At 43.4% G+C, this 285,697-nt stretch overlaps 9 protein-coding genes across 10 annotated transcripts; 6 read left to right on the plus strand and 3 right to left on the minus strand.

The window, feature by feature from the left end:
* The first annotated feature begins 434 nt into the window (after positions 1 to 434).
* NTSR1 (neurotensin receptor 1) lies at positions 435 to 52,728 on the plus strand. The gene is made up of 4 exons (XM_010228135.2): positions 435 to 1,112; positions 37,672 to 37,873; positions 49,818 to 49,908; positions 51,643 to 52,728. The coding sequence occupies exons 1-4, from the start codon at positions 435 to 437 to the stop codon at positions 51,890 to 51,892; spliced, it is 1,221 nt and encodes a 406-aa protein (XP_010226437.2). The 3' UTR covers positions 51,893 to 52,728.
* A 51,510-nt stretch (positions 52,729 to 104,238) lies between these two features.
* On the plus strand, positions 104,239 to 107,762 carry MRGBP (MRG domain binding protein). Its single transcript, XM_088529304.1, has 5 exons — positions 104,239 to 104,437; positions 104,628 to 104,749; positions 105,263 to 105,344; positions 105,989 to 106,063; positions 106,494 to 107,762. The coding sequence occupies exons 1-5, from the start codon at positions 104,239 to 104,241 to the stop codon at positions 106,682 to 106,684; spliced, it is 669 nt and encodes a 222-aa protein (XP_088385430.1). The 3' UTR covers positions 106,685 to 107,762.
* Positions 107,763 to 109,172: 1,410 nt separating this feature from the next.
* OGFR (opioid growth factor receptor) lies at positions 109,173 to 119,099 on the plus strand. Its single transcript, XM_010228144.2, has 7 exons — positions 109,173 to 109,438; positions 113,986 to 114,048; positions 114,340 to 114,424; positions 114,741 to 114,819; positions 115,310 to 115,376; positions 115,649 to 115,797; positions 116,701 to 119,099. The coding sequence occupies exons 1-7, from the start codon at positions 109,211 to 109,213 to the stop codon at positions 118,106 to 118,108; spliced, it is 2,079 nt and encodes a 692-aa protein (XP_010226446.2). The 5' UTR covers positions 109,173 to 109,210; the 3' UTR covers positions 118,109 to 119,099.
* A 2,936-nt stretch (positions 119,100 to 122,035) lies between these two features.
* COL9A3 (collagen type IX alpha 3 chain) lies at positions 122,036 to 155,821 on the plus strand. The gene is made up of 32 exons (XM_088529325.1): positions 122,036 to 122,320; positions 123,530 to 123,598; positions 127,661 to 127,696; positions 127,899 to 127,970; positions 128,336 to 128,389; positions 131,349 to 131,384; positions 132,675 to 132,698; positions 133,082 to 133,135; positions 133,847 to 133,900; positions 134,808 to 134,849; positions 136,069 to 136,125; positions 137,087 to 137,140; positions 137,645 to 137,698; positions 138,019 to 138,072; positions 138,840 to 138,893; positions 140,031 to 140,084; positions 140,900 to 140,953; positions 141,248 to 141,301; positions 141,982 to 142,035; positions 142,787 to 142,831; positions 143,584 to 143,637; positions 143,912 to 143,965; positions 146,635 to 146,688; positions 147,373 to 147,444; positions 149,890 to 149,925; positions 151,000 to 151,044; positions 151,352 to 151,384; positions 151,753 to 151,899; positions 152,571 to 152,625; positions 153,447 to 153,629; positions 153,744 to 153,821; positions 155,406 to 155,821. The coding sequence occupies exons 1-32, from the start codon at positions 122,255 to 122,257 to the stop codon at positions 155,579 to 155,581; spliced, it is 2,028 nt and encodes a 675-aa protein (XP_088385451.1). The 5' UTR covers positions 122,036 to 122,254; the 3' UTR covers positions 155,582 to 155,821.
* A 1,603-nt stretch (positions 155,822 to 157,424) lies between these two features.
* Positions 157,425 to 161,565, minus strand: TCFL5 (transcription factor like 5). The gene is made up of 6 exons (XM_088527981.1): positions 160,874 to 161,565; positions 160,092 to 160,263; positions 159,249 to 159,411; positions 158,387 to 158,603; positions 157,799 to 157,940; positions 157,425 to 157,545 (listed from the first exon to the last, which is right to left on the minus strand). Exons 1-6 carry the CDS (start codon positions 161,563 to 161,565, stop codon positions 157,426 to 157,428), a joined length of 1,506 nt encoding a protein of 501 aa, XP_088384107.1. The 3' UTR covers position 157,425.
* A 2,372-nt stretch (positions 161,566 to 163,937) lies between these two features.
* DIDO1 (death inducer-obliterator 1) lies at positions 163,938 to 210,912 on the minus strand. 2 transcript variants are annotated; one of them, XM_088529241.1, is made up of 18 exons: positions 201,611 to 201,817; positions 200,328 to 200,336; positions 200,091 to 200,264; positions 198,022 to 198,132; positions 196,765 to 197,656; positions 196,151 to 196,469; positions 193,384 to 193,596; positions 192,494 to 192,719; positions 180,730 to 181,192; positions 179,351 to 179,510; positions 178,644 to 178,760; positions 178,296 to 178,403; positions 177,556 to 177,691; positions 176,889 to 177,423; positions 176,204 to 176,357; positions 175,092 to 175,181; positions 174,206 to 174,401; positions 163,938 to 169,078 (listed from the first exon to the last, which is right to left on the minus strand). In XM_088529241.1, exons 1-18 carry the CDS (start codon positions 201,795 to 201,797, stop codon positions 165,696 to 165,698), a joined length of 7,473 nt encoding a protein of 2,490 aa, XP_088385367.1. In that variant the 5' UTR covers positions 201,798 to 201,817; the 3' UTR covers positions 163,938 to 165,695. The 2 variants fall into 2 exon arrangements, with proteins under 2 accessions (XP_088385367.1, XP_088385358.1); XM_088529232.1 differs by lacking the exons at positions 200,328 to 200,336; positions 201,611 to 201,817 and adding an exon at positions 210,742 to 210,912 and having other exon boundaries at positions 200,091 to 200,283.
* A 5,878-nt stretch (positions 210,913 to 216,790) lies between these two features.
* Positions 216,791 to 221,014, plus strand: GID8 (GID complex subunit 8 homolog). The gene is made up of 5 exons (XM_088529094.1): positions 216,791 to 216,864; positions 217,802 to 217,931; positions 219,100 to 219,296; positions 219,770 to 219,967; positions 220,298 to 221,014. Exons 2-5 carry the CDS (start codon positions 217,814 to 217,816, stop codon positions 220,469 to 220,471), a joined length of 687 nt encoding a protein of 228 aa, XP_088385220.1. The 5' UTR covers positions 216,791 to 216,864; positions 217,802 to 217,813; the 3' UTR covers positions 220,472 to 221,014.
* Positions 221,015 to 226,719: 5,705 nt separating this feature from the next.
* Positions 226,720 to 236,012, plus strand: SLC17A9 (solute carrier family 17 member 9). The gene is made up of 14 exons (XM_088527727.1): positions 226,720 to 226,781; positions 227,719 to 227,913; positions 229,072 to 229,293; positions 230,733 to 230,872; positions 231,253 to 231,352; positions 231,733 to 231,863; positions 232,627 to 232,723; positions 233,220 to 233,316; positions 234,123 to 234,210; positions 234,335 to 234,369; positions 234,661 to 234,776; positions 235,181 to 235,236; positions 235,550 to 235,579; positions 235,676 to 236,012. Exons 1-14 carry the CDS (start codon positions 226,720 to 226,722, stop codon positions 235,837 to 235,839), a joined length of 1,533 nt encoding a protein of 510 aa, XP_088383853.1. The 3' UTR covers positions 235,840 to 236,012.
* A 32,207-nt stretch (positions 236,013 to 268,219) lies between these two features.
* BHLHE23 (basic helix-loop-helix family member e23) lies at positions 268,220 to 269,386 on the minus strand. The gene has a single exon (XM_010212835.2). The coding sequence runs from the start codon at positions 269,381 to 269,383 to the stop codon at positions 268,709 to 268,711; it is 675 nt and encodes a 224-aa protein (XP_010211137.2). The 5' UTR covers positions 269,384 to 269,386; the 3' UTR covers positions 268,220 to 268,708.
* Between the last annotated feature and the right edge of the window lie 16,311 nt (positions 269,387 to 285,697).

Consider the following 285,697-nt stretch of genomic DNA (forward strand, 5'->3'; position numbering starts at 1 on the left):
CCGCAGGGGGGATACAGAGCGCGAGGAAGTCCCGGGATGAAGGGGCAGATGGTGCCTCCCTGCGCTGCCGTGAGAGACACGATGTGTGTGTGTGCAAGGGGTGCAGGGGGTACAGAGGGGCTCCTGCCCTGCCAGGGCCCGTGCGGGTGGCAGGCAGCGGCTGGAACGACGCGGCTGAGCGCAGCGAGGCTGCTCCGCCGCCTGTGCCTGCTCCTGTGTGTGCCTGTGTGTTTGCGTGTGCGGCTCTCACTCACACACACACACACACAGAGGCAGCCCGGGAGCTGCAGGCGCCTCCTCCCCGACGCATTAAAACGAGCCAAGTTTCCACGTCGGGGCTTAGAGGCACCTCGGGGCGCAGCCGCGGAGCCAGCGCGGGCCCCGGGCAGCGCCGGGACCGGGACCGGGGCTGGTACCGGGGCTCGGCAGGGGGGATGCACCTGAACGCCACGGCCCCGGCCGCGCCGGGCGGCCCCCTCCGCCTGCAGCCCTCGGGCTATGCCCTGCCGGGCGGCAACGCCTCCAACCGCTCCGACCTGCTCCCCAAAGGACCCGACGAGGAGGACCTGGACGTCAACACTGACATCTACTCCAAAGTCATGGTGACGGTCATCTACCTGGCTCTCTTCTTGGTGGGCACCGTGGGCAACTCCATCACAGCGTACACGCTGGTGCGCAAGAAGTCGCTGCAGAACCTGCAGAGCACCGTGCACTACCACCTGGCCAGCCTCGCCTTCTCCGACCTCCTCATCTTCCTCCTCTGCATGCCCATCGAGCTCTACAACTTCATCTGGGTCCACCACCCCTGGGCTTTCGGGGATGCTGTCTGCAAGGGCTACTACTTCCTCCGGGATGCCTGCACCTACGCCACGGCGCTCAACATCGCCAGCCTCAGCGTGGAGCGCTACATGGCCATCTGCCACCCCTTCAAAGCCAAGAGCATCATGTCCCGCAGCCGCACCAAGAAGTTCATCAGCTGCATCTGGATCGCCTCCTTCCTCCTCGCTATCCCCATGATCTTCACCATGGGGGAGAAGGGCAAGGAGCAGCAGCCCGACTCCATCATCTGCACCACCATCGTGGACGCCTCCACGCTCAAGACCGTCATCCAGGTGGGGGCCCAGGCGAGCGGGCGGGGGGGGAGCCCCAAACTTTGCGGGGCGGGCGGGGAGCGGCGGGGACGGGAGGGTCCCGGCAGCGCCGACGGGGCGGGCGGCAGCGGGTCGGGACCGGGGGCGGCCTCAGACCAGCAGGGCCCGGCTCCGCTTTCATCCCCCTGCGCTGCCGGGAGCGGGGCCGGGAGCCGGCGCGGGGCTAAACCCTCCTCTGCCCCCGCCGGGCTGGGAGCCAACGCAGCCCCGGGCCGGGACTCCCCTTAACGCAGACCCCGGGGGCCCGGCTCTGCCCCGGGGGTGCCGGGTTCCCCCCCAGAGCGCAGTTCATCGCCAGAAACGGCACTAATTTCCCCCGCACCCCGCCCTTTCCCTGCATCCTCTCCACCTCCTTTCCTGTCCTCGGAGAGGGGCTGGTGGGTTGGGGAAAGCAAAACCCTCTTCCCCCTCTCCCAGTTCCTTTGGCTGATTCATAGCCTGTTTCCCCTAAGCAGAAACAAATCCCAGTTCCAGGAAGTTTGAGGCACAGGCTGCACCATAGGCATCCCCAAGGAACCCCTCCTCCGGAGCTGGCAGCTGGAATTTTTGCTGCTTGGGGGAAATCTGCAGCTCCAGATCCTCCAATTCCAGAAAAACTCTGGGCGTCTCCAAGCACCCACTCATCTCCCACTCCCACATGCAGAAGGGATTTGGGATTGTGGCATTGGTACCATCGCCAGTGGGCTCAGGGAGCTCTGGGGTATTTGTTTACTGGAGCATCAGGCTTGAAAAATGTAAGAGGGTTGGGAGCAGACCTGGAAAAAGCAAAGCAGCAACGTGCAGGGCTCTGCCGCTGCCAGACTCGCGTGTGAGAGCTTTTCAGTCTTTTATTTTGAACATGAATTTTAGGTGGTTTAATCACCAGCTGGCTGGAGTTTAAAGCCGCATGCATACTAAATCCCGCGAAGTGTGCCCACAATTCGAGCGAGGAACCTAAAGGGAAGCAAATAAGAATGATTTCTCCCCCTAGAAGTGGCGAGGGCAGATGCTGTTCAATTTAAAGCCAGAGCCTGTAGACACTTAGCATTCGCTCCCCAAGTTTCAGGTATTTTGCTCCAGCAAACCTAAACTGAGCCCCCACAAAAGCACTGAAAAATTGCTCTGAGTTTTGCCTTGAAAACTCACCTTTCTGGCAATTAGGGAGGTTATATTTTTCCTGTAGGTGCATCATAGCTTGTGCCAGTGCCAGCCCAGAGTACTTAACCCAAATTCTCTACTCTCCGTGGAGACACAAGCCAACTAATATGAGAACAATGTGGCTGAAATGCTTTATTTCCAGCCATCTTCCTTTTAGGATTAATCTGGTGCTCAGTGTTAGCATGATAGGGCTAAAGAGATAGGATTATTCCCAGCCACGTCTTCGGAGATTACAGTTTAAACAATTCTGAGCATATTTCACAGCATCACTGATATTCGGTATATACCTTATCCTGTTACCCAAGCAAGGAGGCAGACAGTAATGCACAGCGTGTGAACTTCTCTCATGTTGTTTTCTTTATTCTTTTTTTCTTTAATTATACATGAGAATTAATTTATAAGTAAAAACCGGAGGAACTTTGCATCTGGAAAAGAGACCTTGGCAGCTGTTGGAAAAAAGCAGCATCCCAGTGTTTCTGGGCGGGTATGGGAAGGAGAGATAAATAATGGGAGAGCCGGGAGAGAAGGAAAGGGCAGTGGTGACATGGGAGATGCTGATGCACAGAAGTTTTGCAGCTGGAAAATCCTGAGCCCTGGGTTTTTGCAGCGGATTCAAACTGTTTTAGAGCAGGTCTTTACATCCCTCCGTGCTCATTTGCTGTCTTTAAACGAAACAGAGCAAAGATACTCGCTAAAGCTGGCAAATCACTTGTAATAAATCACTCGACATATTTCACTCCTGTTTGGCAAATTGTCTGCAGCGCAGTGGGATTTTTTATTTTTTATTGGAATCCATTAGTTTTCCAAGAGGTTTGGTTTGTTGACTGATTGAAAGCAAGTCCCAAAACAAGAGCAACTGCTACCATTTATAGGCTCGGAGCCACTCTGAGTTGCACTGACTGGCTCTGCTCGAATAAGCATGGGATAATGTTCCTCCCTGGACCGGAACGAAATCCCCAGGATGAATGTTTGACTGTATTAATTTAAGATCTCCTTTCTGCAAAAGTTCCTCACTATTTGCTTTGAAGATTTAGGTTTTAATGGGCATTCCTGGGAGAAACCAGATGTGCGCGTGAACAGTCAGGCTGCTTCATGCAAAGAAGAAGGAGTAGCTATTGAAGCAGCATGCAGCACAATTCATTTTTGTCCATTTTTCTTAACTCGTACCACTTGAACAGCAGCTGTATAAAATAATTCCTGGTATTTTTCTGGTAATTCTATATTACACTATGTATCATGTGCTTCTAATGAGGAATAGCCATGGGGAGCGATAGGGAGCAGGGTGTTACCACAGGGCTTTGGACATGATCAGTGAACGATGCCATGAAGTTGTAAGACCTCAGGGACCTGTGATATTCCACCTTTCCAAGCAGGACTATTCCCTGGCTTCCTCACCATCCTTGCAGCTGTCTACAAGCAGTTTGTGGATCTAACTTGTCCTATATCTCCTTTATTGCCAAGCTTCCCTGTCACTTCCATCAGTCAAGGATGCCTGGCTTGAGTTTTGGCATCAACCTGGAATCCGGTAGCAGAGGTTAAGTGCATTATAGCCGTGTTATTTAAGCCTAGTTAACACTTCAGCCAGCAGTCAGGTCGAAGGAGGGGATCCTGCTCCTCTCCTCAGCTCTGGTGACGTCGCGCCTGGAGCATTGGGTGCAGTTCTGGGCTCCCCAGGACAAGAGGGACGAGGAGCTTCTAGAGAGGGTCCAACGTAGAGAGACAAAGATGATTAAGGGCCTGGAGCATCTATGGTACAAGGAAAGACTAAGCGAGCTGGGCCTGTTTAGCCTCAAGAAGAGAAGACTGAGAGGAGATCTGATCAATATATGTAAGTACCTGAGGGGAGAATGTAAAGAGAACAGGGCCAAACTCTTCTCTGTGGTGGCCAGTGACAGGACAGGGTGTATCAGATACAAACTGAAGCCCAGGTAGTTCCATCTCCACGTGAGGAAGAACTTCTTTCCTGTGAGAGTGACAGAGCCCTGGCACAGGCTGCCCAGAGAGGTTGTGGAGTCTCCTTCTCTGGAGATCTTCCAAACCCGCCTGGATGCCACCCTGGGTGCCCCGTGCTCTGGGTGTCCCTGCTGGAGCAGGGGGTTGAGGCTAGATGAACTCTAGGGGTTCCTTCCAACGCTAACCATTCTGTGATTCTGTGATTCAGTTTTCCTACCGCAACCAATTTCAGGGTTTTATTTTTTTCCTTCCCATACAAATTGAGCGCCTCTCAAAGCCATTTCCACACAAGTAAATTAATGTTTTCATGCCACTTCAGCTGGAGTAGGCTTTAAAAGCTACTCATTGTGGCAGGGACAGATAAAAGAGCTCCGAGGCAGAGGATGTTGGCTCTGCTCGCTCGTGGGTCAGTGCCTGCAGTTCAAGCCGGTTCCCAACCCAGATCCCAGTCCCTCCGGATGCCGCCTTCTTGCCATGGGTGCCGTATGCTGCACAAATACCATTTTTCCTGCATTGCTTCTTGCTTCATTACCTTTCTACCTCTTTTCTCATGAGGCCCTTAGTGGAATGGGGGAAAAAAATGTATCAGAGAAGCAGGCAACTCCTAGATCTGCACTAAATCCTGTGGATTTTAATTAAGCCTGGATTACAGGGCATATGTGCAGGGGAGGCAGGGCAGATGGGCAGCTCTCTGCTACCCTGTAATGCCCAGGAGAGCCAGCGGCATCTGCAGGGACAGGCTCTGGCACATGCTGATGGTTTTTTGTTTTCATGGGCAGCTGGTGGGAGCCTGGTCATTAAAACACACGTGGCAACAAGCCCTGAGCTGCTATGGACCGTGGTGCCAGCACCGACTCCGAGCATCCCGGGGATGCAAAAGTGGAAACGAGCTGGAGAAGTGGCAGGAGAGCAGGCTGAAATGAGGAGCTGCTTTCCGGTTCTTCCCACTCCTCGGGGAGCCGACTGGGAATTGTGTGGAGCGCCCCAAGGCTTTGCTGGGCTCCCGTTTTGGGGAAGTTCTGCTCTGTATCGGCCCATCCTTGCATGGCTGCAGCTGGTGAACCCATCCAGGGCCTTTCCCTTGGATATTTTACAGCATCTGTTCTTTGCTCAGGTGATCCATCAGGCAAACACGTTGGCACGGGGAGCAGCAAGGTGCTGAAAAGTGCTCTCTTTTATTCCTCCTTGCACTCCTTTCCGTGGGGTCTTCCGAGGAATGCAAGGAAGACTTTCATGTTGGAGGAAGAAGCACAGGGAATGCACATTCATCTGCCCAGGGCAGCCCTTTTCGTTAGCAAATTTTTATTTTTATTTATTTATTTATTGCATGGCAGCTGTTGCCTGACCCAAATGCTATCCTGACCCTCTTCATCCCTCTTCCAAAGACATCTATGCAATTCCCATCTGTCTGAGAGGCCCATAAAGTTATTAATTCCTTGCGTGATATTGCACTCTTTCTTAAGCCTCATGCTGGTAAAGCAGCAATAATCTCACCCCTTGAGCCGAGCTGAAAAAATTATTTTAGGTACACCCATAGAGTCTCTGCTCAGCAAAGTCTTTGCTTTTGGAAAAGAAATGGATGCAGCAGCACAAGAAATGAGCACTTTGCTGTGGGAGGAAGGACTGATCCTGATTAAAGGGATCCTGCTCCTTCCCCATGCAGGGCAGCAGGGAAACAGGGCTGAATCCGGGTCCGGCAACCCTCTGGTCAGCTGTACGGTAAGGGATAAATTAAACGAGCTCTTGTTTTCATTGCTTTACATAACTACTTGGCCATGCTGCATTTGGCCAGTTCTTACATAATTTTTTTCCCCCATCCTCCAATCGATTTTAATTCACTCGATTCCCTTCCCCTCCCTCTCCTGCTTCCCGAGATGTCAGCCAGCAGGGAGAAAAGGCCAGGGAAGGGTGGCCGATCAATTTAGTCCTTATGTTTTTCTCTTAGTGGTAGTTTGCAAAGGCCGAGGAGATGAAGGTAATCGCAGGGTCCCTCTTCACAGAAGGGGAAAAGCAAAAAAAACCCTTGCAGTTGGCTTTAATCTTCTTGCAGATCATTTAAAGAAGCTATTTAATTGTCCTCCCCTGCCCTCCCCTGCTTTCCCTCCCCTCCTTTGCCGGAGCCTCCGTGGCAGCTGCTGGGGATGCGCTGGGGACGCGCAGATGTCACTTCTGCTCCCAGCGGGCACTGATGCTGCTGCTGCTCCCTGGCCCCGGGATCCCAGCCCGATGTATCCCTAAGGGGACACCGTGCTGGGACATCTCATATTAAACCGATGTAACTTTATGCTTACTGTGAGCCTGGTGTTGTAGCCACAGGGTACCTTGTTTCTGCCCTCTCCATGTCACACGTGGAGCCCCTCGCGCACACCCAGCATCACCTTCCCGCACAGGATTCTCCATCCCTCTGCTTCTCCCAGGCTGGAGGACTTTGAGGGATATTGGAGGGATATTTTGGGCCTCGCCTTGGAGCCACTATCATTTTCTGTCTCGGAGAGAAGAGCTATTGACAGGATGGAAGAGCCGGGCACCAGCAGGTGGTTCAGGGATGTGAGATTTGCTCCTCGTCGCCTGTGGCTTTTCACTTCAGTAATTCTCAGTGCAGAAAAGGAACCATTGGTCACAGTTTCATGGGAGCTTTTTTCCTACAATGGGGGAAAAAAATACGTATGAACATGTTCTTTTTCAGCTGAACTTATTTTTTGTTAAAGTTGCTATGAAGCTTTTAAGTTATCAGAGACTAGAGCTGATTACCAGCCGAAGACCTAAATCTCAGATCTTCCTAGTGGAAATGAAAAATAAAGGAGTAGAATGTAAACTTTCATGATGTCTTTAGCATCTCAAGCGGGGCAAAAAGTGCTCATGAAAAAGCCTAAGTGCGCCTATAGAATAAAGGCACACTTTTAGTGAATAGTATTTTCGTATCTGCAAATCAGGGAGGCATTAGAGGGATTGTGAAGCAGAAGGTGCTTGGCAGTGCCACCAGTGTCACGGGGACCCGTCCGGGCTGTGAGGTCCCTGTCCCTGTGCTCTCCTCCCCGCGTTTGCACCAGTGCGGATTTGCAGCTCCTCAGATGCTGAACCCCGCGCAGTAAATCTCCCTCATTAAAACCTTCACGTTGTCCCCTTGCCAAGCGGGTTTCTAAAAATATAAGAGAGAAACAGGCAGCCTAGACAGGACTGGGCGTATATCTGGTCTCAGCGATGCTTTTGCTCCTCTTTGCAAATACCCTCTGGTACTTTCCTGCCAACTGTTACTGCCTCTGGATAATAAAGAATAAATTTAGGGCTGTTGCTGCTAGAGCCAACTTGTGCTCTTGAAGCAAATGATTTGCTTTGCTTGAAGAGATGAGTCCCTCCTTCAGAGAGCAGCTCTATCCCAGAGCCTGCTTTAAAATGAATGAGGTTATAAAACAATATTTGAGAGCATGGGACGCCCAGCGCAAGATGTCTGTGATCATGGAAGCTCTTTGAGGGCCTTCCCTGGCTCGGGATGTACCTGGTTTAATCCTTGCACTCCTTTCTCCTTGCTGAATGTCCCCAGGAGAGACAGACACGGATACCTGCAGGGGATGGGTCAGCACAGGGCCCACTCCCTGCAGGCATCGGCCACATTAGGAGCTGCCACATGTTAAAAAACTGACACTTGTCCAGACACTATTGCTTTGGGGACCAAAAAGTCACAGCCTCCTTATTTAACTTGCAAGAAATGAGTCCAGTAGCTTCTCAATGGAGCAAAAACCTGCTGCACATCAGCTCTACCCCTTTGCTGCAGGGTGCTGTCCTCCCCAGCAGATCCCTGTGCTCCGTCAGGACTCCAAGAAGGAATTAATGCAATCATTACAGCGCCTTGTGCTGTTAAGGCATAAGGCGTATCAGGCAATGCAGCTCCACGATGCTGAACAAAATGAGTGCAATCTCAGTACTTTGCAGGACTATATCTTATTGACATGGGGAGTTTGTTTAATAAGTTCTTAAGTATTTGAGTATGTTCAATACCAATTTAATATTAACTGACTTTTGTCTGCTGCTCCATTAATATTTCAAAACCATCTTATAAAAATGCAGCTGGCACAACTGCTGGAGAAGTTCAGCTTGCTGCTTGCGTCCCTCTATTGATTGCTTCTGCAAAGACCTTTGATTTTACCCTCACAGGGATGATTTTTACATTTTAATTCACTTGCCTCATTCAAAAGCCAGACTCCCAGGAATGGTCTTCCCTTTCCCAATCCCAATGTTCCTTTTTCTATCACTGCCACTTGTGACCATTATCACACTCATTGCTCCGTAACTCCAGCTGTGAGAAGTGTGATAAGGACTGCCAAAGGAAAGGGAAATACAGGTCCAGAGATTAGATATTTGCCTTCAAGATACAGCGACTGGGTGCTGTGCAATGCCCTAAAAAGTTTACTTATACCTTTGGGATATGAGAGGTGTGTTTTTGTTTTTTTTTGTTGTTGTTCTTTTTTTTTTTAGTTTGATTGAATTTTCTTTGCTCCTATCCTCAACAAGACAGGTACACGCATTTCCTCAGACCTGCATGATTTTCATGATAAAAAAATCTACAGAGTGAGGGGAGGGAGTAAGGGAAGCGAAGGGCCTGGTTTTTATAGCAGTTTTGTAGCAGGTTGGTTAAAAATAAGCCAGCAGGCTCTGAAAGCTTCTGAGGGCTTTAGAGGTGGGTTAGTGAGGCAGGCCTGGCGAGGCAGTGAGCAGGGCCCGGCGATGCGATGTGACATTGCATTGATCGTGTGCCCTCATCCAAGCGCCCGTGCTCCGATGCCCCGAGGCTGAGGAAGGTTTCACTTCCATCCTGCCAAGAAATTCAGCGCCAGGCCCCCCTGGATGGTCCTGATGGGGAAACTCAGCCCATGGCAGCTACTACCTTCTCCGAAGCAAAATCCCAGCACCCCCAAATCTTTCTCTTTTACTTGTACTGATGATCCTTGTTGTCCGTCACTATTTCCAGCCCTAAAGTTGACAGCCCTGCAGTTCTTCTCCTCTGAAGACTTCAGTCATATCAGAAAAAAAAACAAGTTTGAACCGGGGATTTTAATTGCAGTAATCAAAAATTTCTCTCCTGATTTGTTTGTTAATTCCATGGAGGCCGGGAGCAGCCTTCTTCAGCTGTTCCCCTAAAACACCCCAAGGATCCAACTCAGCTTATTTTAACACAAGCTTTTTTAAAAAAAAAAATCTGGAAGAACAAGCCCAGCATATTGTTATAGATAAGATATTTATATTTCAAATGAAAAAAACAACCCTTCTGAGGTGTTTGCTGAACACTACCTCCACCAAAGCTACATTCGCTCTCCCCAACTCAACAGGGCCCTCAATACAACCTGTGCCACCAGAATTTGATTTACACCCTAGACCCTTTGAGAGGTTCAATTGCTCCCAAAATCATTTTCCTGGGTTGTCAGCAGAGGAACTTGCAACTACCGTTTTCTCCAATGCATTGGGTATCTGCCCGAACCCATGCGGGGCACAACCAGCAGCTCCTCCATTCAAGGCTGCAGTCAGCAGTGGGACAGTGTTTGGCTTAAATATGGCCTTTAAATTATTTATAACGCTTTGTCCGACACTTGATATCATATTTAATGCAAATGACAGAGAAATCCCCACCGAGAGGCACATTATGAAGATTAACAGCCTGGCTTTTCCTATTGCTCCTATTTAGGCAGTGCTCATTTGCGCCTGGTGCTTTGCAGGCGAGCGCCAAGAACCCTCAAGTCGAGGATGCTCCCTTTCACATGGCCATTTTGCAAAAAACAGGTCTGAAATGCTGCGATTTCACACAGGGCTGTGCAGCAATAACCAAGGGAATGGACCAGTCCTGAGCCCAGCGCCTTCCCAGCACTGTGTTTAATAGGGAACACGAAAGGTAAACTCCGCCGCTCCCAGAACATGCCATCTGTGTGGGTTTGATTTCTTTTAATTATATAGCCCACTTCCATTTTAAACAAGCTGTCAGGAGAATTAATCTCGCCATGTTTAAGATGACACTGAACATATTCTCCTGCCTCGCAATTCTCTGGCTCTGCTTTATTCCCTTTTATAGTCACAGGAGGGATGCGTCAGGTGCGATGCCGGGGGCTCAGCACCTCGGTAGGAACTTTATTAATAGCTCCGTGTCTTATCTTCATTCTGGGTCCTTCTCTGTCTTTCTCATCCTTTTGGAAAACTGAATATCCTGCCCAAGCCGCTGCTGCCTCCAGATCGCAGGGCTGTGCACTCTTAAGCCACTTTTCTCCCCTAAGCACAGAGGAGACCGAACTCATCAGAGGAGCATCAGCTGCAAATATGTGGATGCACTTGCTGCTTGCTAAAAGGCTTCTCTTGCTGTGGAGAAGGGAGGTCTTGGCTTTTTCTCCTAAGGCTCCTGAGCAACGAATAACTGGGAACGGGCAGACCTGCCTGGTCTGCAGGCTGCCGGTAGCATCCCAGAGCCGAACAAGTATCATTTATTCTTTAGCACATTGTGCGGTGAGAAAGCAGTTTCCTCTGAAGATAATATCCAAGAGCACCAGGTGGCTACGCTGGGCAGCTACAGCACCGTTTTTGTGCAAATCAAAGAAAACAAAAGAAACCTCTCAGACCAGCAAGGCCAGCACTAAACAAGCTCTGTCCAGGAGCAGCAAAAACGCTTGGAGAATTTTCCAATAAGAGCTCCATTATGGATGTGTTTTTCCCTCCGTTCATCACCAAGCCGGAGCAGGAGGCCGCTATTGACAGCGTGTCTCCAGGTGGTAGTTTCAGTGAAAGCCAAAATCACTGTTATCAAAATAAATGAGACTTTGGACAGGGGCTAGAGCAGAGAAGGAATAAGAACAAAATGCAAAAAGGCAGCATCAGCACCCAGGTGTCTAAGCCCAGGGTCTAACTACAGACCCATGCCTGCACATTGTGCTCTTCCCAATCCTGGTGGTTCCCACTGCTGCTTCCCAGGGTTTTGTCAACAGGGCTCCATGCTGTAGCACTCACCTTGGCTCCTTCCTTTTCCTTCTTTCCTTTCTCTCCCTTTTATTGATGGAGACTTCTCAGGAAAGGCCTCCATCGATACAGCAATATTACAGTGGAAAATAAAGCAGCCTTGTATCTAAGTTATTTTGAATCAAACCTGATCAAGAAAGGGCAAATTGCAGGGCATGCCCTGCAGGTTATCTCATAACACATATTCCTGCACTAAATTCCATCCCTTAATTATTGCCTTGGAAAAAATTGCTTTCAAGTGCTCTTGGGGCTCACTCTGCTCTTTTTGAGGTTAGGTCTCCTTGTTCCTGCACAGAAAGCAGGTTCAAATAATGTTCTTCTGTTTCCCAATTCAAAGGTCATTGGTTTCTTCACCATGCAGTGATAGAAAACTTTGTTATGCTCGCCAGCTATTAAGAGGGAAAAAAAAAAAAGTAATTGACTCAATTTCAAATTAAAAAAAAAAGGAAAAAAAAAAGAAAATAAAGGCAATAAAAAACCCACAGGCAGCCTGTGAAAAGGAGAAGCCAAGAGACTAGGGCAGAGACAGGGCAAGGAATGACAGCTTTACACACCTCGTGCTGGGTAGTGATAGAAGAGGTCTTTGTGCCTCTAAAACAAACCGCTTTTCTATTAAAGAAACTATTTACTCAGACTCCACCACTGCAGCTGTAGCTTTGCATAGGAGCCGTATGGCTGCAAAGGCACCAACGTCCTCGCATCCGTTCCCCTCTGCTCCTGCTGCCGAGTCCCCTGATTTTCCGTGCGAGTTTTCACCACAGGCTAAAGCCTTCGCCAAGCAATCCCAGAGAGCAGCCTGCTTGCTTTTAAAGATATGTGTATCGATTGCTGAAGAGATCATTTTGATTTGTGCCCTGTAGGTGCTGTTGCTACAAAATTGAAGCCCAGCTGAAAAAATTTTTAAGCATTAATTCCTCTCCAGCTGTGGGTTTGCTTTCCTCTCTGGGAGTCTTGTGTATTACACTAAAGGAATAGCTTCACATTTAGCATAAGATTTCCCTGGATTTTTTCAGTTCTATCAATTTCTCCTTGGCCTGGGTGTTTGCCGGCCACGTAGGTGCTGTTCAATGCTCAGCAATGGGTGCAAATATCCCCTTTCCTGAGGTGGCACATCGCTGCCAGCTGCACTTTGGAGATCCTAGGGATTCTCAAGGGACACCTTTAGAACATGCTGGTGTTGGAGCTGTGCTGATGGGCACAAATCCTGCAGCAAACTGCCAGTCAGAATGAGCATCCTTAAAATTATTAGCAGTTCCCAGCATGAAAGAAGCCTTGAAGAATTAATTCCCAGGCTGTGACAGCGGCGGTTCGATGGAGTTTTCATCCCTCCGATATTCTATTAAAGTTTTGTCGGAGATAAGCAATCTCTGAGAAAGCAGGCTTTTTGTTTCCAGGGACAGAGAATGACTTGCAAGGACTGCTGAGGAAAGCAGAGTTATTACCCAGGGACATGAGAAATGCAAGTGGGAAAAAGCATGCTTCTTTGTATTAATAATTTGAACATCAACTTACCAAAAATCTGGCTTCGCCAAACTGACTGAGTTGTAAAAGCAGAGGGAGCCAGTGACAAATGTGCTTTGGTCACCCCTAAAAAAGCAGCCTGTGCCAAGACTTTCCTGCAAAGCAATTCCTGCTTTTCCTTCTGCTTACCACTCATCACTTGGCAGATATGGGCTAGTTTTTAGGACCTCCCATGACCCTGGGAAGGCAACAACAAATAGGTAAAAAGCAGGGACACTGCCCTGCCAGCTCTCCAGCCTCTCACAGCTGTTGGGTTGTTGAAGTTCAGCTTTTAAGCTGTTTTAAGGTAAATGAGACATGCTTGCATGAAGCACCACTATCAATTCCACAGCAAAAATGGACTGATAAAATAAGCAGAGCTTTCCCCCTTATTAGTGCTGTTTAGATAACTTTGAAATGCTTGTTTTTCCAACGGCGTGAATTACATAACGTTTTCCCCTGTTTTTGGCTCCAGAAGGAGTCAGTGAATTTCCTTTTCGAGAGGAGAGCACTTGTGCTCTCAATCACGATCCAGGCAAATTGTTCTGCATTTGAAGCTGAGTGCCGGGCTGATTCCCGTGACACTTTTGGTGTTGGCAACAGGCTACGTCCCAGCAGGCTCCACATGCCACAGGCCTGGACATTGCTGCATGCCGAGGTGGGGCTGTGGGTGGCCCTGGGGACAAGGACATGGAGCCCTGGACCCTACCAGCACTCCCTGTTTGCTTTGCAGGGTCTTCCAGGTGCAAGCACGGCTTCAACAGACCTCGAGTATCTTTCATTACCTTTTGTAGTTAAAGCAACTCCTCCAATTTGCAGCAAACCTCATGCATTACTTTGCTTTCGATCTTCCTTGTTTTATTTGTATATTTATTTATCGTGGCTCCTTGTCAGGCTGAGTCCCTGCACACCCCAATTTACATCAGGATTCAGGTCCTGCCTCCCCTCTCCATGCAAAATTTTGTGAACCATCTCTGTATTAGACCTTTGGAGTTCGTTTTTCTTTTTTCTTTTCTTTTCCTTTCTTTTCTTTTCTTTTCTTTTCTTTTCTTTTCTTTTCTTTTCTTTTCTTTTCTTTTCTTTTCTTTTCTTTTCTTTTCTTTTCTTTTCTTTTCTTTTCTTTTCTTTTCTTTTCCTTTCCTTTCCTTTCCTTTCCTTTCCTTTCCTTTCCTTTCCTTTCCTTTCCTTTCCTTTCCTTTCCTTTCCTTTCCTTTCCTTTCCTTTCCTTTCCTTTCCTTTCCTTTCCTTTCCTTTTCTTTTCTCTTTTCTTTTCTTTTCTTTTCTTTTCTTTTCTTTTCTTTTCTTTTCTTTTCTTTTCTTTTCTTTTCTTTTCTTTTCTTTTCTTTTCTTTTCTTTTCTTTTCTTTTCTTTTCTTTTCTCTTTTCTTTTCTTTTCTTTTCTTTTCTTTTCTTTTCTTTTCTTTTCTTTTCTTTTCTTTTCTTTTCTTTTCTTTTCTTTTCTTTTCTTTTCTTTTCTTTTCTTTTCTTTTCTTTTCTTTTCTTTTCTTTTCTTTTCTTTTCCTTTTTAACTCATGCCAGACAACTTATCAATAGGGTAGGAGTATGGTCTGGATCTGCTACTCCAAAGGCTGTCCTTTCTGCACGGGAAGGAAAGTCATTTCCCAAACTACCTGTTCCTGTTTTCTATCACTGTAAGTGAGAAAGGACACGGAGTGGTCCAAAAAGTGTTATGGAAACTGTGCTGTTTAAGTCTCCCCTTAGTGTGTTATCTGTCAAAGTAATTACATGTGGCTTGGGAACATCAGACTGCTGGAACAATATCATTCTCCTGTAGCGTTTCCATTTCCATTTAATTAAAACATTATTGTTTCATTCATATTAGTTTGCATTTTAAAAAAGGAAGGAGAAGATGGGGACAGAGAGAGAGAGAGATCAGCTTATTGGTAACTTAGGCTCTGTCCGGGTAAAGATAAGTATTAATCACTGTCACCGCATTAGTGCTCTCTCTTCTTTTATGTATCTCAGTCATCATAGAATCATAGAATGTTTAGGGTTGGAAGGGACCTCTAGAGATCATCTAATTGCAAAAAGAAAAGAGGAAAAAGGGAGAATATAGCCCGTGCCTTGATGACCCTGGTTTTGCTTGCTCCATTGAACTCCCATGGAAGGAGGATGTGCCCTGCCTTGTTGGTGTGAGGTGTATTTTAGAACAAGAGGGAACTAACATCCCCAAATGAAGTTCTGCTTTGGAACCTAATCCAGTGCGAGATGGAAACAACATCCACCTCCCATTGCCTTTCACTTCCATTGCATTTTGTCTCTGCCAAGCATGTGTCCCTTCCATGGGCCATGGCAAAGGGAGAGGAGTGAGAGCACCACCCGTGAGCATGCATCCCTGCTAAAAGAGTAATCTGGGATAATCTCATCCGTAAGTAATGCAGCCTGGCTGCCCATCCTGGCTGGCAGCCAGCTGCCCTGCAAGGAGGTGATACGGCACACATGGAAATGCCGCTTCCCATAGAAGGACGGGCTGGCTGCTGGCACCCAACCAGCTTTGGCCGCCCGGTTTTCCCCTCCTGCACTGCGGATCGCTCCGAACGTGGCTGGCGTGAACCAGGCACTCGTCCGGAGCCGCCCTCGGGAGCTGGAGCAGCCTTGGGCTCTGTCGCTCTTCCCCTCTCCCAGCACATCGAGCGCATCCGCCGGAGGCGGCGGAGATGTCGGAGAGAAAACTTGGCACCAAGACAAGAGCAGCAGCGCCCGCTGGGTGCAGTGGCTGCATTTTGAGGAGGGGAGCCAGGTCCGATCATTTAAAATCTCCCTCTTGCTCAGGTGTTTTGGGAGTCCTGGAGCACGTGTGCTTGCGTAGGGTATTTTTAGCAAAATTTAAGTTTACCGGAGGTCGCAGAGAAGTAGAGCATCAGCGGCTGGGAGAGCTGTCATTCCACTTGCAGTCTAGCAGGAGTAACACATTGACTTATTTATGAGAGAAGTCGGCTCTCTTCTCTCCGTGTCTCGCACAATCTGCTTTACCACTCCCAGCACAGAAAAATAATCATATTGTCAACAATTCTGTGTCTTTAAAGCAAATCAGGCAAGATTTGAGGGAAATGGAAAATGTTAGCAGATTTTTTTTTCATTCTTTCCAAAATTTTCTGTGCTTTCACCATCTAAATGAATGAACAGCAGCCCCTGTACTAGCCAAAAGGAGAAAGGAAATTTTTTCGCAAAGTATGAAGTCTGATGGAAAAACCATTGGCTCTAGCAACTCAAAGTGGTTGTGTGAGCCTTGGGGTGTCAATGCTATGTTCACATGAGCTGATTTGGAGAAATCTTCACTTTCTGTCTGATATTAGGAGCTTGGGAAGATGCTGGGTGGCCAAGCTCTAGGAGAAGACCAGAGTGAGTAGTTCACTCTCAATGGCACACTACAGAGAAGGAAGACTTCAAACCCTGGAGGAGGATGGATGTGTGGGGCTATTAAGGCCAGCAACATCTACGTACAATGTCAAATGAAGTTCTTAAATCTGGTATTGGGCTTTGTGCCCAAAGATGGAACTGTATCTGTGCATGTGTGGATGTCAGCCTGATTTCATGGATTTTGTTGGGACATCAACCAAAAAGCATTGGCCATGAATATGAACACTTCAGAGCTGGTTAGTCAGGTAATATGGGTAGGATTGCCCACCAGCAAGGGGGGCTTGGCTGAAAAGCCAGGCACTACAGCTAAAATGTCCTTGTGCTTCATCAGTATCATTCATTTCATGAAAAAAAGCCTCTTCTTATTAAACACCAGTCTGTCATAACTGTCTTTAAAGCTGTCATTGCCAAGGAGTCAGCTGTCACTCGCAAGGATGTGCTTCTGGAGCTGTTTCTGGCTAATCCTCCTGAAATGGCACAGTAGAGCAGTGCTACAGAGCAGAGAAATAGCCCTGGGGCACAGCAGGGTTCATCTCAGACCTGGTTTTTGCTAGACGCTTGTGCTGTCTCCGTGCTGCTCTTAGGAGGGGCTGCTCTCTCCAGTTGGTCTAATCCTTATTTTGTGCTTGCTGCAGTCAAAATGTCTCTTAAGAGCCTCTGCTGCCTGGGCACCAAAACTGGAACCCAGTGTAGGACTTCTGCTGTTGAGAGAATTAGGTTAGACAAGAGAAGGAGCAAGTGAAGGGCCTGGGTTAGAGCTACATTCCTGGTGCTGATGTTTGTGGGCTGGAGCCGCTATTTCTCCTTTGTCCACTGTTTCTGCTGGAGATGTTTCTCCTTCCCTTGGGAAAATGAGGCGTTTTGCATTTTCATCCACTTTAAAAGGAAAGAAAATGTGTTTGGATCAAATTGAGAAAAAAAAGAATTGAGTAAATTATCGGAGATGAAATAAACCAAAGCGATTAACTTGGGGTGGACCTACAGCACTTTATTTGTGCTTTGTTTGCAAATAAAACATTTACTTTGAGCTGAGGTGAAACACTGCTTCCTTTTTGGCTTATAATCCATCTTTTTTCTTTCTCTTTTTTAGCTTAGGACAGTTCTGAAGCAAAACAGAAGTTCATCGCGATTTTTCATTTAAATATGTTGAAATGAAATGTGCTAGCGTTTCCAGACAGAAGAAAAATGTTTGTTTGAAAACACTGAAATAGTTCAACGTTTTCCTCCCTTTTTTTTTTGCCGATACTGTTTATTGAATTCTAGCATGAATCCACAAGTAGCTTCTGGTTTCCTTCCAAAAATTCAGTTTTCATCAAATTCACCATTCTCTGCAGCAGATAAGCTATCCCTAATTTCAGAATATGTAAGCAAGAGCGAAATACTGTGCACTTGGGCATGCATCTCATGATCCTTTTACATCAGCCTTTGCTTTGTTGGCTTTGCTCGGATTTGGAGCGGGGATTTCCAGAATTCAGAACGTTTTGGGCTACAACTTGCATTGGAAAAAGCTCCGTTCTCCAGGAGGAGGCATAAAACAGAAATTTCTGCAGCAAGGAGCTACTCACAGGCGGCAATAAAGGGAGCGCAGGGTCCAAGGGGCACAAGATTTGTTCTTTCGATTAAGCACGATGATTGTGACTGCTTCAATTTTTAATAGCTCTTCATAGGTTAAAAACATTTTTCAGTCATTTTTTACATCTTGTCTTTCCAAGTCTCGATCCCTGTACTGTTGGTTGCTTCAGAACAGTGTGCCATATATCCCTAAATGCACAAAGCTTTTAAATCCTCAGATGGATCCCTCCAGTTCTGTTTCGCACACAGCTTTCACTGTACCGAGTCGAAGCCTCTCTGAGATGGTTTCAGCCATATCACATAGTGAGCCAGGTTCTGCTTTTTCAAAGCGTGTTAATTAATGAATAATAATTAAGTAAACATAGGCATAAATTATCCTGAAAAGTTAGACGTAGTCTTCTTGGCTTTCTCTCTTGATTCATTCTGTTTAAACTATCTCTCTTCTGGTACATCTCTTTTTAAGCCTCCTCATGCTCCTCTGTTGCTAAAGATCAAAAGTTTTCCCTTGTCTGTGCCAGACAGATCCTGGAGGAAGAGTATTTAATAGGCTCTCTAGCAGGCTCTAAATATAATAATCCAAATAGCACTCAAGTCAGTGGTGCCTTTTCCCTCTTTGCATTTGGTTTGTGCTCTTTATTTTGCTTCCAAAGTTGTGTGGGGACTTTGGCTGTATCATTAAACATCAGACAAATCCCTTTTTCTCCTGCACAAGCCCTGCTCCTACCAGCAGCTGTGCAGGAGAGCAAAACTTCCGAATATCTTTTTGACAAACTCCATATAGGCCTGTGAAAGATTTTGATGCGTTCCATTTAGATTTGAACTCTACCTTCAGAATTAAAGTTTTTCCTTGCATTACTTGCACACATTTAAACAGAAAAGCCGTTTTCTTCCATGCAACAGGAGAAAAGATCTGAGAAGATGGTTTCAAAATTGCACTGAAAGAACTGTTGCAAAGTTGGCAGTCTTTGCCACTTGTACAGCTGCAAAGGGATCTGGATGCCCTGTGCAAGGATCTGGGGGGATGAGGAGCTGACCTACACTTCTTGCCAGAAGAAAATGTCAGAGCTCCCTCATGGAAACTGTGGACCAGATGTCAACGGTCAGTGCTGCCATAAACTTGCAGTGGTAGCTCTACTTTCTGAGTTAAGAAGTGCAGGAAATACAAGGTAAAATGATTAAGTGCTGCAAGTAATGGACAAGAGAGGCATTTTCAGAGGTAGGCTGGGTGCCATCAAAGGAGAATTGCAGTGTTTTTGAGGCTGCAGATGTAAAGTTCTTATAAGAACAAACAAAAATGAAAAAATCAAAAGGATCTTGATCTGACTAGAGAAAAATTACCACAACTAGCAACAGGCAGACAATGTTCAAGGCAGACAATGAGAGAAGATGAAGCTGAAATGCACCTTTACTTGGAGATGCCTGTGTTGGGGTGAGCCAACTGCAACACCTTGTCTGTGTAAGCAAGGAGGTGGCATGGCCAAAAATCCCCAAAGAGAAACATTCTCAGGAGAGATAAAGCGATGTGCAACAAATTCCCTGGGCTGGCTGAGATCTGGCTCTCTTGTGCTGGTTGTCCTCTTCTCTGACACTATCACTCATGTGTTGATTGTAAACACTGGCCCAGGAGGAAGATGAGTCTTGAAAACGTTTAATTTCTGCCCCTAAACAAAATCAAACAATGCCTCCCGAGTCTGTAATTCAATGCAAGTTAAATGGAAGGAGTGACTCATATCAGTGCTTTCCATTCCCACCAGCATTACCTACAGAGTCCCAAGCCAGCTCTGTTTAAGTAAGTTCATCGGACATGAAGGCACCAGCATTTATATCCTTTCTTACAGTGATTTTTGAAGTCTTGTAAAAGACGATAGTGATTCAGAAAGGAAATGTGCCACCACTCTCGGCTTTACTTGTGGTGCCACCCTTGCCAAGCTACACTTGGCCAGGACATTATGACCAACTGCTTCACCAGGGAGATCAGTGCAACGCATGACGAAGCCTCGTCTTCATTCTTACTACCCACTTTAATATTCCTCCTCTTCCTTCAGTGCTTTCCCTGCCAGTAGAATAAATGAGGACATTGATGTTTTAATTTCCATGATTTAGTTTCAGAGCTAGAAACATATGGCAATTAGAAGAATCAACTTTTCCAAGCTACTGCTAATTCCTTTAAACAATCACGAATATTGATGGAGGGCCAAATTCTAACTGCATCAGTGAAATAGCATGTTCTTTTTTTTTTCCTGAAATCTAAAATGTATTTTATTCATTTGTAATATCCATGTATTCAGCCTGACAGCCTGGCATTTCAAATCCCCTGTGAATAGTATTATTGTCTCTAGTAAAAGTAATGCTACACAGGCATTAGACTGAGGTATGGAAAGTCAGACTTCCCAGTGTCTCATGAGGCTTCATTCAGAAACAAACTTTGCAAAAAATAGATAAAAATCACTATGAAAATTTTTGCATTGAAGGAGTTTAGATCAGATCTGGTTATTTGCTGCCTCAGTTTATTTACCTGAAAATGGGCATAACAACTATTTTCTGGTACTCAGGAGGAAATTGGCCATTTTGCTTAAAGACTCATATAATGTCTTTGTTCAGACAAGGCTGAATAAATTCAACTTACTTCCTCCATTTCAACACTTTTTATGTTATTCTCTCTACATGAAAATTCATTACAGTGCCTGAACACTGAGAGCTAATGAGAATTCTCTGCACTTTAAGGACCAAAATTATAACACTGCAATTACCAAAGTATCTTCCATTAGATGAAATTGAGAACTTGTCACTTAAAGGACTCGTTTTTTACCAAATCAGAAATCAAAAAGCATAAGGCTATTGTCGTATTTTCTCCTCCTAGACTGACACAAGAACATCTCTTCCCACATCAACATGAGTTCTTTGGGAGAACAGATGGAATTGGATTTCTGACATGTCTTCTCTACACATTGTGGCCCCAACAGAGTGTCTCAAAACAATTTAGAGCTAAAGAGCTTCATCTTCAACTTCAGCACTCATGACTGATCCTTCTTGTGACTGATCCTTCATAGAAGGGGAATCAGGAAGAGCTTAAGTTAACTGCCTTCACATTCTTTTAGAGCATCAACAGGCCTAGTGCCAAAGGCAGATTTCTCTTGAAACGACTGACCTATGTCTACACAACCTCATGGTAGAACTGATTTGTTCCTCTAAATCTCGGCATAGGTTTGATGCCTATCTTGGGCTTTCTCTGTATGTCTTATATTCTTTTCTCAGTGGCTCTGTTCATCTGGAACAAGCCAGCAGAAGTCCAGCAACACCTCTTTTTGGTGTTTGGGTGCCTTACACCTTCCACCCTTGTAAATTGTGCTGATCTTGAAGTTCAGCTGGATGCAAGTATCCAGAGCATGAGTCTCAGAGCAAATCAGAAGATTTGGGTGACCAAGAACCCAAGCCAGAGTTGACAGAGGGGTCTCAGGTGTGAATTGAAGGGTATATAACCCTACCAAGTAATTATATTTTTCAATACTTTTGGCAGATTGGATTTGGAATCCCAGATATTTTTCTACACCTCTTCACACTTCCAGATCTTTTCACTTTTTAAATTTTTAAGGCCAGATTCAGACCCAAGCTGAACAGGTTGCTCCTCTAGCAGTCCTGGGCTGCATTATAAACAATTTATTTTCAACTGTGGGAGATAAATTATAGTAGAAGTGCTTTTGTAAACCACCGTGAGGCATGATTTTATAGGCAGAGAAAATAGCTTTTACTAAAATAAGTAACGGAACTGTAAAACACGCCAGCAAACAAACAAAAACTTGGCACATTCCTGAGCAAACATGTCCATTTTTGATTTAAAGCAGGAGAAGATATCTTAGTTAAATATTGGATAGCTGCTCTGCGTGCAACTTACCCATTAAGATATTAGCAAATCTGAAAGCGGATTTAGTCCTTACAGTGCAAGGATGCTAACGTAGGAAGATAAGGATAATAACACCCTTGGGTCCTTGGCAGCAGAAGAGATACATATTTGGGAGGGGAAAGTTGGAGGGGATTTTAGCATGCCATAAAAGCAATGTTTGTCATGTTCCATGTGTGTTAGTTGGAGCATCGGCAGTTGCTTATCTCAGAAGTAGCTGTTTATGCTTATAATACATTCCTCGATTAAGGGTGGAAGGGGTTACTGTGAATACTGGTATTTTATAGACTTTTGCAAGTAGAAATATTTTTGAAAACTGCATAACCATACTGCTGGTTTTTCATCCTTCCCTTGTTGCTGGAGGGAGAAAAAAAAATGAAGAGAGAAATTAATTACATTTGAAAGGTATCAGGTACAAGAAATTCGAAGAAGACATCAGTCATTGAAATGAGGAGAACTTCTCATTAGAAAGCCAGTTTGCCCTCTATTGAGATGAACATGCAGGGGCATTTGCCTGGCAGGATCTAGCAGCTCCGGGAGCTGAGCAGAGCTGTCCCTCTCCTCACACACATGGGCTAAACCTGCTCCCTTTTCCTTTTCAAACGTACTTTGTTCTCACACCAAAAATAAAAACGCAAGAAGCACTTTAAAAGGCTCCTCTTCACAAATGCCTGGATATCTCTTTTCAGCAGGCCTCTCTTCTATGACAAGCTTGGTTTTACGCTCGTGTAGGTGGCATTCAGGGCAATTTTTTAGCATATAAGTTGTTCAATAGCAGCATTAAGCAGAAATGTGATGTGTTGGCCCATAGCTGGGGTTGCAAAGGCAGTAAATAAAAGACACTTCATTTTTCTTGCTTGTTCTGAAACCAGTTTGTAGTAATGAATTAAAAATTAAAAAAACAGACTAAATACTCAATTCTTGGCTATGAATATTTATAATAATATTGGACTTGCAAATCAAAGGTAATTTAAATGTCAAAACTGGTGTAAAGTCTTTCCTTTGTAGGATAAGTCAGAGAAAATTAATCTTGATTACAAGTCATAACATTGGGAAATTAGCATCTTCGGGCGTCAGTAATAAACACTTCTGTACTATCCTGCTCTTCAACTATGTATTTTACAAAGATGAGAATTAATTTTAATAAAAAAAATGGTCCCTTAATTAACTAGCTAGGCAATTAACAGGGAAATCCTGGTTGCATTCATGGCGTGGTGATTATTTCATCTTGCTAAATCACCTTATCTCCTCCAAGGAGATCCTGCCTCCACAACTGTTTTGAAAGGAGTGGTTTCTACTTGAGACTGACTTTCTTCCTGTGTCAAGGAAGCCTTTCTTTTCATAGGGATAAATGCTGCATTTTTTTCTTTTCACAGCTTCTACTTAAAAAGAAAATGATTTTTGTTAATGCATCGCAAAGGTTGGTGTCAGCAAGCACCTGTAATGTCAGCTGCAAAATCTCTGTAAGTAGGTGATGATGTTACTGATGACCTCTGCAGTCATGCTCAGATCTCTAAACTGGACCAAGAGTTGCTGGGTATCTGCTCCTGATTCTTACATTGCAAAAAGACATTTGATGCTGATTTCTGTTCTCCTAGTTCAGCTTTCTTAACCATTCCTCCATGGACCCTTGTGGTTTTGAGAAAGGTAAATCTGAAAAACAACCCTAGTGTTAGCAGTCTGAAAATTGCTATACAGGAGGTTGAACTACCATGGCAAAATGCTTAGAGATTTTTCTAAACCTGCAATCATAATCTTAATTTAAGGAATAGCAGCTTTGGAGGCAGACAGAGCTCCTGTACAGAATTCAATAAGTTCACTGCGCCCAACACCTCCCAATTGCCTCATCTATTAGACTATTAGACCAGTCTCAAACACTGTCTACAGCCAGATGCTTTGGGGTAAGATCCACAGAAATTTATAACAGAAAAGAAATCTACCCACAGAGAAAACATCTTCCTCATGACAGTCATTTAGTGCCTGGATTATGCCTTCAAGCAAAGGAGGTTACATAAAGATTGCATCCAGTAATGAATTCACTGTAATGGTATCAGGAACAAATCTGACATTTGTCCTATTAGCTTCATGTGCAGTCTTATCCTGTGGCACTTAGTTCTACATGTTCATTTTGCACCTTATTAAAAAAAAATCAATTTTACGAAGTAGGGAGGCAATCAGGCTAAGGACTCGTCTTTGTTGTTTGCAGTAGAGCTATGACCTTCTTGATGTGTTTTGCCTTGGCTTTGTTTTCCAAAGGATCATGCATCTCGCACCCCTGTGGATTTGGGGTCGCAGTGGCCTCCCCTCCCTCCTTCCAGCTCTTACCCCTCAGAGCTGCAGCTCTAAAGGCTGCCTGAGGTCCTTGGGATCTGATCTGCTCAGCACAGGGAATTTTAATTAACCAACAGAGACATATTCACCACTGAAGAGACACGGCTTCCTTGGATGCACTCTTCTCCACTAGTCTGGGACTAACCTCTCTGCCTTTCCTCTGCTCCCATCTTTAGCCAACTAGTTCTACCCTATGCTCTATAATCTTCCTACTACATGCGTATTTACCTGCTAATTACCCAAAGGTTTTTGTGATGTAGAAGGTTCAACACCCAGAAACCAATAGATTCACTGAGCTCCCTGGAGACACCAGGCCACTCTGCAACAGCTCTTGGTCTCATCTCCCAGGAAAAATGACTTTTCTCCAAAGATGGACCCCACCAAGGTGGACACCTGTAATTCTACAGAGTGCACAGTATTAGTATGAAAATATCAAATAGCCCCTTAAAAAGTCGTCTGGAGGTTGTGTGTGAATAATCACCCCAATTTCTCCTATAGTGTCCATAGTCACCCCTGCATTATAATATTTTGAGATGTCAGGTGAGGCCTCCAGAGTAGCCCAAGGTGCACATTAAAGTAGTGGTAGACTCATCTAAGACAGCTTCAAGACACCTACTTGTGGAAGGCAGCACGGGCTGTGGCTGGAGCAGTCCAGGCTCCGTCATGACTGTCTTGGAGTTGTTGGTGTTTTTGGTGAAGCCCAAGTTACTGCAATGTCAAGCAAATCTTGCCAGGGTTGGCCCCATGGGCCTCCCGTGCCATACCAGGCCAGGTCAACCTGTGCATCTATTTTGCATGAAGAACAATGTGTCTCAACATTTCAGGCAAGGGAATTACTCATTAAAATGTAAATGCACAATTGTGCCCAGTTCTCAAGCCTCCTTTGGAAAATACAGTTCTGAGCATTGCCAGCTTTCATGCTGTCATTTTTTCTCCCTTTCTGCATTATGTGATCCATTTGCTTTTCACTCTTACAACTCTGAGAAAGGAAGGTGATACCCTCACTGAACTGAGAGTTTTTTTCTATCCTCTGGACAGATCTCTTTTTGCCATTCCTCCTCCCGTGCTTTACATCCTCAGCTCTCCATCTCTCTCTTGCTGTAAATGTCTTTAACTCCCTGACTGCAAAGGATGTGCTCTGTAAATGTACTGAGGAACAAGCCAAGCTGTAGAGAAACCATCACTTTCACTCACATCTGTGGAAGCAAAAGTGGTTTTCAAAGCAGGACTGAAAGGAGGAGGTGATTCTGCAGGATCAAGGGGAAATGACTGGTGGTTCATCATCTCTGGCTTTCTTTGGGCCTCAGTAGATCTGAGCTCCGCATTGTAAATTAAGAATAATAATCATGGACCAGAAAAATGCACACACCAGGTTGTTGGAGTTTAAAGGATAAGCAATCAGCAGATCAGAGGTACATCCTGTAGGTCAAGGCCTGGCAGGAGAAGGGGACACAGATTCCATAACAAACCCCCTTGGTTTTCCCATGTGAACCATGCCTGGATGCGAACACAGGGACTACGATGCACTCCAGCAAATTTCTTGCTGCTCTGTTTCTTCCATGATGGCTACTGGAAATACTTCAGAGTAAAAAGGTCTTGTTTCAGCTGCTCCCAAAGCCAGCAGGAACAGACTCGAAAAATTGACTGTAACATGACAGTATTATAACATGTCAGGTGATTAAAGCCAGACGACAAAGGCAGCCTTACCAATCCACTTGCATTCCCGCTGGGAATGCTAGAGAACCGCGTCTCTCTCAATTCACACCAATATTCACTAATATTTGCATCCCCCTGGCATTCAGTTTATGTGCTGGTGGAGGAAATGCAATTAATGGAGGACGCCCAGCTAGTGTGTGATAAAGGAAGAAAGACAAATCTTGTTTTATGTTATATTTATGCCTTGCCCACAGCAAGAGAGTGACAAAACCAAAGGATTTGGCCACAATAAAATAAGCGCTCATTGAAATACAATTCACTTTCTTTCTTGGAAAACAGAAAACTGAGGAGAGATGACTGAAACTTTCTCATGTTCAACAAGATCATAAAATCCCAGAGACCTTCATGAGTAGTCCCATGGCCCTGAAAGAGTCAAGGAGGTCTATAAAAAAACCGTGTGGCGTGACTGCCTCAGTCACATAGTTCTAGCAGAGCAGAGGGAGATAATTTTAGTCTTCCTTCAAGATACTACCTGGAAGACATTTTTTTCTTGATAGTAAATCCAGATATCCTGATTAAGAGATGCGTAGTGGGGTCTCTCAGAGCTGCAGCAGGGAGATTCAGGAGACATGCACACCCACACATACACTCAGTGCTACTTGACCTTATTTGCTTTTGGGAGGTCAGCTACATTTCCAAAGCAGCAGAACATCTTCAGGGAGAGCTGGAGATCTCTCCAGGCCACTTCACAGCCTATTGAGAGAAGGGAGAGGTAAAACCTCCTGGAAAGGGCTGCCGTGGAATTAGAGACTTCAAGAGGGTCTTAACAGCATTAACCTCCTCTAGAAAAAGCCTGGAGTTACTTGGTGTAATGACTATATCCATAGCCTGTGTAACCGATTTTATTGCACTTGCTTGTTGTTTAGCAATGGAACCAGCAAAAATTGCATGGATTTTCTGTGTATCTGTCTGTGGACAATATTTCTAACTGACTGAGCTGAGCAGAAACATGAAGACTACTTCTAACCTGTGCTGCTGGTGGCTGCAGAAGCTGCCCAAAATCACTGCAGTTCCTTAAGCACATTTAAAATCCACCTCCAGCTCTGCAGTCTTCTACAGTTGCCTCTCCCCACAGCCACAGTGGAGCTTAATTTTGTTGTCACCTTGTCCTTTGCCTTCCTTAACATCCATATCCCCTGTTTTGGCCAACTTTCCTTCCACAACCACCACAGCTCTCTCATCTCCAAGTTAAATTTCTTAGGTGGAAAGCCACTTTCTCCTGGAAAGTTTCGTGGGAAAAGCTGTCAGTGGTGCTGGGGAAACGTATCTTTTGTAGCTTAAATACATACCTCACTACATACAAGCAGCCAAAAGCCTTTTTGTCACTCTGGTAACAGCTAGATTGGAAGTTTCCCCTTGCAGAAATGCTAAACCACATTGCTAAACATCACTCCTGCACCAGGAACTGTTTTTTTTTAAGTGGAGTAGTTGTTATCCTAGGCCGGATGCTGGACTTCTTGCCTGGCCCTGGGGCTGTGATCCAGTACTTCATATCAAAATTATCTTGTATTCACTTAAAAGAATAAAGACAAAATCTGCATTACCATGGCCTAATAATGCAAGTTGGGGAGCAACTATGGTATTTTCTTAGTAAATTGAGAAGTATTCCAAACTTCATCTTTAAAGTGCAGACCCCCAGAGACATCGCAAGATTTTAATTGCTACCTTAATCAAAGTTTATTGGTGCTAACCAGAGTTCCTCATGGATTTAAAATTCAACCCATTTGTCAACTACTAATTATTTTAAGCAGACAAGCTGTTATTTTACCAGCTCTATTAATGTAACTCCTCAGCATATGTGAGCTACTACAAATAGCTTCAGAATATGTGATTCTGAGACACAATTTAACATACCAAGCATCTTTGCAGTGTTCTCACTTGCCTCTCAGACAAGCATAGGGATAGGTATTTCACCCCCTGGTCTTTTCTACAGGACATTTTCCATCTCTTCCCCAAAGCCATGGAAAAAAACAGAATCAGGTCCAATGTGTTTAGATGGGAGAAGGATGTGTTCTTTCCCTTTTTTTTTTAATTAACTCTCTTTTAAAGCACATGCTCCATGTACCAAGCATCACTTCATTTAACTGCTTATTGGTCTTAGTATTTAGAAATCTGTGCTTTATATAGTTCCATGCTGATGGTTTTGTGCCTTCTGCTTTGTTTACTTCTGAAACACAGACTAGAAATTCTCATCCAGGTTGGTCCCTTCAAGTTTTTTAATACACACGTAGGCAAAAGCCATCCCTACCAATTATCAGGACTGAAATGACTCAGTGTTACCTAAAGACAGAACAAGAAAAGTTGAGGGATAATTCACTGTCACTGGAGTTTGATTATTTTTTGATTTGTCTCGGGAGAAAATATCCAAATATAATGGTCTTATTCATTACAATAAATATCCTTGAGCATGAACTGAAGAAGTAGAGAGTAACACACAGGTATTAGAGAAGCAAGGATCCTGGCCTTGACTCACAAAATCATCTGCTGTGGTTTATTTACGTGGGGATACACTGCTAAGCTGGACACGTAGTCTGCACTTTCAAGGCTGTGGTGGCTGCCACTTTGGCACCCGAGGTAGCAAAACCCACCTAGCAGGAGCAGGAGTGCCAGTTGTGCTGAAAGCTCTCAGTCGTGTCTAGCAGGATAGGAAGCAGCATGATTTTTCTCAGTTTTGGCAAGGACATCATTAGCTACCCTAAAAAGAGCAAAATTAGCCAGCACCAGGGCAAGCACTAAGCCATGGAGGCTTTTTGGACACCACACAAGCTCCTACTGCTTTTGGAATGTCTTGTAAGAAAGAAGAAAGCAGCAAGGATAAATACAAACTAGGTATTTCCAAACAGCAAAATTTGATTTGAATTAGGACTAAATTAGTCAAGTGTCAGGAGCATTAAGCATTACATGAACATTGCTTACATTACGTATACGGTTTACAAGCAGCAGACTTGGAAAAAATGAAATACATTGTGATAGGTGATGGACAGTATCCCTTTGGCAAAAACTCACTTTTACTGAGTGATAAAGATGAGCATCCATAATGTAAAACAAGGCATTTTGCAACAAATGTGTCTTAAGTCTTAAAGCTGGATACTTCTTGCACCTTCACATTTGCCAAGTTCTCTGAAACACCCTTCCAGGATCTCCCAGATTTCATAACTCTGTCTCTTTCTTTGGGAACTGGACCAGAAGAGCCATTCAGGTTTGAGACCAGCATCCCAAAGATGAGGAGAGGAGGAATTTTTTTCTTATAAATAGTGATACTGAAGAAGATATTATGGTGTTTAGCAAGGTAATAGGGAGCTTGGAGGTCCCCAGAGGGTTGGATGCTCACTGTGTACAATTAGGTATAATAAGACTTATATAAAACACTTACGTATGAATCATGCCTTTTTGTTATTACCTATGATAAATATGAAAATACTTTAGCATGGGATTAAAACTATGCATAGAAATGGTATTAAATGATCTCATCAGGTAACCAGTCAAGCTCAGGAATGCTGCCATTACTCAGTGCTCTGACATCTCCACAAATCCCATCATGAGCAAGAGATGCATTTAAGTTGTTCTGCATCAGATGTTGTTTCTTATGAACTAATGATTTCTCCATGAAGGTAGATTTATGAATGAGAAAGCTGCTAGAATGTTTTTGCCATAGCAATATAATAGATATTTTTTTGTCTCTGTGCAATTTATTTCCATCTGTTCTGTATCTGAGAACTCCTGCAGAGTGTGTGATTAACTTAACTTCTCAAGATCATTAGCTGTTCTGCATTCTCATTATAGTTCATCACTGTGGGACTGCACACAGGCTTAAAAATGTTACATGTTAATTATTCTTAATATCTTAATCTGCGCTGACTCTCCTGTGATGTGCATGGATCTAAGGAGAGGAATGTTGTTACCAGGAATACATCACTGGGCTGGAGCAAACACAAAATGCTAATCAAAACACAGTTTAAGTGGATCCACTTTCTGATCTCAGTACTAGAGCAAAACCAAACTCTAAGGAGTGAGGTGGAAACAGAGAAGAGATCTTAGCTGGCTTCTTGTTGCCAACCTCATGCCAGGAGGAGTTCACACTCTCTCTGCCAGTTGAATTTGTGTCAGTCTTTTACCCTAGCAGACTTCCAGCTTCCTTCTTTTTGCTCATGGAAAATGAGGCCCTCCTGCCAGAGCTTTCTGTACAGCGTGGGTAGAATTGTGCATGAGCATGGAAATAATCTAATCACAGTTAGCACTCACCCTGGGATCTTTTGGTCCTCTACTAACTTAGGGCTGTGTCTTTTAATCTGCCCACCGCTGAGGATGTCAGGAAGGCCCCGAGGGATGAGGTGCCGTATTCCAAGATCCCCCTGCTCTCAGTAATGAAACAGAGCTGAGAACCCACCCAGCATCCAGTCCAGCACCATTTCCATGCTCATTTAATTGTGGGAAACATGAAGGAAACATATGAATTCCTTTTGGGAATTCCTTTGGGAGAATTTGTGTCTGGTGTCAGTTGCTCCTCCAGGTAGGTGCCGGGATGCTGCCCTATGTCCCTGTTGGTTCTGCTGTGTCCTAGCTTCAGAGGTTGCTCTTGTAATTGGTAGTTGACTGTAACTTTTTGGCATCAGACACCTCTGCCTTTACACGATGTTTTGTATCATTATAACCTTTATTTAAAGTGCCCCAGGATGATATTTAATGCTTTAGAAAAGACCCCACTGGGGTAGAGTGAAGCTGCTCCTCAATATTTCTGGGCTATGCACAGAGCTCCCATCAATGGACAGGGAGCCATCTGAAATCAGATTAGATTAGATTAGAGCAATTCAAGATATCACACCCTGTTGGCTTGGGTATGAAATATGGAACTTGTGACCCAGAGCTGGGGATAACAGCCTAGGGTTTAGAGTGTGACAATAACCAGAGTCATTCATGGCCACTTTTCATGTTGTTTTAATTATTAGCAGTTGGATTTTGGTCGCCTGATTAAAGTAACGGTGGGATATAACGGGGAATCAATTTGCTCGGCCTGTGAAGCCCCTCTGCTCTCTGCATCGAGGCGGTGTTTCACGCAGCGCTGTCTGGAGATGCGAGAGGACATCGCAGTGAGAGAGCAGCTGCCAAAAGAGCAGGCACGGAGCACCTAGAGCTACCCCTGCCCTCCGCCGCTCCGGGCAGCCTCGACGCGAGGGCGACGGCTCTGCCAAGTCCCATCACGCTGTCAGCAGCGTTTTCAACAGCACCTACCAGCAACAAAATGTGACAGGCAGCTCTGCGTGAGTTAAAACGCGAATTGTGCAAAGATCAAGCCCTTGCTCAAATACCTTGTTAGAGCTCCAGATCCAACACAGGCTTTGTCACCTGTCCCTATTCTTATTTGTCTATTATTTATGTTTCCGCACTGGGATGAACTTGTCTGGGAAAAGGACCAGTGCACATATTCTGCAGCACAAGCCCTTCCTGGTGCTGGATATCTGGTCAAGCATTTCAAGCTTCTTAGTCTCTTTTCTTACTTTCAAATTCTTTTAGGCTTCCTCATTTCTGCAAATTTAATTTAAACATTGATTACATAAATGACCTAAGAGATGAAAGATTGTGAAGATTTGATACTAAAATCTGGTGCTGAGTAATACACCCTAAGCCGCACTGATATTACTGAAATGCCTCTTCATTTTTCCTTTTCTAGGGTATCGTTTTTCAATTTCCACCTTCTTCCCTCTCCCAGGTGCTGCCTGTGAAAGCAGTTGCTGCTTTCTCTCATCACTCACAATTGCAAACCTATCCTGCCCTGTTATAACTAAGGAATGGCATTTAGCTGATAACAGCTAAATATTTGGCATAGAAATTTGGAAAGCTGTGCAAAGATGGGATTTAATTAGATGGTAATTTATTTTCTGGAAAAGAAAAATCTTTGGATTTTATTAGATACATTCTGTGAGCATCAAATATGAGCATCATTGCCAGGAGCTCTTTTTGGCATGCCGATGCCATGTGCATTTCCTTTTCCTGCTTTGTCTTTCACAGGTTCCCATATCAAGAATTATGGCAGTTTGCTTATTAAGGGCTGAAATTATCCACTGGGTGGTTAAAAAACGCTAATTGTGGACACTGAGTGAGATAACCAGTAATTTTGTAAAGTACATTTAGTCAAATAAGTTTTTTTGGCAATTAAATGTTGGTGTAGCAGAACGTGCTTTTCTGATTGACATATGCTAACAATACTGCCTCCACAATCAGGGGGAGGATAATTTACTTTTCATTTCCATTGGAAATTAGATGAACAGGGATGGGATAGATTGTTAAAATCATCTCCGTGGTTTAATTGATCTACTCAGAACCACACGCTGAATGATGCCGTGGATCCTCAGGAGCCGAGTCCTCTCCATCGTCACTTCCAGGAGACCTGCAAAGTCACAGCTTCTCCTGGGACGCTTTTCAGCCTCATTTGGGTTTAACAGCCGTTTCCCAAGACATGTCCTCAGCCCCTTGCCAACCCCAGCCTCTGCCTTCAGCTCTCCCTCGGCCTTGGCCATCCTCTGTTGCAATCTCCAGGAAGACTAGATCCAGATTTTAACCTGATTTTAAACTTTAAATTGATTAAGCAGTCTCAGATCTAGTAAAATATCTAAAAATATCTGTTAACAGTTCTAGACCTTTTCAAAATTGTGCACTGAAGTATGATGGAAATAGTCACTTGTTGTCACTCAGGTGACACAGGCAGTCGAATCTGCCTTGGAGCAAAGCTGTCCAACCGCAGCTAGAGCAGGATCCTCCTCTGGCATTCCCTCAGGTTGGATAAAGAGTTTCCAATCAGGGAACTGACCCTTGATTTTATGTTTTTCTCCTGCTTAAAAATAACACTCCCTAATGTCACAGAAATAAAGAAAGCTAGAAAGGGAATGCCAGGACTCCCCTAACTCTTCCTTTCCTCACTTCCCTTCTGAGTGGTTGGTCTGGGGAAGGGTTTTGATGCCCGTTATTAAATATCTGGGTGGGCGGAAGGAATTTGCCACTGCTTTGTCCCCTTGGAGGTGCAGCTACCATGCAGAAGTAGATAAGAGCCATGACCTGGGCAACTAAAGACCTCTTGTGTACTGGGACAGGGTGGATAAACCCAACCTGCATGACTTCCAGCAGTCCCTGGAGAGCTTCTTCCCATGGCTGGGCTGCACACACAGCTGGGGATTACTGCTCTGGGGTGAGGCACAGAGCAAGCTGCTCCTTTTTCCTCTCTAAGTGCATAAAATTCCTCTAACAGCTGTAATTTTTCCCCTCCTCCCTTTCAAAGATATAGGTGCTTTAGTCTGGGTTTGTAGGAAGGAGGGAAAAAGAAGTTCCCGATGGAAAAAAAATCCGTTTTTCAAAGTGCCCTTTGGATATGTGCTCCTCCAAAAGTGACCCTGGAGCGCTACTGAATAAACCTTGGTGGAACTACTAATTTACAGGACCTATTTAAGCCCTGTGGGGAGTCATTAAGCAAGGATATACACCTATGTTACCTATCACCGTTGTGAATAAACTGATGTCTGCTTTCAGTGGTAACCCGGGGAAACCATGGCAGGGGAGTGATTTGAGGGACAACCTGGCAAAAGCAAATCACGTCAGCATGAAGCTCAGCAGAGCCAAGAGAGTTGTTTTCAGTAAAGATTTAGGGAAAAGTCACAGACCCAAGAACTCGGTTGTTATTTGATTTCATTTGATTTGGTTTGTCCTTTCTGCTGCATCTCTCTGACCCTCTGATTTTGAAAGAACGAGGAAATTCGCATCACACTAAATTCTCTCATCTCCTCCTGCTCAGATACACAGCATAAAGTAGGATTTTTATTGAGCCGATTGAGATAGGCTGATAATTGGCTTTTTCATCCCCAAAAGTGTGACTGAATTTCCATGAATATCCATTTGTTGTCTTATGAGCTTATGAAGTCCTATCGCCAGCCTTGATTTGCCTTCTGTGCCCTGCAAAGCCCTGGCTCATTTTAAGGCTTCATATGTGGGACTGAATTAAAGTTTCCTTTGGCAACAGATTGCTAAGTGAAAACTAGGATGAAAAGTGTGGCAAAAGATGTGCCTGGCTAAATGGGCTCTCAGCAAGGCCAAGTGACCTCTGTTGGGTCTGGGAGACCCACTGTGCACATCATACCCATGCAGGAGGAAGGACAGATTCTCCTGTTGTTTCCCTGGCTCTTCCAAGACCAAGGAGACTCAGGGAAATTCTCCAGGAGCCTGGGCAGGAAAGGGCCTTTGCTAGCAGCAGATCCAAGCTGTGAAGGCAGCTTTGGCATGTGACATGGAGCAGCAGGGAGCAATCAGATTCACAGCTCAGAAGCCTACACAGGCTTTGCACTTCTAAGAACTGGGTAAGTCAGAGCATGGATTGCAGTCACATCTTTACATCCATCGAGCAATCAAATATCTCAGTTGCTCCTGCATGAGGCTGAGTGTCTAGGCAGAGCCTTCTGCCCAGAGTTCACCCTTAGCCAGCATCCACCTCTTCGTGATTTTATACAGTAGAGCGCAGCCCAAGGAAGTGTGATCGGTGTCTGCAGGGTGGCCTTTCTAAGGGCATACCCTGCTGTTGAGGAGACCTGTGTAAATCGGAAATTCAGCGCCTTGCGTGGCTGGTTCTGGAGGTTAGGGGGTGCTTTGGGCAGTGGGATTTGCTCCATTGAGGAAAGGGAGAAAAGCTTTGACTAACTTAAACTAGGAGAAAGTTTCAGTCTGTCTGCAGATGGAAGGAATCCAGGCTATGTAGTGTCTATTTTTCAGCTCTGCAAGGTAGAAGCAGGGAAGTATTTCTGAGGCACTTAAGGACACAGAGTTGACAAAGGTGCTCACTGACAGCCACAGCTGTTCTAGTCCCACAGACACTAGAAATTTCAGCACTGTATAAAATCCCATTGAACACCTATATAAGTTTTTCAGCTCCTGAAGGCCTAGGATGTGCAGTCCTAGGATTCCAGATCAGCTTCTCTCAAAGCCAGTGGGGAATTTTCTCTTGTCTTTGCAGAGAGGTGTTGGAGGCATCAGCTTCAACTGTGTTCAAAGCCACCTGAAAACGAAGTCCTGCTGAGCTGCCATGCAGAACTGGCCGGGATCTGAACTCACAGAACCCAGAAAACCTAACATTGGAATACAAAGGGTTCACAGGAGGGAGATTAGCTTCGTGGCTTTTCCTGTGCTCAGGAGTTTGTGCTTGCAAATAATTCTTTCCCCAAATTAAAACCTGCTGCCTCCAGAGAAAATATTGAGTTTTTTTTTAACTATATGGGAGTTGTGGTACAAATGAAGACAGGGGAAAAAAATCGTTAAATATAGGCTTTCATGGAAAGCATGCAATTTTTATAATTTTATCGTAACAATTCATAAAAGGGAAAGTCAATACTATTCTAGACAGTTTCTCGAGTTCCTTGCAGACTGTACAATACAATTAAGGAACGAATCAAGGTTTGAAAGAAAGCTCAGAAGAGACTTTTTGAGCTCTATGCAATTATATCAGGCAAGACTAATTTACAAATAGGGCAAATTTTCTGAAGAAAAGCCAACAAACTCTGAATTCCAGGTGTCAGAGTTAAGCTTTTCCCTTTACCCATTTCCAAACATTGTTCAACAGGCAGGAAAGAAGGACATTTGGCAGCTACAGCAATAGAAATATCCATGCAAGACCACAGTGCTCATTTCTGAGTCTGGTCTGATAAGTTAGCCCAGCTGTACTGTGGAGGCTAAATAAATAAACCCAATTCTTTACAAGTGCAAATTACTCTCTCAGTAAAACTGTGACAGTTTGTACCAGATGAGAACTTGTTTCCTGTTGCTTATTGACCTTTCTAAGTGTCCTGAGAAGGTTCCAAAAGATAAGTCATTTTTTATACGCAGAGGGCCTGATGTCTGTTATCTTTCAGAAAGTAGAGGTACTTTAGAAAATTACTATATATATTTAACAAAAGAAGCCATTAACAGCTTATAATGGTGGTGTATATCTAGGAATTTCCTCAGGAAGTTATCCATAGAGGAGTTCTATTGTTATTGCTAGTATAAACCAAGAGAGATGCTCTCAAATTTGTGGGTTGCTAGAGACAAAACTCAGCTGGCATTTTTGTTATATTCATCAAGCTCTAGAGCACATACTGTACAGAGATTTGATCTAACTAAAGAAAACTTTGGCAATAACAGTGCTGCCTGTCTTTGCCAAAAGAGGAATTGTATTTTTCATAAATTTATGAAAAAAAGAAATGCAAGTGCTTCTAGCTGCATGTGCACCTGCTGCCCATATGGTCATGTGCTACTTATTTCTTCATTTTGTGGGTACTGTGTCGTATTCTGGGTGGTTTGGTTTCCGCCCTTAACCTCAGCTCTAACATTTCTGCATCGCTCCAGAGCAAACAGAATCCAATTTGGATTTGGTTGCACGGTGAATGCCTGAGAAGATGGAGCACTTGTTTGTAGATGAGACCTTCCTAGCTCTTAAGTCTGCAGAAGTATGTACGGTTGGCTTAGGGTGCAGGACTGCCTCTGTATTTTAGGGCACTCAGATGCAAGAGTAATATGGTTATTCAGGAGAAAAAAAGCTAGAATTTTTGGAACATTACAACAAGGGCCAAACTCCCTCTGGTTTTGGCTGTTTTATTGTTTTAATTGATTTATTACTTTTAATAAAGCTGCTTCCATACTTCTAGTGTAGCATGCAGTTTAACTACCATTAATATTTGAAATTTTAAAACTGTCCCAGTTTATGCTACATTATGACCTGTTATGCTTCCAAGAGATATGAGTTATCACAGAAGCTTGTGGAGAGGAAAACCCTGCCCATCTGGTGACAGTGTCTGTGTACCCTTGTGGGGGTACAACCATTTCATTGCAGACAAACAGGCAGGCAGAAAATCTCACCTGCCAGTCAAAAGATTTCATAAGATGTGGAAGTGAAAGACATAAAATCAAGCAGTTTTCTGTGAAGAGGTCAAGGACACTCAAAATAGAGATCCTAATGTAGGCACAGGTGTACCGATTCAGTTCCTCCAACTATACAGTTCCCACATGTTTAGATCACTGGAAAACCTGAGAGAGAAAGCATCCTTCTCAACAGCTCGAACCATGGGACGTTAAGTCAATGGGAAGACTTTAAGGGACTTCTGATTTGGTCTGCACTCATCACGGTGATGTGACAAACTTCCTCCTGAGCCCAGCTGTGGAGAGAATGTTTTGCTCTTGGTCCCTCTGTACTGATGAGGAGTTCCCCATCCCCTCAGGTCAGCCTTGACACAAACACAGACAGAGCTATAGGTGCCTCTTCCTCCCCAGGCTGCCTCTTGTTAAACTTGTTTCCAACTGGGTTTTATAGACAGCACAGAAAACACACAGAAAGACTTCCTGCTTTCATTTGACACAAAGAGTGACTTCCACTTGATTCAATTACTCTTTAATCTGATCCTCCATTTAATTTTATCAAAACTGTAGTAATCAAATAATTTGTACTAAAAACAATATAGCTTCCACTTGTTTATTCTGATCAATTTTAATCCTTTAAGGCACAAGGTTTATTGGATAATTTGATCAGCAGATAACAAAAAGCTGTCATTAAACCTACAAGGAAAGGCCATAACACACACACACACACAAAAAAAAAAAAAAAAAAAAAGAGAGTAAAAAGATTCCAATGAGAGCTCATAATAAAGAAAAACACAGTAATATACTGTTATTTAGAAATCATTCTATGCACAATGAAAGCTAAGAAGTCTCCTGCTGTTCACAAGATAAAAAGATCAATGGCGTATGTCGGTCAAGATATTTCTGGTGATGAACTGCACTGAAAAGGGGAAGACAGATAATTGAATGCAAGAGACTGTCTTTCTTGAGGCTTACCCATCTGAATGAACGCATGTCAATGTTGCTTAAGCTTTCCCTCTGTACAAAAGGCTTCTTTTTCAAAAGCCAAAGCCATCAGAGTAAGTGCTTGGAAGAGATTTCCATTGCATGCTGTTTGTATCTTGCTGTGTGAAATAAAGTACAATCTCTTGGTTCAGTGACTGTTCTTATCTCTCGACTGTGCCATGTCTCTTCCCCACAGGCCAACACCTTCATCTCTTTCGTGTTCCCCATGGTCGTCATTTCTGTGCTGAACACTATCATTGCCAACCAACTCATGGTCATGTTCAAGCAGGCTGCCCAAGAAAACCAGGTTTGCACCATCGGAGGACAGCAGACGATGCTCAGCATGTCCATGGAGCCCAGCCGGGTGCAGGCCTTGAAGCACGGCGTGAGGGTGCTACGTAAGTACTTGCACACTTTGATACCGAGCAGACTAGAGGTGTCTATGAAAATGTGCTTTCAGGAGTAACAGCCTGGAAATGGTAGATACCTTCATTCAAAACTTATCTTCAACAAAAAGTAGCTTTTTTGAATCCCCCAAACAACCCCCAAATAATTTGTCATTTCCAAAATTGTCCAGTTTTGTTCTCATAGCCCTAAATTTGAGGAAAAAAATCTTTTCTTCTTTTGTTAGCTTTCTTTTTCTTCAATTTTTTTGAGGAGGGAATTCTAGGGAATTTTACACTCTATTTTACATTTTATTTTCTTTTTCTCTCTTAATCACTTTTCTCAGTCCTAATCTTCACTTAAAGATAAAAGACAATTTCATACAGAGAAAGAGAGCTAGAGAGCGAGCAATATTGTGTTCAATGAAGCAGGAGCTGGAAAATGAAAATTATGAAATAGAAACAATCTGAAAATAAGCTTTTCCACTTTGTTTTCTACTCCTGGCCAGCTCCATCCTGAATATCTCTTTTTCACTTTTTTTTTTTTTTTTTCGAAATGAATGTATCAGGAGACTGGCATAAAACCAGACAAACTCATCTGCGGGATCGGTTTTGAATAGATGGGCTCTATCTCGGTGGGTAAGTCAATATGCCAGAGCAAAAGAGGAGGGGAAATGTAGCAAAATGTGAAGGGTTGTAGGCTATGCACCAGGGCCAGGAGATCTGGGAGACACCAAGGCAGTGTTTTTTCCAAATACAGCACAACAAGGAGCCGTGGAAGAGGCAGAGGGTTTTGCTGCAACTAGCTTCAATCCCAATTTAGAAATGCACTTAAGTGTATTCTTAAATTCATTCCTTTTCCAGAGAGTGCTTCATTACAGGCTTAGAGCTAAGTATGTATGTAAGTACCATTCTCCATAGTTATGCTCTTCATTAATCAAAATTTAAATACCAAGTTGGCTTAATGATATCTCCAGTTTTGCTAACAGACTCATGTGGGACTTGGATCTGTATTTAGGGCCGTATGTAAAACTTTCAGAAAGCATGAATTACCTGCAGAATGGACCCAGCACAGGATTTGCAGCCAGGTTAACATTGTCCAAAATGAATCAGACGTGTAAACTTCCCTGAGCTTTTATAAGTGGAGGCTTTCAAATCTCAGTATTGATGGGTTTCTATCCTTTGCACTCAGTGAAAAAGAACTGCTGTGAAGGTGTTCTCTGTTTTGTTAAAGGTGTATGGAACTATGGAAAATCAGTTTTCCTCTGAAGATATACACAGAGAAGTAAAGGGATTGTCACAAAACAATCACAGTTTGACTCACATTTCAAATTTCCTCTCCTTTTTGGAAATGTGACCAAATGACTCAGATTTAAAAAAGAAAAGTTTTTTCATCAATTCAGTCTTCTCCTAATGTTTTTCCTCTTCAAAACCCTGACTTTCAATTGTTTCAAATATGAAACAATGCTAAAATGTCATTCTTTGTGTTGCTTTGCTAACAAAACATTTTTCACATAATCCCATGTACCTGATGTTCTATAATAACCCAGAGATGACTTCACTCTATACTTGAAAACTTGAAGTGAGACAGTGACAGCACCAATCTCTGTGTTCTGTTCAATGACACAATTAGTTATTTCTGTGTTGCACATAACCAAGGTCAACCCATCTGAATCTTCCATGTTGCTCTGACTTGTACAGCAGCACATTGCCTTCTCCCTTCAAAAGCTTCCCAAACCAGCCTACATAATGTCATGTAAGTGCACTACTCTAAAAATTATATCAAATAGGGCTAAATATTAGGGCCAGTCTGTGACAGGAAATGACTGGTATCTCCTAATAAGTATTGACCATGCTGGGAGAGGTTCCTGTTTCTCCCAAAGTCAACTGCCTGGCTATGGGGAAGGTGACTTGGATTTATATTCTTTCTTGGGAGTCAAATGTCTTCTTTTAACATAACTCTGTAGATTTCTTAAGGGAAATACATGGGCCTCTTTTCTTCTTCATTGGTTTCTTCTTTTTTGGCTTGCTCTTTTAAAGAAAACTCCTTGAATGCTACAGGGCTCATGAAATTTTTAAATGGTTGAGGTGGATGACAAAGGAGATTGAGCAACACGATATATTTTTTTTCCTGTCCTGATGATCCATGCTGCAGGCCAGAACTAATTTCTGGGATTGCTTTTGTGAGTTGCAGTTCACCTGGAATGTCACAAGAAAGACTTTTTTCTTATTCTCAAACTAGATTAGTATGCATCAGAAATTTCAAGAAAAAAAAGGACTCTTTTTTCAATACTTCTAGCTGAATTTTGCAGCCCTTTGAGGACAGGTTAACTAAGCATTTTTCAGACAAATTCCCAAGCTCTGTTCTGGAAAACATCTTCATACGTATTCCACATGCAATGAAGCGTTCACACAGATACACACAGTTATTGCAGTTAAACAACATTCATAGGCTTTAGCAGAAATATCCATTTATTAAATGCTAAGGTGGCTATTCCTAACAGTACGGAGAAATTAGACAAAGTTGTGATTGATGCAGATGAAGACAGAAGGGTTTTTTTTAATTCATCCAAAAAATCTCAATTAGAGTGATCATAAATCATCTTTTCCTTTTTGCCTTTATTCATTGATATATGAAGCTAAAGAACAGATCTGCTCACACATGCAAACTCTCCAAGGAAGAGCTTTCAAATCTATTCAAAAGCAAAATTGGCCCAGCATTTTAATGATTTGGTCAATAGTCACTTAAGCCTTTCATATAGGGTTTTATTCCTTTTCTTCTTCTGCAGAGCTTTCATCCAGACTAAGGTTAAGCCAAAAGTCCTGAACTCAGGGATTGGTTTGTGCAGTGAAATACTGGATGTCTTTGTTAAATAAGATGAGGAAAACACTAAAGTATCTGTAAGTTTAAAATGACAGATGGAAGAGCAGAAGCTGTTCAAAAATAGTATCCAAAATAGCTGCATGGCACCAGAACCTGCCTTGGGGCATGAGGCTTGCAGGTGTTGGTGACATCTTTTCCAGTTTCTTAACGTGTCTTCCTCTTTCTGTTTAGCTGCCTTTTCTCACTTTAGCCACAGCATCTCACACTCCTCTCTATCTTTTCGGTGTTTTATACTCTTTAACATGTGGGAGAGTAAGCTCTTCATGAATAAAACCAGACACCTCAGCCCATGCAGTTCCCAGGGCCTAGCTCAGGAACATGTTCCTTACAGTTGGGCCAGCCAAGTGGGCATGAAGTGGGTGAGATGTAGCAGCACAAAGCCATGAGGTGCATCCTTGAGGTGACCTTCCAAGGCCCAGGCATTAGGCGCAAGCATAAGGCACAGACGTGAGGTGAGGACACAAGGCTCGGGCATGAGGTGCAGGTGTGAGGCAAATTTATGAGCCACATTTATGAGGCACATCCATGAGGCAGAGCCATGAGGCGCAGCCCTGAGGCAGAGCCATGAGGTACAGCCCTGAGGCACATCCACGAGGCAGAGCCATGAGGTGCAGCCATGAGGCACAGTCATGAGACATATCCATGAGGGACATCCATGAGGCACACCCCTGAGGCAGAGCCGTGAGGAAAATCCATGAGACACAGTCATGAGGCACAGCCATGAGACATATCCATGACGGACATCCATGAGGGACATCCATGAGGCACAGCCCTGAGGAACATCCATCAGGCACACCCCTGAGGCAGAGCTGTGAGGAACATCCATGAGACACAGTCATGAGGCACAGCCATGAGACATATCCATGACGGACATCCATGAGGGAAATATATGAAGCACAGTCCAGAGGAACATCCGTGAGGGTTATCCATGAGGCACAGCCCTGAGGCACATCCATGAGGCACAGACATGAGGCACATCCATGAGGCCCAGCCCTGAGGAACATCCATGAGGGCTATCCATGAGGCTCATCCATGAGGGCTATCCATGAGGCTCATCCATGAGGCACATCCATGAGGCACATCCCTGATGCACAGCCATGAGGCACATCACTGAGGGGCATCCCTGTGGTGTCCTCAGCTGCGTCCATGAGGAGTAGGCACAAGGCACACTGTGAGACCTGTCCCTGAGAGCATCCCTGAAGCACATCCCCAAGGAACATCTATAAGACACATCCATGAGGGTCACCCAAGAAGGGCATCCATGAGGGGTGTCCCTGAGGTACATCCATGAGTTGCGTCCATGAGCAGTAGGCATGAGGCACATCCATGAGACTTGTTTCTAAGGATCATCCATGAGGCATATTCCTGAGGTGTATCTGTGAGGCACGTCCCTGGGGCACATCCATAAGGCTCATCCATGAGGCATAGTTAGGAGGCACATCCCCAAGGTGCAACCCTGAGCTACAGGAACAGAGCACCCAAGCCAGTACTTAGGTAAGAAAATTTGCAGTTTGTGCTGTGCAGAGTTGTTCACGACAGCAGAGCAGTAAACACTTTTCTTCCTCCCTCCAGATATAATGAGATAATGTATTTATTTACACCAAAATAGGAGCTAAAAGTGGTTATGCAAACAGCTTCATTCAAAGCCTTCATATCACCATTTTCCTCCTTTCTCCTACTGGTTATGTATTTTCTTGGCTCTGCCTGACTTTTGTTGTGTACAAAATTATTAGGGAGATGAGGATCAAGGAACGTGTCAGCCCTGTTGCCTGTGAGCCAGCTCATTAATCCATTACGCGTGCCGATTTCTGATTGCAAATCCTTCGCCACTCCAGCATTCACCAGGTGTGAGGCTTCAAATTCAGGCAGCTTTCCAGATCTTTTGTGAGGATAACTCTGGGTAGCATCTGTCAGCGTCACTTCTGAAAATCTTTTCCAGCAAAAGAATCCTCCTTCAGCCAACTAATATTCCTTCTGTTCCTCCTATTCCCACCAATTTTAATATTTCTTGGTGATATTGCAGCAGAGACCAAGAATCTGAGTCTCTTTAGCACTAAGTGATGCTTCTTGGAAGGGTGAATCTTCTCTGATTAAGTATCTTCATACACCACTCATTTCACGAGGTAGAAAACTTCCTAAATAAATCCAAACTACAGCACTAAGTCCCAGGTCATACGTACACACACATACAGGCCTTCATAAAGAGCAGTCTTCATCATATAAAATCTCACATGCACGGTCCAGATCATTGCATACTATACTCAGCCATATAGAGGCAATATAAATCTTTTCTGGTCTCAGTTTTGCATTTCAAAGCATCTGCTCAAAAATCAGAACTTGTTGGATGTTGGCTCAGTGTTTGGCCATCGTGCCTTCTCCAATAGGATGACTTTGCAATGTCAACTATTTGCCACAATATACACACAAGTCTACAGCCCTTTCAGCAAAAGCAAAGAGAAATCACTGTCTTCTGAGCACCTTTCATCACTTTGCTGATTTCTTGTCAGATGGATTCCTAGGTGAATGGAAAGAGTCTTAAATGACACAAGCCAAGTTCTGGTAACAATGTTGAGACAAGATGATGGGTGTTGAGGGGAGGTTTTGTGTGTCCCAGGGTGGACTTAGGTTAAGCTTATTAAAATGTGATCAGTTCCAGGTAGCATCTGCTCTGTTGCAGGAGCTGCTTAATGGAAGTAATTGTAAAGTACTTAGAAAGGTTCAACCAATTAAAGGACTATCTGTCAATCTTCCACAACTGTCTGGGTGATGCTTCAGTAATACTCTTTTTAGAAGATGAAGCCAAATCCTATTTTTTTAGTGAACCTCTAAGAATTTTAAAAATGAAAGTATGAGTTTGAATGTATTAGGAAATACTAGTCAAGAGCCAGGTAGTAATGAAGCATCCATACATCCCACATATTTCATCAACATGTGCTGGAATAATTTCCTTTATGAAAAAAAAATGTTCTGAAGAGTTCCTTTATTTCTCTTCGCTGATGTTCTGAATTTAAGATATCTATCTGAGGAGGAGGATACTTCTATGAGATTTAACGCAATCGTGCAGCAAACAGGAATAGCAAATATTCTGCAGCCACAACTCACAGAAGACCTGCACTCTGAAAATCTGCTATTAACAGTTGTCTTTCATAATTAATATATTCTAAGGAAATCAGATTTTTGCATGAATCATCTCCCGCACAAGAAAGGAACTAAATTCATAATGACTGTATCCCTAATGAAAAGTTCAAACAACTCCAAGTAGAGTTCAGCAAAACCCCTGTGACATTAAGTATGAGTAGAAACGCAATTTAACAGTTGAAGTGTCATACTGAAATTCAAGAGGATAAATTAGCTCTATAACTGTTGTATATCATTCTCAGAGATGTTTGTATCTGTAGGTTTACTTTACAGCCTGCCAAGTGACAGAACGGCATCAGAGCAGTGTGTAAACACAGACTGTAGAGCAGAAATGGCTCTATCTCTTTGGACAGGGAGGTTCTTCTTCCTCACTTCCCAAAAGACTTCCCTCCAGCGTTGCCTTGGTTGCATTGCTAGGAGTTGCTTCTCTGGGCATTTAGGTTCTAGTGGCTGCATCTTGCAGCACAACCCTAGAGCTGCTCGTGTTCAGCAAGCAGATTTCCCAGGTATTAAGCCCCGTCCATATGAGTGTTTAAAAAGCTAATTGGTGCTTTTTCAAACGTCAGATCTGGCCAGGGCCTCAGTCACTTTGGAAACATGCAGCAATTATAGGCATAGGGTCCCCACTGGCAAATAGAAACAGTCTGGAAACCTGTGAAACTCAACCCAAGAGGGAAAAGAAGAAGGGAACTGCAAAGGATTCCAGTTTGGCTTATATCTGGTTTTACTAAACAGAAAAAGGCTTGACCCTGATGAGAGGTTTTGGGTTCATGAGAAGGAGACAGGAGGCCTTTTCCAACCTTCAAAGAGAAATCTTTCTTTCTTCTTCTTTTCTCTCAGAATATCCTGACGTCTCTGAGGAGAATAACACAGGCAATCAGGCAATTGAACCTGGCAACTTCTTCTTTCTTTTTACAAAGACAAAAGCTAATTATCTTTGAAGGAAATGAGGAACACACACCTCTCCCCCCACCCCATTTGCACAGGACTGTCAAGAAAGTTCTGCTGTGTTAGGACCTATTCTGAAATTTTCTTTTAATCTTCATTTTCTGCCTTGTTCTGTATGAACAAAAAACAGGTCTAAGTAGTGCTAGAGGGGGCAGGAATTCATACCTGTTTTCAAACCTGTGTTAGCTGAAGCCACTGAAAATCAGGATGGGAAAGTATCATCTGAGTGAAACACTGTGCTTTTATTCATGACAGAAGTTTTTTCTATTCACTGTGCTCTCTCTCTGTAGTTAAAGAAAGTGCATTTAGATCAATAGGGCTCCTTTCAAAAGAGATAGGATCTTCCATACCTAAATCCAAAAAAAGAGACACAAAGACAAGAAAATTCTCTAACAGCAGGAAAAAGAGGAATGGAAATTATATGGAAAGCTAAAAAGTAGATCTCTCACTGCTAGGAATGGAAATGAAGGAGACAAATGTAATGTTTGCACTGCTGAGTAACAAGCACGACTGCGTCAGTGGGTTGCATCCAGCAAGACGCTGGGAGCCTTCCACCATGTCTGAGGGAGTTGGCATCCCAGGACTATCCCTATTCCCACTTTTGCCTTGCTATTTTTTTCCCCTGGACTTTGTCAGTGTGTATCAGTGCTCCCCAATCTCTGCTGGTTGTTATTCCACTTTTATGGAGACCCTTCTGCAGCCTTGTGACCCAAATACCGACATACACAGTTTTAATATTATCAGGTTCATACCCAGGCTTGTAACTGCTCTAATCCCTCGTTCGGGGCCTGCTGGTATAAATATTGCCTACAACCTGTCAGGTACTGCATCATGCTAATATAAACAGCGCCTCGAGGTTTAGCTAGGCAGAGCCAACTACGTCTATACTTGGCTCGGCTTTTACCATCTGTCATATCAAATGGCACGGTGATATTTGCTGCCCTTTGTGATAGATTCTCATGCAATGGCATCAACTAAATAAGCATATAAAGCCCAAAAGCTTTGAATACACAAAAGTTGTCTCTCCAGAAATCAGCATTAATGCAAACCCCAGATTCGAGCGCTGTGGCACAATCTTAAATGTTATTCAGTACCAAAAAGAGTGAGCGTTCCTTGAACAGGGTTGGAGACACACGGCTGGTGAGGTGAAGCTCTAAAAGCTGGGAATTTTCATTCAGCTGGGGCATACTGCTGCCTTTACTGAAAAGTTAGGACACGCTCCTCTCCAGTGTTATGTCTCATGACCCCTCCTTGCAATGCAAAGAAATTAAGTAAAATGGTCAGATTGGATTGAAAGAATGAGAAGAAAAGATGGGCTCAAGAAGAGTCCTCAAGGACGGCTGCCCCAGAGCCCCAGAGCTATGACTTGCTGTGACCTGAAGAGAAAGAAGGAGGCAGGGCAGGGAGGAAAACACCTGCCCAAGGCACCCTGCTCCAGCTGCCCCTTCTCCCCTGGGGTAGCTCCAGGCCTGCGAGGCATTTTGGCCCCCAGATATCCCCTAACGAAGGACAGAGGGGCCCAAAATCACTCCTTTTTTTTGCAGCTCCTGAACACAGTTGAGAAAACCTCCAAGCACCTGTCAGGGCCTTTTTACACATGATTTATTTCTGAACGTTCATGCTGACGCAGCCCGAGTTTTTCAGAAAGGTTAGAAATGGAAAAGGCCTGTGAGGTCATCTAGGCTGTTTCCCAGCCATAACCACAGGATAAACACAAAGCAAAATAAAATTCACAGTGTAATCTAATATAATTTAACTTCCAGGATTGCTTCCACATTCAGTTTAGTCTGAAAATCAAGACTGGCATTGTTTAAATCACCTTTCCCAAAATGAAAAAGATGTCACTCAAAATTTATATTTTCCTCTGCAGGACTTCCTGTGCGATAAACAAACAATAGCTCCTCTCTGCTCCTATCCTCCTTCCTCTCTTGTTCCCTTCTTCCTTGGGATTCGGTTCCAACGGACAGAAAATAGAGCCATTATAAGACAAAATATAGAGCCACAGGATGTAATAATTCAGGCTTTAATGTTCTTTTAAATTGGAAGTTGGATTTAGAAGGGAAGTGAAGATCCAGCCGTGTGGAAGCAGCATTCCCAGGTGGCTCCTGGGCTCCACTGCCCCTTTGCCCGCTCCCACGGGCCCTGGCCTTGGGTCACCATGTGGCACCTCCCTTGCTCAAATGTGGGAAAGAGGAGAAGTTTGCAGAGCCTGCTTCTATTAAGACCACATTTGCCAGGAATGATTTAATTACTGAGAAATGGCAGAAGGGCCTGTTTTTCATGCACTGGATGCACCCGCTCAGTGCGATGCAGCCAACGCGGGGCCGGGTGAGCAGAGGGTGGGAAGCAGCCGTGATCCTTCCTGTACTGATGCCACCACGTAGAGATAAACAGTGACCGGTTCTTTCACTCAGCATTAAATGAAATGTTAACACATTCCCACATATCCAATTCACCCTGGGGACAGCAGGCAGTAGGGCAGGATTGCCACCCTAAATCTGTTTGAGCCCATGTATGATAAAATTAAAACATAAGGATTAAGGGTGGCAAACATAGGTCAGGGACTCCTAATCTGAGCAGCACAGCGGCTCGTGGTACAAAAACGCATGGTGGAGAATCCATTCGGATATACAGCACAGCACGCTACCATCTGGGATTTTAAAATCAGACCATAAGTGTCTCCAATGCACTTAGCTATGTGTTTAATAGAGTTTTAATTGCAGAGTGATTGCATGTCATATTACAGAATTACCACAGATTACTTAATTGACTATTCGTTTGTTGAGGTTAAGCAGTTACTCTTCTCAATGTGTGTTTCTGCTGGTATAGATTCCTGTCTCCATATTATTTGGCTCTTCACTCTCCAAGCTATAGGAGCACAGGGCTTTTCCAAAGATGAAAACACTTCCAGTTAACACATCGGTAAATTTAACAGCCAGATGTGCAGGATTGTTAAAGTTTATTCCAAAAAGGACTCAGCTCATGCTGTTTCTCAAGAGGTACGTGCAGTGGAAAGCACTGGGAAATGCCAGTGTGTGCAGGTTGGTGAAAAGATTTTCCAAACATCCTGGTGTGCACAAATGCCTTTTCCATGGTGCTGGAAAGCTGGCCCAGCTCTGACCCTCTCTGTCCCAGCAGGGCTCTCGGTGTCCCCATGGGGACGTCACTGCTCTGTTGTCCCTGACATGACACTTCCCACTTCTCCCGTGCCACGTTTCTCTTAGGGGCTGTCCCTTTTGAAGCCCAAAGCAAAGTTTCTTGGGGCAGGATCAGGCACAGGTCAAATTCATTCGCTTAACTGTGTCTTTTTAGACCGTTTGAAGAGCTGCAGGCAGCGAGTGACGCGTTCCGGCTGCACTCACAATGACCGTGCAGCAGCCAAACACAGTCAGATCAAAATAACGAATTACTTGGACAGGAAAATGAAAACAGACCCTCCAGCCTTCCTTCCAAAACATGTCCCTTCTCTGCCTTAAACTTTATCAAATAAATGGCTTTTTCAGCATTCCTGGAAGATGCTTTCATACTTTGTGCAGGCTGATACTGAAGGAGCAGAGCCCTCTCCAGTGCTGCAGTTGTGTTTTGTAAAAGAAACAGCCTGTGAGGCTGAAATAAGGCTGCCAGAAACTCCCAAATGCCAGTAGGAATCCGGCAGTGACTCCAGCAGCAATGATATCCCCAAAGAGAGACACAGACCCTTCTCCCCAACACACGTCGCTGTTGGGGCCAGTTGCTGAAGGCTCCTTGTGCCTCTTGGCTGCGTAACGGTGATGGGGAGACTCAACCAGGGGCTCTCCCCAAGGGGTTATGTTCTCTGAGTTATGGCATAGTCCCACGGGAGGAGAGGGACAGGGCTTGGCACATATCCCCAGCAATATTTTTTCAACCCCAAGGAGGAAGGAAAAACAGCCTTTGTGTCTAAGCACCAAATCTGGATTGCGCTGTTGGTACAACGCCCCGCGAGACTGCTCTGCGGCTTCCTATCCTTTACAGGTCACATAAAGGACAAGAGTGATGTGGCCCTTATTCTCTATAGAGCAAATTTGGGATAAAAAATTAACATGATTATTTTATTTAGCCTTGATTTTCTGAATGGTTTTTATTGTGTTATGTTTTAACCGAGATTTCTTTATTTCCTGCTTGGATTCTGCCAGAATCCTGTTTTTTCATAGAAGGGCTGAAATACGTATTACAAAAGGAAACATGTCTCTCCCTTGATTGCCTGATTCATCTACTTTCCAATCTAGATTGACAAAGTCTCTTTACCATTTGGGCTTTTATCCTTCAGAATTGATTCATTTTGCATTTTGTTTTCCATTGTGTGATGTTTCTCAGCTAGAATCTGGAAAGAAATACATAATGTCTTTCTCTGCTCACCTTTCTAATTAATCATTTTTATTATGGCAATAGTCAGACCCAAGCGTTTTGCACTCCCTTGCTCAAATATTGCACAAATGCAGAACTGAGACAATTCTGCCCCAAAAAGCAGCTTCTGAAGCCGTTTATGACCCCAAGCACCGTGGGGACCGTGGTCAGTGGCTCTGTGCCGCAGATGTAGCTCCATGTAGCAAACTATGGGATTATGTTGTCCCCAGTTCCCTGCCTACCTGGATGAAAAATATATACTGTCTGTCTCTGTGGGAACTTTAGACAAAACACCAGTGCCACAAGGGCATAAAACACAAGGACAGAAGCAAGTAAAGTCCAATATTACTTCAGCCAGAACCTGAGCTAGGTGCTGGCAGTCCCTTACCTACAGTGTATCTTCTTCTGCATCTACCCGTATAGCTGTTTTCTCTGATTTCTGCTGCACTTTACAGACATTTACAGCTCCCCTCAGGCTTGTTGATGCTTTGCACAGCAGCCGCCTAAGAGCAAACGGAGCTTTCCGCAGCGCGCGGGGATAAACATGCGCCGAGACAGCTCCCTTTTCCACCTCGGATGAAGAATTGCACACGGGAAGTAACGGACTCTCTGTGTACCTTGCAGGCGCTGTGGTGATTGCCTTTGTGGTCTGCTGGCTTCCCTACCACATACGGCGGCTCATGTTCTGCTACGTCCCCTCCAAGCACTGGACAGAGTGAGTCACGGCCCGAAAGCCACATCCACAACACGGGGGGAACCAGGTCCTTAACACCTCGCTTTGCAGATGGGAAGAGGATGGGAGAACAATTTGCTCTCCATGCAAGGGCCTTGAGCCCCAGTCCTCTAATTGCTGCTTTGCTGCTTCTCTTGGATTTCTTCTTGGGATTGACAGGCAAATTTACAGTCTTCATTTTAATACCTAAACTCCCAGAGGAGCTTGAAGGAAGCATGAGCTTGAAATTAGGTGCATCAACAGGCCTTGCTGCTTTCACTGAGGCCCCCAGAATAGTCCCCTGTTAACAACAGTGACAAATATTTTCCCCTGACAGTCCTTGCTAAAATGACATTTGGACTTGGGGGGATTATAGTGAATTGCTGTATCCATGACAGAAACATCCATCACCGGCCCTAGGATGGAACAGCTCATGTCAGCGCACGATTTAGTTCCACAACACCACAATTTCTAAATGACAGGAGACATTACACAGACGGGAAAATAACTGCACTGTTCACTGAGCCTGGGGTAGATTATTTACTTGCTTTTATAGGCAATGAATCAAAATTAAGTACTAGCAGTTGTCACTGAGCAGAAAGTGTCTGGGTTCCTGGAGAGTTAGGGGGTAGCAGGCTGTGTGCAGTTGCACCCATGTCTAATGCATTGCTCACGGGGTGCCAGTGTCCCCAAACGTCACCTCAGCCACAGCAGCCTTTCTGCAGCACCAGATCGGGTCCCTGCAGAGCAGTTGCAGAGCTGCCCATTCAGTGTGAATATGTGATTAAGCACTAATTTCCTCTGGGAATATACGCCCAGGTAACCTAGGGGAAGACCCATGAGAGAGGTTTGGAGAAAGTAAGAGCTTCCACAAAGGTCCTTCTCCCAAGTGCTACCTCCCTTGTGCTCTCTGGGATGGGGTCTGTTTCCTACAATGAACACGAAAAAAAAGGGAAAAAGGAAAATATCTGCAATGCTAAAAAGTGGATCAACTGAGAGACATTAAAATTTTATGAACTCCAAGCACAAATAATAGTAATTTACAGTACAGCAGTCTACAGAAAAGAATTGTGGATCCAGCCATAGTAAAAACACCAAACCTTATTTAAGCATGAAAAGAGAGCTTTGGGCACTCACTAGGGTAAACTGTTTTTTTCTTGTTTTCTTTCCTATATGAAAAGCACTTAAAGCAGTAATTAATTATGTAACGTCTGGATTTGCTTTGAGTAAAAGGGGTAGAGAATTTTATCAGCTTTTAGTGTGAATTTATTCATAGCGGCTACATTCCGACATTTTTTTCTTCTTTTAAAAGCCAAGTGAGATTTTAGAAAAGCACTGAATTTATAACCATATTATGAATGGTGAGCTATCCGTATGATGGCTAATAAGAGCTTGCAGCAGCTTGACATAACAATGTATAAATGAGTCTGCCTACCCATGAAGAAGGGAAATTTTTGCTAAATTAATTCTTCACAGCTACATAAAGAGATTCTGCTTGTAAGACCCAGGGCTAGGGCAAGACCTCTGTAGGTCATTTGACCTATTTTTGGCCCTCCCCAGGTGGAAATATGGATGTTTCCTTGGTGGACCATGCATTGATATCCACTGGCAAGCACATGCCCCTAACCAAGAAAGCTCAACTGAGCTTCATTGTGTCTTTTTCTCACCCTTGTGGCTTTAAATTATGTCAGATTTCCTCAGACTACTTAGATTTTTATCTTTTGTCTGTTCTTGCAGTTTCCTTTTTAACTTCTACCACTACTTCTACATGCTGACAAATGTCCTCTTCTACGTCAGTTCGGCAATCAACCCCATTCTCTACAACCTGGTGTCTGCAAACTTCCGACAGATCTTCATCTCCACGCTCACACTCCTGTGCCTGCCATGGAGAAAGAAGAAAAAACGACTTGCCTTCACCAGGAAATCCAACAGCATCTCCAGCAACCACACGTTTTCCAGCCAGGTCACAAGGGAAACTACATATTGAAGCCAAAGGAGGAAGAGAGATATATATCAACCTGGAATCAAAACTTGAGAGAGGCCTTTGTGACTTTCATGCATGGTCTCCAAATTCACTTAACACAAATGTGTTTAGCAAAGTCGTTTTTGTTGGAAAAATAGGCTTTGTTCTGCCAGTAACTTTGAGGTTATGTTAAAGCATTGGCCTTGCCTCTTGTGAGTAATGTCTACACGTTTTGTAACTTCAGTCTGGCGTAAATCCAGGTGCAGTGTTAACTGGGAAGCCAAAACATGTCAAATGTAGGCAAATCCATACTGCATTTCATCCTTTTCTCAATGCGGAGATGCCATGTTCACATCCAAGGGTTTGAGATCACTTCTCTTGGTGGCACTGAGCAGAGAGTCTAACGAGGAGAAAGCAGTTTTTAAGAGAAAGGAATGTTTATGGAGAATGGACATACTCGTCTGTGAAATGTTCAGTCAATGAGGAGTGAAACACTCAGGGAGTCAGGCAGTTATGTAAAAAATACTCCTAAATTCTGATTACCATTACCTGGGTGCTCGAGAGAGCCACTTTAGCTCCTTGAAATCAAATAAGAGCAGGTGATGCCTTATCTAGATAAAAGGGTGGTCTGGAGGAGCAGAAATCAGTGCTGGTTTTGGAATAGGGATCATCATCTCCTTTAGTGTATAAATGTAGTTGCTGGCACAGAGAACCCCCACTCTTGTTGATACTGGTACTGCAAGACCAATAAACAACTCTGGTAAAGTCAAGAATGCAGAAACTGTGCCCAGCTGGAGTGCAGAAAATGAACAAAGAGGGACAATCTTACTTCTGCCACAAGCCAAATCCTATTTTTACCAGGGAAAAAGTCAGCTGGTTTGCATTAAGAGGTGAGAAACTTCCTGGCTCATGAGGGCTACAGGCTGCTGAGTTAAAAGCAACCTGCCTGAATTCTGTGAGATACAAGGCCTTCAGATTTTTTCCATTCTTATTCCAGTTCTGCTCCTTGCTGCATTATTTTTGCAAGGTTGACATCTCATAGGAAACCAGCTATAGGCAGAGACCTCTTGTTCCACCTTTTCTTTCATTTCTTTTTGCTAACAAACCTGTTTGCCTACAAATGCATGCATAGTGCAAAGGAAAAACAGAAAAAGGTTGAAGTTGAGGAGTTTAGCTCTGGAACAACTTTCTTTTAACAAGGCAGAGAAGTGGGAGTGAGAACCAGAAGATGTGACGGAGGCCTCCTGCGGCATAAAGCCCCACAGTAAGTGAGGCTGCTTGATAGAGACAGTCAGAGGTTGTGACAAAGCCCATTCACATGCTCTAAACCAAAAGCAGGATCAAAATATAGAGAATAAAATCAATTTTCTCTTCCCCTTCTTTCTTCTCTTGATTCTACCTTTGAATTTGAAATTTTTCAGCTGGCCAAGAGAGACAGTCTGATGTTTCTGCTGTGTGTTTCTATCTCTCACAGCAAACCTTGAGATGCAACAAATTGTTCCAGAGCCTTCAGCATCAGAAGTCATGGGTTTCTGAGGATAAGTTAATGGGCTTTCCCTGCCATCACAGCACGAGATGGGGATGTGCACGAACCCAGGAGCCGAACCATCATCCTGTGCATCCTGTGCTGGGATTTTGCTGTTGACAACCTTGTGTCCCCCTTTATACCAGGGCAGGTACTAGATCAGTGTTGTCTCTGCCCACCGGCTTGTTGCCATATACCCTTGCTAGGAATATTCCTAACATATCCCACCTCTTGAGCAGCCCCAGGCAGGAGCCCAGCCAGTGAAGCAGCAGTTATTGCAACCTTGCATCCTTGCACATGAAAAGATGACTCAAAAACATCCGTTCAGGGCAATCAATGCGTTTTAGTAATGGTCCGGGCTTTCCCGAGCGAGACTGTCACAAACCTTTGCCAGCAATTCAAACAGCTAGAAAACTGCGAGCCACACATTAGATCAAAGGACAGACAGGAGGGCATTTGTAATGTGGCTGCGTTTTGATCCCACCTGGAGCATCTGCGAGAACGGTTATTCTCTGGTGGTAGCAGCCACTGTGATTCGTGCTGGGGTTCAAAGTGGCTGTGCAAATGGGCAGGTAGAGCATTCCTATTTGAAAGCACAGCTCTCGAGCAGGTAAATCATTCCTATTTGAAAGCACAGTGCTTTCAGGAACGGTAACAGGAATCTCTGTAAAGAGAGCAGTGCGGGAGGTGGGACTCGCTGCTCCCGTGCCCTGGGCAGGGGAGGCTCCGTGCACACATCTCCATCGGGTGCTTCGTTAGGATGGAAAGGCTTTCCTCATTAGGGTGACAAACCAGAAGGGCCGTGTGGCCGCAGGCAATTCAGCTCTCCAATCTCTGCCCATTCTACTCATCCAACGAGGACTCGTGTTGTGCAGTGGATCTAGTGCCATGACATGTGGCCACAGATCTTCCCTTCCAGTGAAGTCTGTCTCACAACAGTGGAGATCGGTCACTGATTCACTGGGTGCCAGTGATTTCTCCTGGTTCAGATATAGTTATTTCAGGGAACAGGCCCCACTGGGCTCAAGAGATAGGAAAATGCCAGGGGTTGAATGATAGCTCATGTATTCCTGAGACTTTTACAACGTGGCCATTGTATAGACCTCGCTACAGGCTACATCAGCTGTGACTTCCAACCTGCCAGGGATAGGGTGTTATCTTAATGCCTAGTTCAAAACTACTCCAAAAGAAAGGGCTCAAAACAGAAATCAGTGGGGCTTTAGTTTCTTCTGATTCAGCCAAACTACAGGCTCTGTCCTGTCATGCCTTCTCTTAATTTCTTGCCCTGGTTGTATCCAAACAGGGGGGCAGAGATTATATTTGACAAAGCACTTTTGTTGCTCATGTGCAGTTGACTCCTCTTTGGTGAGAAAAACAAGGCATGGGATGCCAAAAAAAAAAAAAAAAGGTAAAAAAAGGAGGGTGATGTTTCTTTGGAAGAAAACTTCCAAGGAACCAATAAATATTGTCAGAAAAGGCATGAGCAGCTTGGAAGAAGAGGCTGAAGAAGCCTATCCATACTGCCTTGTGGGCTGTGTGTAAAACGTGTAAGAGTTGCAGAAGCACAAACAGACTTGTCGATAAATAGTTTACTCACTGTGTGGACCTTAATTTAATGCCTGTCTATTGAACTTCAGATTTTTGTCATGCAGGAGGGCTGTAGCTGAGCAGGGCAGTCTCGGCAAGACGCAGGTTTTCATGACTGCAGCGAGCAGCACTCACGGTACCCTGAGAGCTTCCAGCTGATAAAGCCGAGGAAGGTGAGCTGGAATTGGAATAAATGATTTGTCGTGGACCTTGTCCATGGCAGGTCATCTCCACTGCTCTCACAGCTCCTGCACTGGCAAAGCCCAGGTACTATGAGCAGAGGAAGAGGAGTCTTAATATCATACCCTTAATATCGGCCTTCCAGGCAAGACACTGTTTAAATGGTTCTGGAGAGGACCCAAATTTTCTAACTTCACCTCTAAGTAGAATCAACAGCTGGGAGGTAGATTCTGAAACCTCCCAAGGAAGCTGTAACCATGTATTGCTTTGGCTTTCACTAGGATTTCACATCCTATGCGTCTCAGTTGTTTTTGAATATCCACCTTTGAAGTGTTAAACATTATTGATATGCTTGTAAAACACCAACCTGCTAAAATGTGCTTAATTATCTTAGAAAACACTGTACAAAGATTGTGATCACACATAAGATGCTTGTCTTAGATTTTCATTACTGATATACACTGGCAGATTACAAAATATTTGATTACAGCTCTGAAAAAGTATTTGGTTTGACACAAAAATGGGAACAAGCTGGAGTGAAAATTAATGTATCACAAACTCTTTCCTCAGTGTTTTTCGGGCTCACGTCCCAAAGAGTTGATTATCTGGAGGGATTTGTCCAAGCAGTGTGCTGGCTTCTAAAGCTCTGTCCTTGCAGTTTAACACAGCCTTAATCTGAGACTGCAGCTCAAAGCTACCTCTTCCACTGGGCAAATCTGACTACCTGCTCTGAGAAGTGGAAGTCCCCGCAAAATCCATCCTCTCCCGCTTCCACGCTCAGTTCTGCTCTATACAACCTGTTCTCGTCCCACTGAGCTCAGAAAAGTGAGTGCAACTCTCCACAAAACCCCACAGTTTTGTAAAGGACGGCATGGTACTGCAGCAAAGCAAAAGGTACAGACTGCCCCATATATACTGGGGATGTATATAGGAAATATGGTTCTCTTTCTCTCCATGCCTTTTTAACGACAGCTAAACCACTAACCCAAAAAGGTTTAGCATTCAACCTAATCAAGCAGAAGTGGCTTTTGCCGTTAGACAAAGTACATAATCGCATCCCTTAATTCCTGCCTTGTTTGAATTCTCTATGGGGTGGAGAGGAGTGTCTGTGCAGCATGCCATTAATCTATGCAAATTTCGTATACGTGCTTTGAGCCGCTCGTTTCAACTAAAAAAAGAAAAAAAAATCCATTGGGCCCACAGATGTGAAAAGCTGCCAGATGGATTCAGAGAAATTCCCATCTGAAGGGACCCCATCAAGTGATCTCTTCAAACATAATTCTGAGGTTTCGTTCAGCTTGGCACTGTAAGGGCCACCCATTTGGCACTGTGCACAGGCAGATTTCCAAAATCACCCTGTTATTCAGAAATCTCCCCCAGACGGGATTTTCTCACCAAAGACCCAGCACACATCACTGTTGGGATGCTCTGCCGAGCTTGTCCTTTTTGTAAAGCGCATGACATCTTGCTTCAGTGACTGCGCCCGCAAAGAAGAAAACTAAATGGAAAAGCCAGAGGTAGCAGGCCGCACGCTGTAAACACGGCAGGAACAGGACCTTTCCATTTATAACATCACATGTTTAGTGGAATAAGAAAATCGAGGCATGCTGCTGCTGCAGACAGCTCGTGTCACAGACCCGAGAGCGGGAGGTTTCATGCGCAATGTGCTGAGCATTCGTCTGATATCTCTCTGATTGTGTTGTTTGATAAGTGTTTTTTTTTTTTTTTTAAAGCTGTATCTACAAGAACTCTGTCTGATTCCTAAAATTACAGCTGAACTACTTCTATTTTTAGCTCGATTTGGGTTAGCAGGAAAACAGGAATTGCTCATCCGAAACTTTATGAAGCTGCGTCCCAGTTTTGTGGTGGAGAGACCCTTCCCCAGCCGTGTGATCTGATACTCCTGCACATGTTGTACTTATGGTGAACATTTCTTTTAAAGTGCACCTTTTTTTTTTTTTCTGAACTAAAACATGTTGATGTGCTTTATTTTTCGTGGCCTGTTGCACACTGGGAATAATGAATGTTAAGAGTGTGTCCACGTCGCCTTTGCGGTAGTTGCTGTGACAAAGGGACGAATGGGGCTGTGAAATCCCTTTGTGCAGCAATGGGAAACACTCTTTAAATGTAACATGCTGTTATTGAAACTCTATTTAGTGATCAAATTGCAAGGCTATGGTTATTTCCTGGTATTAGCCTTTGTACTGTACGGTATTTTATTCTACTTCATTTTATTTTATTTGATCATTTATTGATTCTAAGAAATAAATATCCAAATTTAAGGCTTGGACTTATTGTGCTTGAAAGGGCAGGCGGGTGTTTCTGACACAGCCGGCTGATAGACCGGGCTATCTGTTTGCAGTCTAAATGTGTGAAATCTCATTGCCCTTGAACCGATCATTGCGTTTCCTGTGCAGAAGAGCCCTCTGAGCACCCACACCAGCTCTTCAGCTCACCCGCAGCACTGGAGTGCCAGAAAAAAACCCACAAAATCATATTTTTCAGGCCTGATGACTTGGTGTCTGGCAGGGGGAAAGGCTGCTTGGAAAACAGCAACAAAATAATATTTAAACATTGACGATTGTTCACAGCCTGAAAATACATCTTCCAAAATGAAATGCCCCCATCTCTCTGAAAGCTTTTCAGTGCTGCTTTCGGCTGAGAAGAGCAGGATCCCCTGCTGTCTTTACCCCATCAATTATTAAAGAACCAAAATCAGTTATCTGAGGGATCCTTTTACTTGCTATCCAGCCTGGCTCTGCTCAAAGGGGCATTTTCAGTGCACTGCCTGAGGAGCAGCAGTTGGAGCTTTAGCAGCATCCGCGGCGCTGCTCTCGCCTCCTGGTTGCACAAGGAGCTTGTGCAGGGCACGATGCTCCCAGCGGAGCGGCCAGCGCTCCTGCGGAAACAGAGACCGGGTTCAGGCAGGGGTGAGGAACGTTGCCCTCTCCCAGTTGCTGCTCAGGGCTGCCTGCTTGGGAAAGCAAAACCCTCGGGAAGGGGAGAGCCTCTCAGCACCCACACAACCGTCCACCTCAACACCAGGCCCCACAGCACGGAGGGAACCAGAGGAACTCAAGATCTTGCTGGTCTTCTTAAGGAAAGGCACAAGGACTGTGCCTCAAGCAATGGGAATGCTTTCCATTCGGTCCATATTGCTCGTTTCAATTACAAAACCAATCTCCATAGCTCACCAGAGGGAAATTTCAGAGGCCTTTTTGAAACAAACGTTGCATTATAGCAGATGGCTTCATAAAGCTTAATAAACATCCATCCAGAAGTTAATTTATTTACAATGCCTTTAAATCCTCCTCTGCCTTATTGGATTTGTTTGAATTGTAGATCAGGTAGGAGTACATTTGCAGGAGCATTTAAGCAACAAGGCCATGGCTGGCAGTGCGTCCTGGCTGTTTTGACAAGCCTCGTGCAGGTTGTGAAGCATGAAGGGACCTTGGGCGCTCGGGTGCAGGCCCGTGTAGAGGTGCAGGAGCACGAACGTGGCCCATCACCCTCCACAGTTCGGGCAACTTCTCTTTCCAAAGCAAGCCAATGACGCAGTCGGCCCTCCACAGGTATCAGTTTCCACACAAATCCACACAAAGAAAGAAAGAACAATTTCCTATAATTGTTTGAGTTGAATATGGGCTATTTGAAGCAAATATGCTTTAAATGTGGGGATATTTGAAGCAAAGTACGTGGCAAGAGCCCCCAAAAAACCATATCTGCCTGTTTCAGAGGCCAGAACATCATCATGGGTGTGAATGCCACCTCAACGCATGTCCCTGAGTGTACACTTGCTAAAATTTTCAGTCTCCCAAGTGGAGACCTGTTCCTCTTACTTTAAATTACTGCCTTGCTCAGCGGCTCTGCGCCTCCAGAGGCAAGATGTTTCCTTACACTTGGCTGCTTCTCTATGAAATCCCAAAGAAATGGGATATCCTCCGCCCTCTCTACGCAAAAATGTAAAACCATCTTGTAGAGCAGGAGCAATCCACTCTTCCTGCTTTAAAAAAGCTCTGTCATGCGCTGCTGCCGACGGTGGTGCAGAGCTCCTGGTGTCCTCGTAAGCAGAAGTGACAAAAAGGAGCCGTTCCGAGTGCAGGGCCTGGAAGATCTCTCTGCTCTGCAGAGGTAAAAAATGAACAAAGAGCTTCTCACTTGCAAATAACACCGGTATCTTGGATGCTCTGTTTCATCTTCCCTCATCTTGATAAAATGCAACATGAAAACGCAGGGGTAGACACACTGTACTTTGCCATTTCTTCAGCTTCAGTTACAGTAGGGCTGAACCTGGGATTTCTCTCTCTCTTTCTTCTGCTTATCCTTTCTCCTATCTTTAGAAACTGTTAGTGAGGGAAGAAAATGTATGTCCAACATTTATGCAATGCTGCTTTAATAATTGAACATATCATAATTAATTAGGAGGTTTGATTGTTCCCTATCTCATCGCTACTGCTTAACTATGTAATACCCAGTGCATGCACCTTGAATTTATTCTGCATAAATGTCTTGTGTCTGAGAACATCACCTACTCTGTGGGTTGGAGATGCTTCCTTCACTCATTTTTGGACTCACTGATGAACCCAACTTTTCATGAACACCCTCGAGATCAAATAGCAGCCACTATAAGGATTTAAAAGCACTAACACATGGCTAACAAGCCCTCATACTCCATCCTCTCAGCACAGCAAGGCCACGCTTGTCTCTTTTATAGGTAGGGATTTAAAGCACAAAGAACTTAAGGAATTCACTCGAGCCATTTAATGAAATCTTCTTGTAAGACAGAGATTCAAGCTTCAATATTTCCATCCCAGTCAATTCTGATTCATCTTCCCTTTCATTCAGTATAAGCAGATAGTCCTGGAGTTATTTTAAGACTCCCTTACAAGAGGTGTATTAGCAAAGCATGCCAACCTCTGACTATTTAAAAGCAAGTTCTCGTTGGCTCTCAACAACAGCAAAAACCTTGGCCTTGCACTTGGCAGCTTTCAAAGTACTCCAGCTGGAGCCACACTCTTGTCCTTGGTGCCTGCTTCCCTATAGAAAACAGGGATTGTGGGAGAAGGTGAAGTGTTGTCTTCTGAATGAGAAAAAACATCCACATAGGAACAAGCACCATTAAATGACAGTGACCTTAGTGGTGGTAGGGGGAACTATAAAGAAGTCATTGCCACCTGACATTTCTGATGTTCTACCTCGTCTGCCTACCTGAAAAGTAGCTATGACTCTCAACAGGATTTTTAGCACTGTCCCCACCCAAAGCACGCATTCCTGTAGTGATCCACATAATTGCAATAAACAATTTTTTGTTTTCCTTCAGCTCTGCAGTTGGGATAAGAAGAATTTCTTTCTACCATCGCTGCAGGCACAACGTAAGGGTTTTTTTGTGACCATCCTAGAAAAATGCCTTATGTAGCCAAGGGCCTTCGCTGACTCACAGCTTGAGACTTGCCCCTCTTTTTCCTCTGGGCTTGACCTGGACTGGGACAGGCAAAAGGTACATGGCCATTAAAGCTGGTCATGGATAATGGGACAGTAAGGCAGACAGATTGGCCCATTTATTTGTCCAGTGAAGGAAGTATCATTTCTGGGGATCTGGCAAGATGCAAGGACTGTCTATAGGAAAGAAAATGCTCACAAATTTATTGAACATTTGTGAACCTAGACTAAGGCCCAGATGCACAAGTGGTGGAAATCAGTTTGCATCCGCTGAGAAACTCACTTTGTGTTTTTAAGTGACCCAGTCTGGCTTTGTTTGTTTCTCTTTTCTAAGACTTTTTTTTTTCCCAATGTCATTTAGCAGGGTAAAAAATGAAGCAGTTCATTATGTTAGCAGCTCCACAGCCAATCTTAAACGCCAGAGGCGCTCATCAGATTAAAACAGAAATCACATTTCATAGCTTGTGTCTGGAAGGAACAAAGACTCCGGTGCTGATTTTGATTGAATACAGGACCGTATCTCTTGCTCGTTGTATATATTACAAGCGAAAGGAGGGAGAGGGTTTATCTCAGCATGCCTCAGTGCTTTTTAATATACTGCTTATCATATGGAGCTCACTGGCATTTACGAAACACCCTTGCAGCTTTCAATTTGTATCTTAATAAGTTTTCAGGAACTTCAGGAGACTGAGAAAAGAAATACTCTTCCCTGCTGCACTCTCGCACTGCTTGTGCGCAGCTAAATCCAGTTCCTTGTTGCAGGAAGAGGGATGTCCCGGGCACTTCTGTGCAAGGAAACGGACGTGCTCGGGCACCACTTCTTGTGACAGCCCTTGGTACCCAAACCCAGGGTGTGCTTGGTGCTGGGCTCAAGGGCTGCGAGCTCCCGGAGAAGCTAATGGGCAAGCAATACCATCTCTATGAGATTAGCTAAAAAAAATCTGAGGAAACATTTGTAAATTGGATTTCGCCAATTCAGAGCAATTTTTTTTTGTGCTCAGTGCACTAGAAATGCGCTTGAGAATCTAGCCTAGCAAATAAGCCACGTTGCACTGAATGACAGTCCTGCACCCCGTCCCTGAGGACCTCTTCCCTAATCGTTTGGTCACCCACTCATTTTATTGGGAGTGATCCTGCCCATTTCCAGCACTAGCACGACTTTGGGAACTCAGCCTCTGTCTGCTTCCTCTGCTCAAATCTGAATTATTCAGAATAAGCTCTGGCTTCTGGTGGGGAAAAGCTTCATCAAAAAAAAAAATCGAAAAAGGAGAGATGTATGAGTGTGAAGAGCAATGTTATACCTGTGGTGAACAGGAAACTGGAGCTATCCATAAAAGAACAGTAATGGAGAAATCATGGAGGAAAAGAGATCTCTGCTCCATACATTGGTCTGGAAGGTAAGGGCAAAATTAATAAGCTTCAGTACAGGGACACGGAGGTTCCTGCTGGGAGAACATTTCTTTTTTTGGCCCCTGGTTGACATGCACATCAGTCCCAAAGCTACGAATGGTTTAATGCTTAGTTTTAGGGAAGACTGTGCTGTATCACCTTAAGGTAAAAGATATTGAAGAATCCAATGTCACCAGACAGCGTGGGAGAAGTAAGTGCACAGTGATCATTCTATTTGTTTTTTTTGTGTTTCTATACATCTCATGCCTTTAAAAGGATCCGTAGCCTTTTTCCAGAGGGGAGACAGTTGGGTTAGCAACATTGTCATGTAATGAAAAACACTGGAAAAAGGAAAAGGAGAAAAAACACATTCTGGTCCTGTCTAATTTTCACATATACACGAATCATTTAAAGCTTTTCTTTGCAACCAAAATCTCACTTCCCTATGTTTATGACAATTGATCTCCCTGTGCTATTAATTTTCCTTGCAGATTGGCTCCAGGGCTTAGGGTCTGCCTATTTTTTATATCCATCTCTCCAAGAGACACTGTAGGGCTTGAAGATTGGTTGTCTTGAGCAATATGGAAAAGCTGCTTCATGCAAGCAGGGAGCGTGATTCACTGCAGGGCTCTGCTGACCGGTTAACTCCAGAACCTTCAAGTGACTGTGGGTTTGCTTTGATTTGATTTTGCGTCCACTGGAAATACTCATCTCTTTCCAGCTGAATCCTTTTATTAGGTGAATAAGTAAAAGTTTCACTTGAGCAGCTGTGGTTGCACTCCATAGATGTTTAAATTGAGGATAATTTGTGTTTCCGTTCGTATCGGTGTATTGGCTCTGTAAAGTGGCTTGAGTCAATTCTAAGCTTTTACTGGTTGTGAGCTGAAATATTTCTGGCTTATTGGCATCGCGGATAGATTTATTTCTAGTTTTGTTTTCTCTAATAAAACAGTTACTTTAACAAGATTTAAATACTGAAACTTGGAGAATACAGATTTCAGATAAATTTGTTCACTGGTTGAGACACACAAGAGAAAATATCCCAGTTAAATTGAGTCTTGGCTTTCACCTTTCTACTATTCTACCAGCAATAGATGAATTGCAATCTAAAATACAATTCAACTCTCACCACAAATATTCATAGCTAAAAGTCTTTATTTTTCCTTAAACTCTTCAATGTGCTAGGAAATGTAATGTTTCAAAAGTCAAATACTGAGAGCTCATCACAAATGGATGTACCCAGAAAAAATGTGATGCAGAAAATGGATTTCATCTCAAATAAATCATGAACTGCGGTGAGAGCGTTGCTATACGCTGACAGTTAATTCATGAAATTTGCATAGACACATAGAAAGCACGGCAAAGATGGGCAGAACTGGAGTTGCACAGCTGGGATTAGGTGAAGACATGGACATTCACAGCTGGATATGGGGATCATGAGCAGTCATGTGTGGATCTCACTTCTCCATCTCATGCAAAGCCAAGCAACTCTGAAAGTGAAGATCAGCTCCTCTTAAAGCACCGTCCTCAGAGAGGAGCTCGTTTTGGAGATGGGAAAGCTGTCATCTCCAACATCTCCACCAGCCTCAACTCTTGGCTCCCCATCTAAGAGCTGACTGCAGCGGACCCTGCTTAGTTTCCAAATTGTAATTTTTAAGCAATACCTTTTAAATCACCCCAGGAGTTTGTAATCAGTCAGAAGCTCTGGTTCAAGGGACATCCCCAGGACGAGTTTAGCTGGGGACCAGGATGACTTGATGCAACCATTCCATGCTTAAATCCTGAGAGAGAAGCACATTTGGGTATTTAGTATGAGTGTTCGTGCACACAAGAGCGTGGGGAAGGGGGAAAGGGAGAAGAGGTGTCACAAAAACCCCGCGACAAATGTGAAGACAAAGATAACTCAGTTACTCTGCACAATGATGTTACTAAAAAGGATAAAGAACTTAAGTAGATAATTGTTCATCCTTTATTTGCATTGCTGATTCAAAACTAATACAATTATTTGTGCGGGTGATGTTTCAGTTCTGATTCACAGGAGGGACCAGTGCTTCTTGTGCCTTATGAACTGCTAATTCCACATGACAGGGTTGATCCGAGAACCCTACAAATATTGTCATCTCAGTTGTCTGTTGGCATAAAGCTGGACTGATACCTTCTGACTCAATAACTCAGGCAACTTTGTGGTAGCAGAGGTATCCCAGGTGAGAACTGTGCACGAGGGGGTTTTCTTTCTTTTTTGCCTGTTTTGTACAAAACCAACACGTTGCATTTTCTTCAGAATGTAAAGTTACAGTCTTCTTTCAATTCAGCTTCACCATCTTCAGCTTCACCATCTTTCCTATATTATACTTCAAGTAAGAGAAGAGGTATGAGTGGGATGTCATCTGGAGAGTGATAGGGCACTTCAAATTCAATTTATCCTTGCACATGTGTAGATATGTGTGTTATGCATGAGCCAGCAGGCATGGAGTGTGCAGACTACCATGCAACAACCCCAGAGCATGCTTGTTCCTAGCCAGACAACTTCTCCAGGCTGATGTGCTCTGAGGGAAGGCTGGAGATAACACATGCTCCATATTAACAGTTACTGGGTGACTTCTGAGAACAACTCTTCCATCTTATTCATCTCTATGGCTCCATCTCCTTTTTTTCTTCTTCTTCTTGGGCTGAACAGCTCCATTTAGCATGAGAACTCTTTAGCCGAATGCATTTGACTTCAAATAGTGGAAAATAGAGATGAGAGAATCCTCTTTACACTTAGACTTCGTTCTTGAAACCTTTGCTTGGAAATCTCGCTTGCTCTTACGGAGACGAGTGCACACTTGCTCCTGGAGTGCCGAGGAGAGGAGAAAGCTCTGCGTGTTGCAGCTTGCACCACAACATCCCCTGCCAGGAGCAGCTTCAGTGAGTGCTTTGGGTTTCCTGTTTCCCCTCGCTGCCCCCAACGCTGTTCTTGAGTCATTGGGTGGGTAAAAAACCAACTTCTCTATATACACAGTGGGTATCTTGGCTGTGTCTTCTGCTCCCTCTGACAACTATCTCACATACAGATCAATATTGTGGTTCCTGGGACTTTCTGCAGATGGATGGATCGTCCCAGCTTGTGCAGACCTGCAGAACTGTTCCTGAAGCCGTGTGCACACACAGGCTAGGGCACGGATTGCAGCATCCAAAGGAAATGACTCCCAAACACAAATCAGACACAAAATATCCGCTCGGAATGAGGGCCGTGGGATGTCTCTTCTCACAAACTCCTCCACTCCTGCTGACAGCGGATGCTGAAATAAACCTGCTCAGATGTCAGCTCCGCGCTCGGAGCTGGGCCAGCGGGAAGGGAGGAGGTGTGGGGGGGTGAGGAGGAGGAGGGATTTTTTTCCCTCTTTGCAAACATCCAGTTTCACCACTGACAAGTCTGACAGGTGGAAACCAACTAGAAACCATCCTGCTCGCAGGTGCCCAGCTCCTTCGGAGGAGCCATTGCTCAGTCCTGCTCCCCCACCAGTGTTAACCACTGGGTGCTCACCTAGGGCATGGCAGCTAAAGCAGCCCCAACCACCACAACCCTCTTGCTTAAACCCAGACAGTGCTGAGTTATTGGCAACTAATGGGATAACACGACCCTCTGCGGGCACCACTGGTGGGACCGCATGTCTCGTTGCTCTGCTGTCCACCCGCGCTGCAACACGGCTTGCAGGAGTGCTCAGCTGCAAACCCTCGCTCCCCTTTTCCCCTGGGATGCTAATGAATTGCCTTGGAAAGGCTGAAGCTGTTTCTGTTTGCTACTTAGTGCAGCAAGGACAAGGACCAGCCTGCTAAGACGTGGCATTTGGCTTCCAGTTTTCATTTTATACCAGATGCTATAAAGGATCTAAGTGAAAATATCTCTGTCAGAAAGGCAAGTTCTGCCTATTCATCATCATGCAGGCTTGTCACAAGAGCAGAAGATGGTCTCCTTTGCCTCCCGGGGTCAATTTGAATTTAAATCAACACGTTTAAGAGAATCCACCTCAAAGATCCTGAGGAACTAATAGCAACAAGTATAAGTCAAGGTCAGCAAACAAGGTTATAATTTATCTGTATTCATAAAATCCCCATGCAAATGAGGTGTGCATGAAATTACTGAGGTAACATCTTTGAATCACAGGGACCTCCATGTTTTAAAGTCATCTGTTGAGCTTTGCTCTGCAAGATGCTAAGGAAGCTTCCCACTACACCCTGAAATCAAGAGTTACGGAGCACTGCCAATGTTTTGCAGGATAAAACTTTTCCTGAGACAAAAAAGCTTGTCCAAGATAAAAAGCAACTTGGTTTTTGTCACTTACACGTTATAAAAAGTACCATGAAATCCGAACTCTGAAGACCTGGGTAGAAGCAGCCTGGGATTACTGTTCCCCACAAAGAGCAGACACCAGCAGCTCCTCTCAGACCCTGCAGCGTTGGGAATCACATCACTGGGAATCCCTGGCTCTCTGCTTGCACTAGAGCTGGTCCCCAAGATGGGCTGCACCCTGAGAAGCAATGAGAACCGCCTGTTTCCCAGGGAGCCTTCTCCTCAAAAGCAGGGTAGCATCAGCAAACACGCTCAGCTGACCACAGTGGTCTCATCAGATTTGGCTTCCCTGTATTTAAAATAAGGATTCAAATCCCTGCTAGGCAAATGCCCCCTCTGAGGGAGGAAGAAATTAAGCGGTGATTTCAATTGCTTCTAACCTGAGGATACAAGGAAGATCGTGCTTGTTGGTCTGACAGCAGCAATGAGACCGTGGGCTGCTCCTCCTTGGGAAAGCATTCACACTGCTCCTGGAGATGCTTCTCCTAGCAACAGGAAAGAAGCCACTGGTGTTCCTTGGCCAACAGTCCATGGCAAAAATAGAGATCTCAGTGAAACAGCCTGAACTTTTTTCCTTCTTCTTGTGGCCTTGTTGGAAGTTCTGTTCTACTTAATTCAGGGATGATCACCAAGATCTCTGAGGATGGTGTCCAGTCATCCGTGCTCACAAGTGAATCTATGAGAGCTCTCACGTTATGAAACCATTTCAAAGCATTTCGTCCTTAATGAGAAACAATTCCCAGCAAGAAGCTTCTAAGCCAGCTGATTTGAGCCAACATCCAGCATCTTGGGTAGACTTGCACTGCATCGTTCCCTCGCCCTGCTGCAGCACAGCGCTCGTTAATGCAGCTTCCCTTCATCACTGGTCATTGCATGTAGGACTGACATTTCAAAACACCTGGCAAATCACACAGCAAGGTCCCCTAGCCCCAGCTTACTCATTCCCTCCCTAAAAAAAGGATCTGTAGAGTAATGACTGACAGAAGGTTTTATTCACTAATGTCTCTTTGTCTGTGCTCATGAATTTTTATCCCATTGTCTTCCTCGCAGGGCCTTAAGAAAGCCAGGCTGATTTTATTGAATGTGACATGAGATAACAGTGCCTTATAATAATTGCTTTTTTTTCTATCATGAAAACCATATAATGTAACAACCTCGAGCTCACTGTCGGCAGCTAAGGCTCTACTTATGCTCCTTATGTCCTGCATAAAGAGAATGACCCAGGAGATTAGCACTGACGTCCAAAGCATCTTATGATTCATTTAGAGCCCATATGGGCAAAAAAAAAAAGGAGAAATTAGGGGAAGAGTAGAAACACACTGGAGGACATCCCTCTTCTGAGGGACATCCTGCTGAGAAGGCAAATGGAGAAAACGCATCACTCCACCCTGTTATTCTAATTTATTTTCCACACGGTCAAGAAAACCCATGTTGTTTGTGATATTCAAAGCAATCAGTTCCTGAAAAAAAACATTCAAAGACAAAGCCTAAGACATCCACCTCTCCAAGAAGGGTATTGCTCAACATCAGACTATATGGAAAGGGCAGGAGATGCAGCAGGTGGAAACACGGAGGGCTTGAGAGCAGAGAAACTAGTTCCACATGCATTTGAGTTTGCACATCAAGCTACCACAATTGAATGTGTTGACCAGGTGCTTAGCTCTACAACAGCTCCCAAAAGTGACTAAGATTGGTGCTACAAACACAGATGAAACGACTGCAAATTATGATAAAAGAAAATCAGACAGTTTGGTGAGGATTAGGGCCACAGCAGGAAGCAAAATCATTCACGAGCTCTGTCTCTTGCACAAAATCACAGTATAGAGCTTTCAGAATCCTAAAAGAGTACTCACATACTTCATTTCTTTCTTTCAGCCCTATAATTCTCCAGTGACTCTCAGTGTGTTCCAGTTGCATTTTTTTTTGTTCCTCTAACAATACTGAAATCTATGCTATTTTCATTATCCTGCAATTTGCTGCACATTCAAAATAGCACCCTTGAAACCTGATTTGGAAAGGGTGCTGCTGTCACTTGAAAGCAAGAAATGGTTGAAACCTACAGTCTGTCCTCAGATTCAATTCCCTAGCTTAGCACAGGCAAAATGCCACAACAGGAGGAATACATCTACAAAAGGACAGTAAGGAAATCGTTCCTATGACCAATGGCACTGAGCTCCAAGGAGACCATTGGACATATGCAAAGAAACACTTTGCACAGACAAACACACTGCAACGGGCCCCACATTGCAAACATTCACGGCAATTTATGAGATCGTTGTGAGGAGTCCATGCACACTTCAGAAGCACATCTGAATTCTTGTAGATGTACACGTCAGATTTGCTGTGATCCCTGGCCCAAGGCAGTATTTTGGCCTGTTCATGCCACCCGCTGCAGCATCTTTTGCTTGACATGAGAGATCTTCACCCTGATTCCAGGAAGGGCTGGTGAGTCCTGCTGTTTTCTCCTCACAGAAACTCTCTGCTTCAGTTTAACAAAAGTAACCTTAGCAAAAGAAAGGTGTTTTTTTTTTAAAAAAAAAAACCCTCCTGAAAGCACAGCTGATGCTAGGTGCACTCATTCAGCAAAACATTTTATGATGCCACATGTGAAGGACACTGTGTAAAATGATGCATAGCATTTAACTAGCTCTTTGCCTCTTTTTCAGGTCTGCTACATGCATATTTCTTCCTGTTCAATTATTCTACATTACTCTCTTCCACCTCCCCTTTTTTCATTTAGTGCTCTGGCTAATTCTGTACCTGGTTGTTTACGTAGGAAAGCAGAATTGAGACAATTTGTACAGGAAACAAAACTCTCTCATGTTTCCATATGCTTCTTTAGCAGCAGGCACCAGACACCGTGGGCACCGTGTCCTGGTTTGAATTGGTAGTAGCTCATATTCCTGCATCGATGCACTGCCAGGCCCCACTTTTCCGCTGTACTGTGGGGTCTCTCAGCAGACAGAGAGCTATTTTGACATAAATAAAAACAGAAGCACTAGAATGAATGCATATGTACCAAATCCACTGACAGATGTAGAAATGAGCAGCAGCAGGAGGAGCAGAGAGCGTCCAGTGAGCGTTGGCTAATCGAGGAGTTTGGATGAGCAAGCTCCAGCAAGGCAGATGATGAGACGATGCACGCTATGCAGTGGAGGATAATAATACTTTAACTTCTGCCATCGTGGACAAGTATTAGCTATCAAGCATATTTAGGGGCCTTAATTATATCCTTGGAAGAAGAAGCCCAGCCTATTGGGTGATGGTGGCATTGAAGATTGACAGCAATGTACCATGAACCGATGGTAAGAATACTGCACCTGGGCAACTTGGGAATTGTGGGTTACCCTTTCACAACACAGCAGATCCGTCCTCTCCTCTCAGCCCTCTCTCTTTGAAAAGCTAACCCAGGAAACTGGGTCTATTTCTCCCTCCCCTCAGCCCTGCTAGAATTTCCATGATCTGTAGCTACTGCCACAACACCCAGCTGGGATGGCCCTCTGGGAGCTTGGAGCTAAAACTAGGCTTCCAAAGTTAACATTTATGCAGAAGGAGAAGAAAGATTTTTAATTACTTTACCCACGTCTTGACTTTGGTGTACAAAGCCAGTGCAGAGCTTCCCTGCTCCAATTTGAGCAGAAACACCTGCTACTTGTGTACTTGTTGGCGGCGAAATGAGAAGCAAGTCAAGTGAGTCAACTGATACATGAAATTGTATTACTGCTCTCTTTTCTTTGCCAATAAAAATTAAAGCTTTAGGGCAAAGGTCTGTTCTTCACCTGATTTTATTATGTGTCCTGGATTTAATTGTGAGCATCCTTTATCAGCTTTGTTCATTCTCTTCATCAGACTCCAGATGCGCACACAAGAAGCCACGTTCTTCTTCCAGTTATCTTCTATTCGAGCTATCCCTTAGAAAGGGCCAGTTTTCAGGGCAGCATCTAGAGTTGCTGGAGTGCCAGAGGGCTACTTAAATGAAGCTGCAGAAAAAAACAACCACACAGTTAAAAAAATGCCCAGTTGTAGGTGCATTAACTGCTATTTTAACGTAGCTGGGGGAAAAAAAAGTATGTCCCTATATCATGAGGTAATAAATGAAGATTTAAAAACATGGGGAAAAGATCTGCTACTGGGAAGTGAGCCTGGGGAGAAGTTACTTATTTTATTTATCCATTTGCCTACAGATGCTTCTCTTTCTTTGCTTATTTTTCAAAGTCAGTTTGTGCATTTCCTTAGTCTTTGGCCTTGATGCCCATGCACTATTGAATTGTCTGGGATGTTTTTTCCTCTTCTCTAGCCTTACAATCTGCTTTCTGACATTCCCATCACAAAGCAGTACTGAACAATTCCAAATCCGAGGAATACGGGGGCAAATCACACCAGTATGAAGCTCGCCTTGGTTTACGGTTATGTTTTGTCAGTGACCTGTGACTTCAGTTAAACTCCAGTTTCTGTCCAGCTCTTGGAAAAACAACCATGTAGGCCCAGATGGCATGTTTGTCATGGATATGCAAGAGAAGATTGTCAGCTGTGCTACCACATACGTGGTCTTGGGAAGCAATTCTGATCAGGAGAATCAGCAATTCCCCACATTGAGAAGATCTTGACAAGAGCTTCCTTACACTCCTCTTCCCTTGTGCTTTGCTGGCACCGCTCAGCTCCAGGGGTTGATGATTTCGGGCCTTTTGTGCATCAGATGCTCCAACAGTTCCTCAGCTGCTGCTACTTTATTGCACTATCAAGAAGACACAGCTTTGGTGCAGGAGGGATCGAGACATATTTTGCCAAGAGGCTCTCACCTTATGCTATGTATCACTAACCCCCACTAACCATTTTTCAAACTGGGGTGCGCAGGCATAGAAACAAATCTCTGCATAAAACCCCCTGCTACTCGATATCTAAGGGACCTGGTTCTAGCCAAGAACATGGCAAATTAAATTTTGTGAAGATGGTCTCAAATATTAACCTTATCTGTGACTCTCACAAACTCTTCACTCTCAATGACCCAAATAGTTTCTGTCATGTATCACTGATAATGCGGCTATGATAAAACCTCTCCATTAATCTCTTATGTGGAACCATGTAAGCGGAGCTCTCAAACTTGCCAGAGCCTCTTACAAGAGCCTCTGAAAACAGCTCTCCTGTTGAATCCAGAGGCATAGACCAGACTTTAAATAGGAGAGCAAAATGTCAAGCTCCTGTTAATATGTATAGGGGCTTGCTGCAACTGGTATATGCAAATGCTGGCCTATGTGATTACAGCTATTATTATATCAGTAGCACCTGTCACTTCTTCAGCTTTAATTATATTGATTAAAGAACACAGGCACAAAGCAAAGCGTTTATCAGTTCCCAAACAAAGTGAAAGGTACTTCCTTCATCTCAGGAAGATCCCTGCATTTAATTACAGAGATGCAGGTTGGCCCTAATGGCCAGATCATGCCAGGGCAATGGGCTGCCCTTTGCAATTCCTGGCATCCATCAGGACCGTCTCTTTTGGGTGTTCCTGCCTCTCCCTGACTCCTAGTGACATTCGCAGTGAGAGCAGCTGAACCCGTGAGCTTTCTGCTATTCACTTGCTTCTTTTGACATGAATTGGGTGCATTAGGCAAACCTGGGGGAGGGAGGAAGGCAAGGAAGCAATCAGCAATCGACTCACTGCAAGGATGAAAATGTTTAGCATGGAGCAGCTGCAGGGGAGGCAGCTGGAAGGAGTGTTTTCCTGAATGAGGCTGTTTCCTCTGCTCTCTTTCAGAAGGCTGTCTGGCCATGAGGGGAGATGAGGCATTTTTTTTCTGTTTCTGTAGCTCTTTTGTTTTGCCAGTTTCTCTTTTTCTACAATGCAAGATACAGCAAGGGCAAAGATGTGCAAAAGTGTTGAAATGAGAAAAGAGGTTAAGCCACTGTGTGCTCTGGAGGAAATAATGCTTCTCTGGGTATCTTTTTTTCAGTTATCTTTCCTTGCTTGAGTGTTTTGGCTAAAGAGCCAGTCTATGACTCCTGGTGCTGTTTCTCCTTCCTCATCCTCTCCTCAGGCGGATGCTTTTTCTAGTGAGGGGTGTTTTTTGAGGATTTAATATTGTCCACTGTAAAACATCCATCTCTCTCTGAGGTGAAATGATCACCTGTGCCCTTGGGAAGGACAGACCTGGGCTGTATATGAGCCATGGAAACAGGACAGCATTCCCCAGCACACCTAATTAAAAGGAAAAGTAGGAAAAAGCATATCAATGTGGGCATCTCCCTGCTGTGAGAAGCTGTTTCTTCTCACCATTATTCAGTTTACTGTAGCAGCTAGAAACAGCAAAGCCAGGGGCCCTGTGCATTTGATGCTGTTGTCACTCAGCGGGACAGTCCCTTTCCTCAGAGCTCGTGGCCCAAGCCAAGATGGCTCTGGCAGAGTGTGCAGAGCTCAAAGCAACAGGCAAATCCCCAGGACCATGAGGACAGGTGGACTGGAGCAGTGTAGGAGCCGACTGTGCCCATGGACCTCCTCCACCGGTCACGATGCCAAGCTAGAACCTTCTGCACCTTCTGGTTTCCGAGATGCTGCTCTGCCTGGGTGTCCCATCTGATGGGAGTTTCTTCAGCTAATATGGATGTGGATGGGGATAGTAGCCTCCTTACAAAGGAACAAAAACATGTGTGAAGAGAATCTTTCTCTTCTGGTAAATTAAATGGTAGTCGACGTTTTGGTTTCCCCCTGGATCTAAAGATCCAGGAGCATGAGATCAAAAGCTTCATTTTGGGCTCAACAGTGTGATAGGGAAGGGTTTTCTTTTCCACTGTTTGAAGATAAGTCATTTTTTTTCCCAAGTGTCAGCATAACTTTTACTGAATCTTGACAAAAAAAAAGGCTCTTTTGTTTAGACAGTGTCATTGTCTCTAGAAAAGGACTGATTGTCAGTGCTGCTGCTGGGGACCGGCATTTTCTCTGGATTTGAATGGAATGAAAAGTCTAAATTAACAATCTGCAATAAAAATGAAGAGCAGGCAGCAGCTGTCATAAATCTGTCTCTCTGTGGAAAGGAAAGCAGAGTTTGCTGCTGATTTACAGATGGTAGATCTGGGGCTCAGACCTGTTTACGGTATGCCAAACGGAGCTACACTGAGGTCCAATGAATTACACAGCTGTAACTGTATTGGAGAGAGGATACAAATCCTCTATTATGTTCCAAAAATAACCAGCCAAATTATTTCCACTTTGCTACTTCTTGCTCATGGTCTAGTCTCGTTCTTTGGAGAAAGAACAGAATGAAAATGGTCTTCAGGGCTCTCTCTTCAGGAATGCTTGGGAGATTTCCCTGGTGTGGTGATCATCTACTGTGGGAAGAGCACTCTGGAGAGCACGGGGGAAGGCAGAGTCTGACCCAGCCTCTTGGCAAGAGATACGCAGCAGGGACTAGCGCAGGGATCAGCAGTCCAGCCTCTGTAACTCTAAATTCAGTGGGACATATGGGGATAGAGGACAGAAGTAAGACGATTAGCACCCAGATTTTCCAGGTAGCCTTATCCTCTCATATGAACTTTATTCTTGGAGGAAATGGGACTGAAAGAGCTGTTGACACAGCTTGGGATCCAGCTTGGGATACGTCAGTACTTTTTTTTTTTTTTTTTAACCAGGACTGCAACACAAAAATTTCATCTTACTCTCCTAGCCTGAAATGTGAGTTTACTGTTTCCTCTGCAGGAAAAAAAAATAAATAAAAGGCAGAAAGATAGAAATGCTGTTCTGCTGTTGTAGCCCATCTCATAAAACATCACATCCGATGTGATAGCTGGGAGTGAAAGTGGGTCACCCTGCTACAGCAAGTGGCTTTAATTAAACTCTTTGGCAGGATCCATGAAGACACTGTGCTTGCACCTCTAATTTAATCTTGTTTGGGTGGGTGCATAAGGCCTCGGGATCTCTCCTTCATGTGCATCTTCTTCTGGCATCCTCCCTGCCCTCTGCTACCTCCAGCTTGGCTGTCCCACTGTTGTGTAAATGGGGTAAACAGAGAAGCCCATTGATCTCTCCATCGGGGCACTGGATCTGGGGGATTCTGACACTGCTCCTTCCTTGCCACACTCTCATGGAGAGCCACAAGGAGTGGGATAGCCCAGGAACCAGTGGCTACTGAGCTGATACCCCCAACTCCTACATCAGCCTCTGTACCCAGCCTTGGGCCCCGGATTTTGGTGGGAAATAAGAGCTTTTAAATCAGCCCCTAAAAGATTTTGCAGCAAAACACATCCCGGTATAAAATACCACGTTGTATCATGGTGCCTCCTACATCACATTGTATTAGATTAAGCTCGGCGGTAGGACAGTGTATTATTCAGCATCGGGGTGTATTAAGTTGAATTTGTACTTAGTGTATGTGCATCATATGATAATGGTTTGCTGTCAGCAAAGGTTGTTTGAAAGAGGAAGACTATTAATACAGACATAATGAAAACGGGGAGAGTGGGAATAATTACATTTCCTGGCTCTCCTCGGAGATGTATGGGGGCTCGGGGAATGGCACGCACGGGCTAAATACGGCAGGGAGGGAGCAATTAAGGGAATACAGAATGGGAGAAGAAAGAATTATTGATACAGAAGCTGAAACTGGATGAGCAACGTCTCCTCTTTAAAGTAGGAAGGATCCTGCTCTTTTTCTGAAATTATTTGCCATCAAGTAAATAACTATTGATGGAGATGCCCTTTGGAAAAAGCCTCATCTAGAAGCTCTGTCTCTGATAACAGATAAGCATTTGTTGGGCTTATCAGAACATGATGTTTTCTGGGAAAGATCTAAAGATTCAAACACCTTATTTCTCATATGTCTTCCAGGCATCTCATCAGAAGAAGGAAACTTGATTTTACACTAGATCTCTCTCTATGAGTCACCTGTAATTTAGCCATCATTGATTTTAGAAAGAGATCAAGCAAGAATGGACATGGACTTAAAGCCAAGGTACAAATGATAATTTTCCAGTAGAGGTTATAGTCTATAACATTGAAAACAGGACACGGCTGATCTTTAAGTGATCTCATTCTTGGAGAAGTAGTAAAGAACTTTTTAAACTACATCCGCAGACATATTTTTGACATGTTTATATACAGAAAACCTTGGAGGAACAGAGAAAATAGAGCAGGTTTTTAGGATACCACCTGACAAGTGAATCTTGTGGTCAAGAGGCTAAACTGCGAGTGACAAAAAGATACTTCAGCTCCTGGCTCTGCAAGAAATGCTCCCTCTGACCTTTAACATCTCATTTATCCTCCTACTGCCTCCAATAAATAAATAAAATAAGAAAAGTATTTATGTTATTGCCTGACCTCAGAAGGGTACTGCAACCATAAATGCATTCGTGCCTCTAAGGCCTTGAAGTGATGCCATGACTACAGCATACGAGAGCCAAGACGGATGCTTCATGCTGGGGGCCATCACTTACCTGCAGGGCACCGAGTCAAATCGTGCCCTATAACTGGAAGTGGCAGTCGCGTGACAGACTGCAGGGCTAGGGGAGAAATGGATCTGTGATGTGTTTCTGACCACGTCACCTGCCCTCTGCCCACAAACACGTTTATTCTGTCCCTCCCCATCTTTGCACAGTTCCAGCCTGGCAGCTTTGGAAAACAGAATCTCGCCTCTAATAAGGAATATTTAAGGAGCTGCTTTGTGATAGCTGAAAGACATGGTCTAATTCAGCAGTGCTCAGATGTCAGTGTGCTGTGGTGGGAAGCATCTCCCGTCTTCTCTTTAAGTCTATCTAAATTATTGACTCACATCTAAAGAATATTCAAATGAAAACCCTGCAGCCACCAACAACCAATTTCATCTCCCATGTAACGGAATAAGTTACCATACATTATCAATAAACAGAGGAATGTAACAGTTCCTGAGAGAAATGCTCCTCAAATGTAATTCAAGTGGACTCGGGTGGAATAACACAGCACAGAAAGATCATCACATCTACCCCCATCACCAGCTATTTGCAGCAAGCAGAACATCAGCCGTGGTACCCCAAGGCAGTGCTGTCAGGATCAATGGCATCGTTAATTAAACCAGCCAAGATCAAAACAAAGGAAAGAAATCTCCACATTCAGTGTTTTCTTTGCACATTGGGAAAAGGACCTTGGGGAAGGGAGTGTTGTGAGGTGTTTGGTACCCAGGCATCCACCCACGCGCCTTGCGCTTCTCTTCCAACTCTCCCATAAATCCCATGAGAATCAAACTCCTGGGAAGAAAAATAGGTGTCCGCACCCAAGAGGACATACTCATGCCCCTTGGCAGATGCCAGGCTTTTGTGTCCAGCCCAAAATTTCCAACGAGAGTGAGTAGTCACAAAGATTTTATTAGCCCTTTGGTGAGGCCCCCATCAAATTTGGGGTGTCACACTCCCCCATGAGAATGGCTTTTTGGAGTGCTCTGAGTAACGCTTTCTGTTTCAGTGTCTCTGAAGCAAATCTAATGAAATCTGATCATCTCCTAGTCCCTTGTCCTTGGCTTTTATTTTTAATCATCTCGGTTGCTTTGCACACGGAAGACTGGAGAAGTGAGGCTGCCAGAGGCCAGAATTTAATTTGGGTGAATTGAGCACCTAAACAGACCTGATAAGTCAGTGTATTGGCCACGCTACCAGCCCGGAGCCAACACTGCAGATGGCTGCGTGACCTTAGGTAGAGCAAACTGCCCTGAAACATGATCTCGGAGCAGCTAATTCTTTAGAAACTAGAAGTTTATCAAGCTTTATATTGACATTCCGATCTCCAGCAGTTGACAGAACAAGCACAAATTCCTCTTCTGGCTGACTGGGCAACCCTCTGCTCCTCTCATGTTGACAGATCTCAGCTGAAGCACATTTTCAGTTTTCTTGGCACATAAGTCAAGGATTTTTGCCATCTGAGCTGTCTCAGTCCAAATTAATTCACTGCCACAGACATGCATGGCCAGATAAGGGCACTGGGCATATTTTCCCTGGGCCAGGAATCACACGCGAGCCGATGGGCAAAAGAGAACATCTCCCAGGTGAGCCTGCAACGGAGCTGCAAGGTGAAAGTGTCTTTCCAGCCCTGCCTAATTATGGGCACTGAAAAATACGAAAGAATTTTATTTAATTTTGTTTATCTACATATGTATGCATGTTTATACACAAACACATACTCACAGGAGTATGTGTGTGTGTTTGTACATATCCACCAAAAAATGAAGGAGAAAATAATACTACATTAAAGTGTTGATAAGAAAATGTTGCACAGGAGGTACCTTTTTTTTTTTTATGGAAAAAAAAATGTAGAAAGATACATTCAACAGATCCAGACTTCCCAGAAGGTCATTCCCTTCGCTTACAGCAAAATCATTATGTTTATGGGAAATGCATGAGCTTAGGCTGGGACTTTTGCATATTCCATTTGGAGTTGTTGATGATTTCTGATGATTTTCTGCATGACTGTGAAGGCTGGACCCAGTGCTCCTATACCACAGAGCGCCAGGAATGGTGCAATCGGGGCCTTTCGGGTAGTTCAGATGGCCAGACGCAACAAACAAGGCAAATCAGATGGTCAAAGGGTTTGAAGAGTTTCTCCGCTTGTGAACACGATGATGATTTGCCTGGAATAGTGCCCTGTGCTTATTACAAAGCACGGTGCAGGAAACTGCTGAAGGACCTCTTGCTACTGCCACTTCACACACGGGTTATGCTGTAAAGAGACACTGTGTGGAGCAGAGCTCTGCCAGCCTCCTGGGCATGGAGTGATTCTCAGTGACACCCAGAAAGGGGGTTCTGCCCAAGGGGAGCTTCTACGACATTTGCTGGAAATTTGTGCATGTCTTTGATACATAACTTAGTGTCAAAGACGATACTAGTCACATATCAAGCACTTCTCATCCTAATGGAAACAGCCCCGGAAAGCCGTGAATTTTGGCTAATCGTACCATGCACACAGGGACACCCGTCCCACAGGACGTGCGTATCCACAGACGCCTAATCGGGATCCATTTGTGAGCACTGGCCCACGGAGACAGCGGCTTCCTCTGCGGGATCCATGTCTGTTGCTTGGCTGGGTCTCCACAATGTCATCCCTGCAAGATGAGGGTCTCCACAAGATCATCCCTGCGAGATGAGGGTCTCCACAAGATCATCCCTGCGAGATGAGGACGGTCCCATTCTGCCATCACCATCCGTCTGAGCCTTCGAGACTCACCAGTCCACTCTGCTGCTCCTGACAGCACAGATTTACCCAACCCAGTCAATTTACATCTTCCCAGGCTTGTTCTTTCCCAGCCTTTTCCTCCCCAAGGATCTGATTTCCAACACAGCGTTTGTCACTGGACAGCACGCTCTTGGTGTTGCACTTGACTCTTCTTCTTGCCTTGGGGGTTATTGCTGTGATCTTTGCTGCTTCGTGCAACCCAGGCACATGGGAGGGCAGCCGGGGCAGCTCTGGATTCCAGCCAGGGATCAGCAGAGCAGACAAGTGACCTCTCCTCTGCTGTGATTATTTACATTGCTGACAACTTTCGATAACGACTTCTGTTCATTCTCACTATTAATACAGAAGAGCCCAACTGAAAGGGCTCCCATCCAACTGAAAGGTCTTGCAATACCCCCCTAATTTTATAGCAGTCCCCTCTAAGCATTAAAGCACTGCCTCATGGTTTAAGAACATCCGCTGTAATTGTCCATTCGCACTTCCAGCAGATGCTCAAGATCTTCCTCCTTTCCTTGTTTAAGAGCATTTTTACTCCCTTAAAAAAAGAGCAATAATCCCTTGAATCAAGCACCCTTTTCTTCCTTCTTTTAACATACAGGCATTAAAATACAAGACTGTGATGAGCTACTCTGCTCTCATTCACCCAAGTGCAAATGCAAAGCTCATTAACCACTACAGAGCTCGTCCCAGCTCCCACAGAGAACAGACTCTGTGCCAAAAGGAGCCTTTTTGGTGCACTGCAAGGGCACACAGAGAAACCTGCCCCCGCGCTGAAGAACCTCCCTTGAGGCCTGGATCCAGCATAGCTTTACTGGGCCAAAAGCTCAAACCCATCTGGTTTGTATCTGGTACCCCAAGGTCCCTTTGGCACCAACTAGGCCCACACAGAAGCCTCCAAACAGACAGGAAAGTGAGATCTTTATCCTAGAATATTTTTGCAATTTATAAATTGCCCAAAGAAATTGCAGGCCAAAGGCAACGGGTAGGTAAGAAGTGGCCAGCTTAATCATTAAGCTCCATCCTAGCCCATTTCTTGAATCCTAGCCCAAGGTTTTACCCAAAATGCATCATCTGAGCCATGCTTGAGGGAGGGTAATTGAAAAACTATTGTTTTGTTGACTTCACCACTTTGAATCTTATTCTGTCACCCTTCCCCACATGGGACAACACTTAACTCTGCAAATCATCTCACTTCAACCCAGGGAACTCTGTTCAAAGAGCAAGTCACTAATCAACTTGAGAGCAAAGACAGAGCCTGGCCTTTAGAAGAGGATGGAAGGAAAAAGGGAAACCACGAGCTCTCCAGGGAGTTTAAAGTGTCTGTCAAACACACACCAAACCTCCAGTTAAGTGGGCTGTGGAAAGTTTAATCGGATGGCATTATCCCAAACTGAATTCATTTGCTAATGTACAATGTTAATGAACCTCGGCTGCTCTTGCTGAAAATAGACTGTGAATGTGCATTATTTTGAGTGAATGCATTAGCCGCTGCTAGTTCCTTAATTAGTTTTTCAAAGACTATGTCTGAATGGAAAGGTTATGGAATAAGAAGTGATAATGGACTCTCGCTTTATTTAGTGCTCTTTGGTAATTTTGGGGACATTAAAAAATAGTAAAGATAAATAATTTCTTTTCATCAGAAGTATCTATGCTATGGGCAAAATGGGGTGTGTATGTTTTCCAAGTGATCTGAAACTCTCGAATCCGGATAATTTCAATTTTGGCAGAACTCTCATTTCAAAGGACTATTTGTATCCCAAAAAGGAAGCTACTTTTCATAAAGCCTTAGGAACCTGCCAGCATCACTATACTCCACTTGACTGATGCTCCAGCTCCCTTTAAAGAACAGCTCTGCATCTAAACTGCGTGGACTAAAGCAATAGAGAAATTCCAAGAACTGGAAGCCATCAAGGCATTGGCAAACACCTTTGTGTCCATGAAAAGAACAGGTTTTCTTGGAGAAGGGGTGATTGATGGGAGTGCAAAAGAGGCCACGCTTTTAATAGAGACAGAGTAAAAACTGAGGGCATTTTGAAAGCTATTGTTTCACCAACAAAGAACTTGGCATTTTTTTTTACTCCAGATAACGCAGCAGTGCTTTCAGAAGGGAGGACGATCGACCTGAAATGGTGATTTCAGGCTCTAAGCTCAAAACCCTCTCCAGACTAAGGGACCCAAAGACATACAAAGTCATACACGTCCTTCCCTGCCTCCTAGCAGGGAACCGCAGGGACATCCGTGAGGGACAGAGAAGAAGCAGAGAGTTCCCCTCATCCTCCCCATCCTCCTCATCCTCCTCACCCTCCGTGGCTGAAGTTTCTCTACCATTTTCTTCCCTAAGAGCCATTCGCTCTGATGCCATTGAATCAGTTCAAAATGTGGATATAAAGTGGCTTTAATCGTTTGTAGTGGGTTTTTGCTCTGCCCAGAAATTTACCAAGAAATTACCAAAAAAATACAGGAAATGTGCAAACCACCATCATGTCAAGGCTGCAGGGATGGCCACACACCCCGTTTTCCTGCACCACTTCTAAGTCACGTAGCTGCTTACACCCCGTCCCAGCGCTCCCTCGTGCAGGGTTTCTGGAGGGAGGATACGATCATCTCTGTTCACTATCCAGTGCTCTGATGGAAAAGGTTGGATGACATTTTTTGAAAAGTAATTTTCAGGAAAACAATGTCTTGGACTTGTCTTAGACTTAGGAAAAGCTTTGTGGTACCTTAGCAAATAACACATACATGATCATCACCTTCTGCTGACGCTGGTTGTGGTTTGGTGGTAAATGTCTTCATAAAATAGTAGTAGCCCTTTCTGTTTGTAAACAGCTCTTTTCTGAATGAGATATCCTAGAAGACATTTGCTTAGTAGAAATACATGAAATCCAGACTGGTTCCTTTGAAGTTATAGCTGCTCTTTTCATATACATTTTCTTCAGCCTTGTCCAGAACTTTTTTTTTAACCTTCCCTTGCTTTGCTACTACTGCCTTATTGTGAACTCTTGATGAAGGAAACTGTGCTTTAACTGCATATGTACAAAAAAAGTACATTTCTATTTTTATTTCTATGTACATTTCTATGTTTATTCTACAAAATTGTGCTTCAGTAAGACTTGATTTTGCTCATAAGGGAGCCATTTGCACACAAAGGCTCCCTTTGCCTTAGCTATTTTCCTTTGCTTTATTGCTCAGAATAAAACATAAACACCACAGTTGCTGAGTGGTTTTGCATTTCACTGCATCTCGTTTCTATCCTTCAGATTTGCTAGCAATCGTACTCTGTGATTTATAGCAAAAGCGAAAAAAAAGAGACAAGTCTGCCAGCCCTCTCACTGAAAACCTGGCAGATTTTAACATCTAGAGAGTTTCCCATAATCAAGCAATGAGTTAAACTGCAGTGTATTTAATTATTGGTAAACTTAGCAGACACTGCAACCCGGAGCAGTCAAAACCCCTTCAAGAATCATGTTCCCTTGGAAAGCTGTTTTATTGTGCCAGGATAATACTTGCCTTGTTCAAACTTCACACCTGGGTTTACGAGCGTCTTTAATGTAGACAAGGATTACTCTGTTACTTGAAAGCTTATTCACCAAATGCTGAGGCTAGGATGGAAAGCAGCAGTATTTTCCTGAAAACCTGGGCTACAAACCCCAAACCTGGAGAGAGCCTGGCCTCGTCCTAGGCTGCTCTGAGGATAGTGGAAGGACAGGGAGACTCACCCAGATGCTCTTGCATTTTAACCAGAAATGCAATTTTTTTAGAACACTGGAAATGAACGTTATTCAAATTGCTTTTTTTTTCTCTTACAGCCACTCTGCTGGCAAAGAGGGTGAGGTAAAGTTCTGTATTTAAGCACCTTTGGTCCCCTGGTTACAAAACAAGCCTTTTCCAGAGCTGTGAAGACTGCAGTAACTCTTGATCACTGCAGGCAGAAACTCATGGGCCTTTCACCCCTTTTCCAGGGCTTTATTGGAAGGAGGGCTAAGAAAAGCTGGAAACATGAGATCAAACGAAAATCCCTTCTTAGATTCAAGTGATTTATGCCTATCATGTTATTGGGTTTCTCTGGCTTCCACCTGTCAAGTAAAATGCCAGCAGAGAATATAAGGCCGCAGACAGAAGCCTTCTCCCAGAGATGGTTAAAAAGACTGGAACTCCCCAAAAAGTGTCCCAGCTGCTGAGCAGGAGGGGATTTCACCCCCACCAGACATTGCTGTTCCTAGGGTCAACACCTTTCCAGAGCCTGAGCACTGAGCGCTGAGAGAGACAGGTTTAATATCTGTCCATTCCCTGCTACAGAATCCCATATTGCACCTTTTTTTGTCTTATTTTGCCACACAATAGAGATTTACTGGTGGGGGAAGAGTGGGATTACCCAAACCTGCTTGGAGGGTGACCACTGTCCCCTGTCAGCCCTGATGCAAGGTTGGTGCTGGCTGCCTGTCCCCAAGGCACAAGAGGACTCATCTTCTCAAAGCTGAAGCCAGACACTCCAAGCAGATGAAGCAAGAATGTCTTTCAGGTCTTGTTATTCCCAGATCAAGACTAGATGATTTAATGTCCCTTCTGGCTTCGAGCTCAATGAGGTCATATTACAGTCTCACTGCTGCAAGGTAGCCCTGGGTCAGAGCTTTTCATGTAACACCATGGTAGAGCCCAAAGGAAGGGAGAAATAGGTCTTGACAAAGGAATTCAGTCCTTCAAGGTCTTGTGTTTTAGCTCCTGCTCAGAAAAGTGTCTTTTTTAGAAGTTAACAGCTGCACATTTCTGGTGTGCAACCCAGAGAAGGGAAGAAATATGCTGGAATTTCCTTTAACAAAACTAAGTAGCAAGACTGTTTTTAGGGGCTGCTTGTTCTCACTGGAGAATCTTTGACCCATATAATTTCAAGGCTTTTTTCTGTCCTCTTAGTGGAGGCATTACAACAATACCCGTGTCCCGATGGCTTAGAAACAATTTCCTAATGCTAAATGACAGCTTCCCTATGCAGCTTGGTCAACTTTCTGCTAAATAGCACAGAACAAGTGAGACAACAACAGCGAAATAGTGAGACTAGCGAGTAATGCGGGACATCAGCTCCGAGTCCTCTACAACTTGGCCACGCACCTCCAAATTCCCCATGGGGGAAGCCAGTTTTGAGGTGCGTTTTTAAATGGGTCACCAAAGACCATGAGGAAAATAAGCTTAAAATTCTGCTCTCAGTACCATCCCCTGCAGCGCTGTACCTTATGTTCCTTGAGTGCAATCTATTGTAGCGGCTCTGCAGAGACTTCATCATTGCAACGTTCTACGTAAACGCAAACGGGGAAGGCACAAGGGCCCGTCTCAAACACCTACCAGGACCAGCTCCTCTGATCGATGGGAGGAGACGGACCCCTCTGGAGGGTGAGTCAGAGGAGAACGGAACCCAAGTTACCCGGATTGCCCTCTGCAAGATCCTCTCTCTTCCTCTCAACTGAGTTTATGGGAAGCTGGGACTGGTTTTCTAACGGCAGCAGTATTTACAGATCCTAAGGTGAATATATCCCCAAGGTCTGCAGGCAGTGTATCCGGGACGGCCACGCAGCTGCAAAGACGTAATTTAGCCATTAGAGAGGCACCGCCTTGTTAAATTTTTAATGCCTTGCTGTTTTGCTACTATTAATGCTTCTAAGTTATTGTTTGGGGAAATCAGGATAAAGTATTAGGGAAAAAAAGTCGGAAACATCAGATGCTGGTTCTTGAGCAGGTCCTTGGAAAATATTATTCCGTCATTTGTCATAAAGAGCCCTAGCCAAAGGAGACAACCAAGCCAGGCTGCATCTGCTACTTATTGCAAAAGAAGGACAAATTATAGGTGACTTGGAAAAGGCTGAGATACTTAATACCCATTTTGCTATGGAGACCAGATATGTGATGAAATTTTAAAAAGAAGAGAGCAGGGCAGACCATAGGTCTTAAGGGTATTTAAGGAAGATGAATGAATTCAGTTTAATCTGTCTTAGAGTGTTTAAGGAATTGGACAGGTGTAAATGCCTCTTCCTAATTCATCTTGCATTTACTTACAGTCTTTCTTGAGTATTCTCTATATAATGGAAGCAGAAGGAGAATTACAAATATTGGAGTCATTATGTCCATTTACCCACTGCACTGGATAAATACACTAAAAATATTTATTTAGAATATTTTTATTCTGCTGGTGCTAACAGCTTTTTTTTTCTTTTTTTCACAAAAGATCAGTACCAGGCTCTGTTTCAGCAAAAATCAAAAATTTTCTAAACCTAGGAGTAAATTCTGTGTTGAGTGAAAACTTCTGTTATCTAAGATACCCATGAGGCTGAAAATCAGATCTGAGTTCTGCCCAAACCGGAGTAATATCTAAACTTCTTATTAAAATTCTTATTCTGTGATCAAATGCAGCCCCAGTTTAGGATTAAGGTTATGAAATGCTAAAATTATGTAATCAGAAGTGACGGCATCAGATTACGCATCAAGCTGTTAGGGAAAAGGGGCACATTCCAGCTAAATCAGATGTGCCTTTATTTTAACTCTTCTTCAAGCAGAACTGAAGGATTTCTGGAAGGGAGGTGGAGGGAAGAGCAAAAACTGGAGCTACTGATCAAAAATAATGGGTCAAATCCACAAGTTCTGCAAATTGTATGGATTGTCGTTCTAGTTAGCCTCTCTCCTGCCTCCCCATCCTTCTGCTCATGAATTATCTTTAAATAAGAGATGCTTGGTCTGTCTCCAGCTGGAAAAAACACCAGTTCTGGAGAAAGTCTGAGGCCATGGAGTTGTGGGGAGCTCCTGTTCCGAGCCTGGCAGCAGAGCAGGGAAAAGGCAGGTTTCTATGGCTGTTAATCAGGCAGCACCATCACAGCCAGCAGGATGCAGAAGCCGAGATGTGTGTTGTGCCTACGTGCAGCAGGTAGCTGCTTCATAATTAAAGGCTTTCACAGCGAGAAATGTTGCTCTGTAGATTTTACTGCAGTCTATAAAGAAGCAGAAGGGCCCCACATTGCCTGGAAAGCTCGGCTGGGAAGATGCAGAAGTTGTTCACCCACAGCTGCCTTCCTCTTCCATCGCATTCCTCCAACATCTCTGCCCGTTACCTGCCTGGCCTTGCAGCAGGACCAGGGGGAACTCACTGACAAAAGTCTATCAAGTCTTTGGGATAAGGGATAAGGGAGGGGATAATGGCAGGGAAGAAGAAAACTGGGTGCTCCCAGGATATCCATCAGCACGTTGTCCTTGTGTGGAATCCATGGCTGCACCATGCAGATAACATGAGGGTTGTTCATTTGGCTGTCAGCAGTGATAAAGATTTCCTTTCCTGTTGCCCAATATTGATAGGTATTAGCACATCTCTGTATCTTTTGCAGGAAAACAAAAATAGCAGAAAGGGGAGGCAGCATAAATATTGCAATGGAGTTTAAGATAAGTAAGGGGAAGGAGGATGGATAACCCATCCTAACAAGACTCCTGCTCTTGTTTCCCAAGGAGATGCAATGACATGCGTCAGGGCATAACAATTTCGGACAATTCCAGGCTCAGACACCCATGAAATGAATGTGCTAACTACCCGTGCTCATGTTCAGGCTGCAGAAGTTGTGAAATAATATAAGCTAGCTTAGCCCCAGGAAAAAAAAAGAAAAAAAAAAAAAAAAAAAAAAGGAAGATAAATGCATTCAAATTTATCCAAAACCTACTACATAATGAGATCAGTATATCATTAACTCAGGAAGAAACTGTTTTGATAGAGTTACTCCTGCCATCCTGAAAGCAGAATGCGGTGTTAAAATCACAGAAGATATGGCAGATTTCTTTTTAAAGCTTCTGGAGGAATCCCTTGTGTTTTATAACACAGAGCTACACCTTAAGTGAACTCCTGAAATCCCAGAGAGAACCAGGGGCCTTCTTCTCCTTTCATTTTTGCCAGTAGAATTACTCCCAGCTCACACTGATAAAAAAGATGAGAACAAATCATACCAGGTTGTGCACTAACACTAACCAAGACTCATTAAGCTAATTACAGCTTGTTCACAGGAGCCTGATGCCAGTCCCGCTCCCTGCAAAAGCAAAGGGAGCAGCAGCAAAGCTCAGCCGGGCTCTGTGGAGCTGTTTTTGTTTTATATCACTGGGGTCAACACCAACCTATGTCCCTGGGAAGCTACAAGCATAATTGAAATGCAGCACAGGAGCAATGCTAATACTGCCATTCTTCAGCTCGTTCCCCCTAGTTATGCAAGATTTGTAATGTACGCAGGCGAAGCACCCAGCGGGATTATATTTCCTCAGAAAATGTTTGTCTCGGGAAGCCAAATTGCATTTCCTCGTTCGACCCAGACTAGCTAAATTTCCATTTGCAAAACGAGCGCTGTTTTCTTCATGATATTTTGCTTCTCCAAGATTCCTGATCGTGTGCCCGACTTCCATCGCATGCACAAATTTCCCAGCCAGAACTGCATCTGCTCCCGCAGCCTTGTGCACACAGAGCTGCCGTTCTCCTCATGGGGAGCAGCTCAAACGTGCAACCCTGGCGTGCAAAACGTGAATGTTAGTCTGAAATTCAGCACTGCCTGTACTGGTAATTTTAGAGTAAAAAAACCCAAAGGTGACCTACTTTAACACGTCAGCTCTCCGCTGTTTTAGATGGTTGTTGCAGGATTTTCTGTTTCCACAAGGTCTGGTTTTAATCTCAGTGGTGCAGGTGTGAATGGGGATCTACTTTACCGGCCTCAGTGAATGTTTCCCAGATCCCAGGAAGAACATCTGGACTGTATTGAGTTGCCCAATATGTCATAGTGGATTTGTGAAAGACATGAAAAGAAAATCCATGCATGAGTCCCGATGCACTCCCTGCTGTTCTCCTCCTTACACAACACTTTATTACATAAAACTTATTCTGGAAAAAAAATAGAAAAGTAGGGAGAGAGATGGAAAAAAAATAACATCTTTTTGGTTGTAAGCCAGTTTTCTGTATGAACATGGTAGCAGCATGTGAGGAGAGGCAAGATTTCCTTATAGCACCATGTGACAAGGCTAATCAAAATAAACATCCAAAAAAATAAAGAAATTAAGGATGAGGTAGCAGACTGTGGGGAGAGCAGATGGTTATTTAAAATAACAGCAAAATTTTGCATGCAGACTGCAACTATAGCTCTTGTCAGAAAAATAGTTGTTAATGGCAAAAGAAAAGGCAGAAATGTCATTAGGGTATTTTGGGGAGCTGGTGAGAGGAGAAAAATGAAAAACACAGGGAGAAACTGCTGCAGGTCTGAAGAATGAGGCACCAAGAGCTGTGCCATGTAGGTAGCACCATGCATCCTGGCCACTTTCAAGGGCAGCGCATCCCCTGGTCTTTTCTTTCTTTCTTTTTTTTTTGTTTGTTTTGTTTTAATATAAACTCTATTTTAATTGTGTTTCAGGAATCTCAGCTGGAAATGGGGAGATGCAGCTTCCCAAGCGCGGAAGATGCTGCCAACCAAGTGCTAAGCAGCATTCTGGACTGGGGAGCCTCTCTCTGCTCTCCTGCCTGCCCTGGCTTCTGCTGTTTGCAGTTTGCCCAGCGTTTTCTCTGTTATCTGTGAATTCACTCCTGATTCTGCTACAAGGAGTCCCAAGAGGCTGCTACTGTCCCACCTTTCCGTGCCCTGGAACCAGCTATCCAAACAGGATCAGCTAAGCAATGATAGCAACTCAACAAAAGACTCATATGCATTTCTACAGCCATGGAAAATATGTGTTTCCTCCTGAGTCTCTAACTCTAAACTTCTTATTTACTGTGAATCCCGCTCTAAGGCCGAATAATAAAAATAATAATCAAAAATTGCTGATAAATTGTTTCCTTTCTGTGGCTAGAAGTTTGAGAAGCAAATTGTCGGCACATGGGAAAAAAAATGAAAGCAGCCCGTGCTGCTCTGTTTTATTAAGTGTTTTTAGCACACCAGACACTTTAGGATCTTGGCACAAGTGATAAATGTAAAGAAGCATCTTTTCTGTCTCTTGCAGAAGAGGGAAAAGTAGCAGGACATATTTTAAAGCCTCAAAAGCTGGAGACGGAGTGCAAAAAGGCTGCAGCTGCACTTTTTTCCCAAGGATGCCAGGTTTCCATGGAGTTCACATCACGGGCTGTTCTGCTGGTCATGGTTGGTCCCCCTTCGTGTCCGGCCTGCCTGGGCGCAGACGTCCCCTGCCAGCGGGGAACGTTCCGAAGACGCGGATCGAGCCACCCAGCCTGACACCCGGGCACTGACTTTGTAATTGCACCTTTTAGAAATCTGGAAGCTGTCAAGTCGGATCACCCCCAAGGTCCATTTGCTCTGCTCTCCTTCTCTGACAGTGGCAGTGCCAGATATTTTGAAAGAAAGGGAAAATAAAAAACCCTGGAGAGCTGCAAGCTGGGCAGTGTCACCCAGGTCTGGGGAAGGGTTGCCTGTCTTGTGGCCTGTGTGTTCCTGTCCATCCAACTGTTTTTTTCTTCCTTTTTTTATTTTCCCATCCCTGTCTAATAGAAATGTCTGTGTTTTCCTTGGCTGTGAGATAGCTTGTCTAGGAGTTAGTTTTCTCCTTCAACAACAACAATAAAAAAATCATTTTTGCTGAGGTTCTAGATCCTTGATTGTAAGTTCTTCTTTTTGCATTGTTATCTAGATAAATTATAACTCTAAATTTCCTTAAGTGTATGCTTAGCTTTGTACACCCCTCTCCTTCCTAAACATTCTGTTCTCACATAATCATTTTTTATTCCCACTCATACTATCTGAGCCCTTCCCACATAAAAACAGAGAGTGAAAGCATCCTTTAAGTAATTGATTGTATTTCTTGAACCTTAGCTTTGACAGAGGTTTCAGGTTTCTTTTTGACATTATTTTGGATGTTACTATTTCTTCTTCATTGAATATTTCTCGATTACGTGGGATTCATTAAGCAGAACCGGTGGTTCCTCGAGGGGGCTGGCCTTGCTGGGGCACGGGGCAGGATTCATTTCATGACTAGTAGATACAAGAAGGGAATTTCTCAGTCCAGAGCACAAGGGTTATGATATCCCAGGGGATAGGAGGCTGGAAATCCAGAGCAGCGTCCAGGACCCCAGCTTGTAAGGGAGGCCAACACTTAGAAGCACTCAGGAGAAACGGCAATAGGGAAAGCTTTAGGAGAGCTGATCCTGCTAAATAATCTCAGGAATCCCTGACCTCATGGGTGCAGATGTGGTGAGACATCAGGCTGCTGTTGGGCGAGCTCAGCTATACATCCATATGTATGTGCCATAATACCCAATTCTCCAGTTCCTGCCAGAGCACCTAAGTGGTGATCTTTAGTCTGTTTAATTCAGTTCTGAAAAACCTATCCTACCTCAGTGATCTAATGAAACTGAAGATTATAGTTTTTGTCATTGGTGAGAGCCTTGAATTCAGCCAGAGAACTTCATTATAGAATCAACTTATCAGATTTCATTAAAGTTCTTCAGCTTTAGCAAATGGACACCTGGCGAGCTGGAATATTAGATTTCTAAAACTTTTTGCAGCATTTTGAATAAGTTTCTTTGCAAATTAATTGGAAGCTTGATTAAATCCTTTTTTGTGTGTGTATTCTATATGATGATTCAAGCAGTCATGTGAATATGAATAAAGCAAAGGATTAGACACACTACAGAAGCAGAACAGGAACAGGGCCTGGCAATGTTCATTTCGGATGTTTTTTGCTTGTGATTAAAGCCCTTGCCAAGTTTTACTGCCCAGAGTTTGCATATCTGTACCTCTAATACCCTAATAAACATTTGCTTTGCAAAAGAGCCAGACTTGAAGGTTAAGTTCATAAGCGCAGCCCAGGAGGATATAATGGAGGTCACTGCCATGTCTGTAGATTCTGATTTTTTTTTGGATTTGAAAAACGCAAACTCTTCATCTGAGGTTTCTGCCTGCATGCCCCTGGTTTGCCCAGTGAAGTGACAGCCAGGAAACAAGTAACCCTCTGTTTAATTTAAAGCCATTTGGCTGGGGCAGAGAGGGGAAATGAAAGTATCTTCCCTGGTAGACACCATCCTTTCTTCTCCTGGAGCCTGACAGCAGATGGGCCAGGTAACCAATTCCCCTGCCCAGGGGCCACGTTAGTTTGGGTTCCTCCTGCTCAGGGCTGCATCTCTGACCCCGCGCCAAAGCCCTTAGGCCCAGAATAAGCAGCATTTTCTGAAGGGAAGTTCCCAAGTCATTGATGGACAGAGGAGGCCCTGCCCTGCGGAGAGTTTCAGAAGGAGGATCCCATCCTTCATTCTCAGGAGGGAAGCTCCAAAGCTCAGATTCCTCCTCTCCTTTTGCTTTGATGCTTAACAGGCCACTGCCCCTGTTATCTGGGCATCTCTCTGGCTTATAGCAGGAATCATTCTGTCCTGCTCCCCAAAAGAAATGCAAGAAGGTCTAAAGCCACCCGGCTGGTAAATGAAATCACATCCACCTGCAAACACCTTCCTTGCGAAGAGCCTAATTGAGAGTCCACAAATGTCTATGGAAAGTCTTCATGAATCTCCCCAAGGCTTGGATGTGGCTGCTGCTCCTGGAATTTGGTGCAATATCCCAAGCCCCATGATCCCTGTCTCCGTGACAGAAAGCGCCAGCAGCTCCTCATCCAGCAGAACATTTCTCTCTGCATGCCAAGAGCCTGGGCACCCCAAACAGCAGGAGATGCCCCGTCTTTCCCAGGCCTCCTGGAGCAGCCCTTGTCACAGAGTAAATGCAGATAAAAATCAGCCGTGGAGGAGCAGACAATAAAAACAAATGATGTTAACTGCCCGTTAAGCTTGATGAGCGGCACTTATCTTTCTGATTAAGGCAGTAATGAACTAGATTTGTGTTTGATGACTTTTACATGTTGCCTGCCAAAAACAGGCATCTGATGCAGACTCAGCAGCGGTTGCCAGCGCCAGAGCCCAGGTGCCAGGTCCGGGAGCAGCCGCCTCCACATGTTCATCCCTTGAGCTGGAAGCACCTTTTCCTCTTCCTCTTCCCCATCCCATTGCCCACCAGGATCCCCCACGCAGCACAGATGTCCCCAGGCTGCGATCCCACCCTCTCCTGCTGCCCTGCCAGGGCTCTCCCTTTGCCTCCTACGTTGAACTCCCTGCAAAGTTGTTATCATTAAAGCCTGTTATTTTCACAGCTCATCTTCAACATGCAGCACTTTGTCATTTCCCTCTGTTGTTATTTCAGCACTGGGAGGCTGTCTGATTTAGATGAGCGCCGGTCTAGAGTTTGCTATCTGCAGGAACAGGGAATGCAAACTCGGTATTTCCAGGGCTTTCCGACTGAAAGAGGAGCACCGTGTTCTTGGCAGAGGCACAGAGGAGAGAGAAGGTGGGAATGGGGGTTGCAGGACTCCCACCTGTGCTTGGGTACTTAGTGCACTATTAAAGACAGTAATCCCTTATTTTTCTATCTTTCCATTTGTGCAAGACCGAGATGTTCTTATCTGTGAAGCAGCTCAAACTCCTCTGCTAGTGTATAGTAAGGTGCATTTTTTTAAATGTTATAATTTGTTCTAAAATTTTGTAAGGTTTTCTGCAAGTTGTTTGTGCAATAAACTGGAAAAGCTGCTTTAGGACCATATTTTTTTCCAGTAACAGTCCAGAAGGACCAGCATGAACCAGTCTAATGAGGCTTTTGCACCCTCTGTCCCTCACATCCCTCAGTTTGGCAGCACAGAGGAGGGTGCAACAGCCCCCTCTGACACGCCAAGGCAGCCGGCTGTACCTTCAGCAAGGACAAGGGGTGAGGAGTCAGTCCGGAGGCAGGTGTAGCCTGTAGCTACAAAAACCATCGCACCTCGAGGGGCTGTTTTCAAATAGCCGCTAATGCAACAAAGGGCACTAAAAATAAAGTGTTTTGCATGCAAAATAGCAACCACAGCCACTTCAACTTAAATGCTGCGAAATCAAATATTTTCCACTCAAAATTACAGCCCATAATGGCATTTCCTAAAGGATCTTACTGTGCTGCTGACACGGACCAGAAGTGACCTGGATAGTCCCAGCAAACCCACCTGGAGCATGACCCAGCGACATCACTTCTCCTTGCCCTCCCTGTTAAGCTCAGAGAACCACAGAGTATTCAAATCAAAATTCTGACAAACTTGCTCACAGATGGGCAATTAAGAGCATGTGGGATTAATTATATATGAGAAGTTTTACATCATGAGTTGGAGGCCTGGGGTATTATGGTAAGAAGAAAATCACAGAAAAAAAAAACAGATAACTTGCATTCATTAAAGTATGGAGGGATAGCAAGTAATCATTATTTTTACTGCACTTCTTCATTGCCGGAAAGGTTGCCCTTAGCACCTCTCTTGCAGCTTCTATTTCAAAATGTGGCTCTGAACATTTCATGGGGCTCTTGGACAAACTCACCTCTGCCCTCTCAGACTAACCCAGCACCATTAATGTTGCTGCTTCTAAACCATAACAAAACTGCCTCATTGTCATATTCTTTATGAGAAGTTTAAGGAAATTTTTTACAGAGAATAAAATCCCAGTTCAAGGTCACTTTAGTAAGTGATTTTTTTCCCTATTTCTATAGATCTGGCAGTCTTAACATATCTTTTAATGCCCAGGGAGTTTATCCCAAACACTTACAGCTACACAGCAGTTATCTCCTAATGGTACGTTCAAGTATGGGGATTAAACATCAAATCCTCCCTGATTATTTTGTAATATTATACACGATTTTGAAAGAAGGAAAAAGAAAACTGTCAGAGCATATAAAAAAGCAAAGTAACCAGTTTACATTAACCTTGAGTTTCAGCCATTCCTGAAGAGGGCCTGAATTTGTAAATCCTGTAAGCCCTGAAATCCATGTAACCACTGGGTCAAGCCATGAGGATTAAAAAGAGAGTTTTTCAGGCTGAGGCTGAATGCAAATGCCCCAAAACCTAATGATGATTCTGAAGAATATTCAGGTTTCCAGGTGTTGACACCAACAGAGCAGCGAAACAGCAGCGAAAAGACAGCTGGTTCCATGCAAACAACATCAGTTTGAGATCTAATACTTGATTCCACTTATCTTAATTATAACCTTTCATTAACTGTCTAAAGAAAAAAACAATTATATTATAATCTCCTGGCGGAAGACTCAATTCAACAGCAAACCGAAGAAAAAAAACAATACTCTCAATGCAATAATAGTCATAATGAAAAGCTTTTTCCCTCAGCCGCTCTCTAATTATAATAGGTCACAAAGTTATAAAATTACATTATCTTAAATAATGATCAGTGGTCTTTTACAATGTAAATAGCAATTGTTGTTCTGGGCTGAAAATTAAAATGAATAGCTAATTTAGGCTTAGTACAGAAGAAGTTTCTTGTATTACGACATGTCATGGATATTAATATCTCTTCCTAATGAGGTTTTATTTATTTATTTATTTTATTGTCTTGTCTTCTTAGATATTTGAGGAACATAGACCAAAGATCTCTCAAGCCTGTCTTGTAGTCTGGGCAACTTAAATGTCTTAGATAGCCCCTGTCCTACCATAAATCCACTGAAACTGCTGACAGGATAACGGGAGGGTTTCATCTCCCTCTCATGCGTTTTGCAACCCTATATCTGGGGCTGGACTTGGATACAAAACTGTCCAAAAGACCAAATGCCTAAATGTGAGTGCCAGAATTAGATCTGCTTGTAATGCATAAAAATAGGATAAACCAAGAAAGCAGCCTGTAAAACAAGTGGTTACTTGGTATGAACTGAATTATATATGTAAAGATACAGCATCTCTTTCTGTTTGCACTAGTGGGAATCAGGAGTAATTCCAGTGACTGAGTTTAGTACATTTAATCCAGTGTAACAAAACAGGAGATCATCATGATGCTTGGCTGTCGTTTAAAGTGTGTACATTCCTAATTAAAGAATAAAGGGAGCAAAATACGCTACGTATTCATAGCTCCAGCATATTTGTGATTTTCATTCTCATTTTGGGGGAAAAATGTTTATCGAAAGCTTCCTATTATGAAGTGAATGGTCTTGAAAAGAAGTGAAATATCTAAAGCCAAAAAGAAACTTCAGATTTGCTGGAAACCCAATACTACAGTCAGGAGCTTCAAATACCCACTGGCAAAGTTAGCTTTACAAATTGGTCTGGAAGATCAGTACAAAGGTATCTCATCAGCAATTTTATCTAATAAAACCATTAGAAGAGCACAGCTTTGAATGAGTCTATCTTGATCACAGTGAGAGTAAATAGAAAATGTTCTGAATTTGAACAAATCAGACAAAAACCCATTAGGCTGCAGATTATAAGGTAATATACAGAAGCGAATTGAGTCAATAAGGGAAAAAAAATGAAAGATGCAAGAGGATTATTTTTCTTAACTGAGGAAAGTTGTTGCAAGAAGAGTAACACAAAAAAATTCAAAGTGGTGAATGCAGTTTATTGTGTTCTTGAGCGGCTCTTCCACAACAGATATCAGATGTCGAGGAAAATTCACCAGTTCTTTCTCAAATTCCTGTCTGTGTTGAAGATAAAGCATTTTTCTGCATGAGAATACAGCAGCAGCAGCAGCACATGTTTTCTCTGAAGCTATTTGGTAAGGGTGGAAAGATCCTCCTTTCATTCTACCACCAATGAAGGAGAACATACGGATGGATCCAATCGGACTCCTTCCAAATGGAGAGAAATTAACTGAATGCAGCACCAAAACTCTTAAAAACTCTTTTTAAAAGTGCCATGTACAAAATGGGGAGATATTGCCATTTTTGTTGCTGTGTTTGTGTATGAAAACAACCACCAATCACCACAACTGGATCCTGTAGGAAAGGCAGTAGCAAATTAAGTGTTATCCCGTGCAGGACTAGAGCTTCTGGAATAAGAATAGCATCAAAATCACTTCCGAGGATGAAAGTTACACAGCAATGAAAGTCTTGCTGGTCGCAGGACTATGTTCACATTCATATTCTATCACTTTCAGCAGTGAAAATCTTTCCCATAAAAAAGAATTATGAAACCAGTTTAAAAGAGATCATTTAACAAGAGCAGCAAATAATTAAAGCATTTAAAAATTGCTTTATTTTTTCCACCCTGTATTTTAGTTTTTTTACACTCTTTGACTAGTGAACATTTGGCTTTCAGGATGAGCAATAAAATGGTGGAGAGCAGAGCCAGATATATGGGAAAAAGCTGACAGCAAGAAGAAGAAAGATGAGCATAAAAGGGAATTTCTGTTAAATCCAGCTGGCAAGTAAACTTGGTGGAAGATTCTTGTTCTCAACAGAGCTGGATGATTTTGTCCTCTGATCGAGGTTGGGTGATTCTTCTAAGGTCATACAACTCTTTAAAAGCATCAACCAAAACACTGGCAGATGCAAGTACTTTTCTAAACTCAAATTGTGGATATTTTCTAGCAGAGACTTAGTCATTCAAATGAAAAATCGTGGCGATTATGTTTAACATTACCAAAAGCAGAAAGGCTTCAGGTAATGGCTTCCAGGGAGAGCAAATAAAACACTGGGAATAAAGTCATTGTTTTCATCCTGTAAATATTTATTGTCATTCCATGAGCAGAATTCTGCTGTGCGATGTTAATAAGGTTCACCTGAGCCGCAAATTCCCTACTGTTAAATCAAAATGCACTTTATTATTATTTTCTTAAGCACATTATATGCTATTTTATGGCAAGATGTGCAGAGGTTCAACATGAATTTTCGTCTGTCTCTAAAGGTGAATGAAAAGCAAAAGCTTTAGAAAATTGGAGATTGAGTAATTCATATGTCAGGACAGCTGGTACACCTATGGCTAATTTAATGCGTCTAAAATCACTGCAAAAAGATCTAGGTTTTCCTATCTCTCAGATACAGCACGAAAGAGCTGGGAAAAGAGCTGTGTTTTGAAAACCATGGAGTCAGTTCTGCTGAACAGCAAGTTTGGCAAATATACATCAAGAACATCAAATTTTCCTTTAAAGGTTTACGGTTTCTAAAACAGGTTTAGGTACCTGATTAGAGACAGGTACATGTAATTTAACAAAAATATCCTTCAACCAGGGTGACAAGATGCTTTATAAACGCATTGATTTTGTGTGCATGAAGGGCCAGCTTTGCTTCTATCCTACCCAGCTGGAAAAAGAGAGACCTTGGAAAATGTGAAAACTGGGCAGTAAGGGGAGATTAAAAGACAAGAGACTCTTATCCTCCCTGTATCTTTGTCTATGCAGCAGCATTTTGCATGAGCTATAGGACCTTCAGGGCCTAAGATTTACAGGCAAAGTGGTCCAGAGTAATGTAAGAAGCATGAGTGATTCAGATCATCAGCAAAGAGGGTTTTAAGAATGTGATTAGAGCAAGAGATATCCGATTACTCTCTCTTGGACTGAAGGATGAATCAGTAGCACCAGGATGTGTAGGTGATACCCAAAGGCAGCCCAGGTATTCAATGCAGCTGAGCATCAGCCTCCTGGGTCTCATCCTCTTGTTCCAATATATTAAGAAATGTTTAGTGAGCTTTTAAAAGCATGCCCCCCACAGATTATAAAATTGCAAAAGATTTTTTTGTAGGTTTCTCACATAGCTACATGACGAAGTTACCTATTATGAAAGAAATTTGGGTCTTCCTACCATTTAGAAAATTGCTTACACCTGATATTTTACCTCTGATATTGTGTCAAGGAGCATAAAGCCAGCGTGAATGGCTGAGGCAATTGAAAAAATCCTGCATAAGGGAAGAAGTTCTGTCTCCTTCCAAAAAACAGACAGTTGCATCTTGCTGGTAAAAGCTGTGGAATGTGCTAACTGACTTTGTCACTACCATGATTATGCAAAGTATACTGTAGTAATAGTGCTGCCCTGCCATCACTTACAATGGCATCTGCTCTCTTTCAATTTGATGTAATTTTCATTGGATTCTGGTCTGTCAGGTTGCCCTGCCATAAGATTCATGTGAAAATGAGATCCTTATTTTAAGCAAGTGATACAGTTGAAGGAACAGGAAGTGTTAAGGCTGCTATCCATTATGCAAAAGGAAGATTATTGCAAAAATGCAAAGAGATAAAATGGATTTAAATGTGCAAGCTTCACTTGCAGCCATTCCAGAAGAAAAATGAGGCTATTCCAAAGAAGAGGCCTGTAAATCACAGCTGGCCTTGGAACACTCTAACATATGTGCTCATGTGGGAATTATGATATATATGTAAAATTGCTTGCAGATGTCACCCAGCAAAAAAAACCCAATGTGCTCTGTGAGTCTTGGTTGGAGTTCGGAGTTAATCCTTCTGCTAGTTCTAAATTGTAAGTTTGGAGTAAAGGTTACTGAGCAAAATAAATAACTGACAAAGAAGTCCCAGTAACGTACAAGGTGAGCAGTGACCTTGGCAAAGTGGTAGAGCAAACTGAGCAAGTCAGCCTGTATCAATCCACTACAGACTCTCCCATTGCCAACAGAAGAGCAAAATTATGTAGTACTTCCAAGAGGAAACAGTGTAGAAGATAGTAATTAAAATTGTGGAGTGCAGTAAAAAAGAGAGGTTTATGCAATTAAATCTCTAGTGAAGATAACGTACATAATTTCACAAAGTTCTTAAGCAATAGTTTATTGATGGCAATAACTTTTATATCAACTTATGTCAGCTCTGTGCTGTCCAGAAAATCACTGAGTTATGGTACAGAAGTAGCAATGCACTGCAATGAGGTTCTGCCTGCTCAGTCAGAAAACAAAACGGCGTTGAACGTGTCACCTCGCAACAAGAAGTATTGCTTGGGCTTCCCTGATAACGTTAACTGTGTCTGTTCCTTCTAAAGGGTTGCCAGAAAAACTCATTATGTTTTAATAAAGTGTGGCCCGACTGTGAGCGCCAAGGCATTAAAAGAAAGAACTTCCCCAAAAGACTAATGTAAATCAGTGCACATTAGAAATCCTGGATTCTGACTGAGCAGAGATCCCAAATAAATTGAGTTTAAACACAGGCTCTACCTTCTCTGGGTACTGAAACCTCCTAGAAGTGCCAGGAGCTAACCAGCAATCTCTGCTCATAAGGAGGCTGCAGAATAAAGAAATTTATCAGCTTAAACGGCAAGCAAGGTTCTCACTCTGTCTGCAGCCTTATTATTGAGATAAACAGGCCAAAATATTATAAGGGGCAGAAAGAGGGAAAAAATCAGTGTTTCCTTAGTGAAGCCAGAGACTCCCTCTACAAACACTGTAGGTGTATATCTGCAATACACTGTCCAGTAAAAAATGTTAATTACTGCTCTAACGAGCGGAGGAACCAGGGAGGCTGCTTTATTTAAATTCCCCCCTCATGGGTGGCTCTCATCTTCCTTCCAGTACCACAGACCACACGAGCAGCCTGTGAAAACTTAGGGTTTCCCCACGATTGACAGGAGAGGCAGAAAACTGCCAAGCAAATTGGTTGACAGACTCTCTTTGCTAAGAGAGAGGGGATTTAAGAAAGAATTCCTTATATTTAAGTAATATATTTACACAGAGAAGTCAGTTGCAGCAGTGTTGTCTGCAGCTTTCTTAAAGAAGTTACTTATTTGAGCTTTTTTCCCCCCGAGACAGGCTAGATGTGCGAGTGGTGACAACTGATGTTTCACTGGCCACAAAGGGGAGACTTTTCCAAGCTTCAAATCTAATCGAAACGCCTCAGATTTCTGCTATGACTTCAAGGACATTTCTGTGCTGTTTTAGAAGTACGAATTGCTTCTGAGATTTCTATCACCAAGAGAGCACTTTTAAACAACATATACCATTAATTCTACTATCAGGTGTCTCTATAAGGCTCTAACTAGACAAATGGCTCGACTTACAATGACAGTTATTCTGCAGCTGATAGTGAAAGGGATTTGCTCATTTTGGGGATAGATGATTCGATTTATAGCAAGTGGTTTGGGAAGAAAAATAACAACAGATAGGTCCCAGACAAGCTACGTTACAAAAATTCTCTGAGAGAAAGTCTTGCCATGCAACAGTCAGACACAACTGGAAAAAGAGTTGGGGTATTTCACTACAGACAGGTTTAGTTCTTCACAGATAAGTTACTCATCTCAGTCCTGGTAGTGCTGACATTTCTCCATTGCAAGACAAATTTCAACCTACGCTGTAGCAATCATAGGTATCTGCAACCTCAACAGCGCTGCAGCAGCAGTTTGTTCCTAATACACTGTTATTTGCCACTGCATTGGATCCATCGTAGGAAGCAAGCTTAACACCAGCAAGATGTTATAACCTAGTGGATGTGGATACTTCCAGGTCTTCAAAGCAGAAATGCAAAATTGGGCCCGGACATACTCTCCCAATCACCAACAGGCAGATTTTCCTCAAAGCACTTTTGAAAATCTGCTGCCACCCTCCGCCACAGCGGAAGGCTGAGTGTAAAGCGCTCTTGTCATTTAATTGTCAGCTAGTCAGGTTTAGTGCCTGCTGCTGTCCTTCTCTTCATGTTTATGTAGTTTCATTTTTTAAGAGTAGGATGTTTATTTTGAAAGATGAACAAAAACTAAGGTGAAAGAGAAAAAAATAAAGATCTGGAGAATCCTGATCACAACATGGTTATTGCCAAGGAAGGGAATCGTGGTTGATCTATGCTATCCAGATAGGACTGCACGGTTTTAATTGGGTATGCAGTTTAGGTGCAATCAACAAAAATCACCTTCAATAAAGCAAGCTATTAAGTCTCCTGATTCTAATTTGAGATAGCCAGGCATTAATTAATGAACTAATCCTGGTGCTCTGCTTAAACTGCTTCATCCAAAGTCCAGCGGTCCTTGCTTATGCTTCTTTGCAAGCCTGGGACCTGATGGATTTATTAAAGAGAAAAATCTGCAAGATGTCCCTTCCTTTCCCAAGGCCCTCCCTGCCTTGGGATGATATTTTCAAAGCTTAACAGCAGCAGTAATGAATGCCCCGTGCGTGCTTAGAGATCATTATTTGCACTTTCCAATCTATTTCTCTAAGGTTTGCCATCTGATGCCCATCTTACATCTAGCCTCTGTCTGCTGGGAGAATGAACACAACAAATCACAAGGGAAAAGTTCAGCTCAAGAACATATGTTTCGGCAAACAGAATGTATCCTCTTTCCAACAGCTGCTTCTCTCTGCTGCATTTTTGGGTTTGTTTGTTTGTTTTTCCTTACTTTGAATTGAAAACCATATTTTTGCTCTTGTAAGAGGTCACAGAGGCCCGGTTTGAAAGCAAACTCCGTGCTCAGTGTTCGTGTCCGAAGCAATAAAATGCACCTCCTCACTAACACCTTGATAACTGGCAGAGAGCTGGAGCTGGCAGCTGGAATTGGCCTTGCTGCTCTAAAAGGCAGGATGATAGGACACGGATCAGGTGAGAAGTCCTCTTTTCAGGGGGAAATGAGAAAGGACCTCATTTTTGGAAATACTGAAATATGTCAATGCACTGGGATTTACCATTTACTGGACTGAGAGTAATTTGGTGCAGGACTGCACACAAAATTCATGTAAAAAGGTGCATGCACTTGTGCTTGTAAAAGCTATGTATGGGCATAATATATTAACCACTTACTTGGCCTGTTACTAAGAAAGAGCAGCTTTGGCTCGTGACACCCAGGACTGGGCGGCAGTGACTTCTGAGTGCTTGTCTCGGCTTTAAGAGACCCTGTCCCTGGTCTCAAGCAAAGTATTTGATAATTCTGTTTCTCAACTTCTATAAAATAAACCTGCTAATGGTGTCCAGAGGTCTCCCGAGGTTTAATTTACCTCTGTCTGAAAATTCTTTGAGCTTCTATGCTGAGGATGTCCTAAAAATATCTAGCAAAGACTATATAGCTGGGTCTAATGCAAAGGGATGTAATGACCTCTTTTTTTTTTTTTTTTAATAAATGCTCATGTGGCATACCAGGAATTATCCAGTGTTCAGACTTTTATTTCATTAAAGGCCCTAACACATGGTGTTCTAAAATAATGACAGAAATAGTTGTAGCCATATTGCTTATCTCAGAAATCCGATGTTTCTGGAGAGAATGCCAAATGCTAGGCATATTTCTCCTTTGCTCTGACTGCGATGTCTTATGAAGTACGAGATCATCTCTCCCAAGGGACATAACACGATCCAGCAAAGCGCCGAGCGCTCTTGGTTGCTACAACGGTCTGACAGATTTCTATGGTTGAAAACAGCCAAAAGTGTAGGAAAAATAAAAGATAAAAGAACTAAACTGTGTGTCCTACATTATTGGTATCTGCTTACAACCGAAAGTAAAACACAAGGCTGAACAAGAGGAGGAGGGAAAACTTGTCAAAATTTGAAAAATCTGCTCAATGAGAGAAAAAGAAAAGCTTTTTTTGAAATTCAAAAATAGAAGAATTTAACTCTGACCCTAATCTATGTTGAGACTGTATATGACATTATTACAGACTTCCATATGTTTTTCTAGAGGCATTGAAAGGGATGAGAACATTTAGGCGCAAGGAAATGTAATTATTTGCAATTGAAATAGTATAGCAATCAGTTTATGCATATTGTCTTCCTGTTGAATTAACATTATTCTACTGAATTAAATTTTCACATGCTATTGTACTTTCAGAGGTAGCCATATGTTTTTCCCATTTTGTTTCGCATGCTACTTTTTTTAATCATTAGAACTTAATGACATAAAAATTGCTATCTGAGCTGACACAATTATTCCCTCTTGATGACAGCCTTTAAGTAGATGCACAATTTGACAGATGAGTGCTGAAACTGTGCTTGATACAGACTTAAAAAAAAATTCTTCCTGAAAAACTTTGAGAACTAGTCTACAGAGGAACAATTTGTCTGCTCTATAATTTATTTTCTTTTCTTCTTTCTTTTTTTCTTTTTTTTTTTATCTCTAGAAACATTTGTACGAAAACAGGAATTTAGTTGTTCAGGAACTCATTTACTCCTGCTGTGCAGTCACCATAGGAAATCATAACCCTCTCTTTTAATAGCAAATTAGGACTAGGTAGCAGCATAGATCAAATAAACATTAGGAGATCTTAGAAGCATATTAGGTTTAATACTAGATTAGATTTACAAGGATGGATTTAACTGGAAAAGAATGCAGAGGATTTCAAAATCAGGAAAATCCACTCGATACATAGTTTTGGCTTAAAATGAGGAAAGTGTTGTGAAGGCTGAGCAGTTTAGCAGCAGGTGCATCACAGAACAGCGATACAGAGATGACAGCAGACAGAAAAAAAAAAAGTATTTCTGGAGTTTCCTACAGTTTTGACAGGGAAAAAGCCATCCGTGCAAGATCTCTGTCCTTCTGCACAGAGCTCTCACAGAAACAGATATTCCTGGAAAATTTCAGCAGTATGTAATGCAGGCCGGGGCGAGAGATTCCTTTCTGTTTTGAAGCACTAGCTGGGACCCAGATGGAAATATAAATTTGTGCTCAGGAATTCATATCCAACACTCCTACCCCCAAAGCTGCCAAGAATTCAGAGTGAAATTTTGGGTTAAATCCATTTCTCCTGTTCACTAAATGTTAGATTAACCAGCTATAGGTGTAAGCATCACATCAGGCCCCAAACAATTACGCAAGTTAATTCTTTAGGTATCAAAGGTACAGAAAATTTTCCATTTTGAAAATTTCTTCTTTTTCCCCTTCTAACTTTTGATTACCAGCATAATTTACACGAAAACCTCTTTTTGCTTGTGAGCTTCTGCCCCCACTGTTTTATTACTCACCTGAATAGTCATTCCGTACTTATGATGTCATTGTTATTTGCTATGGAAATTATTTTAATGTAACAAGAAGGATTAAGATATGAAGAGTGAGCAATAGGAAAAACCTGATCACCTAAGCAACAGAAGTCCTGTTTCATACTTGTATGTCTAATAATACCCAACAAGGTGAAAAAAAAATAAAAAATAAAGAAAAACACATCACGGAGGGAATGATACATACTCTTTTTTCCTGAATGACTTTATCTTGTAATATACCTTAAATGACTTGCAAAGCTGGTGGGTTCTGCATTTTTAAGCATTTAAGGCATGATTATTTTCTAAGCATCAATGACAGGTTCAAATAAAAAGATCATGTTGTGACAAGGATTAGCTCAGTGCATCATTTGGGATCCTTTCCAAGTGCAATCCCGCAATTTGGGAGCTTCTTTGGAGGGATAACAAGAATGGGAAGAGCCTCATGGACAACGGGGTGGCCGACGCCGTGGCAATGGGGCAGTTCAGTGTCAGATCTGTCACCCGAGCTGTCTCTAATCTCGTTGTTTAGGCTCCAGAAAGGAGCCTAAAATGTGTATTTTCACCCCAAATCCAGTCCAGCTGTTGCCTGCCCCTGAGGTAAACCCATCTCCAAATTCGCTCGAGCTCCAGAAAGGAACCTAAAAAGGCTGTTTTAACCCCAAACCAGCCCTGCCACAGGCCTGCCCCTGAAGTAAACCTGGCTCCACGTCTGCTCGAGCTCCAGAAAGGAGCCTAAAAAAGCTGTTTCCAGCCGAGCCACAGCCTGCCCCTGAGGTAAACCCGGCTCCAAATTCGCTCGAGCTCCAGAAAGGAGCCTAAAAAAAAACTGTTTCCAGCCGAGCCACAGCCTGCCCCTGAGGTAAACCCGGCTCCAAATTCGCTCGAGCTCCGGAAAGGAACCCAAAAAGGCTATTTTCACCCCAAACCGCCCCCCGCCGCCTCATCCCGTATCGCCCCCAGAGCAACCGCCGCGCGCAACCGCCCTCCCCGCCTCCGCGCGCGGCCCCGCGGCCGGCAGGAGCCGCTGCGGCGGCGCGGGCCGGGGCGGCCGCCAGGGGGCGGCGCTGCGCGGCGCGGCGCGGCCATGGGCGAGGCGGAGGGCGGCTCGGCGGGCGCCGCGGAGAAGCCGCCGCTGCCGGTGGCGGCGGGAGCCGGCGCGGTGGTAGCGGCCGCCGCGGCGGGCGCGCCCGAGCCCGGCGTGCCGGCCGAGGAGGCGGTGGTGGTGTGGAGCCCCGAGGTGGAGGTTTGCCTCTTCCACGCCATGCTGGGCCACAAGCCCGTAGGTGAGAGCAGGCCGCAGCCGAGCCGCGGGCTCGAGTAGCGGCGCTCGCCGGGCGGCTGAGGCGGGGGGCCCGGCCGCGCTGCGGTGCTGCCCCTAGCGGCCGCGCGGGCCCGGGGCTGCGGGGACGGGTGTGTTTGGGCTGTAGGCGCCACTCGCGTTGATTTCCGCGAGTGCTTTTACCTCCACCCCAGGTGTGAATCGCCACTTCCACATGATCTGCATCCGCGATAAATTCAGCCAGAACATCGGCCGGCAGATATCCTCCAAAGTCATTTGGGACCACCTGAGCACCATGTACGATATGCAGGCGCTTGTGAGTATGAATGCGGCACAGGAGCACTCTTAGCTCCCAAAGTTGAGGAGTTTTTATAGGCCCAAATTACTCGGCTTTGCGTGGTGCTAAGAGCTAGGTGTCGTTTTGATGAGTTAATGGGAGTTTCTCCTAGGACGGTACATTAGGAGGGAGGTGATGGAGCCAGCAGCGATTTTGTTCTGTTGTTTTTTTTTTTTTTTTTCCCTATGCTCAGTTTTGACTTTTGTGTAGTTTTATTTACCTGCTGACCCTGCAAACCTTTACATAGATTCATGAGAGGAAGGCTACAATGTGTATAAAAAGAACTTGCAAAATCGGGTTCCAAGAGTACCTGGTTGTGATTGTGTTTATCTTGGCCTTATTAACGGATTTGACATAGACAATGTCTGAAGCACTTTTTAAGAATTATATACCTACTAATTGCATATAGAGATTGGAACTGTGTTTGTAACTCTTAAATCAAAGTGTAATTTTATCAAGATCACTCATAGAAATCTTCCTTTTCTTCTAAAGCATGAATCTGAGATTCTGCCATTCCCTAACATAGAGAAAAATTTTGTGCTTCCTGATGAAATGATTCAAGAAGTGAGAGAAGGTAAGATGTGACAGGACTCTTGTATTCCTGCTTGCTGTAATCTCTATTCAGAACAGGTATTTTAGCAGAACTCCGTGCACAATTTCTCATGCTGTTAAGTACAATATAGACTGGATGCTACAAATAGACTGACACCTTCTATTTGTGCTGTTTAGAGCATTAACATGGAAGATCTGTACATGTTAACTGATACCTGGATGCAGAATGAGAATCAGAATATTGCAGTACAAAATGATTAGCAGTTTATTTTGGGCTTTTTTTTCACTTTTTTGAGATGGTTCTGTTTAGTTTTGTCTGACCATAATTTTTGCTGACGTGGAGAAGGCAGTTAAGTGGCAATTCAGCTAATGCTTAAAAAACTATGCTGCAGGAATATACTAAATATCTGCAGTTAAAATAACTAGAGAAACTTGCTGCCTGGCCATGGCCTTTCCTAACTACTACTTGTGCTTGTGCATTTTTATTGTATAGTTGGATTGTTTCTACATTTTTCTATCATAACACTGAGGAAGACTTTAAATTTAATTCTGAGTGTTGCACTGAATGCTTGCGAACATTGTGCCCATATGTTGAGGTGACTAAGCTGGAAAATATACATGATTCTTTAAAACTACCCAACAGTTGCTTAATAATCTTTTCTATAGGAAAAGTTATGATTGAAGAAGAAGTGAAAGAGGAAATAAAAGAGGAGATGGAGGCTCACGCAGGCCCAGAAGAAGGTAAATTTGTAACTTTACATAGTAAAGTGAGATTAAAAAGAAGTGATTAAGAGGCATGTTCACGTTTTGGGTACTCCGTTTCAAAGTCTATGAAGTGGACTTTGCTGACTTTGAATTTCTAAAGTCGATCATATGTTCTGTGAATGTTCCTATAAAGTGTTCTGATGTTAAGTGCTGTTTAATTCCACTTACGAAATTTTACTTTTAGCCTATTAAAATTCAAACTTGGCTCTAAAACAACAACAAAAAAGCAAGAAATGCCCTTTTACAGAACATTTTTTCCATAAAACTTAACACTTTAAAGATCTTAAAGATAGTATGAGAATTGATTGGTTTGAGAAATTTTAAATCATAGAGAGAAAAGTAATGTGATTTCTTCTTTGCCTGTGTATACGACTGATGCGGAATCACCACTCTGGTTCTATTTCAGTTTTTACACCTTCTGGAAATTTAGGAAAAACAAGTGAAAAACCCAGCAGCAAAGAGAAAGAGAAGACTTCGTCAGACCCTGGCTCCAAGGAAGGATCTGATAAGAGGAAGCGCAACAGAGTCACTGAAAAGGTCCTAAATGCCAACAGCAACCCCTCCAGCCCGAGCGCTGCAAAGCGGCGCAGGACGTAGAGCTGTGAAAGAGAAAAGCATAAAACTGTGGAACATGAAGGGGAGACATTGAAAAATGAATAGCAAGGAAGACGTTACTTGAACTTCCTAAGAGAGGAGAAGGTATCTGAGCCAGGGACTTGAAGAGTCTGCACATTGGCTGTATCCATGCAAGAGGCTGCCCGTCTCTCCCAGTTTGTTAGTTCGTCAGCAGTGAGTGATAACTACCAGCTCAGGGTGTAGAGGGAGGATGCTGTCAGCTTTAGAGGTTCAGGAGGTGGTTGTGTTTCAGACCACTAACATATTGTGTCAGCACAGCTCATGACATGGGTGCTCAGTGAAAGGAGGCTCAGGTCGTAAAAATCTTTAGGTTATTTCTGTAAATTTTGGATCTTTTTCTCGCCTTTGTTATGTTGCCTTCTTTCAATATTTCAGACCCCCTGTGGGTAATGTTGTTTGGCTGTTTTACTTATTGCAGATGTGGCATTTGTATCTAATGTCTGGCATTATTCAGTAAAACGTAAGTCTTTTAAATCCAGACAACTAATGGGTTGAAGTTTTCTTTCATATTGTTATATTGGTTAGAAGGAGGAGGAAATCTCTGCTACCTGGATCCTTAGTGGTGTCGCATTTTTTTTCAGCATTCTTTATAAATGTGTATGGTTTAAGTGAAAACGACAGAGCCTCTAGTCGGAAGAATTAATCAGTGTTCTATATAAAATATCCAGTGATGTCACATGATATTGAAAGGGATCATCTGAGCTGTGCACAAACCTAGAGACGTTGCTTCATCCACCTGTACTATAGTAGTGTATATAACAGTGGGGTTTGTACTTGGTTATTTAAATTTTTTAAAGCAATTTTATTAAATGTTATTGCAAAAGTATTGCAAAATTGATCCTGATCTGCAACCTAAATATTCTGAAGTAGTTTTACTAAAAAAATTTACTCGCGTATTGTAATGCTTCTCTTTTATATGCTACAGTATTAATACCAAAACTGGCAGACGTTACTGTTGCCGAAAGGTGGTTTGCACTTAACAAACACGGGTTAAATGGTGAATGAAACAGACTGAAATTTTACTCAATTTGTTTCACCATATGAACTATCCATTAATATGGTGAAGCAGTATTAACTATCATTAATAAATAAAAAGAATCCTTAGTCTACCAGTATTGCATTTGAGGTTAGAAGCGAGAGACCTAAAAGCTTTCTTTCTCTGTAAGTACATAGCCAAATTCCTGTCTGTTTTATTCACATTTCTTGTTTTTTACCAAGAATAAATGACACGTTTGTTTCACTAAATGGTAGTTGTTGCATAACTTAATTAAAAATTGGCCCACAGCTTATTTTTTAATGGTATTTAGTTATCTTATGCTTTTTGTGAAGCTGCCCAGAATTACCTATCTACTGTGTAGGAGCCTAAATAATTTTACTTACCTATTTTTTTAATGGCTGTATCAGAATCTTAGGAACTAGTACCCTATAACTTAAACAATATTTTTGATTTAAAAAATTCTGGCTTGCTAAAATCCGAAGCACCCTATTTTCTCTCTTCTGATTAGCATAGCAGGTATGAAGTGTTGAGTTCAGAGCATGGCCTTTTTTTATCCTTTGATAGTTAATCTTTTTACCATTTCATTAACTTTCACTAGCCAATTCTAGAAAGTTAAAGCACTGCCAGGATGTTACTGGGTGGCTACTACAGCTGCTTCCAAGGGCGTTTTTACAGCGGGCTGCAAGCTCCCTGTGCCCAAGGTCTGAGGTAGCTGGACAGGAACAAATTTCCAAAACAGAAGTTATAAAATTCCATTAATTTATTGCTGTGCTCCAGCAGAAAAGCTCAGCAAATGGTCCAGTGACCCACTTTCCATCTGGAGAGCTCCACAGAGCTCATCTGGGGCAGAGATGCTACAGGTGACTCCAAAATTTTCCAGCTGGGTAGAAATCAAGCTCTTTTATAACCTGGTATGAAGAAGTTTCTGATTTTAATTTTTGAGATTTTAAAAAATATCCTCAAATTACTACAATGGTTGGTACTGTCAAGCTACTTGAAGTTACCATATACTTTGCTTATAGCTCTGTTCCTGGGTGAGCTCTTAAAGGTGAGTCCTGTTAACTTTTGCGATTTCCTTAAGCATTAAAATGTTGATTACTTCGTAATGATCTGCATAGGTCTTAACCACAAATTTAAAAATTAACCATAACTTTAAAAATAATTTTTAATATTTTTAATTTTTGTATTCGTAATATTTGTTAATTCATCGCTTATTTCTCGTTTTTATTTGTTGATATTAATTCTGCTCCCGGGAGGGGCCATACCGAGGGTCTTAAGCGGAGCCCCCGCCTCAGCCCCCGCGCGGGGGCGGGGCACAGGGGCGGGGCGTTGGCCACTCTGCGCCAATGGGGTGTGGCGCGGGGGCGGGGCGAGGCGGGGTTGCGCCAATGCGGCGCAGCGGTGGGCGGCGGGGGCGGAGCTTCCTCTTCCCGCCCTGCCGCGCGCGCGCGGCGCTTTGTGAGGCGGCGCTGCGCTCCCCGCGCGCTCCCATGGCGGCCTGGCCCGGCGCCGCGGGGGAGGCGCGGGACGAGGCGGCCCTGTGGGGCTACGACTCCACCTGGGAGAGCGGCGGCGACGACGACGAGGAAGATGACGATGAGGAGGAGGAGGAGGAGGAGAGCAGCGGCGAGCCGACGGCCGGGGCCGAGCCGCAGGACGCGGGGCCGGCAGCGGTGCCGAGCGGCTGGCGGAGCGGCCGCCAGGCCGGCGGCGCCCAGGTGGGTGCGACCTCGAAGGGGCTCAGGGCCGAGAGCTGCGCGCAGTGCGGCGAGGGGAAGCGGGGAGGCCTCGCAATCAGCTCTGTTCGCTGCGTGGCCGCCTCGTTTTTCGTGTGTGCAGGTTTTGAACTCCCGAACCGTTTATCGATATCCTGCAGCTCCCTGTAGGGCTTATTTATATACAGTGTGCTTTCCAATGGTCTTGCATTCAAAATTGAACCGATGGAAGCATCACTTTCAATTTCTCCTGGGCATTTTATTTTCTAGGGAGCGTATTGCAGAACAGCTGTGAAAGCAGGAGCGTTCAAAAACCCTGTACGTGCTCGCAGTAGCACTGCAAAACGCGAGCACTTGTCTCTGGTGCCTTAAAATGATGTCAGCTCCTCCCACTCAGGAGAAAAGGAAACTGATCCTTTTTGCTTTTGCTTCAGGGACTTGTTCGTGGTCTCAGAATATAAATAGGCAGATAAAGCTTGATACACTTGAAGGAGTTTATTATTAAACATAAAATCGCATCATATATTTTTAAAATACTCCTTTTTTATTTCTTTTTCTTTTCTGTGCACTATGGTACTCCAAACCTTCATGATTTTCTTCTGTATTTCCTGCTCGTTCCGTATTTTGCAAGCAAAAGCAAGGTTTAAATGTAGCACATGGACATGCCTGTAAATGTCTCAGCACTTTCCTGGAGTTTACTCCAGACCTTGGTTGTGCACATATATATTTATGAAAAGTCACCAGTATTTTATGTTGAATCCCTGTAATGCTGAAGGGATGGACGGGGACTTGCTCAGAAATGGTTTCTGCTCTTTGCTTGAAGGCACATGGTCATGTGTTTTTGTTCATTGCTGGAATTTTGCTTTAGTTTACAAGTTTTAAACTAGAACCTCCAGGTTATTCTTTTCTTTTTAAGTAACACTTCCTGGATTGAGACAACAGGAAATGCAGTGACCATTTTTTCACTCCAGTGAATGGAGTTTTCAGACTTTGCTTTACAGCGGACGCTGTCCCTGAGGTGTGTGGCCCTGCAATATTGCACTGCATCTTTAAAGAACAGCTTTTTCTTTGATGCCAAAAGAGTAGTCACCACTGTCTGACAGTGCCTGAAAAATTTTTGAGGGGGGTGAGAATAAATAGGAAAAGAAACTGCAAATCTGGTCTGTTTGCGCCTCTACAGCTGTCCAAAGGCTTGAATCGGTTTCCAAGACTAGTTCCTGTTTCTGTTTTTTACCACCCTAATTCTAATTCTTCTCCCTTCAGTCTAGATGGTATTCTTTATTCCTGAAGCTGTTAAAGTTTTTATGCAGTGTTCAGGCTTTTTATTATTACTTACACTTAATTAATTTCAAAAATTACCTGAAATTCTCCTTTTGTATTTACATGACACAAATGCTGCATATTTGCAATCAGGGATTCTTGCACTTGAGTCTTCTTTTTTTTTGTCTTTTTTTTTCTTTTATTTGAATGCCTTTAGCCTCTAAGAAAGAGGATTGAAAATCTTGGCATTTAAGCTGATTTTAAAAGGTTACCTTTCCGCAAACTGTAAAGCATGAGGTTTGTAGCCTGTTGCTTAGAGCTGCAGGACAACAAGTCCTGTTGCCTCCTGCATTCCCATAACTTTCGGTGAACTAAAGATTACACTTACTCAGCTGCTCTTCCAGGATGCTGTTTTCCTTCTTGTTTCTGTGTCTGACAGATAATCTGCACATTGTTTCCTCTCCTTTACTTGCAGCTGGCTACCAGTTCTCAGGCAAACGCAGGTCACGTTATCCTCACCTGACTTTATTCTCTGCTTTTCTCACACGCTTCCAGTAGCAATACATGTTATGATTGACGTGTTGGAAGTAGAACTATTCTAATATTGCTTATCAATGTTGTGAGAAACATGCAAGTCTAACTTAGAAGCACAAGATTATGAAATTTGTGTGCATGTTTGTCTCACATCTGGAAGAAAGGGAAGGTTTTGTTTTCTTGGGCAGAAGTTTAGACCCAGGGACACCTGCTTAAATGAGGGACTGAGTTTTCTCTTTGCTTCTCTGTCCTATTTCCTCTAATACTTTGTTCCAGAGTGTCTCTATCCTGGATCCAGCTTCTTTCCAAGCTTTATTGCCTCTCCTCTGTGTTCCTTGCAGTCTTGCCCTGCATCTATCTCTGTGCCTGCAGCTGCTCCCCTGCAAATCGATCCTTCAGATCTGGAGCCTGCCGTTAGCCTGTGTTAGCTTTGCTAAATGGCAGTATTTTAGAAATTTAGATATAAAGAACATCTGGAAGTTGATTCATCTGTAACTGGTAGCAAATCTGTAATTGATTCCAGAGATATTGAGATTACATCCTTGAAGTTAAAAACTTTTATCATCAAAAGCATAATGAATTTTTAAATCCTGTTTCCTGCTTACATCTTGAACAAAGAATATTTTTGACTTCTTCTGGCTGAACCTATTTCTCATTTTGTTTGCAGCCTGCTACTGTTCTTCTCAAGAGTTAAGTTTGTAGCAAAGTCTATTTTTGTTTGTTTGAAATTTCTAATTTTTATGCTTGGCTGAATTTCTTCATTAGTAGTTTGGGTAGATTAGAAGTCCAAACACTCATATCCAGTCCCATGGGCCATGGGGTTTGGAAAACTTCTCCCACCTGTTCTAGTCTGCGTTGCCATGTAAAATGGAGATGTATTGCTATGTAGACAGGCATTATTTTAGATATTCAACAAAAACAAAAGTCCAGCAGTATCTACTTCATTCCTGTCACAGAAATATGAGAGGGTCATGGTGCGTAAATGTGTATATTTTAAATGTAACTTTTAAAAATTGCATATAGATGACCTCCCTCTGTGGACAAAGTTTTGCTTTCCCAGCAAATGTATTTCCCAGTTTATGTATTTCATAAACTGAAAGTACTAGAAATCAGCAGGGCTGATGAGCTGCATTACTAGAAGATGTTACAAAATCTAATCCACTTCCTGCCTTAATAATTAATCAAATCAGTGATCACTCTTCACTTGCATGTGGTTTAGGTTTTTATTTTTCTCTGGGTCAAGGAGATCAGAAAGTATCAAATGCAGTTCATAAATAACTCAGGAGAGCATTTGCTGCTGCTTCCTTCTAGGTTGCTGAAAATGTTTATTTTGCAAGAATCTGCCTATTTTATCCCAGTTCCACAGAGACCCTGTACTTGGTCCCAACACTGAAGGCCCTGACCTCCAGCATTGGGCAGGTCCTCCTGGTCACGAGCAGCCTTGCTTGTTTTGATGGGTCTGACTTGACATTTTGGAACGATTTTAAAGGTTTTCATGGTTTGGGGCAAGAGGTTTCAGCAACCCAACAAGATTAAGCCTCTCTCCTGCCTGTGAATTTTAACAAAAGCTTTCTCCTCACTGAGATAGTACACACATGCACTTCATTTGGTTAAAATGCATCTTAAATGGTGTCATGCAGCTCGAGGAAGTGATGGAACTGTTCTTTGTGAGTTAGGTCTAACTGCTACATTTTTTAAAACATGTTTTACACTGTTGGGTTTGCAGGTGCCACTTAAGTTAGAAATACTTCATTGGTGTGAGATCTGGAACAAATCTAGCACATCTGGGTAATAGGAAGAACCTGACACCTAGCTGTCAGGTGAACTTTTTACAGTAATTTGAATTATGAACAAAATTGTCTGAATTCATCTGTAACTATGTAGATCTGTCACTTGGCAACTAATAAGAATCATATGAATCCTTGCTGGCAGAATCCTCATTTTATGTATATTCTTGCTTTATTTGACAAGTTTAGTTGCCTTTCATGTTAAATGCTTTTTCTTTGTAGGTGCAAAGAAGAATAAATTTGTCACTGTTATCTTGGAGGGGATTTCAGTTAGGTCTGAAGTAAAATTTACTTGCTTGAAAGATGAGTAACCAAGATGAAGATTGTTATGAGAACACAGTAAAATATCTAGTGTGATCCTGCATGTTTGTTATCTTTCTTTGTTTAAACTGACATGATGCGGGCCGATTGCTCTGGAGCACAAAGCAAAGATAAATAAAATTGTACTTCAGTAATGCCTAGAAGGAATAAGAATCCTGATTTTAAGTGATCTTTTTATATTTTGAATTCTACAATTTAAAGTACGAACTCTGTCCTGTCTAGGGTATATGGTGACTATTTTTGAGAGAAAAAGGACTTGGTTTCTCTTTTTAAAGCCTTGGACTTAACAAAGAAAATATCAATGGCTTTTTGGGTAGTTCTGACCATTTCCATGCTTATGGCTTGTCAGAAAACACCCATCTGCAATAAAGGATAAATATAAAACATTAAGACTCTGGTTAATAAGAAAAAAAATGTTTAAAGGAAATGGTGCAAAATCCTGTTAGCTGGAAGTTACCATCAAGAAGGCAAGAAAATAACTGCAGTATCAGACTGGCTGCTTGTACGGGTGCTGGAAGTGCAAGATGGGGGTGGGGTGCAAGAAAGTGGGAGGCAGAAGAACAACTGTTAGAGATGCGGATTTCAGCCAGTGGCATTTATGCAGGAGAGGTTTTAATTCTGGGTCGTTGATGTGTCTCTCTTCTCTAGTTCTTAGGCAGGCGCAACTGGAATGCAGCGAAAGACTTGCAGAGATACAGACGTCGCTACCCGGTATGTGTGTGTTCTCAGGGCTCTTCCTCATCAAGTGCTAAGTTAAAGATAACTTCCTGGGTTTTAGAACATGGTTTTGTCTTTATTTTGACATGCTCAGAACTTCTAAGAATTTAACTTGTGGGGGATAAGGGGTGATGTTCTTGTGAGTGCATAACAAATAAGCTGTTGCCCAAAGCATGTCTTGATTCCTCAGCTGATGGTGGAAACATGAGGAAATTCAGGAAGTGTTTGAGTGGATACTGCATTTTAAGAGATTGCTACTCTTTGATTGTTTGTTCTCATCTCCAGGGTTTGGTAGAACCAGAAAGTGATGAGGAGGAAGAGATGTGGAACTTGAGCTTTTACAGAAATGAGGTTTCTTTTAGGCCCCATGGTGAGTACCTTGCTTAAGTTCAGTGCATCTGTACTGTGCCTCTTTCAATAGGTCAAAGAGTAACTGATCCATGATGGAAAACTATAAAAAGTGCAGAGGCGTTTCCCTTTTAAAAGGCAGAATTTGCCACTTCCTCCTTGTTTGTGCCAAATATTCCTTCATTTTTTTGTTTGCTGATAGAAATCTAGACTTCTTTTTTTTCTGACTCCTTAAAGCACCCGTCTAATTACATAAACTGATATGTACATGCTAACACCTGACTCTGGTCTGATTAACTTTAAATTTACTTTTCATTTATTTCTTTCTTTCTCTTTAGGTTTGCCTATTGAACGTCTTCTTGAGTCTTGGTGGGACAACTATGAAATTCTTGAAGAAAATCATTCTTACATACAGTGGTAAACCCCTGCATAATATGGTTCTTCTCTTCACAACTGATAGCATATATGTTCCTGAATTCAGCTTCCCAAGAGGTCCAGAGTCACCCCTGAGTCAGACTTGAGCTCACTTTACTTTTGTGAGTTATGTTCTTGTGGAAGCAACGAGCTGGATATCCTGAAGGCTCAGGTTTCTGTTGCAGCTATGGTGACAGATCTGTCATGCCTGGTCTTCCAGTGTGCTGCAGAACAAGACACAGTGGCAACGAGAGAGGTCCCAATAAGCCAAGTCTGCTGATAGCACCTTTGTTTAGATTTATTTCATCTTATTTATTTTGATGGGAGGAACTTACTTGCCATATGGTAAACTTCTGTGTCTGTAAGGATGTGAACTTTTCTAGAGAGGCCTTTTATAGCAGTTATTGAAATCCTTGTTAATTTTACTGGAATAGACAACCTGGATTGGATGTTGTTTTTTCATCTTCTGGACAGAAAATTTCTTTCTCTTCAGGTTATTCCCTTTACGTGAACATGGGATGAACTGGCATGCCAGACCACTCACACGTCAAGAAATAGAGGTATTTATTTTTACCTGCAGGTCATTAGGATTTTCCCTAGGTGCCTTTACTTTTTTTTTTTTTTTTCCTCCAATCCCTCCTGTGAACAGATCTCACACAAGTGCTTTTAAGTGTGACATTTGACTGTCTTGAGTGTGCCAGTAGCTACAGCAACAAATCATGTACTTACTGATAGAACCAACTTTTGTTCATTATTCAGAGGTCATTTAAAAAAAAAAAAAAAAGTTACAGCTAGTTGCTACATTTATTCCCTGGTGTCTCTTGCCTTTTAGGCCTTTAAGAAGTCCAGTGATGTTATGCAAAGGTTTGAACGTGCTTATCAGCTCATGTTGAGTTTTTATGGAATCACTCTGACTAATCAGAAAACTGGAGAGCTTAAAAGAGCAGAGAATTGGGCTGAACGATTCCAAAACCTGAACCGGTGAGTCTCTGTATTACTGGGCACTTATCATAGCCAGACATGTTTTGCGAAGGGAAAAAAAAATCATACGAAATTGAGAAAATTGTCAGCTCTTCAGAAATGGTTGCTTTTGTTGATAGAAAAGTCAGCTAGCAAAATTATTCTTATCTTACCTCTGTCTCAGAGGCAATTTTTACAGGTAGCCAAATTGCCTTTGTGGTGATCCTCTTAAGCTGTAATATAGGAGTGTTTTTACATATGCTTCATGCTTCCCTGATTGTTTATAAAGCTATCTTGAGGCCAGTGAAATGCTTTGAGTCTTTCTTTGCAAAGTGCTCTGTAATTTGTCGATGTTGTGTTTTTGTAGGTACACAGTGATAGTATTGACCCTTAATAGTCCATACTTCCATATTAAAAGGGACCCTAAAAGGACTGCACATACAGAAGAAAAATCAATTTGAGGACTGTCAAATAGAAAAACTCCGTGTCTAGCCTAGGTCCCTAAGTAGTTAAGCTCTGGAAGCATCAAGGGAAGCATCCTCACATGCCTGTGTTTTTATACTCTTCTACAGGCTTACCCTGCAGGCCACCATCAGGGACAGGATATTGGGCTGCGTGGACTTATGTGTCTGACCCAATATGGTGGCTGTTATCTTCTGATGGATGATGCAGAAAGCCAGAACCTTTCCAAGCAGTTGAGATGTTTAATGCAAGCAGACCAAGGAGGGCTAGGAAGGTACTTCTGAAAGTAGACAGCTGCAGTAGGTGCTTTAAAAGTAAGCCAGTCTATACTCCCATTCCCATCTGCAAACATTCTTTAATAGATGATGATTAACAATATACAAAATACTTTGTAACCCTGAGGTTCAGTGTGACTGCAGACAGGTAAGACTACCCCTTAACAACTTTGCCTGTTTCCCTCAGGTTTAGCCACAACAATTTGCGCATTACTCGCATCCTGAAGTGCCTGGGGGAGATGGGATACGAAGACTATCAAGTGCAGTTGGTGAAGTTTTTCTTAACAGAAACTCTTGTTAAGGAGACGCTACCAAATGTCAAGAGAAGTGCCTTGGATTACTTTCTGTTCACTGTCAGAAGCAAACGGAAGAGAAGAGAACTTGTCTACTATGCCTGGCAACACTTCAAGCCTCAGAGCAGCTTTGTATGGGCGCCGCGAGACAAACTGCTGAAGTACAGACCCCGCTCAGCTAAGGCACAACCGTGCCAAAAGGATGAAAGTAAAGGGGAAATTCCTGGTACAAAAAGTGATGGGTCTGTGGAAAAGGATCAGAAGGATCGGTTGCTAGAGGAGGAGCAGAAAGCTGGAGATAATGAAGATGGTCTAAATGTAAGTTCAGACTTACAGCCTGAAGAAGTGAATCAGGAAGACCTAAAAGAGAAGTTAAATGAACGTGTTTTGGAGGGAGGGGACGGTGAAGAAGAGAAAGACCCTCTATTTGCACAACATGAGGAGAAGGATTTGAACAATGAGGCTGAAGAAGTGCAGAGTGCTGCAGAGAGTGATAGCACCAAGGAGAGCAAGAAGAGAAAACTGGATGCAAGTAAGGCAGACAATAAACACAGTGAGCAGGAGAAAAGCCCTCCTGATATTGAAAAAATTTCCCGTAATCTAGGAGAATGTGCAATTGATGCAGAAATCCCCTCCTCCATTCCAGTCCTGCAGACAGAAGAGAACCAGAAAATACTTAAAAAAGAAACAGTGAGCACTGGAGGCGCAACAGCACTGGAGGTAGCTGATGCAGCTGTAAAGCGGAGGAAAGTTGATAAAGGGGCACAGAAAGGCAAAACATGCACCTTGGCCATTAACCTGAACGTGAGGCCCCCTCCTCCTAGTGCCCCCTCAAATACACCCGTTGCAAACACTGAGACGGAGGAGGGAAAGATCAGTGAAAAAAAGGCAGAGAGAGTGGAAGAGAGCACTGAGAACTCTGGTGGTGATGGAAAAGGAGGGGTTGTGGAGTCCACAGCTGAGCACAAGGTTTCCAAGATGGACTGCATTTCTCCAGGAAGCGATGACCTGGAGTCAGATGGAGATCAAGTCAGAGCCGAGAGCAACCAGCCCCACTGCAACAGTGTCCTCCCGGGATGCCAGAGTGAGGCAGACAGGGTAGAACAGCATGAAAAGGTGGAAGAAAATGTGAACAAAAACACGCAAGCAAAAGCCACAGACAAGAACCAAGATCAAGAGAGACTTGAGCAAAGCGTGGCAACCATTTGTCCTGAGCAAGACAGTGCTGAGGTTGTAGTACAAAAAGGAGATAACTCTCAGCAAGTAGCAGGACCTGATGAAGAGCAGGTAGGGACAGAGTGAGCCAAGTGTGGCAGCAGCACTGGAGCAGGCAGAGAAGAGCCTGCTTTAACTGCTGTAACCAGCTTTGGTGATACAGATAGCAGAGATATAGGGGAAAACAGATTTCCTTTGACTCGTCCTGGTTAAATGCAGTCTGACCTTCACCTTTCACCCTTTTTCTTTAATCATTTGTAGTGACTTTGAAAACTAGCCCTTGCTTATCCTAAAAAGGTAAAGTCTAATTTAATCATCTTCATGGATGGACTGTGTCCTATTGTTGTTTTTTATCCGATATTCACGACTATTTGGGATAAACAGTGATTTTTGCACTTTGCTTTGTTTCTGGTATGTCCATTTTTAAAGAGAAGAGGAAAATAAATCTGTTTTCTTGTTTGATCTAATCATGTAAATCGATGTACAATATTTTTAGTGCAGGACAGACAGCATGAGCTGCTTTGCTTTCTCTCTATTACTGTATAAGTTCTGTCTGTTACTTTGGAAATCTGTGCCTTCACTGAAGGCTTCTTTACTCCTGTCAAAGGTGCTGTGTGTCTGCTGCTTAGGGCAGAAATTGTACTTTTTGTGGCATTTGCCTAAAAGAAATGAGTACATGCACTTTGCATGCATGTAAGAGTGTAGTTGCCCTTCTCTTCCTGTAAGAAAATAGAGTTGATCTTAGCGCATCATAAAGAGGTACCTTTAGACTATCTGACCAGTATTAACATCTGTGTATAGATATTGTTCCCTGTTTTGCAAAGTGTTGAATAATTTATTCCCTTTTTCCTCATCAGAAGTTGCCGGAAGCACTTAGCAAGAGGGGCTGAGTGCATGGCTTGTCTACCTGTTTTGAAAAGTAAAACCTTCAGACTTTGCTTGGAGCTCTCTGGAGCTTTTCTTTCCCAGGGTTTATCACCACTTCCAGGCCTTTGAGAGTCTTCCACACACATTTATGCCCACTGCTGGTTCAAAGGCCTTTCTCAATTGCCAAATTGTTTATATTTACATCTTTTCAGAATTTGCAGTTAAGTAGCTTTGCTTATGTTTTCTGCAGACCCATTGCAGGAAGTTGGATGTGGCAAATTTAAACAACTTTCCAGTTATGGCAGATGTTTTAATGATCAGGATGTCAGACAACCAGGGTATGTTCTACTGCGATGTGTCTGGAAATCACTGGGGCTTTGTTGTGGAGCTGTTAATTGAGACTATTTAATTGGAGGGAGTAACTTGTCTGGTTCATTTATTTACGGTCCTAGATAATTTAATCTGAGACCTTGCCAGCTATTTGCCTGCCTTACTGACCTCCCCTGTTAGCCATTCTGCCTGACTTATGCTCCTTCAGAGTTGGCTGAATGTTGTATTAAACAATTTCGCACTTTTGCTCTTGGAGATTTACAAGAAGGGATCTGTTTCGTGAAGTAAAGGAAACCATTCTAGCAGCCAGGAGGGCTGGGCTTGATGTTTGCTCAGACTGTGTGTTTTAGCCTTGGGGGTTTTAGGTGCTGTTCGCTTTGTGTAGGAGAGGGTGGGTGGCTTCCCCCTTGCCAGAAAGCTGATGCAGTAGCCCGTGAAATGTTCATATTTCTCTTCTTTCTGCTTCTGAAGAAGCTTCATCTCTCAAGGAATTTGATCTGTGATTTACCTTCCCAGTCTGTATGCCCTGATGGAGAATGCCACAAACGTGTGTGGAGGAATAAAAGCCTTCAAAGTTAAGGAGATCATTTAATGCTCATAGTCACACTCAGGCTGGAAAAAGGCTTAAATATTTTTTTTAAAAAAACATTTTATGGAAAAATGGTGTTTAATATAAATACAATTAACTGCAGCTATAAGTACTTTAACATGCTGAGTGAAAAATCTTTCATAAAAGATTCATAAGAAATTGTTAATGATAGTTTTTGTACAGATTTACAGGCTTTTTTATTTAATGAAGTTTCCATTGTGAATGGAATGGATTATGAATCTTGTATGGTCGTGTGCAGCTTGTTTATTCACTTTAATGAGATTTCCGTGAGGACCTTAGTCTGCGGTCGCAGGCTGTTCCCTGCCATGATCAGGTGCAGAATTTTGGTTGTAGATGCTTGCGGTGGGCTCACAGGATGTGTTTTCCATCACTTGGAGCTGTATGATGGAGTCTGTGTTAATGTTGCCTATTAAAGCATGATTTCAATGCATACTAGTTTCCACTTTTTTCATCTTGGAAAGCACCGTGTATCAGTCCCAGCACTGCGTGCTGCAGCTATCTCCTATTGCTTGGGCATGCCCAAAGAGCTAGCTGGGCCCATCCAACATTCCCAAGCACGGCAGGTAAAGCGGAGCTCAGGCTGGGCTCACCTTGTGGCAAACCAGTCCTCCAAGCCCTGACTTTCTGTGAGCGACGTGCAGAGATTAAAGCTGCTGGAGCCTCCAGCTGCGTGTGCTCATCACTGTGACTGCGGTGTCATCACTTAAGTAAACTCCTTACGCTGAAAATATCATCCCTCCCTCATCTCGCCCAATAAGTGCATGTTGCTACTGTGCTGGCAGGCTGCAGCTCCTGGCTGACTTCCCAGTGAGCTGCTTTGCAGATATTAAAGCAGTTTATTGTGCCTTTGTTTTATTTCTTTCCTGAAGTGGGAGAATAAGTGCTGTTCTGCTCTTCCCATCACTTGTGCCATGAGCTGCCTCTTCCAGCTCTCTGGAACGGCGGCAGCGGTACCATAGGGAAGCAGCCCTCCCACAGCAGTGGAACCGAGGAACTTGGCTTGACTTGGCTTTTTCTCTTGCCATCATTTGATCTTGGGGTTGAAGCCGGAGGTACAAGCTCTGTGTGAAGCGATTCCTGCAGCTTCACCGCTCTGCTTGCCCTGTGGGGTCAAGGGAATAAAGATTCACTCTACCTGGAAGCCCTTTGAACATGTGAAGACACACACACACACACACTTTCTTCTGGAATCCGAGTATCTCAGAGTCCTCCCTCCCTCTGTCAGTGTTGGAATATTGGCTGCTGGGGAGCTGGGCAGGCTGTTTGCTCATGTAAATCTCCCTTAAGGCTGCCGAGCTGAAACTTAGTATTTCACTTTGAGCTTTGCTTTTCCGTTTCTGCCCTGCCATTTCTCCCGCTGAATCCTTGCTCTGTCTGTGCTTCCAGTCTGCTGCTGAACAAGCCTCTTGTCAAAGTGCGATTCCCTCCTGTGATCCAAATAACTTCCTGCTGCTTGAAAGCTTTTATTTAAAAAAAAAAAAAAAGAAAAAAAAAAAGTTGTTTCATTCAAATAAGCTGTGTTATCACTGTCGTGGTGCCTCTTTCCACTGCCTCTCCCCTTCCAAGCCCTGCTTTCGATGAAATAACTTAGTTGATAGAGAAGCATGAAGCTATTTCTGCTCCTTCATTACCGTTTTGCTCTTTGGCATCACCTCCCTGAGAGCTGTGTCATCATGTTCTTTTCTTGCAGATACTTCTCAGGAAGATCTTTCTTAGCTTTTGTGGCTCTGTGAGTGTTTCTTCAGCTTCCTCTTCACCCCTGTCTGTGCTTATCTTCTCTGGTCGGGATTCCTCACTTTCTCCAGAAATCAGTCTAGTATTCTGTGAATATTCCTGAAAACAAACAGAAAAAAATAGAGGTGAAGACACAGGAGGAGATAATAAACCATCTCATAAAGCAGCGAGCACATTTCTCTGGAGTTTTTTACGTCTCTATTCGTTTCTTTGTTGAAATCAGATCCTTGGGTGCAGAGCAGCTCTCCGTTTGCGTTGCCCTTTACCTCCCCAGCACTAAGGTGGTAATGGGCTCTGAAAAATGGCCCAAGTGTGACCTAAGGAACATCTTTACTCCCAGGTAGAGCAGCTAAATTTTAAATTTTACTCCTGTGCTGTGTGCTACAGCCTCCAATAGCTCCAAAGAGGTGATTCCAGCCCATCCTTCTGCTCCCTGTTTTCCTGAGGCTGGACTATGAATGAGAGCCTTGGTGCCCGCCTGCGGTTGGGCCCCCTCCTTCTCCCACCTCCTCCTCCTCGCTCGCTCTACTCTGAGCTCGGCCCCTCCATCTGGAGCCGCAGGTTTATCTGGAGGCCGGGAGGCTCATTTGTAAGCTGAGATCCCGCAGGAGAAGGAGGGATCTGCTGGACCCTGGAGGAGAGAGCGGGCTTGGCTGCCCTGGAGAGCTGCACCGCGGCACAGCCCGGGCACCATGGCCGGATCCACCGCTCTTGGGCTTCTCTTCCTTTGGCAGCTCCTGTCCACGGCGGCAGCACAGGTAGGGATCTGCATTTACACCTTATGCTCCAAAAACAGCTCTGTAAGGGAAAACCCCCATTGCAGTCTGTGCATCTTGTGCCTGCAGGATGCATGTGGCAATAAGTGGATTATTGAAGTTATTTGTATTTATAACGTGCATGCTGCTGTGCTGTTACACACAAAGAAGTGCTTAGCAAATAGGTTTGTGTTGTACCCCTAGGTAGGCTGTTGTGTAGAACAAACCACTTTCTCTCAAAGAATTGTCTTCCCATTCAGGACAGCAGCTTTGGGAGAAAAGCCTTTGGGAAAGGAGAGCTGTTGATATAAGAGAAAGTTTTCTTTTTCAATGAAGCAATGAGCTGCCAATGAGAGTAGGATCTCCTACAATCTGATTCTTCACCTGAATCAGATAATTTCTTCTTCCCGCCCTCAATTTGCCAATTTTTATATTTTACGCTTGTGAAATAATAGCATGTTTAATTTTGGTTCACTTAAAGCATGTGAAGCTGTATCAAACTTCCCTGCGTGGCATTACTATGTAACCTGGGGAAGTAACTCCTGAGGTTTTTCACCAAGTTGAAGAGGAATTTTTGCCGTCTGGCCGGGGAATTCAGAGCTGCCCTCGTCGCTGCTTCCACAATGAGACCTTTGTTCACTGAAGCTACGGCAAGCTGCTCTCTGGAGCCCTCTCCATAGAGAAGTCATTTATTGGACTCTTTTTTTTTTTTTTTTCTTTCCCCCCCACCTCAGGCTTCCTCCAAAATCCCAGGTTTTCTTTCAGCATCCTGCTCAGGGAGACTGTCCTTTTCTCCTTCGCTGAGCTTTTCTGATGTCTTTCTGCCTAGAGCTGTGTCAGTCTGGCTCTTCCGTCGCCCCATCGGACAGGCACGGTGAATGCCATTTTTAATACCAAGCACTGTGCCTCTTTTCCTTAGGTTTTGCATCCCCTTCTTTACCTCAAACCAAGTGTGCCTATAGCCACTGGGAATCAAATCATATGTTACCAAATCCATTTGCTTTCCCTCAGCCAGGTCTAATTCCCAGTAAAATCCTTCCATTGAACAGACTGGGAGCCCTGAGTTCCCCCAGGCCGGAGGGTGACCCGGGAGCTGGAGGCGCAGTGCAGATCTAGGCTTAGGGCTGTGGGACCTGCTCACTCGTTGCTTTTCCCTGTGTATCCCTTCTGATGCAAAAATAAACTCTTCTGTCTCTCTTCCCAACCCTTTAGAGAGTAGGACCCCAAGGCCCGCCCGGACCCCGAGGACCCCCTGGACCATCTGGCAAGGACGGCATAGACGTGAGTGGCAGAGGGCAGGCGTGGGCGGGCGAGGGGTGGAGCGGAGCAGACTCAGCCTTGCAGGGAGCCCTCCTGGTTCTGCAGCCCTCGGGGCAGCCCTGGGAGCTGGAGGGACGTGGAGGACCCGCCGCGTGCAGGAGCTGAGGGAGAGCAAGAAGCTGCTTCTGCCAGAGGTGCTGCGGAGCACGTTGCGGGATCGGCCCCCTCTTTCAAGACAAACTAGTTTGTGCAAGGGGATTTGTGACCCTGCCTGCAAAGCTGCATGTTTCTTTTTTGGTGTCTAGAGAAGAGGAGGAATGAAATGGGAATGAAATGTGGAAGGTTGAGTCTGTGTGTGAACACAGGTTGGCCCTGCAGTGTGTTCTGTAGCCCTGAAAGGTTTATTTGACACTTCAGAGCACCCCGGTTTCTGAAGAACCCTGAGAAACTGAACTTATGCAGTCCTATAATCTGCTTCTGCTTACACTAGTTTTATTTCAGCGAGCTTAGTGTGGCTATCCCTGATTTCCATAGGCACGAGAGACTGGGCAGTCCACGTGTTTCTGGATGTGACAGTATCTTTAGTGGCTGCCAGAGGCAAATGAAATATTTCAGCAACCAAACAGCGACCAGAAGATTTCTTACCGCAGAACTTAGTGAAGGAAGCAAGTTTGTCCTGTAATTCTGAATTGATGTTTCTGCAGGAGTCAAACCTTTTCCTTCAGTGCATCTGTTGGATAAAGACTATTGTGTTCTGTAGTCAGGCCAAAAAGAGCATCAGATGAACTTCAGCAAGAAGATATTGAACCTGAAAGACCAGGTTTGGTTTCATTATTCAGTCTGAGTAGTGCTTGTCTCTATAAGCTGCTAAATTTTTTTAACACATCTAACAATTTTTTTGGACTTGGGCCTTTAAGCAGTCTTGAAAAATTCTATTCATTCCATGCTGGCAATTTTCTTTTGGATGAGAAGGTTAAAAAAAAAAAAAACATATATTAGTTCCCTGGTAAATGGTGAACAAGGAGCTTTTGTGTCTACAGTAGTGCACTTCCACAGTGGCTCTGTAAGCAAGGCTGATGTGAAGGGAAAACATCACTGATTTGCAGCTCTTCCTTCTAAAGTGTTCCTTGGACTAAAGAAGATGTTTTACTGTAAATCACTCTGGCTTGGGAACATGGAAAGTTCAGAGCTGGTACCTCAGCAGTTTCTCTTCACTGTTTTTCACAATAAAAGGCCTAAGAGGGGACACACTGGAGAGGGCAGAGGTGGCTCTTTCAGGCTGGGCACAGTGCTCATGGGGAACTCACTGCAGCAGGACATCAGTGCGGTCAGCAGGCTTCAGGGAACAGTGGCTATTTTTGCAGATAGCAGGAAGAAGAAGGACTTGGGAGGGACAGACTCAGACTTCAGGTTGTACAATTTTCAGGGAATTGGGAAAGAACAAATCCATGCAATAGTGGTGTTTTGTTTTTTAATTCCTGCTTTCTGCAGGACATTTTACACTTTCCTCTGGAACTGCATCGCTTCTGATTGCTCTTGCACACAGGGCAGCACTGGTCACATAAGGCCAGGCTCTTTTATCCACTGCTAAAAGATTCAGAATGTTCCTGCAGGGCAGGACCAAACAGCAGCACCTCATTAATACAAAGAAGTTGGTCCTAATTAATTAAACTGCTGAGTAGAGGATTTAAGGTGCTAAATCTTGCAGTCGTAGCTTGAGACTTGTTAACTCTGAGACAGGCTAGGATCCTTAAGGAACTGCACAGGAGAAGGGAATCAGAGCTGAATTTTCTATGTTTAGTGCTGAGCACATTGATGCCACCTTCTTGTTTAAGGGCTCCCATCCTCACAAGTGGCTTCAGATGAATGTCGTGTAGGCAGAATCACTAACTTTTTTTGGTTAAATGAGGGCTGCCAGAGTGTTCAACAGTGCCCTACTCCAGGCCTTGAGCAGTGAGTAGTGCATAAGATACAGCTGAATTATTCAGGACGCCTCTAAACAAGCCTTGCATAAACCCCATCGGCCCAGTTCCTAGAAGCTGCTGCTTTGATTCCTGCTTTTCAGTGGGAACTGCATCATTCCGTCCTTCTGACGTCTCTTGTAATTACAGGCTTTAATACACTTCACATCTCATACTCAGTAACAAGCAAAATATCTCCTTCCCAAGAATAGAAACAGCATGTTGTGATCAAAAGAATTAACGACAAGTTCCTGTGGATTATTTCTCGGGATGTAATTCTCCAAATTGCTAATAAGCCATTGTCACTTCTCAAAAATCACTCTTTTCCACCCCCTTGCCCCTTGTCTCCTGGTTTAACTTTAATGCAGATTTACTAAGAAAGTGAACTTCCCTCTCCTGTAGCACTCAGGAGAGCACTTCCTTTTGCTGACAGCAGCTGCCTCTAATTCCCAGTGATCTGGCATTAGGGATATAAACACTGATTAGACTTTTGATTCAGCTCACTGAAATTCTCGTGCTCATGCTGAGTTCCCCGGGGGTCCGTAGTGGCAGGATGGAGGGTTAAGATGGGCTTGAGCAGCCTTTGCTAATGCTGTGGCCTTGCTGTAAGTATGCATTGCCATCACAGGCCAGAAAAAAATGCAGAGGGCTGGAAATGCAGAGAAATGAAGGGAAGAGGGTAAACCACCCATTTTGCCTTTTCCAGCTCCTTTTCCAAACCCTCCCTTCCAAATGAACTGCTCCTTTCATTTTCCTGCCAAGGAGCCTTCCCCACCTATGATAATGATAACTATTTATGGAACAGCTGTGGGCAGAGGAGAGCAGAGGAATCGCAGCATCCAGCGGGCGCACAAAGACCCCTCTGTGCAACGCCCCTGCGGTGGGGGCCTTCGCTCCGTCCCCGCGCGGTTTGTACATCGGTGCCTACCCAAATCAAGGCGACCAGTCTGGAGAGAGATTTGCCCACGGACTGCGCAGTTGCTGACCCAGTAAATATAGAAACCTGCTATAAATCCCACCAGTTTGCTTCCTGCCTTATAACTCCTCGTTGTCAGGCTCACAGTGGGGATAGTGTTACCTCCAGCCTTGCTCAGTTAATAACTATCCTGTTTCCATGTAGGTTTTTTCTTCCAAGGTATCAGCGTGCCCTTCACCTTTGGCTCACAGTATTTCGTTCCCGTATCCTACAGCCAGCAAAGAGGGCCCCATACAGAGATCTGGGACATGGAGGAGCAAAGTGATTGGCCTCAGGATAAGATGGGGAAGGGAGCCAAGGTCTTTGGCTTTACAGCCGAGCTCCTTTCTTACACAGACGATCGCCTCTTTCAAGAACTAACAATAAAACACAAATATCTTGTTGGTGGAGGTCCATGGGAGCTCCTGAGCAAGAGCTGCTGAGCTGGAAGGAGTGATTCAAAGGCTTTTTAAATTTTGTTTCACAGCTAGCTTTAATGCTGTTCTTACAAGTGACTTTCTATTAGAATGGGGGGAAAAATGACTGAGGATTCCGTGCAAAATGGCAGGTGGGCCTTGGAAGACTTTGTAAATCCATATTGTGTGATTGGATTAGAAAGAAATCACTTGGGGAATGGGAGCATTCATTTGCTTTTGCTTTCAAAGTTTAACCATATGGAGAAAGTCTCTGGAGACAGTTTGTTCACTCTTTGCTTGCTGATAGGCTCCAGCTGCTGGGAACAATACAAATTCCTGATATGTTCTAGAGTCCTGGAACTTATTATTGCATCTCTCTCTCATCAGGAAGATGTGTGAAACCCTGAATAGTAAATCAGCTTTCTCTCTCTTCCACTTGTTTGCACCCTAAGTGAAAACAAATCCCCAAGTAATTCTGGAGTAAATTGCATATATTGGGCACCATTCAGAGCTGAGTGATTCTCTCTGAGAGGCTCAGGAGTTAGATGTGGTTTCACTGGGTCTGCTATTGTAAATGTAGGAAAGACTGTTAGCAGGGCTCTGAGCAGGGCTGCTTGGAGAGGTGCTAAGCATGGTGAATTGGAGAGCAGGCACGAAGGGAGACTTGAGCTCTGCCACAGCAGCAGGGCTGTGTGCAGCCGCTGCAGGGGGAGGTTTGGCACTAACACTGGTTCTTTTCTCTTTTACTTAGGGAGAGCCTGGCCCTCCTGGTTTGCCTGGTCCACCAGTAAGTATTTCTGATCCATACCAGCTTGTTCTCTCTTGAGAAGGAATCAGGATGTATAAACTGCCTCACCCACCTCTTGATCTGTTGTTCCATTTTGATGCTTTAGTACATGAATAAAACTTCCATCTTCTAGCCTATATCAACAGATGCCATGTTTCTATGGTTCTAATTTTAAAAATAATCTCCTTTTTATCTGTTTTAGGGGCCAAAAGGTGCACCAGGGAAGCCTGGAGCAGCTGGTGAAGCTGGATTACCTGGCCTTCCTGGAGTAGATGTGAGTATTTTGCCATCTTATGCTTTAAATATTTATGTAGGCACAGGAGTTTTCCCAAAGCATCTCATCAACTTTCATTGTGTCTATTGGAAAAGCAAATTATGTTCTGGTGCAGCAGCTCAATAAACTGCAGTAGCAGGACGACTTTGTGGTTGCCCATCCATATCTAAAGTGCTTAGGGAGCAGCAGAGGTTGCTTTGACTCTGCTCCTTCCTGTGAACCTGAACACAGCGAAAGAACATGGTTAGGTTCTCCTAAGAGCAGGGTATCCAGGAGATCTGTGATGGTGACAGTGACTGCAATTTCCTACAGCTCTTAATACTCTGTTTCTTTTCTGTCTTCACATGTTTCTTTCGTTTTCACAGGGTTTAACAGGAACTGATGGCCCACCTGGCCTAAATGGACCTCCAGGAGATCGCGTGAGTACCACATTAGACTAATTTAAATGAACTTTAATGACTCACTGGTTTTTTGAATTCAGGAGCTGCAGTAGAATAACATGGGGAGATAAAAGCAAGTAGTGCTCACAGTGGAGTTTTCTAATGTGTTCGCTATTTCCCAGTAATGTTTTTTTCTGTCCCAAAGTTCAAGGCTCAGAGTTGTCTCCTTTAGCTGAGGAAGTGAGTCACGCATCTTTGATACAGTCTCTGTCCTTTCCAGGGTGCAAGGAACGGTTTCCTTGGCTGCTGGGAAAGTGTTTTAGCCACAGATCCAAGCCTGCATCCACCAGCACTAAAAACTCTCTCATTTGCTTTTTCTCAGGCCCATCTTTGTCCTCAGAGATCCAAGACTGTGAAATTTTGGTGGCTCTCAGACTGCCTGTAGCAAGGCAGTCTGGGAATCTGGGAATTGTTCCCTCATTTTTAAAACAGTGTAGTTCAGGATCACACATAGGAGATTGCAGGTGGTTTTCTGCCTCAGTTTGGGGTTTGGTGGTAATATTTGCCCACTTTAGCCCACAAGCTCCCAGTCTGCAGGGTAATTGAGGGGAATTACTGTAACTACATGCTCAGGTTTGATGTGCTTTCCCATGTCTTGCAACTCAGTCTGTCAGCATGGGGCAAGCTTTGGACCCATTCTCATTTATGGGAGCTTTTCAAGGTCAGTGCTCCTTCTTGAAAATTATTTTAATTGGTCTAAAAAGCCTGGGAGGGAAAAAAAAAAAAAAAAAGCTTTAATGCTCTAAGGCAGCATCATTATTCTGACTTTATTTCTTCTGCCCGGATTTAAGAATGAATTTTGGTCTTGCAGGAATCAGTGCAGGCATTTACTGACTGCTGTGGGATTGGATTCATGCTTAACTCTTCTGAATACACATCTTTTTCAGAAATGGAGGGCCTAGGCATTTGGCAGTGTGACCATAGAAGACAAGCTTTAATATTCTGCTAACAATATTTATTTTGTTCTATATGCACCAACTCAGCAGACCAGACAGAGTACTGTGAAGGTGGGCATACAGGATTGGTTTTTATGGTAAACATTACTGTTTACTCAAAGGACCCAAGTTTTGTCACAGTTCTGCTTACAGGCTGATCAGGTCAGGCCTAGTTAGTCTTTCAACAAAAAATGCCTTTTTTTTTTTTTAGCTAGGAAGAACTGGGTTCTTACCTCGCTGCTGGATGCTGATATTTTTCACTGGAAAGTTTCTTAAGACTGTTTTGAAGTTCAGTTCTTAACATCATAAGCAATTCTGAAAGCATCAGTAAATCAGCAGGTTTCTAAATAATTGATAAAGTGCTGTGTTTTAAGAGTACATAATTATTCATATTTATTTATGGATTCAAAATTTCATATATTTCCTGGGCTCCATAGTTGTATGTTCACAAATTATATTGCTTTAGAGTGAAAAATTACCTTGAGATTGTTTTCTAATCAAAAGAGAAAGAACATTGTTATCAGGAGAATGAGTTGTGCGTCAGGCAATAAGTTATTAAGAGAGAGGTGTAGATTAGGGTTCTTCCTTTGAACTTAACCAAGTTACATCAGTTTGCTCAAGGACATCCCTGCGGTCCCAGGGATGTTTAAGGGATGTTTACTCCTATGTGCTCCATCTTAGACTCTCAAATATCAAAATTGCTGAGTGTCAAGTGCCAACATCAGGGCATTTGGGGTCTGCCCCAAACCTTCTGGCCATGCAGCTGGTTTCAGTGGGGGCAGGTGTAAATCTGTAGCTGCCAGGAATTCAGTGTTCGCTTTTACGGGAAGAGATCCCAGCTTGTCCCGTAGGCATCAGTAAGGCCTTTGGACTGAAGATAAAAGCAACCAGAAGAAAAGCAGAGTAACATGCAGCAAGAAAACTGAATGAGCTGACGTTTGCAACAGAGTTGATCCTTATTGGATTATATTCCTTTTCTCACAGGACGGATCTTAATGAGGCACTGGGTCCTTGGGATCTTTCTCTTTAAGTCTAACAAGGGAAAACATTTCTAATCTCATTTGGTATCCTTGTGAAGTGAGAAGATGATTTTTCTGGCCTGATCTTAACAGAGTCTCTAAATAATGGCACGGCTTCTGTGTTTGAGTCTGTCACTTTCTCTCTTACCAAGTCTGCCTTTATCACAGAATAACATCATCCTCTTGCTGACTAATGTTTTATTTATAGTGAGTGCTGTATTGTAATTATACAAAAGCTAAGTCTCAAATTATTGATGCAAAGAGGTCTGGGGATTATATTACTCATCAACAACCACCCCGAGCCTGTATGGTCATACATATGATTAGGGAGGAAACGTGTTTTTCTACAGCACCAGTGTGCAGCCATCCCAATCCTCTGTGTGGCTTCACCTGCCAAACAGAACTGTCGACAGCCAGACTTTCCATAACCTGTTGTCTTGTTCCCTCTTTCTCTAGGCACTTCGGCAATCGAAAACATCATATAATGAAGACTCTCCCATTTGATCATTTTATACTTCAATTCACTTTCTGTTTCAGAATTACTGTCTATAATTAATTTTACAGTCTATTGTCCAGAGTTGGCAGATATGCACCATAACAAAGGATTAAGAAGGCCCATGTGTCATATTATCTTCAGTTAAGCAGGAAGTTAATAACTTTAAGAATTATTTCATTTTAGACTGAGACATAAGATCACCAAGCTTAAGCGTGAGAATGCAGATTGGAAAGGGGTGATTGGAGATTTGCCAAGGAAGCTATGAAAAGGCAGAAACTGCCAAATCAAGATGTCTTTACTTGAAGGGAAAGTGTATAAGTTAATAAAACTCTAGAACAAATCTAAAGCTTCTAAACAGGTTCAGATAATTTAGTTGGCAGATCTACTTCGTGAAATCTAGCAGACCAGATGCTAGTGTCCTGCCATGTGGAGTTTATTTTATCTGTGATTGACTTGCTAATTTGTCTTCTCCTGTTTGCTTCCTGCAGGGTGCATTAGGACCTGCCGGACCACCTGGACCAGCTGTAAGTAACTCTTAGAGCTGCATAAGTTGTGTGAAGAGCTGGAATGTTGTGTGAAAACCATCACTGAGATAAGACAGAAGTATATTGTCCTAAGGAAATGTATCAAGCTCATGTGAGTGAGAATATCGACTGAGGTTGTTAAATATGTATGTTTGACCTGTCCTGGTAACCCAGGGCCTGTTCTAAGACCGAGATGACATAAAACAATCCAGTTTGGGATGTCAAATGGCATGTCGAATGCTAACTTTGTTGGATAATATCTTTTTGTATTGTGTAAGAACAAAGCTAACCTTGTTCATATATTGACTTACTCAGCTTCATCAAAATTCCTGGTCGTTCTGTGCTCGTTTTGAAATCCATATGGCTTTGTTAAACACCTCATTACTTATTGCCACACATTTAATCTTAGCTGTCTGGATCAATGGAATAATAGAAGAGTCATGCTAAGCTGATGATGATCAGAACTGATGTCTTTTGTAAAAACAAAACAAAAAACTCAAATCCTTGCTTTCAAATTAAGTAACGAATGTATATCCACATTTTAAAAAAAATTTAAACGTAACTTTTGTGATAAATCTGTTTCTTAATGTTGCATCTAAAAAGAAAAGATAATATCTCAAGGCTAAGAAAAACTAGCAGCCTTTTCCAACAGTTATTCATACGTCAGTTTCTTGATGAAATGTTCAAGCAAGCTGAGCCAAATTTTGGTGCTCACTGCACCAAGTCAAATACTCGTGTTCTTCTGGTGTTGTGAGCTGGAGGCAGGGTAAAGAAGTGGTCACCACACCTTGTTTCTTGCCTGTTTAAAAGTGCTGTCTGGGCGCAGGACCAGAGCAGGAGAGAAAGATTAGCAAGTCCTGCAGCGAGTCTAGGGGTCTCCTCTTGGATAGTCTTAGTTAACTTCATACCCCGATGCGTTTTCTTGTGCCATGAGGCTTTTAGTGGGTGTCAGTTGAGGACTCAAAAAAATTATAAAAGGTAGATTAACAAATTAGAATGTTGTCTTCATAAATGTGTGCCTCCTGCTGTTGCATCATATGTGGCTTTATTTAGAGGAGAGAGATCTCTTAGGTAACAGGGATGTAAAGGGAATATCAATTATAAGAGGCAGCAAAAGGATTCATTAAAAGACTCCAGCTCTGCTCTGATTGCAAATTGCAGTAACTGGAGGCAGGGGAGTACTAAGGAAACTTAAGGGAAAAAAAATAAAGCAGCGTTCTCTGAGGTGCTGCTCTTCCTTGTGTGTTCACTTTCTAAGTGATCTTTTCCTGTTTTGATTGTTCATTCCAGGGCAAAGGACTACCAGGACCTCCAGTAAGTAATAAAGCTCTTTTCCAAGGCGAGGGGGAAGTTTATCATGTTAACTTCATTGGGTTCTCTTAAGCTTTTTGACCAAGTGTTACATGTACACCCTAGGCCTTAGATCCTTTCCCATGCTGGGCAGAGGGATATGGAGTCCTGCATGTTTTATGCTCCTGCAGAGGAGAGAAAAGTGTTAGTCACGTGTGGTGACAAACGTGGAACATGTTCCACAGGGAGACGGAGCAAAAGAAAAGTGGGAGCATCGATAAATGGATTGTTTGGGGGCAGGAATGGGCTCTTCTGCAGGATTAAGCAACAAGCCCATCTGTTTGCCCCGGGCTTTGGGAGCTCTGTGAGGTTGCCAAGGGTGTAAAGCTCTTCTCTCTCTTCAACAGGGGCCTCCAGGACCCAGCGGGCTCCCAGGTGGAAACGGATTTCGGGGTCCTCCTGTGAGTTTCTTCCACCATTTGATCCCCACCTACTGAGCATGCTGCAGCCACGGAAGAATGAGGTTCATTTCTGGCCTGGAAGCCAGAATGTTCTGGCAGAACAGAATCTTTTTGTCCTGGAGCAAGACATTGTGCAAGCTCTACAGAAGTCCTTACTATTTTATTCCCTATGTCAACTCATGTAGGGTCACTGCACTCAACCAGTGCAATGCCAAGGGTGTGCAACTGCTTCCAGCTGTACCTGCTCTTACAGACTATGAGCAATAGCAAAACAGCAGCCAGTCTCACAGAAATGGTCAGTTAGCAGCTGCCGTGCACTTTTTATTGAGAGCTTTATTCCACCCACCTCTTTCAGTATCCTTGATATGAAGCAACTGAGCAGAACAGGTCTGATCCTTCAATCTTAGCAGCTTCTCTTCTGCAGAAGCAAACGCTCTGCACGCCCCCTAGAAGTGCAGAGCCATGGAAAGCAGACATGGAGTTGCAGGGTGTGTTCTCCCACCCTCCTTCCTACTCTTGCTTGTGCATCTGCTATTGTCTTTGGAGTCATATAATCTGTAGAAAGAGAGGTGCAATTCAGCCCCCTTAGAGATTTCTTGTCTCTCATTCACAGATATACAGTGGTATTTGGTAATCACCCTTCCTTTCCCTTCACATTTTTATTCAAGTGGTTCATATGAAAAATTCTTATGTTTTCCTTACTCTCTTTAGGGGCCTTCTGGTCTGCCAGGTTTCCCAGGGCCTCCTGGACCTCCAGGACCTCCTGTAAGTTGAAACTTGCAACAAAATGTAAGAATTCCCAGTGGGGAGTTCAGCATTTTCTCCTTTCCTGACAGAATGCTCATGTTTTATTTGCTGTTATTGCTATGAGCACTCCGTTTCCGGGCTAAATTTCAGCAGGCTATAAACACTGTGCCCCAAGGAGAGCAGTGACGGGCTGCACTTCTGTGCACTGATTAGGTCCTGTTTCTCCTTCCTGCTCTAAGGGGTTGAGTAATCTGATCATATCCAGGGTTTAGGGCATAGGCAGATCAGGGAGATGAATGTTTTGTCCTCTCAGGAGCTGGCTGGATCCTTACAGGGTTTGTCTTTGTGTCATCCTACGCTCTGAGAGAGGCCCTTTGCAAAGAGGGCTGAGCTGGCACCTGCAGTCAGGTGTCCTGCTGTGCTAGCAGAGCCCTGGGAGATGCGTTGGGTGCTGCACATGACCCTGTCCCAGTGCAGGGCACGAGTCCTGCCACAAGGCATGACAAGAGCAGGTCACAACCACAGAGCAAACGGAGCTTGAGACTAGCAGCCCTCCTTTGGGTTTGCTGTGGTTTCTCTGGAGGGTCAAATAGTGGGATTGGGAGATCTTCCCTAGGAGCTGCTCCTGGTCCTGGAGGAGGATCAAACATGGTGCTTCTTTCAATTACTGCCTTCATGACCTAGGGCTCAAGGCTCTTTTCTAGCTTAACTGTGGAAAAATGCATGAGTGTTATGTCTGTTTTGAGGACTTTTGCAGCTCATGATGTTTGTGACAGCTCCCGGTTCAGGGGCTGCAGTTTGCACTGTGCGATGGTGAGCTACCCAGTGCGTTCTGATTCAGCTGGCTCTGTAAAGGGTGTTCTCTAGGGCCCGTGCTCCCTCCTGGTGTTTGTCTGAAAATGTGCTCTTCTGCCATGAACTGCAGGGTCTTCCAGGCATCTTTCCAGATGGTGGCGGGGATCTTCAGGTAAGTTGCTCTTTGTGACATGAAAACATGTTTTTTTTCAACCCCCTGATGTGGTTTTATTGGCATTTTTAGGTGAATGTGGGATCATTTAACACACACCAGTCAGACCTGTAGACAGCCACATCATACAAGTCCCCCACATGCATAACTGTTTACAAAACTGAGGTGCTCTTCCAAGGAGCTGGCTATGGTAGGGCTGATTTTGTGCTTGATCCTGCTTTCCAGTTTGCTTTCCAAAATGCAGCTTTTTGCATGCATTCCTCATTTGCCAGTTTAACAAAAACAGATTTAACGTTTGACAAATGACAGCTTTCAGGCATCTGTTTCCAACCAACCCTGCTTTGTAAAAGAAAAGGTTATGCATGTTGCACTGTTCATTTCCATGGATGATGGTACTGTGTTCCTATGGGCATATGCTTTGTTTAGACATTCCTCTATATGCAAAAGTCTTGATTCCTCTATTTCAAGGGAATAAAAGGAGTGTTAAGCCAATGAATGATGGAAATGACATTTCTAGATTTCACAGCTGTTGTTGTGACAGCATCTTCGGTTTTCTAATTGGTGAGCCCCAAAAAAGCTCAGAGTCTGTTTGGATGGCCTTATTGTAAGTCATGTAGAACTTAATGGAAAATGATACTATTTCTGCAGCTTTTATTTAAGCTACCCTGTGGAATATACTAGAAAATTGAATTCCTGATGAAGAGGTACAGCTTGAGGCTTTATTCAAAGAAAAAAAATGCAGAAAAAGATCTCTTTCCCTATTCATACTTCATTTTTTTTGAGTACAGGCTTTAGAGCCCCCATAATATTTCCGTGCATATTCTGTTTTGTTCCCAGTCAAACTGGATTTCCAGTAGGATTTCAGCCAGCCCTAGACACCTGCAGATATGATCTCACTGGATTAATTTTTCACTATGTCTCCTTCTGATAATCTGTAATGTATGCACTTAAATAATAAGTATGTTGCTAATGGTTTGAAAAACAGGTCCAGCTTTGCTGGAAGACTGGTTCTCTGGCACTTTGGGCTGTGGATGACTGTCAGCCCTCAAAATTCCTCTCAGTCCACTCTAAACCTTTCCAGCAGGCTCTGGATATATAGACAAAGGCCACTAATGTGTGTTCTCAGACGTGATCTTGTAATGATCTCTAGGAATGAATTTAGCTTCCCCAGATGCTTCTGTGTACTTGATAAACCAGAGAATTTTTCTGTTTTTTGCAGTGCCCAGCTTTGTGCCCACCAGGTCCTCCAGGTCCACCCGGAATGCCAGGGTTCAAGGTAAAAAAAATCCCAAATAAAAGGGATTGCTTCCTGAAATAAATGCTTTCATGAGCTCCAGGACTGAATGTATCACTAGAATTTAAACTGTTCAACACGCAGTGCACCTCCGCCTACACCTATTTAAAGCAGCCAAGGTTTTTCTTGTGCATATGCTGTTGAGACAGAAACTCTCTAAAGCAGTGAAGTGTGAGACAAGAGCCTGAGCCTGATCCTGCCCTCTTTGCAATAGCAGCTCTGCTGCTGAGCTCAATTCTGCAAAGTCCTTAGGCCCAGCTAAGGGAGAGATCATGAGCACTCTCCCTTCTACTGCAGCAAGAAGTTTTTCATCCTTAAAGTGGATGCATTTCTAGGATGCACAGGTTTGTGGCTACATCCCCTTGCAGATGGCAACCTTTGTTAAACACACGTTTTAACTACTGATTTTGACAATTGTCTTTCATTCTGAAAAGTCAAATTTGTCAAGGGGTGGAATATCTCCTGGGAAATCCTCTCAGTTTCTTGTGAACTGGGATTTTTGCAGATCTGTTTAGTTGATTAACAGTTATCAATAGAAACACACAGCATTTAGGTCATAACTTTTCAAAATTCATCACTTATGAAATAGAAAGCCCTGTGAAGATCTTCAATTAGGATGCAAGTGATACATAAGACCTTCAGTATGGGGAGGAATAACATCTGCCATGGCTGAAATTAGTCTGGGTCTCTCTCACAATAACAGGAAGGGAGCCAAGATGCAAACTGAACCTGAGTGTATGTAAATGATTCCAGAGACATGGATTGCATCACAAGCTTAACAATGCCGACATGAAGAATTAGTTAAACAAAAGGGATGTGGTTCTCAAATGATCCCAATAAGTTCCTTATATGTTGCTTGGGTATAGATTTTGCAATTATCTAACAAAAATTACATTTTCAAACTTGGTACTAGAACATGGGTCATTTGAGATCTTGTTTCTAGGGACACACTGGTCACAAAGGAGAACCTGGCGAAATAGGAAAAGAAGGAGAGAAGGTAAACTTCATTTTAAGGGGAGTGGGAGAGGATTTTTGTCTTTATAAGCACCACAACAAAGAGTTTTTTTACAATAAGACAGGACAAAATAAGGCAATTGGCCAATAACAAAGAGGAATTGAGTTTTTGATTGGGCTTGTCAAAGGGCTGAAGTAAAATTGCTCCCATTAGTTTGTATGTATGTCTATGCATTAATATTTCAACAAAATTCATCTTCCCAATAAACTGTAGTGTTTGAGATCAGCCTAATAAGTTAACTCCTATTGTTTCATATGCAGGGATGTCAGCTCAGGAAAAAGCCCTGCATTAATCACTCAGGTAAATTCCTGACTGATCAAGTGTTCTTGCACGTAAAAAGAAAGTATGTGTAATGTAGAAGCAGATTCTGAAGTCTAAATCTGGGTGGGAGGGAGCTCAGGGAGACACAAGATGGGAAGATAACTCAGTTTGGGTTGGCAGGCTCAAGCTGCCTCTCTTCTGGTCTAATTCCTTTTTCTCTCTCAGGGTAGTCCTGGCCCTCCAGGTCCTGCAGGCATTCCCGGCAGCGTTGGCCTTCAGGTAACACCTGCTCTTCAGACCACTTCCCGTGGCTTTTTTTACTGTGAAATTGAACAGCAGCATTAGTCATGTTATATTGCAAAACCTAGGAAGTGATTTGAAGCCATCAGGTCCTCTCACCCCCTGTCCTGTCTGGGGGAATCCACAGAGTGTCACTTGCTTGGAGACAGTCACCAGCAGGTGAAAAGTCTGTGCATCAGAAGACTTGAGTTTTCCACGGCTCCTTGTATTCCTTAAATATTTGTGTTGATGCGTTACTGTATCATTCAGTTTTATATTTTAGCAGTGTTTGGCTTTTAATTGATCGTTTTCTTAATCAGGGTCCAAGAGGTCTAAGAGGATTGCCTGGTCCGATGGGTCCGGCTGGTGACAGAGTAAGAAAAAACCTTCTCCTGATTTTCTCATTTCACCACCCAACTTCACCCTCACAAAGCCCAGATGATGGGTGCACATTGTGGGGAACATGCAAGGATACAAAGTGCCGGCCCTTTGCTGCACATCTTCCAGGCAGACCATCCTTGCAAGGGAGTTAGAGCCTCTGTGCTGAGGGTTCACAGGATAAGGCCCAGGGTTAATTATTCAGACAAGGACAAGATGCTGCCCCTGCAGGGCTGACAGTGCTACAATCTTGAAAAAAAAAAGAGAAACATTTCATGAACACTTAATTTTCTGTTCCCATCTCCTTACAAGAAAAAGCCAAAGAACCACTGGATGAACAAAGATTTTCAGAACATGGAAGGGGTTTCAGGTCTAATGCTGCACCAAAGACATCACGGAGAACTGTATTAATCTCCAGCTAATTCTGACCTTGGTCTTCTGCCAGGTTCCTTGATACCTGGCCTAGAGACTGAATGGGTTGAATTGGAGAAAGCCATGCCTTAACCCAGGCATGTTTGTTCAAGATGTCAAAGCAATGAATGACATCAGTGTATTGCAGAGATAATGGTAGGGAGATCCGCAGTAAAAATGTGCTCATTCAAAAGGGAATCTTTTGCAAGACTGTATTAGGAACTAGCAAAAAAGTATGGGGTGTCTTTCAAGGTTAGGTATTAGGTATTTTCTTAGACTGCAGTAGACTTCAACTGTAGGGGCTTCACCCTCTGCCATTGACAACATTACAATGATGTATTGTTCTTTGCAGGGTGACATCGGTTTCAGAGGGCCACCTGGCATCCCAGGACCTCCAGGGAAAGCTGTATGTATGCATTTCTTGGTGGTCTTCCACAAGCAAAGCCTCAAGTTTACCTTTTCTGCACTAAGCTCTTCCCTGTCAGTGAATATGTTGACCTTCTCAATCAGATTATCCCCCTTGCGTTTTTTCCCTCCAGTTAAAGCAACATCATTTCACCTGATTTCATGGTGTCTTTCCATCAGTCATACCCCATTCTGCCAGAATAAGTTCACCACATTTCCCATATGCTCTGTTCTTCACTGCTTTTCACGTAGACCTCCGTTTCTTTCACGTGTTGCGCTTTCATGGTAAAGTTTTTTGGGGCGAAGAGGTTTGGGGAAGGCTCAGTGCCGTCCTGAGGCTGCTCCCTTTGGACTTGATGTGTGGTTAGATCACAGCTCAAAAGAACTTTTCCTGCAAGGCAAAAACACTCATTTGGGCATTAAAGATGCAACCCATGTGCGTTTGAAAAGTTCTGGGGTGAAGCATAGGAGAGCACAGAATCTGCACTCTTGCTGTGGGCAGACCCCCCTTACACTCTTTAGTGTGCCCAAATATGAGACTAGAGCTGCATCTGCAGAACTATGGACTCTAATGGCCTTTTCCACTGCCCACTGGCCTGTCACCCAGCCTCTCTCTAGTGTGGCTAATATAACATCGGTTTCATAGCAAACCCTCATTTATTTGTGGCAGGCAACACGCTGCAGTCTGTGATGACACCAAAGCAGTACCACTCTCTGGGGATTCTTCCCTAGCTTTTACAATTGTAGAAGAAATTAATCTGAACTAAAATCAAACGAGGTATTTGCTGTCTGTCAAACATTAATTGCACCGAGAAGGACATAAGCAGTAAATATTAAAGATTTTCTCTGACCCCGTTGGTATATTTGTTAAAGAAAGTGCTTCAGAAAGTGAAGGGGAACATGGTCTTCTCCCTGTGGGGCTGCTAGCAGAGTCCCCACTGCGGTCAGTTGATGCATCAGGAGTTACAGAGAGTAACTGAGGAATTAGAGCCGAGCTCTGGGGAGGGTGTTTAGTCTGGCACCAGGCAGTGGTAAAGCCAGCAAAGAGCACAGGAGAACTTCATCACTCACCCTCTTGAAATGTTGGCATTTGTCACTGTGATGAAGATGCTTTACGGCTTTTTCTTTATTGTTACAGGGAGACCAAGGAAACAAAGGACCTCAGGGCTTCAGAGGACCCAGAGGAGACACTGTGAGTGCAGTAAAGCACTAGTCTACTCCAATATTGAACACGAGATTCAAAGGAGTCTTACAGCTTTATTATGACTTGTCCCTTTAATTTATTTTTAGTGCTTTATGGCATCCTTTCTTAAAGCAAGGTGGAATTTGAAAACTTTGTTGTTACCAGCTGAGAGGCAGGGGCAAGGAGGTGACACTAGCAGAGTCCAGCTGGAAGGCCTTGCTGGCAGATGCTCTTCCAGGTTTCGCTGTCAGCACTCCCTGCTTTCAGTTGTTTTTATTTAATTCTGCTTGTAAAAGGGACTAATTGTTCTTGTGTATTCTTCTAAAACACACTGGGGAACTGTGAATGCGAACTACTAACAAAAATAGAAATTTTATCTCTAGACACTTTACATTTTTTAAATTTATTATTTTTCTTAAAAACAAACCAGAAAAAAAGTGAAAAACAAACATACATGTTTAAAAACTTGTTTTATGGGAAACTATATTTCCCTTCATGGGAAATCCTACATTCCAGGGTGTAGAAAATAGATATTTATATCTTGTTGTTGTAGAAGAGGTCTAAATGCCGCTTGCAGTCTACAGTATGGAGCTCTGATCTTTATCTCCATCCTTTGAAACATCAGAGAATTTTGTCAGATGCACAATCAGCATTACATCACTTTGCTGGTGTACCCTAAGGAACCACTATCCCTATATGAAACAAGTCAAGAGCCTGCACAGACTGGGTGAAATATCCCTAAAGAGTTTTACTATTATGTTTGTTTAATTAAGGTTTTTAAGGGCTGTGTCCTGGGTAACACAGGATTTGTTACTGATTTCTAGGGTAGACCTGGACCAAAAGGAAACCCAGGACCTCGTGGACTCATAGGAGAACCTGTAAGTTCAGTTAAATAGGATACACGTCTCTGTCTTGCTTGCAGATAACATGATACGAGAAGTCTTGCATCTTACAGTCTGTGTTATCAAACTTTTACCCTGCATGCCTATTTGTGTAGCCTTCAGTGTGGTCCTGGTTGGAGCAAATCCTGGCTGTCCTGCTGTTAATGACAAACATCTCACTTTATTCCCAGCCTAGAGGTGGGCCTGTTGCCAAAATGTTCTGTGATGTGAATGTATTTTGCAAACCACAATGTCTGTCATGACTTTAATCTGCCCTGTGCCTGGTTGCAGGGCATACCTGGCAAGGATGGACGAGATGGAGCTCCTGGACTCGATGGTGAGAAGGTTTGTAAAGTCCTACTTAAACACTGTGCAGAAAGACTTCTGTTACTGTCCCAAGCCTGCTGTGAAGCTACTAATTCATGGGAGGAAAGAACGTAATAGCTGGAGACCTTTTGCTTCTAGAGAGAGTTTTCCACTAGTGTAACTAGTGAAGAAGAGTAAAATTGCTCCTGTTAATTAATCTCAAGGAAGTTCCCTGAAGAAAGTTGATGCACATATGATCTAAACTCAGCTAAGCCTCTCTACTTAGTTGTTCCTGTTGGCTGGCTCCAGGCCTTCAGAGATGCGTTTTTTTCAGAGCTGTTGACAGAGGCGTCTGTTTATTCTAATTGCCTGTAGATTAAGTGCTGTCAGGTGCTAGCTGCCTGATTTTTGAATGGTGATCCCACAGGACCATGCTGCCTGTGTTGCCAAGGAAGGAAAGCTTTTGGATTATTAAGACAGGGAGATGCCTGGGGAAACACCTGCAAGCACTGAGCTTGCAACTGCACCCACCTGCCCCTTGTTTCCGGTGGGTGCCCAGCTCCTGCAGGCTCTGTTACAAGCTCACCCCGTGTCCTTCTCAGTACAATGCACTTGCTGGGCTGGGGGAAGATTTCAAATGCCTCTTTGTGAATGTCTTCCCTAACTGTCCAACTGTTTCAGAGTCTTGGGGGTCCCTCCTAACCTCTCAATATCCACAGGGTGATGCAGCTCGCATGGGTGTTCCTGGAGAGAAGGGGCCAAACGGACTTCCCGTGAGTATGGCAGCACAGCCACTGTCCCCGAGGCACTGCAGCAGCTTGGCCTTCCAACAGAGAGGTTGTGGGGAGAGGTTGTGTGCCCTGCCTCATTTAAGCCAAGGCAAAATGTACTTTTCCCAAAGTACAGAGGGGGAGCAGTGTCCAAGACCCAGTGGAACACATCTCGAGTAACACCTGGTGGTAATCTAGAGGTACCTTGGCCTCTGGACAGTCTCACTGACTCTTTTTTTTTTTTTTTTTTTTACATATCTGAATTTGAGGTGGACTTTGCTTTCCACATCCCAGGGATGTGTATCCCTTGTGCAGGAAACTAAGATCTGGGATATAACTGACCAGGATTCAACAATATTCTAAGCTGTCTCCTTGGCTTACTCAATATTCACTGACAAAATCTCTCTGTCCAGTTTGCCCTCTCTTTAAATGGAGGTAAAGTATTCCTTCCTTCTTGTCCTGCAGAACATCTTGAACATCTTTGGAAGGATGTTCCTGCAGTGCAAAATGGTGCTGCTGCAGTTTTATTTGTGTATTCCTCCTTGCTCTAATTACCAAGCAGTAGTATATTCAGAGCTGCTAGGACAGCTAGGAACAAGAGGGAAATTGAAGCCATCATTTTCATGGTAAAAACTGCAGAAATGTAAATTCTCCATTACTGCAAGCAAACATTGTTCCTTGTGTGTCAAATGAGACCAGAATAGCAAATTTAGTAACTCCACTTCTGACACTGCCGATTTATTTATTTTCACAGGGATTGCCTGGAAGAGCAGGTATTAAAGGCTCGAAGGGTGAACCAGTAAGTGAATATCTTTAATGCTGAGTTCTGCCGGAGAAGCTATTAGCTGTGTTCTGTCAAGGTTTTTTGGCTTTGGGGGATTGGTGTCCCTAAAGGGAGGATTTATCTTGAAGAGAGGGTGCCCATGTTCCTGCCCAGGCTGGCTCTCCTGGCAGTGACGAGCAGGTGTTGGCCACTGCAACAGCCAACGAGGCCCTGCTCTTGTTGAGACATCTCGGATGTCCGGATACATGGGAGGATTGCTAGGAGTCTGGGAAATCTCAGGAAGAGAAGCATGCCCATTTTTGTCAAGTGCCTGGGAGCAAGAATAATCTGAGTTTTAAGGTTTCCTGCAAGCAGGATCGGGATTTTCTCATCATTCCTTCTGGAGACTCTCCACACACACACACAAACACACACACACACACACGTTCCAGGAGAAAAACCACCAAAGAGCTCTAGATTGGCACCTACACATGAGATGAAAGAAAATCTCAGACAGATCAAAGCAATCTGTCACAGAGCACTTCTACAAAGTGTTGTCTTTCAGCCCCTCCCATCCATTTCTGTAGTTCCCCTGCACCTGCATCATCATTTTTGCTAATTCCCATGCATGTGACATAGCTGCAAGAAGCCATTTCTCCTTGCACAACAGTTTTTATTTCCTTAGCTACATTTCAGCTCCCTCTTTTGCTCCCACCACGTTGCCCTGGGTAGGACAGAAGTGACCGTCTGATGAGATGCCCCAAGTGACTTTGTCTTCTCCTCTGCAGGGCAGTTCTGGAGAGATGGGAGAGGCAGGTCCCTCTGGAGAGCCAGGCATCCCTGTACGTAACCCTGCAACTTGCATCTGTCTTGAACTCTGCTGAGCGGGTTTTAAACCAAAACATGAAGCTGGAGCAAAAGTGCAGCACTGATTTAGTAGCAAGATCAGTGCTACAGCACTCGTGGGGATACTGCCCAGGGCAGTCCAGCTGGATGGATCCAGGCGTGGAGGGATGGAAAAACCCCGGCTGCCAGCAACATGCAGCAGCTCTGCGGGTCGGGGAGGCTGGATGTGCTGCTCCCAAAGGGCCTGGCTGACTTTGGTGTTGTTGCTAGGGCGATGCTGGTGTTCCCGGTGAGAGAGGCCTGCCCGGACCCAGGGGAGCAACTGTAAGTACATAACTGCCAAAGTAGAGTTTTGTATGTGGGATTAATGCCTGGCTAGAACAAAAGGCTGTATTCTCAGTGGGTGTTGTCTTTGGGGAGGACAAAGTGATTCCTCCCCTTTCATGTAGCGAAGAAAGCTGAGGTTGTTGAGAGGTTTGTGGAGCCGCTGCAGTCAGTGCAGTGCAGAGCCTGGACAGCCAGCAGCTCCCCATCAGATAATAATGTTCAGTTTGGGCTGAATGCAATTGAGGTAATGCTTCTATTAAGCTATTTCTACGTGTATAGTCACCAGCATATGAAACACGAAATCCTTCCTTTCCTTATGTCACTTTCCTTGGAGCAGTAGTGGTTTATTGCAAACTCTGAGGCCATATAAGCACCAAAACTGGACGGCCTGTGTGCTGCCCCATTGGATGACAGGAGTTTGAAATGTGTTGAAGAGTTTGTAGGCCTGTTGACAATCTCTTGCCTTTCTTGCACCAAGCTGCCTGCTATTCACAGCTCTTGGAAACACCCCCCAAATTCCCAACCGTATGGAATGAGGCCAAAACAACTTTCAGGTGGGCAATCTATTCACACATTCCCCATCGCATCCACCTCACTTCCAACCCTGCAGTAGCATCATCCTGCCAGGAGTTGCAAAGGAAGGGAATGTGGCTGTGAGTCACTAGGAAACATAACACCCTGTACAGCAGGGACACTTCTCTCTTAAGCTGTGAACTGATGACTTTCTGAAACTTCGGGGTTAGAATCCACTGAGATCCTCAATGGAGTGTTTTGTTCCTACATTCATTCAGTTCACTGCATCATCTCAAAGCCTTAGAAATACAGAGCTACAGGAATTGTAGTAACTGCAGTACAAACCTTCTGCAATAACTACCTGGCTGCCTGTTGTGTCCCTATTAAGCAGCATATGATAAAAGCATTTCTTATTGTTGTGCACAGCATGAAAATGCCTAGGATGCCATTTATTTTCTCACTCCCCAACTATTGTAGCTGTTGTGCTTGGACTTAACCTTCCAGGGGTTTTGTTGTGCCTTTTATTTTTTTAATACCTCATTTTGAAATCCAGAAGCCTACAGCAACACTAAAATGATTTCTGGTATGTGTCACTTGGAAGAAATTGAACAGTATAATGATTTGTTGTTTGTGAGCAGCCACTTTTTAAGTGCCCAAGGAAAGGGGAAACAGAAATAAAGTAAATAATGTTTGCTTTTCTGTCTCCAAATTTTTTATCAAAATTGAATGCCTAAGAAAAGGTATTGTATGATAGCCAAAGAGCAAACATGATTGATTTAACTGTATTGGCACAGACTTCTGCAGTGGAAGCAGTAGCAGATGAACCAGTGTTCATTTCTTCTGATCTGTTTTGTTAGGTCCCCAAGTTATATGAAGTGTTTTTAAGCCTGGACCGTTAAAATAGAGATGCAGGATTTGTCCAGGGTTGAGACTATCTGGCTTAAACAAATTTGGCTTCCCTTATCATATCAAATCAAGACTTATTTTATATTCAAAGGCCATCAAAATCTGCCAAATGCCAGCCTTTTTAAAAGCTCTAGAACAGCAAAGTAATTCACACAATTCCTGTTATTTTTACACACAATTTCATGTTGCTTTCATAGAGCTCTGTCTTTGTAACTCTCAGTTTCCTTGTTGAGTTAAAAGCAGAAAACAGAAGTGAAAAGAGTAACAAAAATACCCAAGTAGTTGGCTGGCTCTTTGAAGATGCTGGTGTTGTATTTAAGCAGAACAGTTCCTAGTTCTGGGCTTTCTGTACAAAGTTGCAGCCACACTGATCTTGTCAGCCAAGCAGGAATAAGACAACTGATTTAGATTGTAAATTTAATCACACTTTGCAAAGGTTTTCCTCTTCCTATTCATTATGGCCTGAAGAAATGAAATAAGACAGTAGATGTTTGGATGCTGAGGTGAATTTATTAGGCTAACAATTAGGGGAAAATACATATAAATGCTTTAAAATTTTATTGTAAATAAATCTGGAAGAGTTGTGCATGCAAAGCAAAGACAAATGCCTTTTCAACACGGGCTGTGCCTGCCTTGCAGTCTCGTGGATACTTGGCTTTTTCAGTACACTGGTTCTTTATCACATATCTGATTTTCTCAGCAGAAAGCAAGACTCCTAACAATAAAGTTCATGTTCTTTCTAGAGTGCTGGGCTTTTAAAAGCACCTGCATTAAGAGAAAGCCTAAGAGGCTGCCTTTCCTATATTGCAGGTACAAAATATCTCCAAACAAGTGGATGCAATTGCCATTTTTTATGTCTAAGTGCATGCAGTACTTGTTTTACAGCAGTTACTTGCAGAACTGGACCAATTAAATGCTTAGTCCTGAGATGGCAGATCCCCTTTAATGCATATTCTATGTACTGTATCATCGTTCCACCTTTTGTTGTCACTGATTTTCGTCATTCACTCTACTGGTGAGTGTGAGTAATAAGATAGAAATGAACATTTTTGTTAATAGTAACTATTAATAAACTTCAGTATATCCCAGGCATCACTGTAACAGCTGTTCATCAGCATTGCCATTAGGAAAACTGTTCTCCAGCACAAAACTCTTTCCTCTTGTTAGAACTGAGGCAATTTAATTACAGATGTAGCTTAAGTGACCCTGAATTGTCTTCTTGCAAATGCTTTTCCTTCTGCTTTCAGGGTCCTCTTGGTCTCCAAGGCCCTATTGGCCCCCCAGGTGTAAGAGGTTTCCAGGTCAGTATGCTGGTAACAAGAAATATTTAATATACATCATTACATGCATCACGACAGGTGACTATTTAATGGAAACCTTTGGCAAGGTAATGCCTGATGGCAACAAGTGATAGGAAAAAATGTCTTTCCAATTGTTTATTAACACAGTCGGGTATTAAAAAAAACGCAGGGCCAGCTGAGCTGCCTGCTAGAGGAAATATTTAGTGTTGGTACATTAAAAAAAAAAAAAGGGGGGTGAGTTTGTTCTTCTGTGAGCATCACTGATTTGTGATTTTCTTGAGAAAGAGCTAGGCCAGCAGCAGGCTGGAACACTTTGGCACTGTGGTTGGCTGTAGTTGGGAAAGATGGGGGGCAGAAGTCGAAGTAAACCATGCCACCCAAAGCAGGAATTTGCCAGGAGAAGCTGTGCCTGGCTAGGAATAGTCTGGAAAGCCCTGCGGGTTGAACCAGGCAGTGGAGGCTTCATGGAGCCTGAAAGCTGCTTGTCCAGAACATTCGTTCAATAAAACAAAGTGTTTCCTTGTCCGCAGCTCAGGAGATGAGGTCAGAATAAGCAGGAAATTCCTGCAACCTCCAGGCAGGGAACAGTCAGCAAGAAATTATGGAAATTGGTGAACTTTGGGGGTGTCATGGTTTTTTTTGTCACTTAAAGTAACTGTAACTGTTTTTGTGTTTTCCTAACAGGGTCCCAAAGGTGCCAGTGGGGAACCTGGCCTTCCTGGTCCAACGGGAATTCGTGGAGAATTTGGTGACAGGGTAAGGGAAGGAAGATGCCTGTTTCTAATTTCTGCTTTAGTGACACAAAACTTGGGGAACACCAGCAGTTGGGCATCCCAATCAGACCCTGTAGAAAAATAATCTTAACCTCTGGGGCCTTCAGCATCCAGCCTATCTCTAAAATCTATTTTTGGGTTAGTGTCTGGCTTTGCTCACATCACTCGGGGGAGCCAAAGTGATGAATAGCCTAGAACGATAAAATCCCTGTATTGAATTTCACGGTAAATTCAATAATTGAATTTAATTATTCATAGAATAATTTAAAAGTATTTGAGAGACTGAAGAAGAATGGAGATGCCCTCTGACCAGCTCTATCCCAAGGAGAGTGGAAATGTAGGAAAAATAATCCTCAGGACTCAGCCAAAGAGGGATTTCTCTCACCAAAGGCCTTAGTAGCAGGATGGGAGTCAGAATTCATGTGACCTTGGATAAGGGAATTGGTTTGTCTGAGGCTCAGATAATTACCTGCAAAATTGGGGTGAGCAATTTCCAGCTTCTCGTGAGTACTGTAAAGACAAATTCATGAATGATTATGAGGTGTTCAGATAAGGTAATGTAGAGACCAGAAACATCCTGAAGATCCCAAAGTTCCCCATCCATCCCTGTCCTAGAGCCACTGGCTCCGGCGCCGGGTTGGATGGACGTGCTCTGGTGCTTCTGCAGGGCAGTGGGAAGGTCAGGGCACATCAACCATTCTTGATTTGCTGTTTTTTTTTTTTTATTATTATTATAACAAAAATCACAGGTTCTGTCTCTTTTATAGTTTGATTCATGTTTCTGTCCAGGCTTCCATTTTAGTTCCTAGAAGTCCCACTATTTTTAGACAGAATGGAATATTTTAAAGAGGCTTTTGGGACCATACCCTAGCCAGAGCAGACAAGTATTGTTTTCTTTCCTCTTCTCTATACTGACTTCACCAGAAGGGCCCTTCCTGGGAGCACAAGAGAGCTGATTCACCCACTGTGTTACTCACAGGTTTGATTAGGGTTTCTGGACTGCTTAAAATTTTATTTTTGCTCAGTGCTTTCTTTCTGAGCAGCCGCATCCCTGGGCCCCACAGCTCAGGATAAATCCTGCTTTTTGTTTAAATGGATTCGTTCTCATTTTAAATGGGTTCGTTCTCATTTTAAATGGATTTGTCCTGGTTTTGAAGACGCCAGCGGGGCCGAGCGCGCGGCGCTCGCGGGAGAGCAGGGCCCGAGTGTTGGCAGCTCCTCGACACCGGCCTCGAGGTGACGCTTCTGTGTAAATAACCCCCGCGGCAGCTCGGGCTCCACAAGGGCTGCTCTGTGCTGGGCTCCGGGCACGGTTCAAAAGGCCCCTCAGTCGGGAGCACCGCGAGGCTGGAAGGGCAGAACAGGAGGGTTATTGTGGGCCCCGTCTGTGCTCAGGACGTCGCTGCGGGGAGAAACGTGCGGCCCCCGGCGCCGCTCCGAGCGGAGGGGAGGAAAATCCGGCGCTTGGCGGAGCGGGACTGGCAGCGGGAACACGGCGGGATTGTTTCTGGCTCTGCGTTTGCTGTGAAACCATCCGCCACCCTCCCTGCTCGGCACCAGGTTTGCCCTGGCAAGGGGCTAAACCCTCCAAACGGGTCTCCACAGCCAGAGGAAGTTGGGTTGTTGTGCTGGGGGTGAGTGAGCAGCGTGGCCGAGCCGGAGCCGGCTTCATCCCTGGAGGTTCTCCAGGCTCAAAGGAAGGGTCGGTACCTCCCCGTCGTCCCCGCTGCCCCCAGCCCTTCGCCGAGCTCTGCTGCAGCCGAGTTTTCTTTCTTTGCAAAGAAATATGGTTCTTCCAGCCTGAGCTAACAGGTGCTGACGTGGTTTTTTTCCACAGTCTGCAGGACTGTGGTCAGGAATATAAACCCACATGGCAACAAGTTCCCTGTTCTGGCATGGAGAGTAGGAGAGTTGGGTGCAGCAGGCCCTAAGATGAGCAACAGCGCTGGGATGATGCAGAGACACTCTTGCAGCTGATGTGGAATATTGGGCAGAAGGTGGATTTGACGGTTATTGCTGGGGGAGGTCGTAATGAGCAAACACATTTTCTGAAGATCTTTATTAGGAACAAATTCCTGGGAATTCTGAGTGCTGCAGCAGCCCGGGATGATGCTTCTGTCGGGGATTCCTTGCTATGGGCTGGCATGAACCAGGTGCCCAGGGAAAAACGTTGACCCTGCTGAGCTGATGGAGTGGCAAAACTGTGAGGAGGGTCCCTGAACCGGAGCTGGCTGTGCCCTGTGGTGCCACCAAACCAGCAGGAAGGCTCCAAATCTCTCCTTCTGCCAAGAAAGGCGGAGGAGACGCAGCGCCCCGTGCCCAGGAGGCTCGTGGCCACCCCGTGCCCTTGGAGGGACTCTCTGGCCACCCCAGCAGGCTGCGGGAAGGCCCCAGCTCCAGCTCACCTGCCTCTTTTCCTCATTCCCAGGGTCCGACGGGCGCCGCTGGTCCCAAGGGCACCCAGGTAAGCGGCGCTGCTCGTCCTGTGCCGTCACCTCGTGTTCCAACCCGCCGTTCCGCTGGGTTTTCGCTGCCGCCCGCTCCTTCCCGTAAAAGAAAGCGGAGCAGAGGCCAACAAAGCACTTTCTGTTTCCATTTTTCCTGCCTTGACGGGAGCGGCACATAAAGAAGCTGTGGTAGAAAAGCCAGGTTTGAGCTGGTGGTTGGTAGCCCAGGGCGGGCTGGGAAGGGCAGCCTGTCCCGGGCAGCTCCTGCGGCTCTTGCAGAGGGTTCATATTCACCCCAGCCCCAGACAGGCCGAGAGATTCCTTTAATATCTTAATTTTGCTGCTTAATTTCCTCATTTGGATTAGTCTTGGTGAGGAGCGTTGAGCCAATTTGCATCAATTATATAACTTATGCTGGGGTTTCTTTGCCAAAAACGGTGTGTTTCTTCACTGAGCATTCCCAGGTCTGCTTGCAGATTCCAGGTGCTGGGGGGTCTCTGTTCTGTTGCTAAGGGGAAGATCCATCCAGCTCCCATTTGCCTTGCAATAACCCCTCTGCAGAGCAGCGTGGTCACCCTAAGGAGGCTCATTAGCTGCTCTAATTGCTGTGTAATGAGCGCGGGGTGGGAGACGCTGCCTGCAGCAAGTGGTGCTGCTCAAGGTGCCCGTGTCCATGTTGGCTCCAGGAAGGGGCTGGACAGGTCCCTGCTCCTCGTCACCTTGGGGAAAGGCCCCGTGAGCCGGGTCGAGCCCGGGGGAGGCTCCTCGCCACGAGGGCTTGGATCCCCTTGGGTCTGTGCAAGGAGGGGAGGAGGCAGCTCTGGACAGGGCTGTGCTGAGGGGGAGGCCACGCTGGGCACCGCGCGGCTGCCACCCGCCCTGGGAGCCCCCGGCTGGGGACCCTGCCCTTCAGGTTCGCTGGAAGGGACTTGTGAAAAGTCCCCTCGGGTCAGAGCCCCCGAGGGGCCGAGAGGAGCCCCCCTGCTGCGGCGGCTGCTCCGCAGGGCTCCGGCTGCTGCAGCTGCCCTCCTCAAAGGGGCCTTGGCGGGAGGCGTCGCCGCGGGCCGCTCACGCTGCTGTCTCCCTTGCAGGGCATCGCCGGCGCCGACGGCCTCCCGGGCGACAAAGGAGAGCTGGTAGGTGCAGAGGGGGCCGCTCGCGCCGTGGGCCTGGGGGAGCTGACGGGGCCAGCAGGAATTGCCCGCGCGAGAGCCCCGGGAGCCACCGTGAATCCTGGCTCTGCGAGGGAAAAGGTGCCCCAAGCCTCCGGGCCACAGTGTCACCTCCCCAGGTCACCTCGTGGCATCGTTGCTGTCGCCTGAACTAGAAGAGCCCATGAGTTGCTCCATCCTGCTGCTTCCCTAAGCTCCGCAGGTGGATTTGATTCAGATGTGCCCTTTTTTAATGGCTTTTTTTTTCATATTTTCCGTTTATTTCCCCTAGGGTCCCTTTGGTCCTCCCGGCCAGAAAGGAGAGGTAGGTGCCAGAGCTGCAGGCTCTGCTGGGGGTGTGGGGGTAAACTCCCAGGGAGGAGTCCCCGGAACCTGCACGTTCCCTAGAAGCAGATTTCCCCTCCGCCGTGCCCTAAAACCTGTGACGGTGACAATTCTTTGTGACAATCAAATGGTACAAACAGGGTTTGGTTCGTTTTGTTGCAGTGCAGACATGGACTCTAATTATCAAGACCTTGATGTCCAACCACCCATATAATGCAAGAAACACGTGGTCAGCCAGATCCATTAGGGAAACGGGAAGAAAAGCTTAATTAAGCCCCTATAGAGCATAACGGACCATGTCTTCCTTTTTAATCTTATTTTTTTTCCTTTTCTTTTTCTTCATTACAGCCAGGCAAAAGAGGAGAGCTTGGTCCTAAAGGTGCCCAAGGACCTAACGGGACTGCTGGTGTTCCTGGGATTCCTGGACATCCGGGGCCCATGGGCTTCCAGGGAGTGCAGGGTGTCCCCGGCATCGCAGGAAAGCCTGGCCCTCCTGTGAGTGTTCCCTGCGCTGGGGGTGCAGTCAGGGAGTTCCCCATGGGAAGAGATGCAGGGTGGAGTTTGGATGCTGATTAAAAGCACCTCGTTTTGGCCTGATCTGGGGGGACAGAAGCAGGCAGAGGCACACGCAGCACTCGGTCCTGCCGCAGCAGCTTGCCAGGGCAACGGGATCGACGCAGTTTGCAAGCTTAGAGTTAAAAGTAAATTCTGCAAATTCATGCCTTGGAGAATTAATCTTCTCTCACACTGTTATACTGATAGACTTTCTGCATTCATTAGAATGGGCTGCGTTAGGTGACGGTTTTCATTAGAAAAGTGAGTTAGAAGTTGTTGATCATTTAAAAGTGTAACTCTTACTCGCTACTCCAAATGTTAGGTATCTATCTTTGAACAGAGTTAATGCTTCATCATTCAGGAAAGGCCAAATAACCTTTAAAATTCACGATGAAATATCTGGCTTCAAATATTAAAATTAATCCCTGCTATTAAGGTCATGACAACTTCTCATTGGAGCTATCATGATGTGGGTGAGAAATGCATCCTCATGAGGGATCCTGGCAGCTTTTTATGAGCTCCTGGAAATGAGTTTAGTGCCCTCAGGTTTGTCAGGGGTGATTATCAATAATGTGGGTTTGTTTAAGGCAGGATTATTTTCTTAATTGCAGGGCAAAGAGGCCAGTGAGCAACATATAAGGGAACTCTGTGGGGAAATGATAAATGGTGAGTACTGCTGGGGAAAGGGACTTTAAATACATAGTGAGCTGAAGAGATGGAGATCCTCAGTATGACATGACCCCTGAGATCTATTATTTCTCTGATTTAACAGGGAAAAATATGTCGACATTAAAGTAAAGCAGTTATTCAGGAGGTCGTCTTATTGTCCAGGACATTCTTCTAAGTTTATTATTTTAGCATCATTCACCGTGGTAACGTGCCAAAGGTACTAGGAGCAGCTTTGACACAGCTGGCAGGAGGCTGCTGGCAAGGGCTGCCCTGCGGAGCCTCTCCCGACCTTCCTCATTCGGGACTTGAGCCCCCGTTTGCCCCCATCCTCTGCCCCTCAGGGGCCTCCAGGGAATGTTACTTCTTTCACGCTGCTGTTTTGCATTTAGGGTAGGTTCACCAAGGGCATGAAGCCAAAAACAGCAAAACTTGCGTTGATAATTGAAGTGTTGTTCTCCAGAATATTTAAAAATCTTAAAAATTGGTTTGGGAAGCAGGAAATATCAGTGGCTTAAAAATCCTACGGATTGTGGCCCAAAATCTCCATCTGTGGCTAGAGATTTATTATTCTAAGAGAATAAAAAGATCCGAGTGAGCCGATGTGACAGATTCTGGAATGTTTAGCATCCTTCTGCTAGAAGCAGCAAGTGTGTAGGAGTGGCAGAGAGCAGGAAATCTGCCTGAGCAGCCGCCTCTATTGCCAGAAACCCGGTTTCCAGCTGCTCCCTCCGCTGACCGCGCTGGTGGCCGCGCTGGTGGCAGCCGGCGCGGCGGGCGCGGGGCCGCTGGCTGCAGTTTTGCCTTTCCTGTGTCTGCAGATCAAATCGCCCAGCTCGCTGCTAACCTGAGGAAGCCGCTGTCCCCCGGCATGACGGGCCGTCCCGGCCCCGCCGGCCCGCCCGGACCTCCCGGCACCATGGGAAGCGTTGGGCATCCCGGGGCTCGCGGTCCCCCCGGCTACCGGGGGCCGCCGGGAGAACTTGGCGATCCCGGGCCCAGAGGTGAGGCTGGACTCGTGGCTCCCGGCAAGGCGCCGCGTTTGAAGGCCTCCTCCAGCCTGTGCTCTGCTCTGGCTGCGCTGGGCAGCTGGTGTTGAGATTCTGCTTCTCTTGCAGGAGACGCTGGTGAAAAGGGAGATAAAGGACCAGTCGGCCAAGCTATCGATGGGCCAGAGGGAGATCAAGGGCTTCAAGGTAACGCGGCAACATTGAGTAACCCGCGACTAATTACAGGCTAGAGAGGGACCGCTCCGCGTGTCGTCAGCAGCTCATTGTAATGCATTTTCCCTGCAAGTATGACATTATTTAGGGTTCCTCCCCTCTGGTGGCATCTGTCGGCGCAGGAGGGACAGCCAGCAGGTGTGCCCAGTGAGGCAGTGGTGCCCCCCTTGCACATCCCCGCTCCCTGCGCCCCCATCTCGTCCTAATCCTATTAGAGGAAGGGCTGCTGGGGACAGCAGGACTCTTGGCCTTGGTCCCTGCCACCCAACGGCTGTGAAAGAGCAGGGCCTCGTCAAGATCTCGATGTCACAGCCCTTCCTCATCCTTTCCAAGAGCTCCCAGCACCGGGGGTTGTTTTCTGGGGTGTTTCTCTGCTGTCCTTGGATGACAGACGACAACGCAGCAGCTCACACAGTGATTTTTGGGCCTGCGGCTGTTGCCGCTCTGCAGCTGCCTCTAATCCCACTTCCCAAGGGGGAAGAAGGATTCCCACGAATCCTTATCAGAGGATTCAGAGATTCATTTAGGCAAATTAATGAATATCTCTTAGAAACTGTGAAGGAAAATTCTTTATTTTTCTTACCCGTTAAAACAGTTTTCTAATTGTGATTATATCTACACAATGAATATGTTAAAGGCACCAGAAGCAGGCTCTCCATCCATATAATTCCACAAAAACAGAATACTTTTATACAAGGTGTCCCAGATTTCTCTATAAAATAAGTGCATTAATTAAATGCATGTTTTCTTTTCCAAAGCTTATAAAAAGATGCTACTTTGTACCCAGTAAGATCATGAAATATAATGAAATAAACAGCAGCTGCAATTCTTACAAATAGGATCAGGCACTTCTTTGTATCATAATTAAGGTAGGAAGGCAGCTTTATCGACTGCCTGATGCCCCTGTCCCTGAGAATCTCATTGTACAGGATTTAAGGGCGTTTCAGTAGCGTGTGTCACACAGTGTTGTTACAGAACTGAGTTTTGTGAATTGTTTGGAATGTGAAAGAAAAAAGAAATTCCAAAACAATCGCTTGGGTCTGTCCTAAGCAGAAACCGTTTTGGCTCTAAACAGAATGTGCCTTTTACAAGGAGGAGTTTTTGAAACTCAGTGCAAGGTATAAAGGAAGCTGCACAGGGCAACGTGAAGGGGATTTCTAGGTGTTCATTCTCACTGCTCTTCTACCCTTATTCAGCCTTTATCACTGCTGGCCTTGAGGAGGCAAAATGAGTGGAAAGCGCCAGAACGAGCTCGGCCCCTGGGCGCTCCCGTCTAGTGCAGCCCTGGGAAACAGGGATTGTGCCAAATAATCCTCATTCCAAATCAACTCCTGTTATTCGTGGCGTGATATACGAACGACTGCCATGCACATGCTCCAAATTTAGGCTAAATTTATTTAACACCCTCTACTCAACAGGCCATAACAAGTCTGATGTACAGACACTTGAAGTATTTTAATAACTAAAAATAACTATTTTTTTCTTTTTAAAATAAAAATAAAGGAAGGAAGGAAGATAATATTTCATGAAATCTTTCTCTTTTTGCCCCTTGTTTAGGACCACCCGGTGTACCTGGAATAAGTAAAAATGGTCGGGATGGTGCTCAAGGGGAACCAGGTCTTCCAGGGGATCCTGGTACTCCCGGGATGATTGGGGCTCAGGGAACTCCGGGAATCTGCGACACGTCAGCCTGCATGGGAGCTGTGGGAGCATCAACTTCCAAAAAATCATAAAACAACACTATGAGCAGAGGAAAAGTGACTGAATATTTAAGTAAACAGAGCATTGTGAGAAAACAGCGAGAATCCTCCTAGTGATAAACGGACAGATGTTCCTTCTATTAAAATGAATTAAGTGGAGACTTTGACATAGCAATTCAGTTCTATGAAAAAGAAAAAAAAAAGCATCAGGCAAAAACTTGTAATAAAAGATGGTTTGTGAGTATTTTCTCCTCCCCCTACTTTGTTAGCAGTAAAGATCTGGGGAAAAAAAAGTCTCCCCTTCCCTTTCTGCCTTAGCTGGGAGCGTTGGTCCTTTTTACTGAGAGGCCCCCAACTCTCCCCGAGATCCCGGCTCTTCCGTGCGGGCGCTGGAGCCACCTCCATTCCCTGGCGCTGCTCCCACTGACTGCAGTGGTGCAGGACCAGGCACTAACCTGCACGTGGAGGTGTTTAGGCTCCCACCTGCTATTTACAGCAATGGAAATTAGTCGTATAAATATCCAGTATTTTTAAGACTCTGGCCTAGGTGAAGATCACAGCCCGTCTATGTTTCCTGTCCACCTCCTGGTTGCACCTCAACTATTTGCAAAGGCTAATAAAGAGTAGACCTCTTGCAATCAGATTCTGCAACAGATGCAATGTACGTATTTTAAGGTGCAGGGGAAATTTTTTGTATATTTCCATCTAATAATAAAGGAAATTAAGTAACAGCATTCTCATGACCTCTACTTAAGCTATTTGCACAGTCATTGTGAACAAGACTCCAACTAAGAAGGGATGCTCTTCTAAAGACCAGCCAAAAAAAACTGTATGAACTGTTGTAAAAATAAAAGGAGATTTTTTTTAACCTTTTCTTTGTGATGCTGTAAGTTTCATTATACACAGCAATGCTTTGACAAATGCCATTTCCTGAACTGTTTTTATGAGGATTGTTTGGAAATAAATTGCTGAAAAATTGTGAATATCCGTGATTTAAAACAGTATTTATTTTGGAGACATTTTTGTACTTTAAAACCTGTTAGCATCATCTATTTAAAATAATAATAATAAAGCCACTCTCAGTTCACAAACTATTCTACCTCTGTCCTAAATGCTGAAGTTTATGAACGAGGGAGCCATATTAATCTTTAAACATGAAAATAGTTTGTGCATTTAAATAATACACTGTTTACAATATGCCTTTTTGGGACTGAAGTAACGATACAAGAAACTATTGGACTTCTTTAAAGCCAGTGCTGATGGCGTTGTATTACTCTGGGGAGGGATGTGTTAAAGCATTCATGGCAAATGTGAACTTCATGTAGCCGTTCAATTTGGAAACTATGCACTTATTCAATTAACTAATATAACTTTTAATTGATAAAAGGGCATTATAATGGCATCTTTAATTTCTTTTTACACTTAAAGAATGTATTTGCGTTTAGTCAGTGAAGGACCAGTGGATGTTCTACAACAATCCCTACCTGGCCCAGGCCATGTTCTTTTTTAAAAAAAAATAAAAGGAAAGCGCAGTGCAGAACCACAAACAGAAAAAAGGGGAGATTTTTTGCTAGCTAAAGGGGGAAAATACTGAGCAGGTGTCGTGACATTTTCTGCTGCCTCTGGTCCCTAAGTCCAGCTGTGAGCAAACTGATTGGTACTGTTGGTAGTTAACTTTCATTTCCATTTTGAATAAAAAAAAAGTTTTCATCCATGCTCTGTTACTGTATGTCTACACGTTCTGTTTTGCAAGACCGTCCTGGAGCCTGACAAGTTACTCACATGAGGAAACCCAAGCGACTCCCGCGGGGGGCAGCACCTCCGGGCAGAAGCCAAGCGGCGGTGCCGGCCGCCCCAGGCCGCCTGAGCGGGTCAGGTCAGACGACTTGGTCCCCAAAGCCGGGTGCGTTTTCCTGCACTGGACACGCTACAAATGAGTCTGATCTTGCTATTTTTAGTCTTCTGCCTGTTTTACCGCAGAACACAGTCTCAAATTCCTAAAATCAAAGGATAAAAATGATTATGTTTAAGGTAGATGATGATGCAAGACAGTGTTTTTCAGGAGACTAGCGCACGGAAACGCACGCTGTGAAAGGAAGCAATGGGGCTGTGCAAGTATCTCCACGAGCAGGTTTCTAAAGGGCCCTTTATAAAGTAAATACCATCTAGCAAAACCCTTGCACATTCTTTTAGCTCCATTCTGATAGATTTGAACTATGTTCACATTTGAAACAAAGTTAGATTAAAAACCTTTTTCAGAGAGTCTCCATGCCTTTCATGAATGTACTTCAGAAAAGCAGTTGTCCACTGTAACGTTGTTGCCTTGTCGGTGTCAGCAGTACAGAACGGAACCAGGAGATTCAGTTCATCACAGCAAATCCGGATTCTGCGCCTGCGGAAAAACACAAACCACTGTCAGCCAAATGGGGTGGGAGAGAAGACAGACAAAAAGAAAACAAAAATGTCTAGCCCCAGGTTGCTAAAAGCCATGGCCTTTGGGGAACTTAATCTTCTGCTAGCCTCAAAATTCGTGTCTGTGTATTAGCCACGGGCTATGCAGAGACACATGTCTGTGTATTAGCCATGGGCTTATCGTCAGAGATTTGTTATGTGTTTTTATTTATGCCCTTTTTTTCTCTCACGCAGTAAAACAACATCAAGCCCACCATCCATTTCCCCTCTAATAAACATCTAACACTTTATCCCCCGTGCTGCTTTTTCTTGGAGGTAAAGCGAGATCCGTCCAATTCACCCCGTGCCCCGGGTCCTGCCGGCAGCGTCACGGCGCCAGCGCTCGGGGCTGCCCGTTTGGCGCCGCAGCTCCGCACAGGCCGTTACCTTCGGTCCCGCTCCATGCGGTTGTGGCGCTCGCGGCGCTGCGAGACGCCCTCGTGCGCCCCGGCGGCTCCGGCCGCCCAGGGCCCCGGCGCCGCCGCGGCGCCCGCGCCCTCGTGCGTGTTCTGGATCTCGCTCAGGGGTTTGCGCTCCGCCGGCTCCGGGGGGCTCAGCCGGCTGCGGCTCCGCTTGCTCAGCGCCTGCTTGCACAAGGCGTCTTCTTTGCAAAACAGAGAGGACAACAAGAGCCTTAGTTAAAACCCTGCTATTACCAGTGCAATTCTCATCAACTACTGATCACTTTTCTTTTTTTTTTTTTTTTGTCATTTTATTTATGGGGATTAATCTCTGAAGCTTTATTGCCATCCTAGATTAACACTTCCAGCAGCAAAATGTCCTTAGGAAGCCCTAATTCACTGCTTTCTGCTTGAAAATCCACCTGGTTTCTATTTTCTTAAAGAAATTACTGAGATGCTGCCTGTTTTTAACGAACTTTTGAGGAAGTCCTTTAAGTGTTCCTAAGTGATATTGGCTGGCTCTGCTATGCCAAATTTGAGGTTAACAAATTGACAGAATCCAGTTACTTAGACAAGGCTCAGAATTTCAAAGGCACTTTGCAGCCTCAGCTTCTCTCATTTCAAACTAGCAGTGTGTAAATATTCTGAAAGTATAGCTAAAATTGAACATTTTTAAAAAAGAAATCTAGTCCGATATTGTCTACTGTGTTTCCCAGAAACAGTGACCACAACCCATATGCATCAGTAAAATCATATTCATTATAGAAAATAAATTTGGAAAAAAAATATATAGATTTGAAAAAGAAGGGCAGGGAAAGCTAAGGGAAAAGTTGCTAAAAGTGGTTTACCTCCAACTTTGATCCAAACTTGCTCAGGCAAAGCCTTATTCCTAGCACCTACTGCCTGCTTCGTGGATTCAATTTCCTGATGATAACAGAAAGAGAACGTTCTGGGTAACCCCAGGTCTTGATGTTTGGCAGCTTCCAAAATAGTGCAGGACGTTCCAGAGGTCTGCGAAAAACAACCACCAAAATCCTTTTCATCAAAATGACTTAGAACAAAAGGAAATGGAAATTTGTCCTTGCTAAGCATTTCCTTCTGGGATTGTGGAGATGAAGTTTATGTGCACACAAAAGATCACAAGTATCTTCCTAACCAGCCATCTAAAGGCCCCCTGATCGTGTTACCTGGATGCACGGATGACCTAACTGCCGCACTGTTGGTTAGAATAAGTACTTTTTGATGGTCTTAAAGATTAACCTAAGAATAAACAAAATACAACCCTGTAAATCATTCTTTTCAGGCCTATTTAAACCAATCAAAACCCCAAAAGCAGTCAAACATTTTAACATAATCCTTTGGGATTATGCTACGCCTAAAAGGGGTAAGTTAACAGTGGCAGCACTTGAAATCTGCAGGGTTGCCAGCAGTGAAATTAGCACTCGGGATAGGCAGAGATGAGGACGCAGCAGAGCAGCAGGTGCTGCAGGAAACACGGGACAATTTTTCAGGAGTTTGCGAGTCCAGATTGACTCCAGCGTGGCAGGAGTCTAAGCGTGGCGACCTGCTGTCCCTCGTGGATTCCGCACGGTGGATTGAGCTGGATTTGCAGCTGGAAGAGCCGCCTCCTCACCAATATTCCCCGTTTATCAGCCCTATGGCAGCGGCGCAGCCAAGGGGCCGTCACCCACCTGCGTGTGCGCGGCGGCGGCGGCGCCCGCGGGCGCCGGGCACGCGTTCATGGCCAGCAGCGGGTACGGGAACTGCAGCGCCGCGGGCTTGCTCTTCACGAGGGGAGCGCATTTATTCTGGTGCTGGTGAAGAGGGATCAGCTCCGACGGCTGCCGGATCAACGTTACTAAACTTAAGAAGAAAACACACACGCACACGTGCAAGATGGGCTACGTGGAAAGGAGGGGGCAGAAGGATCTACAGGTACGCGCGCCCTGCTGGGAACTAGCAGTAAGAGCCCGCTCTGATCCGCTGTAAACACAAATCATTACTCTTGCCTTTTGGCACTTTGGTGACAATAAAGATCAGCTGAGGAGAGTACCCTGTGCAGCAACTTTTGTTTGCAAGGTTTTCCCACAGCTGGGCCTCCCAACTCTAGCATTAATCAATTTCTAATGCTTTGTTGTCATTTAAAATCTACCTGGCTTTTAGCAAGTAAGGTGTTAACACCGGGCAATGTTCTTCTCCCACCTTTATCTATCTACACTGCTACTTGATATCAAAAATAAAGTTGGAAAGTAATCCATTTTGTATCTATCTTGTAACTAGGCAATATTCAGTAGGCCCAACCCGAGGCGAACAGGGTTGCGGCCACATTGTACTGGTGCAGCTTGAAAAGCCCCACTCCTCGCTTTGCACATGAAAACCAGCGCTGCACATAGGGCTTAACTCTGCGGATCGATTTGAGCTATCTGGAAAACACAAAGCGGAAGAGTATGAGCTAAAGGGAATCCCAACGCACTTGTTGAGGGCGGCCGCGGGCTCCTGGGGCTCCGGCGCGCGGGGCGGCTCCGCCGGGATGCTGTTGAACCTGTCCTCCAGCCGCACGCGCACGGCCGACTTGGCTCTGGCCTCCGGCGCGGAGCCCTCGGCGCCCGCGCTGTCCTTGCGCGCCCCGGCGCCGTCGCTGGCCTTGGCCCTGGCTAACCCGTGTCCCGGCGCCTCCGCAGCGCTGCTGCTGCTGGGCGTCCTGTCCGCGTGGCTCGCGGGGAGGTTGGACTCGCTGAGCAGCAGCATCCTGAGCTCCTGGAAGTCGACGTGGCCCACGCAGGGGTTGGAGCTCAGCAAGCCGCTGTCGGCGGGCAGCGCGGACGGGCAGAGCACGGGGAACACGGGCTGGTTCGCGGCGCTGCCGGCCGAGCAGCCGTCCTGCGCGGGCTCCGCGGGGCCGCCGGCCGGCAGGAAGGCGGCGTTGAGCCTGGGCTCCCCTTCGCCCTCGCCGGCCGGGGCCTCCATGTGGGAGCAGAGGATGTGCTGGAGCTGCGTGTACTCGATCTCCGTCATCTCCACGAGGCTCAGGTCCGTGGTGGTGAAGCTCAGGTTCTGCTCCACGAAGGAGCCGTCGCCGGGGCCCGCGGGCGCCAGGGCAGCGTCGATGGCGGCCGCGCTCGGCGGGACGGAGCCCTGCGCCTCCTCGGCGGCCGCCCCGGACATGGCTGAAGCGATCCCGACGTGTCCTCCTCACACCTGCGGGAACTCCCTCCGGCACCCGTTAGGCGGCTCGGGAGAAGCGGCTGCACCTGCGACGCCCCTTGCCGCGAGCCCGGGCGCTGTGCGCGGCGGGATCCTCCCGGCGGCGCCGGCTGCCCCGCGGAGCCGGCCCCGGTCCCGCCGCGCGGGCGGAGGGCAGCGGCGCCGCCAGGGGGGCCCGGCCCGGCGCAGGCGGCGCCCGCGGGCAGGAGGCGGCGGCGCCGGGAGCGGGGCACGCGCCGCCCGCTCCCAACCGCCGCGCGCAACCGCCGCGCCCGCCGCGCGCATGCGCCGAGCGCCAACGGCCGCGCGGGGGCCTCGCCTCAGGGCTGCCCCGGACCGGCCGGCTCGGGGCTGCCCGGGCGGTTCGGGGCTGCCCGGGCGGTTCGAGGCTCCCCGGGCGGTTCGGGGCTGCCCTGCCTTGGGCCCGAGGCCCAGCCTGACTTGCCCGGGCAGCGCCAAAGCCCGGGGGAAGAAGCCCTGAGGGAGCCGCGGGGAAGGCGCTGAGGAGGTGTCGCCTCGAGCACCGTCCTGCCCGCGGCCCTCGTGGTGTTGGAAAACTCTCCAAAATGCCCCAAACGGCTCCGTTCGCCCAGAGGGGCGGGAGGGGATGGACCCGCTGTCCATCCTCCTTCCACACCTTGGGTGTTAGGTGCGGCTCACCTGCTGCTTGGCACTCATGGGCCATAGCACCAGCAGCACATGGGCACTGGGAGGGAAAATGGTAAGAAAATGAAGTCCTAACGCTTCAGCCATAACACATCCCCTTGGCTTCCTTGGTCCAGGACACAGCGGTCTCCCTGCTGGATTTCCAGCAAGAATTCAGCTGGGAAGCAGCAGGCTTTTTGCAGTGTCCTGGACAAAGGTGTAATGAGGATGGCACAAGAAGCTACTGCACTGGATTTTCTGTAATTTAATCAACTTCACAATAAATTTATGTAGTTTGTAAAAAGGCTCCAGCTTGCTCGATCAGGTCTCACTGGCGGGCACGGTCTGAACGCAGCCCCACAGGGCGGTTCATCCAGTGCCCGCGAGTGGTTCCTACCTTCCCTTTCTGTTACCTACCGGCCAGAGACAAGTCACAAAAATAATAGTCCAGCCCTTAAAAGGAATAAATGAAAAATCTGGAATCTACTCCTTTCTGGAAGTTCAAAAATCAATTTTTGTTGACCTTAATGAGGTGAGCATTAAATAAAGGCAAAACCTGCGGCTATTCTCCCTGCGGGACTGCCCCTTAGCACAGGAGGTGCCGTCACAGTCTGGAAGTTGTATTTGTGACTTGCCTCAAGAAACAAAAATGGACATTTTAAAGCCGTTTGGTGCATGTTGGACTTGACTTGCACTTCTACCCTCCTCTTAAGCTCATCACAGTCTCCTTTAGTACGTATAAATTCTGTATATTATTATTGTCTGTCATAAATACACTCTTCTTTGCAGTGGTCTAGACCTTTCCGAGGTGTTTACATAAAAATTTTGCAAAACACACTTTGGAAAGCTAATTCGGCTAAGTTTACATGAAGGTTGAAAGAGTTGTTTCATGCCAACCAAAAGTCTGAATAAAGCTACAGAGTTCCTTATTTTCCTTTACTTGCAGTGAATAATAAAAGTAATTCAGGACCATTTTTACTCTCTGTGAATTAAATTATTATGCTCATTTGAGAGTAGATTTTGATGTTCACTGCAGTGCAGAACAGAGGAACTTCACTGCAAAAACAAAATCCAGCTCCTAAATTATATAAAACAACAGCAAGTAAGAATAACAGCAGTATTTGTGCTTACAGTTTAGAGTCTGTCTGCATGCAGTCGAACTTTCTGCTATGATTGCTGTGGGAGAGTTCATTTACTGTTCCTAGATCTGTGAACAAATTCCCCAAACTGGTAAGTGCTAATGGAAAGTTTCCTAGAAGATGCAAAACAGAAAAAGTCACTCATCTACTTTTGCAACAATGGAAAAAAAATCAAGCAATTTAGAAATGATGTGAATGAATTTGCTCTTTCTAAACCTCAAACCAAAGGAATTCAAAATTATGCTGTCCTTTATATCTTTTGGTGTTAAGTCTAGAAATGACTTGCTTTATAATTCTAATAAATAATTTTGGAATAAATTAGTATGGAATAAATTAGACTGAGAGAAAAGATATAAGGGCACATTTTCATATGCTTTTCAGACACATTCAAGTAAGTAACCTTCAAGCTGGTAGCAGTGTCTTCAAAGCATCATCTTAGCTTAAACCATTATGAAATTAAATCTGTGTATTGCTTTCTTGTGGTAACTACTCTCTGACTTGTCATTTAGAAAATAACATAGAGATCCAAATGTAAAAATAAGACAACGGTTCTCTGTAGATGTTTATTCTACTTACAGTAACAAAAACCTGTGAAGTCCCATATTTTAATGTACAGTGATATATTTTGCCATATAAAATACAATTTACAGAAATTTCTATCAAGTAAACCTAAACAAACACACTTGATTTTTGCATACTTATATGTATGTCATTAAATTAGAAACATCTCATTAAAAAAAAAATCTTACACCGTAGTAGATGTTTGTATTTAATACCACCTCTCTGCATTTTAGCATTTTGTCTCCAGGTTCAGAACACAGGCCATCGTTTCAGCCAGCAAAGCCTTGATGTGGAAGGACTTCAAAGACGCACCGATATAAACTGTAAAATCCGTAGTGATACGCATGGCATAAATGCTACTTGTAATGTAGTCTTCAAGATGCAAGTGCTTATAAGAATCTCATTTTACATTTGCAAAACTGTTTTACAAAAATAACAAAATATTTACCCAACTGTTAACTTACATGGTCAAATAAATTAGCAGGGTTTTCTTTATGTCACACTTTAGAATTACGCACTTGAAGAATACATGAGAAGTAGCAGTGAGCTGTATTTCACAGTGAAAACTTTCCCTCTTGAATCACAATATTTAGCATTACCACTCTTTCAAGCTTCATATTTTGCAGTTACACCTTTTTCAGTGGGCAGTTTTATATATACCATCAGATAAGTAAGGTCTGACAAAACCAAGTGACACACTTCTTTTCAGGAGCAAAACATTTTTGACTGGAAAGTACAGGAAAACGGAGAAATTTCTTACGTTTCTGGCAACATTCTGCAAGAACAAAACAAAGAGAAAACTAAATCCAACTAAATCAGAATAACCAAAGATAGAGATATAGTGGCCTGTTTAACAATCTTATTTTTCTTTCCATTTGATACATTAATTCATTTACAGTTTTTAAGTCTTTGCCAATAAATGTCTGATGTTTTTAAAAGTTGCTGGTTATAAAGGTGCTACTTTTATATGCTCTTTAATTATAGTTCTGTAAAAATGCAATATTTAAAACTCCTCAGTCTCATGAAAAAAAAACTAAGTAGGACTTGTTTCTTGGTTGGACACTTAACAGATGGATTCCAAAACACAAAAAATACTTGTATATAAAAAGGAAGATAGTGCACTTTAAGCTTATAACATTCCATTTTCAAATCCTCCATCAGTTACAAATAATTAATAACACTGTTCTTCTGCGGCCATTTCCTAGATACACACGACCCATCCATTGTAAAATAAACAGGACAGCAATATTGGACTCCTTTTGTAAAGTATGTGCTGTAGGAACAACTTTTGACACCAAAATATCACATAAATGAGATGTAAAGGTATGGCTCCTAAGGTCTTGATTAAATTCTCTTATAAAATTACAATTCAAGTTACTGGAAAACATAACTTTATAATCTTAAAAAGCAATATGCTCTTCTTAGACTTTTTCCATTTTGGTATTGTAAATGGAAATTTTAAGATAAAGATGCAAGTAGAAAAAAAACAAAATTTCAGAACGGGTAACGCTGTGTATTTTTAAGAAAAACATATGCACAAAATGCAGCAAGTGAAAGTCCAGTATGTTCTTGCCTTTTATACGTTTTAACATTTTCATTCACAGTTGTTCAAAAACTGCTAATTTGTCAGTGCATCTTGTAAGGCTAGTATTGCAACAGCATTTTTGTAAAGTTGAGAATATACAGTATATACAAAAAATCTGGAGTAAGTTCTTCTTATTTATGAAAAATACCTTGAAAGCATTTCTATGACTGATTAGTGGAAGTTGAAGCTTCAGCTTCTGTTGGTTTTTGTCCTTCCTTCGGTGTTTCTGGCTTGATCTCTTTACCAGTTTCCCTGCTTTTACTCCGATCCTTGCGATCTTTCCCTCTTTCTCTTTCACGGTCTCGATCCCTCTCGCGATCTCTTTCTTTCTCCCTGCTTCGGTCCCGGTCCCTGTCCTTATCTCTGTCACGATCTCTCTCTCTGCTTCTGGACCTGTCTCTATCACGTCTTCTGTAGGAGTCTCTGGTTCTGGCTCTCTCCCGGTCTCTGTTTCTTTCCCATTCTTTAGCTCGCTCCGAATCTTTCTCCCGATCCTTGTTTTGGTTTCTGTCTCTGTTTTTATCCCATTCTTTGTCTCTATGTCTCTCCCAGTCCCTTTCTCTGTCTCTGTTCCAGTTTCTTCCACGGTCCCTTTCCCAAGGTCTGCCATGTTCTCGATCCCTTCGCCTTTCCTCAAAGGATCTACCTTGTCGATTATCCGCTTGCTGAGGCTCTGACTGATCTAAAACCTTGTCTTTATTTCCTCCCTCATACCTCTCTCTCGGTCTCCCTTCGAATGCCTGGCCTCTGAACTCGAGATTTTTGCCTTCTCGGAAATCAGGTCCTGACCACTGTGCTTCGGACTCGGGTCCTTGTCCAGACACATTGGAAAGAGACGCAGATGGTCCAGCTTCATCCCACATCTCTTTTCTGTGCGGTGGATGACTTGGAAGGTCCAGCAGTGGTCTTGGGGTTGGCTTCATACCTTGTGATGACTGACCTTGGAAGTGAAATCTAGAAGGGGGAGGCTCATTTTGTTCTGGAAATAGTGCAGGTGAGGCTCCTCGTGGTCCTCCAAACTGAAGCGGTGCTGGGCCTCTCTGGTTAGCAAATCTGGGAGGGGGACTCCCTCTCCGTTCCTCAAATGGTTGTGGCAAAAGTCCCCTCGGGCCTGGCACGTGATTTGTAGCTGCACCTCTTTGCCCTTCAAACTGATTGGGGTGAGGCCCTCTTGGTCCCCCAAAATGGCTAGGGGGGGGCCCTCGTGGCCCTCCAAATTGAGGGCCACCTCTCTGTCCTTTAAACTGAGCTGGTGGCGGTCGTCTTTGGCCTCCGAAAGGAAAAGGTGAAGGTCCTCTGTTTCCCATAAACTGAGGGGGCTCCGGGCCCTCAAACTGGCCTGGAGGCCTAATCATTTCGTTGTACTGGGAATCGGAGAACTCCCTTTGTTCCATGTGAGGTTCCCTGTGATCGTCAAACTGAGATGGTGACATTCCTCTCGGAATGCCATAAGATGGGGCTGGGCCCCTGTTCTCACCAAAAAGAGATGGTGGTCCATGCTGAGCAGAAAATAATGAAGGAATGGGTCCCTTTTGACCTCCAAATCTGCCAGCTGGAGGTCCTCTTTGCCCATCATTATTTGGAGAACCATGCTCTTCTGAGAACTGTGGTGCTGGTCCTCTAAAATTAGGTCCATGAGGCCCTACAGGTGCACTGAGCATCATTGGTGCTGTAGGCCCTCCTTTCTGGCCAGACAAAGAAAACGGAGGCCCAACTCTGTTCTCTTCAAAGTGCTGTGGGAGAGGCCCTCTTTCTCCCTCACTTTGCATGGCTACAGATTCAGCTTGTTCTACAAACGGATGAGGCTGAGGGTTTCTTTGTTCTTCATATTGCACTGATGAAAGACCCCTTTCCGCTTCAAAGTGACCAGTTGTCTTTTCCTGAGAAGTAAATACTGTATTTGAAAAGGCATCCCTTCCTATTACATCCTTTGAGTCATTTGACCATGGTACTTGCAAAGCCTGACCATCACTCGATGTGGAGAAATTGGGCTGGAAAGATGTACTTGGAGGTGTCGGAAGCAGTACTTTACGTAAAGGTTTGGATATAGAAGGATCTCCTGAAGCTGCTGGAATCACATTTTCCAAATTAACTTGTGCAGCATTTTCAAATTTGCTGTTCGCTGCCTCTTTCTGAGGCACTGTTGTAGAAGTTTTTTCACTTGACACCCAATTATCACCACTATAACCTGACTGAGTAGTAGAAATTAAAGGTTTATCTTCCTTACCAAGTGTAGGCTGCAAAGCATTCGGGAAACTTGCAGGAGGAATTTCTCTTGGGGATATCTCATTCTGTACCAACTGTGGCTTTATTCGAGAATCAATACTGTCATTAGGCTCTGTTGCCATTCTTCTGGCTTGCCGAGGATCTCTGTTTTGTCTTGGGTCGCAGCCCTGGTTTAAAACTTGTGCTTGCTGATTTAAAGATGAAGGTAAATCTACTTTTTGTGTAGCTTGCTGGTTTGGATGGAATAATTCAGTCTTTGTCAGGGAAGATTTTGGTGGTGGTGACATTAAAGCATCAGACACTGAAAAATGTGCCATTGAAACACCAACGGCTGCCCTTTGCTGTCTGAGGGCTTCTTCTTGTTCCTCTAGTTGCCTCTTCTGTTCTTCTATTTGTTTGTTTAATTCTTCCAGCATTTTTTGCTGCTCTACCAAGGACGAGGTTGTGGATATATCAGCCACATACGAAGCGGAGGTTTCTGAAGTATTGCTTTTAGCGTCCGTGAACATTTTGTTAGGTAAATCATCAACAGTAACTTTTGCTTCTTCCAAGATAGTTTCATCTTCTGGATCATAGGCCTCATCTTCTAGTTCTGTTGTATTACATGGCCTTTCCACATTATACAGTCTCTCGCTTCCACCGGTCTGTGTTTCAAAAGCTTTCTCTGGATCGTATTCTTCCTCAGGATCATATGGTCTGTCATCTTCCTCCTCTTCTATGGCTCTATCTTTTGACATCTGTCCAAACTGTTGTACAATGGGATCTAGCAGAGGAACAGCTGGCAACCCTTCACCGACAGTACCTTTAGCTTCCTGATTTGAAGATTGGGCAGTTTCAGAATCCTTAGCGACAGGCTCAAAAGATTTCTTCTTCCCAAAAAGTGTCTGAAGAATGTGTTCAAGCGGAGTGGCAGTTTTTGAGGATGTAGAATTTGTAGAGGTAACACTTGCCGAAGGAGGAGTTGAAACTGGTGGTGTCCCAGTAGTTGTGCCTCCAGTTTTAATCGAGGATAGTATTTTTAAGACTGAAGATGTAACCGTTGGGGTTTCTGGAACGGGAAGTGGAGGTGGAGGTGGAGGAGACCCAGGTGGTGTTGTACTTACAGTTGAATCTCCAGAATAAAGTGTGTATTTTGGAGTTTTCTTTTCTTGCAAAGACAGGGGACCTTTAGAGAACAGCGATGTTTCAATTTCCTCTTGAGTTTGAATTCTGCTTCGCTTTTCCTCTGTCCTTTCTGTATCTGCGACAGTAGCAGGACGTTTCCCTTTTTGACAGATAACTAATCCGAGAATTAAATTTGGACGAGATGACTCAAGACCTGAAAGGGAACACAAAGATTTTATATGTAAAAAATATTTTTGTTGTTTTTTTCTTTCACTAAAAACTCATTTTATAGAAGAGCAGCTACAAAAATCATAATGTTAATCTTTCTAAATAGCATTAGATAATCTATTGGCAATTTTCACTAGACCATATACACGTATATATATTTCTTTAAAGAAATGTTTTAACTCTCCCCTTGATATTTTTACTAAAACATACAATAATGGGTGCAATTATTAAATAGTGACTTTGCAAATATCTATAATGTTCAAAATAAAAAAGTTTTATATTTCCTATTACTACATCCTTTAAATTTCCCTCCCCGCAGAAAAATCATACCTTAATTTTCAGATAGTCTGAAAATACGTGGTATACACAAAAATAATAAAAAGTGAGAAAACCTGGGGAGGCAATCCACCTTTCTATAGGGCAACGTCCATATTTAAGAATCAATAAACAAACACACACAAATAACAACAAAAACACTTGGGAATAGAATTATTCCTTTTGAACTTGTATCCTTGGAAAACTGTTTCTAAAAACAGTGGGAAAATTTCTGGTAAGAGGAAAAATAACCATCAAAGGGCTGTAGGTCTGTTTCGTAGTATTGTATTTCTTCCTCTCTTGTGCACGATTCCCACTGGTGGAAGATAATCACATCCAAAAGGGCAAGGGAAGAACTCTATTTACAGACAGTTGGTGGAAACATAGAATTTCTTTATAAAAAGAGAGGGTTTTTTAAAAACTTGTATTTTAGTGACTTTTAAAAAGTCCTCATTTAGGGGAACCTCATCATTTGTCTCCATCTAGGAAGTAGTAATACAGAAATAAACAACATGTAAAGTAATAAATATCTTCTGCGTTTAAATGGCAAGGAAATGAAACCTACACTTTCTTCTATTCATAATCTTGTTAGAGTTTTACAGGTATGTTATGCTTATTTATATACATATCTTCATTATTAAACCAAACTATCATTAAGAAAAAAAAAAAATCTAATTATTAGCATTAGTAACTTCTTCCTACCAGAAAAACCTTAAAATCCACAGTAGCAGAGATCACTTGGCAGCTAAGGAAAAGTAAACCACCCTCTAAAATTCTGTATACTTCTGATGGCAACTGGAAATAGTACAGTGAATCTCTTAAGCACTTAATGAATAGCACAGCAAAACCTGGTTAGTCACCTAAAATGGTCCTTTCAAAAGGCCAGACAAAATTATAATGGAAATTCTGAGTCTAATCTATAATATTTGCTTGAGTGATTTCCTGTTAGAAATGGTTCTTGTTGTAAGTATGAGATGAAACAAGAATAATGAAAGTTAAGGAAGAGCCTTTGGAAGGCCGTTATTTTGCAAAATGCATTTTAGTTCCAAAGTGAAAGTCTAGAACTAAAATTATTTCACGGTTTCAGTGTTCTTAGTTTTCCCTAAATTTGTGGTTGGACATGCAGTTGCTCTGTATGGTCCACCACAGGCATAAGTGTGCACCCATAGGAGGAGTATGGATGCGGAGAGAAGAATCAAAGTAGGTAGGACAGGAACCAAAGCAGCAATTATTTTCAGGGAGTCTTAAAATTATAGAGGAAGAATTGCATAAACCCTCCAAATACAAACTCACTTGCAGGCTTAAAAGTAATTCTAGCAGTTCTGCTAACTGTAATTTACTACCTCAAATAAACTGTTAACATACATCATTAATGCATAGTTCAACAGCAAGGCAAGGTAATTAGGAAAATAAATTAGTCACAAACTAAGTCTACTTAGATTGTAGTAGAGATTAGAGATTGCAGTAGATACATATAGCTCACTGTCTGAATTTCTTTTTTACTTCTTTCCTTTATCAGTACGTGAAAAATGAACACACATTTGGTCAGTGTTAACCAGAAATGCAGGGTATATCACAAATTTGTGCTTCTCTAAAAGCTGCTAGTAGGCATCTGCTGTTCTTCTGCCTTTAATACTTTGGTATCTACTTGTAAGCACTCTCTCAAGTGACATGTGATTAATAAATGTGATTAGACACATAAATTTCAAATAGTGAATAACTGAAATCAGCATTTTCCAAAAACCTCTCAGATGGGATATATAGAATGAACAGCAGTTATTAAAAAAAGTTTTGAATCCCTCTGCCAAATTATTCAGAAAACAGTTATCCTGTTGTATATTTGAAGGCCACATATTTGTAATACCCACATCTGCATTCCTTACCATCCACATTTGGTAACAAATTCCCTGTGCTGTTAAAGATAGAAGCTTAATTTCTGTACACTGATGGCACAACCTGGGGAATAAACCCAGCACACCTGACTATAGTATATATTTTTCAACTTAAAGAGATCAAAACAAGCTATTGTTTAATCATTACCAAAGCTGTTTAAATACTTGTCCCATCATTTAAGTATTAGGATTTAATTTAGGGATGAACATCATGTCCAGCATTGTAACACTGCTATACTTTAAGATAAATTTGCTGAATGGAATCACTCGGCAGAGAAAAGGTATGGTTCTTATGCCATATTTTTTTATTATTGCCAATTTTCACAATAGTATCTGCTGAGATGAGGAAGAAGGCTAACACTACACACAGTGTAGTTACACTTGTTTTGCTCCACTTGCTGCAATTTGTAAGGGTATTCTCAATAGCATGAAGAGACTTCATGCCTTCTACTAAATCCTTCAATAAATCTCCCTTATTTGTGTTTTTCTCATTGCCAGCTAAGGCTGGTTGCACCATCTTTTACAAACTGTTTTGAGATACTCAGATGAAAGTGCTAGATAACACATTACGTGTGTATACGAAATGCTCAGACATTAAATTCACAAATAACTATCTCAGCTATTTTAGGTATAAAAGAGGAAATGGAAGGGTTCCGCAGTTATAAACACCAACGTGCAAGTTTTTCTGTAGAGCTTCTGGATACTCTAGCAGTTCAGAAATCCTCAGTTGCACTCCAAATCCAGGCCATCAGAAAAAAACACATTCATATTTGCCTGATGGAACTGCTGGATACACCTGGAATACCTTCCAGTGAGGGTTTATGGAGTGACAGGGTTGGCTGTGCCTCCCTCCCACCCCGTTCAGTCGTATTTACGAAGGCACCTTCCCTATCTAGTCTATTGCTTATTGTGTTCCTGCAAACCTCTATTTGAAGGTACACAAATTTAAGGAGACAATGACCACTTTCCATAAAATATTTTTATTGATTATATAAGAAAGAGCAGTAAATTCCATCAGATAGCATTTAGAAGTATGGATTACATGTCTTTTACGCTGTGATTTCAATGCATACACACAAACAGAAAAGCAGCTTACCTGATTTTTTTTTTCCCCTCTTACACCACATTCTGGTTTTAAAGGTGAACGTCACTTAGCACCACTACAAGGTAAATAGTTGCCCGAAAGCTTCCACATGTGAATTGATGTCAGATGTTCAAGGGGGCTTTTTGTTAATCTTTTAAAACATATGGTCTCTCTGTCTTTGGAACCTCGTATCTACTGCTATCCTTTAACCCTTTTTGCCTACAGATGTTCATTTCAGTTTGAAAAACTGACTCATAAAATTTGCCTCCACGGATAAGGCCTGCAAATGACACCTACGTTTCTCCTAAGTCTTGATTTTTTTTTCCAACTCTGTAAGATCAAACTGCCAATAGTTCCTATACTAATACTTAGAGTCCATCCATATTTGGCAACACTTTAAGATTCATTTAAATTGAAACTTATTGAAATTTAAGATTCATTTAAATTGAAATTTACAGAAATTTAAGATTCATTTAAATTGCAATGGACCATGGAAAGAAAAAGGAAACATAGAAGGAATACTGCTAAACATGGCCAGTCTATGCAACAGGAAAATAAGTAGGCAAAGATTATTTAAATGCCTCCCTAAAACATGTTATCTAACAACACTGCAAAAGACTGCAGATGTCTGCAGATGATTCAGCGGCCTACCCTATTCTTGCCTGTCGCTGTTGAGAAAGGAATGGGTTTCTTTGTTCTCTTCAGAAAGGCCTATATCCCTATGCCAAAGGCATCCTGTGCTTAGTTGGGTTTTTTAATGATTTAGCCTATGCATTATTCAAGGACAGGTAAGACAGAAAGGATTTTTCTCACATACTCTTCAGTCTGAGGATGCAAAGCAAGTATTCTTTGCAGTCTCATGTAGGAAAGAAGGATATTTTACTAATGGTAAACAGTTTGTCGGTGTTAAAGTCATGTAATACTAATATACCAAAACGCAGCCCTTCTGAACATAAGCTCTGGGAATGTTTTGTTGAATTTCATCCTGGACTTCTGTTGGGGAGCAGGTCAGTCAGCTTCTCAGGAAGGTCAGCTCATTGCATATTTGCTCTTTTGTACCCACTTAAATATTGTGCAAATCATCACTGTGACAATAATGTATTGCCTTCATTGTTACCTGTAGTTCTTCAGCTTCTCATCCTTTTACTAAGCAAAAATGGATACTTGTTTGGAAACTAAGAATATGTAACTCCTCCACCCGCAGATGGAGATGACCTCAAGTTCTGTAGCAGAAATGTGTTTTTGATGGCTGAATTCACTCCCCATCTTCTGCCACCATGTTCAAGCACACCCGTGGAGCAAACTCAACTCAAAAATTACTATTGGTAATTTTATTAAGACTGTAGGACTGTAATATTCCACCAACACCAACTATTTTCTGCCACCTACTGACCCAGTGGAGTATGGATTTTATTTGTTTTAAACAACCCAATTTTCAGAAGTCAGTGCTTTGCCTAGTTTGCTCCAGTAGAACACAGTATTTTCAAACACCTTGTGCAAGTGTATTTGCACACATGACATCATACCTGGCAATGAAATCAGTAGAGTTTTTACCTTTGTCTTTGTAGATATCCACTCCTTTGCTGGCTAAAGAGCTTCCCACTTGCTTTACACTGCAGTGTACAGCTTGTAGTGTTTGGACAAATTTATCTTGATGCAGAGTTGTGTGTTAAATTATTCCCTATTTACATTCTTTAAAAATGTTTTAAACGTAGTAATAATAATATAAAAAACCTTACACTGAACATTCTGAACAATAATTTATCTCTGATTCTTTTCCATGATTTTACCTATAATCTAATCTCCCCTGTTTTGTGCTTACCTGGTCCCTCAAAGGGCAAGAGTTTGGAAGGAATTGGGTCCTTAGCACTCAGTGGGATCAGGTAGAGGTCCTTGACATGTCTGTTGTTATTAGCTACAACACCAAAACGACCACGACTGCTAAAATAGGAGTAGAGAGAGATATAGGCAACTTCTTCCTCTTCTGTTGCAGGATGGAAACGAATCAAACATAATTCCTGGAATACAAAAGCAAAGTGGCAAAATTTAACCTGCAACCCTCCAGCTGGCAAATTCTGTGGGGTAGGGGTGTTGTGAGGAGGGGGGAGAAAAAAAAAAATCACTCTATAATTTTACCACCCCAACTATGTTTTCAAAGCAATATTTTAGGTTAAGAGAATATTGTTCAATCTGTAATTCTACAACAGAATTAAGTTCAGCAGAAATACACATGTATCCTATACCAAACTATACATCTTGAGGCCCCAAATATTTGATTTAATATGAAATAAATTGAAAATACTTCGTTTCATGATTATATCTGCAGAGTGTGCTTCTTTTTTTCCCCTTTTAATTTGTTTGAAATAGTAGAATCTATTCATACACTTAATGTTGATTTTCTATTTTTTTAAACCTTGGTTTGCATTTTCAGTACTGAATGAATAAATTATGTTCAATTATTATAACTGAATAAATCTTAACAGTAAGTCACTGTACAGGGAAGAGATCACGATGATTTTCAGTTCAGTAGACAAACACATTTCTTTAAAAAAAAAATATATAAATTTTAAGCAAGTAAGAGGTGTTAGAAGCTAACCAGGTATCATCCCTGACAATATTTGCTGTTTAGTCGTTTCTATTATAAAAAGTTCTCATTTTATATTACTGTATTTTTCTGCTAGATTTTGCAAAGGATTTTAAGTGAATACCTTAGAAAGTGAAGATTTGAGTTTGCCAACATAATCCCAGACTGTCTTCGGTGAGATCCTCCCACCAATATGAATTGTATCTGGTAAATCCTAAACAAGAAGTATTAAATGGCAGTGTGAGAAAAGTGCAGAGAGACTAGTGTAAAAGTAGTGCAGATTGCCCCAGCCTAGCCGAGTGTTATATTTTATATATTTTATATAAGCTTTCATACACCCTCTTCTCTAATTCAGACAGCATATTTCAAGGTGACTAATTATGGCACCCTAGTGGAAGGGTAAGAGCAGAGTTAAAACAGAGAAGGCAATTCCAAACAAAGTCAGCAGCAAGTACTTTGCACACCCATCAGCTAAATGTATTTCTCTGTTTTGATAGGAAAGTCATTATTTGTGCTTTTCTGCACACTTCCAGATTATCAGGAAGTTAGGCAACCACAACTGCAAGCAACAAGAATTTTAGTTAGATTCCTGCCAGCAGGGTAGTAATTCCATTTTAGCAGAGCCAATAAAGAACCACCCACCTTATTATTTAAAGTTCTAAAACAAATTTTTGAAACCTCCTGACTTCACAGCCCCATAAAATGTACTTTTAGGAAAAGAAAGAAAAAAAAATCTCTTCTCTGTTTTAGCACATGCTTTTATACTATCAGATTATATGAATGAACTCCCAACAAAATAGCCACCCAACTGTGTTTTGTTTTTGTTTTTTTTTTTAATTTAGTAAAAGGACAATATTTGTTTTTAATGAACGGCCTCACAAACTTTTCTAATAGATTACATCAGTGTGAGAGCAGGCTAATTTAAAATATTGGCTCTAAGATATCTGGTTTTAATTATTGCTTTTAAGACCTCACTCAAAGAGTGAAGTTGAAATACAGCTATTGTTCCACGTAAGATACTAATATATGTACAGGTATACTAAAAGACAATAGAAATTTGTGAGGAATTTTTTTAAAGCCTGTTTTTTGTTTTTTTTTTTTTAAACTGTTTTTCTTACTACTAAAGGGGTGCCATTTAGCACTGTGAAAATTCCAATATAGCCATATATCAATGCCTACAGCAGCAGGAACTGCAGTATAGGTTTATTCTAAATGCATAAACACATTAGTTCTAACCTCACTAAGGTACTCGAAACACCCGGAGACAGGATATGCTTTAGTGACAAATTTGGCCACACTTTGCATGTTGATAAATCCTTTCCAAATGGTGTTAAGACGAGAGAGAAAGAGGGAGGTATCTCCATCTTGAGGTGAGCGTGCCTCTGCAACACTGCAAAAGAAATCCAAAATGAAAGGTTATAGAATATAATCAAAATGCTCCATTCTTTTTTATTTTTCCCTCCTTCTGCTCAATTATTGTATTTTAATCACATAAAAGAATTTTTACTAAATGTCTTGTCGATGTTTTCCATTAATTGCATATCAATGAAAAATGTTAAGGAGCAACTGAAAATAGAATTGAGATACAATTTTATGACTTTTTAAAAATAAAACTAGGCTAACGCTATAACTAATTGTGATGTTGACTCTATTCTACTATAAATACTGTGACTCTGATTTACAGTAAACTGATTTGAATTATATATCTTCCACTAAATGAGTCAGAAACACACATCTGAAGATCCTCACGTCAAAGGACATGAGCAAAAAACTTTTAACTGCCATTCTATATGCACATCCTCACAGTTTTGGGACAGACTGAGAGGTGTACACTCATGCAAGCACACACAACCACAGAGCACACAAAGACCTTGAAGATAAGCACAATTCAGTAGTTTGTCTTGCTCTTAAATATACGCACTTGATATTGGGTGAATGAGCAACTGAAAAGTATCTTGGATCAGGTGAGGAGGTTGGTTTTGTTAATATTGACTTGGGGACAGTCACGACTGGTTTGGACACTTCCTGTTTTGCTTCCCCCAAGGAAACCTTGTCTGAGGCAGGGCGCAGGGATGACGTTGTGACGCCTGAGGAGCCGCTCACTGCTGTCCTGGGGTCTCTGCCAGAAACTGTCACCGTTGTGACAACTCCTCCCGCGCAAGTGGCAGGAAAAGCAGAGGCTTCTTCAGGTAAAGAGGAATCTGCACTGTTATGGGCTGGTGCTGCAGGAACGTAACCTCTTTCTAAGCTTGGCTGAGAAACAGATTCTGCCGCAGGTCCAGCTTCAGGTTCTGCTGTGTTCTCAGAGACGGCCTCCTTGGCTGGCTCTGAGGCTGCTGCGGAACCTTCGTGCTTTGGCTGAGCTTCTGGTTTTGATTTTGACTCCGTCTTTTTAACAGAAGTCACTAGTTTTACCTTCTTCGATGGTGGTTCGTCTTCAGATGCTGAAATCTGACCTATAAATTCATTTAAAATGTTTTTGATTATTACTCGTTTCAGTGATGAAATAAGTTGGAGAGAAAAACAGACAGATAGACAAGGCCCTTAACATGACAATTATTTTACTTTGCAGTCAGCACTGTAGATACCTGTGCAGATTTTGCAATTCAGGTCAAAAAGATGGGCGCGATGCTGACTTGTCGTATCCTTCAACATACTGCTAAAAACATCTAGGGAAGGAGCACTGTTTAAACCAGGTGCATTTCGGGCTGATTCTTGCTGCTCCTAAAAGTGAACACACAAACAAACAAAAAAAAAACTCTAGTTGATCATCAGTTTCTACCATAATACTTTGAAACTGTTAATTAATTTTGATTCTTTAGAATAAAAGCCTTGCAAAACCATTTTCTCCTTTGAGAAGCATTTTAAAAAATCAACAGAAAATTCTGAAACATTATAAGTAGTAAAAGCGTAGCATATGAGATAAAAAGTGCTTAATTTAAATCTGCCCTGCTTTTAACTTGGTTTGTTCTGAAGTAATACCATTGTATTAAATGCTTCCCCAGCACACTAAATTATGATATCACTGTTTTGGAGAAAGAGCAAAAAAAAAAAGCAAAAGGACAGCTAATAGTCAGAAATATGAGTTTTCTCTATATATTGAGAAAAATTTGTTTTGATAAATACAAAGGATCTGATTTTTCAGAACTGTATGCAACACATGCCCATTGTTAGCTTGTGCTCCTTCAAACTAAAAGGAAAACCTTCACAGAACCTACTGGCACCTTTCAGTTTGATGAAACAATCTCACTTTTGATAAAAACATATAGTCCTAGTTACCATTTATCTCTGCTGATGTCTTTACGCCGGAGCAATTCCTAATACTTACATCAGAATCAGACACTGGTGGAGAATCTTCCATATTCACTTCTGACAAATGCTCTCGTTTTACAACTGATTTCTTGACTTCATGAGGTTTATTTCTTGACTCTGTCACCTGAGATAAAGAAAATAAGAAAGCTTGGTAAAAATTCCATGTATTTATTTCATAGTACTATTGTGCACTTTATTATCTGTTATCTCCATATATGCTAGTAGTGGAGAAACAGCCTGGTCAGAGAAATTTATTGGTATTTGACTGGAACGGTATATAAAAGATAATAGGGGAAATGAAAAGAGTTGTTAAACTCACCCTAAATTCATATTTACAGACATATTGGAAAACTGTATTACTTACTGCTTTGGTTGGTTTCTCTTTCCATACAGATAGTTCTTTAGACAGAAGTTCCTCTGGTTTCATTCTCACCAGCTTTGACAGTGAAATTTCCTCACGAAGAACACGATGAAAAAGCCCCTGAAAACAAAACAGACTTCTTAATTCCCTATTAAAACACCAACTAAGCATAAGCAAAGAGGAAAAGGTGCAGCAGCGAGAAAACGAGAGTCAAATAAAATATGAATTTATCCTCATTACTAAATATAAATCTGACATGTAACTGGATAGGAATTTTGAAAAGTAAAGAGCCCCTCCCTGTTTCATATCTATTCTAGGAATTAAAGGAAGAACATGGCTTCAAGTCTTCTCTGTTCAATGCTTTCATCCGCATCCACTTCCTTCTCTTTCTTTTAAAGAATAAATGTGATTACATACATAAGTAACATCCAGTACATACTACAGAATGCCACAGGAGGAGAAACAAGTATAATCTTTATTTTTTTAATACTGCATTCTGCAAATAAATATTTCAAACAAAAATATGTTTTTTTTTCTTTTTTTAAAAAACTTTTTTCAAGATATGAATAGATTTGGAATAACGTTTCATAGCTAAATTAACAAAACTCTATCTGAAAAACTCTTAAGATATTGATGTGGGTTTGATAGATACCATTAAAAACAAAACATCTATTTAAGCATATATATAATTTTCAAAGGAAATTCCAAACCTGGTTTTTAGGGTCCTTGAGATTGAACATGATGCTACGGTATTTACTCTTGTAGCGGTTGTCCGTAACTTGAAACAAATTAAACATCTCCTTTTCAATATTGAGTGCTATTCTGCCTACTTCGCTCTCTGTCATGACCAGATCATCACTATCATTGACTCTGTTTAAAAACAAACAGAAATCCCCCCCAAATGTTATTATTCTACTAGGTAAAGCACTGTCCCATAATTTCAACTACGCAAATTGTAAATGAAACATCCATAAAACCGAATTAAATGTGTCTACTTATTTATATTCAGCATGTGTTTAGCATTGGGACACTCAGGACTTCATAGACAATTTTTTTTTTTTTTTGACAAGGACTACACTGTCACTAGCTTCCCCAGCACTACATAGATATTTACTTTAATATTTAAAATATTTTTTCTAACATAGCTATTTACTTTTTTTTTTTTTTTTTTTTAAAGCTAGCAAACCTTTGAATTCACAGGATGTTTTACTTACAGCAATACCTGGATTGCAGCCAGAAAGCCAAGTTAAGGATTTCAGGGCTGGTCCATCAAAAGCCCCCAGCCAACAGCAAAGGCCAAAGGGTAGGTGCCCTTTGCAGAGAAAGGAGCTAACTCTCCAAATCAACAAGCGTCCACAGACTCCTTTAAAAACACATCTCAAAGCCAAATTCTATCTTAGGACCTTGAACTGTGAACTACAGCAACTTCTCTCTGCTGTCCATAGGCAGCCATGGAAAACAGGCTTTATGAACTGATGGGCAGCCTTTAGGACTAAGTACTCGTGCTCAGGGCACTGAAATTAGGAGTTTCTCTGGCACAAACTTCACAGGATGCCTATGCAGATAAGTTTCAGTCCTGGATTCCCCACTGTGACTAGCATTTCCATTTAAGATGCACTAGCAGAGACACATCTATAGGAAGCTTTGAGGGTTGGTAATATCTTTAACCACCTTTGGATTCCATTTGGTGTTTTTACTTTTAGCAGCACAGCTGTCCACTTAGGAGATTTTCTTTTCTATTGTAAAAGGGTGAAGAGGTACAGCAGCATCTGTACCTCAGGAAACCTCTGACCTTCTACCATGATGTACTCTAGCTGGGGGACACAAGCAAAATAAATGCTTCTATGCCATGATTTACCTTTTCAAACTATAATTGCTTTGATATGATCAGGACAGGGTGGTTTCTTACTTAAGGAATTTTCACATGGACAATTATTTGGCATTGGGATTTTTCCCCCCTCCATATAAACCTGAAATGCCATAGATTGCATTGCAACCTCCCTTGTCTGGAGTTAAACAAAACTGTTTAGTCTAAACATTTATTTCCAGCTGTAGATTTCTATATAAAATAAACGCTTTGAATTCCCACCTCTTCCATAAAATTTCTTTGAGGGACCGTCGAATATTCTGTCGAATCTGAGAGTTGGGCTGTGACTGGCTAGGGCTACTTGATGCTCTTACTTGACTACTTCCAGCTGCAGTAGAAGATATGGAAGACAGTGAAGGCTTTTTGAGCCCTCCCCCAAGACTGGAAGATGCAACTGGTTTTTTGGAAATTGATGAAGCAGGAGGAAGAGAAGAATGTTTTGAAGAAACACTGCCTGATGGAGGCCAACCTTTCTTTGGAATTGCAACTTTTAAACCTCCAGCAGAAGGTTTAACTGGTTGTTTAGTTAGTGACGTGCTAGGAAAGGATGGGGACTTCTTTGAAGCAAGATTTTTGGTGAGTGAAGATGTCTGTTTCTCCATCGTAGATGCTGAAGGTACCACTTTCTTCAGTGCTACTGTAGGTTCTCCTGCTTTACCTTCATTCTTCTTCTCTTCCTTATGAGCTATAAATACAAAAAAAAAAGAGAAACACACCATTAAAAGCTTAACACTGAGGTTAAAGCTATTTTAACATCAGTGTTAAGAAGGAAGAACTATGATAGAGCTATTTCTCTATTTAAATAGTATATGATATTCTATTAATGATGGTTAGGAGCCGATATATAAAAAAAAGTCTAAGAAATAACATCTTCAGAAAATCTCTCCAAAGAGATCTTCTCCAAAGCTAATTGAAATGTTTAAAACATCTTCATTTCAGCACAAATTGAAGATTTATTCCCAAGCTATGCAATAAAACTGAAAAAGGCACCACCTTCAAAGATTCTTGAGTGGGATTTAAGGGTTAATGCAAGTCATCTGAACAGAAAAGAATTTCGGAGCAATTTACAGAGCCTGTTTAGCACAACACCTGAGCTGGCTAAAGTCCATGAATCCGGACTAGAATTAATAATCTGGGCTAGAATTAATATATGACTAAAGCTCAGCACTATTAAATTTAAAAAGAAAAATATTCTTCTCTAGATTTATTTTTCTTTTTAAGAGCAAGCAAACAAAACCAAAAACATTAACAAAGCCCTTGGTCTAATTTTCAAAGCCAATAGTTACTAGCATGAATATCATACTGATGTTACTATAAACTATTATTAGAACTTCCCATTCAGTTCCTAGCTAAACTCTAGATTAATTACTACAATCGTTGCTCAGACTGTGGCCACCTAACTCCCATCGCTCTCAAACCATTCCATTCACAAGATCCAAATTTGCTACTCAAATCAAACTCTTTTTTTCTATCATTAACTGAATGACAGATAAATATAACATACAAGAAAATACACTAAGTATACCAAGTAAAAGCTCCAGTTTTCCATATGTGATATAGTTCTACTTGCATAGGACTTTCACAATAATCATTTCTCTGAACTGCATTTCAGATTGCAGAACTTTTCCTACATTTCAGGTTTTGTGCCCTAGTGACCAATTCTGGCTTATGCAGGTTATTCAGGGTCTCAAAAACGTCTACCAACCATTTTCCTCACACTTAGGAGGATATCACACTGCTATATTTGGAGGACAGAATGAATTGGGGTACCTATTCTGACAAGGTATTGAAGCCCTTAAAATCCTACATATGCACGTAACCCTTCATATCAGTGGATGAACTCAATCCTAAAAAGAAATCCTATCTTGACGGGGGACACCAACATTTCTGCCCCACTGTGTTTCTGTTTTCACTGACAGGATTAGACTTCTGCCAGATCATCCAGATGAAGCAACTCTCCCTCCGTGGTTGCACGAGTCTTAGGTGCAAGGCAGGGGAAGCCAGGAGGACACCAGCAAAGGTGGAGGAAGGAGCAGGATCGGCTCCTCTGGTGGCAGCTTGGTATTCGACTGCCCTGGCTACAGCGTGAAACCACTCCCCAAGGCTTACACCACCTTCTGACACCCATAAAACTGCTGCGACGTGTGTTCTTCCCACGGAGCAGCATGCCAGCTACCCGTGTGGAATTTCACTTCAGAACAGATGGTAGAGTCAGCCAGCAAACTGATGAGACATAGAGAGGTAGAGGTGTTTTCTCGGAGCGGGACTTGGATGAGAAGACGCAGTCAATGCCTACTACGCACACAGGCCACTGCACTTTATGCTGTGAGGTTTCCACTTTTCAGTTGTGGCTCCAGTGCACTGACGCCAAAACTGTCAGAGCAATTGAAAAATAAAAAGACAGCTCCAGACCATTAGTTTATCCAGCCCAATAGGTACAGTCTCACCACAGAAGATAGATCGCTCCAGAAGGCAGCACTTGGTGTTTCTATTCCAGCACTTTGACACACAGGTACAGTGCCTCTTGCTTGATGTTAGGACAGTAAAAAAGGTACAAAGAAAGGCCATTTTCCCCATTCTGTCCTGTGCAGTGCTTAGGAGGAGGACACCAAAAGGATTCTTACACAGTGGAGAGAAGAACGGGCCGGAGAGACGGAGAGGTACAGCAGGGGCTAAAGTGTCACCTCATTTCCAGAGTGAGACACAGACGAATCCTCAGGCAGAAAAACCTACATTCCTTTTAATTCCCTAACAGCATTACTAGAGCACACCCACCACAGACTTAACTATGACCTCTGCCACTGTCAAATGGGTACGGAACACTTCCCTTAAGGAAATTCCCATTTACAGCCAAGCCAAGTAACACAACATGCAGAAAAGAATGAAATTCTGTAAGAGGAATACAATATAACTGTGCATTATCTACTGTGTTACAGCATGAGCTTTTGGGATGCTTGTTAGCAAAGTTGATACTTCACTTCCATGGCTCTCAACACTAATGTTTCAGTATTGTAGCATGGTCCTTGAGGCCCATTCGAGGCTGGTTTTCACAGTACAGCACTGTCTGCTGTTGTGTGAAGTGCTTCAAGGACACACTCACACCATCGAGCCTCACCTACCCAGGGAGGTTGGGTTTTGCACCACCAATGTAGTAATTATCAGAAGGAAACTTTGTTCTTCCTAGGAACTCCCAAAAATATTTCTAAAGAGCACACAACCCTACCCTAGTTCTCACTTCTTCCCTCCCATGTCATCTTCCCTACTTTGGAACAGTAACTCCAGAAAAATATCCTCCCCTCCTTCCCCAAACACCATATAGAATTGTCTCAATTTAAATTATCTTATTTGTGATGAGTTATTTTGCTGGTGATATTATCTAGCCATTGCAGTTTTTAACCACCCAATTAAAAAGTCTGCTAGTCCTGTTGCTGTGCTTAAAATTTTCTGAAATATAGTCCTGTAAGCTCTTGAATTTCTTGCTCCAGTTAATGCTGAAAGTTTTAAAATGTACTGTAGATAATCTGTATGCAGTTGTGTGTGATATCTGTTTTGCAATGATGAGTTTGTCGGCCATGATTCTTTTCAAAACATCTTTTGAACGAGAAATACCAAAACTGACCGTTCAGAATACTATTAAAGATTAAGAAAAATATCTTGCAATCATGCAAGTTGGTTGTTACATACTAACAACTCAGGTTTTTAACCACAGAAATAAGAAAGTTAAAGTCTATGAATAGTCTTAAGCTACTGCCTCTGGTATCTAATACTCCCTAAGTTTCCAAGTGTTCCCCTATCCCATCTACAACTTCTGCAGATTTTTTTCCAGGCTAAGAACCCCTTAAGGAGGTGTGTAGGTTGACGGGCACATCTTGTTTCGCTTGCACAGCACTTCTTACACTGCGAGCATTTACCTAACTGAGTGTGGCACCACTCGCCTAACGCGTCAGGACATCTGACCTCTCAGGTTGGTGAACATTCACAAGACTGACATGTGAAAACTGCTGAGCCAGGTAGGTATATTCTAACAGATAGTTGGAGTCTCTCCCTTGACCGAACAGAGCGTTTCAGCTAGTCAGTATTCAGAAATTAGAACAGTAATTTTAGTAAAATTCTACAATATAAATAATAAAACTTAAGTATTGGCATATAGCAGCTAGTGATCTACCTTTTAAAGTGGCTTACACTACTCTTAAAAGGATTTGGTGTCTTTTAACCCACAGATATCAAAATTAGCAGTAACAAATTAACTACACTAGTGTAGCACTACTGTTTTTTTTTAGAAGAGTAAAGATAAGGGTTAGAAAGTATCCTCCAAAAGCCTGCCTGAGGGCTTGTCAGAGCTCAGCAGTCGTGTTCTTTGAAGAGAGCACTGCCCTGAAGCCCTGCAGGCCCCGATATGAATGCAGAGGTGTGAAGGGACCGACGGCGGCAGCGATTAGTTTGAAATCGCAAGAGATCACCAGCACTTTGCGTGCGGCGCAGCGCGGGCTGGATCCCGTGCTGCGCAGTTCCGTGGGGTCCTGCTGCTCCTTCTTGCTTGGACGCAGGTAGCTGTGCACCAGCTTCTCCGTGCGCCGCTTCAGCGTGCTGCAGCTCTCCAGCCTGAGCGTTACAGAAGGTGAGGGCAGCCCATTTCCACATGTACCACAGTTTAAAAGGACCATCGTTTTGCTTGAAGAAATACCGCACTGTGTTCACCTATAGTGAGAGTTTACCAACAGTTCTCTTTGCAAAACTGTTTAAGCAAAGGATGGGCAGGAGGCCTTGGCTAAACGCAAACGGGCTGTTTTTGTAACAGCTTCCCGTGCCGCTCAACCTCAGGAGGTCCCATACGGACTTGCACGACGCAGCTCCGGATCGACCACTTTCTGCACGATGATCAGCGATAGGAATAATTAACACTTAAACTAACCCTCCCACCCCAATGCGGAGGCCGCCGGAGAACTTTTGGCCAGGTTCTGTAAAAGTGAACCCGTTCAATGCATCCTTGACGCAAAAAGATAACCAAAACCACGGGTGAGCCGGTGCTGCAGACGCCAGGTACAAAGCGCTCCGCAATGGGCAGTTACTTACCACTTCAGAGCAGCTCCTCAAGAGTCGCCCTTGCACAGCCACCGTGCTGGGACGCCAGCCTGACATCTCGGGGCCTCAGAAACTTGTCCGAGCGCCAAGCGCGTCAGGTGCCACCGAGCACCCTCTGGTGGCACCGAGCACGCAGTGCCCGCGGCTGGGAGCGTGAGGTGGAGCTCGGAACCGCTTCCACTCCGGGGCAGGCGGTTGCTGCTTTCCTCAAGCCTGTTTTTGCCGGCCTTTTTGCCATTTCTCACAAAGATAACTCAGCATTAGTCCTAAATCATTTAAGAACGCCGAACTCATTTTGGAGAGGTTTCAATGTTAGTTCTTACTGTTAATTGTCTATGCAACAGCTTGGAGGTCCGGGTCAGTTTCTGCTTTCAAGTCCAGATCAAATTTTATTATTAAACACTAGTGTTTGAGGTGTGCCTCCTGCCCTACTGCTCCCTTCGAACAGCTTCAACCCATTCTAATCTGCACTACAATAAGCAGCTCGTATTTAAGGTGCATTCCGTGTGCCAAGCCGTCACCAGGCACACAGAGAAAGTAAATCTGGCTTTAAAGTTAATTGATTTAAGAAACCCCGAGACAACGGCCTTTCCTGCAGGGGCGATTTGTCAAGCCACCACCGCGGCGATGCTCACACACCCTGTAGCGCGCACACCCGCAAAGCTTTTCCTGTTTTCAACTACATGACCCTATAGTGATTTCTCTTATCTGCATTAGGTGACTACGTCTTCAGCGACTGTTCCCCTCCTGAGGGAAACAGTGGCAGTGTCCACCGTAACAAAACAGGCTCCTTATTTTTCAGAAGCACTTCGGGATTGGTATCATCGCTCCATGCAGGGACAGGCCATCTTCAGCTTCCCAGGTCAGCACAGATCGGCCACAGCAACCTGTCAGCACCAAGATCAGCAGCAAAACTTGACTCCCAAGGGCAAGAGTTCGCCTCAATAAAAACCCTTTTATGTGGGGACTAGCAGAGAATGACCTTTTTCACTGGCTATACAGGCAAGTGAGGAAGTTCAAAGAACTACAGTAATATTAGTAAAAGAAAGCAAAACAGCAAATAGAGGGTGGTGAGTCTTTTTTTTTTTTAATCAAACTTTCATCAATTTCAGTTTTGATGACAAGAAACAACCACCCTAAAAGTGATATCGCATTCCGAAGTTGTACCAGATTTCTCTCCCCCAATCCCTTCCCCTCCGAACGGCTCCTCAAACTCCAGGAAAATCCCCACCAGGATAAGGGCACCGGCTTTTTGTCGTCCAAGCGCCACACGGGTGCTAGGTGCTTGAGGGCAACACATGAAACGTGCTACGAGCGGGGACCAGCTTTCCTAACCCAAGACACACGGCAAGTATCTTCACGTGGCCGAGAGCCACAGGACACGTGTCACATACCTGTAGAGCAGAGAGGGGGAGCTCCAGCAGTTCCCAGGCAGGCGAGAATCGCTCCCCAGGGATCCCACTGCTCCTTTTAACGGGCTGGGTCCCAGGGGACGTGGGCTCCAGCAGCCACTACGGGTCTCAGTGCACAGCCAGGCTCCGGGTGACCCGGCAGCTCCTGTGCCAGCCCTGCTGTCCTCGCCAGCACTGGAGCTGCACTAGCCACACGCTCCTGCGCTGTGTTCTTCCCACAGGCAGGTCTCCAGCACGGATTTTTCAGGAGCTCTGGCGGATCGTCTTAGGTATTCTGACCATCATTTGGTCCTCAGCAGCCTTTTTGAAAACTCCTGATTACAAAGGGTTAAGTCTAGACCTAAATATACAGCAATAATTTGCCATAGATGAAGGCGAAAAATATATAGTTTCTTGTATTCCCCAGGTACTATCCAATGGTTAATGCCTTTAGTATAGGTCCACTTTGCAGACTACAGCATAAAGCAAAAATACCATCACTTTCAAGGAACTATTTCAGGCTTTAGTTACAACAGTATGGAACTCCGCACTGACTAGATTATCCTGCTGGGAAGCTAAATTACAGGTATCAGGTTCAGCTACGATCGATCTTTGCAGAGAAGTACATTCAAGAGTTAAACAATTCCCCAGGTTAACTATTTTTCTAGTAGTAAAGCTGAGCTTTATATCTAAGCTGAACCAGCATATCCATGCGTACACATTGTACGCAATCTAAGAGTCACAACTTAAGCTTGTAATAATCTTGCTTGAGGAGAAGCACTAACTAGGTGCTGGTTTGTGTGCAGAGAAGGCTTTATCTTTTCACAAGAGTATTTACAGCTTTAAACTTCCACTCTCATTCCTACTCTCATCTACATCCTAAGCCATAACTCACTCAGTCTTGAGTATGATTTATTTTTCTCCTGCACGAGAGTGGTATATTGCCTGTTTTTCCCTGCCTTGGTACTCTATTGCATCCATGCTCTATACATTATATAGCTATATCTATGTATCTTCTGTGTGAAATCACAGAACTACACAAATGACTAGGCTATAAACCATACGCTCCCTCAACAAAGTTTCCAAATGTTGTTAGGGGTGTGTAGGAACGGAGCAGCCCTGTAATGACATTAACATACAAGCAAACGCTCTTCGCTTTGTGAACAGGTCTTGAATGTAGAAAAGTTGAGCTGCGAGGGAAAAAACATGAAGAGAAAAGGAAAGGCGGTATCAAAAGTAAGTGTAAAGCCAAGGCTGGCGCGCGACAAGCCCGGTGCCTTCCTCGCCGCAGGGTGGCAGCAGGAAGCGGCCGCAGGTCACAGCTCGAGTTCTCATCCCCTTAGGATAAACCCTTCCCCTTTGAAGTCCCCCTCAGTAGCAATTTCTGTGAAATGCTACCACCATAGTTGGTATTATCATGAAAGGCTACAAACTCTTATAGCTATCTACAGCTAAGCAAATAAAAGTGTGTTGATTCTGTATCAGCACAAACTTGCTTTTAACTCATGAAGTTCTACCGCCAAAACAGTAGCAAGAAGTCTATGTAGTGTGTTTTTTCTATCCTACAAAGCCTCTTCACTATCTGCATTTAGTTGCATTAATAAATGCAAGTATTCGTGATCTTTAAGTATACTCCATGTCCCTGTGTCTTGCAGGCTTAAACACCTGAATACTGCAAACTTTCATCTTCTTCCCCCCCTTTGGGCTTATCTTCTTATTTGCTCCTGACTTCTACTTGGCAATTAAAATTTGCAAAAATAGGGAGAAGGAGGAGGAAAATAACAAAACCCACTCCACACCTGTCATTCTTCTAGCAGTCAGAAAACCTGTACTGAAGTTCTTCAGACACATATATGCTGACACTGCTGATAAGCCTTGGTCCCAGCAGGCAGTCCAACCACAGCTGGGATTTTTACAAGGGGAGAAAAAGAGGTCTGAAGTGTTCCTTCACCCAGATAAAGAGGTTTTCTTTGATACAGCAGTTTTTTTCAAACTGATAGTGAAGCAATGCAACTGGTTTTCCTGTGAAATGGCAAGCAATCATGCTAACTCTACAGGCACAACAATGTTTTGTGGTTTTTTTTTCTTTTTTTAAGAAAAGAATGACATATTTATCTGAGTATCCTACTTTGGGTACTTACTAGTCACCACTAATGAGACTTGCTGTTCATTAGTGGCATTTTCATTCAGTATCTGGTTGTATCAAATCTGCTCTGCACTATTTTCAGATAGTTAGCTAATTACAAATTACTGTAAAAAAAATCTCTGGTGAAAATGTATCGAGTGAATTTACAAAGCAGAAGAGAGGCAGAAGCTCTCTGGGGTGGCACTGACACTAAAAACATATATTGTTTCTTCATGGAAGATTTATTTCTATTTTAATACTTAAAAATGCAATGCATGATATTAATTCGTATTAAAAAGTCATAAAGGCTCTCACTAGAGTCAAAAAAGCACTTGATATGAACTGTCTTTCTGGTTCCTTATTTCTAAGGTCAAGTATTTTGAAGGGTAAGATTTCAATATTTTGGATTCATATGGAATGGAAATGCTTTACGAGTCGTTTTGTGTTCCCCTCACACAGCTAAGAGATACTTTTGGATTAATGAGTCAGTCTATTTTGATTTGTTACCAAATTTACAACTCCTTAGCCAGGGGCCTAAGTACTGAGGATTAACACTGCCTCAGTATGACAAATTCAAGCCTTACGTCACACCTTGAATCTCTGAACACCCAACACTATCAGTTCCTAAACCTCAACAATCCATACCTGAAAGGGTAACTTTTGAAATTCTATACTGAATTTGAGCATTGCAGACTAAATGAGTACCACTTTTCCTAATCAAATTTGAAGCCACATCTTGGAAAGATAGAATACAATGTATGCTTAATTTGAACTATGAGGTTCAAATACTGGCTATAGTATTTTTGCTTAGTAGTCACTTATCAACATATGCTCAAGATATGTCCACTCTTAATAATTAAACCATTAAAAGCAATAAATAGGATCTTTTCCATTGGGAACATCAAGGTGTTAGTGTAAACCAATAACCAGGCTTCAGGTTTTAGTGTACGAAACTTCTTCGGGTAGGGTCATTAACTTTATGCCTCTGCCCTTAATTCCTAAAGGGCCTCGTGTGCACTTAGCCACATAAACAAGGATTTGCAGGACATGGTGGTAAGCAGTGTAGAACACAGGTGGTATTTTACAAATATTAAATATGGAAGGATCCTGTTCTTAACTCCCTCAAGCAGAACTTTAGCCCACATACATGACACTTGGAAATCTGAACTAATCGCCTTAAATGCCTCTTATGATCCATGATCAGAAATGGGCATTACTAAAGAGCTATCACCTCATTCTGAAGTGAGTATCTAAACCAGATTGCATTTTGTCTGTTCAAGGTGTTTCTTCTCTGCAGACTAGTTCAGATTTACAGCTCTAACTTAGATCTCTGAAGTCAGAAGACTCACCAATTTTCACAATGCCACGTGTCTGTATTTTGGATATAAAAAAATCTAAATAAAGTTTTGTAGAACACTCTAAAGAAGATGCAATAGCAGCTTCTGCGAAAGATTACAGATCAAAATCATCCAGCCAAAAGCAGGACTACATTTTTTCACAAATAAACAAGCCATTTACCTCATAATTTAGTAACAGCACGGAGCCCCCACAGATTAGTAGAACTTACCTTAATAACAGCAATCTGAAGTTCTTCCTCTCATTTCATATGAGAATTCTTCATCACACAAACTAGGCTGTTTCATATTCATTACTATAGTCCAGTTACACAGACATTTCTCACCAACTACTTCAATTAAAGGAATCTAATTTTCTACAGTAATTGATAGTCTGCTTGACCTCCAGTGATGTACTATTTAAAAAGCAGTTACATGTGCCTAAAACAAAAATCACTCCTCTAAAGCTGTATTTTGGTCTCTTAGAAAAAAAACAAGCTATGTTAATTATGAGAGTTTAAGGGTATAGTTAAGACATGTATATAGAGCTACACTGAGATTAAAAAATGGGATAAAAGTTTGACATGCCAAGTAAGGACTCATAATTTCATCTGGGGCTTTTAACTTTTAGGTTTAACATGCTAGGATTTTCTGATTAAAAGCTACACTAAAAGAGGTTTAAAATGAAGGTTTATAAAAATTAACTGTTTTAAACGTTCACTATAAAGGGCAAAGGACCTTAATCAATATAACAAGAATAAACATATACTAAGGCTATAGATCTAGAAGTCTCAGTAGAATATACAGGGAATGCTTAAGCTTAACTGATAATTATCACATGGAAAAACACAAATAAAATGCTTAGTATGTCTAATATGCACTACAATAAACTGAGCAATTTAAGGTAGTTTGTGCTCAACATTTAAAAATTATACTATTCAAAAAATTTAATCCCCCAATTAAATCTATATTGTTATAGATTTATATATCAGTAACTTTATATATAACGTGTTTAATAACTAGGTGCATTTCTGAAAATAAAGTGAAAAACTGGCCTATATGTGGTGGAAAAAGCTGGGAGAACTGAACTTCTGAGTTCACAACACTTCAAGTGAGAAAACATTAGAAACTAGGTCATGTGTATTGTACATGTGAAAAGTAAAATTTCAATTGAAGTTCCATCACTGCACTATAAAACTACTGAGCTGGTGTCAATGAAAAACAGTCATTAGTAGGAAGGTTTGTTCAGACTACAAAGCAGTATTTACTTACCTTTATATGAGTTACAAGGATGCTATTCAAAACCTGCAAAAATATGCAAGGCAATATTTCTGCCTAATATCCACTTAAGATGTGTCCTTCTTTGTGTGGATAATGTGTGAAGTATGAACATATATAAAGAAAAAAAAAAAAGGCACTGCCTCCCCCAGACTTTAAAGTAAAGAATGGTCCTTAAATTATCCCATGTAAGGAAGAAAAGCAGCAGAAAGAAGAACTTGATACACTTGACAGTTAAAAGCCGTTTGTAGAAGTGTAAAGTATTGTTGGATACCACACTGAAGATTTCCTTCTCAGCACTAGCAATGAAAATGCAAGGCCTGAGAGGCAGGTGCCAAATCTAAATTACAAAAATACAATTCAGATTAGTACAATCAATTGCTGATACAAGGCGCACACTGTGCGACCTTTTTGTTAAAGGTAACACAAGTGTATCGATACTCACCTTTGCTAAATCAGTAACAGTTATTGCCTTTGTAGGAAAAAAATTAAAGCTTAAATCAGGAAGTTTGCATCCACAAATCAGCTGGGTAGATTCACAGGCTCTAATTAAATCTTACAACTATCATGTGAAACAAATAAAACTTCTAAAAGCGTCTCCCATTTGCGTGTATCTGTATGTATGAATCTTTGAAGGTGGAGATAGGAAGCTTGGTGCCATTTAAGGAAAAAAAAAACCCAAACCCTAAACTCCCTAGTCTTGCAGAGCCAAGAATGGATGGGTATTCAAAGAAAATGTAAATGATTATTCAGGAATATCCCTATGCGATACATACATTTGAACAACAGTGAAGATGAAATGGCAGCAGTCTTTTCTGGCTTTACTGCATTGTAATTATGATCGCTTGCCCAGGATGGTGTGCAGTTTTCTGATGCTGGCTCTTTAGCAATAGGTTGAGTGTTTGCCTCAGTCTTGACAGGTGTCAAAATAGTCTTCTTGACGGTCCCCTCCTTTTTCTCAGGAAGTTGTCTCTTCGGGATCAAGAGAGGCTTAGTACTTGCCTGCATAGTTAAAAGAAGCTTAATTAATAATACTCATTATAAACATCGTATTTTTACAGATACAGTTAGGCATATGTAAATAAGTTTATTTTACAGTAAGGTAATATAGAAATACTTGAAATTATGTAATTGCTAATCCAAGTCTTTAAAGCTCAAATAATACATTGCAACTTCATAATGACAGCATAGTAAGGAAATCCTCTCAAAAGTAGTGTATTTATCAGGGTTTTTTGTTTGTTTGAAAAACTGACTATTTTACATCTGTTTCAAAAGGGGAAGCTGAAGAACAAAAGGGTGTTATTTTTTATTTAGTTGCAATCTTTTTGCTTCCCCAAACACATATATTATGCAAGAATGTATTAGTTCACAATAATTTCAAATTATGACCAAATTTTTTTTTCTGATATGCAGAGAATCCTTTCAGAAGCCCATCTGTATTTAGGAGCAACTAAAAAAAATTTTTGAAATGACATGACACAAAGTGACATAAAAAAAGGAAAATATTTTATAGTCAGAAAAAGTAAGTACATTCAAAATATGAAAAAAACCACCCACATATTTGGATGCAGAATTTTGCCATTTTGTTTCCGTCTCTGAAACAAGCCCCTGTGCTTCAGGATAACTGTTTCCGTAAAACTGCTCAGAATTAAGAGCACAGGCTTACCTGTGGTTGAGATTTTGGCACAGCAGGTTTTTCAGATTTGGGTTTGATCTTCTCTTTAAGTTTTGGTTTTGCATCTTTGCCCGCACTTAGAAATTTCATAGTGGCTGCAGCATGTTTGAGAATGCAGTCATTGCTGCAGTACACAGAATCAGGCTGAGCCACATTATAGCAGCCAGGACCAATGCACTTTGATGCACCAGGAGCTTCAGTTACCTAAAGATGGAAGTAGAGCGGGTTCAAACTTCAAATAGAAGACAAAAAACTGCATCTCTACAGTAAGCAGCTTTTAGATATCATATGGGCAGACTACAGCTGTGATTGACATGAGCCATTGCTAGTTTTAAAACAATTTTCAATCTTGAGATGCCAGAAATAGCTACTAAACAACCCATACAAGTTTAAGGATTTCAGTCTTACCACACAAAGACAAAATGTTTTTAGAGCACCTTTGTACTGTAAAATGGATGGCTTGCTGGCAGTGAATTAAAGGAGGTTAGTTTCCTAAACTTTTAGCGCATATAAGCACACAGGTGCTTTCTTCTGGTCCTCTGCACCATGTGAGAGAGGACTCCAGAATAGTGCAGAACCGGTTTCTCAAGAACAAGGTTTCTAAAAATTATTTTGCTCACATATCAGCACCACCAGCTGTCCCTAGCCACATGAGCATGCAGAAGGAAGCAGGCAGCTCTTCAGGTGTTTAGATAATTCTCACTCTAGAGGTTCACCAGTTTTAGAAGACTTCAACTTGCATGAACTCAACCATTCTTAGACAATTTTGCCCTAGCCTAATATTTCCTATAGGTTGAGCAAGAAGTTCACACATGCAATCCATTGTTTTCTTCTTCTTCACTTCTCAGTTTGAAGTATTTTACACAAAACATTTCCCCTTCAATGTTAAAATTAAGTGTTAGTGCAAAGATAAGAAATACTGGAAGTTCTTTAGGCTACAACATATCATGTCTAGGCACTATGTCATTAATCTTACTTGTTCCTTCTTTTCGATTATTCATAAAAATGTTGTATAGAACGAAGCTAATTCCCCAAACCTGTGTCTTTAGACAGGTTTTTTTCCTATCAGTGAATTGCAATTTGTGATTACCAAAAGTAACAGCTTTTCCAGCAGTATTTCCATAAAAAGAAGTTATTCACATAGGGTTTTTATTTTTTTCTTCGATCAAAAGTCAGTAAGACTGTATTAGGTGCTGTAATCTGATGAAACTGGTGCTTTTGTGGTGGATTTCCCCAAAAAAATAAAGATCATGCTTTAGAATATGTTTTTAATGACGTATACATGTTAACTGCGAAATGCAAGGGAAAAAAACCCATTCCATAGGAAGCACCTCATACCTCAGGCAGTAAAACTGTCATTTTTAATTACGGGCAATTACTCAAGCTGATGACAAAACTTTTCACAGTTGATGTTTGTAGTTATACAATCCTAGAAACTTTGACCACAGACCAAAACTGCTGCAGTAGATGCTGCACTGACAGCAACAAGGACTTCTCTTAAAGTGCTCTGAACACTGGTGTAAGAGAACACCCTGACAGGGAATTTAAGTGATAATCTGAGTAATCAGACCATTCAACCAGCTTAAGCTCTATCAGCATATCAGCATGCTAAATACCAATGATCTTTTTGCCCAGAAGACGTGGTTATGCACAGACTAAGAGGTGCTTGCTTAAATAAGCAGTAGAGGGATCCTTTCCAAAATGTGAGACAGCATGGAATAAAACACAGACTTCATGGTTCAGCTCTCTCCAAAATTAATGTCAACTTCAGACACAAGGAGAGTTGTTCTATAATTTTACTACCAAATGCTAAAAGATTCATTTAAAATGCAAGTAATTCTCTTTTAAAAGGTGATGAAATAATTGAGGATAATTATATGTTTTTCTTTTACTAAAGGAAAGATGCCCACCACATTCAAGTAACATGTCAACATGTTAACATCAGAGAGGACCTGGAGATATTCAGGGTCAGGACTTAAAATTAATACTAACACTGCAAGTGAAGTGCAGACCAAACTCAACAGAACAATTTGAGGTATCAAAAGTGTACACAGCAGTTACCTTTAAAACTAGATTTGACTTTTTTGAGATTTTTTTTTTATATACATTTAACTTAAATTATCCATGTATTAGCTCATTTAATGTCCTGATTTATATGGTCAGCACATTTACTTTGCTGACACTCCATGCCAGAATTGGCAGTAATTTGAAACAAACATTTTAATGTTACTGTTCACAAGGCGTTAATGTTACTGCTTCACCACTCTATATTTTAACAAGTTGAAGGAGCATCAGGACAAAAATCAGAACTTTGAAGAGGAGGAAGGACAAGAGGCTGCAACAATGGCTGGAACTAATTCCAGCATAGCGATTTGTCAGTGTTATGTAAAAAAATGTCACTGTCATTGAATGTGTCATTAAAAAAAAAAAAAAAAAAGGCACGAATAAACCAGTCCAGAATTCTAAGTATGTTATGCAAAGATTTCCAAAGTAATAAATATGCATGTAGTAGGACATTTCCTTACAATACATACAACCTGTAAACCCCTTATTTCAAAATGAAACTCTCAGTTTTAGCTAGTTACTATACTGAAAAAAATACAAATAAACTTCTGCTAGATTACAAGATTTAGTGGACTGTTAAATTGCATTTTTTTTTAGTTTTAATAAAGAAACCCAGGAGGTCTACAGACATAAGGAGATAATTTGCTCAAACATAATCAATATAAGTTGTAGGAAATTAAAAAAAAATACTTACAGGTTGAAATATCTTGAGTTTTTTCTTCCCACTGGGATTTGCAGCTTTTTCAATCCTACCCTTGATTCCTTGGTCCTCAGCAGACTTTTGTTCAACTGTTCCTATGCTTGTGAATTCTGTGCCATCCACATTTACTTGCCTTTCTTTAGCTTCCTGTTGCTCTGTTTCTGAAATAGTCTCATCCTGTCCCTGCAGAATGGTGCAGTTTGGACAAATATAGTCCTCACCATTCCTTTCCAAAAGCCGCCCTCGAGCCTCAGAAATACCCACACAGTCACCATGAAACCATTCCTCACATCTATCACAACAAATCATAAACCTGAAAAACACAAGGAGCAGTAAAACATTAGGAAATTAAAAACAATTAAGACTCACAGATACTTGAAGTAGCAGATCTTAAATACCATGTCAAGATACAAATACGCCTTTTTTAGTTCACTGTTCATTACTGTATTAATTTCTCTTCCTATCCCCTCCTTTTTAAACATTTATTGTAAAAAAAAATAAATAAATAAATTTAATAACTCAGACACATTCAGAAAGCAAACTTCAGCAGCTAGTTTGTTTTCCATCACAGAAAAAACATCGGGGTTTTAGTTGGAAGTTCTCCCCACCTGTTATTATGAGGCTGGCGACAAATACAGTAGAGAGCATTGGGGTCATAAATCTCAGACTCAGGCTTGTTTTTTGGGAGCTCTTCAGGTGCTGCAGTTGTGACCCCTTTTGCTCCAAGGGCAGGTTTTGTGTCTTCAGCCTGAAGATCTTCAGTGTGCTCCTCTGACACAACCACCTGACTTGCAACCTCAGGGCTGTCCGCAGTTTCAGGCTCTTGTTTGACAGGCAGTTCAGTCTTCACTTCTTCAGTCTGGTTATCAGCTGTTTCTGAAGAATCCTGTTCTGTATTTTTCTTCCTCAGACGGTTCTGTATTTCTTTTAATGTCAGCTGTGCAGGTTTTTGATCAACCTGTTTCTTCCTTAATCGATTCTGCAGTTCCTTCAGTGTTAACCCATCACTATCACTTCCGGAAGAATCATCATCGTCATCTTCCTCCTCTTCGTCGTCGTCCTCCTCCTCTTTTGTACGTCTTCTTTTAGAAGCTCTCTGATCCTTACAACTCCTAGTGCTACTCCGAGTTCCAGGTTTTATATCCGGAGCACTCTCTACACTCCCTTCCGAGGCAGTTTCAGCATCCGTAGCTGGACAGGATGCCGCTTCACTTGAATCTTCCAGAGCAGTAGGAACATTCCTCCTCCCTCTACGCCTTACTGTTGTTAGGAATTCTTCCACTCTTTCTGTTCGCTTTGGTTGCCGCCCACTGCGCCTGAGGTTTAAGCCCTGTTGTGGATGCTGTTCACTAGAGTCCATGTCAAGATCTCCTGTACCTTCTCGCTTAGCGATCGTAGTTCTTCGAAAACCCCAGGTTTTCCTGAACTCTTTACTCATAGGCTTGATAGTTTTTTGTTCCTCCTCATTACTTTGCTCACCTTTGTCATCCAAAACCGATGCTAAAAACAAGAGAATACTTGTTAAATCAGTATTGAGGGAAAATGATTTTCTTAAACTTCTGTTTTTGTTTTTTGTTTTGTTTTTTAAATACAGTATTATTTTCTTTGTGGCAATAAATAAATATATAACATATAGTGATGAGACAAGGATGTGCTACAGCAAAGTAATGCACAGTTCTCCCCCTCATTTTATGGCCCTGATAATAGGTAAAATGCTTTCCTTTAAATACAGGAGAAGCAATTAAGTATGTAATTGAATGCTATTCCAACATAATCCAGATACTAAAATTTCTTCTGTTAAAAAAACAAAACCACCCAGAAATTTAGACATAATTTCTGCTCAATTTAAAAGGAAGAAAACTTACCAGGGGAACTATTTTCCATGTTGTCAGTATTATTTTCAGATTCTAACGGCACAGGTTGTGAACCTACAACTTGTTCCATAGTTTGGACACCACTGTCCCCACCCTGAAACACTAAAGACAAACATAAGGTTCAAAGCTTAACATTCAACAAGATCCGTAGCCCAAACAAGTATTAAATATTCAGTTATGATCTCATTTATTGTAAACTAAGGAGTACAAAGAATAGTGATTTTCAAGCTACTAATAGTCATGGAAAAACAACATAAAGATCAATGAATGCCAACAAAGCACTAAGCAGAAATGTATGGCGGTGGGTATTATTCTGACATATTAATATTTTAAAAAAAATAATTTAATTTGTACTAGAAAAGGCTGTTTATGAACTGCAGCAGGATAATCATGAAGTAGAAACTATAGTAATTATTAAAGCTACTGCTGTTTAAATTATGCAGGACAGAATGGTAGAATAATGAGTCTTTTGATGCTCAGCAAAATGTCAAAAAAAATCAAACAAAAAGTAGTCTTTCACCAACAGCAATATATCTTCAAACTTCTCAGATCTTCTGGTAAGTTTTACTGGTTATAAGTAATAATACAAAACAGAATAAAATCAAAACTTCTGCAATCGTGTCTCTAAAGAAAATTTTGTTTAAAAGTCTCTATTGAATGGAACCAGAGAAAGGCTGCTCCTTGATATGGTTATTTACAAAGAGGTTCTCAGCCCACTTGATTTATTAAAAACAACATATAGAAAAGGATTAATCTAAAAACTTAAATCTAAACTCTAAAATCTAAAACTATCATGAATAGAGCTATAGAAAACACAAACAACAAAAAGAAATAAAAAGAAAAAAGGAGCTAAGCTAACAACTAGGACTACTGTTTTCAAGTCTATCTCTGCACTCTACGAGACTCTTATTTGAAAAGATAGAAAACAAGTAACACAAATACAAAAATCAAAGACTGGACTTTAAGCAATTCAAATATAAACTGATTTGTGCAAATATTAAAGTTAGGATTGCATCACATACACTATTTTAAAAAGGAGCTGCACACAACGTAAACATCCTACTAAGAACACAGCAACTAAGTTTTACAGTCCTTTTGATTACAATTACATTGCTCAGGAACTGTAGTAGGCACTAATAAATATAAACCTGAATGAATTGGTAATCATAAATAGTATTTTAGAAACACTAGCACCCCCAGCCCCTCCAGTCCCCAACATACAACCTCCTGGCTCAAGCCTCGCGCCATCGAGCTCAAACGGAATGTTTACAGAGCTCCTCGGTAACAGTAACTGCTGAAAGAATTTAAAAGATATTTCTAAAAGCTGTTCATACCACAGCAACAAGAAGCTTCTGAGGAGCATCCTTTAGCAAGCTTTTCTCTTTCCAAAGTCACTGATTTTAAATCTTGCAGTTTATAGTGGTTATGAAACGGCTATTTCAAATAATCTATCTGCTGATTTACCTTTTTGATACATCAAACACAAACCCTCCATAGGGCAAACAGAAATTTAAGTCCGGAAACTATGTAAACAGTTAAAATAAAGATGGCACAAATTTTAAAATTCTATCAAACTAAAGCACTCAAACCATTTCCCATAAAACAACTTAAGTGAGTATTATTTTGTAAAGATAACAGACCCCAGGACAATAACTGATGAATTTAAGCACTGCAGCAGGGCTCAAAAGTGAATTTTAAGCCTGCAGTACAATGATAAAAAGTTGAATCTACTTCTGAATAACATGAAATGCCATTAAATTCTCAAAAAGACACTATCATAATGGATTTGGACTGAACTGCAATTTTTTTTTAAGAAAGCAACACAAACTATAATCATAATTAAAAAAAAAAAAAAAGAAGGCAAAAAAGCTACAAAGCTACAATGTAAGCAAGGATAGAACAAGTAACAACAAGAACAGAGTCACATCTTTGTTTACCTTGGAAGATGAACACTAAAAGTTACAGCTTTACAGCAAGAGGTAATCCAAATTCTTAGATTTAATTCTTTACATTTTATCTGGAACTTAAGAAGTGTCTTCAACGGTCTCTATATGCTTTACCTGACGCAGCATTAGAGGTTCGAGTAGTTTCTCCTTGTAGATCTGACTGAAACGGAGAGCCAGAGGAGGGCAGCAAAGGATCAGACTCATTCAGCATTATCCTTCCAGCACTTGCTGAATTTTCTGTTTCAGAAGTGCCAGACTGGTTCTGTTGACAACTCAGAGACTCAAATTCTTCCTTTTCTGTTAGCTCCTGCAACAAGAAACAAAACACATTATATTTATGAACTTTTCTACCACTGTATACTTAAAATTTGGCTTATTTTGCCTCTGTCAATATTCATATTTTGCCCATTTTGACTCTGCTTTCAAAAAAAAATCTGAAACAAGAATGAAAAAAACACCACCACTAATCAGTGGCCGTAATCCTTCAAATATAAACAAAACACGACTGCACTCTCAAATTTGTTTGCACTCTCAAATTACGATTTTCAGAACAGTAACAAACTGTATTCAACAAACCAACTTCAGTACTTAAAAGCATTGAGAGACTGGAATTTAACATGAGTATGTATTGTGCAATAAAAATACAGAAATGCTTTTAAAACCACATCAGAATACCCTGGTTTACCATAGGGAATATTTACCAGTTTGTACTAAATTTCACCCCTGCAGCTGCCTGCAGCTTTGGTGATTTAAATCTGGGTGGCTACTCAGTGGTTTTGAAAGGTAGACCTTCAGAATTGAGGAATTTCATTCACTAAAATAGTTTGCAATCTAGCAGGTTTCAGCAGCTTTGTTTCAAGGACACCCCATGACATCCATAATCACAGACTTCCCCCAAGAATGAACCATTCCAAAGTATTTCAGAATCAAGGAGTTCATTTTAAGCCTCTGAACAAGGCATAACTGTTTGGTTCGACACACAGAACGGCAAATTGAAACATGAACATCAACTGCTTGCTTCTGAGCTCTTATGAGCTTGAAAATTAGTGGGAAATGCCTGCATTTAGCCTAAGGATATCTGCCAAACCAGAAGAACACTGAAAAAAAAAATGTAAAGAAAAGGATAACTAGGTGGACCACATAGGAAAAATCACTTTTAATTGGAGCAACACTACTGGCCACAGACTGTGTCAGGATTTTGCAATTAAAGATGCAGGGGAATTGCTATACTGGGTAGAGAAAAATAATTACAACATGAGTAATAATTCATACTCCACATGGGAAAACAGTTAAATTAAAGAACAATTAAACTACATAGACATCTTGCACCATTTTTGCTATTTCTAGGTGCTCTCCAGTGCCATGTTACTATCCCAAATATGAGAAGGTAAACAGGGAAAATATCGCCCCCTCCCTCAAACAGAATGCCATCAGTGCATCACCTTATTATTTCATGGAAAAAAATAATAATACTTTAAAAAAAATCAAAGATCTGCATGACTGTGGAAAAACAGAAATAAGGAAAAAAAAAATGTTCAATTCTACATTTTCATCTTTCTCTATCATATGTGATGGGCATGGGGGATATTACACAGTAAAGAATAATCTGATTTAAAGAAACCCCTAGGCACTACATCTCATGGCTTTGAATACCTGCACTAATATGTATTTTGCTCCATTGTCTGAATCAGTGATTCTATCCAAGGAGTCAGTCCTTGATGGCTGAGGACAGTCCGAGTTTAAAGTGCCTTCTTCTGCGATGTTGCTCTGTAATAACCTTTCAATCTCCCTGTTCAGAATCTCCAATTGATCACACATCATGCAATTTTTAAATGATACGCCTAAAGGAAGAGGGAAAGTCAGCTAATCACTTCTTGTTCAATTCTAATAGTAAACTAAGAAAACAAACTGTTTCTTGAACAAGTAAAGGCGTATCCAAATGACCTCTTTGAATAATTTATCCAGAAACATACAAAAGGACTGTCTTTGTATTGCAAAAATAGGTATCCATGTGCCTTGACCCAAGGCATGTGTGCAACATGCTCTTTGCATTTATATTTGAGGCACAGAGCTAATACCACTAAAACATTCCAAAAATGTAATCAGCACTTTTTCTTCTTAGGAGACATTCTGGTTACTTGAGTATAATGCATTTTAGTCTACTACAATCATACCCCACCCAGCAGGGATAGATACTGCACAGTGCACAGCATTTTGGATATAAATAACAATCAAAAACAACTAGAAATGGATGCAACCATCATGCCTTTTTTTGTTTGTTTGTATTAACAGTTTTTATCTCGCTGTTAATAGCCTAAAAGAGAAACCTGTAACAGAACAGAAGTTTTAAAAGCATTGCAAATTTGATAGTCATACAAATTTAGTAAACTTAAGACTCTAAAATTCTACCCCCCACATAACTGCAAGAAAGCATTTGGAGTGTTCTTAAATGTATTGAGCATTTAATGCCTTCGGTTCTTCTCTCCTTATTTAGTCTAGATTATTTACTTACATGAACCTGCTCTTGTGGACGTACATCCTAAAACATGTTAAATAAATGCCCAGAAGCTGAAAATCAAATTTTCAGAATGTAAAAACATCAATTCTTAACTCACGCTTTTAACACAGCTGCTGGGACTTAAAGCAAAAAATATATCACCTGAAAAATATCCTATAACACAAAGCAACTTCCAAGTCTTAGCATTGCCTCCTCTTCCCAATTCAGTAGAATTTTTTCCTTTGTTCTGTCTTTTCTATAACTTAACTAGTTACTGTGGTGATACTAAGGCTGAAGAAGCAAATTTTTTCTTGTTTTAAATGAACTGAAGGTTCATGATCAACTTAATCTTCTTCTTGCTAATACAGTTTTAACAAGTGTTAAGATTTCATTAACTGTCTCCTCTGCTAAAACTCTATCCTTTCAAAACTTGAGCAATGTTTTAAGCTTTGCATAAACTTGCGGTGTCCAGAGATGGCACGTGGCATTTCTGAAAACTAATACAACAGAAAACTTTTCAAGTCATATTCACGTGCGTTCTGCTGCTCACCACGCTGCAGTAGGGTACTGCAAGACATGTGCTCCAGTGAAACAGAATAGTCACTTGCTTAAGTGGTGCATAAAAGTGTGATGCTAAATAGTTTGTAACTGGGTTTTCTTTTTCAAGACATTCTGTATTTTCTCCTTTGTTAAGTTGGAGCTCAAGTGCTATTTCCCCAGAAAAAATTATGCAGTTGAATGCAACTTGAAACTAAATTCCAGGTGCAATCAATGCAAATTATGCTTCAGAGAAAAACATAAAACCATCAATAACAATGTGTATTAAATCCTGATCACAGGCAGATTTTCAACTAAGGAGAAAAACATATTTAATTTAAAAAAAAAAAAAAGGATGATCCCATCAAATTATAAAGATCATGTGACACATGCTTTTAACTTCACAATGAGGCTAAGTAGTCTCAAGCAGTAAGAAATGTGAAAACACAGGGCTGCACATTCTGCAAGACCACAGAAACTATCACTAACACTCAGCATCCTTAAGGATTCTGTAACTACTAAAATGTGGGCACTATGTGCATGACATTCAGTCTGCCTGGCCTCACGAAATTCTAGAGCAGTACCAACAACTGACCCAACAGGAATCTAAAGATATCCTCAAATTTCTATATCCTGCTACTCCAATATCTCTTGCTCACAAACATGTAACACAAACTCTATCCTCCAACACATCCTCGCTAATCAACAATGAACAAAATAAAGAAGGAAAGCCTGTAACCTAAATCTTCCTTTCTGTAAACACATGTTCAAACAAAACTTTCTCAAACTCATGCAACTATTATCTGCCATTTTGCCAACAGTTACTTATGCCTTCAAACCAGTAATCCTATTTGTATCGTTCTTGAGTTTGCCCTAACAAAATAATAATGCACTTAACTGGTCCACCTAATACATAAAGATTTTATCTTTTACAGCTTAAAATTCTAAACGAACTATGGCTTTCCTGTACAAGTTAACTAGGAAGATTTCACTCTGTAAGAGCATTTTGAAAGAGAGCTTACTAATAACAAAATTCAACTAAACACACACACACACAAAAATCTCCTTAGTCTGAGTAGCGATAGGTACCTTCTCACTAACATTCGTCTCTGTTAACAATATTTGAATGACAAATATGCTGCACATTATCCCAGGTTTTTGGATGACAACGCTTCAGTGCTCAGCAGATCTGCTGTACTCTGCACAAGTTCTTCTACCATATACTTACCAAGTTATATAAGCATCTTCCATGAATACTTTAGCCAAAATGACTAATATCAGGCACCTACTAGTTCTCACATCTTCATGCTTGCCCCAAGAACTCTATAAAAAGATGCATCTGTATCTGCTTCTGAAAGATCTCTTACACATATCCAGCGCTACAAATGCATCAAAGAGAGCAAGTTTCACCTCCTGCTTAAGACTTGTGACAGCCTTTAGTTGCCGTTTGAACCGATTCGTTCTGTCATGTTACCTAAGGAAGGAGGTTTACATCTCCTGTAACCGAAAAAGGATCCCCCTTTAAACAGTCCTCATACTGAATCTCCAGTTAATATTTTATACACATTCAACGATCAGTGCCCCAAAACAGGACAGAGATCTTAAAATCACAATGATCAATGATCAATGTAAGGTTTCATGCCTTCCCCAAAACTCATGCCCTCATCAACTTGAAACTAATATCTTGGTACAGTTTAAATTAGAATGATGTGTAGCTAGCCGTTAGTTATACTTCTCCAAGAGTTCCTCAGGAAATATTGCCTGAGATGCAAGGATTTGGATAAAACCAAAACACCAAAATATCTGGGATAGGCATGTTAAATATTTAAAAAACTGCAGGATGTTACGAGCAGGACGGAAAGACTGCTTTCTGGGATGGTGCAATAGTGACTCCAATCACAACTGATACTGCTTACTCACTTTATCCCTGTTAAGTATTGAAAAAATACAAGTGAGTGAATGTACTAGTATCATGTAAGAATTTCTGATCGGCTGAGAATTCATGAAACAACATTTCTGATGTAAATAAAAGAAATGGAGTGCCATTAACTAAGCAGTCAGAAGACTGCTCCATGTAAAACAGCTATAGGCCCATTTGTCAAAGACCAGATCTGGAAAATCCATACTGCTTCTATGAAGCAGCAGCAAAACTAATCCCTTGCATCCTCAAATATCAGAAAAGCAGCTCAAAGAAACCAGGCAGCAAAGCCTTTTTCACATATAAATAATCAATTTTATTTGAACCACAGGCAAAGGCACAAAGAAATGAAGAACAGCATTAAAAAGGTTTTGCACTAAGAACTGTGCAGGCACTGGAGAAAGACACATATAATACTTCAGTGGAATTCTCTCCATCTGCTCTTCTCAGAAAGAATAGACTATCTAAGCGAGAAGCAGCAGAAAAATGCATCACAAAACTTAACTTTCCGATGTGCCTCTGAGGAGAATCCACCTTGTCCAAGCCTGTCTTAAAGATATCAAAGAGCCCCTGGCATTCGTAGGTGTTTATCAAAATAAAGCACAGAATGGACAGAATAACCACATCCATCCTAAAACGGCTCTGCAGGTATAGCTCACTAGTTTTTCCTATAGGTACAAATAGATACAGTTTTTATTTTCATTTAAAGTGTATCCACTGCTTACTGATTTAAGTAGCTTGTTAGAAGGAAGCTAGCTTTCAAGAAGTTGCGAAATGGGTACATTGTGAATTGGAGAAAAGTAATGAGGGTTGAAGAATGAGAGATTCAGCAAGCGGTGAGGCTCGATTCCAGGTTTCGGGAGATACAAGAAAACTGATGTGATCCCAACATCACTCCCCCGAACACTAACTCGGTATCTCAGAATTTGACTACTGTAGACAAGCCACAGTTTAGGATCAAAAGTCCAGACATCCTTAAAAATTACAAACATTTTACGCAAGTTAGAGCTCACTACTCCCTTTCTATGGTCAGACATCCCTGAAAACTCAAGAGAGATCTGTGGCTCTCAGACTTTTTGACTTTGAGTGCTTTGATTTTTCAATGCTATTTTGTTTGGTGCTGAAGAATTATTTTGGGCGTCCAGTGTATAGTGCAAAACACTTATCCCGTATTGATGCAGGACAGTCTGTTAAGTGCACAAGGAAAATACTAAGTACTAAACAGTGGCAGTGTTTATATCCATCACCTAATAAGATTAAACATGCAAATATTACCTAGGCTTTTTATATTTTCCAAAAACGCAGGAGGAAAAAAAAAAAAAAAAAAAAAGTTGCCAGGCTATTCACTTACCTTGCATTGGCCTCAAAAGGGCCACTGCCAGTCTCACATGATGGATTAACTGAGCACACACAGGACTACAATCCTGCACATCTGCAGTTAATCCAAGACCCCCTGGAAGTGCTGCATTTAATGGGCATGCAGAAAACCAAGTAACTGTGCGCACAAACAGTGGACTTTAGCACACAGTAGCAGACAGAAAACACAATCGGCAGCCCCACAGCATGGCACAACTAATCCAAACAAAAGGCAAAAGGACCATGGTCCTGTCTACACCACAGATTTTCACTGCCACACCTGCACGTCGGGAACGTGAAAGGGCTCAACCCCTGCTCAACACAGCAGGGCTTCCACAAACTGCTTGCACAGAGGATGATACCAGCAGAGCTGCTCTTTTACCTGTAGGATTCACTCCAGCTACAGGAGAGGGCAATGGGTGTCACAAGAACGGCGCAAGGTTGTTTTGTCAGTGCAGCTGCATTAATGCACAAGATCTTCCAAGTACAGTAGCAGTTTGTATCAGAAGTAAAAATTTGAAATTTCATTTAAATTCTTTGAATAAGAGAATAATGTGCTTATGTGAAAGGTTTTAGCAGGAAGACCATATCAGTTAATAGCTGGGGAAAGAACTATACTAACAACTATACTGACAAAACTTCCGAAAATGTCAAACTTAGGTCTAAGACATTTTCACAAACTGCACATCCCCCAAACTGTAGGCCCATAATCATGTTTGATGAACAAATTCAATTGTTTCCTGTACTTAAAGAGACTCTAACTTATTTTTAAAGGAAAGAACACTAATAGCATTAAATACATTACATTAACATTTTCTAGCCCAGAGCTTCACTGTAGCTTAAAACTCCAGGCAGAAAGACTCTCTACTGTCTTACTAGAAGACTGATATTTGGCTTTTTCCACCATTTCTATATAGTAAATTCTGAAGCCTACTTTCTTCCTCCCCCACCTCAGTCCTCCCATATTGGCCTAAAAATGAAAATTTACCCAACAACAGCACAAAACAAGTTTTTGTTCAGTTTTCCTTATGCTCTTCAAGACCAAACAGTATGAGCAGAGAAAAAGCGGCTAACAGATTCTGCTCATTTTGCAGCATCACAGTGTAGGTTGCTCTGCCTTTTTTTTTTTTAAACAATAATAATAATAATAATAATAATAATAATAATAAAGGAGGCCTTCCAAGGTCAAAAATCCTGAAAAACTTTAACCCTCACTGCACAGGAAACCTTCTAAAGGCCCCAGCACACACCAATTTTACAAGCCATAGCCTCAGGTTTAAACAGAAGTATCAATTACAAATTTGTCATTGGACAGTATTCAAAATACAACAACCTTTATCATACTTTCACCACTGCTTTCAACACATTACAAAAAATACTGTTTACCAGCCTAGTGTTTATTTATCTGCTACTGACCTTGGCCTCTTCAGCAGCCCTAAATATATATGCAGAAACTGCAAATCACACATTTTTCTAGTGAAGTACCAAGGAACTCTGTTCTTTATCATGATTGTTAGGAACCTTCAGTTGTTAAGTGAGACAGCAACTGTTTATCAGGTTTAAGAAGTTAAATATTATAAAGATATCAAACATCTCATAGCTTATTACACATATAAGATTACAATCCTAGATTACATTCCAATTTGAGTAGTTACACTGTACCTAACTCTTCCCCAACTCTTGTCCGCAGATTAACAACATTGCGCAAGCTTTTGTCAAGTTAGCACTATTGTAACAAAGGTAGTTATACCTATCCTAAAACATTTTATTATTTAAAAAAAAATGTATTTATGATACTGAAATAGTTATATATTACTAAAGAGACATGTTATATATATATATATTAAAAAAAAAAAACTTAGCTTTACATTGTACTTCAAAGATCTACTAGAATCCTTCGGGGAGAAGTGGACCCAGGAAAAGTACTTGATTTCTATTTCTGACCCTATCAGCACACCTGTGAAAGAATAAACCTCTTTTCCATATATGATTTTTCTCTTATTTTGTTTGCAAATCAAAGGTATTGAAATCTGAAACCAGTTATCACTTCTGTGCTTAACTCATCAAGGAGGTTTCATAAAATGAACTGAAAAAAAATCTTATTTAGCAAAAAATGACTGATTTTGGCATTGCAAGTCAAGGAAACAATTTAGTTTCCAATCTTAATAAACAGTTATTTTGAGTTATAATGCTCATTAAATATATTTTGTCTTAACTCCCCCCCAGAAAATTAAAGTACTTCTGAACCTCAAAAAAAAAAAATCTACCAATGCTACTGAGATAACCATCATGGATACCTGTAACGTATTCAGTTATTTTAGAAGCTCTTTTAGATAAAAACATAATACTGATAAAAGCCTTAAAATGCAACTAACTGGTCTCAAGGCTCAACTAATAAAGACTGAGGCATTATAGCCCACAAAGAAGCTTAAATGTTGCATAAAAAGTTAGAATAATCTTGTTTATATTATAATCATCTCCTCCTTGCCACTGTGTTATAGGACTACAGGAGACATTAGGTAGAAAGTGTATAACAATGTGGAACTAGTGGAGAAAGACACTACCACTCCAGGCAAATAGAAACCATCTTCTCTTTACAAGTAAAACCCCTTCATTTCCCTTTCACTTTCACTAATTAAGTTTTATAAATGAAAGTGTCTGTAATCCTGGCCTTTCCTCTCTCTGCCTAACACAGCCAAAGTTTCAGATTGCATAAAATTAACACACAAGTTTAAGTTACAACTTCAAAGACAATGACTGTTTTTAACTGAATATAAATAATATAATCCACTTCTAGATAATCTTAATAGTGAAGTAGGATTATGTAGAACAGTATCTGGTGATGAGCCTGCTAGGAAATATTTATTCAATTGTATTTACTACTTTGGACTTTTATAGTTCTATTAGCAATGTTTCCAGGCATTTCACGGTTTGTTTGTGTTTCTTAAACATAAATAACAACACATCTCAGTTACATCAAAAGCACCATTTGAATAGTTTTGTGCATTAAATGGATAATACCTGAATATTTTTAAAATTATATTTTATGGTGTATATAAAATCACATCAGAACAAGATTATCCACATGCTATTAGAAATGAACTAACCAGAATCTCCCTTAATTTGGTTTAAAAAGGGGACCAACACACTTGGAAAAAGAAATTAGAGTGGGGTTTTTCAAGTTCCAGTCTTCAAATCAACAATAATTCCATTAACAAAACAGTGGAGTCATGCAGTCTCAAAGCAGGTTGAAGACTAACATAATCCTTTATTCTTCTACCAAAGTGCATTTAAAAAGCTTTGAGCCCAACGTGTTTCTGGAACTGTGAAGGAAAAAAATTACACATACGCACACACAAAAACCTAAGGCCTAACTAAGAAAAGCTATATTCAGCACACTTCTATGTTTATTGCTAAAGAAAGCTCCAAATGTCAAAGAATGGTAATGAGCAGCTGGCATATATAGAAGTGGAGCAGGACCCAAAATATCTATTACAATTAACACAGTATATGCTACACTTGTACAGTAACTAAGTATGATCTGTTTTCACTGAGCAGCAATTTAATTGTTCAAAAGTGCTGGTAAGTTTGTTTCTAGAAATATCAGTAGAACAAGGTTAGAGCTAAACCAGTTCAAATCACCACTTTAAAAGAAAACTGTGCATAATATAGAAGGAGAAAGCAGTAACAGTGAGGAGTTCTCAAAAAAAGAAGCAAAGTATAGTTGAAAAATAAGTCATCAAAATTTACTTAAACAAGGCTGTGTTGATTGAGTATTCAAAAGAGCTATTTTTGCAAAAATATCTAAAATAGATTAACCAGCAAAAATACAAGCCAGGAAAATTAGGAATCATATTTACACTCTTTCAAACTATTCAAAGGGAGTCAGCAATTTTGCCCCCTGGAGTTCCTAGGGAAAGGAAAACATGAAAGCCCATACAATAAAAACAGCAAGTTACACTGTTTTAAGCTACAGTACATGCAAACACCATGAAAATGTGTTACAAACATCATTTTAATGTGTTACAAAATATTTATATATACACATTAACACATTAAAATGATTTATGGGTCTTACAGAATTAAAAGTGACAAACTAGAGTATACTATAGAATTTTCTTTACCTATCACTGAAATACTGCTATCATTTTGGCGTATAAGCTGAAAACTACTTGAATTGTCTGAAAGATAATTTAGTCACCATAAAAAGAACAATTTTTGCAAGCAAATAAGCAGCAAACAGGCTGATCATGAGCTGGCATTTAAGTATATCAGTGCGAAAAAAGGAAGAAGAGGAAGAATACATTTATTGACTGGGGGGTTATTTAATATTTAGAGCCAGCCAACAAAAGGCAGCGTCCAGAGCCTCAAGCCTTTACACAGGGGAAGGACAAGAGGGTCACCGGAACGGGCTGAAATCCACCTTTTTTTTTTTTTTTTTTTTTGGAATAACTCACCAATAGGGAGGATATTTCCTCAACCCAGAAGGAAGGGGAAGGAGCCGCAGCTCCAGTCAGCTCCTGTCGTGCACCGAGGACGCCCGGTCCCTGCTGGGGGTTCACCGGGGCATCCGCGTCTGCAGGCCGCGCTCGACGAGGCCTCCCAGATGGGCCGCAAACGGCGGGAAGTCGATCGTGACGTCACGGTGAAGTCTGTCGGCTGCGGTTATGACGTCGATCGCCTCGGAGCGCAACCGGCCTCCGCGCTCCCCCAGCACGGAGGGACCCACCTTTGCAGCCCGCTCCGCCCGCGCAGGGGCGTCCTCGCCGCGCCAGCCCAACCGCGCTGGCGGCTTTACGGGCCGGCGGCCTTTTTTTTTTTTTTTTAATTTTTGTTTGTTTGATTGTTTTTAAGGCTTCCTTTGCGGGCGCCCCCCGCACCGAGTCGCCGACCTCCTCTGGAACCGGGCCAGGCTTCCGACGTGCCCGCGCCCTGCAGCCGAACCGCGGGTGCCCTGCAATCAGGCCGCGCCAACCCGCCCTCACCCGCCCGCCTCCATTTTCTAGTCGAGCCCAAGGCCGCAGCAGGCGGCCGCTCCTCCTCCTCCTCCTCCGCGGCGGCAGCAGCGGCCCCGCTCCCCTCCTCCTCCCGCCCCGCTGCTCCCCGCGCTGCCTCCCTCACTCACCGCGGGGATGGCGCGGGGGGGAGTCGCCGCCGCCGCCGCGGGGCCTCAGCCGAGCCGAGCCGCCATTTCCTCCTCGCCGCCGCTCCACAGCGCTGGGCGGGGGCTGCTCCTCCCCCGCTACCATAGACACCGACATGGCGGCCGGGCGGAGGCCTAGAGCGCCCACGGCGCTCCGCTCTGCGCACGGCCCACTTGGAGGACTCGGGGCTCGCGGGCTCCGCCCCGCGGCCTAACATGGCGGGCGGGCGGGAAGGCGGCGGGGTGAGGGTGGATGCTGCGCTATTCCCAGCCGTTTCCCGCACGCTCCCGGGACGCCCCCACGGAAAGGACGCGCTTAGTCACTACCTGAGGCGCGGGGGAGGCCGGGGCCACACAGCCCTGCAAGCCCTAAGCACGATTTTGCCTCAGGGTCTTCCTCTTGGCGGGCAGGTGTAGCTTCCTGGCAGGATCAACATGGCGCTGCTGCTCCTGCCCGCGTTTCAGAGCTTCCCAGCTCGGCTGCTTCCCTTCCGTTTCCAACATTTTCCTAGTCTAGCCTTTCTGTTTTTGAAAATCAAATAGCAATCACCTCAGTAATGTTTTCTCTTGGGTCCAGGTTATTAATTTCCATGGGAGAAGTGCTCGCTAGATGAGCTAGCTCCTCCACCACACAGAGGCTTCCTGTAAACTCCATCTCAAAATAAGCTATTCAGAAACTCTTCAGTAGCCAAACCTGGTTATAAGCCATTTTGTGGGAGGACTATCCCCTCCCTGCGCATTTTGTTCTTCCTGATAGTGTTTGATAGTTATTATTAAGAAACACCTTCAGCTCAAGATCACAGAGGCAGGCCTAAAATTTACAGCATGACCCATGACATGAATATTCAGAGGTGGAGGGATAGTGTTTGGTTCTTTGACCATGATCCTGCACAATTTTTCCTCATAAACTGATAAATTAATTTCAGTTGGCATCCAAGCAGGTACAGTGCTTAAGGACTAACAACATATGAGAAGACAGAGGTGTAAAATAAATAGGTAAAATAGTGTTAATTCTGTAGAATGACTCAAATACATTTTACAGAAATTTACACTCTAGAGCACAATATACAGAAGACTTCTGGTGGTAAAAGCACAGGATAACGTTAGAAAAGCTACTATTAGCCTTCATTTGCAACAGTACAAAGCCTTTTTCCACCTGTAAAAACAAGCAGTATTAATACTTACCTCACACAGGAACACCAGAAAGTAAAAACATTGGGATCCCTGTGCAAAAGTACAAGACAGCATCATTAAAGGCAAGCAATAGTTTTTGAATGTTCTTTGTCTACAATAAATGAAAGGCACATGGAGGGAGAATATCTTAGGCTTTGGTAGATCAATCTTCCCTGTGATTTCTGCCTAGGAAAAGCTAATGGCATGTTGTCAATGCAGGGACTTAGCATCTAGGAGGTGTGCAAACAGAATTATGGTTTACACTGTAATACTGATGCAGTGTGCACAGCCAGTGAATTCTAACCTACATCTTTGTGTTAAAGATTGACTTGTTTTCACTATCGCCAAGCCACAGCATCTACCTTTCCTGACTGAACACTTATGTCACCTCAATTAAGTGGTCTCTCTAATACCTCAACACTTCCTCTGCCTCATTTCTTTCATGTCTCCCTCCTCTCCTGTATTAGAGTCTGATTTCCCATTGTTTTATTGGAAATGTACTGCAGGGTTACTAACCTAAATTTCCATTTTCCTGGCAGCATAGAGAAGTCACCCTTTCCTTGGTGATCTGTATTATGTGATTATTGACTCAGTTTAGGCCCCTTTTGTGTAATGCGATGATATAATTTCTAACTGCTTTGAACTCAAAGCACCGCTGGGAAATCCTGGCAGAAAGATTAACTATCCAACAGCTTCTAAAACAGTCCAATAAGCATCTTATCTAGCTCTCCTTAAGCACTAGCAAGGCTTAGGCTTTACACGTGCAAGGCCTTCAGCACTACCCTCCTTAAAACTTGTCTTAATTGGTTTTCAAAAAATCTTTTCACTATTAGTCAATGCACTGAGACTTTGTTCTGCAGCTGATGCATCTTCTATTTTCTCACCCTTTCAGATTTCCTTTTTTAGTTTAATTTGGGTAGTTGCAAAATGGCCTTACTTAGGTTTGTAGTGTATCACATGAGGGGACCCAGGTCGATAGCCACTACGTAATTTATGGTATTTATGATTTATAATACACACTTAAACATGATTTTTATGCTGCAAAGATGATGTCCTCTAATCTGGGTTCATATACCCCAAAAAATCTCAAAGAGATGTCAATTCTTTCACTCACCTTTCTCTTCACCAAGATTTTCAAGTATTTGGAGATGCAGAGCCTCAAGAGCTAATACTTACTTTATGATCAATCCCTTTTCTCAGTTCTTCCTCATTGAGCATTCCAAGAAGCTAATTTCCACAGCCAGGTAAAAACTAGGCATAAAGCTAGACCATGAAAAGAGTAGGGGTAAAAGCAAATGAAAAAGTTCTCTTCCCTCATCCATCTGGTTTTTAAGCAGATAGTTCATCATTTTGAGTTAGGAGAGACTAATTTCTTTCAGCTGTGCCCAAGCTTTACCTTTTCTGTGCAGAAAGGCTTCTCCACCTCCACAGTTGAATACACCACTCAAAAACAGGTACCATGGATGTCAAGGTAGCGTCTCCTTTCGGTGCTTGATTCTCCAAGGCTGCCAATTCCTCATTTTTCATAAGCACTAAGTGAACACAGAAGTACTTTACCCTCAGATTAATTATATTCACATAAGGAAAGCATTTCCATACCAGGGGACAAAAGCTGGCAGGAATTTCTCTCTCACCTACTTCCCACCAATGACAGGTAAACCCTTCCCTGAATATGTAATTTTTCAGAGATTTTAGTGACTTCTTCACAGATTAATGATTTTGGTTTGAGGTTTACCAGACCCTACTCAGTTCTAAATACCAGCTGAGTAAAACCAGGTTTATCAGATCAGAATCCAAGGAAGAATTCTGGCACTGAGTTACTTTAGCAGATAGATTTTATAAATTTATTTTATTCTCAATTTTGTAGTCTTCACGAAGTCCAAGGTCCCATGTTATTGCTACCCTTGTTACTATAAGATTATTGTAGGACAGTGGTGTATCAAAGACACAGGCCAATTTCCAAAGAGCAGCATATTTGGCTTCTATGCGTTCTAATCCAACTTCCAGCCACAGATGTATCCTGCAAGACTTTCACTGAGTCATAAAACCAAGTTTTGGTTCCAAGTTTGGGGATAATCCTAATGAAAGTTAGGAGGCACTTCAAAGAAAAAATAGATGTGAAACACTTTCGCCCTGAATTGCTGTACAACTTTGTGTCTTCCTAACTCTTTTTTCCTTTTTGTGAGGCTTAGTATCTACTGGAACAAAGCCATTCATTTTAGCATTTCCAAATCCATGCCCTGAACAAGCATCTCTATAAGCATATATGTCATTAAAGACAGCAAGCAGATGTTATACCTGAGATGGCTAAACATTTCCTCAATAGGATGTGGGTTAAAAGGAGGGAAGCAGAGAAGGTGACTAAACATATCAGGAGAGAATTGGTACAAAAGATGTGCCATTTATTACTCAGGATACTGCTAAACCCCTGAAACATGCAGAATTTTCATAATGTCCAGCACACTAGTAGGGAATACAGGTCTATATCAAGAGAAAGCAATTCTAGTTATTTATGTATTTGAGATCTTATCACATTGGGTTAATCCTATCATCAAAAAATGTTCCTAGAAGCAGTATTATTCAATATCATTTATCCACATAAAATAATTCATGCATCAGAAAAGCACTTTGTTTTGAGCCTCATTAACACTTCATTAGCAACATTCAAGATGTTTTTCCTGCCACTAATGTGGTTATAAAGCCTCTTCTCAAATACAGTTCAGTCTCTAAAAATCTTTGATATTACTATAAACCAAAAAAAAAAAAAAGGGAAAAATAGAAAAAGGAAGGGGAAAAATAAGAGCATCTGAGCATTGCACTCTATGCAGATATATTACAAACTTCTTTTTGGCCAGAAAGAAAAAGTCCCTTTAAAAATAAAATAAAATTAAAAGCAGGGGGAGGCAGGAGAGAACCCAGGATTTTTCATGCTTTTGCGACAAGCAAAACCACAAACCACGAGCTGCTTTCAACCTCTTTTTACTTTAGCCCAGAGGACATAAAAGGATAAGTAAAAACTTGCTTTGCTCATTCTGGATATTATTCCACTTCCTAGAAAGCAGTCACACCTCACCGCAGCTCTTTACCTGCCAAGAGAACAGCAGCTGCGATGGGCACTACCCTCTGGTATCCCCTCCCTGCTCTGGATGGGGTTTCCCACCTGGCAAACTCGGGAATCCCTTGTAGAGAGGGTCACCTGTCGCTCCCTCCCTCTTTATGGAGGGAAAAACTCCACCTTCCAGGGAGGAGCCCCCAAACCAGCCAGAGCAGCAGAAAGAAACAGATTTACAAGCCGAATGCTTCAGAAATACGAGAAATGTGGGTCTGAATACTTAGGAGAAAAGCTGTGTTTGCCCAAGAGGCAAATCTGCTGAGAAGGACTTTTAGAATAAAGCCTGGGGAAAACCTGCTGTCAAATCAGTAGGAATTGCCAGGCTGCCCACGCTGTCACTTTGTCATATGGCCAAGGACAGCTGCTGGCAGGTAGGAGGGAACGGGGCTGTGAGTGCGCAGAACTGGCTTGTTCACGAGCGTAGTGGCTTGGGGAGGGAAGGAAGGACTAAAGTATTATTGATTAAACGTAGAGATTCTCCATTTTCAAAAGGGACACAGCGTTAATGAATGAAATTGCGTTTTTGCATCCAAAGTGCAAAAAAAAAAAAAAAAAAAAAAAAGTGGTAAACTGTGGGTAATTTGAGTAATTGCATTAACTGCCTCCTTATTCTTACTCTGTATGGGAAGAATTGTGTTTTCCAGGGGGCTACCATTTCGGCTCTTCCACACAGAGACACCGCACCTCTTGAGCCCTGTTTTCCACATAAATCCCCCAGCTGAGGTGTTTGTTTGTTTGTTTGCTCTGAATCCACAGTGCTCTCATTTACGAGCCTTGCCGGATTCCCTCATGCTGCTTTACGACGCATTTTAGCACGCCCATGACGCAAAGTCCTCAGCGCCGCCGCTCGCCTCCCAGCAAGCCCAAACCCACGGAAAGCGGTGAAACTCGGGTCACTTTAGCTCCTTTTTAAGCAACTTAAGCCAAGGCAGGGCCTCTCTCAATTCTACGGTCCTCCCGCCGCCCCTTTCGTCTCTATGGTCCCGCTGCGCGCGCGTACGCTCTATCCCGCACGCTCTCTATGGTGGCGCTCTCTCGCGGGCGCGGATTGGGCGAGCGCGGAGCTCTCGCGAGAGCCGCGCGCCAGCGGCCTGGCCGAGGCGGCGGACGGGGGCCGGGGCGGTGCGCGAGGCCGGCGGCGCGGCGCGCTCGGTAAGATGGCGCCGGCCGCCGCTTCCCGCCCCGGCGTCGCTTCCCATCCCGGCGCTGCCACCTCCCGCCCCGGCGCCGCTGCCACGGCCACTGCGGACGGCCTGGAAGGCGCCGGGCCCGCGGCGAGCGGCGCCGGGGCCTGGCGAGGGCTGGGGCCGCGGGCCCGTCCCGCCTCGCCGCGCTCGCGGCTCTGTCGGGGGGACGAACCCGTTCGGAAGGGGCTGGCGAGGGGACCCGCGCGGGGCCTGTTGTTGTTGTTGTCTTTCCTCACGCTCCCGCTGCCCCCGGAGGTGCAGGGAGGTGGCGGGCTGTGGTTAAACGCCGGCTTAAAGGGTAGCAAAGCGCGCAGCTTCCACATCCAAAAAAGGGGCGGTCAAAGGAAAAGAAAAATAATAATATCCTAGAAGTCTCTCGGGTTACTTTTGCTGGCAGCACCCAAGCAAAGCTAGTGTAAGCCGTTCATTTGCACGTCGGGTAACTTTGCTGCCCGCTGTTTTGTTGCCCTCCAGCCGAGCCTTTGTGGGAGCCTTTGCAGTCGGTGTTGTACACGCAGGCTTTGCTTTAGGTGTTTGTTAACAAATTCTCCGTTTTGCTGCCAAACTCTTGGATTTGTTTGTGTCGTGCTGTCATGCTGCTCGTGCTGTGCGACTCTTGTGCTGTGGCGCTTTGGGCTGCGTTGGAGAGGAATATGAAAAAACATGGTTTGAATTTTGTGTTTGGATGATTGATGAAAGCAGCTTTAGAGACTGGGTCTGGATGTGGGAACAAGGGGAATGATAATATAAGCTAATGGTTTGAAATAGACTTTTTTGATTGCTGTTTTAAAAGATCTTATTTAAAAAAAGTGATATAGAGGTGCTAGTAACACAGTGCTTAGGCTTGTTAAGCTTAGTTTTTCTGGAAATGTATTAAATGAGATGCTTTTTTTTCCTTGTAGTAGAAGTCCAGGATGAGTTATGCAGAAAAACCTGATGAAATCACAAAAGACGAATGGATGGAAAAACTTAATAACTTGCATATTCAGAGAGCAGACATGAACCGCCTTATCATGAACTACCTTGTCACAGGTAATAACAAGGAGTAAAGCGAAGAGACTCTTAAATGCATGCCATTTATTTTACCAAGACAGTTTTTGCTAAAATGTGCTGCTAGATGGAGTAAAATCAAGAGTGATAAGGATTTTGTAGTTACTGGTGGCTTCTCTTAGCAACACACTTCTGCTCCTGTGTTCTGTTAAGTGGCAACCAACTTAATTAGCTTCAAGCAGGAACTTAGCAGATTTCATAAAATAGAAATGACATTTGTTAAATGCTAACTCTTAATGCTATGGGAAAAAAAGACTATTTTTGGTGCACAGTGTTAACAAACATAACTTCCTTCCGTATATGTTGACATTAGAACAGAGTTCAAACTATGTTACTGTTGTTAAATAGCGCTCTCAAAGTTGAACAGAGCAATTGTCAGAAGCAAATTTTAGCTGGGTGGAAAATTCAGCTGTAAGAGGACAGAATAGTCTGGGACAAAAAACTTTTCCCTGTTAGCATGTAGCCTGACTTAATGCTTGGAACGATCAAGAATGGCCAGAAATGTGCCTAGCAATTATGGTGCATACCATCCCAGTAAGCTATACTGGGGTGGAGGCTTTTGTTTATGATCTACACCCCTGTTTACCACTGCGCAGCGTAACTGCAGCCTCTGAGATGAAGGAAAAGCATCTCAGTGGTGTGTTAAGTATCATAAATCATTTTGTGGGTGTTTGAAAGCCAGATTTAGGATTTAGAATGTAAGTTGTAACTTTTTTTTCTTTCCAAAGAGTGTGGTGTTGGAATGGGAAACAAAATCCCTTTGCTTTTCTGCTTGTTGTCAATTAAACTGTTAGGTTTGTGTAAATAGAATTGAGGATAAGGGTATAGGGAGAAGTAAAAATGCCCAGATTTTGAAAATGGTAGCATTTTGGCATGAGTACATTGCTCAATTTAAGTGTAAAACAAGTTTTATATTGAAGAGATGTCAGACAGTAACTTGCATGCTGCTTTATGGAAGGAGGATAGTTGAATTAAGAATTACTGGATGCCAATTATAATTAATTGATACTTATATACTAGATAAGAACTTTTCAAAATTAATCTTCAACCACAAAAATACACAAGTAATGTACCAATCTTTTCATTTAAGCTTCTTTTTAAAAATTACTTCAAAAAACAGATTTTACAGGTGATCTTTTTTCTATTTCAGAGGGCTTTAAAGAGGCGGCAGAGAAATTTCGAATGGAGTCTGGAATTGAACCCAGTGTTGATCTGGAGACACTGGATGAAAGAATAAAAATTAGAGAAATGATCCTGAAAGGACAGATTCAGGAAGCCATTGCATTAATAAACAGCCTCCATCCAGAATTGTTAGATACAAACAGATATCTTTATTTTCATTTACAGGTATGGACAAGTGGCAAATGTTATATTTATTTTAAGGGCTGCTGACAGGCTAGAAAATTAACTAACTTATGTTTTAGTTAATTAATTTGAGCTTTAAGGGAGTTCTGATTGAATATGCCTGCTATTTCAAGTGTTCTTGATATCACTTTGTAGCAAGGGGAAACTTTGTGGCATGCCACATTAACTTTTATACAATTAGTAACATGAAAACTTCTAACAACAACAGTCCTCTATGACCTAGCAACTTCTGAATTACTGTTACTCTGAATTGCTGTTAGTTCTGATAGTAACACATCTTTCAAACCTGCTCTTCCAAAGTGTCAGCCTTTTCAGTAGATTTTGTGGACAACTCTGCTCGTCTTTCTCGCGCACTTAGAAGTGACCTCAAACTGTCAAATTATGGACTAATGTTGGTCTCAGATTGCATACTGATGACTGGAGGGTAGCTAATATCACTATTTTTTCATACGTAGCAGCAGCATTTGATTGAACTGATTCGGCAGCGTGAGACAGAAGCGGCTCTGGAATTTGCTCAAACCCAATTAGCAGAACAAGGAGAGGAGAGCAGAGAATGCCTGACAGAAATGGAGCGTACGCTGGCTCTGCTTGCCTTTGATAATCCCGAAGAATCACCGTTTGGAGACTTGCTTAACATGATGCAGCGACAGAAGGTAGTACTTTTCTCAAAAGAAAATCCTGTCTTTTATTCATATGTGGTGAAAGCGATGTCTAAATATTTTTCGATATGTTTAGAAACATGTATACAATGGAATGCAAAAGAACAGAAATATTTCTGAAGTGAAATTCAAAAAAAAAATGGTGATATTGTAATTGACAGCTTGGCTCTCTTCCATGTTTTCTCCAACCTTGTGGGATATAGAGCACTTTCCTGACCATATTCTGAGGAATCAACAAGCTGTGTGATGTTCTCAGTGTTTGTGCAATGTTACTGGTTTTAATTGTAGAAAAACTACTACTAAAGACTGGTGTTTCTTTCCCAGGTATGGAGTGAGGTTAACCAAGCTGTCCTAGACTATGAAAATCGTGAATCAACACCCAAGTTGGCAAAATTACTGAAGCTACTACTGTGGGCTCAGAATGAGCTAGACCAGAAGAAAGTGAAATATCCGAAAATGACAGACCTCAGCAAGGGGACGATTGAAGAACCCAAGTAAAATGTGTGCAGATGGACATCAAAAAATCTTAGTACTGCACAGTATACATTTATTATCAGTCTGTGACTGAAATATTTTTACTACAGTACAGCACTCAATTCAGATTTTTCAATGAACATCTAATTTGAAGGGAGAAAAGTCCCCTTTAAATGCTGCAAAAACTGCATTGAAAGGCGCTGTATCTCTTTGAAAGTCTGACTTAGGCTATGCACTATAATACATTTTTAAAAAACAATTTAACAGGAAAGGAAAAAAATAGCATTTTTAAAAGTACAGAACTCATGGTTTCTAATTGGCTACTGCTGCCTAGTTTAGTGGCCAGTGAGTTAATATGCAGTTCTGTTGGCAACTATTCAGTTAAGTTTAACTGTCTCCTGTTTGAAATGTGTATATAGAACAGTGAATATTTTCTACCTTTAAGTTATAGCCAGATATACATTCCCCTTAAAAGTAACTGGTCAAGTTTTCATCTATAAACTTTGCAGTAAGGTCAACTTGTTGCCTTGGAAATAGTGTACAAACTTGTAAATCATAATTTAAGGACTTTTTTTTCCTCGTTTCTGACTTTTTGGTGCTTTTTATGGTGAGAGCTATGTTCATAATGGATCAGTGACCCATCTTTTTCACAAGAAGTATTGTTGGAAATAAGTCTTTTTTCTTAGTTTTCGTGAATGACCAAAATAACCCCCAGAGGCAGGTAAGCATTTTTGTTGAAAGGGGTTTTTTCCCCTAGATGAACTCGCAGCTGTAGTTACGATTCCAGCAGGTTCCTAAAGCTTTAAAGACCACTGGGTTTTTCAAAGCTGAAAAGATAGACTTGTGTTAGAAGTGAAAAAGAAGGGGAAATGTGCTCGTGGAAACCTCTGATCCATCATCTTGTGCACGATCTGCCTTCACGCTTGCTGGGTAAGAGTCATAGTTGTAGGACTGCTTAGGGCTATTTTTATGCCTTGAGCAGAGCTGCTTTTAAAAACTGAAATTCCCATTTTCCCAAATCTTCCATACCTTTCTGAAGAGATGCAGTTCATCTTCACCTGTATTACTTCGTTTACTGACTCCTCACTCCGGTTAAAACTATAGTTTTAATGTTATACATGTGAAGTCCGGACTTTCAACAAATTATAATCTGGGTATGAGATGTCCTGGTTGACCTAATTTTGCAGCACTGTATACTGGTATAACCAATAGTAATAAGAACTAATCTTGCCAAATCAATTTCTAGATTTTTAAGCCCATTTATTGATTTATTACAAACTTGCTGAAAAAAGGCCAGTGATGGATGAAACAGCTTTAACATCATGCTACACTGGCAGCTGTCATACCAGTCTCATACTGTACATAGTCTTGTATGTTAAATACTACCCTGTAGAATGAAACTTAGTTTTCACTTAATTTTACTGGAATACTTATGCATTAAACTGTATAAAGCTTTGCAGATCCACCTGACCTAGGGAAACTAACAGAACCTGTTACTGATTGCATTACTGTGAACACTGTTTACTTGTGTAGCTAGTTTTTGTAGAGGAGGGAAACCTTTGTTTGACAAGCAGCTATTGGAGATGCAGAGCAGCAGGGTTAAGCTAGATGATGGATATAACAAAATGATTTTGGTTTCTTCCCATTTATTACTGGTAATTTTGTTCCACATTTGAGGCTTTTGTGGTATGCACGTCTTAAAAGTTCATACATAAGCAACAAGAGATCAGTTCCGCCCATCTGCAACAGTGATCTGGCCTTACTTCATCCAGACTGGTTATTCTGACACTTACCAAACTGTTACCTGTTTTTTTTTTTTCTTGTTTTTTTAATTATTATTATTATTTGTTTTTGCACCTTTTTTTTTTTTTCCTTTCCCAAGCGGTTGCTAAAAAACGTGTAACTTTTAGTTTGTGATAAACTGTATGGTTAATGTAACTTTGTTTAATAACAAACTAAAGAAACAAAACTGGAATAGCTCTAATTTTTTTTAACTGATCAGCTTTTCCTCTGTTCTGATGCTTGTGTGCTAACTCTCATTTAAAGCTTCTCCCGGATGAAGTGGAAAGTGGTGCATTTTTGTGGCATGACTAGCATTTTTCTCCATGAGAAATGCAGTATTACAGTCCTGGTTGAGAAGTTCACTGTACTTCTAGAATGCTACATTAATTTCTTATAGTATTTGAGCAAAGATTGTGCGTAGATTACTTGAATTTTCACTAGCTTTTTTTTTCCATTTAAAAATAAACATTTTTTAAGGGGTTTAATATGAAATTAGTATAGAACTATTTCACTTTGTTTTTATGAACATGCCACATTGATAAGCAGCTTTAATCTGTAAAGTTTTTGGTAACTGCAAGAAAATATTTGAAAGCTATGCATTTTAGAGAAAGCATAAAGGTAGTCATAATGGTACTTCTAAGGATCTTTATATTAGTGTATATAAAATAGTTTGCATATACAAATATAATATATAATCTGTTTGAAATATTCTTGAATGGTAGGGGCTGTGAAACATAATTTATGGAAATATTGTACACAGTAAACAGACCTCTGTCAGTACACGAATGAACTTTTTCTCATATGCATGAAAAATGTCTTATTTGGTGACTACTAATGAATGGGGTTTTGCTGACCCATTTTTGTTAGATAACCACTTTAACAAATATTATTAAATGCCACTTTGATCAGTTTGCTTTAGTGTAAAAACGCATATTTTGTTCCAGTTAATTTAAAACAGTATGAGAATAACTTTTATATGAAGATTTGTTCCAAACTCAAAGGTGGCAAACAAATCTGGTAATTAAATGTGCTACACTACTCATTCTTCCCTCAACCTTTCCTTTGCTAAAGGCGAATAAGGTTTTATCATTAATGCTATGAACATGAAGAAGTTGGGTTGTAAAATATCCTGTCTTGTATGGCTCTGCAAAAAGACTTTATATCAAGTGTGTTTTGATGAGGCTATAAATTTCATTCCTTTTCTAAAACTTACCACCTCGCTAATAACACTGTCTCCTCAATGTTACTATGTTTATTTTTTGAGTGTCAAATCTAAGCTGGAGTATGGTTGCTTCTGTTGTACAATGGAGTCATTGGTGAAGGGTAGGGATTATGGATGTCTGAAGATGAAGTACTGGCAGTACCTTCTGAGAAATACTTACCAAACTCTTTAATTTTAGATAGCTTGGAAACCAGAGATTGCTGCACAGAAACTAACAGCAGAGTTTAAAGTGTTTCCTCTCAAGATTTTTGAAGAGGCAAACAGATACAGCTTGAAACCAGGTGAAGTACCTCTCTGTTTTAAGATGATTTAATTCAAACACTTTCAGCTCCTTCCACCCACATTAACAGCAAAATCGAAATGGATGTGGAGAGCACTTGTGTAGCATTAAAAATGTGTGAAGTTGCCTGGAAATAATTTTGTCTTCTTTCTACTCCTTGTACGTATAGGGGAAGCCATTACAATATTCTAGGATGATTTTATTGCTTTTAATTTGTAAAATTTATGCTTTGTATGCTTGAGTATAAGCTTAAAAGCATTCCTTTAAAACATCCTTGACTAATAGATGAGTGTTGTTCAACTTGCTTCAAACCTCTTTCTGTCCAAGTTCGTTACACAGCTTATTAAATTGAGTTGGAGCGTGATCCCTGTGTGTCTCATCTTCCTGGGCCTCCTGCTGTCAGCAGTAGCTGGAAGCATCCTGCAGACCCTTATCTAAAAAAGGATAATTTTGCCTTAACTCTGTCCATGGTTTACCCGAGTTGAGATGGGCCTGAAGCTGTCTAGCAGACCTCTACTGTATTTAGAAGCAACATGACTGGTTAGTGTATGTTCCTGCCACAAAACTTCTCAAACTAGAATCATGCTGTCCCTTCAGGAGACAACAGTTGGATCTTCTGCACAACTGCAGCAGCTGGGAGTGTGAGAGGCTATTTCTCCCTCCACTCCCCTCAAAAACACAGCATTTGTTCTTGATTGTTGCTTAACAAAATCTTTAAGTAATATAATCACTCTCATACTGTGGATAAATCGCAGGGATAGGTAATATTTGTATTAGCACAATAATCTTTTGTTTGATTTAATCTTTTGGCAGATAAAGCTGAGCATATGAAAATATCAAGCCGATTGTGTTCTCACGTAAGATTATTTTCTTAAGTTAGTGACTGTCTCTTGAATTGACTCCATTTGCCATTTTAGTCAGCTCAACGAGAGATTTGCTTTCAGAAAAGTATGCAGTAGTGAAAGGAACAATTTCTGTGTTTTTACATTTTAGACTTATTTATGTGCATGTGGTAGATGCTGCAAGTTGGCTGTTACCTTCACACTCAAACACAGTTTTTAAACACACCTAATTTTGAATGTGAAACTTTCTTATGTGAGAAGCAAACAAGGCAAAGCAGCCATTTCTTGAAGAGGCGATGTTGAGTGGCGTAAGGAGGGGAATGGGAGGAGTACAACTACAGAAAACGTTGTAAACCATACTAAAATTATGATTTGATAGGGAAGCTGAGCAAGCTGATAGCCAAAGGGGTAGCTAGTATCAATGCTTACAGCCCCAGCAATGGGACTATAACATAGCCATGTTAGCTAATCAGTTTTCCCTGTCTTAGGTTACTGTATCGTGCCCAAGATCTGAGTGTTGACTTTTGAGTTTATTTCATGCTTTAACTTTTGTAGTTACATCAGCATTCATCTCCTCTCCCACACAGAATTAATTAATTCCAAACACCTCTACCCTTTATAAGGATAAGGGGAGAGACACCCCTAATTCTCCTAATCCCTCATCACACATTGAACAATGGTTTTGATCTCAGCTGCAGTGGGCCAGGACTTGTCTCCCTCTTCTGGAAATGAACACAGAAGCAGAATGAATAAAATTTCTTTGCATAGGTTCCTGTTCAAATAACTGATGGGAAACCTACATTTGGTGACAACAGAACCCCGTAGTTATTACAGAGGCTCCCCTCACTCCCCCACGTACCTCAGTCTCCCAGACCAGGAGGTTGCCTTTTGAGGCAGCTCTTTCCTCTGAAATGCTGGGGCAGAGAACAGTGTGATTTTTGCTTTTGTCGTCAGCTCGGGAGACCTCCTCGTTTTGGAGTCATTTCGAGGGTGTGTAAAGAATCTTTTACTATTTCCTGGTCTGAAGTTCAGCTCAATAAAGCTTTTACACCTCCTGATTTAAGCTGCTAACTGCTCTTTTTACTCCTCCTGATTTAAATTGCTGGCTGCTCTTGAGGGACTTGCAAAGTGCCCCTGCTCAAAGGAGAAGGGCCAGGTAAAGTAAACAGGAGTTTGCTATGGGCTTAGTTTTAACAAGCATTCCCAGGCTGCTGGTTTTCCTGGCTGCAGGAGCAGCAGATGGAAGATGCCTGCCTTGCACCTGCACGTTGTGGTGAAGCCCTGGAGCTTTGCTTGCTTTTCCTGGGCCAGCTTTCACTTTAGTAGTGGTTGGGACTCCAGCTCCACCCTTTCCAAACCTGGAGCTTCATGATGGCTGGAGCTCCCACTCCATCCTTCCCAAACCTAGAGCTTCACTGAGCACCATCCACGCTGCTTGGAGCCAAGGCCATGTAGTGACCTGGGCCAAGTCTTGGCAAAGCTCTTCCTCCTGCTTGTTCGTAGTCCTGAGGTGAGTCACAAATCCCGTGTTTTACATCAACATAACCATTATTTTAATTGCTTCCATATGAGCCTGATTATCTCCCCCACCTGCCTTAAAGGAAGACAACAGCCCTGCCCAACAGAGTTAAACCAAGCTGGAGCAATCCTGCTTCGTCTTTCCTTAAACTCTTCAGCTAGTAACATCATATTTACCTTTAATCCTCACAAAGAGGAGGCAGAGGCTTTTCTACAACCCCATCTGTGAGGCTGGGAGGAGCAGGTGGTGGTCCCCAAAGGGGGGGGGGGGGGCACTGTGACACTTTTTGGGTGCCAGAAGGGTGACAAAGCAGAGAGGATGTGGGAGAGGAGAAACCCTGGTGATTTCCTCCTTTTTTTAGCCGATGCTGCGGGGAAGTTATTAAAGGGGAAGTGCAACTTTGGGGGCGCGGGATGCAGAAAACGAGGCCCCGGCCCGAGCATCGCCCCGGCGGGGGGCGGGCAGGGACCCCCGCTCCCCTCCTCAGGCCCCGTTCCCGGCGCTTTCCGGGACTTCCCGGAACGGCGCGGCGGGAGGCGCTGACACGTGGCCGGGGGGAGGCGGCGGCGGGGCCGGGCCGAGCCGAGCCGGGCCGAGCCGAGCGGCGGGGCCGGTGGCGCTGCCCGCATGGCCGCGGGCTGCGGCGGGAGCGCGCGGCGCGATGGGGGCGCCGGGACGCACTGGTCCAGGTAAGGCCGCCCCTCACCCCGGGAGAGCTGCTCTTGGGCACGGGCAGCCAAAAACCGGGAGTTTCGGGATGGGGGGTCCCTCAGCCCCCCTGTAGGGAGGGTTTTGGTTTTTTTGGTGAAGAGAGAGGGGGGCTTGTGCTCGCTGCAGCCGCGTGGGTCCCCCCAACGTCTCTGTCCCCGCGGTCCTTGTGGTGGCTTCGACTGCGGGACCCTCGGGTGGGGTGAAACGAGGTGCTGCCACCTGCGAGATCCCGGCTCCCTCCGTGGAGGCACCGGGCGGGCGCCGGGACCCCCTGCACTCACTCCTGGCCCGAGTCAGGTGCTGAAACCTGTCCTGGGACCCGCGGCCAGAGATGGCAGGAGCCCCCGCAGCGGGAGTGAATGAAGGAAAAGTCCCGGAGCAGCACGAGAGCGGCACGAGCAGCTCCCAGATTAGGGAGTTCTGCAAGTCCCAGAGACTTTGCAATCCTGACGGGCTGCCCTGAATAGGACGGATATAAGCTCCAAAATCTATCTTTGCACTGGTGCTGCTTAAAATGTTGAGAATTTTGTGCCCCCCACCCTACATAAATTGAACAAAACTCCCTCTCCCCATCTTCGCTTTTGTAACTTGTCCCTCAGTGTCACTAGAACTGGCCGAGGGGGAAGACTCCACTCTGGATTTTCATGTACCAGAGTTTCCCCATAGATTTTGTTCCCTCAGGGAAACACCAACATGTTCTGCCAGAAAAAAACCTTGAGTTTCCCAAATTTCCCAAAATGCGACCCATCAGTAGCTGCTTTCCAAGGCAAGAGACTGCCAATGAAACACCCTCCACAAAGGACACGTTTCAAAGCAGTTTGTAACCAACGTCCCCGGGTAACGGCAGGAATCTGCCTCCCGCGGAGGAGCCCAGGTGCAGCTGTCACCGCCACCAGCTTCTTATCTCTATTGCAGCAATTCCCGACACGGAGATTGTGGCCCCGGCACCGGGCGCACGTGGCGCCGTTCCAGTCCGGAGCGCCGAGATGCCGAGGGTGGGCGACCAAAGGGGAAGCAGTTTGCAGGGCCCGAGCGGCTCGATGCAGCTGAACGGGGCAAAAGCTTCTCAGTGGCTGCTCTGCGAGCAGAAAAACAAACCCTCGCATTTCCGTGAGCTGCCTGGCTGCTTCCATAGCACTTTTTATCTGGAGATTTTAACGTGCCAGCCAAGCCCTTGCAGGCTGGAGCTGTGTGCCTGCACCTCCAGCAGCAGGATGGACATCCCTTTCTCCCACCCTCAAAGCCAAACATTTTTAATCCCCCCCTTTTTGCTCGCCAGGCTTCTTCCCTGACCTTTGTTGCTGCTGTTTTGCACCGAGTGTTGACTCATCGTTGGCCTCTGCAGTAACTATAATTAGGAGAAAATGTGTTTTCAGAGCTTCTTCCTCTGATGCAAGCCCCTTCTGTCCATCTTTCTGGGTCGGTGTGGGCAGCTGGCGATCCCATGGGATGCCCAGGTGATCTGAGTGGATTTTCCCGACTACCTGCGGAGCAAGCAGCAGCCCCTAGCCTCCTTTTTATTGCCCACTTGCTTTGGGCATAAATTTCTACTGAGACATCAAAAAATACATTGGAAGAATATGGATGTACTGACATGTTATTGCTGCAAATCTTCCTTTTGGTGTGAGACCAGGATGGTCCCCAAGAGCATCGTTGGCAGCTGGAGCCCTTGCTCACTTTTCCTTCCCCTTGCACGCGGTGGAGGAAGCTCCAGCCTCCAAGGCACCAGCCAAAACGCTTCCCCTTAATCCTGCCAGGAATTGGCGCCAGCTCCTTATCGGCCTCGTCAGGAAATAGCGATAAATTAATTTGCCGCGGGCAGAGCGGCCTGGAGTGTTTGTCTCTGCATTGTTCCTCTGTGCCCCGTCTGACACGCTAATAAATGGGCTTGTGCTGGGCTGGGTTAACCCGCATTTGTCATAATTGCGGTGCAGCGCGATAAGAGCTCGTTTCAATGCGAGAAAGGGCGACCCGGGTTGTTTCCCGGGCAGACGGCAGCTCTGTTTAGCGGCATGGAAAGCACGGAGGTTAATGCCCTGGTACAGCGAATGCCGCCGTCGGCTGCGGAACAAAGCGGCTTGTCCGGGACTTTGTGCTCTGGCCAGGAATACCATGGGGTAAGAGCAGTATAAACAGCATGTGCCAAACCTGGACCCAATTTTATTAGCATAGTATTATTGATATCGTCTTAAATATATCAGGCCAGGCTGGGTTATGTCAATCTCTCTGGGGCTATTGGGCCACACGGTGTCTTGCCTCTCCCTGAAGTGTCACCCCTTGTCCCCTTGGCAGGCCCGAGTGTCGCGTGTGGACGGCGATGCTGCTGCTGGGGACGTGCCTGCTGTACTGCGCCCGCGTGGCCGTGCCCATCTGCGCCGTGGCGCTGAGCAGCCGCTTCGGCTGGGACAAGAAGCAGTCGGGCATCGTGCTGAGCAGCTTCTTCTGGGGCTACTGCCTGACGCAGGTCATCGGGGGACACATCAGTGACCGGTATGCAGAGTTGTTTTCACGCTTTCCTCCGCTCGGGCTTTTTCTGTGATGCTTTCCGCAGCTGTGGCCGTGCAATTCGGGTCTGGCAGGGGGCGAAGGGATTGCACCAAACGTGGTCCCACTTTTCCCACCAGCACCTCCAGCTCTGCTTCACACGAAGCTTTGACTCTCCGACTGCATTCCTGGGTCTTAAAACTGGCGCTATACTTAGAGCTAGGTATGCACTGAAGGACTTTGCGGAGGCAAAATCTCCAGCAAATGCAGGGACTGTCTAGACAATAATTGCTGCTTTAACAATTCCTGCATAACTGCAGCAAAGCTTATATTAATGGACACTTAGGCCAATGTGGAGGGTTTTTTTTTTTTTTTTTCCTACCTGGAAACAGTGGAAAGTGCTTTCTTTTAGGCCAGCGTAATGTTTCTAATGGAGGTAGTTTTTAGTACCTGTTCAGTTATTGCAACAGTAAAAAAAAATTAATAATAATTAAAAAAAAGCCCACATCCTAAAATGTTAAGCTGATAAAAAGAAAAAACACAGCGGCTGTAAAGCAGGCCTTATTTTGGAAAATTGATAAATGGTAATGCTCTTGCATAGCTCACAGCTATGCATAGCTCATGGGGAGAGTCATTCGTCCATTAAAAAGCAGTTAAATATCCATGGGGTTGCATGGACGCTTGGAAGGGTTTATAGCTGAAATTGCTAGCCAGAGGAAGAAAACAGTCCCTTTTTGCAAGGAATTCAACTTTTTTTTTTTTTTTTCTCCTGCTTGATCTGCACGGTCTGAGTTCTTCATTCTCATTTCAGTGCTGCTGAGTTTTCCACCGTGTTTTTCTGGGCAATCTTTTCACAGGCAAGACCCCATCCCTCTGTCCAGGCATATCTGGGAAAAGCACATGTCTCCATTTGATGGTATCAATTAAAAACAGCAACCACCCCAGCTGGCTTTAGGGAAAGATCTCCGTAATTACCTGCTTGAGCTGCTCTCCCCAACCGCCCCATCCTTAGCAAGGAGCACTTTCCTTTAAAACCTTTTGTGAGAAACACATACCTGGAAGGGATAATTATCCATGCAGTGCTTTGTGCTGTTGCATTATGCTCCTTAATAGATTGTGAGCGAATTCTTGCCAAAAAAAAAAAAAAAAAGAAAAGAAAAAAAATAGTTAGCAGACAAGTATGGCTGATGCCAAAGAGCAAATGGAAGGGAAAACAATGTCATTGTTCAAGAAAAAGGGAGCAGCAAGAGCAGCGCTGAATCCCCCTGCATCAGAGGCTGCTGTGCTGATCCTCGTCCCCAAAGGGCTATAGGGGAGAAGAACAGGTTGGACTGAAAAATCACTCTTTAAAATCAGGCTAAACCGGGATGAACGCTCCTGGGTCTTGTCCAGAGGCCTTTGTCCTTTTGGCCTTTGCTCATTTGTGCGCGTTTTCTGTCTTATAGAATAGGAGGTGAAAAGGTCCTTCTGCTCTCAGCGTCGGCCTGGGGCTTCCTCACGGTCGTCACCCCTCTGCTCACCCACCTCAGCTCGGCCCACCTGGTCCTTATGGCCTTGTCCCGGTTCCTCATGGGGCTGCTGCAAGGTGAGATGGGGCCATTCCCGTGGCTGGTGCCTTTCCCAGCCCAGGGGCTTCCGCACAGAGCAGTAACTTGGGATACAATTTTGGCTTGTGAGGCACAAGTTACTTAGCTGTGTGTGTGGGCAATGGGCTGGCTCCAAACTGCCCCCACATCTGGAACTTCTGTAGCAAAAAATAAAAAGTGCCATTTCTAGATGAAGTCACCATAAGTTGTTCCCTGGAGAAATCTGTTTGCAAGATGTGGGCTGCAAGGTAGAAAGCAAAATGCTGACTCCTTTGGGGTGATTTTCCTTCCCTTTTACTGAGCTGCGATAGTGGGAGGCTGTGAGAACGAGTGCCCTGGCAGTGAGGAATTCACTGAGCGCCTGCTTGCCTTGCTCCAGGGGTGTATTTCCCTGCCCTGGCCAGCCTCCTCTCGCAGAGGGTGCGGGAGAGCGAACGTGCCTTCACCTACAGCACCGTGGGCACCGGCTCCCAGTTCGGGTAAGTGCCAGGCGCAGGCGCCGCGTTGGCTCTGAGCCGGCGGAGTGGCACCGTGAGATGCCATTAAATAGTTGGAGGCAGAACTTCCATCCCCAAATCCACGTGGGTCGCCGGCTCCTTGACGATGTTGGCTGCACCTGAAGGAACCCCAGGCTGCTGCTGTCGCGCACGCTCCTGTACATGTTGCTGGGACGTCTGCGTTCTCCAAGATGCACCGTTTGCTCTTGAGGATGCCCAGGATTTAAGTGGGGGTTTTTGCTTTGCTTCTCTGAGGCAGACGTTGAAGAGCGGCTGGAGCACGGGCTGGGGCTGCGCCCCCGGGAAGCTCCCGCCGCTGATCCCGCATTCCGGGAGATCTCAGCCAGGGCTTTTCCTTCCAGCACGCTGGTGATCGGCGGCGCAGGATCTCTCCTGCTGGACTGGTACGGCTGGGAAAGTGTTTTCTACTTCTCTGGCTTGCTCACTTTGCTCTGGGTTTACTGCACGTGCAAGTACCTCCTGAACGAGAAAGGTAAATCCACCACCGCGCATCCCTCCGGCTGTGGCCCTCCCTCTTTTCTGCAGGTCCCTCGAGTTTCCAAGGTGGCACTTGGTTTTACAAAGATACCTGAACAAAATTCATTGTGTGTTAACGTATAGCGGGGCTGACTCAAGCTGCTAAACCTCAAACCAAGACTTCTGAAGTAGGAAATCAGCAGTGTGAAAGGTCAAAGTCACACATGGGGTTACCCTGGTGGGAGTCTGATCTAACCCCTCTGTCCTCTTAGACACCAGTAGAAATGCCAAGAGGAGCATGAGCTTCGAAGTGGATTAAGCTAAAGTGGAGCAAGATCCTTACTCCAAAGTAAGGGCATCCACACATAGAGATTTTTTTACGACCAGATAATCTGGAATATCTGCTCCAAATTACTGTCAGGGAATAATCCTGCATGGGGGCAGATGCTGCTATGGTATGATTCGAGTGTGATCTGCAGAGCCCTGCTCGTAAGGTGCTGTACAAAATTCGAACTTTCGCCCTGTCCAAAGACATTTCTGCCTAATTATACCAAGAGATATAACAGATAGGTGAAGGTGGTTGGATGGAGGAGTGTATGGACACAGCGGCGGAAACTGGGCTGATGCAATAAGGCTTTCTCATCAGCATCCAGTGTATTGCAAAGGAAAAAAGGTTAAAAATATACTAGAGTTGTTTGTATTGAAGCTGCACAGGGCTCCTTCCAGTGGCCCACAGCAGGGCTGATCATCGCTTGCCTTGGTGCATTTTCTCCTCGCAGAGCTCATCATTCCCTTGGATTATTTAACAAGAGGCCTCTCCCTGTCCAAGCAGAGCAAAGTTCCCTGGAAGCAGCTCTTCAGAAAGGCGCCAATCTGGTAAGTGGTGCATTTCTGAGCCGAGGCAGCAAGGGCCAACAGCACCCTCCTTCCAAAGGCTTTCTCCCTCCTTGAGCTCATTTGCTCTGCGCGTTTGCGTTTTGTCCATTTATTTAGCTATTTGGGGAAATACTACTAAGTTTCTAAATCCCTTCTACATATATAAATGAAGAACCAAAAAGGTGACCGGGACAACAGACCATTTATGGAGGGATTTTGAGCTTGGCTGTAGCTGGCAAACCTTCCTGCATAGCTGGCTGCTCCCTGGGACACAGGGTGAGGCTCTCCACTGTCTTCCTTAGAAATGCTGCTTGCACTGGTCCTCCAAAGAGGATACTAGCTACCTATGCAAAAACCTCAGGAAGGAACTGCAGCGCTGTAAGCAATTTATTTATAGCCCAGAAACTGAAATATTGGGTTGCCAGAATGCCTGTTTTTCACCCAGCATGACCTGCTGTCACTGATGGCTTTTTTCTTACCCGCTGTGCATTTTCAGGGCTGTCATCGTAGCTCAGCTTTCCACATCCAGTGCGTTCTTCACTCTCCTCTCCTGGCTGCCCACCTTCTTCAAGGAGACCTTTCCTGAGTCGAAGGTAAGTAGAAAGAAAGTGGAAAATCAAAGGTGAAGCGGAGAAGGGACAGAGCAGCCCGAGAAAATTATAATTATCCTTAATAACGTGTACTTTAAAAATCACTGCTGAGGCTGCCCTCTCCTGAGCACAAATCATGTCCCCATTTTTCAGAAACGGAGTTAATTCTCACCTGGGCTGCGAGCTGGTATTTGGTGTCTCCTCATTTTTGGACCCGGTGTTTTCCACAACAGCTCCGTCGGGTTTTAAATAACTCCCAGAGCCGCTTCCAAATGCCTTTTAACATTACATTTGTAAGGCGCTTTATGGCCTACTTGATATTTATATTGAAATCATGTATTAAACCAGCAAACATATTGTTGTGGCGAGATCAGTGCACCTCCGCTAATGTGCTTGGCTGGCAGTAATTTACCATCTGCCAGGCATTATATCGTGGCGCTCTTATGCAAGAGGCTCCCTATAATGTTCCCGCGCCTGATAATCGCTTCCGAGGTTTTAATCAAACGTGGCTTGCTGGGGCTCACTTCCCGGGGTTCACGGTAATCCCTCGCACGGCAAAACCGTGTCACCTGCTGGTGGCACAGCCTTTCTGCAGGCAAGTCACCGCGCAGGGTGATGGGCTCTGCAAGGGGACATGAAGGTGATGCCAGGGTGGATTCCACACGGCAGCCACAGGAGGGTTATGCATTAAGCAAGCGAGCCAGCATAAACAATTCCTGCTCTTTTTGTTTCCCTCCTTTCTACAGCGAGCAGGTGAAGGAAGGTGTCCTCTCTGATAGCACATTTCTCTGGATTTTTGCTCTTTCCAGGGTTGGGTGTTCAACGTAGTTCCGTGGCTGGTTGCAATTCCCACGAGCTTGTTCAGTGGATTTCTGTCTGATCATTTAATAAGCCAGGGTAAGAGCTCTTTGGGCTTTTCCTCCTTTCTGTCCTAAGTTGTGTTTACCCTGTGCTCTCCTCGCTGGAGAGCAAGGTTGAACATTGAACTGTCCGTGATCAGAATGGTTCCTTCCTCTTGCAGGATATAAAACCATCACCATCCGTAAGTTCATGCAGGTAAGAGGAATAAAGCCACATGAATGCAATTTGAGCTCGTTGAATATTGCGGGAAACAGCAATGGGAAGATGAGCAGGAGCAGGAATGCCAGGGAGAGCACAGCTTACCCTTCAAAACCTGCATTAGTGTCTGCATACTGCCCTTTGGCACCCAAAAAGGCAGCCCAAAATCGGAAAAAAAGGCCGGAGAAGCACCTGGCGTGTTTACAAGGGAGCAATTTGTCTCCAGAAGGAGCTGCTTCCTTCATTACAGAAATGCTGCTGTGGCATTTAATTTTCTCTTTCTCCCAGGTCATCGGCTCAGGTGTGTCGAGCATTTTCGCTCTGTGCCTAGGGCAGACATCCAGCTTTTGCAAAGCCATCGTGTTTGCCTCGGCCTCTGTGGGACTTCAGACCTTTAACCACAGGTAATGCGAGCGATCAGGACACTGACCGTGTCCTTGTGAGGACGCTGCTCCTCATGGGGGCTACCAAGGCAGGTACCCCCGGTCTCAGTGTCCTATGTTGGTTCCTCCAAGGCTGGTGGGGTTTAGTGACCACCTGGAAGGTGGTAGTGCATGAAGCAGAACGTGAATTTTGTCCTTCTGAGTACTTTAAATGAGCTGCTTTGAATCAGATCCGTTTCCTTCTGTTACTCTCCCATGTAGTTTCACATTCAGTCACTTTCCATCTTTGCTTCTCTTCACAGTGCCATTCCCTGCCTAGGATCCTCTGCTTTTGGGTAGCAAACTGGACTATGTGCAAAGGAAAAAAAAAGATGATCCTGTTCCATTAAACCAGCCTTTATTTCCCCCTCCCTGTTTCTCAACAGTGGCATTTCAGTGAACGTGCAGGATTTGGCCCCCTCGTGTGCTGGCCTGCTGTTCGGTAAGGATCCCGCGGTCCCCTCCATCCTGGCGGGACATCCTGCGTGTGCGAGGGGATGGCGCGTGGTGGAACACATTGCACCTTGTGCATCCTCACCTCCTTGCCTGTGGATCCTGCCACTCCGGCAGTGGGAATGGCATGTCCATGCCTTCCCGCTCCTGAAATTGCTGCGTGTGCAGACAGATGGGAGCATCCTTGCCGCCAGTGAGGCCTTTTGCTCAGCACCCGGGGCGGGAATCCCGGTGTAACCCTCACATTCTGGGGTTCCTGTGAGCTGAAGCTGTTGAGCAATTTCCCTTTCTTTCCTTTCCAGGCGTTGGAAATACTGGAGGAGCTCTGCTCGGTAAGGTACCTCCCGGCGGCTCCCGCTTTCCCGAGGAGCCCCCGGCAGGACCCGTCCCCAGCCCCTGCAGCGCTGTCCCTTCCCTCTTGTGCACAGGTGTCATTTGCGTCTACTTGGCCAGTTGTCTCATCGAAACAACTGGCTCTTGGGGTTCTGTTTTCAGCCTGGTGGCTGTTGTCAACAGCGTGGGCCTCTGTGCCTTCCTGCTCTTCGGAGAGGCCCAGCGGGTGGACACGGACTCTGCGTCTATGGAGCTGTAGGGATGCGCTCAACAAGCCCTCCAAGGGCAGCAGAGCGTCCTCTCTAGGCATCCTAGTTGCACAAGTGCCAAAGAACATATTTTCTTTTTGTAGAAGTTTAACATGAAAAAAAAAACCAAACCGAACAAATGAAAAACCCCACAAGACCCCGTATGTAACGGGTCTGAAGGAAACCCAGAGGGGAAAAGAAATTGAACATTTGCTTTTTGCTCAGGGGATGGTTGACGGCCTAGAGGGCCGATCACCTCAATGTCGCCAGCAAGAACTTGTCCTGTGTGCCTGTTTTGCCCCAGCCCATGTCTAGTGGGCAAGTATCCTTGTAGCCAAAGAGCTTATCCTGCTGCGATCTGTGCCCTCACCATGGACCACTGACCTGTATCCCTGCAGAGCCGCTTCCTCCGTGCTCTGCCGTCCGGTGGCCGCCAGAGGATTTCCAGCCTTTGGGGCTGCCCACCAACACATTCCGTCTGAAGGAAATGCAAGGAATAACCCAAATTAAGGTACCTCTGCGCTGAGCTGTTCCTTGCGGGCCTTCCTTTGCGGAAGAGAATGGGTCGTGCGATGAAGTCTAGGCTTCCCTGCAGGGGAAGCGAGGATTTGGGGCTGGGTATCTACTGCACACCCTGCACGTGATGTTGCATCTCCGCCGCCTTCACCGTGCTTGAGCCAAGACTGGAGTTTTCCTGCCAGCCTGTGGGATCCCATTGGCTCTGTCCTTGCTCAAGGGCTGAGTCTGACGGCTCCTTCCCCTCTCTTTGCTCCTGGCTGGAGAGCAGATCCAAGCCAAGGGAGACAACCCCAGACCGGAGAGCAAGGACCCCCAGAGCCTGTGTTCACTCACCCCGCGGTTGAGTTTGCCATTACATATCCCTGGCAGTATAGACCCAGCCAAGAAATCTTTGCCATATGCTGTGAATGTATATGAAGCTAGGTCATGTTCCAGACTATAGATCTATAATTCCCAAAGATTTCTACCTTATGAGTTGTATCTTCCATGAGCCTTCAATGGGGCGCAGGAGACGTCCCAAAGAGCCTGCAATGGGCACATTTCCTATATTAAATACAAAATACATTTCCTATATTAAATGCAGAAATGCTAATTTCTGTGTTCTGGATCCATAGTACCGGATGTGGATCTGTGCTGTTCCCTGTACCAGAGGGAAATATTTGGCTATGTATGCCTCTGAGCCTGAATGTCTTAAGTTATTTATATGTATTTTTAAATTTAAGTACCAAATTCTATTGTCTATTTTATGTACTTGAGGCCTGATTCCAAATACCGTTTTTGTGTGGGGGGGACTCCTGCTGAAACCCACAGCATTTCTAGCTGGGAAAGTTTTGCTGGACTACACTTTTAGTTTTTGTTGGATCTGTTTTAAATGTGAAATTTCCTATTAAAGAAACTCATGGCTTTTCCTCCCACCCTTTGCTCGTAGCAGGAAAGAATCTCTAATTCTCTGGTGCTTGTACCAGATACTCACACGTCTTGAATGCAAGAAAAAGAAAAATATTCCTCTGCCTCTTTTTTTTCTTTTTTCCTAAAAAAAATTTCTTCTTGGAGATATCTTGGAGGCCTATTAAGCTTCTAAATACAGAGGTTTATAATGAAAAGGAAGATCTTTAGTTGCAGAGACACTGATGCGTACCACTAATCTAAGTTGTATTACTTAGGAGGGGGTATTAAGAGCTAAAGATGCAAGTGGCTGGTGCCTTCACAAGAGAATACAGCATCTGTGGGGCCTGATTTGGGGCCGGAGAGGTCCTAAAGAAGGTTTTCTCCCTCTTTGTTTTTCCCCATATGGGCTAGTTGCTATGGCAGGTACAGTCTGCTCCGATGGGCCCCTGGGGCAGGTCCCCTCCCGGCTGGCATGGCCTTAACAATATAAATCCTGGTCAAACTGCCCGTTCTGGACAGCGGGGCTGCCACGTGCGGGCAGGTGCCAACAGAGGGAGCTGCGAGATCTGCGATGTGCAGCCGTCCGCGCGTCCGGACCGCGGCATCGGTGGCATCGGTGGCATCGCTTCTCGCCATGGAGTGCCCCTTGGGCACAGCTGCTGGGAGAAGGAGGAGGGGAAAAAATAAAGAGGAAAAAAAAAAAAGGCTTGAGAATATATTTTGCAATGAGAAATAGCCGTTAAAGGAGTTTTAATGCCTCGTCTCCCAAATCAAGCAATTAATAGAAAATCTTCCTGATTTCTTCACGGTGTCCCACAGCTGCACAAACAGCCAGCGAAGGGGGGGACCCATGTCAGAGTCCTAAAACTGCAGCTCTGCAGGACCAGGACCCCTCTGCATCCTGCCCTGTGGAGGACAGGAACAGGGATGGAGATAGTGCATAAGAGACTCCCCAGGTACTGGGGAGGGTGTTTAATTGCAGGCAGCTTGTGTTGTGGGTTAGAATCGACAGGTCGATTTATTTTTATATCGTTTAGGGCACATTCAATAGCTGGCACAGGCTCCGGAGCATGGGAAGGCTACGGGCTCCTTGCAGTTTGCATAACACAAAATCAATACACACATTCAAGCAGATGGAAAGCAAAACGCAGAAGAAAAATGGAGCTCCGAGGAAAGAAAAGAAATAGCAAACAACACTTTCCATGGATGCTTCCCCATGGAAAGCAGATGCTCCTGCAGCGGAGGGACCTGCTGTGGCTCCCGGGGCCAGGACGTGCCCCAGGGACATCCCTGCCTGCAAAGGGCACCTCGCAGTCGCACCGTAACCAGCAAAATATCACCCTTTATTGCAGCCGTGACCTACTGCATGGCGCGTAATGAGGAATTTTCCATTTCAAACTTTAATGCAATAATTAAGACGTCCATTAAGGTCTTTACAGTTTGACTGCTTTGTAATTAAAACTCAGGGGGGCAGAAGGGGGGCCAGGAGTTGCAGCGCGAGGCATCAAGCTCCTGGCAGCAGCTTTAAATGTCACCCCCTTTTTTTCCCTTCTCCCTTTCTTTCTTCAAAATCATTTTCCTGTTCTTATTTTAACCAGTTGTCCTTGGGGCAGGTGGCTTTGACAAGGCGACAGTGCAGGAAAATTTCAATACAAGAAGCAACCCGAGGTCAAACGAGCGCAACTGCTCCTAAAAATGACTCCCTTCCCCACTGCCAAAGCCCCTGTGGGCTGCAAGGCCATGAGTTATCCTCATTCAGTATTGCTTTTGCCCTAAAATCTTGTTCTCAGATTGGTAGGTTTTTGTTAAGGATGCTGAAAATAGTAGTTTGGTGGTAGAGCTAGTTGCCAGGGAATCTTCAGCTGATCCCTCGCATCCTTCTCCAGATCACTTCCCTGGGTCCATGCAGCTTCCTGATGGACTCTTGTTCTTCTAGACACACCGCTCGCTGCAATCTCCCGGCCCTCTGGCATTAATTATTCTCTAATAAATTGTTTTTAATTTCAGCTCCAAAGGAAAAAAAAATATCCGCTTCCACGGGAGACAAGGGAAAGGTACACGTGTAGTAATTATCTGTAGGATTTTACACAAAGAATTAGAAACCTAGCAGAGCATGTTCTGCATTCTCATTAAAGGCAAAGAGCCAGCGGTTGGCAGGGGATTTTCCTGTGCAACCAGTTTGGCTCTTTGCAGCTGTTAAATTCCTTTCATGTTTTCTTTTTCTTCTTTTTTTTCTTCTTCTCCTCTCTCCTACCAAGTCTCCTGCAAAAAAAAAAAAAAAAAAAAAAAAAAAGGCTAATTTATACTCTCTCCCATGTACATGTGCAAATAGGAGTGAGGCGAAGGTTTGGAATGCATCCTCGGCCACCCATCACTGACGATTCGAGGTGAACTTGAGATTGTTTTGCAGTGTGCAATTACTCCCTGGAATAACTCATACTAAATGACTTTGTGATAATGTTGAGATTGACATTCTCTGGTAGGGTAACCACTCCTCAGATTTCTAGAAATAGCAGAAAAAAAGGCCCTCATGCACCCAGCTCAGCTTCCAATCCAGGGGTGTCAACACTGCAACATTTGAGGAGTGATGATATCTGTCCAATGGTGATTTTGTGCCTGGAGACATTTGGGAATGCAGAATTCAAACTTATTTCATTGCTTAGTCTAGTGATGCATTTCTGAGCATTAAAATTACAGGGAGATTTTGATTCACCTCCAAATGAGAATGTTTCCCCAGCTCGTGTCCCTGCAATGAGGTAAATGAGAAGCTTCAGCTTTGCTGTCTCCAGGCTGTGGACTCAACTCTTTGAGATGTATCACGTAGCAAGTGACCTCAGGATTTTCAGAAATGCCCTCAGTAAATCTCCTTTGGGTTGAGTCAGGAGAAAATTACCAAAATCTGGAAACACAGCAGCTACCTGCAGAGCCTCAGGATGGTCAAACTCTCCTTAGGAGGTTTTTGAATTCCTTCATATTGGTTTAGATTTGAAAAACATGAACTGCTTTCCAGAGCTAAAAGAAAAACATACCCAGAATCAGTTACATTTTAAAGAGTTTAAGGCAGAAGCCACGGCTGAAAGAGCAGCAACGGGATGCATTAGCCATAGGTTTAACGGAGATGGACAAAGCTGTTCAGGATGCTGATGGAACCAGAGCACAGTTACTGCAAAACCCACTATTTTGGTACTGGTGCAGTTTTATGCCGACTGCTATTGTAGTTATCGTGCAGGGGACCAGAGAGACCAGAGACAGGTTAAAGGCAGAGACAGAAACTCTAACACAAATAAGAAGGGGCATTTTGTGGCCTTGTGCAGAGCCCTGCCCATGTTTATAGGCTGCTAAGAGCCTGTTATCCTTCACAGCCAATTTCAGAGCCCGGCTTTTCTCTTCTCTTTCAGTGCACAGTCAGGTTTTGCTCTCTTTTGATAGTGTCTCTCAAACCTTTCCCTCCTCCTCCTTGGAGATTTCTGGATTAAAGACTAAAGCACGGAATTGATTTCCTGGGCGTGCATTAGGGAGGATTATTCCAGGAGATTCCCCCGCATTTGATGGATTACTATTTCCAGGGACGAGCATCTCAGATCTCAGCCCATCCTTCCCTCTGAATGTCCCAGCATGTTCGTGGCTTTTGTTGACAGCAGGAGCATCTCTAAGAGAGAGAGATGAAATTCCCAGTCCCGGAGTGTCTTTGCGCCACAGGAATTCCCCATATAAGTGCTTTGGGGAGTGTTTTGGGTGGAATCCTTCCTTTTCTCTGCTGATGTTGAACCAAAAGGACCTTCACACATCAGACAGACAGAGGAATGGGCATCAGCCAAGTGTGATACAAGTTCCTGCATATAACAGTGTTGCTGCCAGTAGCAATGCTGGAGAGCAGGGTGAAGTGCTCAGGCTAACTAGGGGACAGTCTAATTAATTAATTTGGCCTCCAAAACCTTTGCAATTGTAGCAGATCAAGGGCCTATTACAGCATAAGGGCAATCTGTGCATCCTTCACAGCAATGCAGGGCTCTGGATTATGCTTTGGAGGGCAAAAACTGGGATTGGAGGGAATCTGCCTCCCCCGTGACCTGTCCCTCATACAGGAGGAGTGGGGTCTATAATTGAGGCCAAAAAAAATCCCAGGAGAGGGGGAGGATGAGCCTAATTGAGACCTTGGAGACCAGCCGGACACACGGGAAGCCGCTCGGATGCATCAGCAGGTCTCCCCATGAGCCCTGCAGTTGGGTAACAGCAGTGAGCGAAAAGGAGAAGAAAAGAATTATAAAAAAAAGAGCTTTTATGGGAGCAGAAGGGAGTGTTCAGAAGCAGTCTCTGCCCAGCCTTGGAAATTTTCTGCTAAGTTCTGACCTCGTCATCTGTCTCTGGTGGTGCCACTTCTGCAAACGCCTCTTCTGCAGGGCAGAAGAGAGGCTGCTTTTGCAACACATCATGTAAGACTTCTCTGCATCCTGGTGTAGCTAAGAGACGGGGACATCTGGGCAGTATTCTCCTCTTCTTCCAGTGTCTTTTCTGTAAATGATCTTCTCTCTGTTAAAAGATCTGCCTCCCTCCTCCAAAAAACCGCTAACAGTTGATCAACAAAAAAAAATCAACAAGAACAACAACTGCTAAAACAAACATTTTTGATTAAATATGGCTATATTCCACTAAAATTTCTCTTGCAATGAGAAGGCTGGTTCTGTTTTCCAACTAAGACTCCCAAGTCAAATATCAACCAGATGGCACCCGAGAGAGAGCAGTGCAGGATTCCAGGGTTTTAGGACCGATATCACTTACTGTGGACAGCAAATAGCTCTGTCCTGCTGCTCCTCCAAGCATGCAGCGATTGACCCCTGGAGACGAGTCCTCCAAGGGTGGCAATGAAATGTCCCTCCTGAGCTCTAAGATGTTTGCACAGGGCTGGGAGATCTCCCCAGAGCCTGTTCTCCTCACAGATTTCGCATGGGAAAAGGAGGGAAAGTAGGACAGCAGGGAAATGCGGCTCGGGCAGGTGGTCAACCTGCCCATGCGCCACTTGCTCCAGAATCCTCCCTCCAGCATGAGGTGCCAAAAGGGAAAAAATATATTTCTTTTCCTACTTCTTCCTAGTTATTTTTGACAAGCTGGATGAGAACGGAGAGGGGAGGTGGAAAGGGAAAATCTGACACATGTTTGATATACACTTTTGACAGAGATTTTACTTTATTATGTTTAATTGAAAAGTGTTAAAGTCGTCCGACATGAATATTCAGCGATGGCTTTTGGTGCTGTTCCAGGAGTTATGATCGCCTGTGATTCCAGCACGGCTTCTCAGCACGTAGCCCTGTCAAAGCGAGAGTGACAGTGGGGAAGCTATTAATTGAAATAGCTTCATTAATTAGTAATTAACAGCAGGGTAATGACTATGTCACACATCGTATTTCAATGAATGCCCTTCATGTGTTATGGGGCCTTTAATTAAAGAATATGCATTTTAATTAAAGGCAAGTTTGGCCCTTTGGCCTCCGGAATACAAAAGACGTTGCTAACTTCCAGGACTTGGCAGATGGAAGGTTGGCTAAGGGGAAAGGAGGCAAAGTGCAAGTTTCAAACTTAAATTTTGGTGGCCAATCTCCTGGCTGGGAAGGGAGCTGCTCTTTCCAGAGAGCGGGATCTCCAGGACAGATGTGAGGCCACAGAGGAGCCTGGGACACAGCACGGATGGGAGCTCCATGCGGCTGGTGCTGGAGGTGTGTAGGGCTCTACGGATGCAGAGCCAGGACCTGGAGCTGCCCGCGTTGGAGAAATGGTCATTTCCTTAATAACGAACGAAGCAGCCGATCAGCGTTTCCTTCCTCCCCACCCTGGCTCTTCCACCTGCCGTGTTGCTGCCTGGACGACCTCTGCTCCAACATCATCGTCAAGGCCAAGAGTTTCACCAGAGCAGAGACTCTATTTTACTACTATTTTACACAGATTTTACACTAAACCATGATGTTCTTGCCATGGATGCTGAGCGCCCCTGGCACCTCCTCAGTCTCCCAGGCTGGGAATGCTCCTTTGCTTCCCCAAGGAGATGCCCAGGGAAAGCAGGTGGTGGCTGGAGATAAGAGTTAAACTTTGCAAGAGGAGCTGGAGGAGGCAACCATGTGAATCACCCTGAGTACTCTAATTGCAGTTAATGCCATTAAATAATGTAAATGGACAAGCGGTATTTTATGCTGCAGTTCTCCGGCACTTTTACCACTGTCACACTGGGTTTGTCCTTGTGTCCTGCATCAGTAATGGCCCTTTCCCCGGGGGGAAAAGCAGAAGTGACTCTGGGATGAGGGATCACTGTGAAGATCTTCTTTATTCTGCTTCCCGAAGCAGAACCTCAGGGGTGAAATTCCCACTCAGGTGCGAATGCAAATTGTGCATGGATAAATGCTTTATTTATTTTGCAGTGGCCGGTATTTGGTGGGGTGTGGGAAGATGGTCCATGCTCACTGCTAAGGGTGATGCATGCACATTTTGCTGGTATGTTTGCTCAAATGTATTTTGGATGCATATTTGCACCTGCAAACTCTGCCTCCATCCTTGGGTTCCGTTTCACAACCCGCGCTGAGGTTGTGACTCGGCTGGAGGGGACAGTGTCACCATCGCCCTGTGTTGAAAAACAGACTTTGCTTTCTCCACTGCTGCTGATATGGAATTGCTAATGTGCTGCTGAGGCCTCATCATGGTTGGACACCCGAGTAAGGCTCGTTGGGGACCCATCGGTGAAATTTCTAGGGGAAAACAGCTCTTCAGGTAAGCAAGCTTGGGTGGAAGAAAGAACAGCACAAGATGTTGTGATTTTTGTAAAAACAAGAAGCAAAATCTCTCATTCTCCAGATTTTTTGATGCAAGGGTTCGTCTCATTGGGTTAAAAAAAACAAACGCATTAAAAATCTTAATTTTCTTCAGCGATTTAGACTCCCCACCAATTTAAGGCCTTCATAGTCTAAGAGAAAATATCTGCAAGGCTGGGGTATCTTGGCTTTATTCCTATTTACAGACCCTGCTATTTCCAGGTGTGAGACCCAAATCTCCCGTTGCCGTCGGGAACTCCTGCGACTGCCTGACCTTGTTCTGTGCTCACACTGAGTGCGACTCAGGAGCAGCATCAACTTTTTCCCTTTCCTTTTCTTTTTCTTTCTTTCTTTCTTTCTTTCTTTTTTTTATTGCCTTGTTTGTTGTGTACCAGATTTCGTCTCATCATTTCCAAATCAAACGTCTTCTTCCTTTCTGCTTCCAGAAATTAAAACGTGGCAAAGTCTCTCTCTTTTTTTTTGAACTGTGAGATTAAAAGTTGTTTGAAGAATAATGTTTTCCTAAGTTTTAGCTGACATTCAATTTTAATGACTTTTTAAACAAAGTAACTATTAACTGTGCATCGTTTTATAGTTTCCTGATGTCTGACAGGTGTTTTTGCCCATGTGGGAAACAGATGCTAATAACATTTTCCCTAATAGCTCATAAATAATAAGCATTTAGCATTTTCCTTTGTATACTGCTCTGTCAATAGCCAATTTACTTTTCAGAAGCCACAACGTTTTCCTGTCAATCAGATTTCGCCTCGGGCACTTTTTGGTGATTAGAAAGCCCTTGGAGAGCGAGAACTCCAAATTAGTTTTAAATAAAAAATAAGAATATTCATGCTGTTGAACATCTAAAGGTAAAAAAAAAAATGATCTGGGTACATAAATATCACTGATGGGGTATTAATACTTTATAGAAATAGAGTGACCAACTGCTCTCTGGAGAAACACAGCAAAGACAGCCCATGACACAAAGAAAGTAATATATGCAGCAGAAAAATAACTTTTTTTTTGTTTGAAAACAAGAAGTAATTGGGGGGACTGCTGAAAAGCTTTAGCCGTGGCAGAGCGGCACCACCTTCTCGTTGGAAGATGAGCAGTCAGTGCAGCTTGGGACTCAGCCTAGACCCAATGTCTCATTCCTACCGTGGGCTCTGCAGCCACTCCTGACATTTTTCTCACTTCCAGAAGAAAAAAAGGGGGAAAATCAGGAGTTTTCCTCACTGGGCATACTCCCTGCAGATGTGTCTGCCTTTTCTGAAGTTGCAATGGGTGTCAGAGGAGGGTCATCCAGGGATGTCCTTGTGCGGGTTTTAGGCATCACTGTAATATCTACTGTGCCTCGCAGGCAAACAAGAGCTTTGATAAATCCCATTTAAACCAGGCTTTTTCCCAGTGAACACAGTGCACATCTCTTTGGAAGACAGAAGACCCTTGAGCACCAGGATTTAGAGCTGTCCCCAAAGGTGATGTGGTCAGACCTGCCCTCAGCTTTGCACAGCTGCCTTCCCGGCATCGGGATTTTGGGAGGTTATTGGGCCTCCAGCAGAGCAGCTGCTCTGGTTGTGTTTGGAGCTGGGATCCCAGCGTGGCACCACTTGGCTTTTTCTGCAGAAACAAATGCACTGGTTTCACTGCTGTTCATTGGACATACATCACCACATTGCATCTTAATATCCATCTCTTCCGCCAGATAGATTTTCGTGAAACAAGTGATCCATTTGCAAGAGAAACAGAGTGACGGAGCTTCCTCGGCCAGTTCAAAAGGCATTTTTATTTTTCTTTTTTTTCTAGAGAGAGTGGCCTCATCTATCCTAACAATATTGACCTGAAACCTTGTGGTCTGCTGATATATCCGTGCTGAATACCATTAAACCCCAAGGGGCTTTAGTTAATCAAATGTAAACATGAATAATGCAGTGATATAAAAAGCAGGTATCACATCTACACGAGACAAAGGGTCAGAGAGTGAGTTGGTTCCTCTGGTTGATTTTTCTCATTGAATGAAGGAAAAGGAAACTTTTGCCCTCAAAGTGCTGGGTCAATCCCTACCTGCAAATCCGACCACAGTGAGGTGACCCGTGGTCCTTCCTCCCTTCCCTCCTGTGTGCGTTTGGCCCCTGCAGCAAGGAAATGGCTAATAGCCCTGGTAAGTGACTCTCTTCCAATTCAGCATTAGCAATGAAGGGAAAAAAACTTCGATTTCCCCAGGTAATTTCAGGCTGGTTGCAGATGGACAACAAACACACTCAACGTTTCAGCTCACCCATGGCAGCTTCCTAATAACAGGGGTGTTAATTGAGAGCAGAACGGTGGTAGCGGCTGAGCAACGATTACCCAATGCCCCCGCTTTCACAGAGCCTATGGTGGAATATCCTTCTTGTGCGGATTATCCGACATAATATGGAATATCTATAAATAGCAGCTTGGGAATTACACTTACGTATCAGACTTTAAAGCCCAAAGATGACTATCTGAGAGCAAAAGGGCTTCCAGCATCGAGCTAGGGTGCTGGTGGAGCACTGATGTCCCTGGAAGGGCCCGAGCCAACGGCACCGCTGCCACTTGATGGTCTTTGCTCAAGACCTGCCTCATCCCTGACATGCTGGGCTCCTTGGAGAGCACTTGCTGGGACAGCTGGACCAGAGTAAAGATGATTTTCAGGATGTCCATGCAATTATAACCCCTTTTCACAGTCTATGTGCTGGTGAGCAGCAGCAATTGAGAGAATTTCCAAGGTTCTCCCACCATACTGCCACGTGGGCACTTCTGGAGTGGCTCTGCATTAAATATAAGAGGTTTGAAGGAAATCTGAGGTCCCAGTACTTTTCTATCTGCTACTTCAGACTCATTTCTGGTCATCTCTTCCCAATGGTGCTTCATCCAGCACATCCAGCTCCAACCTCTCATCTAAGTCAGCCTCCCTGGACAACCTGGACAGCCCCAAAGCGATGCTCTTCAAACACCCACACATTGCTAGGACACTTTCTCCCGGATATCAAGTGACAGGGAGGGATCAGAAAAGTCCTAGTGAGCTGTTTCAGTGTATTTAACCCCAATTCTTTGTGCCTCTCCATTAGGCAGGAATAATGCTCGGTTCCGGTCTACTCGGTTCCCCTTTTTGGGCTTACTCCAAACTGTCCCGAACAGCTACCTCGCTAGTTTTTCCTCTCCGAGCAGTTGGGTTGAAACATATGCCATTAGACCTGATGTCCCCAGTTAAAACCCCTGTCACAGCACTAAATATTTTAGCAAATAAAAAATTTTTTAAACACACGGCCAGATGTCCACATTGACATAGCGCTTAAGGCGTTTGACTGATAAAAAGCCAGGGCCCTTCGTAAATGGGGATTTAAAAACATGTCCTGAGGCTAGTGTGTGATATTAAAAACATCCTGGGCTCTTTTGTATGGAGATTTGCATACGTTGAGGTTTTAAAGAGAGTGTCCATCTGTCACTGAGCATTCTCCCAATACAACAAAGCATTGATAAATATTTTGAACCACAGTCACTTTTCAGCAGGCACCGGCAAGGAAGCAGAATGGTTTCAGCTGGGATATCCATCGCTTTGTGCAACAAAAGGAGCTGCGGTTTCACTTGGAAGCGGTGTTTAATATTTATGAGGATGACAGCCCTGTACAATTACAGAACTACGACCTGGCCCTCGAGTGACTCCAGAAAAAGTAGCAGCCAGCCAGAGTGAAAAACGGAAGCTTTTGTTTTGGGAAGTCTGGTGGTTGGATTCAGCTCTGTGCATTGCTCGTGGTTCACGAGCGCTGGCACATGGGTTTGCTCTGGCATCTGCCGAAGAGATGGAGAGGCTCCTGCCAGCCCTGCACCAGCCTGGCTGCACTTCCAGCATCACAGACGTGGGTGAAATTCATCATTCCTAATGTCCATGCTGGAAAGAGAGGGCCAAAAATTCAGCTGCCTGTAGCCCCGTTCAGCAGAGTTGGTCTTAAACCCTGGGGTTTAAGAGGATATCCAGGCTTAAGGCTCAGAATGAGATGTGCGAGGACACAAGGTGCAGAGGGGAAGTGGATCGGGACATTGTCACTACGAGACACGTCGCCCAGCGCTGGGAAAGGCAAGGAAGGAGGCCCGGATCTGCACCTCGGAGAGCTCAGTCGAGTCCGGGACAGGACAGAGGGAGCAGAAAGTGATAACAAGCAAACAAGGTTCCCCATCCAAACACCTTTTTGTAAAGTGCAAAAAAAAAGTGGCATTTTAGGGAAATCTCAGACTTCGATTATAACAAAACTCTCTAGAAGCAACACTTTAAATTCCAGGTTTTGGAGGCTGACATTTTTCAAGGGGGTGACATAGCCCTTTGTTTTTCCAACTCTCCAGAAATAAGTGTCTAATTGAGACAGGACAAAGTCAGAGCACAAAATACGCTTGCAGCAAATACTTTAGCTAATTAGACAAACGCAGTTTAAGTATGTGTGCATTCAAACAGATTGATGATCTCGGTAGATTTCCAGTCTGTCCTCCTCACATTCTGTCTTTCCTTTAATCTGAATCCAGTGCTGAACTCTTCCCACCTGACCACTGACCGTTTTATAAACTCTCCGCAAAATACTTTCTCTGCAAGCATTTGCTGCTAAATAAACTCTGCCTTTGCTGCCTATGTATCCTTAGCCAGCATATAGCAGAGTCTCCATCCAAGCAAGGCCACTTGATAGGATTTGGGACAAATCCCGTCTCCCTGGATATTGGAATAGCTGCTTTGATTCAGTGACTGTGCTGCTAAACACAGGATTGCTTGGGAGAATGGGACAATATGGACACATTGACCATATTTTTCAGGCAATTAGGCAACTGGTGTGAGCTGGACAAGCCTGAATGGGGGGAAAAGGAAAATATTGCCTTTTCCTTCTGACTGGCACAGCTGACTCGCTCCATGCTTTTCTCCTGCAGTGATTTGAGCTGCAGGCAGAGGCCCTAGCTCTGCTGGAAGTAGGGAAAACACCCTCCTAAATCCATATCCCATCTCCTCAAAGCTTGCTTACTGCCAGCTCCCTAATTTATGTAAACCGGCCGTCGCGGCTGAATTAAAACCTACAATTAGCAATCCAGGAGGGCACGGCTGTAATTCAGACAGAGGTGCCACTTAAAAATATTTACATAGAGCTCGCGGGATAACGGGGGCTCCCTCCGCGGAGCTGCATCCGCGTCGCCTCCGAGCCGCAGCCCTCGCTCCGCAGGCTCCTGCGCTCATCCCAAGGAATCGGCACCTTCATTGGGATATTTCAAAATGAAACCAAACAAGCCCAGATTTCCTTCAGATCCTATGGGCTGGCCCAGAATAAATACGGCAACAGATAAGAGAAGGTGAAATACCTGGTTGACTGGTCTATTAGCAAAAACACGTGGAAAAAGTCAAGTGATGGCCAGGTTTCGGTTCCCTTGCATCAATGATTTGCTCCAAAACTTCCAAATTTGAAAGCACTTCTGTTTTTAAAGGATTTGTCAATTTTCCCTCTGATCTTGGCACGTGGATTATTTGAGCGGTGGCTCCGCTTTGTCTCAGCACAATGGAAGTTGGAAAGAACCCCCCACTGCAGATGAATTTTATTATTGCAGCTTTTATACGGGGCACGAAAGCAGGTGAGTTTAACACAAAGTCATTACTGCAGTTAAAACCATTAAGTTAATTAATATGGACATTTACGGCTGCCGATAAAAGATAATATCAGGGGATTTATAGGAACAATATAGTGTGTATTCTCACTCCTGAGAAGTCACTGGGAAGGGGGGAATTGTGGGGTGGAAGTGGCTGCGCTGGCACCTGTTGGCACAGTGGCTAGAGGGACCTTCCCAAGGGCATCACTGAGACAACCCTCTCTGTGGCATCTGCCCCAAAAATGCTCCTGAACTTTTATAATTATTCTGAATTCAGAGGAGCTGCAAGTCCCTTGGCCCTGATGGCTCTTGTGAAATATATATGGGCCTATATATATATATATATGTATATATTTGCATTTATATGTATGTATGAACCCCCCACTGCAGAGGAATTTTATTATTGCAGCTTTTATATGGGGCACAAAAGCAGGCAAGTTTAACACATCATCATTATATATATATATATGTATGTATGTTTTTGTGTGTATATATGTACATATACAAATATGGGGGACCACGTCCTCCCGAGGTCTTTGTAGCTGGAAAACCTGTGGTTGTCCCTGACTGCTCTTGGGCATTTACTGGGATGCCGGATGCCAGTTGAGAGCCGCGGTAATTTAATAAAGCTTTGCAAACGCGGGCGACTGCAGCCGGTGATAGAGGGGCCGTATCCATCACGGTAATGACAGACATTAGCAGAATGCCAAGTGTTTGGGGCCCGGCAGATCTGTCACCGCGGCGCAGGCGGCGGGTTGTACGCACGGGCCCGCGCCGCGGCCGCTCTAATTTACTGCTGTCTGCAAAGCTGTCACTGCAGGAGGAGATTTATTGGGCTGATACGCGTGATTTATGTCAGGCGGTCAGCCCGGCGAACTCGCCTGCGACAATAGTAGTTAACAAGCAATTAAAATCTTGGGGCCGTTGTGCTGGGAGCTCCTTGGAGCTGCTGCTTGACATTATCCACTCCGAAAAGAAACGTTTTGGGGCTGCTGTAGTGAGCTATAACTCTAAGTTGAGGTGATTCCCACTGAGGTGCTACAAACTCCGGATGCTCCATGGCCAGTGCAACCGTGTGGCCACGGGACAATTCGGTCCGGGGATATTTTGCAGGACCCAAACTCTTTCCAAGCCGGCCGTGCTTGGAGGTGATTAGCCTCATTGCATGAACGCAGCGGCTCCCCCTGAGCGACGCCTGCTTAATTGCTAATGACAGGGCTGAGGGGGCTTGTCCTGCTCCCCGACGGGCGGCTGGAGGTACAGACCTCCGTGGGCATTTCCATGCACCAAATGCTGCTTTTCCCTTTGTCTTTTTGCAGTGTTTGAGAGCTCAGAGTATTTTTTTTTTTTTTCCCCTTGCAAAATTAGTGCAGGAGCCTGGACACTGCCCGAGTTTTCCACTTGTCTGGGATGCACTAACACCCAGCAAACCTTCTTGTGCACTGCTATACTAATACCTAAAGGAACCCAAACTGCCCTCTTTCAGCTCAAATCAGCAAGGGTGCATTAGGGTTTCTGCGCTTCCCAACCTGCTGAAATACAAACCACCACTTTTTTACTTCTCCCTTTGTCCTGCAAACACAAGATACCTACTTCTGCTCCTTCCAAATGGGAAATGGTTTCCTCTGTTTTTTTCCCCAAGGAAGGAGCTCATCCGCCCTTGGGGCTGCCCTGTCTCCAGCTCGGAGCATCCCACAGCGGAGCGAGTGCTGTGGAAGCAGGTGGGAATATTTAGCCCAGCAAGGTACTGGTTTCACTATCTGGTTCACACTGAACTGGACTGTCACAGATGGAAACTGGCTGTGAAGATTTGAGAAAATTGGAGGTTTTAGCAGGTGTCCCCAATGCTGCCAGTGACACTGAGCCCATTGCCCTCGTTGGCCTGGGAAAGAGCAGCTTTGCTTGAGAAATGGTTAAAAAAAGACAAAACTAAGGCCCTAAACAACCCTCTGGAAAAGCTGCTTCTGAGCAGAGGTGATCCGAGCTGACATTGAGAATTGTTTGATTTACAATAACAGAGAGATAATATTTTGCTAAGCCTCCCTGTAATACAATGCGTGTCATTTTAAATTTCCCATTACACCGAGCAATCTAATAAATAAATGCCCGGGCTGCAATAAACATGAATCACTCAGCGTGGAAAAGCTCTCTGCAGTCCTGTAACAAGCACCTTCCTCCTCATGGTCCTTGGAAGTCACCGATTAATGTGACTTTGAGCCAGCACTGCCTGCAAGACACTGGCTTCAAAGCTGCTGCAATTTCACTACAAATTAGATTTCCCGGTTAGGTACATGCCTCTTTGCTAAGATATGGCTCGTACCTGGTGATTAGTTGAAGAAAATTGGCTATCGGGATTTTTTTCCCCTCTCTTGCTTTTTTTTTTTTTAATGCTGGGAAGCAAAATGGCCCTTGTGAGGACAAGGAAGCAGCTCGACATGCCCCCTAATTTCTGCAGTTAGCCTCAGCGGATTAGGTGCACGTGAAGGTATTTTAACTCTCTTCTGCCCTCCTGCCAATATCTGTTAGAATTTGCTATCAAATTTAATATGAGTAATGTTAGGAGAAACAGGTCAGGGTTTCAGATTAACACCAATAACCATAATGAGAACAGATGCTTATATCCATCTGGAATGTAGATTTAATATGTTAAATTCATAGCTCAGCCCATGAAATGCAATCATCAGATGTTTACTGGTCCCAATTTAATGAGCGATTTTGGATTAAACAGGGGCCAAACAACAGGCCACCAATCTATATTAAATCTCTGCAAAATGAAAATTGCAAAGATTTACTTAGGGTCATTACACAAGAAAATTTAATCACAACCTCATCCATAATGTCACATCGTCATCAGACTGATAATTGAAATGCCATGTGAGGGATTATGAATAACCCTCTGTTTATGAAGATAGCTTTCTGATTATCTCTGTGTCCTGTGACTAACATAAAATATGATTTGTATTAATGTACATAGTCCTTGCCCAAAAAGAAACCCGTTGGGGATTTGCGGGAAAAGAAGTCTGATTTTTCACTTCCACTGCTCCGGATGGGAGCTGATGCTGATACTTCACTGCAAGGTGAAATTTTGAACTCAGAGATATCCTGTGTGCCCATATTATACTGCGTTAAACAACACTGTTTTCAGGACGGAGCCTATAAATGGACACATTTCTAAGAGCATTTGGTTGCTCAAGCCCATCCAAATGTTGGCAGAGCTAAGGTGGATCTCAGCCCAATTTGAGCCTAATAGGCTCTGGAAAACTTTTGCTTGTGCCTATTAGCTGGGCTAACCTGGGAACGACCTTGTCCCTCCTTAAAACCTTTTTACTGGAGCAAATCTGGGCTCCTGTTTGCAGCAGACATCAGCTGGCCAGATGTGGAGGGTGATGGTGGAGCAGGAGGAAGGTGCATGATGTGCAGGTGGAGGTTACACCTGGCACCCAACACACTGTAAAAACGGGAGTTTTTTGGAAGACTCACATTGAACTCCCAGCCCTGAGAGCATGGGAGAGAGTCCCAGCATCCCAACGAGGTGCTGATGCTGCCCTGGAAATTGGCTGGACAGCGAGTGAGCGCAGATGGAGCCTTTGCCGGACGACTAGCCGGGATCAATGTGCACATCCCAGCTTTCATCACTTACACAAGGAGCACAGATAAAGCTATCAGGAGCAAGACATCCGCAGAAAACAGGGAGCCACAGGCTGTGTGTAATTTACATCCGAGCATGCACCAGCACTAGTACATAACCAATGAAATTAAATGCAGATAAATAGGTAAGGAAGAGCGTAATAAGTAAGCAAGTGGGAAGGAATAGCTCTGAGCACCAAGGGAAGAGCGGTAGGTTAGGAAAATTCCTTGTCCTATCTCTGGCTATCTAACCATCGGAAAAACAAGGACCAAAATTCCTTGTGATATCTCTGACTACCTAACCATCGGAAAACCAAGGACCGAGTCCCACCATTATTTCTGCATGTGTTTGGAGAATAATTTACAGCATTAGCTGTGGGGACGTCTTACCAGGATGCCAAATGACCAGCTAAATACAGGGGACAATCAGCATAAAGTAGCTAATCTTTAATGACTTAGACCCATGTGATAATGCCCAGGACCTGAGCGCACAGCGATCTCCATCGGCAGCTGTTGGTTGCCCTGCGTGGACAGGGGATCCCATGGGCAAAGCCACTGCCTTGGTCACCTTGCTTCAACAAGGGGTGGCCCAGAGCTCTTGCCGTGACCCAAGGGGTCTCTGAACTTGTCAAGCACTGTGGAAACCCGGATCGGGAGGATTATCCCAGCGCTTGAGAAAGAAATTTCTTTTCTGCCAAAGCCACAGAAAATGTCCTGAGCCTCATTTACGTGCTTATTAATCCCTTATTGGCCAATAATGTTTTTATGGGAATTAATAGGGAGGAATGAATGGAGTAAGGTTCCCCAGTACATAGCATTTGTGCTTGTCACGTCACCCAAAAAGTGACCGAAAACTGAGCAGAATTCAGAAACTCTTGCTACTGGAGGCAGTACGATGCCAACACTGTCCTTGGTCATCGAGGGGCCCTTGCTGCCCGCCCCAGAAGGTGCCTTTTCCTTCAGAAACCACTGAAAAATGGTGGCACCTTTTCTCCAAAGGGTTGATCCACGGAAGCCTAAACACATCCTGCTGCTGCCAGGCAGCGGTCGGCTTTGCTGACAGCTGTCCTCCTGCGATATTTAAACTCTAATCCTGCAATTGCCCATTAGGGAGGTCATTATACACATACCGGCGCAGAAACCCTGGGTGTAGATTGATTGCTTTCATTAGTCCCTTCCTTTTCGCTAAATGCTGGATATCTTATTGCATTTCTCTAAGCACAAGGTGTTGGGAGCATCAGATTTTTGGGGAGGGCAAGATGGTATCTGTGACTCCTTCATTGCACAGTTGCACTGAGTGTTGCATGCCTTATGGCCAAGGATAAGTTAACAATGAATCATTATTGCTGGTTGTTGAAATTCATAATGAATCATTATTGCTGATTGCTGGTAGGTGGGAAAAATCAAAGGTGTTAAGAGAGGTCCAAGCTCTGCACATGCTGGCAAGAACACACATGCACTCTCATGGCTTTTCCCTGTAAGAGTGGGAAATGGGGATGTAGATTCAAGGGGAGCTCCCGGTGCAGCAGGGCTCATCCCAGCTGCCGTTGGGAGGCCTGAATGAGTCCTGCTCTGTTGGAAGGTGACAGCAGCCATGAACCGGAGGTGCTAAAGAGAGCTGGCGCATCGGGAAAACCCCAGCTGCCACCTCCGGTCCACGCTCTGCTCCTCCTTCCCCTGCCGGGCCCTCTGCTCTTGGCTAATATCCCCAACAAGAAAGATTCAAAACGCATATTTTTCCATTTGCCACCTCAAAAGGTGCTCTTCCTTCCTTCCTTCCTTCCTTCCTTCCTTCCTTCCTTCCTTCCTTCCTTCCTTCCTTCCTTCCTTCCTTCCTTCCTTCCTTCCTTCCTTCCTTCCTTCCTTCCTTCCTTCCTTCCTTCCTTCCTTCCTTCCTTCCTTCCTTCCTTCCTTCCTTCCTTCCTCCCTTCCTCCCTTCCTCCCTTCCTCCCTTCCTCTCTTTCTCTCTTTTCTCTCTCTTTCTTTCTTTCTTTCTTTCTTTCTTTCTTTCTTTCTTTCTTTCTTTCTTTCTTTCTTTCTTTCTTCTTTCTTTCTTTCTTTCTTTCTTTCTTTCTTTCTTTCTTTCTTTCTTTCTTTCTTTCTTTCTTTCTTTCTTTCTTTCTTTCTTTCTTTCTTTCTCTCTCTCTCTCTCTCTCTCTCTCTCTCTCTCTGTTCTTTTCTTCCTTTAAACCTTCTCTCAAAGAAGAGGCAATTGAAACTAAAGAGGAATTGGTGGTTTGCTGCTTGACGTGTTTTTCTTTACAAAGCCTGAAAGATTCCTTTTGAATGCCTTTACATATCCTCCAGGTAAATGCTCTCCTGCCGCTGCATTCAACACCTTTTTTTTTTTTTTTTTTTTCCTCCCATCCTGGGTTTAAAAGACCAGATTTGAAGCTTTTTCCATGCTCCAAAGAGCCTTATGTTGCAGATCAAACACAGACTGCAGTCTTTAAGGTCATATTTGGACCATGTCATCAGCTGTGGAACAGAATTATCTGTGCTATATTTTGCGGTTAAAACTTTGGTGAGGTGGTGGATAGTGGTCTATAAACAACTGCAAACCGTAACAGCGGCCTCTGGTCCAAAAGCTGATTGAACATTGCAGGTTTTTTTCCTTAATAGTTTCACAGTGTGACTGATTCCCTGTATTGTAACCTCTGCCAGGGCAAAGATGAGGGTCTGTGTTTGCAGACACCGTGCTCAAAGGGGCAGAGAGACTGCAGGAGAAGTGGGCAACTACCTCAGTTGACCACGGGGGTCTTCCTTGTTAGTTTGCAAACTCTTGTGATTCACTCCAACTGCTAAAAGTGAACTCCATCTGCTTAGAAAAAAAAAGGTATTTAGGACCCTTTGGTACACCTAATTATGTCACAGACAACCCAGACATTTATAGTCAAGTATATGGGCACATAGAAGATCAAGGGCTTCAAATGCTGCTGACCAAGTGACTGCATTATGCAACTACGACCCCATCGACAACTGTATCGAGCCCTGATGGGTCTGTTGGTATCACTCATGATGCTGCTCTGTGCTGAAAAATGCAAGCCTTTTCAATCCATTTCTACTCTTGTTTCAGGAGTGCTGGGGAGAGTTAACTAAAAGTGAAGAACGTCGCTTAATAAGTCTTAAGTTTTCCCAAATGGTTGATAAATTAATGTAAATAATCTACCCTGCTTTGTTTGAAATAGTCCACTGTCACTTAGAAATCTCACAAAGACATAAAGGTCTGTAGAATGCTGTAGATCTGGTCCCTTCACCCTGTTTTTCCCCATTAATAGTTATTTTGAAAATATACTCTGCTTGCTTACATGAACACCACACACACAAGAGTTGAAAGTGGCACATTATCTTTCCAATGACATATTTAGCCAGTTATTCAGGCTATAATGAAGCTGTGTAATGAAGTCAATGTCCTTGAAAGTTCTTCATCAATTTTTTTCTCATCTGTCAGCATATCCACTTGCCGACACAATATTAATTAAACACAACATTTCCTGGAGTGTTGAAGTGAAGTCCCATCACTGATAATGAACAGGTTTAGGAGAGTCACATCCCAACAAAATTACTTTTTAAACCAGCCTTATTAAGCAGAAAATTAGACCTAAATCACCCTACAACATCCTCATTAAAAGCCACTGATCCTTGGCTGCTTCTATGTTCTAACATCTTTAATTAGCAAACTGCTAGTCTATCTGCCATGATAAATGCTATTAATCTTACCTTTCATTTGCTTTCTCTTAACCTATCATTTGCCCACTTCAGGGAGACACGTGCTTCCACCAGAATTCATTTTATTGCATCTAACGTCCTTGTAAGGATGAAAAATGCAGTAGTCATGGGTTAAACACAGTGACTCTCTCCATCCTCACTCCATCGCTGAGTTGCAGGATCCATAATCTCTGGGAGGGCAGAGTTGCTGTGGTTTGGGGGACATTAAGGCTATTTTTTCCCATAGATATCTAGGAAATCCTGTTGTCAAACTTGGAAAAGAAAAATAGAGGCCAGTGGGGTTGTCCTCTCCACTGCCCTGCTTAAAACTGAGCAGAGGTACAGACGCCAATTAAAAAATCTTCTCGGTGTCTGCAAAGGTGCTGCCCAGGGTAAATAATGCTTTATGAACAGCATTGCACTTTGGAACTGGAGCAAGAAGAGCTGTAACCTGTGAGTTGCCTTTACAAAGTGTGACAGCTTCGCAGCTTCCCGCATATTTGTTCACAGATGCTCCAGAATATATCAGGACAAATAACATACTGCATTCGGCCACTTTCACATTATATTAATCAGATGTACACCTAGAATGCAGTGCCATACTATGTATTCCAGAAATACACCATTAATTACTATGTTCTCAGGTACCAAATGTTGTTTTATACGTGTAGTTACTTTTTCCAGTGAAAATCAGGACTTTTCACTACATTATTATTTCACTGTCTTGATGCTGGATGATTTTTACAGCATGCATCATCTTCATATTGCTGGAAATAGCATTATATTCAGCTCACTCCAGGACAACAGAGAAGAACATATTTGACTTTAGCTACTCAAATATTTTGTGTGATAAATTCAGTTTGCATTATGCAGTAGCTCTTTTAAACAGACCTCCTGAAGAGCATTCTGATCTGGATGTCATACGTACCGACCACAGACCCTGCCTGCTGCAGCCTTCAAGATTTTGACTCGTAGGCTTGTCAGCGCCATTTACTCCACTTACCCCTGCTCGTGGATTTCTTTCTCTCTCTCTTTTTTTTATCCCATGTTATTTGATGACCACTCTTGCTTCCTACACGTACAAACACTTTCGCTTGGAAGCTTCCAAGAAAGCTGCTTTTAATTTCACATCGCCTTGGGTTATTCTCACTGCTGGGAGCTGCTTTTTATTGAGCACCATGTTACTGTAAATGCCATAAAACTGTAACCTTTTAAACTCTCATGCTAAGATCTAAACCTGCATTTAGGTGTCTCAAAAGTAGGCATCTACTCTAAGCTACCTGCAAAGCACCCCCAAGCAATGTCAAAAGGTAAGTGTGTCCCCAGAAGGCGACTTGTCCAATTCTATGGTGACATGAATTCCCCCTGGGAAACAGTTATCTATTATCCCTCAGCATGGAGACCGCCTAAGCTTAATTAGTGGTCTAACTTTCAGATGGTGAATTAGGTAATATAATCTGTCTCTCAGTGATGTTTTTTTTTTTTTTTTTTTGGCCTGGAGTGGGTGAGATGATTCGTATGCAAGAATCATATTTGTGAAGCTGTGCTTTTTTAATGAGGTCTTTTCTCTCTCCCCCAGTAGGTTTCCATTATGTTGTCCTCATGTGCACAAAGACACGTGGTGCTCACTCACAAACGCAAAACCTGAAAAACCACTCCATAAATTGGTTGAGATACTCTCAAGGAAATGAAGAGGCAGAGAATGAGAGGAAAGAACAGAATTTTCGCTTTCAAACTGCTCAGTGGTTGAAGATACTCTGTCCGTGATCTAGATAGACACTGAAGTTCAGATCACTGAATTGGGAGGAACAAGTTCAAATGAAAAATGGGTGTCTAATCTGTTCTGAATAATTCAAATCTTGATCTCAGAATTAAAGACCACACACTATTTTGGAAACCAAGACTGAGTTTTAACAGTTGGTCCAAACTAACCCTGAACTTGGGGTAAAAGCAACTGGAATAATGTGGAAAAGGAATCATAGGCCAGGGTAGGAAATGGACTGAAATTAATTAGAGAATCATGGGGAGATTTTTCTTTATGTAAAAAAAAAAATCAGACTTCTCCAATCAGCCTGGACTGGTTACAAGGCATCCTTGCCCGAGACGGTTCCCTGAGCACCTCCGATACCCTGATACCTCTCTGCTGGCCAAGCACCAGCCACCCCTGGTGTGAACCCCTTTGAGGGGCTTCAAAGGCTTGGGAAAAAGAACATTGGGAAAATGGGAAAAACGAACATTGCTGCTACTGCTGGCCCTGGTGGGATTTACACCCCCATGGAGCGGACACACCGCAACAAATGTGGGGCTTGCAAATGAGCACGAAGGCACAGCTGGGAAATCTGCCTTTTTGTCTTTGTTAAAGAAGAAAACCCTCCCTCACCTCCTCTTGCCACTTGGGGTGTTTCCTTTCAGCTGGAGCATTTTCAGATCATTTCCTAAAAGAGAAAGCAAAGGCTCCCTGAGACCAGCAGGGCGATGCTGGGGCAGAGCTGGTGCATTGCAGGGATCATCTCCACAGAAGGACACCCACGGGGTGGGTGTCAAACCAAGGGGAAACGCGGGTGCTTGAGCAAAAGCACCGTGGGGTGAGAGAGAGCAAAAGGGGCAGCTTCAAAACCGAAGGCTAGGCTACAGAAGGGATGTGACTGCACGAATAACACGATGCCTGCTTGAAGCACCTGTTTTCCCTGGAAAAAAAAGAAAAACAGAGGGTGGCGAAGGCAGTGCCGGCACCTCCTCCTCCCGCTGCGCATCAGTCTAGGCATTTCCCGGGGCGCTCGGCTTTGTGCAGGACGCTGGCCGAGGCAGCGGCCGGCGGGGCGCGCGGTGCCAGCGATGCAGGGAGAGCAGCCGAGCAGAGCCCCGCGATGACACTTGCTGCTGCACAGCCGCGTTTCCGTACGACACGGCCAGGCTCGTGGCTGGAGTCTTTGCTGTCTCGGCTGCTGCAGAGCTAGAAGCAAAGAGCAGTTAGACAGAAGCTCTAAAGAAAAATGAGTGGAAAACCGCGTGCTGCCAAGAGGGCACATTTGCACAGCCTAAACCCTGGCCCAGCCTTTCCCCCGTGGCTTAAGACGAGGGCTGCAGAACAAAAATGGCTTGAAGCCACCTTTATGTTTCTCCACTCTGGTCCCCGGGGCCGGTTTGAGTCGCCTCAGGCTAGCGAGGCAGCAAGAGACTGCTCAGAAAGAGCCAAAACGCAGCTGAAACCCCTCCTGTCCGTGTCGGCTGTGCCTGTCCCGGAGGGAAGCGGGAGGTGACGCGGGTGACGCGGCCACCGCTGCGTCCTCGGCGGGAGCCCGGCCGCGCACAGGGCACACGTCAGCGCAGCCAGCGTGAGGCCGCGGGCACAGGCCTTCATCTTGTCTCTGCCTCGGGGCAGCTGGAGAAGAGGGAAAAGGCAAAGAGAGGCCGCTAAAAATCGGATGCTGCCTCCGTATTTGGTTTAGCTGCAAAAGCAAAAACAAGTAAATATTTATAGACGTGCACGCGTGCAACATTCATTTTTACATGTTTTTATAGAAGTGATTATGTTTGCAGGCTGATTCAGAATCCGAGCGAGGGGAAAAGCATTTTCAGAGGTTACTTGCAAGACTGAGAACTTGCACAGCAACCTGGACTTAGTGCGCAGAGAAGCTCGGAAAGGAAAAGGAAACCTCCTGCCTGACAAGGGATTTTGGTTTTACTCTTAATGGAACAAAAAGCAATGGAACAAAAACCAAACATCTGCAGGGGAGAGCAGTGTTTCAGGTAGCTCTTTGCTGTGCTTCTCACCCTTCAAAAAAAGGGTATTTGCGAACTGCTGCAAGGAAGTTTCGTGCTTCTCTCTGCAGGCACCTGCAAGAGGAGCCAAGTGATGGGGAACGAGCTTGCCGAGGATGTGCAGCCTCCCAGTGCCGAGATTATTCTATCCAGTGCCACATCCGATTGCAAAAGGGAGTGTTAGGAGTAATAGAGCTCCTGCAACTAAAGTGTTTTCTGTCCTCAAATCTTTCAGGAAACTGATTGAGGCAAGAGAGAAAAAAAGCCACGGGAAGAAAATTTGTTAGAAGTAAGATTGTATTTTCTTGGACACTGGAAAGGATGTAAAATTAACCCAGGGGCCTCCAAGTCAGCAGCCAGTTTAACATTTTGCAAGAGATTTTCATCTTTTTCCCCTACAGCCTCAGCGCGGCTGTAAACCCCGAGCACACCCGCTCTGGCTGTCAGCTGCGTGCTTTGCCTTACACTGAAGCTGCCAGGAGATAAGAAATACTTAAGGTGGTATAAATCTCCAACTGGTGGCATAAGGACTTCTTCATGGCATCTCTGCAGATAGTGCAGTGCACGGCACTTACTTCTGGAATCAAGCAACACCATCAAGTATCAAGTAAATAAATAAAAACACAACCAATGCTTTTGTAAACCATTACAAGGGAGGATGCGCTGGTCCTGCATCACTGCAATGCTGCCAGTGACAGGGTGGGATGGTAACAACCTGTCCTGTCCCTTCCCAAGACACTAATTTTTTAAAAAGTATCAAATAAAATGCTTAAAAATATTTTTCTGTCATGTTGAGCAGGACAGGGCAGTTTTTCAGGAGCGCAAAGATTTGTATGTAATGACATTTGCTGTGCTACGGTCAAACGAGAGAGTACAAAGTTTGGCCACAGGGTAATATAAACATTCCCGTAACGCTAGCAATGATCAGTGGGAAAAAACCACACTGGAAAAACATTCCTTCATGTGCGCACACTGCTGCGTGTGCTGCACGGGGAGGCATCGCGAATGCACCGCTTATATTTATATACATTGCAATATTTATATACATTGCATTTATATACACGCCCGCACATACAGCCGGCTTTACCAGGGTAACCTCATTTTGCCCATTTATTTTCCTCAATAATCAATCGGTTGCTGCTTGCTCGAAGGCAAACACAAGCCCAAGGAATTGCCCTACTGGTACCACAGGAGAAAACGCTACCCCAGTGCGTGGAAAAGTTCCGCCCTGGTACGTGGGCAGGAACACCATTACTGTGATTACCGCCTGGGCAAAGACGTGCCAGCCTCAGTGTCACCTCCGATACTGCGTCAAGCGCAGGCTGCTTGGTGGGGGCCTAGTCCTGCTGTCGCCCAACTGAATGTGACCTTTTTTGGGTGACCGCGTCGCCGTTCCGGTGGGGGTTTTCCTCCTCCTATGAGAAAACGAATAAATACAAAGCGCCGACGCTAGGATGCAAAGCCAGGTATTAATAACAGCAGAAATTAAATAAAAAGCTTCCCCCCTCCCCCCTTGCTTGTTATATATTTTTTTAAAGGTCAGTGTTGCAACTTTTATGGCATTTGCAGGAGCAAATGGAAGGGGCTAAATATCTTTGGATGTGCTGAGTTTTAAGCCGCGTAATGATGGCGATAAAAATCTATAATGTCAGTTGCCTTGTGGCAATCAACAAACATTTCGCATTATGCTTGCATCTTAAGGTTTGCGGCCAAAAAACAGATTTGCCTCTGTCTCATTAAAATAACGAATGCAGTCCGAATGGATCTGCAATGGTTCGCTGTACGTCACACTAAATCACGCTGCTTTTTGGAGCCAACTGACTATGGCCTCATTACTTTAGACAAAAGTGGGCTTGGAGGAAAAAAATGGGGTGATGTTTTTGTGCTCAGCCATATTTTTCCCTTTGAGATACTTAAGGCAAAAGAGCAGGCAGGGTTTTTTTCCCCATTGGTTCCTGGGGAAGGTTGGGGTAGGCGCAGAGAACAATTCCAGAGTAATGCACGTAAACACAGGCAGTGCTAGGGCCAGCGCAGGGAAAGGGAAATTAAGGAAATATAAATGTTATTGATGGTGAAAATTTTAATGGACATCAATCACTGATGAAATTAGAGGCTTAAAATTAAAAGAATCTGTTAAATAATACAAAAAATATATATGTAATTGCTTCATTCGGGCAAGGCACTTGAAAAGTAGCATGTTGTCATTCCCTGTTGTATGAGCTCTCACATATACATGGTTTGCCTTCTGCTAGTCCACTCTGCAAGTTCACTGCCTTAAGCATAACATTAAATACATACATATATATATATATATGTACATATATTTGTCTTAAACAGCTTGGCTAAATACCACTACAAATTGTTGTTATTGTAATATTAACACCTCAGATTAGTCTATTTAGCTTGCAGGAAATTTTGAGAATTATGCTTGAAACTTTATCAATTAGGGTATAAGCACTAATTCAAATTTTACAGTTCTTAATTTTGGTTAAGAAGATTTAAAAGATTGGATTGCTTTAAAACTATGTGTATTTATAAACACAAGAATTTGAGGTAGCAGGTAAAGGAATCAACATTCATGTGAATTTTTACTATGAAAACATTATATAAAGGTCATGGTGAAAATCATACTTTGAAACATCTATAAATGAATGATGGAGATTTCAAATACTTTCTTCGCTTTGTTAAATATCTTCATCTTCTTTTATAAACATATTCCTTCTCATAAAGAGAAAATGCTTGGTACCAAGCTATTAAAAATACATGCAAACATATCACTAATCTGATAGCAAAATATTTTGTCATATACCCATTAGGACATTTTTATTTTACATTGGGGAACAACTGAATGAGAATTCATCGAATAACTGATTTAAATGTTACAAATCCCTGAATTTTTCATCTCCTTTTGAATGGAATGCCAATGGGGATTAAAGACTACAGATGTATCACAAACAAATTTACATTATTAAAATTACTATAATCAGAGTATTTTCTAGCATTAAGCAGGATTAGTGAAAACAAACAAAAAAACTTTTCTACTTTGCAATACTAATCAAAATTCTATCAAATGGCAGATAACAGAGTAAAAGCAGGTTTAAAAATTAAAAATACTGGTTGGCACGTTATAATATTCTTTAAAAATATTTTTCCTTGCTTATGGTTCAGAACAGCTCTTGCAATGGTTTATATGTTAAGTCTTATGGTGAATAACAATACGTAAATATCCTGCTGCTAAATTTCAAATATGCTGCAGGGTCCAATGTCTTGTACTTGGGAGCGTGTCACAGAAATGCACCGTTTAGGGTCCACGTGGATCACCCACAACCCCTGCTTTGCTAAGAGGAAGCAGAAAATCTTGCTTTTGATGCATTAGCACTAGGTTTCAGGAGAAATGACTATATAGAAAACATTTTTCAAGTGTTGAACCATTTAATTTGCCCCTTAAGTATATCCAAATTGTGCTGTGTTGTGGTGGTCCCTAGTGCTTTGCAGACTGATAAAAGCAGAAGGGAAAAGTGGCGCATCGAATGCTTGGTTGTGTGATAAATCTATCTGAGTTGTGGAATGCTGGATTAGAACTTTAATGTGTGGGATGTGGAACGTGGAAGTCTGTCCGTACACGCACGCAGATCTCACAGCACTGACCTGGCAACAGACACGTTTGCTCTGGAGAAATGTGGAAATGTGGAGGTTTTAAGTGAGGTCTTCATTCAACTCACTGCACTGAGGCTATGGGGCGAATATAGTAAAGGGATAAAACTCGCAGGGATTTTTCTGGTGCTCTGCAGTCTTTTAGAGGGCAAAATGACGCTGGTTTCAGAAGCCACTGCCGTGCTCTGGAGCATCAGCCCGTCTTCCTTTCACCAGAAACGCTGCCAATCAGAAACACATCAGCAGGGTCAGTTCCTGCATTCACTTCATCCTTCAGCTTCTACTTATGTATTTCTCTGAATTGTCTTCAAACAAAGAACGACCCTGAACACGGCCCGAGAACAGTGACCAGTCGCTCCGTAACATCAGGGAAGCAAGCGCGGCAAGGCAGCCAGATTTGGACATTCCAGCTTTCCATTGGAAAAGCAGCTACACAGCCTTCCAGGACAAGACCGAACAGGATTCCCGTGATATCTTTCTATAAACTGCAAGGGATTTAACAGTTTTTTGCTCATACCTAAAGCAGATCGCTGCCTTCCGGGCCGTCTGGCTTCAAACCTGTTGCTCGCCTATATTTGGTTAAACAAGATTTTACCTTGCGAGCTGCTCAGCCCCACTAGCGTCAAACCCTGACTGATGCAAGGCAGACTGAAAGCAGTTTCCAGCTTCGTATTAGTGAGTTTGATGTTAGTTTTGGTTAATAACTAGAATTACATATCTCCCAGAGGCAGACAGGTGAGCAGCATCTCCCCTCTGCATTTCCTCCTAACGACACCTCATACTGATTATTCTTGAAGTTAAAGAAACACTAAATAAAGTTAGAAAACAATATATTATCTTTAATTAAAAGTTGGCATTTGGTGTGTTTTCTATGAAGCATGAACATATCGAGATATTCAAGACAACAAGGTTAGTTAGAATACATGATCCGCATTTCAGTTGCATCTGAGCATACACCATAAATCCTTTTTTTTCTTAAAAAAGCAGCATATTTTACAGTAGTATTTTAGCAGAATAAAAGATTTTCAGCATAATGAAGCCCACCCTTTATATTCTCTGAAACGGCAACCAAAAGCAGACAGTTAAATCCTACCATGGAGTACAAGAATGAAAGTTTTTTCCTATGCCAGAGAAAGGGGAAAACCAAATGACAAATTACAGGACTTCACTCCCAAGATACCCATGTCCATTTGCAAAGCTAATGCTGACAGTTCACGCACACAAATGCGATAAATTCTGGTTTATTCCCTGCTCCGTCCCGACAAAACCTCCCTTCCTGCAGTTTTAGGCATTCACTTGGCAATGTTTTTAGAAGCAGCACAAAGCAAAGTCCAAGCCACACTGAAATAGATGCCTTCCTGTCAACAAGAAACGAGAAGGGCTCAAACTGGGTTGCAGCTCTGTGTGAAAAATAGAGTTAAAACATTGCAAAAGCCCATGGTGGCTAGAAACAACTCTCAGAACTGAACTTGGTAATTGATTGAGAAGGTGGTCAACTTTGTTTAACCCTAATTTGGTGCTTGTTGCAGGAAGAGTCATTATTGGACTTTTTTAAGCATTTAAATAAACAGAATGTACTTCTGCAAAGTACAGTTAAACAAGGTTTTATGAGTTACTCTAGTATCGCTTTGGTAAGTTCTACATTTCTCCTGTTTAATACCTAGCCTTTTTTAGCAGTACTTCGATACTCACACTTCCTACTTTTTCTATGCGATTTGCTTTGCTGCAGGTTTCCTTCCCTGTATTTGAAATTCAGTGTTTTAGCCTTCTGAGTATGAACAATACCAATTGATTCTAAGTGCTTCCCAAAAGAGCCTTCTGAATACTTCAAGGACTCCTGAAGGTGGATTTTTTTTAGTCTCCAGATAGATATGGTAATATGAACAAGCTTTTTTTTCTCACACATTAAAGGAAATATCCTATATGGTAAGAAAAGGGTTAAATAATCATTGTACTAAAAATCAATGTTCCAGAATATGAATTGTTTGTAAGACTACCAAGATTTTTCCAGATTCTGACATTTCAGGGGAATCACTTTTTTGCTCAATTATTTTAAAAAGAAGCAATTAATAAAATTGTTATTAATACAAGTCTTTGACAAAAATAAAATCCATACATAATATTAAACAAGTAATATATTTTCTAGCTGTTTCAAGTCTCAATGAAAACTAAACACTTAAACTATTCTCCAACTGCTTGATTTACAGTTATTTTAACCAGAATTAAATATTTATCTTAAAATTAGGATTCCGTGCTAAACTGACACTGTTTTCAAAATAGTTTGAGGCAACAACTCAGTCTGCAGAATTTTAAGTGACTTTTGCTGATTTGCAGTTTCCAGTCATTTTTGTTTTAGTAGAGGATTTGATTGGCTTTAGCTTCATCAGATGCCTTGTAAGAATATTTTCAAGACTTTTTTTTTAAGGAAAGAGGTAAAACAGATAAGCTGGTCTGTAAAACTATTCTGTGAGAAAAAGACAAAATGAAGATATAAAAATGGAAATGAGCAGGAACCAGTTTTAAGCATACGTCTTTATGAATGAGGCTTAATCACACACTTCGTTTTCCAAACACAAAAAGTCTCTTGGAAATGTATTAATTAAAATTAAGTGCCACGGTCAAGCAGCTTTAGAGGGACGGCAGTCCTTTTCAAATTAGCATAACACTAGCGACAGCCATGGAAATTGGTTTAATAACCTTAAATAGTTACACCCCAACCCTAACGCAAATGGCCACGGACAGCTCCAGCCCCTGGGGCTGCGACTGTACCAGTTTACGTGGTTGTTCTGACATCGGGTGGGTACTCCGAGCTGCACACAAATCACTGAACGCACCTCAATTATGATTATATAATGATTAGTGAAGCATACAAGGCACCAAAGCATTAAACATAACAAAGCAGAAAACCCAAGCAAACCAAGACAACAACAAAACCTTAGCCGGTGTGGGACTCGCTCGGTAACTTGCAGCAATGCAGCCTGTTCTTGGCAAGAGACTGTTAGTTCAGAGATGATATCGAAGCAGCCCAAACCCCACACAAGTCTAGAGGCAAGTTGCAGATACAACAGAAAACCAAGCAAAAGGGAAAAGCAGCCTTTAAGTGATTTCCTTCCCTGCGTGTTTTAAATGGGTGCCCTTGGAGCTAAGCATAAGACAACCCCTAAAACACAGCTTCAGCTTTGAGGGCAAAGCCCCAAACACACCAGGCCAATCTCCACCTGCGTAACCAAACTCTGGGTTTAAGCAACATTATCTGTGTACTCAAAATCCACGAGACAGACTGAAGAAAAAGCCAAATCCTGCTGATAAAGAGTTAAATGTCCAGAGCTCTTTCATTTGCCTAACTTTACCATGCTAATCCTCTGCAAAGAGCTGCTGGGCTGTCTTCTCTTTTAGACCTCACTTCAGCAGGAGTTTTGCTTAGGCTGCCAACTGGATTAGAGACATGTAGGACAGAGAGATCGAGTATTCATATCTTTTATTTGTTATAAATACATATAAATATGTTAAGTGACCTTTTGTTTTATCATGAGAGATGACTTTGGAAAAAATCATCTGAAAACTCAACCAAGCCGAGAAACAGGCAAGAACGCAGGCAGCAGAATACAATCAAAGGCTTCTCTCAGTCCACGAGTGGGTTCTTACTTTGTTTTAAGAGAAAGAACAAGTAAATGCATCTTATTTTGAAGCACCTGCAGTTTTCTCAGTACCCCCCGCTCCTCCATCCCGTGAGCCGACCCACTGACATTTCCAGTTGGGATTTGCAGGTACAGGAAAATTCCCGCTGGCTGCACAGGAACCTCCTGCTCTGGATGTGCTCCTGAAACATTGCATAGCTCTGGGGATTTATTTTTTTCCCCTTTCTTTCTTTTTAAAATAAACATTTTTACCCAGGTGGATCATCCTAAAGAAATCTCTCTGAGGTTTCTTTTCCAGGTGCCTCTCTCTCTCCCTTCCTACAGTTCGGTTGCCAAACTGCGCGACAACTTGGTGTGCGACAGCTCGCGGTCCATTAACAGGCTGGGAAGGAAATAACTCTACAGAAAATTGCACGGAGGGGAGGGGGATAAATTAAACGCACTTAAAAGTGTTCGAAGTCAAATAAATATTTCCAAACAGAGGAGGAGAAGGGGAGAGGGGGATGGCTGGAAGTTTAAGCAAGTCAAGAAAGAAAACCCAGACTTAACTGACGGTAGGAAGCCGGGGCTGATGGCAGTGGGAAGAAAAGCGCGCAGAAAACAGACAGACAAATGGAGAAAAGAAAAATAGCCCCCGCAGGGGAAGTGGCCGGGAGTCAAGGCTTGTCGCTGCAGTGTTTGCAGAGCGCCGAGGCGGCTCCGGTGAAGGCAGTGCATTTCTCGGGGCAGGCGGGCACGGCGGAGCCGCCGAACGGGTACACGGCCGCCTGGGCGAAGGGGTTGAGCGTGGCGGGCAGCGGGGCGCTCAGCGCCTGGCCCTGGTTCAGGTAGGCCACGAGGCGCCGCATCTCCTCGAGGGCCTGCGCCTGCATGAGGATGTAGTTCTTGGCCAGGAGCAGCGTGGCGATTTTGGAGAGTTTCCGCACCGAGGGGCTGTGCGCGTAGGGGATGACGGAGCGCAGCCCGTCCAGGGCGTCGTTGAGGTCGTGCATCCGCCGCCGCTCCCGCGCGTTGATGCTGAGGCGCAGCGAGCGCTGCTCCTTGGCCTTCTTGCCCAGGCCGCCCGCCTTCAGCTTGCCCTCGCGCTCGGGCAAGCCCGGGCCGCCCTTCGCGGCGCCCTCGAAGGCGTCCTCGTCGTCGCCGCTCTGCTCGCCGCTGCTCTCCGCCGCCTTGCCCAGCGGTCCCACGGCGAAGTCGGCCCCGCCGCCCGCCGCGTAGCTCCCCCGCGGGCCCTCGCCGCCGCGCACCGCGCCGTAGGCGAAGGGCGACGGGCCGTAGCCCGGGGCCAGCGCCAGGTACGTCTCGCCGCCCAGCGACTTCAGCTCGGCCATGGCCGCGCCGGGGCCGCGGGGGATGAGGAGAGGGGTGCGCGCGTCCCGGCACGGAGGCGGCGGCCGCGCCGCGCTGCGCCCGGGCTCGGGGCGGGCTGTGCGGCCGCCGCGGCCCCGCCGCCCCTTATATCGCGCAGAGGCGCCCGCTGGGATTCGCCCGCCGCCCAATCAGCGCCGCGGCGCGAAGCCGCGGACGGCGGCGGCCGCCCAACGGTCGCTAACGGTCGCTAACGGTCGCCCAACGGTCGCTAACGGTCGCTAACGGCCGCCCCCCCGCCTCAGCTACGCGGCTCGGAGCTGCCCCAGCCTCCCCTCTGCTGCCCCCCGTGCTCCTCCGGCCACCCCGCACCTTCAGCAGCCTCTGACAGTTTGGGCAACATGTGACAATTCCCGTGAAATTCTCCAGGGATGACAGGAGACTCTGTCCCAGGAATCCCAGAGAAAAAAAAAGGCGCTGTAGGAAGCAGGAGCAGCACTCTCATGGTTTTTATTTGCAGGCTGGGCAGACAGCGGAGTCGAAACTCAGAACGCTGCAACTAAGATCAGCCCATGTAGCATGGCACCGAGGCAAGGACGTTCCCTCGGCCTCGGTAAAGTCGCAGCTGGAAGCTGGAAGGGGAGAGAAAGTGCCACGGCTTCCTAGTTTAGTATCTGGCTTCTGATAGATAAGGGCTGTTGAGATGTGAGAGCAGACTCAGCTCTTAGAAGGTGATACCTGGGCTGGAAGTCTCCCCTTCTAACAGGAAAAAAAGATTACTGAGCAAAATTAAGCACATTAAGCATTGATTAGGGATGCAAATATATTATGGAGAGCTTTCCAGTCTTATTCTCAAGGAAAACCACAGAAACGTGACTTGGGACAAGCAACCACTAACTCCTTCACGTTGCAAGGATAGGCAAAGTTGTGCAAGGTCTGTGGGTATGGCTTGCTGATCAAGTCATTTCGATTTAGGTAAGGATGACAGAGGAGGCACCTGATATGTAGAGAGATTTCCAAGGCAAAGGCCCCATCAATTTCTATTTCCTTCAAAGACTCACTTTGTTCCTTCATTCCACTTACTGGAAAAAGAAATTTGATCTTTGGTGACTCCATCCGATTCTGCAGGGACTCTTTGTCCTTCCTCTTTGTGGGTGTCAGTAAATGAGTGCTAAGCTTAGAAAGGAGACAAATCTCCTTTCCTTAACCATTTTGATAGCACAGTGGTCTGCAGACTATGAGAAATCATTGCTGTGAAGGTATCCTCAGAGAAATCTCCTGGAGAATCCCAAGCAGTGACTGCCGATTGTGAGAGCTGCATAGAGAAGGGCAACAAGGTGATCTGCACTGCAATCTGCTTTGAGATGCTAGAGAGGGCCTAATCTTTGCATTAGAATAGAGGGTCCAAGTGTCAGCTTTTGTTTTAGGAGTCTGAGACCGTTCTGTGGTCTGGAGTCTCACTATAAAGAGGAGGTTTCATGCAGATATGGTCCGTGCCTTCAAGAAAGGACAGGACACGCTGAGTGCGGTGAGGTGCAGATGCGAGCAGGTGGGTATTGCCTAGGGACATACACAGCCAGTTGATGCAGATGCACCTGGTAGGAAGTTTGCTGTAGTAAACAATAACTTGTCTGTTACGGTGACATGCGGCTTTCTCCAGAACATGGTTCTCTATAAGGAGCAGTTAGCTTGTCCTTTCCCCATCACCTCTCTTCATGCTGTGTGCTAACACGGGATGATGAGCTTGTCTCCCTTCCTCTTCCACACCAGGGCCGCGAGCGCTGAGATCCATGGTGACACATGGACACTCACGCCGAGTGACGGAGCTCCTGCCACCGCAGAGTGACGCTGCTCTGAACGTTTCAAGGGTTGTGTTCCTACAGCTCAGGTTAGTGGAGCAGATAAAACTGCTCTTGCCTCTCTTCTTTCACTGCGCTTCTCTGGCTTATTAGACCATGAAAACTGTTTACTGGTTTTATCCACTTGATTGTTTTACGGTTTTATGGTAGCTGGAGCACTTAGACTACTGATGGGGCAAATCATTGTATATATTCATGGTGGCTTTCAAACACAGGTGACCAGAGTGAGGCTTCTGCTTGCTTCTGGAGGCAGTCCCACATTGTAAGTGATAAAAGACAAATAGAGGGACACACTAGAGAACAATCACTGTCATAAATCTTTCTCATGGAAAATGATGAGCAGAGATTGGTAAAAGCAGGATTGACTCGTGCTAGAAATGGTTTTTCTTCTGTTTTACTTCTTCAAAACTTGTCATGAATATTTAATAGTTGACAGCAGACTATTATAGCTGCAGTTATACCTGGTATTATAGCTGTAAGTTCCTCAAGGCAGGACCTTCATTAAGACTGAAAGAGTTACAACCGTTTTGTAAAAAATAGGTAGTGCCAATGGTTTGATTATTGAATTCCCCATGTCTGCCTCCATAAATTAAAGGGAATTCTATCACCTTGACAAGGCCCCTCGCCTCTATGGAAGTCCCATGCTGACACCTAGCGACCACCTTCTTCAGAGCCTAGAAATCAGCTGGGCACCATCCTCCTCTCCCCAGAAGATCAAGGCAGAGGTAATGCAAAGTCATTAATGTTCAGAGAGTTAAAGAGCAAAGAAAGATCCATGGGTTTTTATGCGTCTTGGGTTCCAATCCTGCATCCTCGCTTTTGGACTCCTGCCCTATAAATATGACCCTGTTCCTGGTGGCAGCTGTCACTGCACCAGGCCTGACAAACTTTAGAGTTTTTCCTTTTGTTTGGACAAATCGATGGAGAACAGAAAGTGAAGTGGCATTCAAGCAGCATATGAATGGATCATTTCCTGGGGAGTCCAAATGGTGCTAGGACAAGAGGAGTAACCAGGCAGCAAGCTCAGCTGGAGCTGCCTGCCTCTTCCCCCAGGTGTGAAGTGAGGGAACCTGCAAGAACAACTGGGTAGAAAATGCATTAAGCAAAGGAATGCTGTCCTGGTTCTGACTATTTGGAAATACGTTAATTTGAGGCAGTTTCTTCATGGTAAGGGTTTATTTCAGAGCACAGGCCTCTTTATGGCAGATACTCCTACTTTCTCCTGTTCAGTAGGTGGCAGCAAGAAGATGGCTGTAAGAATCTGGAGGACTTTTTATTACAGTAAGCAGAGAGTTTACAGCTCTCTGCTTTGTTTTCCTGGTTGAATGGGTCTCTCTTGAGCAATCCACCCCTCTACCCGCAAGTTCTCCACAAAAAAACACCCCACCAACAACTCACAGCAAGTCTGTCAAGAGTGCTGGCACAGATACCTGAAACATCTCTCTTTCAAACAGTAGAGGACAGACTCTGCAGAGCTCCAGGATTTGCTGCATGCTTCAGCACAGAAGGTGGGATTATCTGGTTTGCAGTTCCCTCTGCTGGCAAATCCTCTACTTGCATCGGGCAAACTCAGAGGAGGCCAGATAAATCAGGCAGAGCTCCGGCTGCCTGGCGTGGCCACCATGCTCCTGCAAGGGCAAAACTGAATCTGCTCCACTTCCCCAGGGCATCTAAATCCAGCTTGACTTTGCAGTGAGGGTCCTGGATGGACAGGCCTCATCCAGTCCAGTTTCTCCCCAAGTCCCATTCTGCTTCTCCTATTCATCTGTCCCAGCTCGCTCAAATTGCTGGCCCTTCAACACTTGGATTAGATTTTTTATGTCCAACAGGCACAAAGGAGCCTTTGCTTTGGCTACACCCTCTGCGTATTTGCTGGAGAGCCATGGGTCTTCACTCTCTGCTCAAGAATAATACCAAGGGCCTGTTGCCTTATCTGCAATTTTGGGGGATATTAAGGGAGATGCATGGGACTCTACTGCCAAATACTGTCTAAGATGATGGCTTCTCCTATTGAGTATGGCCATGTGCCTGCTCCCTCTCTGCAGAACTGTGCATTAGGAAAGGTCATATTTGAGAGCTCTGGATGTGCCCGATGACCTTTAAAAAAAAAGCAGAGGTGGAGAAATGTGCCAGTCTGAGGCAGGGCTTTTGCTCAGGACAGCCTGACAGTGCTTGCAGGACATGTTACTGTTTACAGTGCTGAGTATGGAGCTGGGGACAGACTTTCAGAATATTTTTGGAGTAGGGATTTGTGTTCAGAATAAGAGCTGGATTTCTCTCTCGAATACAAATGCTATGCTCCCTTTCCTGCTTTTCACAGGAAGGAGGTTTCCACGTGTCTAGTTTCTTTCAATCCCATCCTGCAACCTGAATATCCCGAGCTAACAATTGTGGGAAAAATTGGCTGTTCTAATAAGACAGGGGAGCAGTCGAAAATGGATTAAGTAGGAATTGAATGTGTCTTGTGAGAGCCTGGCTATTGATTTCTAACCCTCCCATTCTGACGTTATTGCAGAAATGATTTTCTTCTGCACCATGCAGAGATTAAATATTAATAAATAGAAAATGAAAAAAAAAAAAGAGGAGAAAGAAAGAGCAGGTCCCAAGGCATCCCACTGCACAATTAAAAAGCAAATGAAGGACTTCTGGAATGAAAAACAGTTTCTTCAGTTTTTCTTGAGCCCAGAGTAGAATCATAAGAGGTTTTGGTGAGATCGTTTGTAATATTTCTATTTAGTAGTTTGTAGCAGAGCTCTGTGTGCTTGAGCGACATCCCATTGCAGTAGGTTCAGTATAAGCATGAAACAAAAAAGATGGAGATTTACTTGGATCCCATTTACCAGTGACCCATTTACTCACTGATGATGAAGTAAGGGGGAAGATGCAGGTCTCCTCTGGCTTCACTTACGCTGTATCCTGCAGTCAGACCCAGTTCCATTAGGTGTCTATTTATTATTTAACATGGGGCGATTGAGAGACAAGGCCTGACCAAGATGATTTTTATGTCCCAGACATTTCACTTCTCACAAACATGGCACAAGCTGCTGCTTCCCGTGAAGTCTGTGGCTCCCATATGAAACCTCCATGCTTGGCTCTCCAAGGCAGGTGAGGAGCTGACAGGCAACGTTTTCATGCAGATGAAGACTCCGACTGTGCACAGACCTTCCCAGAAAAACTGCTCCCCACTTTGAGTTCTCCTGAGAGAACTGGGTTTCTCATTCTGCCCCATCTCTCTCCTCACTTCAGCGGAGCTGGGTGGTAATAGAAAGAAGAAAGGGCATGGTGCAAGTCTCCCATCTAATTCCTGAAAGACTAGTATTCTCTCTGCAGTGTGATATACATGGAAAACACAGATGAAGATTTGAAAATAGTTAATATAGAAGATCATTCTTTTTCAGGAAGTGGTTAATGGGACAAGGGGGCTTGCTGGAGTCTTATCCAAAGGCTGTAGAGGTTTATGTGTATTTCTCTTGGCCTTGGCTGGTTGTGGCAATGCCAGAGTCAGTTCTTTGTGGTCTTCACACTTGGCCATTTGAAGCCAACGCATCGACTTTGGATGGGGTCCTCAAGTTACTCACCTCATGGTCCTGTGCCCTATTCTTTGTTTCCTCAAGAAAACAACCCCAGGCAGGACTTTAAAGACAAATGAACAAGCCTCTGGAGAATGAAGCCTACATAGTCCTTGCCTGTGTGGCAGAAGTGCTGACTGCCTTCAGGTGATAGAGTAGCGGGAAAAGAGTTGTTATTCTGGATTTAGGGAAAAATAGTAGATAAATCATGAGAAACACATAGACAAATGGTAGCCTGGCCGTGTGCTTCAGATGCTGGCATGGGGCTGAGCAGATGGAGCTCCACTCTTTACTCTGTTACAGATTCCCCATGTGCCTGAGGTGACCCAGATGCTTGAAATCAGCGGGAGTCAGGAACGACTTGTGAGACACAGACTTTTAAAGTCCTAGAGCTTCTGTGGCTTAGCAAAGGACAGCCCAGCAGCAGAGCTGGAGGATCTAGTCACATTTACTTAGTCTCTGAAAATAAACTACTTAACTTGGAGAGTAGTCCAAGAATGCTGCTATGGACAGTTATCTGGAATCAGCTCATGGCTGATAACTCTATAACCAATTCCTTGCTGCTGTATCTCATACTCTCAGCAACTTTCCGTGCTTCAGTAGCTCATCTTCAAACTAGTAGCATTTGCAGTCCTGGGGCCTGAGATGGTCACACACAGCTGACTGTAAAGCACTCCGTTGCTGTGGCTGGTGCTAGATTCCCATACATGTTCTCCAGTGCTGCCTGCTAAAATAGTACAGCAGGAAAAAAAAAAACAAAAAAAAAACAAAAAGTGAAAAATGCCCTTCCTGGGTGTATACTAAAAGTGTGTATGCAAATTATGCATCACATCACACTTAAGTTTAGATATGGATATCTGCCAGACACTAGGCAATATTTAGTGATGATGTCAGCTATATATAATAGAATTACAAAGGGTGTGAGAAAGCAGCACCTCTTCTCTTCTGACCCCTCAAGGGAAGCAAATGCTTTACTCTAACACTGTTCCCCGAGCACTAGAACTTTAGCAAATAAGGGACTTTATTAAGTTGTTAATAAGATTTCATTTTCTCACTAATACTACGGTGCTACATTATTAATTTAAAACTGTATTTAGCCTGACATGCTAAAGTGCTAGGCCTCATTATTAATGCATAAACTCATGCCTCTGTTGTTTAATTAAACACCATGATTATGAAGTTCTGATGTGGTTTAATGATAGCAGGCTGGAGTGGCAGTACATTCCTGTGCTCAGATCTCCCCCATTCCCCTCCTCCCCACTACTTTATCCTTTCATTTCCCTTTAAAAGCACAAATGCAGTTGTTCTACTGAATAAACACCATGTGACACATGATGTTGATCTTTCCAAGGTGACATAGAATTACATTTTTATTTTCCTAGATTTAGATTCTTACTGACCATAGATTTCCATCCTTCATTTTTAATAGCTGTAAAGATAACTGTTTCTATTCCTCAAAATACCATGTAATTTTGACTCTCAATAAAGTCAACAGGAGTTTGCAACTGATTTCAAGGGGATAGAATTTTGCCCAAAGGAGAGAAGGAGCTGGAGAAAAAGCCTGGACCATTGTTATGCATGTTTGTTTAAACATAGTTCTAAATATTTATTTTCTTGGGAATGGAGCTTGATCAAGAGGAAGATGAGTCAGTAATAAAGCACCTAATATTTTTCAAGGCAAGACAAAGGTTATCTGCAAGGTGGCACAGATGTATTTGAGCTTTCCAGGCAGAACTGTGGGCAGAGAGAGTTTTGTTCCCACTGTGTTGTACTGTATCATGTAAGAATTACATGGATCTAGACCAGGATAATAAACCCTGTGGACATGTCCTGCCTCAGTGTCCCCACTAGCATCTTTTGAAGTCATTTGTGATTGTTTCATGCAGTTCACTTGGACTCTCTGCAAAACCATGACTTTCTGGATATTTCTGAAAGACTTTCTGCTCTGTATTCTCTTCCTTTTCCCTCAAACTTCATCATCTTTTCCCTCCTTTCTGCTGGTAGTGGTTCTTTCTGAACAGCAGCTCACTCAGCCTGGTTTGCAGAGCCTCTTACTTTATTGACTGGGAGTAAAATTAAACATATACTTATGTACTTTCCAGCTTAATAAGGGATTTAAGCAGATCAGCCCTCTGTGCCTTTGTTTCTCTCCATGCTCCTTACCTGCCTTGTCTGTTCAAACAGGAAGCCCTTGGTTTTGGAGGCTGCCCTCTCCCCAGATTTGAGGTCCTTTTACTCTTTTGAAGTCAGAAGTGTTTTTTAGACTTGTTTGGAACCAGAATTTTACCTCAAGTCAAGGCAGATCCTGGTCTGGCTAGAGGGGCAGGAGGGAGAACAAGTTGCACGACTGCAGTCATCCATTTGGCCATTCCTCGTGAGATGGGCAAAATCCCTGTGTGCCATCGAGGTGAGTTCAGAGCTGACAACTGTCACTTTGTATTGCAGATCCCAAGGTATGTTTCTAAATGAAATGGGCATTTGTTTCAGACACATATTTGATTCTCCTCCTTGCACTTCTCTAAGAAGAAAGTTGTTCATTCCAATCAATCTTTATTCTCATTCTTACACTAGAAGTGAGCATACCAATCTATTCTCACGTACAGATACAACAGAAATATTACCAGGCTTAATTTCCTTTAGTAGAGTTTTTTTTTTTAAAACGAGTGCAGCAAAGTAATCTTCCTCTAACAGAGAGATGACCTTTTTTTTTTTTTTTTAACTTTATATGGTGCTTGTTGCTAGGATTTAGATCTTTGCTGAAAGCTGTTATTTCTCTTAAGTACAGGAGAAAGTGCATTTTCACCTCCATTTGGGTAAACTGTCATTTTCTACTGTTCACTGCTTTTCTCACCATGGAATAATAATTTGAGGTTCAGTGGGTTTTTTGAGAGAAATGCATTCCAGGAGTGTTGTGGGGCCTGGGAAGTCCTCTCCGTTTGCTACTAGAGGAGGACAGGAAGAGGAGGGAGAAGGTTTCTGAAATATTCAAGGCTTCTGAGTGCTGCAGTTGCCCAGCTTCTGCCATCAAATCGTATTCAATTTAGGAGGGTCATGCAGGTATTTTATAATCGTACACAAAAAGCAGCTGGAAGGTAGCTGAAAAGCTATATATGTATGCATAATATATTATTTTTTGGTGGTAGCACTAGCATCCATGGGAAGCCACTTTAAGTAGATTTAAGAGGATTCTGTCCAACCGTGATGCTGATGAATAACAGAAGTAATCTAATATTACTCCTTGTATACCTGCGTTAGAAGTGTTATTACAAGTCATGCTATTAATACATGATGCAGTAGGAAGTTAACTACTTCAGATGCAGTAGACTGTAATAGAGTGAGAGGGAAACTTAGGTACATGTATACAGATCACTTCATGATACACAGAAATGAGCATATCACTCCTTCTTGAATGTTTTCTTGGATTATTGATTTCTGTAGGTAGCGATGAATTAGAAGAACCTGGAAAAGCACCTTCACTACTGTCCATTCTCTTTTCTCTGCAGAAGATCATCGTGTGAGTTGATAAGGGATTTAAGTAGTTTAGTCATAGTCATTCATATTTAAGGAGGGAAGTTTGCTGATGACAGTTCAAAATTTTATCTTGTTTTGATTAGATAGGAAATTGGCCTTGTCAAATGGGTCCATTCAAGCCAACTTGTGGATTTCAGAAAATTTCCAAACAAAGTTCACTTGCTAAAATAGTAGAAAAAAAGAAATAGGGAAAAAAAGAACAAAAAAAATGCAAATCCACTAAGCATTAATCTATGCAAATCCATTTAAACATTTGAACAAACATCCCAGGACATTTTTTTAAGTATTCATATGGAGGTAGTGCTACATTTGCGCATGCATGGCACCTGCATCTATGAGGAATTCTATTTTTTTCTATTAAAAAAGTCTATAATTTAAACATTGAAGTAGAAGAAAGAGAAACAATGTTAACAGATGCAGAGCTCCTAGTAGTAGTGGAAAAACAACAGAACATGAGGACCCTGTTTACTGGGGGGAGATACCCGAAGACTTCAGGTATGTGCAGCTGCAGTTGTCTTCAAAAAGATGCAAGCTGAAAACGTTTCTTGAGCATATTCAAACTTTACTTGTTCAAAACTACTGTTAAACACTTTCATAATTTGGATATGCTCTTTGCCAATCTCCTAGTGTTTTTGGTGGAAAGTGGTGCATTAAGCATTATCAGTCCTGTAAGATAATTGAATGGAACGTATTTCTGGGGAATGGCACAAAATTACACTGCTTAGTGCTGAATGTGTTGGATGCTGTGATTTCCAAAAGGTCAGCCAGGCCAGCCAAGTTAACAGGAATAGTCCCTCTTTCCATCCTCTCTCTGTGTCTCACACTCACTTAGAAGAGATAGAGCAATCGACAGTTTCATTGCAAATGAAACAACTAAAATTAATCAAGTCCAAATCCCTCCTGTCCAAGAGACCATGAATTCAGCTGGATCAGAAGCCCTTGGTTAAGCAGCCCCTGAAAGTCTATCAGAAGTTTATTAATATGGTAATTTAGCTGGGTAAGCGCATAAAGATGCTAATTGAAATGTTTTTCTGTGCATTATTTTTAAAGGAGGAAAGGCTGGGGATTTTCTAGGAAGGAAAGTTGAATTACTGCTTATGTTTCATCATGTCATAATGTTATAATTTCATCATTTGAATATGCTTCATTTTAATTTTTTTTTAAGTGTGAAGAACAAAGAACTTGATACTCCAAAGATTTGGGTCTTGTGCTACGTCTGGTTCTGGTCTTGATTCATGGAGATAGATTGAATTAATCAAACTTCTTCACACTGCTGTTTAATCGGGTTTACAATTAGCTGAGGGCTGCAGGTCTCCTGGGCCTATCAGCTTTGCAGGCAGGAGCTGTAATACAGCAGCTCTGCAGCCACACACTGGGAGTGCCTTACAGACCAGATTGTCATAATGTGGCATGAAATTAAAGCATGATGTTACTTGACAACAGAATTTCAATTTCTCCCTCCCCCTCTTTTTTCTCTAACAAAGTCTCTACCTAGAGATAGGCCTCCCTGTTGAGTTGCACCCACCTGCTCTGAGCTACACAGCTGCCTTCAAAAGAGTTTCTGATACTATTAAACCAATCTGTGTTCCATTACAGTCATTCTGATATTCCTCCCTGTCTGCTTTCAGTGGCAGATTATTTTGCTGTGAGGAGCTAATAAGCATACAGCTCTTAACTTGTTTCAATTCTTGCTCAAATGCGTTGATTTCTTCTCTCCCTCTCTTCTCAGAACACGGAGGATTTTCGCTGGCGTCTGCTCTCCCCAGTCCTGCATGCAGAGTCATGTCAGGCCTCCTCAGCTGCCCTGCTGCCATTTACACTGGTAAAAACAACTTGCATTCAGATAAAGAGGCACCTAGGAGTGAAGAATCAAGGTAGATTTTTCCTTCCATTAGCCTTTATTTTTTGAGAAGCAGCCACAGTGCAAATTAGAAAATGGGGTTCAATTTCACCTCCCACCAACAAGTCTTATGGACTTAATAGCAGCAGAAATTAATTATCTGGGCGATGATGAATGGATTTAGCTATTTTATAAACCCTGTCATGGAAAGAAGTGAGATAAAAAACAGTGATCCCGGAAGATCTAGGAGGAAAGAGGTGAGGGTCAGATGCAGTTGGTAATGGGGGATGTTATTCCTTCTTTGAACTGACCTGGAATCTGTTCAATTCAACAGCCACCATAGAATCAATGGAAGAAGTTCCCTGCAATTACAAAGGAAAAGATTCAACATATTTTCCTGATGGTGAGATTGACTGCGGAGTAAGCTCCAAGCTATCACCTTTGAAGCTGTTAGAGTTACCTTGGTCAGAAGAAATGTAAATCAAGGCTGAGAAGCCTGGCACAGGGGTGTGAATGGGGATCCATTTCTGGTCCTGCTGAAGGGAATGAATGAGGATCCTGCAGAAGAAGATCCTACAGGATCAGGCTCTTCGTGGTACAGGTTGGTGTCTGTGGGCCACAGTCACTGGTTTCTAATGACTTCACCAGAGCTGGGAAGTGATTGGTTCCACTTGCAGTTTAGACCTTGAGTTTTGTAGGGACAGGTTCTGCCTGTTAGGTCTGTGCTTCTTTGCACCTCTGAATTAGGAAAGGTGTTTGAATTCTGTCTCTTTTAATATCAGATATTGAATGAAAAAACAAACCATGTCCATAAAGTAGCACCCATAAATAAGAGTGCAGGTTCATGCAAAACAGACAGAATTGTCTCCTGCATTAATTTTAACTATATCTGCGGTCTGCAATGGCATATGGTTACAGTTCTAAGTTATTCAGACATATTTAATCAGAGTAGCTTCCATTTAGTTATCAAGCATAGCAACGGAATGAATGTTGCTTGTAACAGAAAATCTGTAAACTACTGTCCTCCATTGCTCTCCATTTTTTTTTTTCCTTCTTGCATGGTGCTGAGCATCTCCCAAGGATTAAATGATTATTCAGAAGATAGAGTCTGCTCCCATCGAAGGTATTTTCCCCCTGCTGAAATCCACAAAAGCACAATCAGGTGCAAAACCAGGGTGGTTTTAAGCATTTGCATTTTATACAGGTTGGTCTGAAAACACCTGTAGTTTGCCTGGCTGATAGGAACCATTTGTGGGCTTAGGGGGTAAAGGAAAAAATCAGTGAACTTTAAAAAGCAGAATTTAAAAAAAAATCATTTTGAAAAAAATCAAGCTTAATGAAATGAGATGAAATAATTTCCTCAATTTGCCTGGACATTTTAAATTGAAAGCAGAGTGTAATCTCTGCTTGCAAATTACTGTAAACATTTCAATCACTCTCTAATTCATGGTAAAAGACAAGGAAAGCTGGAGTATGGAGTAGTAATCAATGATCATTACTGGGAAGTCAGACTCTTTGTTTTCTGCTGTTTTTGCTGGGCCAGAGTCTTGGGGATTTTACGGACAAAATGGTTATATATAATATATATATATATATATATATATATATATATATACCCACATATAAAATACATGAATATTTATGAAGAGTTTGCTAGTGGCAGCCCAGGCTGGCCCTGCAGGCCCAAAGGAATTAATGTAAATTCCAGTCAACCATGAAAACCCCCTAGAATTGAACTGTATTTCAGCATGGTGGATAAAACACATCAAAGAGCAGAATTTCTATAAGATAATTACACACAATGCAACTCTAATCACAGAAAGACTGTGGATATTGCTGATAAAGCGTAATAAATCTTTTATGACTATGCCTTGTTCTGCTGAATCAGCTTTCTGCTTCTATTGCAGTAAACTCCAGATCCAGATCTTACTTACATATTTACAATATTTAAAAACATATCAACTAATGATTTACTGTAGCTTCCATGAAAGGTTTGGGTTTATTTATTATTGAGCCAATGAGGAGAGGTGGGCTACTGGACCTTGTGCTAACAAATAGAGAGGGATTTGTAGGAGATGTGAAGGTGGGGGTAGCCTTGGCTGCAGTGACCATGAGTTGGTGGAGTTCAGGATCCAACGAGGAGGTGGCAGGGCTGTAAGTAGCCTTGCAACCATGGACTTCAGGAGGGCCAACTTGAGCCTCTTCAGAGGCCTCCTTGGAAGAATCCCATGGGCTAGAGCTCTGGAAGGAAGGGGAGCCCAAGAGAGCTGGTTAGTTTTCAAGCAGCACTTCTTTCACGCCCAGCAACAGGGCATCCCTGTGTGTAAGAAGTCAGGCAGAGGGGGCAGGAGACCTGCGTGGATGAGCAGGGAGCTTGTGGCAATGCTCAAGCAGAAGAAGGTGGTATACAGAATGTGGAAAAAAGGACAGGCCCCCTGGGAGAAATACAGGAATGTAGTCAGGGAATGCAGAGATGTGACAAGGAAAGCTAAGGCACGTCTGGAACACAATCTGGCAAGGGATGTTAAAAATAACAAGAAAAGCTTCTTCAAATATATGAACAGCAAAAGGAAGATCAGGGAAAATGTGGGTCTGCTGGTGAACAGGATGGGCACCCTGGTTACGAATAACACAGAAAAAGCGGAGTTGCTGAATGCCTTCTTTGCTTTGGTGTTTACCAAATGCAGCCCTTTAGAGTCCCAGGCCCTAGGGACAAGAGAAGAAGCCTGAAGAGAGGAAGAATTTCCCTGGGTAGAGGAAGATTGGGTCAGAGAGCACCTAAGGAAACTCAATACCCACAAATCCATGGGCCCTGATGGGATGCACCCCAGAGAGCTGCGTGAGCTGGTGGACGTCATAGCTAATCATAAATCATGATTCTATGATTTAGTTTTTTTACCTTGTTGAAGTGCAGTTAGATCAACAACAGCAAAAATTCATCTCTCCTGTCTGGCAGATCTGCAAAAATAAATGATCTATAAGTTGAGAACCTGCCTTTCTGTTGTATTTTAGGAAATTGGAGTAATTTCAGTTTTGACAGTTTCAACTTTTCAAAATTCAAGCTCCCTCATATCCTGTAGCATCATGAATTCCTCTGAGAGTCACAGAACGGCTGAGGCTGGAAGGCATTTCTGGAGATCAACCAGTTCAACTTCCCTGCTCAGAGCAAGGTCACTTGGATCAGATTGCTCAGGGCCACGTCCCATTGGGTTTTGAATATCTCCAAGGATGGAGACTCCCCATCATCTCTGGACAACTGTTCTAGTGCTTGACGACCCTCACAGTAAAAAAAAAAAAAAAAAAAAAAAAAAAAGAAAAGAAAAAAAAAAGTTTTCTTATATTTAAAATGGCTTTGTTTGTGTGCATTGCCTCTCGTCCTGTCACTGGATATCACTAAGATGAGTCTGGATCCATCTTCTTTACTGCTTCCCACCACGTATTTATACACAGGACCAGGATGTGTCTGAGCCTTCTCTTCTCAAAACTGAACAGTGTCAAGAATGATGAAAGGAAGAACAGTATATACGAGTTTGCATGTAGTTGCTTTTCAAGTTTTACGAATTCAGAATATTTTCTGGGTCATATGCCCAAGCTAATAGGGAGTTCTGATTTTAAGTGTAACTGTCAACTCTTGTGTAATTGCATGTCTTCAGCAGCTGAGACGTTCAGGAAAACAGCCTTGTGATAGAAATGGAGATGTTTGCAATGTTGTGTCAAGCTGATCGGTATTCAAAAGGAAAAATGGTAGCTCTTCTCTTGAGTCAGGGAATGGTTACTTTTAAAAGGCACCACAGCAGGAGTGGTGTGTGTCAGGAATGACGGCTGGTGCAGATAATGCCCCATTCCTGTGGCAGTGGAAGAGCTAGAAACCTAGACCCTGGTCACCATTTGTTTTTCACCATTTGTTTTAGAGGACTCCTGGTGTCTCGCTGTGAGTCTCACTCGTACATCTAAACATCACCTGAGCACCAGCAGATCATTTATGGAAAGTGTCTCCTGTTCCTTAACCAAGAAGCCACGGTTTGTCTTCATGTGAGTTTTGCCCTTCATTTGTCTTTCTGGCATATGGGCAACAGAAGGTCTCAGCTTCTAACAGAGTGAAAGAACTTTACATATGGTTTAATTACAGTAAACTATCAACAACGGCGAGAGTTTGCTGGGGGACAGCTGAAGCCCCCTCATGGCTTCAGAGGACGTCTGCTCAGGATTTCAATGCTCTGCCTCATTTGATAGTGACACTTTGCTCCACCCCAGAGAAAATCGTTTCAAGAAAAGTCCATCCCTTGGTGTCTCTGTGCACTGGGGACCTTTCTCAAACTGACAGCCTGGTTTCTTGGCTGTTGTCTGAACTTAGCATCTCCTCTGCTAATTTTGGAACTTACAGTCTGAAATCCTCTTTGATGTTTGGCTTTAAGTCTACTGTTAAGTCTAAGTTTGAACACAAGCTGATATATTTTCTGGCAAGTAGCTAGATCTTCCACATCTGTTGTGCTCTCCTCATCCCCCCGACAGGTACCTGTTATTCAAGATATACTTAAGACTTCTCACAGTCCCTGTGAACACACCATAGCTCCAGAGCCTTATTTATATTAGTAGCATCACCCGGCTTGTCACCCAATGGGAAGTACTTTTGTATGCGGTCCCCCAAAGAGACGTGAAAGACGATGTCAGGACAATGGAGGGTTGCAGAGGATGTTCTTCCTTTGCATGAATTACATTGTGACTTTGAAAGTGTGTCCCTCCTGTGACAGTCTGAAGCGAATAAACAAAGTTCCCAGGGAAATGGTATGCTGTGTTCAAACACTTTGCTGAACTCTAATGTTCTGTAGGTTGCAAGGAAATGACTACAAAAGCCTTGGAAGAGCAAAGGACGAAAGTTAGCTCAAGGCAAGGTGATATTCCCTCATTAAAAGCTATTTGTGCAAAGTTAAGACGTCAAAGAAATTTCATTTGTTCCAAGAGGGTATGAAAGCCCATGTTATTAATGATCAGAAGGGATTCGGGAGTCCTGTTTGCCAAAGAGGAGGGAGTAGTGAAAGAAAGGGAAAGAAAAAAAGAAAGAAAAGAAAAAAATACTGTATTTGCACTTTTAATCTTATCTGGGTAGAATAATGAATGCAACTGCCTTAACAACTTTTGTTTCCCCAGTATGGATCATATGAATGATTTTAAAGAAAAAAAGATCATCAAAATTCAGCTGGAGATTTTGCATGCAGGTCTTCAAGCTGTACTGCTGCCTACACAAAGAGCCGCAAATGAGTTCCAGGGGCAACCTGCTATCGCTTACTGATTTTTGTAGAAAGTGAATGAGGTTGCTAAAGACTAGATTATTGATTCTTAGATTATTGAGATTTATGCCTGTGTGGATGGCGTGTGCCCAGAATCATGATATCATGGGCAAAGTTAGAACACAGTATTTAATGCTAATCATTGCACTTGCCACATTTTCCACTTTCATAACTCAAAACAGCAGCACTGTAACATCAGAGTCTTCCTTCCTCTGTAACCTGGGATTACAGGGAGGGACTGAGACAGCAT

This window comes from Tinamus guttatus, unplaced genomic scaffold, assembly GCF_059628265.1.
Source record: "Tinamus guttatus ecotype Peru unplaced genomic scaffold, ASM5962826v1 Tinamus_guttatus_pri_ptg000027l, whole genome shotgun sequence".
NCBI classification, from domain to species: Eukaryota; Metazoa; Chordata; class Aves; order Tinamiformes; family Tinamidae; genus Tinamus; species Tinamus guttatus.

Bases quoted from the DNA above. Each gene is read 5' to 3' on its own strand.
- BHLHE23 (XM_010212835.2), bottom strand. From the start codon at position 269,383: ATGGCCGAGCTGAAGTCGCTGGGCGGCGAGACGTACCTGGCGCTGGCC.
- SLC17A9 (XM_088527727.1), top strand. From the start codon at position 226,720: ATGGCCGCGGGCTGCGGCGGGAGCGCGCGGCGCGATGGGGGCGCCGGG. The intron at 227,914-229,071 runs GTGAGCTGCCTG...CTCTCCCTGAAG, and splicing joins AAACAAACCCTCGCATTTCC to TGTCACCCCTTGTCCCCTTG. The intron at 235,580-235,675 runs GTAAGGTACCTC...TCTTGTGCACAG, and splicing joins TACTGGAGGAGCTCTGCTCG to GTGTCATTTGCGTCTACTTG.
- TCFL5 (XM_088527981.1), bottom strand. From the start codon at position 161,565: ATGTCCGGGGCGGCCGCCGAGGAGGCGCAGGGCTCCGTCCCGCCGAGC. The intron at 157,941-158,386 runs GTAACGGCCTGT...GTTTTTCCGCAG, and splicing joins CGCATGGAGCGGGACCGAAG to GCGCAGAATCCGGATTTGCT. The intron at 157,546-157,798 runs GTTTTTAATCTA...CTTTGATTTTAG, and splicing joins ATGGAGACTCTCTGAAAAAG to GAATTTGAGACTGTGTTCTG.
- COL9A3 (XM_088529325.1), top strand. From the start codon at position 122,255: ATGGCCGGATCCACCGCTCTTGGGCTTCTCTTCCTTTGGCAGCTCCTG. The intron at 134,850-136,068 runs GTAAGTTGCTCT...TGTTTTTTGCAG, and splicing joins ATGGTGGCGGGGATCTTCAG to TGCCCAGCTTTGTGCCCACC. The intron at 142,832-143,583 runs GTAAGTGAATAT...TCTCCTCTGCAG, and splicing joins AAGGCTCGAAGGGTGAACCA to GGCAGTTCTGGAGAGATGGG.
- DIDO1 (XM_088529241.1), bottom strand. From the start codon at position 201,797: ATGATGTGTGATCAATTGGAGATTCTGAACAGGGAGATTGAAAGGTTA. The intron at 196,470-196,764 runs GTGGGGAGAACT...TGTGTTTTTCAG, and splicing joins CGCCAGCCTCATAATAACAG to GTTTATGATTTGTTGTGATA. The intron at 176,358-176,888 runs GTGCGTATATTT...TTTCTTTTGCAG, and splicing joins GCTCATTCACCCAATATCAA to TGTTGCAGAGGCACGCTCAC.
- OGFR (XM_010228144.2), top strand. From the start codon at position 109,211: ATGGCGGCCTGGCCCGGCGCCGCGGGGGAGGCGCGGGACGAGGCGGCC. The intron at 114,049-114,339 runs GTATGTGTGTGT...TCTCATCTCCAG, and splicing joins GATACAGACGTCGCTACCCG to GGTTTGGTAGAACCAGAAAG. The intron at 115,377-115,648 runs GTATTTATTTTT...CTTGCCTTTTAG, and splicing joins TCACACGTCAAGAAATAGAG to GCCTTTAAGAAGTCCAGTGA.
- MRGBP (XM_088529304.1), top strand. From the start codon at position 104,239: ATGGGCGAGGCGGAGGGCGGCTCGGCGGGCGCCGCGGAGAAGCCGCCG. The intron at 104,750-105,262 runs GTGAGTATGAAT...TTTCTTCTAAAG, and splicing joins TGTACGATATGCAGGCGCTT to CATGAATCTGAGATTCTGCC. The intron at 105,345-105,988 runs GTAAGATGTGAC...TCTTTTCTATAG, and splicing joins GATTCAAGAAGTGAGAGAAG to GAAAAGTTATGATTGAAGAA.
- NTSR1 (XM_010228135.2), top strand. From the start codon at position 435: ATGCACCTGAACGCCACGGCCCCGGCCGCGCCGGGCGGCCCCCTCCGC. The intron at 1,113-37,671 runs GTGGGGGCCCAG...TCTTCCCCACAG, and splicing joins CGCTCAAGACCGTCATCCAG to GCCAACACCTTCATCTCTTT. The intron at 49,909-51,642 runs GTGAGTCACGGC...CTGTTCTTGCAG, and splicing joins CCCTCCAAGCACTGGACAGA to TTTCCTTTTTAACTTCTACC.
- GID8 (XM_088529094.1), top strand. From the start codon at position 217,814: ATGAGTTATGCAGAAAAACCTGATGAAATCACAAAAGACGAATGGATG. The intron at 219,297-219,769 runs GTATGGACAAGT...TTTCATACGTAG, and splicing joins ATCTTTATTTTCATTTACAG to CAGCAGCATTTGATTGAACT. The intron at 219,968-220,297 runs GTAGTACTTTTC...TTTCTTTCCCAG, and splicing joins ACATGATGCAGCGACAGAAG to GTATGGAGTGAGGTTAACCA.